We start from the raw sequence: 288,358 nt of genomic DNA, 5'->3' as shown, positions 1-288,358 counted from the left end.
TGTGATCCCAATTTAATGATTACACATAAATTACATATACATTTTAAATTCTTTTTCTTACTAGTCCACACTAGCTCTCCTCATAAATAATGTATTATTAAGAAAGCTCTTCTAGTATAATCAGTTTGCACTTGGTTACAAATGCATAACAGATAACTAGGTTAAAGCTAGAGAATCATTGCTGGGATTTTTTTTTTTTTTTTTTTTTTTTTTTGCGGTACGCGGGCCTCTCACTGTTGTGGCCACTCCCATTGCGGAGCACAGGCTCCGGACGCACAGGCTCAGCGGCCATGGCTCATGGGTCCAGCCGCTCCGCGGCATGTGGGATCTTCCCGGACCGGGGCACGAACCCGTGTCCCCTGCATCGGCAGGTGGACTCTCAACCACTGCGCCACCAGGGAAGCCCCATTGTTGGGATTTTTAAACTCAACTGAAAATAGGAGAGAATATGTCCCTTCTTCCTTCCATTAGGACCAGTGCTAAACTACCTAGTAACTGACAAGTTTTATTTTAGTAACCCTTAGAGAAGATTCCATATAATCTCTTGGTGTAATCCATTTCAATATTGAATGATTTTCATTGATAAAGAAATCTCTCATGCAGCAATTTAAACCGTTTCTCCTTTTTTAAAGACAAGATATTGAATATAATTCCCTGTGCTAAACAGTAAATCCTTGTTGTTTACCTATTTTATGTATAGTAGTGTGTATCTGTTAATCCCGCAATCCTAATTTATCCACGCCCCCCCCCTTCCCCTCTGGTAACCATAAGTTTGTTTTCTATGTCTGTGAGTCTGTTTCTATTTTGTAAATAAGTCCATTTGTACTATTTTTTAAATTCCACATGTAAGTGATATCATATTCTATTTGTCTTTCTTTGTCTGACTTACTTCACTCAGTATGACAATCTCTAGGTCCATCCGTGTTGCTGCAAATGGCATTATTTCATTCTTTTATTATGGCTGAGTAATATTCCATTGTATATATATACCACATCTTCTTTATCTATTCACCTGTTGATGGACACTTATTTAGGTTGCTTCCATGACTTGGCTATAGTGCTATAGTGCTGCAATGAACACTGGGATGCATGTATCTTTTCAAATTAGAATTTTCGCCTTTTATAGGTACATCCCCAGGAGTGGGGTTGCTGGATCATACGGTAGCTCTCTAATTTTAGTTTTTTAAGGAACCTCCATACTGTTTTCCATAGTGGCTGCACCAATTTACATTCCCACCAACAGTGTAGGAGGGTTCCCTTTTCTCCATTCCTTCTCCAGCATTTATAATTTGAAGATTTTTTCATGATAGTCATTTTGACCAGTGTGAGGTGATACCTAACTGTAGTTTTGATTTCCATTTCTCTAATAATTAGCGATGTTGAGCATCTTTTCATGGGCCTGTTGGCCATCTGTATGTCTTCTTTGGAGAAATGTCTGTTTTGGTCTTCTGCCCATTTTTTGATTGGGTTGTATGGTTTTTTGATATTAAGTTGTATGAGCTGTTTATATATTTTAGAAAAAGAGCCCTTGTTGGTCACATCATTTGCAAATATTTTCTCCCAATTTCTAAGTTGTCTTTTCATTTTGTTTATGGTTTCCTTTGCTGTGCAAAAGCTTATAAATTTGCCTAGGTCCTATTTGTTTATTTTTGCTTTTATTTCTTTTGCCTTGGGAGACTGATCTAATAAAATATTGTTACAATTTATGTCAGAGAATGTTTGCCTATGTTCTCTCCTAGGAGTTTTATGGTGTCATGTCTTATATTAAAGTTTTTAAGCCATTTTGAAGCCATTTAAGCTTTTTTGTAAACTTAATAGTGACTTTCTTCAGGCTATTGTCCCTCAGACTTCACTTCTTTAGATTGAAGAATCCCAACCCCATATGCAGACCAAATCAAGATACTTTCTCTTATATTTATCTGATGTTCAAGAACATCTGAGGAAGTAGTGACACTAATTGAGACCCAGCACACACGCACACACACACACACACACAAGCATGTGCACATGCAACACTCTCATTTAAAAAATATTTAAGATTGACTCCAAATTTTCCATTTTAATTTTGGCAAAATGTCTTTTTTCTGTCTAACCAAAGACCAGCTGTAATACCCTGAATTGGCTTTTTTTTTTTTTACATCTTTATTGGAGTATACTTGCTTTACAATTGTGCGTTAGTTTCTGCTTTATAACAAAGTGAATCAGTTATACATATACATATGTTCCCATATCTCTTCCCTCTTGCGTCTCCGTCCCTCCTACCCTCCCTATCCCACCCCTCCAGGCAGTCACGGCTTTTCATCTTAGTGAAAAATCTGAGCAAAGCCCAAGAGGATCCCTTACTGTAGAGGAGGCCTGGGGTTGGCTGTGGGGAGGCAGAGGATTGCCAGGCCATGTTTGTGGTGAATATAAGCTCCTAGCACTTGCTCTCATTGTGCATGGAGCTCTGCTCTGAGGCCAAGCTTTCAGGAAGGCGTTTATCCTTTCCCGGGGGAAGAGAGCAAACAAATGACACATCCATGTTAGCAGAGAGGATGGATACATAAATAAAGAGTTACAGCTGTAGAGCTAGGTGCTTGGGCATTAGGAGTGGCAAATGACATGGGGCAGAATTCATGAATTCCAGCTTGAATTTGTTGTAAAGACAGATTCAGTAGGTTTAGAGGCTTTATTGTAGGTCAAGGGACCTCAAGCAAATAACTGGGCACAAGGGAGGTTGGTCACATTTAGGCTGTCAACAGAGTGCCTTATCCAGGGCCCAGATGCCTCGCCAGCCTCGTTGAGAAAGGATTTCATTCCCTAGGCTAATTTTCCTTCACCTCAGCTCTTCCTCCATAGCTGTCTGCCTTCTTAATTTCTACGAGGGTGTGGGGGAGCTTTAAGTTTGGGGCCCAGAGACTCTCTATGTGGAGCCAACTCATCTCAGGTGGGTCTTGGCTGAAATGGGACGATGCCTGGGGTAAGAGAACTGGGGAGTTTAGTAACTTTACCCTCATTGCCCAGTGAAAATTGGCTGAGCGACTGCACAGGTGTCCTGCTTCCTACTTTATCCCTAAAGTACAGACTTTCCTTGAGAGCTCCCCACTTACACCCACTTCCCGAGAGGTCAGTCTGGAATGAGGACACACTTGAATCACCTATAGTTTAAAAAGTGTCCAGAGGAACAGTGCCGTCTCCACGGTCGGAGCTCCAAGATGGCAGGCTCCTCAGGACCAGGGTCTTAGCCAAACGTGTGGGTCTCTTGACAGGCTAACATTTTGGCACTCCTTCAACTAATATTTAAAAAATAGACTGTTCACTTCACTGGTTGCGGGAGATGCCAAAAGCTCTGGCAGAGAAGGAGGACACGGGTGGCAGGACTCAGCATCTCCTCTGTTGACCCAGCAAATCTGCCCCAGCTGCACCTCACTAAGGAAAACAAAAGCTTAGTAGTAATTAATGGCCCTTGTCTTCCTTAGAAGGTGGGTTTTTTTGCCAACTCTTTTTATCCTATTTATAAAGATGCCTCATAGAGGTTCTAATTCCCAGCGTGGGTGGCTATACAAGAACTTTATGCCTTTGAACCATATACAGCACTTTTTTCTCTGAGAGGAGTTTGGTGAGTACAATTTTCACCGTCTCATTATATTTCCAGTTTTTTTTTTCTTCTTCTTTAAACACACACATTGGGTCTCTTGGAAATTACCCTACTGGCCCATGTCTTGGTGTAATCTACATGGGTAGAGCTTCACATGGGTCACCTATCACTCTATTACTTTTTGAGATAGCTCAGTGCAAACAGAAAAGAATACTAGAACAATTTACTTCCTAACCAATTCAAAGCGATTTACAGAACGCTCAATTCCAGGTTTTGTTCTCAGATTACATCAGACAGGCAGGAAGTGTTTTTTAGCAGGTGGCTTAGACTGTGAGGGATTGTTTTCTTTTAGGAAGCAATCTCTTATCATCAATAAGCTCGAGGCCCCAGAAAAGGTCTTTGTTACTTTAACTTGGGCACGTGGTGTTTGTCCAGCTGCTCTGACCTTTCATGGTGTGAGGAAGGCAGTGGGGAAAGGGAAAGGCAGCAGCCATTGAAGGCAGGCCTAGGGAGCCCTCTGGAGGGGGAAGCAGCCTCAGGACAGAACCAAAAACGGCAAAGCGTGTCTGTGTTTTCCCATCCCTAACTGATGAAGCCACTTCACGGTAGTGACAGCAAAAGAACCACCCAGTAGGAAGTCTGTTGCATGGTCTTCAGGGAAGTAAGGAGATTGTATAGGCCCCATTTCATCAAGAGAAGGACTCAGTACTTAACTTGGCCAGATCTCCAAGTTTACCTGAAGGACAGACGCCCCCAGGATGTCGTGGATGTCCAAGCCCTTATCCTGGGGGCTGTGTGGATGGATTTCTGGGCTTTAGGGTTCAGGCCTTTTCAAAAGCATTGTAAATAAACCAACACTGCAAGAGAAGTTCAAAATTATTTCAATAGAGTCAAGAATTCCTAGTTCAGGCAAGTCAGTTAGGGGTCCTAAATTGGTGATCAGCGGGTTGAATTCAGTCTGTGATTGGCTTGGTTTGCAGGGTGCTTAAAAAACAAAAAATTGCAAGCCCTGCACAAAGACAGAATAACAGTCTTGCTGAAGTTCAGGATTTCGATGGAGACCCACAAGGGGTTCCTTGAGGAAACACATGCTGGGGCAGGCTTTCTGCTAGAACCGTTGTTCAACACGCTCCTGAGCCCTGTGGCCTTAAAATCAGTCGCAGACCTAAATAGCAGTGGGCTCCACCTCCTGAGTATTTGAGCCTCTCCCCTCCTGAGCGTGGCTCAGAGCAAGATTAAGAGCATCTCGTGTTGGCAGCAGATAAAGGGATCAGTGGAGGCGGGACCAGCTGAGGCCTCGTGGAAATTTACAAAAGCCTGTGAGAAGTGGAGCCTCCGGAAGGGACAGGAGGGAACAGGACCAAAAGAAAACATCTGTAATGAGCTGTGAGGGCAAAGGAGCTGCAGAGGTTGGAGCAGGCGCCTCCCCACTTACAGAACAAGCAAGCAGCTGCCAAAGCAAACCTTTCTCCACTTGGGATTTCTTTTATTGTCGTGCTTCCCTTTCCAGGGCTGCCAGCCTTTGAAGTAATACTCAGGGTTAAACGTTAGGGGGATGCGCGTGTGAGACGGCCTTTGAAAAAGCCTTGGGGTAGTAGCTAAGCTCGGCAGGGAGCATTGCAAGGTGAGTAGGACAAGGAAGCCGGGAAGGCTTGTAGGGAGACCGTATTAGGTTGGAAGAGAGAACAGGTGGCTGAAACCTTAGCCACGTCGGGGCTTCTTAAAGCACCAAGTCCTACAGCCCGGCCCAGGCGTCCTACTTCAGTGTGGCCCTCGGGACCTCATTCCTGTGCCTGCCAGGGTGGAAGAATAGTTAAAATGACCTCAGTGACTGTACCCCAAACTACTAAGGATCCTTTAGAAAAAAGATCCTTTGTTGATCTATGTTCGTGAATAAAAAGTAATTATTTGAACATTTAACACTAGCAAAATCTAGTGAGTGAGGTATAGGTGGCAGAATAATAATAAGGAATTCAATCTTAGTTCCTGCACTGCTCTCCCATCGGACTCAGAAACACGGAACTTGTACTTGCTCCACTGGGGACTTGCAAGAAGCATAGCAGTGAGGCAAAGAGAAAAGCAACTTTGCTTTTTAGGGCAAACCCTGGGCTCTGATGGAATGCTAGAGAGGTTTACAAAGGGGATATGAATAGACAAAGCAGGTACCTCATCGGCCCTGCCACTAACCCCGATATAGAGCCTAAAAGAGGGAGAAAAGTTTGCAGGTGAGGAAAACTAAAATGTAGCATGAAGTCCTTGTACTGTGCCCCTATATGCTGAAATAAACCCTGTGCAAAGGGTGACATGACCAAATGTTTCCTGATGCTTGGGGGATCCAAAAGTAGAGACAACTCATGCCCTGTTTTGAGGTCTGTATGGGGAAGGCCAGCAGGACGACAGCATGGAAGAGCAGGAGAAGGCTATAGACTGGCCCCATCTGAAGTGGGGCTGGAAGGGGCTCAAGAAGATTTTGAGTGTAAGGAAGTTAACTCAGAAAGAAAGAGAGGGAGCAGGTCTGCAACAGTCCAAGTGAAGGACCAAGCAGCAGAAGCGGGTGGGAGGGCGCTGCCAGGGAAGGGAGAAGGTCACTGCTGCAATCTTGGAGGAAACACCAGCCCAAGGTGCTGAGTGGCAGCAGATGAACTTTCCCCATTTCCAGGAGCGAGACCCATGGGTGGTATGCCAAGAACTAGACTGACTCAGGTGCCCTGGGGTGGGTGTTGGGACTGCTATAGAAGGAGCCCAGAGTGGACCCACTTTCCTCCCCTAAGGATCCCATTCAGTATTTTGTATAAGCCCCCCGGGAGTTTAGGATAGCCATCAGAAAGAGGAAGGGGGAGTTCCCGAATAGAAGGAGATTCCAAGTTAGAAAATACTGCAAAGTAACTGGCCAGGCCTGAGAAGGCCCAGAAAGTAGCCCTCGGGATGTGGCAAAGAGAGTTGGCTCAGCTCTAGGAACCAACACTCTTCAGGGCCCCAGGGCAAGTGGAGGAAGTACTTCAGTAAGAGAAAAGACAAATGAACTTGTTAACCTTCCTATTAGATAGCTCTAATGCAAGAAATCCTTGCATAATGAAGAATCATTTAGTAGTATTGGCAAGTGCCCATTTTCTTGCTTCTCTTCAGATTCCAATTCATGGATGTAAAGGTATTCACGGAGTATTTGCAACAGTGGCCCTGGAGGAGCAAGGATCATGTTGCAGTATTAGACGATTCACATTACTTTTAAATTTATAATACGTTGTTATAGGTCAGTGGTTCTGGGGAACCCTGAAGTCCCAGAGACCCTTTCAGGGTCTACAGGTCAAGCTGTTTTTTTCTTAATACTACCAAGACTTTGTTTGCCTTTTTCATTCTCATGCTTTCTCAAGCATACAGTGGAGTTTTCTAGAGATTGCAAGACAATGTAATGTCATCATTGCTCTGGGAGCTAATGGAATGTGTGCTTACATATTCTGTGTTTTAAAAACTTCCCAGTATTAATTCTAACATGTAAATATTGATAACCCACATTAACAAAGGCTTTTTGGAATCCTCAACAACTTTTAGTAGTTTAAAGGAGCCTTGAGACCAAAAAATTTAAGAGCCTGTGGTCTAGGTATCACATGAATGAAAGTAAGATACTAATTCTTACATTGGCAACTTGATGGACATTTAGTACTAGAACTGCAAATGGTTTTATTTTTATAAAAGTATTTAACATAATTGAATTAAATTTACAAAATATTTTCAAAATTCAGCTATATTTAAATAATTTTAAAAATTATTAGTTGTTATAATTTGTATTTCCCTTTCAATTTAATATCTGCTTTAAATATCTTAGAAGAAAAATAAATTTTTAAAAATATAAATAAAAGTACCTAACACATTTTTTGTATTTCCACTAATATACTTTTAAAATGAAAATATATGCAAATTGTGCACGCTTTGAATAAAATTACATTTTAATTTTAATCCGTCAGTTATTTGCTGTCAATAGAACAGAAGTTTAGTAAGAATCTTCTTCATAACAACAGATGAGGTGGTCACCATTGTAGAAATAAGCATGAAATAAAGGCAAGAAAATACATTTTATGGAATAATGTAAAATTAATTAATTATTAATGACATGTATTTTAAATTTATTAGTCATATAAACATGGCCAACTCATCATCAGAACACCTGTACGTATGCAATAATAACTAAATTCAGTAGTTGTTGATATTTTAGCAACTTTCAGATACTTATAAGACATAACTTTATTCCCAAATTTTGGTTTTGTCATTATGAAGGTACACTTGCTACATGAATGTATACCTGTGAAGAGCAGTAGCATATTCTGTTTAACACATGAGATGAGGACTCTTCCCTCGGCCTCACGGAATTTAGGGCAGCCTACGTATTTTCAGCACCTCACTGATTCCTCTAATAACCCTCTAACATAGATTTCCTCTCCCTCCACTACAGATAAGCCAACTGAACATTAGAGAGATTAAGACTCAACCAAAGACATCCATCTCATCAGTGTTGGGGCTTGAATTCTATCACGGGTCTGTCTGAATAAGAACCTATAATGTTTAACAGTTAGACATTTGTGTGGCAAACAGGAGTAGAATCTGGGACACCCCAGAGGGTAAGATGTACATCACAGGTGGTGGGGTTTTTGTTTTGTTTGGTTTGTTTGTTTAAGAATTACTTTTTTCTGAGTGTAATGTATAGCTCACTGAAAAAATAAAAAAATCAAATTAAGGAAATTATAGAAAGAAAACCTGCAAAACCACCTGTAATTCCACCCTCTAAACAGAAGCACTTTAAAAATTATGGGGTGGTGGGCATTTCTTCCAGAGGTTTTTTCCTCTGCTTTTGTACACACACACACACACACACACACACACACAGACTTTTTAAAATGTGATTGTGTTGTAAATTCTGTTTTATAACCCAACCTCTTCTACTATTTTGACCATCTTTTCATTTGAATAATTATAGATTTACATAACTATTTAAGGATTGAACAGTATTCCACTTTTGTAGATTTGCCAACATTTACTTAACCTCTCCCCTATTGATGGATATTTAAACAGTTTCCAATTTTCACTATTACAAACAATACTTTGAGTCTTTGTGCACTTGTTTAATTCTTTTCTTTGGAAAAACTTCTGAAGACAGAAATTGTGTAGCACATTTAAGACTTTTGATATATTTGCCAAATTGCCCTTTGAAACCCTTGTACAAATTCGTGTTCTCAACAGCACTGCTTCCGAGCATGTTTCCGCAAACCCTTACCAGCTCTGAGCATTCATTTTCTCTTTATTCTTTGCCAATTTCACAGACCACTGTGAGATCTCAGGATTATTTTAATTTCTATTTCTTTGATTACTAGTGAAATTAAACATAGTTTATGATGCTTATGGGCCATTTTTACTTCCTTTATGAACTATTTTTTTATACTCCTGTCCTTTGCCTATTTTTCAGTTGGGATAACTGGCTTTTTTAAAAATTTAATTTTATTTATTTTTTTATACAGCAGGTTCTTATTAGTTATCCATTTTATATATATTAGTGTATACATGTCAACTCCAATTCCCAATTCATACCACCACCCCTTGCTGACTTCCCCCCTTGGTGTCCATACGTTTGTTCTCTACATCTGTGTCTCTATTTCTGCCCTGCAAACCGGTTCATCTGTACCATTTTTCTAGGTTCACATAAATGCATTAATATATGATATTTGTTTTTCTCTTTCTGACTTACTTCACTCTGCATGACAGTCTCTAGATCCACCCACGTCTCTACAAATGACCCAATTTTGTTGCATTTCATGGCTGAGTTATATTTCATAGTATATATGTACCACATCTTCTTTATCCATTTGTCTGTCAGTGGGCATTTAGGTTGCTTCCATGACCTGACTATTGTAAATAGTGCTGCAATGAACATTGGGGTGCATGTGTCTTTTTGAATTATGGTTTTTCACAGGGTATATGCCCAGTAGTGGGATTGCTGGGTCATATGGTAATTCTATTTTTAGTTTTTTAAGGAACCTCCATACTGTTCTCCATAGTGGCTGTATCAATTTACATTCCCACCAACAGTGCAAGAGGGTTCCCTTTTCTCCACACCCTCTCCAGCATTTGTTGTTTGTAGATTTTCTGATGATGCCCATTCTAACTGGTGTTAGGTGATACCTCATTGTAGTTTGGATTTGCATTTCTCTAATAATTAGTGATGTTGAGCAGCTTTTCATCTGCTTCTTGGCCATCTGTATGTCTTCTTTGGAGAAATGTCTATTTAGGTCTTCTGCCCATTTTTTGATTGGGTTGTTTCTTTTTTTAATATTGAGCTGCATGAGCTGTTTATTTATTTTAGAGATGAATCCTTTGTCCGTTGATTCATTTACAAATATTTCTTCCCATTCTGAGGGTTGTCTTTTCATCTTCTTTGTAGTTTCCTTTGTTGTGCAAAAGCTTTGAAGTTTCATTAGGTCCCATTTTTTTATTTTTGTTTTTATTTCCATTCCTCTAGGAGGTGCGTCAAAAAAGATCTTGCTGTGATTTATATCAAAGAGTGTTCTTCCTATGTTTTCCTCTAAGAGTTTTATAGTGTCCGGTCTTACATTTAGGTCTTGAATCCATTTTGAGTTTATTTTTGCGTATGGTGTTAGGGAGTGTTCTAATTTCATTCTTTTACATGTAGCTGTCCAGTTTTCCCAGCACCACTTATTAAAGAGACTGTCTTTTCTCCATTGTATATCCTTGCCTCCTTTGTCATAGATTAATTGACCATAGGTGCCTGGGTTTACCTCTGGGCTTTCTATCCTGTGCCATTGACCTATATTTCTGTTGTTGTGCCAGTACCATACTGTCTTGATTACTGTAGCTTTGTAGTATAGTCTGAAGTCAGGGAGTCTGATTTCTCCAGCTCTGTTTATTTCCCTCAAGACTGCTTTGGTTATTCAGGGTCTTTTGTGTCTCCGTAGAAATTTTAAGATTTTTTTCTTCTAGTTCTATAAAAAATGCCATTGGTAATTTGATATGGATTGCATTGAATCTGTAGATTGCTTTGGGCAGTATAGTCATTTTCACAATGTTGATTCTTCCAATCCAAGAACATGGCATATCTCTCCATCTGTTGGCATCATGTTCAATTATTTTCATCAGTGTCTTATAGTTTTCTGCATACAGGTCTTTTGTCTCTCTAGGTAGGTTTATTCCTAGGTATTTTATTCTTCTTGTTGCAGTGGTAAATGGGAATGTTTCCTTAATTTCTCTTTCAAATTTTTCATCATTAGTGTATAGGAATGCAAGAGATTTCTGTGCATTCATTTTGTATCCTGCAACTTTACCAAATTCATGGATTAGCTCTAGTACTTTTCTGGTGGCATCTTTAGGATTCTCTATGTATAGTAATATGTCATCTGCAAACAGTGACAGTTTTACTTCTTCTTTTCCAATTTTTATTCCTTTTATTTCTTTTTCTTCTCTCATTGCCATGGTTAGGACTTCCAAAAGCGTTTTGAATAATAGTGGTGAGAGTGGGCATCCTTGTCTTGTTCCTGATCTTAGAGGAAATGCTTTCAGTTTTTCACCATTGAGAAGGATGTTTGCTGTGGGTTTGTTGTATATGGCCTTTATTAGGTTGAGGTAGTTTCCCTCTATGCCCACTTTCTGGAGAGTTTTTAATCATAAATGGGTGTTGAATTTTATCAAAAGCTTTATCTGCATCTATTGAGATGATCATATGGTTCTTCTTCTTCAATTTGTTAATATGGTGTATCACATTGATTGATTTGCATATATTGAAGAATCCTTGCATCCCTGGCATAAGTCCCACTTGATCATGGTGCATGATCCTTTAAATGTGGTGTTGGATTCTGTTTGCTAGTATTTTGTTGAGGATTTTTGCATCTATATTCATCAGTGATATTGGTCTCTAATTTTCTTTTTTTTGTAGTATCTTTGTCTGGTTTTGGTATCAGAGTGATAGTGGCCTCATAAAATGAGTTTAGGAGTGTTCCTTCCTCTGCAGTTTTTTGGAAGAATTTGAGTAGGATAGGTGTTAGCTTTTCTCTAAATGTTTGATAGAATTCAACTGTGAAGACATCTGGTGCTGGATTTTTGTTTGTTGGAAGATTTTTAATCAGTTTCAATTTCATTCCTTGTGATTGGTCTGTTCATATTTTCTGCTTCTTCCTGGTTCAGTCTTGGAAGGTTATAGGTTTCTAAGAATTTGTCCATTTCTTCCAGGTTGTCCATTTTATTGGCATAGAGTTGCTTGTAGTAGTCTCTTAGCATGCTTTTTACTTCTGTGGTGTCTGTTGTAACTTCTCCTTTTTCATTTCTAATTTTATTGATTTGAGTCCTCTCCCTCTTTTTCTTGATGAGTCTGGCTAATGGTTCATCAATTTTGTTTATCTTCTCAAAGAACCAGCTTTTAGTTTTATTGATGTTTGCTATTGTTTTCTTTGTTTCTATTTCATTTATTTCTGCTCTGATATTTATGATTTCTTTCCTTCTGCTGACTTTGGGTTTTGATTGTTCTTCTTTCTCTAGTTCCTTTAGAAGTAATGTTAGATTGTTTATTTGAGATTTTTCTTCTTTCTTGAGGTAGGATTGTATTGCTATAAACTTCCCTCTTAGAACTGCTTTTGCAGCATCCCATAGGTTTTGGATCATCGTGTTTTCATTGTCATTTGTCTCTAGGTATTTTTTGATTTCTCTTTGATTTCTTCAGTGATATCTTGGAATTTAGTAATGTATTGTTTAGCCTCCATGTGTTTGTGTTTTTTACGTTTTTTTCCCTGTAATTGATTTCTAGTCTCATAGCATTGTGGTCAGAAAAGATGCTTGATATGATTTCAATTTTGTTAAATTTACTGAGGCTTGATTTATGACCCAAGATGTGATCTATCCGGGAGAATGTTCCATGCGTACTTGAGAAGAAAGTGTAATCTGCTGTTTTGGGATGGAATGTCTTATAAATATCAACTAAATCTATCTGGTCTATTGTGTCATTTAAAGCTTGTCCTTCCTTATTCATTATCTGTTTGGATGACCTGTCCATTGATGTAAGTGAGGTGTTAAAGTCCCCCACTATTATTGTGTTACTGTTGATTTCCTCTTTTATAGCTGTTAGCAGTTGCCTTATGTATCAAGGTGCTCCTATGTTGGGTGCGTATATATTTATAATTGTTATATCTTGTTCTTGGATTGATCCCTGGATCATTATGTGTTTCCTTCCTTGTCTCTTGTAACATTCTTTATTTTTAACTCTATTTTACCGATATGAGTATTGTTACTCTAGCTTTCTTTTGATTTCCATTTGCATGGAATATCTTTTACCATCCCCTCACTTTTAGTCTGTATGTGTCTCTAGATCTGAAGTGGGTCTCTTGTAAACAGCATATATATGGGTCTTGTTTTTGTATCCATTCAGCAAGCCTGTGTCATTTGGTTGGAGCATTTAATCCATTCATGTTTAAGGTAATTATCGATATGTATGTTCCTATTACCATTTTCTTAATTGTTTTGGGTTTGTTTTTGTAGGTCCTTTTCTTCTCTTGTGTTTTCCATTTAGGGAACTTCCCTTAGCATTTGTTGTAGAGCTGGTTTGGTGGTGCTGAATCCTCTTAGCTTTTGCTTGTCTGTAGAGCTTTTGATTTCTCCATCAAATCTGAATGAGATTCTTGCCGCATAGAGTAATCTTGGTTGTAGGTTCTTCCCTTTCATTACTTTAAATATGTCATGCCACTCCCTTCTGGCTTGTAGAGTTTCTGCAGAGAAATCAGCTGTTAACCTTATGGGAGTTCACTTGTATGTTTGTTATTTGTTGTTTTTCCCTTGCTGCTTTCAATAATTTTTCTTTGTCTTTAATTTTTGCCAATTTGATTACTATGTGTCTCGGTGTGTTTCTCCTTGGGTTTATCCTGTATGGGACTCTCTGCTTTCTGGACTTGGGTGGCTATTTCCTTCCCATGTTAGGGAAGTTTTTGACTATAATCTCTTCAAATATTTTTTGGGGTCCTTTCTCTCTCTCTTCTCCTTCTGAGACCCCTTTAATGCAAATGTTGTTGTTTTTAATATTGTCCCAGAGGTTTCTTAGGCTGTCTTCATTTCTTCTCATTCTTTTTTCTTTATTCTGTTCTGCAGCAGTGAATTCCACCCTTCTGTCTTCTAGGTCACTTATCTGTTCTTGTGCCTCAGTTATTCTGTTATTGATTCCTTCTAGTATAGTTTCATTTCAGTTATTGTATTGTTCATCTCTGTTTGTTCTTTAATTCTTCTAGGTCTTTGTTAAACATTTCTTGCATCTTCTCGATCTTTGCCTCCATTCTTTTTTGTGTGTGTGTGTGTGTGTGTGTGTGTGGTACATGGGCCTCTCACTGTTGTGGCCTCTCCTGTTGCGGAGCCCAGGCTATGGACGTGCAGGCTCAGCAGCCATGGCTCATGGTCCTAGCTGCTCTGTGGCATGTGGGATCTTCCCAGACTGGGGCACGAACCCGTGTCCCCTGCATCGGCAGGCAGACTCTCAACCACTGCACCACCAGGGAAGCCCTTTGCCTCCATTCTTTTTCTGAGGTCCTGGATCATCTTCACTATCATTATTCTGAATTGTTTTTCTGGAAGGTTGCCTATCTCCACTTCATATAGTTGTTTTTCTGGTGTTTTATCTTTTTCCTTCATCTGGAACATAACCCTTTGCCTTTTCATCTTGTCTATCTTTCTGTGAATGTGGTGTTTGTTCCACAGGCTGCAGAATTGTAATTCTTCTTGCTTCTGCTCTGGATTTTTAAAATTTATTTTTAAGAGTGTTTCTTTTTAATTTTATGTATTTATGTATTTATTATTTATTTTTTTTGCGGTATGCGGGCCTCTCACTGTTGTGGCCTCTCCCGTTGTGGAGCACAGGCTCCAGGCGCGCAGGCTCAGTGGCCATGGCTCACGGGCCCAGCCGCTCCGCAGCATGTAGGATCCTCCCGGACCGGGGCACAAACTCGTGTCCCCTGCATTGGCAGGCGGACTCTCAACCACTGTGCCACCAGGGAAGCCCTATTTATTTTTTAATAAATTTATTTATTTCATATATTTATTTTCGGCTGCATTGGGTCTTCGTTGCTCTGTGTGGGCTTTCTGTAATTGCGGCAAGTGGGGGATACTCTTCGTTGTGGTATGTGAGCTTCTCATTGTGGTGGCTTCTCTTATTGCAGAGCACGGGCTCTAGCCACATGAGCTTCAGTAGTTGTGGCATGTGGGCTCAGTAGTTGTGGCTCGTGGGCTCTAGAGCACAGGCTCAGTTGTTGTGGCGCATGGGTTTAGTTGCTCCACAGAATGTGGGATCTTCCCGGACCAGTGCTCAAACTTGTGTCCCTTGCATTAGCAGGCAGATTCCTAACCACCACGCCACCGGGGAAGTCCAAGAGTGTTCCTTTTTTAGAGTTACTTTAGCCTTTAACCTGCTTTAAAGCTTTAGAGTTACTTTAAAAAGATAGGGTTTTTTTCTTTTGATAAACAGATTAGTAGTGTGTGTTTATTATAGAAAAATTAAAACCTGGAAAATACAGAGAAAGTAAAGTAAAAATGGCCCATTGTCCCACCACATTTTCTTCTTTTTTAATATGTACAAATTAAAAAGTGAATGTTCTCCCTTTCCTCTCCTTACAACTCTGTCAACCTTCAGAATGCATCCTTTAGACAGAAAACTTATTTGTATTTTAAAGATAAAGATAAGCTTATAATTTTTCTTTCAACTTTATCATTGTCATCATGATTATGAACATGAAGAAACTTTGGAATCATTTCTATGGAGGTTTTCTATTATAATCACTGGCTTTTCTCAGAAAGGCCACTTATACTCCCAAGGATATATAAATAACGAACTCTGTATTCTTTAGAAAATGGCTTCGTTTAAAAAAAAAATTAACCCTTGAATTCTTCTGGAATTTATTCTGGCATATGGTGTGATGTAGTCATCTAACTTTATGTTGGTTAAATGGTTATTCACATCATATATTGAATTGTCAGTTCCTTCTGAACTGATTTCAAAAGTCACATTCATCATTTAATTTTTTTTTTACATGCTTTTGGACTTTGTGTTTTGGCACCAGTTTTGCAATTTAAAGATCTGGCAAGGCAGTTATAATTTATTACTCTTGTTTTTGGAAGTATTATGGCTATTCTTACTAGTTCATTTTTCAGATGAATTTTTATTGATAATTATGTTAAGCATACATATATTAATCTGGGGATAATTGATGTCTTTTCACTAATGACTGTCCCCATTCAGGAACACAGCATTTCTCTCTAGTAAATAAAATCTTGTACGTTCCTCAGTAAAGTGCATCAGCATGTTTTTTGCTAAATCTATCCCTGGGAATTTTGTAATTTTTATTATTTAGGTCTTTTTTTTCCTACCAAGATATCTAACTGATAATTGTTGGAAAGAAATGGAAAGTATTTTAGAAGTGTGAATTTGGGGATATTAGTCAAAGGAAGTGAAACAGAGCCAGGGCACTGTCACAAGTGAATGTAAACATACCTTGCCATATGGCACATCCTGTTATTGAGGAAAGGTAAGTGCAAGCTTACTGGAAACTGAAATTTATGCCCTTCTAATCTGAGCCGTCAGCTTCTGAAAAACAACTTTTTTCAGTGTTCTCTAGAGCATAGTATAATTTGAAAAAAGTTTCAGGTCTTCTTTGATGCCTGAGGGTGTGTTTTGCAGCAATTTCTTTTCAGGCTTATGAGAAGGAACTTTAGATCCCCAGGTGCTGTAGCCCACTAGGCCCCTACCCCCAGGCTGCTCTGTGTAGATAGTCCTGAAGGCAGGTTTATTTCCTTTGCACCATCTAATGTCTCATCCCAAACTTTACTCTCTCAAGAGTAATGAAATTAGCAAAAGGAGGATTGTGTTTATCTAACAAAAAGTAGGAAATGTGTATCAGTTGGGTGAGTTTTGTCTTATTTTAGATTTCAGGGTTGTGTCATTTGAAACTTCTGTAGACCAAAGAAACCACCAGTATTTTTGAAAACAAGTCACAGACAAGAGAACATATTTTAAATTTATGTAATCCAAATATAGATTATAATAAGACCACAAAATAGTACTCATGCAAATCAGTAGTGAAAAAAAATTACCAGTTATGAAAATGGGTGAAGGATTCGTTAAGGCAGTTCACAGAGGAGCATACCTGAATGGCCAAGAAGCATTTGAAAAGATAAAATTCTTTACTAATAATCCTGGAAATCAGAACAGTGAGCTATGGGACTTCGTTGGTGGCACAGTGGTTAAGAATCCACCTGCCAATGCAGTGGACATGGGTTCGATCCTTGGTCCGGGAAGATCCCACATGCCGCAGAGCAACTAAGCCTGAGTGCCACAACTACTGAACCTGTGCTGTAGAGCCCACGAGCCACAACTACTGAGCCCGCGTGCCACAACTGCTGAAGCCCGTGCACCTAGAGCCTGTGCTCCACAACAAGAGAAGCCACCACAGTGAGAAGCCTGGGCACCTCAACAAAGAGTAGCCCCCGCTCACAGCAACTAGAGAAAGCCCGTATGCAGCAACGAAGACCCAATGCAGCCAAAAATAAATAAATAAACAAATTTTTTAAAAAAGAAAAGAAATGACTATGTGAAGTTTGATATTTCATTGTCTAAAAACTGGACTTCACTAAAAATATATGCTAATTTTCTATTAGACTCCAGGAAGACAAAGCATGTCTTACCTAAAAAACTAATAAAATTTCTTTCATTAGGCATTAAGAACTACACTATTCAGATTCCCTTTATGCCTGGGCTTTTAGGAAGCTAGAACTAATGTAATGTTTGAACTTACCATCTTATTCTAGATCCTGATCCTAGATAATTGCCTTTCCATTTCCCCATGTGGTTTTTGATTTTCATTTCTGATTTATTTGCTGCTGTATTTGCAGTAAATAAATGTACATGTTTTGTACATGTTTATAAATGTTCTTAGATCCATCTAGAAGGAAATGCATTTTAAGGTAATAAGCAAGTCGATTGAGGAATACATGAATGGACTGATTTATAAACCATAGATTATATTAATTTACCCTGAGAAATATGGCTGCCAAATAGGCATATTTTGTCAGCTGATCAGTGTACTTGCTTGCCAGTATGAGAATCTACTTAAGAAAAAAATTTCCAGCAAGAAGATTTCTCAGTGAGTGCAAAGTCAGTCTTTCCCAGGATAAGTTATACTATGTGACTGCCAGATGACTTTTCCCAAAATACAACCCCAGTTTTATTATATACCTGCTCAAAAACCTTCAATTAAGTAGACATTCCTCAGCTTGGCATCTTACATGATAGTCACCAAATATTCTAGCTTCTGTGTCTTATGTTCCTAACATGTACCCTCTGCCTCAGCCAAACTGGAAAACCTGTAGTTTTCTGAGCACCATCCACTTTCCCATATCCACCCTTTTTGAATACTGCTTCCACCGCTTTCATACCTCCCCTACCATAGAATCTTACTCATATGTAAATATCTATCTCAAAAGTTGTCTTTTGAGATGACTTTTTATGTTATAAAATAAAATAACATTTCATTTTTTAATAAATTATTTCCATCTGCCTCTGTTCTTTTCTTGAACAAATAGCTCACCCTTACTTCTAAAGTCTAGTTTCTTTTCCCCCTTAATTATATTTGGCATCACAACAGCTCAGGAACCCAGCTGACAGAGAAAGAATATTTCTTGGAGTGGGGCAAGGCAGGGAGTGAGACGGGAGAAGCTTAGAAGGCAAAAGCAGAATTCTCTTTGATTGTTGAAAGAGTGAAGGAAATGGCTATATTGCAATTAACAACTTTTTTTCCTTTTCCATTCATCACACTTTTATGATTATTTGATTATTGCATAGCATGCCCCACTGGGCTAAGCTCTCGGAAAACAGAATCTGTGCTCATTCCCTGGAACACAGCAGCCACTCAGAAGTCTGATGCATGAGTAAATGAGGGAGGTCATGAGGATTCAAAGAAATCATGCTGATTGAGCACTTGATACGGTGCCTGGCACGTAGCACCGAGCACAGACTCACTTTGGGTATTATATCCTTCCTTTAATCCACCTTCTTCTCTAGAAGAAATCCTTCCTGTGCCAATTTTACATCTATTTCCAAAGCCCATCCTCAGGGCCGCTTCTCAGGAAACCTTCCCAGAATATCCCTTCTGGACTAGGAGTTTTACTCAGGTGCCTCCACAGCTGGCTGCCCGTCTCACTATCATAGGACTAGCCAGTAACATCTCTCTCTCCTCACCAGATTGTAACCCCTCCGGGGGTCAGTGACCAAGTCAGATTTGACTTGGAATCTCCAGCGCCTGGCACACTGCTTGAAACATAGCAGGTGTTCAATAGATGTGTAATGAATATGATTAAATCACATTTCTCTTAGATATGTTTCAACATGGTTTCCATTCATTTCTTTATGAAATTTGGGAAATACTATGTTTATTAGTAATATTTGCCAACCAACTCAGAGTTGCATTACTTCAGCATATGGCTAATATCATTCATTTTATGTGAAATCTTTCTAGCTTCAGAATGAAAGATGATATATTCTGGTGACCTTGTTCCCAGGTGAGGGAAATCTGGTCTCCCCTCTGCACTGGGTAAATCTTTTAACCTGGCTTTTGAGAATTCAACTACATGGAAGCAGAGGGTTGAAAGGGATTTCCTTCTCCAGTGAGTTGCCTAAACTACCCATAGCTAATGGTTGTTGAACATATTTTCAAAGCTTTCCAGTGCTGGTAATGACAGAGTTTAATCACCTTTGCAGCTGAGTTCTGCCTTAGGTCAAAGAGGACTCTCTTGTTGCATTCTAATCCAATTTTGTCTGGTTTTCATCTCTGTAGAGATGGAGAAAAGCCAGCTAGCATCCTCTTCCAAATAAACCATCCTGTCCTCGAAGAAAGTTATTAAATCAGTCCTTGGCCTGCAATTTTCAAGGTGAAGCCAGTTCAGTGTCTTTAACATTTCCTCAGAGGTCTTCTCCTCCATCATTTTAATGGTTTTTGTTGTTTCTCTTTGGACCTTTTCCAAGTCCTCTGCAGCTCTCTAGAAATTCAGAAACCAGAACTTGACTCAACATTAATAGGGGCCTGACCAATATTAAATATAGGAAAAAATGATAGGTTCTCAGACCTTGTGTGTCATACTCTGTCAGTACGTGTCAGGGCAAGAGACATTCATTAATCCAGACATCACTAAAACATCATTTGAGATATTTTAAAACAGGGTTGAACAAGGATTTACCACTTTAAAAATATCTTTTTCTTCACAGAAAATGTAAAGAGATGCACAGAAAGATATTTAAAATGCTTACCACAAAATACTATTTTAAACATTCATTAACTGAAAAATAACCGCTATCACACAGCTTATATTAAAAACCGATATAAGCTGTTTTTAACTTTTTACTAGACCAAGTTGTCTAAGGAACTCTTCTAAGCATTGGTTTAGTAAACTAGATTATATTTCTGTGAGTATTTGAAGGTGATATTGTATTTTGACACTCAAATATATATATTTGTACCTTAGGGCTTTTTTTTTCTTTCTTCGGTACACAGGCTTCCCACCGTTGCGGCCTCTCCCGCTGCGGAGCACAGGCTCCAGACACGCAGGCCCAGTGGCCATGGCTCACGGGCCCAGCCGCTCCCCGGCATGTGGGATCCCCCTGGACCGGGGCACGAACCCGTGTCCCCTGCATCGGCAGGCGGACTCCCAACCACTGCGCCACCAGGGAAGCCCCTGTACCTTAGAGCTTTTACTGATTAAAATTGCCTTCCAAATTTCTTAAAATTAGTGATTTTTCTGAATCAAAAATATTTATAATGTCATATTTATAAAAATTTTAAAATCACTTATTTTTCCCTCTTTTCTTATTTTGAATCTTTATTTGTGGAAGATTGCTCCTCAGAATAGATTTTCACATTCCAGTTCCCTGGTTTTACCTGGAGATATGATCTAGTGTGAAAAGTAACTAGTCTTTGTTGGCATCTCTCTGAAGAGATGAGATGAAGAGAGATGAAGAGAACCGCACCAACGAGTGGTTGGGTTTTAAGAGTATCCCTGGTGTAACTTTGCACTGTTCTCCAGTGCTGCCCACTTTTTGACTTTTTCAGCTCCCAGGTGGATAAGAAATGGATTCAGAGACAACTAACCTCTTTTCTATAAGATTTCTAAATTTTGCTACTGATTTCTAAATTTCCACATCAATTTCTTTTGTTCTTCTGAGGATGACTCCCCCAAGTATTTCTGTTACCAGCTCCCTTCCTATTCTTTTAAAGTCATTGTATATATATATATCATGTTATGAAGGCTTTGTTTGGGTTCATGAAATAATTTCTTTAGATGTGTTTTTCCTTAATTCAATTAGATTCTGCTTAGTTTAGATTCTCTTTTAGTTCCCCTAAAATCAGAGTCCCACCCAAGGACTTGGGTGCAGGTATTTTGTTTGGGAGGTTATCCCAAGGAGCAGAAGGGAGGGAAAAGGGAGAGTGGAACAAGGAAGAAGGGAAAGTCAACGTAAGGTTGTATTATCAAGGTCCAGCTGCAGGCAATGGAGATTCAGTTTCTGAGATTCAAGGGCCTATGAGGAGCATATGAAGTTCCTCCTGGGATTGTCCCTTGAAGGACAGGAGGCTGGAGTATATGTCCATCAGCATCCATCCCTTCTTCTTTGAGGATTGCTCCCAGGAGTGTTAAGTGCACAGGCAGGTGTTCTGGACTGACAGATGCACAGGCAGGTGTTCTTTGGCAGATATTGGGCCCTGAGGGTACCACAGGTGGGTACCTGAGGAGGTCCAAGCCTGCATGGAACTGTCCATCGGCCTTGCACTGAAATTAGAGGTGGGATGAGGACATGCAACCCAAAGCCCAGGCCCCTTACCTTAACAAGTCTTCCATATCATGAATAGGTATGATTTATAAGAGCCCTCAGAACAAGTGGGGCCACTTGATGGGAGCATGTGCTCATGATGGGCTGCTTAATGAACAACTAATTGCACTGGGAGTTGAAATATGGGGAGTGGCTTCTAATCTCTTTGGAATTAAAAATAATCAGCTTTAATATGAATCTACACCAATACGAGGGCACTTTCACCAACAATGCGATGAAAATAAACCTCTTTTGCCTCCTCCCCTCATGTCAGCGTAAGAAGCAAGAATCACATAGAAACCAAAGATGTTCAGAGAGAGACTCCTGGGAGAGAACGCAAGAGCGAGCTCCATGGAGCAACTCAGCCTGACACCCAAGGGCCTTGCACGGGCTCACCTATAGTCCTGGTCCCCTGTTGTTCCATGCATCTGGAGCACCATTTTTATCTGAGAAGGAAGATTTTATTACAGTCACATGAATAGAATATTTTTTCATTAGAAAAGATGTTACATTTATTTGTATAATTAAAGCAAATCAACCAGTCAGTGCTGGTGGTTTAGAGAGCTGTGTGTAAAGAGAGATGGTCAGCGTCTCTCTGTATTCTTGGATAGTATTTCTCAAACCTTTTTGGCCATGACCCACAACAAGGCACACGTTTTACATGGTGACTCAGCAGACACATACATAAGTATAAAATGGAAACAAAAGGTCCACAAGGTAATAATCCTTACTATGTGCTCTGGTAATTTCTATTCTATTCTTTATTATTCTGTCCTATTCTATTTGTTCTATTTCATTTTTTAAATGCTAGTCTAGACTCAGTAAATTGTTCATATGACCTATAACGAGCAGGTCACATACTGCTGTTGGAAAAACACTGCTGTAGGGCACTGTAGCTTTGCACTCACAATTCCTCAACTGATTTGTTTCCTTTCATGTCATAAATCAATGTATGTGTAATTTGTTGCCTGCTGTAACTGTGGAATTGGTTTCCTATCCAGCCTTTTCCCTCCTATCAAATCTTTTTCCTCCAGCCAAGAGTGTAATAATGTAGGATATATTGTTTTGGACACACTGGAAACATTTCTACATCCTTTGGTACTTCATTCTAAAAAGAAACCTGTAAAACCATAAGACTTACAAATGAGGGTCCTGGATCAGGATGCTTTAAGTTGTAAGTAACAGAAATGCTGCCTTAAACTGTCTTAAATAATATACAAATATAGCATCTCATAATGAGGAAGTTCAGAGCTAGGCTTGGTTGACTCAGGGGCCTGCTGATGTCACCCAGGATGCTGGCTCTTTCCACCTCTCAGCTCTGCCAGTCTCCAGGTTGGTTTCATTCTCAGGCTGGTATCAAGTTGCTACAGATGTTCCAGGTAGTGCATCTAGACACAACTCATCCAGAGGAAAAAGAAGGTGACTCTCTTCCTGTGGTTCATTTATGGAGATGCTCCCAACAGATGTCCTGCCATACCCCATTGGCTATCATGAAGGTCACATGTCTTTTCCTAAATTAATAACAGTCAAGGAGGATGTGATGACCCTTAAACAAATCATTTTATGGAGGCGAAAGAGACACCTGCACAATTAAGTCAAAATCCCTGAAGTTATCTTCAGTTTCTCCCTTTTTCTCATCTCTGTATCTAATTTGATACCAAATCCAGGTGATTCTTCTTCTAAATATGTCCAGTATCAGAACATTTCCCACAGTCTCATTTGCTTTCACCCTGATCCAAGTCACTATCATCTCCTGCCTGGATATTGCCATAGCCTCCAAATTGGTTTCCTTTCTTCCTCTCTCCACCCCTTTGGTCTCTTCTCAACACAGAGTAACCTTCTTGAAACAGTAAGTCAGGTCATGTCACTCCTCTCCTTAGAGCTCTCATTGCTCCCCAGCTCACTAAGCATGGCCTTGAGGCTTTGTACCAAGAGCTGGACACGGAGGAGTGAATGAAACAGACCTGGGACTTACCTTCTTTCGAGGGGTAGCGATGCACACAAGCCAATTAAATAAGTAATATATGGGGCTTCCCTGGTGGCACACTGGTTGAGAGACTGCCTGCCGATGCAGGGAACACGGGTTCGTGCCCCGGTCCGGGAAGATCCCACATGCCGTGGAGCGGCTGGGCCTGTGAGCCATGGCCGCTGAGCCTGCGTGTCCGGAGCCTGTGCTCCACAACGGGAGAGGTCACAACAGTGAGAGGCCCGCGTACTGCAAAAAAATCTATCTATCTATCTATCTATCTATCCATATATGTAGTGGAGTAGATGGTGATAAGTGTTATGGATAAAAATAGGTGCCTCACGTCACACGGTTTATATTCTAATATACTTGAAGGACCTGGTACAGAGTAGGTTTCTGATATGTGAGAGCTCCATTAGTTACCTTTTCATTTAAAAGTGACAGGAACCTAATTCATACCTAATTAAGCAAATCAGGAGAAACATAAAAGCAGGTCCAGCTCCAGGCTCAGCAGGATTTACAGGTTCAAATATCTCCAGGAGCCAGTTTCTCTCCACCTTTCCCTCATGCTTTTCCCCACATTGGCTTCATTCTCAGATACACTCTTACCAGACAGGGGCAATGATGGACACCATGGCTCCAACTAACACTTACTGTCCTAGCAACCTGGTAGGAAGAGAGCCTACCACAAATTTCTAGCCACACTCAAGCCAAATTTTAAAAACACAGCCCCAAATAAATTATTAACCTGAATGTCAGTTTCCTTTTCTGTAGATTGAGGGCATTAATAATAATACCTATTTCACAGATCACTGTAAGGAAAGTTTGCTTACTGTATTTAAAGGCCACTTGCATAGGCTTTGGCCAAAAGAGCACAAAATAAATATTGACTCATTGTTAATTTGTTTTCAGGTGTGGGTATATTGATCATAGTTTCTGCTTCAGAGAGCTGTCGGAAATCAACAAATTTTATAAATGCTTAAAATTAGTACTTTGTTATGCATTATCCTGCCCTGTGGCTGTTTTATGAGAACATTTCTTCGGTTGTATTGCATAGTCTTCGTTATGAAGTAAGGTAGATAAAAAATGAATTTGTTACCTCAAAAATCTGGGTTCAAATCCCGCTCTGCCACTTAAACTTGTGGGATCTTGTGCAGCTGATTACCTTCCATGAGACTCACTTTACTTATTTGTAAAATAGGGATAGTGATACCTACTTCACTGGGTTGCTGGAAGGATGAAATGAGATGATATTTATTATTTCCCTAGCACCGTGGCAGGTTCAATATACAGTAGCTTGAAGCTATGAGCCTAGGATGGTGTCCTCCCCACAGTGACTATTCAGTAAATCCATACGTGGAATTAGACACACATTCTAGACCCTCAGGTTTGGTGACCCACACCTGAACTCATGGGGCAGCTCCGCTTCAACAGATGTTTTTGAAAACTCATTCTTAAGAATTTCCTTGGACATGAGTTCTGAACAGTCAAGGTTTCAAGCCACTTCTTTGGTTTAATAACTATCAAAAAGATGTTATTTCACTCTAGTTTTTCTTAAACTAAATTCTATCCCATGTCAATAATTATCCTTCCCTGTCATTTCTCTCATACACTGTACTCCATTTTCATCAAATTAAGCTAAGAGGCTGTTTCTAAAGGGCCCCAGGGTGAGGGGTAAGTGCACTCATGCTCTGACTTATGAAATCATGAAAGGGTGGCTTTGAAAGGGGGCAAAGTGATAAGATGGCATTTAAGGACAACATGTAACTTGTGTGTGGACCGTGTGTGGAAGGGGCTCGTGTCACCAGGGAGAAAATCAGCACTGACATTTTGGCACCAACTGGTGATATTGTCATCTTCTCCATTCACTAGGTTTCTCTTTTTATCTATTTTGTCTTATTCAAAAAAGTATTTGTCCAGCCCGTATTATATACCAGGCTGTGTGCTAGATGTGGGGCAACGCAGAAGCACAAGGCACAGCCTCTGCCCTGAAGAAACGTGGAGTTCTCAGAGGGAGAGTTGACAGGCGGGTGTAGACAGAAGGGGATCCTCACGCGAGAAAGACCTGGAGTGAGAATGCTGGGCACGCATCGGGGTCAGCGAACATGGCTCTGTTTCAGCTGGAGTCCACAGACTGCAGGAAGGGGAGTATAAGGGAACAGGGCAGACAGTAGGGTGGGACCATGTCACGTGTCAGGAGTTGGGACTTTCATAGCGAGGATACTGCTCCAGGGGTATCAGAAAACACCTATTGCCCGCTGCACCACCCTGGTCATTGCCATGATGAAGCTGAGCAGAGGACAAGCCAAAGCTGTGGCAGCTCTTCAAGGGCAGTCAGTTTGCCATGTGCTGGGGCTTTATTGCTCTTGGGATTTGCTTGGGATTTAAGAGGCATGCAGATCCTGCGATGTCTAAACCAACCATTTTGAGCCTGCTTTGGTGATAAAGGACAATTTGGTCATCTGGATGTGGAAGCAGTCAATAAATAGGAACAACATGGAAGGTGTGTGCTCTGATTAGGATAAGAAATGGCACATTGTTCAGATGTTCACCAGTTGGATGGCACAGGGATCTTACTTCACAGATACATCTGTGGCAGAGTGGAACTCCACTGACTTCTTTATGATGGATTGTATCAAAACATATATTTTTGACAATGAAAAACCAAACAAAAAACCCATCTACCCAGCCTCCCTGTCTTTAGGCTAATAAGGAATTGTCTCCATTTGACTAACAAAGGCAATGAGGGTCAGAGATGTTAAGTGACTTTGCCAAGGTCACACAGCTTCCATGGGCCTTCTTTGGGAGCATGAAGCAGCTCCCAAAGCCATATCTTTTTTTTATTTATTAAAAAAATATATTTATTTATTTATTCGGCTGCTCTGGGTCTCAGTTGTAGCATGCGGGATCTTTAGTTGTGGCATGTGGGCTCTTAGTTGCAGCATGCAGGATCTAGTTCTCTGACCAGGGATCGAACATGGGTCCCCTGCATTGGGAGTGCAGAATCTTAACCACTGGACCACCAGGGAAGTCCCCCAAAGCCACATCTTTGATTCGGCTTTGTTCTAAAAGAAAGGGTAGATATGAGTTACAGTGGGATTTTTATAACCGAATTGACCAATAAATTTCATAGCTAATGATGACTACAAATATTTCTGTATTTCTTTAATATATTTGCACTCAGCTCAAGGGATAAAAATCTCAACAGAGACACTGTTTAGATTTCATTCATTCATAAACACCCATTACATAGAAAGCACAGGGCCGGGATTCTTCAGTGAAGCATAAACAGTACATGCTTTCTCTTCTACTTGTATGCATACTAATGCAATCCTAAACTGAGTTCTGTATTCCATCAAGGTAATAAAACCTATCCATTTTGACATTGAGCTGCCCATTATCCAATACAAAGCAATTTCTTTTTTAAGACAATTTTTAAAAAGTGGTTTTAGGTTCACAGCAAAATTCAGAGTAATGCACGTGAAACAGGAGGAAAGGGGGCAGGACACAACCTTTAGAAGAATAACACAGCCCAAGGACATGACATAAACTGATTAGAACCGAATAGGTCCAAGATGGTCAACGAGTTGACTTCCACTAGACCTTGAGCCTCAGTATACCCTCATTGTAACATATCAGCAAGCTAAATGACACATCCACAGGTGCCATGACAGTTCCAAGGCTGACCATAAAGGTCAGAAAGTGGGCGGTGGCCCAATTTCTGGAAATCCCCACCCCTTCCCCAAAATAGCTGAAATATTCCTCCCTCTCATTAGCCTATGAAATTACCCACACCTATAAAAACTGACAACCACATACCCTGGTGCGGCTCTCACCTTCTGAGATGGCCCATACTCCCTGTGGAGTGTGTTTCTCTCTAAATAAATCCACTTTTTATTTATCACTTTGTCTCTCACTGAATTCTTTCTGCGATGAGACGTCAAGAACCTGAGCTTCATTAAGTCTGAAGACCAGGTGTGTGATCTCAATGAAAAGACCGTGGGTTCAAGTCCTAATCGGAGTTACACGGTTTCATACGGAGATTATACCCTGCCCCTACATACACATAGTTTCTTTGGTTATAAACTTCCCCCACCAGAATGGTACATTTGTTATAATTGATGAGCCTACATTGACACATCATTCTTACCTGAAAAATGGGTTCACCTCTTGGTGCTTGTCGAGCCAAAAGACACAACCAAGCCAAAGATCAGGAGAAGGAGGATTTATTACTTGCAGCCAGTAAGGAGAACACTGGGGATCTTTCCCACAGCAGTGTCTCCTGAACAGCAAGATCGGGGAAGTTTTAAGCTAGGGGTACATGCATATTCATGAGGGGGCTTGGTTGGTCCACAGAGTCCAAGGTTTAGTTGATTGAAGTCAACTGAAGGATCAGAGAAGGCCAATATCATTATCCCTTAGGTTCTGTTGCTCTGGTGGTTGAGCACTTAAGGCTAATCTTTAACATTGAAATAGAACTGGGAGTCTTTACAACTGATATATTATCTTTGCTATTGTTACTTCTCTTGCCTGATTGCATTCTTTTGTTCCCTAAGATCATTAATTACTGAGATTTGTTCAAAGACAAGCATTGAGGCCAGATTTAGCTCACAAAATGGCTTAGACCAAAAATGGCTTCTCTTATGTCAAGCCATAAGAGAAGTGGTTCTCTTTCTCTGGGACCCCCTCCCTTATCTGCTTACATTATCACTCAAAGTCCATGGTTTACATTAGGGTTCACTCTTGGTGTTGTGCATTCTACGGGTTTGGACAAATGCATAATGACGTATCTATCAATATGATATCATATAGAGTATTTTCACTGCCCTAAAAATCCTTTGTGCTTCGCCTCTTCATCTCTCCCCATTCCCAACTCTTGGCAATCAAAAGTCTTGTTACTGTTTTGATAGTTTTGCCTTTTCCAGAATGTCATATGGTTGAAATGATATAGTATGTAGCTGTGATATTGCGATTTATAATAAGAAATATATGTTTGGTTTTCATCCAGTTTCTGTCACAGGGCTCCTAAAACCCTTGGAATTTGCTAAGTGATAAGAGCAACAAATTGATCTTTTGTTATGTTAATGAGATGACCCTCAGACTGCACCTAAGGCTGATTGCCAGGAGAACCAGCCATGGGATTAGAGGGTTGGAGCTTTGAGTGCCACCCCTGACCTCCAGGGAGGGGAGAGGGGCTGGAGATTGAGTTCAGTCACCAATGGGTTAATCAGTGGTTCCATGGTCAATGATTTAATCATTCATGCCTAAATAGTGACGCCTCCATAAAAAGTCTCTAAAGTACTGAGAGCTTCTGGGGTGGTGATTATGTGGAGGTGCTGGGAAGGCGGCTGGAGAGGGAATAGAAGCTCCTCACCTCTTCCTCCATTGCTTGCCCTATGCATCACTTCCATCTGGCTGTTCCCGAGTCACATCCTTTCATAATAAACCAGTAGTCTAGTAAGGAAACTGCTCCTCTGAGTTCTGTGAGCCAGCCACTCTAGCAAATTGATGGAGCCCAAGGAGGGGTGGCTGGAAGCTTCAATCTCTAGCTGGTTGGTCAGAAGCACAGGTGACAACCTGGACTTGCAACAGGTGTCTGAAACAGTGTAGGGGATGGTCTTGTAGGACTGAGTCCTTAAGCTGTGGGATCTGATGCTCTCTCTGGGTAGATAGTGTCAGAACTGTGTTGAATTGTAAGACATCCAGCTGGTGTCTGGAGAATTGCTTGTTGGTGTGGGGAACATCCCCCTGCCCACTTTCAAACCGGTACCAGAACCTGGAGTAGTCTTTTCAGATTGGCTTCTTTCACTTAGCAATATGCAGTTAAGATTCTTCCATGTCTTTTCATGGCTTGATAGTTCATTTCTTATTAGCTTTGAGTAATATTCCATTGTCTGGATGTACCACAGTGTATTTATCCATTCACCTACTGAAGGACATCTTGGTTGCTTCCAAGTTTTGGCAACTATGAATCAAGTTGCTATAAACATCTGTGTGCAGGTTTCTGTGTGGATATAAGTTTTCAACTCCTTTGGGTAAATGCTAAGGAGCACAACTGCTATATCAGGTGGTAAAAGTATGTTTAGTTTTGTAAGAAACCAGCAAACTTTCTTCCAAAGTGACTGCACCATTTTACATTCCCATCAGAAATGAATGAGAGTTCCTGTTGCTCCACAGTCACCAGCATTTGTTGTTGTCAGGGTTTGATCATTCTAAAAGGTGTACAAAGAAAGTTTTAATGTAAGGAAAACAAAATTTTTTCTTATATCTATCTCCATCTATCTATATATCTCCAAAGATTTAGTGGCAAAAAGATAAACTTAGGAATCTGACTGCTAAGGATTCCTGCTCCATCACTTCCTAGCTATATGGCCTTGGGCAAATTATTTAACTTCTCCATTTCCTCTTTTATAAACAGGCCATGGTAATGGAAGTCTCATAGCATTTTGAGAGTATTGTATAAAACAACATCTGTAAAGCACTCAGCAGTGTCCAGTCACACAGCAAGCACTTAATGAGTGCACGGCCTTGTCTCCTCCCCTTGTAAAACACGTGGTTCTGGTTATCTCTCTGTATTATGATAGCACTTCTCTAGTATCTCACCATTGCTGCCAATTACTAACATGACTAGACTCGACTTTTTGATTTTTCAGGATATTTTTAAACTTATTTTACAGAATAATGGTGAACTTAATCAAAGCTATTGCCTTTTATTTTACTAGTGGCTACACAGACCATAGAATATAACAAAGCAGTAAAGAATCTAATACTAGATGCTCATTTCATGTAGTATTCTTTTAAATGAATTAATGAACAAATTCTCCAATTTGAAGAAACTTCTAGATTATTAAAAACCCATCAAGTAATAACATATTGTCCTGACAGTTTACAGATTCCTGCTTAGATCACCTATCCTGAAACATGTTAGAACTCATATTTTTAAGTGTCCGTTTCTAAATGTGATATCCTTTGAAGACAGATTATTAAGTGGCTTCACATTAGGAACATAGTACGTAAATGTTATGCCCACATGCAGAATGTTTTCCATACAAGAACTGCAAGATACCTACCAGAAACGAGCGCAAAACCTCCATAATTATAACAAACCATTGGAACATTGGAGCAATGTTGGTGGCATAGGAAGAGGAGCAAAGAAGGAAACAGAACTTAGAGAATTGGTTCAAACCTCAGGCAAAGGAATTAGGAAACTGGAAACTTGATGGTCCAAGCAAGATTTGCCTTTGTTTCCTTCTCAAATAAAAGTAAAGGAAATCATGAACAGTGGGAAAATTCCTTCCACCTCCCCAAAGGGAGATAGAAGGGGCCTAGGAAGGCTGTCATCTGGATTCATAAATAAGAAACTGCAACACAGCCAGTTTTACTGCCATCAAAATGTGAGCGCTTTCCAAATGTAGCTAATGATGGGTACATTGAGCTGAGACAACTTAATTCTAATTCCAGAACAGACCCATCAAATGCTTAGTTTTCTTTATCCTGCCTTTCTGTTGCTGCCACAAATGATGTACATAGTACATTCTCTTCTTTGGGAAGAATAACAGTGACGGTGGGTTGTTTTTCAACTTTCTGTTTGTGTTGATACCCTTGACCAGGGAGAAATCTGCCAAACATGTAATGTGTAAGGAATTCAACATGCAGCTTGAGGCTGCAAGTTCCTTGAGGATAAGGACCGATCTGGCTCTCTTCTCACATCCTTCAGTCTCTAGCTTGTGGATGTGGGAGAAGAGTCCATAGAACCTGGCATTCAAAAGAGAATTAGGGAGGGGTTCCTAGAGGCCTGGGACCAGCCTCACCCCAAGGATCACAGAGAGTTGTTTCTACCAAACGAAGGAGGCAAATTAAGATGTGGAGTCAGAGGAAGGCCCTTCCCTCACCTGTGCACTTCACAAGCAAATTGCAGAGAGAAGGTGGTAATTAACCCTTCAAGGAAATCCTTTTCCGAATGTTGGCATCCTAGGTATAATATCCTATATGCATTAAACATTTAGACTGATTTCCGTTGACTTTTCAGCCTTGGTCCAACATGTAGCTAGCTGTGGATCCTGGGACCACCATGGTGGCAGACTGACCTCCTCTCTTCTTCATCCTTCGAAAGATCCATCTTTTGGGCTCTTTCTTCTCCTTCCACCCCTACTCTTCTTTTTCTTCCTCCTTTCCCTCCTCTTCTTGCACACTCATCAAATTCAGCGTTACCATTCACTGTTTTTCACTTAAGATGCATCTTCATAATTGTAGACTGTCATAATTCAATTGGACTTTAGGGTGGTCTTAACAGATCAACAGATCAATGGTAGTCAAAGCAACTGTGAGAAATCAGTCATTAAATAAGGTTGTATAGACACCTCTGGTGGCAAAAAGAATAAATTGTGGCATAATACTACTAGTTAGGATGTTTTGAGACCCTAGTAGGTGCCAGAGAGGCAATGTGCTAAGTATCTATATTTATTGGTTTTATCCAGGCCTCACATCACCTGATCAATTAGCTACAATTATTCCTATGTCACAAATGGGAGAACTATGGCTTAGAAAGAAATGCAAGGTCAGTTGCCCAAGGTTGTGCAGCTAGTAAGTGATGGAGCAGGTTTGAACCCAAGAATTTTGATTCTGCAACTTAGACTCTTAATTACTATGCTATGCTGCATTACTTCCTTGAGGGGAAATTAGGGGCACCATTCTTGTCTTATTCCCTTGAAGTTTCAGTTTTTTGTGTTCAAAGGTCTTGTCACATCAATTATTTTTTTAAGTAATGTGAACTTCGAGGAGTCTGAAAAGTTGTCTCAAAGTTCTTTAATTATGAAAAAAATCCTTGTTTGAGGATGCACTTCTGTGAATCTTTTCAACCATTTTTTTTGCCTTAGCGATCTTACTTTATTCAACTCAAAATGTATAATTTAATACTCTGCTTCAGCTTCTTCTAAACGTTCCATAAACTGTGATGATTGTTAGGACAGAAACAGGAAGAAAACTCAGGATTTTAAAATTGTTTTCTTTGTAACATGTGATGAATCAGACTTGCAAAGTCCACAGCACAAAAGCTCCTGATAATGCTAATTCTGTGGAAGGGGTGCATACCACCCCCTTTTTGAAAACAAAACTTCCTCTACATGTTTGTTCTATTTGTGGCAGATTTTCCAAATTTAGACTAATGTTCTCATTCCTTACTGATTGTGGGTAGAAGCTTTCTTAAGTCATACAAACCATGACAGTCCCATATCTATCACTGGGAGACCTTAAGTAAGTCATTTAATTCTTTGAGTCTGAGTGCTTTTACTTTTAGAATGAAGTGTGGTATAATGAAGGCACCTCTAGATCCATTCTCTGCCTTTCCCCCTCTACTCTGTGTCCTGGGGTCTTTATGGACCACATCAGTGGTTCTCTTGCCTGCTGACTTCCTGTTGGGTTCAACCACCGGGAGGTACCAGCAGAAGATCAGAGGAGAGAGGAAGGCATATTTATTTGACCAGCTCCCTTCTTGTGCACAGTGCATGGCAACAGCCACATTCCTCTCCCAAAGGTCATCGCCTCCCCTACAGCTTCAGCTCTTAAGTTCCAGGAACCTCTCCCTCCCTTCACCCTTCCTCAGCCAGGTCAACAATGGCTTCCTGCCTATGTTAACCCTATCCTCACCCGGCACTCTGATACAGAAGGTAAGGGTTTAGGTAAATTCTAATGTTTCTTCTACTCCTAAACTAAGTAGAATCTCTTTTTGATATGTCCTAGAAAGATCTTTTCTTTTGAGAAAGGAGATGGTTTTCATGCCTAGTTGATAGAATGTATTCTGATAGGAGCCAGCATATGTAAATGAGAGGATATTAGACTGTGAGTCAGGAGATGAGCAGTGCTACTAAATAGGATACAACTTTCTTTTTCTTTGTGAAAAATTGTAGTAAAATACACATAACAAAAATTACCATCTTAACTTTTTTTTTTTGCTGTACTTGGGCCTCTCACTGTTGTGGCCTCTCCCGCTGCGGAGCACGGGTTCCGGACGCACAGGCTCAGCGGCCATGGCTCACGGACCCAGCTGCTCTGCAGCATGTGGGATCCTCCCGGACCGGGGCATGACCCTCGTCCCCTGCATCGGCAGGCGGACTCTCAACCACTGCGCCACCAGGGAAGCCCCATCTTTTTTTTTTTTTTTTTTCTTTTTCCCCTTGCGGTACGCGGGCCTCTCACTGTTGTGGCCTCTCCCGTTGCGGAGCACAGGCTCCGGATGCGCAGGCCCAGAGGCCATGGCTCACGGGCCCAGCCGCTCCGCGGCATATGGGATCCTCCCAGACCGGGGCACGAACCCTCATCCCCTGCATCGGCAGGCGGACTCTCAACCACTTGCGCCACCAGGGAGGCCCGGAAGCCCTATCTTAACTACTTTTAAGTGAACAGTTCAGTGGCATTAAGTACATTGCTGTGCTACCATCACTACCATCTGTCCACAGAACTCTTTTCATGTTGCAAAACAGAAACTCTGTGGCCAGTAAACAATCACTATTTCCCCTCCCCTGAGCTCCTGGGAACAACCGTTCTACTTTTTGTCTCTTTGAATTTTTTGACTCTAGGTACCTCATATGAGTGGAATCATACATATTTGTCTTTTTGTGACTGATTTATTTCACTTAGCATAATGTCCTCAGAGTTCATCCATGTTGAGCATGTTTCAGAATTTCTTTCCTTTTAAAGGCTGAATAATATTCCATTTTTTGTATACACCACATTTTTTTGGTATCCATTCATCTGTCTATGCACACTTGGATTACTTCCACTTTTTGGTTACCTCAAATAATAATGCTATGACCATAGGTATCCAAATATCATATTCAAGTCCCCGCTTCCAATACTTTTGGATATATAATCAGAAGTGCAATTGCTGGATCATATGGTAATTCTACTTTTAATTTTTTAAGGAACCACCATCCTGTTTTCCATAGTGGCTTCACCTATCTGCAATATACAAGGGTTCTGATGTCTCCACATCCTCACAAATGCTTGTGATTTTCTATTTCTTGTTTTTGTTTTTTAAATAGTAACCATCCTACAGGTATACAGCTTTGAATCAATATTTATTTAGCACCTGTTCATCCATTCACTGTGTTAGGTACTGGAAATACGACAAACAGACTCTGCTCTAATGGAGTTTATAATTCTAGAGGGAAGAACAGACAAAAACAAACAAATGAAATAAAATAATTGCAAATCTTGAGAAATGCTATGAAGGAAACACAGGGATGAGGCAGATAATGATGGAGACCTACTTGTGGGGGAAAAAACCTTTTATGAAGAAGTGACATTTAAATAGAGATATGAAAGAGCTGGCTAAGAGGAAAGAAAGATTATAGAAAAGAGCAAGCCAGGCAGGGGTGACAAAAGTGCAAAGGGCTGGAGTCTGGAAAGAGCTTGGGGTGTTCAAGTTGTGGAGGGAACAGCAGTGTGACTGGATGGTGGAGCAGGAAGGCACAGACACGGAGAGGACAAGGTTGGCACCTTGTTGTTCAGGTCCTTATAAAGCCACTTTTCAGATCTGGGATTTTATTCAGTGTTCAGTAGGAGGCCATTGGAGTTTTCCATGGGAGAATTGCATGCTCTGAGCTTTGGACTAAATACTGACCTAGGCCTCCGCTCACTAGGTGTCTTCCCAGGAGCCCTTGCAGCTTCGGGGCTGTGGGTCACTGGCTCCTGGAAGCCGCACTGTGCAGGGTTAAGGACTCATGCTCTGGGGTCAGGTATACTTGGATTCAACTCCCCCTTCTACCACCTACTTGCAGTGTGACTTTAAACAGGTTACTTAAGCTAGCAGCCCCCAACCTTTCTGGCACCAGGGACTGGTTTCCTGGAAGACACTTTATCCACGGATGGGGCGGGGGCAGGGGTGGTGGCGGTTCAGGCGGTAATGGGATTGCTGGGGAGCGGCAGGTGAAGCTTCGCTCATTTGCCCACCGCTCACCTCCTGCTGTGCAGCCTGCTTCCTAGGGGAACCAGGGGGTTGGGGACCCCTGATTTAAGCCCTCAGAGCCTCAGTTTCTTCATCAGGAAAATGGGAAAAAATGGTACTTTCTTCATAAAATTGTTTAAGGATAAGATGAAAAAATATATGTGAATCCCTTAACACAGTGCCTGGCACACATTAAACTCTAATAAACATTAGCTATTATGATTATTATAATCTTTCATTCAGTCATTCAACAAGCTTTTATTGAGAGCATATTGTGTCCCTGGCTCTGAGCTATGTGAGAGGGTTAAAAAGATGAGACCATCGTCCTGGTTTTCAAGAAGCAGCAACACATCTAATTATAACACAGGATGCTGAGTGCAATGGGAGACGTATGGATGGGACATTATAAATGCACAGAGAAAGTGCATTCAACCTAGACTGGGGATGGGGACGTAGAAGAATCCCCCTAGCGCAAGTGATAACTGAGCCATGTCTTAGAGGATGAGTTGAGGGGGGGGTGAAGGGAATCTAGGCAGAGAGGACCACATGAGTGAAAGGAGGGAGACAAGAAGCAGCATAGCGTGCAAGAGGGGAACATGCTGCAGTTCAGGGGCTGCCAGGATATTAAGTATTGGGATAGGTGGCCCAGGAGAGCCAGACAGGGGTGAGATCATAGAGATCCCTGTATAATAGGCTGAGGAACTTGGAGTTTACCCTGTAGGCAATGGTGAACTATTGGAGGATTTCTAGCCCTGTACAGATTTGAGTTTTAGATAGTTCATTCTTGGCATGTGCAGAAAACAGGTGTAATTGGGAAAAGAACGAAAGAAAGGAGAACAAGTAGGAGGCAATTGCAGTAAACCAGGCAAGAAAGAGACAGTGTGAGGCGGAGTAAGGTCATGGGACATAAGGATGGAGAAGATGAGGCAGATGTTAAAAGTTTATCTAAAAGACTAAATTGGCGGGATGTGACGAGTTACCAGATGTGGAAGTGGTGCGGGGTATAGAGGAGTCCAGAACAACTAGAAGCTATAAACTGGGGTGTCTGAGTGGATGGCAGACACAGAGAGCAGGGGGAGAGCTTTCAGTGGATACTGCAAGATGGTGCACCGTGTTCAAGAGGGAGGCCATCACTTCCTCAGCCTTCAGGAATAATGGCTGCTGATGGCTCATGGAGTCCCCTCTGGCCTAAGGGAGCTCCTTTGCTCAAGGGTATGCCCCGTTGCCAGGTGAAGCCCATATTCAATGACTGGTTGATGTAGGGACACAGAGACTGGGTCTCCTTTTCTCAGTTCAGGAAAACTCTGAAGGGCCATTCCAGCCCCAGAGCTCCCTTGAAGATCAGCTGAGGCTCATGTTGTGTCTGCAGCACACGTCAGCTTCTCCCTGTGCCTAATCCTGCTTCCCTCACTGGCCTCCAGGTGCTACACCCTAAAGCACTCCTCAGTAAATCTGCTCACAGATGCCTGTCTCAGATTCTGTTTCTCAGGGGACTGGACCTGAGACAGAGGGGATGATACTCAGTTTTGAATGAGTTGAGCTTGATTATGTCTATAAGACATCCAGGTAGAGATATCTAACAGGTTTCAGACAGCTAAGCCTAAACCTCCATATAATGCTGCAGCCTGTTGCGGAGCACAGGCTCCAGACGTGCAGGCTCAGCGGCCATGGCTCACGGACCCAGCCGCTCCGCGGCATGTGGGATCTTCCTGGACCAGGGCACGAACCCGTGTCCCCTGCATCGGCAGGCGGACCCTCAACCACTGCGCCACCAGGGAAGATTTGAAATAAAGATTTGAGAGTTATATCAGCACACTGGTGGTGCTGGTCTGCAATCCCTTACTTGCAATTTCCAAATCCAAAAAAACAAGTCTAAAAACCAAAAGTCTTTTAAAAAAATTCATTTGCTGGCACTTTTGACACTAAAACATAACCTAAATGTACATGAAAACTATTTCTAGCCCTGGGAGTTCTCTGGTGGTCCAGCAGTTAAGACTCCACGCTCCCAATGCAGGGGGCCTGGATTTGATCCCTGGTCAGGGAACTAGATCCCGCATGCTGCCACTAAAAGATCCTGCATGTGGCAACAAAGATCCTGTGTGCCACAGCTAAGACCCAGCGCAGCCAAATAAATAAATACTTTTTTAAAAATCAAAAACTATTTCTAGCCCCTTTAAAAAACCTACTTAGTGTGACGATTTCTGTGTTTTGCTACAGAAATATTCTTGTGTTTGATTTTAGAAGGTGCTATCCCAGGCTCTACTGGGCCCAGTATATAATTTTCAGTATATGTTCCTTATAACCTTTCCAAAACCTGAACAATTCTGGATTCTTTTTTTTTTTTAATTTTTTTTTTATTTTACAAATTTAATCAGTTATACATATACATATGTTCCCATATCCCCTCCCTTTTGCGTCTCCCTCCCACCCTCCCTATCCCACCCCTCCAGGCAGTCACAAAGAACCGAGCTGATCTCCCTGTGCTATGCGGCTGCTTCCCACTAGCTATCTACCTTACGTTTGGTAGTGTATATATGTCCATACCGCTCTTTCACTTTGTCACAGCTTACCCTTCCCCCTCCCCATATCCTCAAGTCCATTCTCTAGTAGATCTGTGTCTTTATTCCTGTCTTACTCCTAGGTTCTTGATGACATTTTTTTTCTTAAATTCCATATATATGTGTCAGCATACAGTATTTGTCTTTCTCTTTCTGACTTACTTCACTCTGTATGACAGACTCTAGGTCCATCCACCTCATTACAAATAGCTCAATTTCATTTCTTTTTATGGCTGAGTAATATTCCATTGTATATATGTGCCACATCTTCTTTACCCATTCATCCGATGATGGACACTTAGGTTGTTTCCATCTCCGGGCTATTGTAAATAGGGCTGCTATGAACATTTTGGTACATGTCTCTTTTTGAATTATGGTTTTCTCAGGGTATATGCCCAGTAGTGGGATTGCTGGGTCATATGGTAGTTCTATTTGTAGTTTTTTAAGGAACCTCCATACCGTTCTCCATAGTGGCTGTACCAATTCACATTCCCACCAGCAGTGCAAGAGTGTTCCCTTTTCTCCACACCCTCTCCAGCATTTATTGTTTCTAGATTTTTTGATGATGGCCATTCTGACTGGTGTGAGATGATATCTCATTGTAGTTTTGATTTGCATTTCTCTAATGAGTAAAGATGTTGAGCATCCTTTCATGTGTTTGTTGGCTGTCTGTATATCTTCTGTGGAGAAATGTCTATTTAGGTCTTCTGCCCATTTTTGGATTGGGTTGTTTGTTTTTTTGCTATTGAGCTGCATGAGCTGCTTATAAATTTTGGAGATTAATCCTTTGTCAGTTGCTTCATTTGCAAATATTTTCTCCCATTCTGAGGGTTGTCTTTTGGTCTTGTTTATGGTTTCCTTTGCTGTGCAAAAGCTTTGAAGTTTCATTAGGTCCCATGTGTTTATTTTTGTCTTTATTTCCATTTCTCTAGGAGGTGGGTCAAAAAGGATCTTGCTGTGATTTATGTCATAGAGTGTTCTGCCTATGTTTTCCTCTAGGAGTTTGATAGTGTCTGGCCTTACATTTAGGTCTTTAATCCATTTTGAGCTAATTTTTGTGTATGGTGTTAGGGAGTGATCTAATCTCATACTTTTACATGTCCCTGTCCAGTTTTCCCAGCACCACTTATTGAAGAGACTGTCCTTTCTCCACTGTACATTCCTGCCTCCTTTATCAAAGATAAGGTGACCATATGTCCGTGGGTTTATCTCTGGGCTTTCTATCCTGTTCCATTGATCTATCTTTCTGTTTTTGTGCCAGTACCATACTGTCTTGATTACTGTAGCTTTGTAGTATAGTCTGAAGTCAGGGAGCCTGATTCCTCCAGCTCCATTTTTCGTTCTCAAGATTGCTTTGGCTATTCGGGGTCTTTTGTGTTTCCATACAAATTGTGAAATTTTTTGTTCTAGTTCTGTGAAAAATGCCATTGGTAGTTTGATAGGTATTGCATTGAATCTGTAGATTGCTTTGGGTAGTAGAGTCATTTTCACAATGTTGATTCTTCCAATCCAAGAACATGGTACATCTCTCCATCTATTTGTATCATCTTTAATTTCTTTCATCAGTGTCTTATAATTTTCTGCATACAGGTCTTTGGTCTCCTTAGGTAGGTTTATTCCTAGATATTTTTTTTTTTTTTTTTTTTTTTTTTTTTGCGGTATGCGGGCCTCTCACTGTTGTGGCCTCCCCCGTTGCGGAGCACAGGCTCCGGACGCGCAGGCTCCGGACGCGCAGGCTCAGCGGCCATGGCTCACGGGCCCAGCCGCTCCGCGGCATATGGGATCCTCCCAGACCGGGGCACGAACCCGTATCCCCTGCATCGGCAGGCGGACTCTCAACCACTTGCGCCACCAGGGAGGCCCTATTCCTAGATATTTTATTCTTTTTGTTGCAATGGTAAATGGGAGTGTTTCCTTGATTTCACTTTCAGATTTTTCATCATTAGTATATAGGAATGCCAGAGATTTCTGTGCATTAATTTTGTATCCTGCAACTTTACCAAATTCATTGATTAGCTCTAGTAGTTTTCTGGTAGCATCTTTAGGATTCTCTATGTATAGTATCATGTCATCTGCAAACAGTGACAGCTTTACTTCTTCTTTTCCCATTTGGATTCCTTTTATTTCCTTTTCTTCTCTGATTGCTGTGGCTAAAACTTCCAAAACTATGTTGAATAAGAGTGGTGAGAGTGGGCAACCTTGTCTTGTTCCTGATCTTAGTGGAAATGGTTTCAGTTTTTCACCATTGAGGACGATGCTGGCTGTGGGTTTGTCATATATGGCCTTTATTATGTTGAGGAAAGTTCCCTCTATGCCTACTTTCTGCAGGGTTTTTATCATAAATGGGTATTGAATTTTGTCGAAAGCTTTCTCTGCATCTATTGAGATGATCATATGGTTTTTCTCCTTCAACTTGTTAATATGGTGTATCACATTGATTGATTTGCGTATATTGAAGAATCCTTGCATTCCTGGAATAAACCCCACTTGATCATGGTGTATGATCCTTTTAATGTGCTGTTGGATTCTGTTTGCTAGTATTTTGTTGAGGATTTTTGCATCTATGTTCATCAGTGATATTGGCCTGTAGTTTTCTTTCTTTGTGACATCCTTGTCTGGTTTTGGTATCAAGGTGATGGTGGCCTCGTAGAATGAGTTTGGGAGTGTTCCTCCCTCTGCTATATTTTGGAAGAGTTTGAGAAGGATAGGTGTTAGCTCTTCTCTAAATGCTTGATAGAATTCGCCTGTGAAGCCATCTGGTCCTGGGCTTTTGTTTGTTGGAAGATTTTTAATCACAGTTTCAATTTCAGTGCTTGTGATTGGTCTGTTCATATTTTCTATTTCTTCCTGATTCAGTCTTGGCAGGTTGTGCATTTCTAAGAATTTGTCCATTTCTTCCAGGTTGTCCATTTTATTGGCATAGAGTTGCTTATAGTAATCTCTCATGATCTTTTGTATTTCTCCAGTGTCAGTTGTTACTTCTCCTTTTTCATTTCTAATTCTATTGATTTGAGTCTTCTCCCTTTTTTTCTTGATGAGTCTGGCTAATGGTTTATCAATTTTGTTTATCTTCTCAAAGAACCAGCTTTTAGTTTTATTGATCTTTGCTATCGTTTCCTTCATTTCTTTTTCATTTATTTCTGATCTGATTTTTATGATTTCTTTCCTTCTGCTAACTTTGGGATGTTTTTGTTCTTCTTTCTCTAATTGCTTTAGGTGCAAGGTTAGGTTGTTTATTCGAGATATTTCCTGTTTCTTAAGGTGGGATTGTATTGCCATAAACTTCCCTCTTAGAACTGCTTTTGCTGCATCCCATAGGTTTTGGGTCGTCGTGTCTCCATTGTCATTTGTTTCTAGGTATTTTTAAATTTCCTCTTTGATTTCTTCAGTGATCACTTCATTATTAAGTAGTGTATTGTTTAGCCTCCATGTGTTTGTATGTTTTACAGCTCTTTTCCTGTAATTGATATCTAGTCTCATAGCATTGTGGTCGGAAAAGATACTTGATACAATTTCAATTTTCTTAAATTTACCAAGGCTTGATTTGTGACCCAAGATATGATCTATCCTGGAGAATGTTCCATGAGCACTTGAGAAAAATGTGTATTCTGTTGTTTTTGGATGGAATGTCCTATAAATATCAATTAAGTCCATCTTGTTGAATGTATCATTTAAAGCTTGTGTTTCCTTATTTATTTTCATTTTGGATGACCTGTCCATTGGTGAAAGTGGGGTGTTAAAGTCCCCTACTATGATTGTGTTACTGTCGATTTCTCCTTTTATGGCTGTTAATATTTCCCTTATGTATTGAGGTGCTCCTATGTTGGGTGCATAAATATTTACAATTGTTATATCTTCTTCTTGGATTGATCCCTTGATCATTATGTAGTGTCCTTCTTTGTCTCTTCTAGTAGTCTTTATTTTAAAGTCTATTTTGTCTGATATGAGAATTGCTACTCCAGCTTTCTTTTGGTTTCCATTTGCATGGAATATCTTTTTCCATCCCCTTACTTTCAGTCTGTATGTGTCTCTAGGTCTGAAGTGGGTCTCTTGTAGACAGCATATATATGGGTCTTGTTTTTGTATCCATTCAGCCAGTCTGTGTCTTTTGGTGGGAGCATTTAGTCCATTTACATTTAAGGTAATTATTGATATGTATGTTCCTATTCCCATTTTCTTAATTGTTTTGGGTTCGTTATTGTAGTTCTTTTCCTTCTGTTGTGTTTCTTGCCTAGAGAAGTTCCTTTAGCATTTGTTGTAAAGCTGGTTTGGTGGTGCTGAACTCTCTCAGCTTTTGCTTGTCTGTAAAGGTTTTAATTTCTCCATCAAATCTGAATGAGATCCTTGCTGGGTAGAGTAATCTTGGTTGCAGGTTTTTCTCCTTCATCACTTTAAGTATGTCCTGCCACTCCCTTCTGGCTTGTAGAGTTTCTGCTGAGAGATCAGCTGTTATCCTGATGGGGATTCCCTTGTGTGTTATTTGTTGTTTTTGCCTTGCTGCTTTTAATATGATTTCTTTGTGTTTAATTTTTGACAGTTTGATTAATATGTGTCTTGGTGTATTTCTCCTTGGATTTATTCTGTATGGGACTCTCTGTGCCTCCTGGACTTGATTAACTATTTCCTTTCCCATATTAGGGAAGTTTTCAACTATAATCTCTTCAAATATTTTCTCAGTCCCTTTCTTTTTCTCTTCTTCTTCTGGAACCCCTATAATTCGAATGTTGGTGCGTTTAATGTTGTCCCAGAAGTCTCTGAGACTGTCCTCTGTTCTTTTCATTCTTTTTTCTTTATTTTGCTCTGCAGCAGTTATTTCCACTATTTTATCTTCCACCTCACTTATCCGTTCTTCTGCCTCAGTTATTCTGCTATTGATCCCATCTAGAGTATTTTTTATTTCATTTATTGTGTTTTTAATCAATGCTTGATTCATCTTTAGTTCTTCTAGGTCCTTGTTAACTGTTTCTTGCATTTTGTCTATTCTATTTCCAAGATTTTGGATCATCTTTACCATCATTATTCTGAATTCTTTTTCAGGTAGACTGCCTATTACCTCTTCATTTGTTAGGTCTGGTGGGTTTTTATCTTGCTCCTTCTCCTGCTGTGTGTTTTTCTGTCTTCTCATTTTGCTTATGTTACTGTGTTTGGGGTCTCCTTTTTGCAGGCTGCAGGTTCGTAGTTCCCGTTGTTTTTGGTGTCTGTCCCCAGTGGCTAAGGTTGGTTTAGTGGGTTGTGTAGGCTTCTTGGTGGAGGGGACTACTGCCTGTGTTCTGGTGGATGAGGCTGGATCTTGTCTTTCTGGTGGGCAGGTCCACGTCTGGTGGTGTGTTTTGGGGTGTCTGCAGACTTTTTATGATTTTAGGCCACCTCTCTGCTAATGGGTGGCGTTGTGTTCCTGTCTTGCTAGTTGTTTGGCATAGGGTGTCCAGCACTGTAGCTTGCTGGTCGTTGAGTGAAGCTGGGTGCTGGTGTTGACATGGAGATCTCTGGAAGATTTTCGCCGTTTGATATTGTGTGGAGCTGGGAGGTCTCTTGTGGACCAGTGTCCTGAAGTTGGCTCTCCCACCTCAGAGGCACAGCACTGACTCCTGGCTCCTCAATTTGGGATGATTTGTTGTCTATTCATGTATTCCACAGATGCAGGGTACATCAAGTTGATTGTGGAGCTTTAATCCGCTGCTTCTGAGGCTGCTGGGAGAGGCTTCCCTTTCTCTTCTTTGTTCTCACAGCTCCTGTGTCTCAGCTTTGGATTTGGCCCCGCCTCTGCGTGTAGGTCGCCGGAGGGCGTCTGTTCTTCGCTCAGACAGGACAGGGTTAAAGGAGCAGCCTCTTCGGGGACTCTGGCTCACTCAGGCCGGGTGGGAGGGAGGGGGACGGAGTGCGGGGCGAGCCTGCAGCGGCAGAGGTCGGCGTGACGTTGCACCAGCCCGAGGCGTGCCGTGCGTTCTCCCAGGGAAGCCGCCCCTGGATCCCGGGACCCCGGCAGTGGCAGGCTGCACAGGCTCCCGGAAGGGCGGTGTGGACAGTGACCTGCACTCGCACACAGGCTTCTTGGCGGCGGCAGCAGCAGCCCCAGCATCCCACGCCCGTCTCTGGGCTCCGCGCTTTCAGCCGCGACTCGCGCCCGTCTGTGGAGCTCCTTTAAGCAGCGCTCTTAATCCCTTCTCCTCGCGCACCAGGAAACCAAGAGGGAAGAAAAAGTCTCCTGCCTCTTCGGCATCTCCAGAGTTTTCCCGGATTCCCTCCCGGCTAGCTGTGGCACATTAGCCCCCTTCAGGCTGAGTTCTTGCCGCCAGCCCCAGTCCTCTCCCTGCGCTCTGACTGAAGCCCGAGCCTCAGCTCCAGCGCCGCCCGCCCCGGCGGGGGAGCAGACAATGCTTTCGGGCTGGTGAGTGCCGCTCGGCACTGCTCCTCTGTGCGGGAATCTCTCCGCTTTGCCCTACCCAGGTATGTGGGGAGTTTCTTGCCTTTTGGGAGGTCTGGGGTCTTCTGCCAGCGTTCAGTAGGTGTTCTGTAGGAGTTGTTCCACGTGTAGCTGTATTTCTGGTGTATCCGTGGGGAGGAAGGTGATCTCCGCGTCTTACTCTTCCGCCATCTTACCCGGAAGTCAAAATTCTGGATTCTTAAGCCACTTGGTCCTGAGAGTTTCAGATGAAGCACTGCAGACTTATAATTGGGAACATGAAAGAGGATAAGATCACCTAGGGGGAAAGTATAAATAAAAAAGCAAGCACTAGACAGGAAACAGCAGCATTTTGGAAGCCAAAGGAAGCGTGGCCAACAAAAGAGAGCGAGAAGAAATGTTCCTAAGGTATGATTAGTCAGGAGAGTGAGGAGTCCCGGAGGCCAAGAGAACAGAGAGCTTTAAGAAAGAGGAGAGCTGTCTAAGAGCCAGGAAGTTAAGACTTATCCTCCAGAGCTGGCAACTGGTGGTTGATTGATAGTGAGTGCAGCTTCAGAAGAATGGTGCAGGCAGGGGCTCAAATGCAGTAGATTGTGGAATGAATGGAAAGTGAGGAGAGAGAGCATACAATTGCTAGATGGCTAAGGGCATGTTATTTTAGCCTGAAGAAAACCTTGGGCATATTTATAGGGAGGTGGAGAGGAGCAAAGAGTGAGTGAGAGGTGGAAGGTAAAGGAGGGAGAGGAGAACCAAAGGGACAAGATGTAAGAGGAGGCAGGGAGAACTCAGGTGGGGTTGGGGCCAGGATTCATGTGGAGGAAGGGAGTGTGAGGGTTGGTCTAGAACTGAAGGAGGGACCACTCACATTCTGAAATGGGAAGATAAAGAATGAGAAAGGGATTAGATAAAGAAAAATGGGTATGTAGAAAGGGATAACATGGTTGGTCATCTCTGATGACTTCCATTTCTCATTGAAACAGATTGAACCATCTACTGAAAGTAAAGGGGATACAAGCTGAAAACAGATCTTGGGGAGAGGTGATAGTTTGGTGTAAAGAGAGGGAGTAACCAAGGAGAATCAGAAAGATGAGTAATTGGTGGTGTTAAAAAACCGAAAATTCAACTGAGTGAATTTGAAGATCTAATTGGCTTTATTAAACAATTCATGTATCCATCTAGCAAATGGAGATACTCCAAGGAGTTATACAAAATGGAAGGCTTTTATAGAAAGAAGGGTGGGACAAGGAAGTCATTAGCAGAAGAAAAATGAAAGTTCATTGGAGGAAACTAAGAGTTCAGGGTGATGATGGCTTCTTATTGGCTGAGCTGTGGTGTTTTCCATTGGCTGGGCTTGTTGCTGGGCAAGAAGAAAATCTTCCTTCCTCCTAAGGTGGTAAAGTAGAGACATATTCCTGTTGGAGACGCAAGGTACTTCTTTCCCGTCTGGGGGAATTGATGACAAGTGGTAGGGCATGAGATCTCCTCTACAGTCCTTCCCAACTCCAATTTTAGTTGTGGTTTCCTCTATTAATTTTCACAGTTGTCTAAAGTAAGAGAACATGGGCAGGCATTAATGGATACAGTGGTGTGTGGTGTGATTTTTTCCCTTCAGCCCTCAGCTTTATGCACAGAGGTGTTACTTAAACAACAAGATATCTACATAACCATTAAAAGTCATCACAAAGAATATTTAATGGCAAGGAAAAATGCTTAAGATACACTGTAGGGGATAGTGTTGGTAGCTTCCTGAGAACCCCCTGGCATTCATCTCTGTTCAGACCTCTGCTCCTGAAAGGCTGCTTGCTGTGATCACATGAAGCTCTCTGCCTGAAGCTTTCCTCTGGCCAAGGAGCATGCTTAGAAGTCAATACTAGGGGAATGCCCATCGATTCCTAGGGGAATTATTGTTCCCTCCCCAAACTTCCCAGCCCTAAAAAATTACTAATAGGAAGTTGGAGGTTAAATACTTTAGCTTCCTCTGCCTTCCTTGGGGACAATTTTGAGATGTTTTGTACTCTGTTTCTAAGTGTCCTCCAGAAGAACTCAACTCCAGTTGCAACACAGTGACAACTGGATTAATTACACACAACTTATTGGCTTCCCTCCTGTGGTGATTATTTTTAAAGTTCCCAACTTCTTCGGCATTACTCCCATTAAGTGGTAGAGTCTATGTCCCCTTCCCCTGTGGGCTTGTGACAGCTTTGACTAAAAGAGTATGGCAGAATTGATGCTATATCATTTCTAAGGCTAGACCATAAAAGGCCATCAGGTTCTCTTGGGCACTCACTCTTGGGAAACCAGTCACCAGGTAAGAAGTCTGACTCCATTGAGGCTGCTCTGCTGGAGAGCCCACATGCAGATACTCTGGTCGACAACCCTAACTGAGCTTGAGGTCAACCATCAGGCTCAGGCTATGTGAGTAGACCATCTGGACCACCCAGCCCAGCAGAGCCTTCAGATGCCTGCAGCCCCAGTGGATATCTCTCCACTGAACCCTTCCTAAATTCCTGATGCACAAAGTTGAATGCAAAATAAAATGGTTCAGGGCCTCCCTGGTGGCGCAAGTGGTTGAGAGTCCGCCTGCCGATGCAGGGGATACGGGTTCGTGCCCCGGTCTGGGAGGATCCCATATGCCGCGGAGCGGCTGGGCCCGTGAGCCATGGCCGCTGAGCCTGCGCGTCCGGAGCCTGTGCTCCGCAACGGGGGAGGCCACAACAGTGAGAGGCCCGCATACCGAAAAAAAAATAAAAAAAATAAAAAAAATAAAATGGTTCCGTTGTTTTATACCATTAAGGAATAACTTATTACATAGCAGTAGTGACTGGACATTCCCCTTCCCTGTATCTCTTCCCCATTTTCCTTCTGGTGTTTCCTGGGGTTGCCTTCAAAATAAAGTATATGCTCTTTTTATCTTTTCTTTTTATAAAATTTATTTATTTACTTGTTTCTTTGTTTATTTTTGGCTGCATTGGGTCTTCGTTGCTGTACGCTGGCTTTCTCTAGTTGTGGTGAGCGGGGGGCTACTCTTCATTGTGGTGCACAGGCTTCTTATTGTGGTGGCTTCTCTTGTTGTGGAACATGGGCTCTAAGCACGCAGGCTTCAGTAGTTGTGGCGAGCGGGCTTAGTTGTTCTGCGGCATGTGGGATCTTCCCAGACCAGGGATCAAACCCATATCCCCTGCATTGGCAGGCGAATTCTTAACCACTGTGCCACCAGGGAAGTCCCCTGTATGTGCTCTTGAATCTTTATTTCAGAATTTGTTTCTGGGGAACTCAAACCAAAACCAAAGCCAAAACCAAAACCAAAACCAACAAATGAACCAAAAAAACCCCAAAATAAACAGTGTTACAAAATAATAATATATCATAACTGTGAAAAACAAAATAACAAGGGAAAAGAAGAAGAAATATATAAACATGTTAAGCAGATTAATTTCTAAATAGGAAGATTGAAGTTGATATTTATCTTTAATATTCTTTTTGTATATTCTCTAAGAGTTATAAGAGTTTCTAAGAGTCATATATCAATTTTAAACAAAAAAAACCTGTTTTATAAACATGGGAACATGAGTAATGTATTATGAAAACATTTTTCTACAAAAATTAAAATTGGGGCTTCCCTGGTGGCGCAGTGGTTGAGAGTCCACCTGCCGATGCAGGGAACATGGGTTCGTGCCCCGGTCCAGGAATATCCCACATGCCGCAGAGCGGCTGGGCCCGTGAGCCATGGCCGCTGAGCCTGTGCGTCTGGAGCCTGTGGTCCGCAGTGGGAGAGGCCACAACAGTGAGAGGCCCTTGTATCACACACAAAAAAATTGGACAGTTTTCATGGTTAAAGTAAAATTTGTGTTCTGAAATTTTTACTTATGGTAGAACTCCTCCTTCTGGCTTAATGAGCCCTACCTACATCCCTTGAACAGAGTGATTCTTGTATTATGTGACCAACATTTGCCAATCACAGCCGATTAAACCAGGGGTTACCATATCTGACCCTCAAAGAACCAATCCATAATCTAGTCAAAATCCAGTCATCTTCTCTCTAGAATTTGACTGGGAAATACAGTGCCATGTATACAGTGACAGGGCCATGGAAATTAGACATTTGAGGCCCAGTGGTGTCAGGATGGGAGTTGGCCTATGGTGAACTAATGCCACATACAAGTTGAAGTTGTGTGGAGGGCAGAAACCATGAGAAAGAGGGGATGCTGAGCTGCCACGTGGTGAAGGGCAAGTGCAAAGAGAGAAACAATGATGAAAAGCTCTCTTTCTATGTATGTGTGTGTATGTGTAGGGAGAGAGATAGAAAGACAGATGGGTTTCCAGTTCCCATGAGGTTTGGCTACACTTCCTGCATTACATCTCCCTGAGATTCTATCATATCTCTTCATGATCCTTTTTACTTGCCTTTGTTTAAGGAGCTTCTGTTCTTCGTAACCAGTGGAACTAAACAAGTTCATTTCCCAAGACCAAAAAGCTAAAATAACACCAATGCTGATATTAATATTGTCTTAGTCTCTTAGGGCTGCTGTAACAAAAATACCATAGACTGGGTGACTTAAACAACAAACATATGTTTCTTACAGTTCTGGAGGCTGGGAAGTCCAAGACTAGGGCGCTAGCAAATTTGGTGTCTGGTGAGGACCTGTTTCCTGGTTCATAGACAGCTGTCTTCTCGCTGTGTCCTCACATGGTGGAAGGGGTGAGAGAGCTCTCTGGAGTCTCTTTTATTAGGGCACTAATCACATTCCTGAGGGTTGCACCCCCATGACCTAATCGCTTCTCAAATGCTCCACCTCCTAACACCATCACATTCAGGGTTAGGATTTCAGCATTTGAATTTGGGGGGAACACAAACATCTAGTCCATAACAAATATTAACGTGAATAACTTAACAAGGAAGTATTAGTCATATTCCTGTCTCAGACATGAGATAGCTGAGACATAAGGACGTTTGGCAAGGCCAGTGGTCTGCTGGCTGACAAGTGTAGGGCAGGATTCGCGAGTGGGCAGTCTGGCTCCAGAGCACTTAACCTCTATGCCATTCCATCTCATGCTCCTGTGATTCCACACACTCTAGCTTGGGGGGCTGAGGCCATGGCTCTTTGTTGAGAGCTCATTACAGGGTGCCGAGGAGGTAAAGATTCAAGGTTCCCAAAACCGCACAGCAGGCTGGAGGTTGCCTTAAGATACCAACATGTGTATAGTGTGAGGATTGGCAAAAACCTTATGAATGGTATTTTGCTTTCTGTCCCCACGCTTCCACCTTTCAGTAGTGTTTATTCATTTTCTACCCATCCTCTGACCTGCAAACACATGATCACTCAAGAATATTGAGAATGAGAGGAAACTACAAACCACAAGAGGCCCTAGGCTGAGAGAAAGGCAAGGAAAGCTAACTAAGCATGGGACAGAACTGTTGTGGGCACTATGTCATCATCAGTTAAGCCTCAGGAGGGCTAAGCTAAGCTTGCAGCCCCAGTTTAAGGGAGTAGGTGGGAGGCCCCAGGGCTTTCACGAATATTCTCTCATTTCACCCTTGTTACAACCCTGTGAAGTAAATATCATTAAACTTATTTTAGAGGTGGGGCAAATGAGATTCCGAGAGGGTGAGTGATTTGGCAAAGGACACACAGTGAGTAGTGGCAGAGCTGAGATTCTAAATCCTATGCGGCTTCCATTTCAGGATACTGTATCTTCAGTCTAGTCTGCTCACGTTTGACTATACGCTACCTCTTAACTCCCAGATTAATAGCACGGGAGCCAGGGTAGCGAATCTGACCCTAACAGTATTAAAACTCAGGTACTTGGTTTTCAGGATGAACCTCAAACTGTGCCATATAGTAAACAACTGCTTCATCCACCAGCATACAAGGCCAGCATGATCAGTTTCTTACAGAGGCACATGTTTTCTGAACTTAGTGACAGTTTTTGAATTTGTAAATTGAGAGCTGTGGTCAACCAGCTCAGATGTTTGCAGGGCTTTTCTTGTTTTTTTTTTTTTTTTTTTTTTTGTGATACGCCGGCCTCTCACTGTTGTGGCCTCTCCTGTTGCGGAGCACAGGCTCCGGACGTGCAGGCCCAGCGGCCATGGCTCACGGGCCCAGCCGCTCCGTGGCATGTGGGATCTTCCCGGACTGGGGCATGAACCCGTGTCCCCTGCATCGGCAGGTGGACTCTCAACCACTGCACCACCAGGGAAGCCCTGCAGGGCTTTTCTACCCATTCCTAGCCTCACAGATAGACACACGCATACACACACACACCAAACAGGAAAGGGCATAGTAGGCGAGGAAGATGATCAATTCCTATCTGATAGCACCGGTTCCATAGCTAGTTAGAATAGCTCACCTTTTTCCAAGGTATCCATAACACTTTCTCCTGTTGTTAATTTTTTTTGAAAGTAACAGAAATAAAATCTCAAAAATATGTAACATTAAAGGGTGAAGACGGAAATTTATTTCCAATATTTATAGTGAGGAGATAGGTTCTCTGCATAAATAACGAGCCCAGCATTTTTATGGAGTGAAATGAGGTCAGTCGTTTTTAAAAGGTATGTCATTTCATACTTCAGCAGCTCCTGGGCCATTAAAAATGCAGCGCACGACCATGAGTTAACGCTTGTACAGGACTGCCTATCTTTTAATCCAGCCTGAAAGTCAGCCCTGAAAGCAATGCATTTAACAGGGGACATCAGTGACTCACGAACGTTCAGGAAAAGGAGAAACCTGCTGACCTGAATGATTAGGAAAAAGAGAATGCAAAAAGAGGCTTTCTGACTCTTTTTTTTTTTTTTTTTTTGTGAACAGTGACAGCAAAGGGAAAAGACAGGCCTGAGGGATAATGAGGGATGGGAGTGTGGTTTCCACACTTCTATGGCCCCAGTCGGCTTTAAGACAGAACTTCTGAGGTGCTGTGACATCCACAGCCAGGCTAAGCCACATAAGTATAACTTTTAAGGGGACTTCCCTGGCAGTCCAGTGGTTAGGACTCCGCACTTCCACTGCAGGGGGCATGGGTTGTGTCCCTGGTCCGGGAACCAAGATCCTGCATACTGTGTGGCACGACCAAAAAAACAAAAAAAAAACCCTAAATAAATAAGTACAACTTTTAAGAGCCATATTCTGGTCCCTGGGTGTCATGGCCCTCACCTCTCAACCATCAAGACCCTAACAGTACTGAGAAGTTTCTTGGGAATGGGAAATGACTGGGGATGGGAAATTCAGTGTGAAATAGTGGGAAAAGCATGATTTAGCTTCAGAGAGACTTACTTTGAAATCCTGACGGTACAACTTGCCAGCTATATATTGCGATGGGTTTGTCACTGGAACTTGCTGAGCCTCATCTATAAAGTTCACCAGACAGTATTTATCTGGCACCCACTCTGGGCCACTCTGGGTTGTTCTAGGTACTGGGGATGAAGCACTGCCATCAGAAAGTGTGTCCTTGTGATCTCAGGCTCTGACAGGATAGTTTCCTTGAAGCGCTGTGAGGGTTTGAGGTCAGAGCGGGGAGTTTCTGGAACGCTGTAGATGGGCTTACTAGACATCAGCTCTTTCATTGTGAGGAGTTGATACAAGGGTCGTTCCTGGATCTCGCTCAGTGGCCAGTAGCAGAGCAGGCCTCAGGCGTTCATGCCCAGATATGGAGCTTGGATGTCTCCTGCTTTCTGAGAAGGTTGCAACCTGCTGCAAATCTCTGCTTATCAAGCTTTAGAAACCTGGCCTTGTCATGAAACGTGGCAAACTCCTGTTGGCTCTGAGGTGGGCCACTCAGAGGTGCGTCCCTTGACCCAGGGGATCAGGTACAAATTACTGGGTTCCAAAAGTTCCTTTGTCCATCTGTTCTCAGGAGCCCAGGGTTGGGGTTGGGGAAGCACTAACAAGGTAGGCATGACCATGTCCTCCTACTATCTAATGGTTTGCTTCTGTGAGTGGTGGGGGAAGGGAGGTGCTGATAAACAGGCATTAACGAAGCTGTTAGGTACACGGACCCCAAGTCAGACTGCTTGGGTTGAAATGCCTCCATTTCAATCAGGGTGACCCAGATTGATTGTTGTGAGGATTCAACGAACTAATATATATACAAATCACTTAGAACGGTGTCTGGAATGCACAAATGCTGCGTAAGTGATTACATCGGTGTTGAGTCTTACTGAGAGGGATGTCAGTGTGGTCTAAGGGTTAGGGAGTGCCATTCAAGCTGCGACCTGAAGGACGAGTACAAGAGGGAAAGTTGGGTGACTTCTCTTCTAGAGAGCAAGACTGTCAAAGGGGTGACATTAAGGGGACGCAATAGAATCATTTTGGTTGTTGCTGTTTTTGTAGAAACAATGTTGTGAATTGAGTACCTCCCTTGTGCCGGTCACTGTGTTGGAAACGCAGGATGGCTATCCCAGCATCCCCTCCTCAAGGAGCTAACTCACCAGGAAGAGAAGAATGAGAGGTCAGGAGGCAGGTGCATGAACTGAAGGCTGTCGGGACAACAAGGAAGAAGCAGTTAATCACTTGGGGTATGATTTAATAATGGCTTCACAGAGGAGGTGATGGCGATGGAGGAGGTGTGGTCACCAAGTAGGGAGGAGATGTTTCCTTGCGAGCCAAGGGATCAGTGTGGGCAAAGGGACGTTTGCTTACTGTGGCACATTTAAGGATTAGCAAGGAGTTTCAGGTGACTGGAGGGAGGAGGGGAGTGGGAGGGGTGCAGCTGGAGTGTGGGGCAGGCTTGGTTAGAGAGGGCCTTGGAAGCCAAGCCCAGATGCTTGGATTTTATCCTGGAGAGAGTTTAGAAAGAGCACTCTGTCAGCAGTGTGGCGAGATGAGTTGATGGTGGGGGGACAGGGAGCAGAGAGGAGGATTAGGAGACTGTTGCCATAGCCCAGGCAGGACATTGTGAGGGGCTGAAGCCTGGGAAGAGAGGGAGAGTGAAGAAAGGGGAGTGAAAACCAGGGGTCAATCCTAGAGGGTTTGGCGACTGGGTGACTGAGCGGTGACTCTAGGTCCTGATGGGGTGACTCAGTGAATGGTGGCCTACTGCACAGTGCGGGGCTGGGTCTCAGTCACCCTGGGGAGGGCTGGACAGGCACAAACCAGAGAGAATGTATGCCTTCCAAAGGGCATAGCTGTGTGTTCACTGAATTAGTTACCTATTATTTCTATGTAACAAATTACCCCAAAACTTACTCTCTTAAAACAAATATATATTTTCTTGATTTATACACGGATATTGTGGGCCAGGAATCCAAACATCATTTAGCTGGGTCCGCTGGTCCAGGTTCACTCATCAGACAATAATTAACGTGTCAGCTGTGTCCGTGATTTCATCTTAAAGCTCAGCTGGGAGAGGACACACATCCAAACTGATGGCCTGGCTGTTGGCAGGTCTCGGGTCCTTGTTGGCTGTTGGCTGGAGGCATCAGTTCCTTGTCACGAGGGTCTCTCCTTAGGGTAGCTCCCAACATGCCAGCGAGCTTCCCTCCAGGGCAAGCAAAGAAGAAAGAGAGAAAACAAGATGGAAATTAGTCTTTTGTCACTTAACCTCAGGAGAGACAAAAACCAGGTTCAGCCCACACTCAAGGGGAAGAGATTTCACAGGGGCATGCATACCAGGAAGTGGGATCATAGGGGACCATCTTAGAGGCTACATTATTTGCCTTGTGGGAACATCACCCAGTATTGCTAGTGCTTGATTTTTCAAGAAAAGTTGAAAAGTCAAAATTTTATGTGACATCTTCCCAATTTTAAATACTGGCCTTTAATCCAAAAAGAAAAATTTTTAATGCTATTGGTTAAATAAAACAGATCTCTCAAGCAAGACCCATGAGACAACCCACCATTTAGAGACCACAACAGAAGGAGCAGGACTGGAAGGGAGGGAGCAGAGGTTTCCCTTGTCCTTTTATTTCAAAAACCAAGTCATTGTTAAAATGATTGGAGCCTGAGAAGTACATATGTCAATCATTTGATCCAGATAGCTGTATTCATATAAATTCTACAGTCATCTTGGTAAAAAATGACTTGTTTTCATTAAAAACAAGGCTTTGATCCCTGATCTGACAGCTGCACATCTATAGAAAATGAGACACTTTGACACGCCCAGCTCTGATCTCAATTGGACACGTGGTTTCCTGCACACTGATGGAACAGAAAGACAACTGAGCATTATTAGATAGGAGAGAATGTTCTCACACACAGGAAAACAGCTTTTTCCTTTGGAAAAAAAAAACAAACAAACACAATAAAGAACAGAAAATGACTGACAGAATCAGAGCTTCCCAAATGTCAGAAGAGCTGTTTCAGCTTTACTCTGGCCTCTGTTAGGGAAGATTAGGATAGTTTTTAGACAAGTATTGAACATACCTTAGCATTAGCTGACTCAGGGAGTAATTTGCTGGTAAAATAAGCCTGCTCTTGGAGCATGTCAAAAAGCTAAGATGCAGCTTGGGCTTTTTGTATTTAAACAAAGCAAACACCTTGGTAAAGCTTAATTTGTACACACTTGCTGAAAATTTTCATTAAGCAGGAAAACTTTAGTGTAAAACCCTTCTCCTTCATTCAACAAATACCTACAGAGCGCACACAAGTGCTGGACGCTGGGGGTGTCGGGAAAGATAGCCAAGGTCACTTTGCCCCAATGCTCTACAAACTAGAGGAAAGAACGGACACTAATCTAATAATGAAGATATTATACAATTAGAAATATTTTAATGTGTATACTCTGTTGCATGTTGCATCGGAAGAAGTAGAGGCCCAATGGGAGCTTCGCCCCAGGTGACCTAATTAATTCAAGCCAGTGACTTGGGGAAGGCACCCACAGGACCAAAAAGAAGTAACAGGTCACCATTTCAAGGTGGTGGGGTGGGAGCAGACTTTGGGCTGTTTATTATGTAAGTGATAATATAGGAATTAATTTTTACATAGTTCCAATCCAGCTTTGGGTTTTTCTTTCGCTATCCAAATTATTATAGCACATGCTGAAAAACAGCTCACAGCCGTAAAGTAGAAAATCAAACAAGATCCTACTGTATAGCACAGGGAACTATATTCAATATCCTGTGATAAACCCTAATGGAAAAGAATATGAAAAAGAAGTATATATATGTGTAACTGAATCACTTTGCTGTACAGTAGAAATTAACACGTTGTAAATCAACTATACTTCAATAAAATAAATTTTTTTAAAAAGTAGAACATCAGCATTTCTTTGAACACTAATAATACTGGGCTCTTTTGCCCAAAAGCAAATCCTGTGTTTTCATCTCACTTATTTTATCACATAGAAGAAGCTATCTATTTTTAAAAAATTTATTTTTTATTGGAGTGTAGTTGATGAACAATGTGTTAATTTCAGGTGTACAGCAAAGTGATTTAGTTATACATATACATGAATCTATTCTTTTTCAAGTTCTTTTCCCATTTAGGTTATTACAGAGTATTGAGCAGAGTTCCCTGTGCTATACAGTAGGTCCTTGTTGGTTATTTATTTTAAATATAGTTGTATGTACATATCAATCCCAAACTCCCAATCTATCCCTCCCTCCCACCCTTCCCCCCAGTAATCATAAGCTTGTCCTCTAAGTCTGTGAGTCTGTATCTGTGTTGTAAATAAATTCATTTGTATCATTTTTTTTTAGATTCTGCATATAATAACAATATCGTATGATATTTGTCTTTCTCTATCTGACTTACTAGAAGAGGCTATTTAAAGCCAAACGATGAGAGTAAATGGCAGGTGAGGCTGTGGAGCAATATCCTATGACTGCTGGTAAATTTGTAAATGGTGTAGCCACTTTGGAAAACAACCTGACCATTCCTCAAATGGCTACACATCGAGTTAACATATGACCCAGCAATTCCACTCCTAGGTGTATAACCAGAAAAATGAAAACGTAAGTCCACACAAAAACTTATGTATGAATGTTTATTCATAATAATCATAATAGCCAAAAGGTAGAAACAACCAAAATGTCCATCAATTGACAAATGGATTAACTCATGTGGTATATCCTTACAGTGGAATATTACTTGGCCATAAAAAAGAATGAAGTCCGGATACATGCTACAGCATGGATGAACCTTGAAAACACTACGCTAAGTGAAATAAGCCAGACACAAAACAACATATTATATAATTCTATTTATATGAAATGTCTAGAACAGGCAAATCTATAGAGATGGAAAATAGATTAGTGGTTGCTTAGGGTTAGGGAAGGGAGGATGGGCGGTCATAGCTAAAGGGCACAAAGTTTCTTTTTGGAGTGATGAAAATATTCTAAAATTGACTGTGGTGATGGTTGCACATATCTGTGAATATACTAAAAAACCTTTGAATTGTATAGTTTAGGTGGGTGGCTTTTATGGTATGTGAACTTTATCTCAATAAAGCTGTTGAAAAAGAAACAAAAAGCAGAGCACATGACAGGCACCCCATTCTTCCTCGCCTGGTGTTGGAGTCAGCCAACCCCAGCCCTGCTCTTCCCTGTGAAGGTCCTTGGCCTTTGCCTTCTTTTCCTTCTGTTCATTTTTTTTCTTCTTCATCCATAAACACCAGAAATAACACTTGTGTCATTTTTTCCCTTATTTTGAAATCTTTATCCATGTATTTGAAGTGTGGTATCTTTAATTTGGTTTGGAATTGTGATGCCTTCCCTTCTGGACTATAACCTAAGACCCTCAATTTCAACTTTCACTGCTTTTATTAACCATCCCCACGTATTTATATTTCAGCCTTTTCCCAGTGGCTTGAACCTTGCTCCTTCTCTATTTATCTATGCGATTCAGCTCCATGGAATGGCTGGTAACTCATCAGCCAGCCACAATGATTAGTCCTCTTCTCTGGGGGCCCAGAGAGGGGACTGAGGTCAGATGTGACTGATCTGATGATCTCAATGGAGCCAGTGACAGCAAACATTTTAGATGTCACAAAAGATATTTGCTGAAAATTAATGTTGGTGTTTATACAATAGACATGATCTAAGAGTGTTAAGTAAAAAAAAAAAAAACTAAGAATTTACAAAACCACACAATTATTTGGCCATCCTATCCCCCCATTTAATACAATGAAATTCAAAATTTTACATCTGGCTTGTTCAGCAATCTTGGCAAGTAATTGCAAGCTAGAGAATCCAAATGTCACAAATGTTTGGTTTTATAATATATCCCATTTGTGGCCACAGATTTACCTTTCTACTCATGTATATGTATCTTATTCTTAAATTGAGTTCATTTTATAAACACACGAGATTGATGGTGGGAAGTCAGCCAAGAGTAAATGAGGAGTTCATGGGAAAATCTACTTACTTTCAAAATTTTGCTGGAGCTAATTTGCAAAGAGAATAACCCACATGTAGATTATTGAGTGTTAGCTGTGTAATCCCCAAAGAGCAAAACACTGGGTAATGATTCCTATTGAGAGAGATTTTCTGCCAGTTTCTGTATTTCAGGGATTTTACATATATTATCTCAAATTCTTACAGTAAACATACAAGGTGGGTATGATTACACACATTTTCTAGATGGAGAAACTGGGGCCCACAGAAGCTAACCTGCCCAAGGCCATAGAGATGTTATCAATGGAGCCAAGACTTGATAGACCTGGGTTTATCTACAGCACAACATCGTCTCCTTTGTCCATTCATTCATCTGTTCAGTCCTGATTGTAGTGTACAAAGAACTGCCTTGATTGTGGGCTAGTATCTGTGGGTAACAATTAACAAAACAATTCAAAGGAAGAACAAGTAAAAGGTTAGCATCTTGATTGTAAACAGTTCAAACGGCAAGGCCTAAAAGGAAAGGATTACTTAGCAGAGGCCAACGTCTCTATAAGAAGCAATCATTTTCTAAAATCAAAGATTTCTAGTCAATAGGTGACAGCCTGCTAGAACATCCCATTTGGGTCCCTGAGTCGCAGCTGTGACATCTCTCTCTCCATGTGTGCTGAGCTGCTTTAGATGTTAGTCTAAAAAAAGTGATTTTTCTTTGATATGTAAAGTTCAAAGGAACTTTGTTAGACTAGAGTGTACTTACAAGTTAAATAATAGCATACAGGTGAAAAGAACTCTGGGTTGACTGGTAAGCTGTGGCTCCACCCAAACTGCAAATATTTGGGTAAAATCAGGAAAGTACAAAATGACTGAAGTAGCAGTGAAGGGAAATGGACCGCCCAGCAGTCTGGGTATGGACTTTGATGCCCTTTGGTTTTATTGTATAATCAGCCAAGACAAATAATAACCAAAGTAGTATTATTTTATCTCTCAGTCTCATGTGCAAGCTAGATAGCCACTCAACTCATACAAAGTACAGCTCTCAGAGTTCTTCTTAAGAGGACAGATCTCACCAATGAACTTTTTATTATCGTTATTATTATCACGACAGGCATACTTTGTTGTATTGCAATTCACTTTATTGTGCCTCACAGTTATTGTGTTTTTTACGGACTGAAGGTTTGTGGTAACCCTGTGTCAAAAAAGACTATTGGCACCTTTTTTCCAACAGCATTTGCTCACTTCGTGACTCTGTCACATTTTGGTAATTCTTACATTTCAAACTTTATTATTATTGTTAATATCATTATTATTATTATTTGTTATGATGATCTGTGACCAATGATCTTTGATGTTACTACTATGATTCACTGAAGGCTCAGCTGATGCCATTTTTAGCAACAAAGTATTTTTTTTGAATGTTATTTTATTTTTTATACAGCAGGTTCTTACTAGTCATCCATTTTATGCACATCAGTGTATACATGTCAATCCCAATCGCCCAATTCATCACACCACCACCCCACCCCACCCTGCTGCTTTCCCCCCTTGGTGTCCATACATTTGTTCTCTACATCTGTGTCTCTATTTCTGCCCTGCAAACCGGTTAATCTGTACCATTTTTCTAGGTTCCACATAAATGCGTTAATATACGATGTTTGTTCTTCTCTTTTTGACTTACTTCACTCTGTATGACAGTCTCTATTTCAGCCATGTCTCTACAAATGACCCAATTTCATTCCTTTTTATGGCTGAGTAATATTCCACTGTATATATGTACCACATCTTCTTTATCCATTCATCTGTCGATGGGCATTTAGGTTGCTTCCATGACCTGGCTATTGTAAATAGCACAGCAATGAACATTGGGGTGCATGTGTCTTTTTGAATTATGGTTTTCTCTGGGTATATGCCCAGTAGTGGGATTGCTGGATCATATGGTAATTCTATTTTTAGTTTTATAAGGAACCTCCATACTGTTCTCCATAGTGGCTGTATCAATTTACATTCCCACCAACAGTGCAAGAGGGTTCCTTTTCTCCACACCGTCTCCAGCATTTGTTGTTTGTAGATTTTCTGATGATGCCCCTTCTAACTGGTATGAGGTGATACCTCATTGTAGTTTTGATTTGCATTTCTCTAATAATTAGTGATGTTGAGCAGCTTTTCGTCTGCTTCTTGGCCATCTGTATGTCTTCTTTGGAGAAATGTCTATTTAGTTCTTCTGCCCATTTTTGCATTGGGTTGTTTGTTTATTTAATATTGAGCTGCATGAGCTGTTTATATAGTTTGGAGATTAATCCTTTGTCCGTTGATTCATTTGAAAAAAATTTTTCCAATTCTGAGGGTTGTCTTTTCATCTTGTTTGTAGTTTCCTTTGCTTTGCAAAAGCTTTTAAGTTTCATTAGGTCCCATTTTTTTATTTTTGTTTTTATTTCCATTACTCTAGGAGGTCGGTCAAAAAGATCTTGCTGTGATTTATGTCAAAGAGTGTTCTTCCTCTGTTTTCCTCTAAGAGTTTTATAGTGTCCAGTCTTCCATTTAGGTCTCTAATCCATTTTGTGTTTACTTTTGTGTATGGTGTTAGGGAGTGTTCTAATTTCATTCTTTTAAATGTAGCTGTCCAGTTTCCCAGCATCAATTATTGAAGAGACTGTCTTTTCTCCATTGTATATCCTTGCCTCCTTTGTCATAGATTAGTTGACCATAGATGCTTGGCTTTATCTCTGGTCTATCTATCCTGTTCCATTGATCTATATTTCTGTTTTTGTGCCAGTACCAGATTGTCTTGATTACAGTAACTTTGTAGTATAGTCTGAAGTCAGGGAGTCTGATTCCTCCAGTTCCGTTTTTTTCCCACAAGACTGTTTTGGCTATTCGGGGTCTTTTCTGTCTTCATACAAATTTTAAGATTTTTTGCTCTAGTTCTTTAAAAAATCCCATTGGTAATTTGATAGGGATTGCACTGAATCTGTAGATTGCTTTGGGCAGTATAGCCATTTTCACAATATTGATTCTTCCAATCCAAGAACATGGTATATCTCTCCATCTGTTGGTATCATCTTTAATTTCTTTCATCAGTGTCTTATAGTTATCTGCATACAGGTCTTTTGTCTCCCTAGGTAGGTTTATTCCTAGGTATTTTATTCTTTTTGTTGCAATGGTAAATGGGAGTGTTTCCTTAATTTCTCTTTCAAATTTTTCATCATTAGTGTATAGGAATGCAAGAGATTTCTGTGCATTCATTTTGTATCCTGCAACTTTACCAAATTCATGGATTAGCTCTAGTACTTTTCTGGTGGCATCTTTAGGATTCTCTATGTATAGTAATATGTCATCTGCAAACAGTGACAGTTTTACTTCTTCTTTTCCAATTTTTATTCCTTTTATTTCTTTTTCTTCTCTGATTGCCATGGCTAGTACTTTCAAAATTTTTTTGAATAATAGTGGCGAAAGTGGACCTCCTTGTCTTATTCCTCATCTTAGAGGAAATGCTTTCAGTTTTTCACCATTGAGAAGGATGTTTGCTGTGGGTTTGTTGTATATGGCCTTTATTATGTTGAGGTAGGTTCCCTCTATGCCCACTTTCTGGCGAGATTTTATCATAAATGGATGTTGAATTTTGTCAAAAGATTTTTCTGCATCTATTGAGATGATCATATGGTTCTTCTTCAATTTGTTAATATGGTGTATCACATTGATTACTTTGCATATATTGAAGAATCCTTGCATCCCTGGGATGAATCCCACTTGATCATGGTGTATCATCCTTTTAATGTGGTGTTGGATTCTGTTTGGTAGTATTTTGTTGAGGATTTTTGCATCTCTATTTATCAGTGATATTGGCCTGTAATTTTCTTTTTTCTTTGTCTTTCTTTTTTCTTTTTATCTTTGTCTGGTTTTGATATCAGGGCGATGGTGACCTCATAGAATGAGTTTGCGAGTGTTCCTTCCTCTGCAATTTTTTGGAAGAGTTTGAGAAGGATGGGTGTTAGCTCTTCTCTAAATGTTTGATAGAATTCACCTGTGAAGCCATCTGGTCCTTGACTTTTGCTGGTTGGAAGATTTTTAATCACAGTTTCAATTTCATTACTTGTGATTGGTCTGTTCATATTTTCTGTTTCTTCCTGGTTCAGACTTGGAAGGTTATACGTTTCTAAGAATTTGTCCATTTCTTCCAGGTTGTCCACTTTATTGGCATAAAGTTGCTTGTAGTAGTCTCTTAGCATGCTTTGTATTTCTGCGGTGTCTGTTATAACTTCTCCTTTTTCATTTTTAATTTTATTGATTTCAGTCCTCTCCCTCTTTTTCTTGATGAGTCTGGCTAATGGTTCATCAATTTTGTTTATCTTCTCAAAGAACCAGCTGTTCATTTTATTGATCTTTGCTATTGTTTTCTCTATTTCTATTTCTCTTATTTCTGCTCTGATCTTTATGCTTTCTTTCCTTCTGCTAACTTTGGGTTTTGTTTGTTTTTCTTTCTCTAGTTCCTCTAGGTGTAAGGTTAGATTGTTTATTTGAGATGTTTCTTGTTTCTTAAGGTAGGCTTGTATAGCTATAAACTTCCCTCTTAGAACTGCTTTAGCTGCATCCCATAGGTTTTGGATTGTCGTGTTTTCAATGTCATTTGTCTCTAGGTATTTTTTTATTTCCTCTTTGATTTCTTCAGTGATCTTTTGGTTATTTAGTAGCGTATTGTTTAGCCTCCATGTGTTTGTGGTTTTTACATTTTTTTCCCCTGTAATTTCTAATCTCATAACATTGTGGTCAGAAAAGATGCTTGATATGATTTCAGTTTTCTTAAATTTACTGAGGTTTGATTTGTGATGCAAGATGTGATGTATCCTGGAGAATATTCCATGCACACTTGAGAAGAAACTGTAATCTGCTGTTTTTGGCTGGAATGTCCTATAAGTATCAACTAAATCTATCTGGTCTATTGTGTCATTTAAAGCTTGTGTTTCTTTGTTAACTTTCTGTTTGGATGATCTGTCCATTGGTGTAAGTGAGGTGTTAATGTCCCCCCGCTATTATTGTGTTACTGTCGATTTCTTCTTTTATAGCTGTTAGCTGTTGCCTTATGTATTGAGGTGCTCCTATGTTGGGTGCATATAGATTTATAATTGTAATATCTTCTTCTTGGATTGATCCCTTGATCATTATGTGATGTCCTTCCTTGTCTCTTGTAACATTCTTTATTTTAAAGTCTATTTTATCTGATATGAGTATTGCTACTCCAGCTTTGTTTTGATTTACATTTGCATATAATATCTTTTTCTATCCCCTCACTTTCAGTCTGAATGTGTCCCTAGGTCTGAAGTGGATCTCTTGTAGACAGCATTTATATGGGTCTTGTTTTTGTATCCATTCAGGAAGCCTTTGTCTTTTGGTTGGAGCATTTAATCCATTCACATTTAAGGTAATTATCGATATGTATGTTCCTATCATCATTTTCGTAATTGTTTTGGGTTTGTTTTTGTAGGTCCTTTTCTTCTCTTATGTTTCCCACTTAGAGAAGTTCCTTTAGCATTTGTTGTAGAGCTGGTTTGGTGGTGCTCAATTCTTTTAGCTTTTGATTGTCTGTAAAGCTTTTGATTTTCTGTGGAATCTGAGTGAGATCCTTGCCAGGTAGTGTAATCTTGGTTGTAGGTTCTTCCCTTTCATCACTTTAAGTATATCATGCCACTCCCTTCTGGCTTGTAGAGTTTCTGCTGAGAAATCAGCTATTAACTTTATGGGAGTTCCCTTATATGCTATTTGTCATTTTTCCCTTGTTTCTTTCAGTAGTTTTTTTTGTCTTTAATTTTTGCCAATTTGATTATTATGTGTCTCGGCATGTTTCTCCTTTGGTTTATCCAGTATGGGACTCTCTGCACTTCCTGGACTTGGGTGGCTGTTTCCTTTCCCATGTTAGTTAGTTCCCATATAGTTTTCGACTATAATCTCTTCACATATTTTCTCTGGTCCTTTCTCTCTCTCTTCTCCTTGTGGGACACCTATAATGTGAATGTTGTTGTGTTTAATGTTGTCCCAGAGGTCTGTTAGGCTGTCTTCATTTCTTTTCCTTCTTTTTTGTTTATTCTGTTCCACAGCAGTGAATTCCACCATTCTGTCTTCCAGGTCACTTATCCGTTCTTCTGCCTCAGTTATTCTTCTATTTATTCCTTCTAGTGTAGTTTTCATTTCAGTTATTGTGTTGCTCATCTCTGTTTGTTTGTTCTTTAATTCTTCTAGGTCTTTGTTAAAGATTTCTTGCATCTTCTCGATCTTTGCCTCCATTATTTTTCCAAGGTTCTGGATCATCTTCACTATCATTTTTCTGAATTCTTTTTCTGGAAGGTTGCCTATCTCCACTTCATTTAGTTGTTTTTCTGGGGTTTATCTTGTTCCTTCATCTGGTACATAGCCCTCTGCCTTTTCATCTTGTCTATCTTTCTGTGAATGTGGTTTTTGTTCCATAGGCTGCAGGATTGTAGTTCTTCTTGCTTTTGCTGTCTGCCCTCTTGTGGATGAAGCTATCTAAGAGGCTTGTGTAAGTTTCCTGATGGGAGGGACTGGTGGTGGCTAGAGCCGGCTGTTGCTTTGGTGGGCAGAGCTCAGTAAAACTTTAATCTGCTTGTCTGCTGATGGGTGGGGTTGGGTTCCCTCCCTGTTGGTTGTTTGGCCTGAGGCGACCTAATACTGGAGCCTACCTGGGCTCTTTGGTGGGGGTAGTGGCAGACTCTGGGTGGGCTCATGCCAAGGAGTACTTCCTAGGACTTCTGCTGCCAGTGTCCTTGTCCTCACCCCCCGCCTCTGCAGGAGACCCTCGAACACTAGCAGGTGGGTGTGGTTCGGTCTCCTATGGGGTCACTGCTCCTTCCCCTGGGTCCCATTGAGCACAGTACTTTGTGTGTGCTCTCCACGAGTGGAGTCTCTGTTTCCCCCAGTCCTCTCGAAGTCCTGCAATCAAATCCCGCTAGCCTTCAAAGTCTGATTCTCTAGGAATTCCTCCTCCCATTGCCAGACCCCCCAGACTGGGAAGTCTGTCATGGGGCTCAGAACCTTCACTCCAGTGGGTGGACTTCTGTGGTATAAGTGTTCTCCAGTTTGTAAGTCACCCAACCAGCAGTTATGGGATTTGATTTTATGGTGATCGCGCCCCTCCTACCGTCTCATTGTGGGTTCTCCTTTGTCTTTGGATGTGGGGTATCTTTTTTGGTGAGTTCCAGTGTCTTCCTGTCAATGATTGTTCAACAGTTAGTTGTGACTCTGTTGTTCTTGCAAGATGGAATGAGAGCATGTCCTTCTACTCTGCCATCTTGAACCAATCTTGCAACAAAGTATTTTTAAATTAAGGTATGTACATTTTTTAGCCATAATGCTGTTGCATACTTAATAAACTACAGTATGGCATAAACATAATTTTATGCGCATTGGGAAACCAAAAAGCTTGTGTGATTTGCTTTATTAGTATTTGGTTTATTGTGGTGGTCTGCAACTGAACCCTCAGTATTTCTGAGGTATTCCTGTATTATTATTATTATTAATTTTAAAAGAGAAAAGCCATACCTATCTATCTCAGTCTTGCACTGCCACTTTGGAAAACCTTTCCCTTTGACGGATTAACAATGGAGATATTCCATGAAATATTCCTTGCAGAAAAGTGGGAAGGCTGCTGACCTCTCACCCCACTCCACGTTCTAGGCTAGGGAACAGTGGTAGACAGAATAAAGACTCCCTCGTAAAGACATCCCGATTTTAATCCCCAGAACTTGTGAATAGGTTACCTTATGTGGCATAAGGGACTTTGCAGATGTGACTAATTTAAGGACCTCAAAATTGGAGATTATCCTGGGTTATTCAGGTGGGCCAGACTTAATCACATAAGCCCTGAAAAGTGAAGAAACTTTCCCATCTGTGGTCAGAAAGAGATGTGCTGATGGAAGAAATGCTACATTGCTGACCTTGAAGATAGAGAAAAGTGGCCACAAACCAAGGAGTATGAGCAGCCCCTAGAATCTGGAAAAACCAAGAAAATGAATTATTTCCTAGAGCCTCCTGAAAGGAACATAGGTCTGCTGACACCTTGATTTTAACTCATGAGCCCATGTTGGACTTCTAATCTGCAGAACTGTAAGATAGTACAGAGGTAATTTGTTCCAAAAGCATGTGAAAATAAATACAGGAGAGAACAAATCAAGGCAGTTAGAGAATTGGACCCCTTTATCAGCATATTCCTCAGCCTTACAGCTCCATCAGCGGGATACTTCTTGGTGGGGAAGAACACCCCATAATCTCTAGCTGCTTAGACCAAAGTCAAAAACTATTAAAGTCGTGGTTACTTTTATTGATCTACTAGAGTCTTTGTTTTTATACTCACTAAAAACAGATTACATGTTAATGCCTTTGAAATTTATTTATTTGCCTTCCCTCTATCTGAAGATTTAATAGTGTAATTTAATTATTAACCAGAAGAGTACTCTGTTATTATAAAGAAATCTACCCAATAGCTAAGGTCTCTTCTTACCTTAATGCCGATGCCTTCAGTTGAACCAAAGAATACAAAACCAAACAGAATTTAGTGGGCCTACAAACATTATCGTTATTGTCACTGTGACAAATACAAACTTAGACCTTTTCCAATTTATTATCACCAATGCTAAAAACAAACCTTGTGTACTTTCCATTTATAAACATGTTAGGAAAATCATTTGGTCTGAAGCCCACATGAAAATAAGATACAAAGTAATAACTCATATTAATTTCAGTGGATAGGTTCTTATATCACAGACCTTTCTAGATTGAACAAAACGAAGTTCTCTGACTCCCTTGGTTAAAAAAATCAGGTAGACATCTCGTCTTTGAGGATCATCTTCTAGCCTTTATGTTAGACGTAAAGGACAGGGAAAATGCTGATATTTTGGACTCGTAGCTTATTATTTCCATCCACACTACTGAAACTGCACTCCCCGGATGGGACTCGCACCCAGCCACACCTCAGATTGGGACTTGAAGCCGTGATCCCTAATTTAGGAGGGGACTCAGACCCACTGTCCTTTTTTTTTTTAATTATTTTTTTATTTTTGGCTGTGTTGGGTCTTCGTTGTTGCGCACGGGCTTTCTTTAGTTGCGGCTAGCAGGGACTACTCTTCGCTGCGGTGCACAGGCTTCTCATTGTAGTGGCTTCTCTTGCTGTGGAGCACGGGCTCTAGGCGCACGGGCTTCAGTAATTGTGGCTTGCGGGCTCCAGAGCACAGGCTCAGTAGCTGTGGCGCACGGGCCCAGTTGCTCTTGGAATCCTCCTGGACCAGGGCTCAAACCCGAGTACCCTGCATTGGCAGGTGGATTCTCAACCACTGCACCACCAAGGAAGCCCCAACCCACTGTCTTTTAATTGAAACTGCTCACCTGGTGTCAGGATTTGCTGAAGCTCAGCTTCTTTTGTCTCCGCAGAGAAAGAATTCAACGTGAGGCAAAGTGATAGGCAAAGAGTGAGTTTATTAGCATAGGATGCTTGTGAGAGACACAAGTGGGCAGACAAGGGAGCACAGCCCCAAGAACAAAGGGGGCTACGTTTTTATAATCAAAGAAAAAGTGGGAAGGGGAGAAGACCATCTTCCTCATTTTGGGTAGATGTCAAGGCTTAGATCATTAGTTTCTCCTTTGCCCCTATATGGTCTAACTGGACTGTCATGGCATTATTTAAATCATATGTATATTAGCAGAAGGGTGGTAACATACTAAAATGTGGTCATTCATCTCAGGTTTAGGTATAATGTCCCCTTTCACCTAGTTTCTTTCCCCTTTCACCTATATTTCTGTCTTGGCTACATGCAGAAATGCTATTCTTCAAGGACCATTAACTCCCTGACTTCATGTAACAAGACATAGACCCTATATGTACTGTCTTGTGTTTTAACTATCAGGATTTGTGGCTTGAGTGTGTGCCTGGTACTTGAATGTGCCTGGTCTTCATTCAAGGTAGAGTAGTTTATTGCTAGGTTACTAGATCTTTTCTGGATTGGTCATTAGCTTACAACAGTCTCCCAAACTCTGTTAAAATTCCCTTTCTGTCTTTAATCCCCTAGTGGGGTTTCTAAGCTATTTAATTCTCCTATTCTATCACTACCAGTACCATTTTCCAATTCTTCTAAGGATTCCTCTCTCATTTACCCACTCTCCTTCTACTGCATCACAGCCAACTATTGCCCCTGAGGGGTGGTCTAAACTTTATTCCCTGCTGCCAAAGGACAAATGATCAAAAATTAACTATGTAAAAAACATACCTGTGATGAAGCTTTTGATCATTCATTTTAGCATCGTGAAAGGTAGGTTTACCAGGAAGCAAATGAAATTTAAGCTTCCCGGCCCCTCTCATGAAGGGGTCCTTTCATGTATGGGCTCCTTCTAAGGTCCTGGGAAAGATCCTAACACATTCACACAGTTATAGATTTTTGTGAACTTTGTAAAAAAAGTAAAATATTTTTATGTATCACACTGCAGTCAAGTCAAGGACACAAGCATTTTGGGGATCTGGTTACGGGGCAAGTTGAGTTGGGAGCACAGTAAGTTCTGGCTCAGTGGGATATATTTATGAGGTCCCAGTCACTCCTTTATATAGTTAAGCTGTTCTTGGGTGACCTGGTATAGAAATGGCTTCTGGATACTCTTCATGCCCTTGAGCCAACTTACCAGGCATTGTGACTTGAAGCACCAGGGTCAGAAGTCATGTCAGGATAAGGATGTGTCCTGCAGCACCTAAAACTGGAAGTATGTGGGGAATAGAGAGAGCAAGGCTTGCAATGATCAGAGCCAGAAGCAATTCTGTGGAAAATTCCTCCAAGCATCAGATGTGTAAAATTACAAGCGGAGGATTCAGTTATCATCAATGCCTCATCAAGGCAGAAATTCTCTCCTGTCAGGAATATATATACTTGACAATACATTATATATAAACTCCAAATACATTTTTTCTGGAAATAATCTAAAATAGATTTATTAGAATTCCTGTCTTTCTGGCTCAAAATCCTGTAGCAGTGAGTACATCTGTGTGTGAAGTTGCATGTTTTATGCATCGCATTGTCAATAATGAAACACAAATGCTAAAGGAAGAGAATTTTCTTTTCTCTCTATTGAAAATCATGTAACAAACTTGGTGCCATATGAAGAGGTGATCAAAAAACATGCAGTCAAAATATGTAGGAAAAAAGCATTGTGAAAGGGTGTGAGATAATTAAGAAACAAGAATGTTATATATTTCAAGATTTAGGGGTATTTGTAGTGTTTATCATCTTTCTAACATTTGTAATTTGTTTTAATTCCCTTTTATTCTAAATAAATATTGACTTTTGTACCTAATTCTTAGTTTATCATTTGATGCCTTTGGAGAAGATTAACTTCAATCCCCACAAAACCTAGATCCACTCCTGCATCCCATTCTAATCACTGAGTACCCAAATTTGGCAGTCTGTGGTGGAGACCTTTATTGTTCATTGAAGACCTTTGGTTTGCTTGGTTATCCTTTAGGTCTAAACCCCCTGGGAAAATAAGAGAAAACAAACTAACAAAACATTGCAGTACTTCTGAGAGCAAGGTTTATATCCTGTGCACAGTTGTCAAACAACATTGATACACCCAAGTCCTTTTCTCAATCTTTGCTTTTAGGGGAGCCCAAAGTAAGAAATATGCCTGTATCTGTTTGCTAGGGCTGCCATAACAAAGTACCACAGACTGGGTGGCTTAAACAACAGAAAGGTATTGTCTGGAGGCTAGAAGTCTAAGATTGATGGGTTGGCAGAGCTGATTTCTTCTGAGTGTTGTGAGGGAAAATCTGCTCTACACACCTCTCCTATCTTCTGGTGGTTTGCTGTGGTCATTGTCATCCCCTGGCTTGTAGTTGCATAGCCCCGATCTCTATCTTCATCTTCCCATGGCATTCTCCCTGTGTATAGGTCTCTGTGTCCAAATTTCCCCTTTTCATAAGGACACCAGTCATACTGGATAAGGGCCCACCCTGATGACTTCATGGTAACTAATTACATCTACAAAAACCCTACTTCCAAGTAAGGTCACATTCTGAGGTAATGGGGGTTAGGACTTTGACATATCTTTTTGCAGGGACAAAGTTCAACCTGTAACAATGACCTAATTTTTTTTTGTACTTTTCTTCATTATAAAAGCAAGAACAATAATGCCCAATGCAATACAATGAAGTGGTCATCCCTATGTATTGCTATTGGGAATGTTAATTAGAAGATTAGAAGCATAGAATTTAAGTTCATACTAGAATGTGAACTCCATAAAGTCAGAGGCCTTTTCTGTCTTCTTTTCCACTGTAACTTCAGCTGCAAAAATAGAGCTTAGCACACAACAGGTGTTCAACACATATTTGTTTTAAATGAAAGTATGATCTTAATAAGCCTATACTAAATGGTTAAGGTTTGGTAATGGTTAGAAACCCAGAAAGAAGTGTTGCTAAATACCAGAATCTTGACTAAATAGATGGAAATGGTCACACAGCCTAAAAATCTATCCAGATGAATAATTTAGGTCTTTATAAAAATAATAGAATTTGTTGAATATGATGGAATTCATACAATGGAACAAAAGCTATAATTACACTTAATTTCACTGTATAGAAAACATATGTGCACCATATATTCAGTAAACCACAAATAAGATTTCCAATTCCTTCCCCACTAAGGAATTGGTAAAAATCCTTACCCTAGCTAAATCTTTTTCACTTTTCAAACTTTACTTAAAATTTCAAATCTCATAGAAACCCAAAGAAGGAGTCTCTGATCTTCTGAGTCAGATTAGCTTTGCAACTATTATGTGTCCTATGAAAGATCTTTGTCTTTTTCACTAAGGTAACCTCCAATACTTGCTTAGTGCCTGGCATATATTTGCTGCTCAATAAATAGTTGATGAATCAACTAATAAATTAATGAAAGAGTGAATGAGTGAATAAAGGAATATGCATGGAAGTGTGACTAAGTAAGCAGTCTCCAGTCTGGTCCAGATTCCTGTACTTTGAACTGCACCTGAGTTCTGCTACTGATCTTCACCTTCTTTCCTGTGCTAGTTTTGCAAGAATGTCATTTTATTTTACTGTAGCCCTTATTTCTCTGCAGAAAGTCTGTCTTTGCTTTGAGTTTGCTCATAATAATAGTCTTTATCAATTTTATCACAAAGGAAACTTTGTTTTCCCTCAATAAACTTTGCAAAATGTCTCCTGCTACTTATTTGTTATCAGAGGAGCCTCCCTTTCAACTGTAAGACCCTGGAGCTTTCTAGTCCTTTAATCTGGGTTCTCTGTGTTCCCTGGTCCGCCCACATTGTGTGGATGGAAGTTAGAGTCTTCTTTTGGTGGACTGACTTACTGATTAGGGTCAGAGCTACAAAGAGATCCCCACTGGGCAGAAATATGCACACAGTGAAACTTCCTTTGTAGCATTAAGAATTACTTCTGGCTGTAACAGGGAAAGCTGTTTTTCTAATTTAACCATTTCATGTCCACTGTATCTGCAAAACTTTTCTATTTCCATTTTGAAGCTATTATAAATAATCCTACTTATTTTTTATTTTTATTTTTTGGTAAAATGCTTTCTCCATATAAGAATTATTTCTTTAAGATAGTCTACAAGTAGAAATGCTGGGCCATCCATTGAGTATGCACCTTTTTTAAGGATCTTGATACAAATTCAAGTTGCTTGTCTAAGTGTATACCATCGGAACAAAAGAGAGCTCTCTTAAAGACATATTGTATGATATCACTTATATGTGGAATCTAAAAAATAAAACAAACTAGTAAATATACAAAAAAGAAACAGGCACAGATAATAGAGAACAAACTAGTGGTTACCAGTTGGGGGGGGAGGGGCAAAGCAGAGGTATTGGAGTAGAGTTGATTTACAATGTTGTGTTAGTTTCAGGTGTACAGCAAAGTGATTCAGTTACACATACACATATATCCACTCTTTTTTCGATTCTTTTCCCATACAGGTCATTGCAGAGTACTGAGTAGAGTTCCCTGTGCTATACAGTAGGTCCCTATTACTTATCTATTTTTATATCCTATTGCTTTTCTTATCAGTTTGCATAAACTCTTTATGTAGAAAATATATCAACTTTGACATTGTATTGAAAATATTTTCCCATTTTAACATTTACTGTATGGTTTTTCGTGCATAGCATTTTTTATTTTTATATATTCAAATCTGTTGGTCTTTTGCTTTATAATGTCTTCTGTTATTTCCAAGCTTAGGAAATCTTCCCCCTTGTCGAAGTTTTATAAATAGATGTTGTATTTTCTTTTTAAAAATTTTCTCTCTCTCTTTTTTTTTTTTTTACTTATTTTTAAATTGCAGTATAGTTGATTTACAGTATCATGTTAGTTTCCGGTGTACAGCACAGTGATTCATTTATATGTATTGAACCTGGGCCATGGCAGTGAAAAACTCAGAATCCTAACCACTAGGCCACCAGGCAACTCCCTAAAGATTTAACTTTTAATCAATCTAGAATTTACTTTGGTGTGTAGAATGAAGTGAGAAAACAATTTAGTTTTCATATTTCTCAACACTTGTCCCAACACTATTTATTGAATAATTTATGCCTGCCCAATGGTTTAATATGCTTTCTAATGGCATAATAGTTTCTTATATAAATAGGATCAATTTCCAAGTATCAAAAGCAAAATTTTTTAGACAACTTTTTCTCAAACTCCTGCTACATTTTATTAACTTGCGGCAAGGACACCAGCAAGGTGACTGAAACAAGTGTCCCTGTATAAAATGGAGGGGTTGTATAGTGGAAGACAGAGTGCTTACATAGGCAAATAGATTATTTTTAAGTAAGAAAGATTTCCTTTTCATTTTACAAGGTCATAAAAACATCATGTCCATATCAGTTGTTAAAAAAGAAATATGTGGCAGGATGGTCCGTTATCCCAGGTGTGCATTAAGCTTTGCTGGTATGTTTTAGAATGATGCTGTCAGTTAATAAAAATAAATCATTGATTTTTTTTTTTTTTTTTTGTGGTATGCGGGCCTCTCAGGGTTGTGGCCTCTCCCGTTGTGGAGCACAGGCTCCGGACGCGCAGGCTCAGAGGCCATGGCTCACGGGCCTAGCTGCTCCGTGGCATGTGGGATCTTCCCGGACCGGGGCACGAACCCGTGTCCCCTGCATCAGAAGGCGGACTCTCAACCACTGCGCCACCAGGGAAGCCCCATTGATATTTTTGATGGGAATTATATTAAACTACTTATTTGGCTTCTGAGACTCCAAACTCTCCCAGGTTCTGTCCTATTTTATTAGCTGCTTCCTTTCAGTCTTCTCTAAAGGATCTTCTTCCTTGTCTCAAACTCTGAACACTGGTGGGCCCTGGATCTCTCTGTGCATTCTCTCCATAGATGACCTCATCCAGTCTTCTGCCTTTACATTCCAGCTACATGCTGATGGCCTGAGAAGTTCCCCTGAGTTTCAGATTCATGGAAACTGCCTGCTCAACATCTCCATTTGGAGTCTGATAGAAGTTTCAAATTTGACATCTTCAAAACACAGCTCTTGGGCTTCCCTGGTGGCGCAGTGGTTGAGAGTCCGCCTGCCGATGCAGGGGATACAGGTTCGTGCCCCGGTCCGGGAAGATCCCACATGCCGCGGAGCGGCTGGGCCCGTGAGCCACGGCCGCTGAGCCTGCGCGTCCGGAGTCTGTGCTCCGCAACGGGAGAGGCCATGACAGTGAGAGGCTCGCGTACCGCAAAAAAACAAAAAACACAGCTCTTGATTTCAGTCCCCCAACTCCTGCTCCTTTTCCAGTCTTCACCTCACCTCATTAAGTAACACTATGATCCAGCCAGTTGCTTCAAGACAAAAACCTAGTGGCCAACCTTGATTCTTCTCTTTCTCTTACCCCTCTTACTCAACCCATCAGCAAATCTTTTATGTCTACCTCCAACCTATATCTGGGTTCCACTTTGGATTACCCTACCCCACTACCCAATGCAGGCCTATTGTTTCCAGCCTGAATCATTGAAATACCCTCCTCATTGATCTCACTATTCCCCCCTCACCTCCACCTTAACTCTTCTCAGCACTGAGGACAGACAAATCTTTTTAAAAAATGTAATTAGATCACATTCTCACCTGATCAAAATCTACCAACGCCTACCATCAGACTTAGGACAAAACCCAAAGTCCCTATGTGGTCTACAAGGCCCACATATGATCTGCCCCTCATTACCTCTGTCCTCATCCCCTACCAATGACCACCTCACTTGCTCTGCTTCAGCAACCCTGGATTACTTTTTATTCCTGGAAGACGTCAAACATGGTTCCATGTCTGGGTCTTTGCATTTGCTGTTCCCTCTGCAAGAAACACTATTCCTCTGGACAGCCACATGGCTCTCCACTGCACTGTATTCAAATATCTGTTTAAATGTGACTTCTTCAGAGGCTTTTCATGACCCCTCTATTCTAAACAGCATCCCTGTCCTTCATTCTCACTTGACTCTGTTTTATTTTTATTCAATGCATGTATCATTTCCTAACGTTGTATAAGAGTAAGACTTTATATGTTTGGTGTGTCAACTCCATAAATATCTAAACACCGTGTGGGCAGAGTCTTTGTGTTACTTACTGCTTGCATGGTTATCCTCAGTACGTAGAAGTTTGTTAGGCATATAGTAGGTGGACTGATTACACTTGTGATTAAACCTATATTATTTTGAAAATATGTAAATATTTGTAACAATGTCCTCCTGCTCAGAAACACAGCATATTTTTCCATTTTCTCAAGCTTCACTAAATATATCTCAATAAGAATTTGCTCTGTTCTTTGCATAGATGAAAGAAATTATGCATTAAGTCTATTTGTAAGATGTTTTATATTTTTGTTGTTACTGTGCATGGGCTCTCTGTATTCATTTTTTCTCACAACCATTTCAAATCTGTTTTAGAATTACATATAAATATATATTTTTAAAGTTTCTAGCTTATAATTTCAACTGTATGGAATGCTTTTGATTTCTGCGTGTTTATCTTACATTCATCCCCTTGTGTTTAATCAATTTTTAAATTATTTCTTTGGACCTATATAATGACTTCATCCCCAAATAAATGTCTTTTTATCTCTTCGTTATTAATAATATACTTTTAATTTTGTATTATGTCATATTGTATTGGCTATAACTTTCAGAACAATATTAAGTAATATTCCTTCTTTTGTACATATTTTTTAAAATTAATTAATTAATTTGTTTGTTTGTTTTTGGCTGCGTTGGGTCCTCGTTGCTGCACGTGGGCTTTCTTTTAGTTGTGGTGAGCGGGGGCTACTCTTGGTTGCAGTGCGCAGGCTTCTCATGCAGTGGCTTCTCTTGCTGCGGAGTACGGACTCTAGGCGCATGGGCTCAGTAGTTGTGGCGCATGGGCTTAGTTGCTCTGCACCATGTGGGATCTTCCCAGACCGGGACTCGAACCTGTGTCCCCTGCATTGGCAGGCAGTTTCTTAACCACTGCACCACCAGGAAGCCCCTTTTGTACATATTTTTAATGGTGATATCACTAATGTTTTACTATTACATATAATGCTAGCTGTTAGTCTTAATCTTATACTTTTTCTTTCTTTTTTTTTAGAACACTATCCATCAATAGAATTTACTAGTCATAGTTAGACACAAAACATGAAAAAATGTCAAAAACATAATGTTGAACAAAGTAATTCAGATAACATGATTACATCTGTATACCTCAAAAAGAGGTACATTTATTTAATGTTAACAGAAGTCACTTCTTTGCACAGATGCAGCTAGAGAATGGAATGGAAACGTGAGAGCAGCACCTTAAGTATAGAGCATTATTTGTCTTTTATTCTGCATTCACATTTAATTTTTGAAAAATTTATTGAGCTATACATTTATCATTTGTACACATTTCTGTTTTAATGGAGTTTTTCTACAAAAAGCTGAACATTAATAGTCAGATTTTCTACTATTACATGTGTTAGAGGAATATCAGACTTCTTTTTTATTTTTTTGAATTTTTTATTTTTATTTTATTTATTTTCTTATACAGAAGGTTCTTATTAGTTATCCATTTTATACAAATTAGTGTATATATGTCAATCCCAATCTCCCAATTCATCCCACCACCACACCCCCTGCCCACCACTTTCCCCCCTTGGTGTCCATAAGTTGGTTCTCTACATCTGTGTCTCAATTTCTGCCCTGCAAACCAGTTTATCTCTATCATTTTTCTAGGTTCAACATATATACATTAATATACGATCTTTGTTTTTCTCTTTCTGACTTACTTCACTCTGTATGACAGTCTCTAGATCCATCCATGTCTCTACAAATGACATAGTTTTGTTCCCTTTTAAGGCTGAGTAATATTCCATTGTATATATGTACCACATCTTCTTTATCCATTCGTCTGTCGGTGGGCATTTAGTTTGCTTCCATGTCCTGGCTATTGTAAATAGTGCTGCAATGAACATTGGGGGGCATATGTGTTTGTGAGTTATGGTTTTCTCTGGGTATATCCCCAGTAGTGGGATTGCTGGGTCATATGGTAATTCTATTTGTAGTTTTTCAAGGAACCTCCATACTGTTTTCCATAATGGCTGTATCAATTTACATTCCCACCAACAGTGCAAGAGGGTTCCCTTTTCTTCACACCATCTCCAGCATATGTTGTTTGTAGATTTTCTGATGATGTCCATTCTAACTGGTGTGAGGTGATACCTCATTGTAGTTTTGATTTGCATTTCTCTAATAATTAGTGATGTTGAGCAGCTTTTCATCTGCCTCTTGGCCATCTGTATGTCTTCTTTGGAGAATTGTCTACTTAGGTCTTCTGCCCATTTTTGCATTGGGTTGTTTGGTTTTTTAATATAGAGCTGCAAGAGCTGTTTATATATTTTGGAGATTAATCCTTTGTCCATTGATTCATTTGCAAATATTTTCTCCCATTCTGAGGGTTGTCTTTTCGTCTTGTTTGTAGTTTCCTTTGCTGTTCAAAAGCTTTGAAGTTTCATTAGGTCCCATTTGTTTACTTTTGTTTTTATTTCCATTACTCTAGGAGGTGGGTCAAAAAAGATCTTGCTGTGATTTATATCAAAGAGTGTTCTTCCTATGTTTTCCTCTAAGAGTTTTATAGTGTCCAGTCTTCCACTTAGGTCTCGAATCCATTTTCAGTTTGTTTTTGTGTATGGTGTTAGGGAGTGTTTTTAATTTCATTCTTTTACATGTAGCTGTGCAGTTTTCCCAGCATCACTTATTAAAGAGACTGTCTTCTCTGCATTGTATATCCTTGCCTCCCTTGTCATAGATTAGTTGATCATAGATGTTTGGCATTATCTCTGGTCTATCTATCCTGTTCCATTGATCTATATTTCTCTTTTTGTTCCGGTACCATATTGTCTTGATTACTGTAGCTTTGTAGTATAGTCTGAAGTCAGAGAGTCTGATTCCTCCAGCTCCGTTTTTTTTCCTACAAGACTGCTTTGGCTATTCGGGGTCTTTTCTGTCTCCATACAAATTTTAAGTTTTTTTGTTCTAGTTCCGTAAAAATGCCATTGGTAATTTGATAGGGATTGTATTGAATCTGTAGATTACTTTGGGTAGTATAGTCATTTTCACAATATTGATTCTTCCAATCCAGGAACATGGTATATCTCTCCATCTGTTGGTATCATCTTTAATTTCTCTCATCAGTGTCTTATAGTTTTCTGCATACAGGTCTTTTGTCTCCCTAGGTAGGTTTATTCCTAGGTATTTTATTCTTTTTGTTGCATTGGTAAATGGGAGTGTCTCCTTAATTTCTCTTTCAGATTTTTCATCATTAGTGTATAGGATTGCAAGAGATTTCTGTGCATTCATTTTGTATCCTGCAACTTTACCAAATTCATTGATTAGCTCTAGTAGTTTTCTGGTGGCATCCTCAGGATTCTCTATGTATAGAGAATACATATAGAGTTTTAGCTCTTCTCTAAATGTTTGATAGAATTCACCTGTGAAGGTATCTGGTCCTGGACTTTTGTTTGTTGGAAGATTTTTTTTTTTTCTTTTTTTTTTTGCGGTATGCGGGCCTCTCACTGTTGTGGCCTCTCCCGTTGCGGAGCACAGGCTCCGGATGCGCAGGCCCAGCGGCCATGGCTCACGGGCCCAGCCGCTCCGCGGCATATGGGATCCTCCCAGACTGGGGCACGAACCCATATCCCCTGCATCGGCAGGCGGACTCTTAACCACTGCGCCACCAGGGAGGCCCTTGTTGGAAGATTTTTAATCACAGTTTCAATTTCATTACTTGTGATTGGTCTGTTCATATTTTCTGTTTCTTCCTGGTTCAGTGTTGGAAGGTTATACCTTTCTAAGAATTTGTCCATTTCTTCCAGGTTGTCCATTTTATTGGCATAGAGTTGCTTGTAGCAGTTTCTTAGGATGCTTTGTATTTCTGTGGTGTTGTTGTAACTTCTCCTTTTTCATTTCTAATTTTTTTGGTTTGAGTCCTCTCCCTCTTTTTCTTGATGAGTCTGGCTAATGGTTTATCAATTTTGTTTACCTTCTCAAAGAACCAGCTTTTAGTTTTATTGATCTTTGTTATTGTTTTCTATTTCATTTATTTCTGCTCTATTCTTTATGATTTCCTTCCGTCTACTAACTTTGGGTTTTGTTTGTTCTTCTTTCTCTAATTCCTTTAAGTGTAAGGTTAGATTGTTTATTTGAGGTGTTTGTTGTTTCTTGAGGTAGGATTGTATTGCTATAAACTTCCCTCTTAGAACTGCTTTTGCTGCATCCAATAGGCTTTGGATCATCGTGTTTTCATTGTCATTTGTCTCTAGGTATTTTTTAATTTCCTCTTTGATTTCTTCAGTGATCTCTTGGTTATTTAGTAACATAGTGTTTAGCCTCCATGTGTTTGTGTTTTTTATGTTCTTTTCCCTGTCATTCATTTCTAATCTCATAGCGCTGTGGTCAGAAAAGATGCTTGATATGATTTCAATTTTCTTAAATTTACTGAGGCTTCATGTGTGACCCGAGATGTGAGCTATCTTGGAGAATGTTCCATGTGCACTTGAGAAGAAAGTGTAATCTGCTGTTTTGGATGGAATGTCCTATAAATATCGATTAAATCTATCTGGTTTATTGTGTCATTTAAAGCTTGTCCTTCCTTATTCATTTTCTGTCTGGATGATCTGCCCATTGGTGTAAGTGAGGTGTTAAAATCCCCCACTATTATTGTGTTACTGTCGATTTCCTCTTTTATAGCTGTTAGCAGTTGCCTTATGTATTGAGGTGCTCCTATGTTGGGGGCATAAATATTTACAATTGTTATATCTTCTTCTTGGATTGATCTCTTGATCATTATGTAGTGTCCTTCCTTGTCTCTTGTAACATTCTTTATTTTAAAGTCTATTTTATCTGATATGAGTATTGCTACTCCAACTTTCTTTTGATTCCCATTTGCATGGAATATCTTTTTCCATCCCCTCACTTTCAGTCTGTAAGTGTCCCTAGATCTGAAGTGGGTCTCTCGTAGACAAGATATATATGGGTCTTGTTTTTATATCCATTCAGCAAGCCTGTGTCTTTTGGTTGGAGCATTTAATCCATTCACGTTTAAGGTAATTATCGATATGTGTGTCCCTGTTACCATTTTCTTAATTGTTTTGGGTTTGTTTTTGTAGGTCCTTTTCTTCTCTTGTGTTTCCCACTTAGAGAAGTTCCTTTAGCATTTGTTGTAGAGCTGGTTTGGTGGTGCTGAATTCTTTTAGCTTTTGCTTGTCTGTAAAGCTTTTGATTTCTCCATCGAATCTGAATGAGATCCTTCTGGGTAGAGTAATCTTGGCTATAGGTTCTTCTCTTTCATCAGTTTAAATATGTCATGCCACTCCCTTCTGGCTTGTAGAGTTTCTGCTGAGAAATCACCTGTTAACCTTATGGGAGTTCCCTTGTATGCTATTTGTTGATTTTCCCTTGCTGCTTTCAATAATTTTTCTTTGTCTTTAATTTTTGCCAGTTTGATTACTATGTGTCTCGGCATGTTTCTTCTTGGGTTTATCTGGTATGGGACTCACTGCACTTCCTGGACTTGGGTGGCTATTTCCTTTCCCATGTTAGGGAATTGTTTGACTATAATCTCTTCAAATATTTTCTCGGGTCCTTTCTCTCTCTCTCCTCCTTCTGGGACCCCTATAATGCGAATGTTGTTGTGTTTAATGTTGTCCCAGAGGTGTCTTAGGCTGTCTTCATTTCTTTTCATTCTTTTTTCTTTATTCTGTTCTGCAGCAGTGAATTCCACCATTCTGTTTTCCAGGTCACTTATCCGTTCTTCTGCCTCAGTTATTCTGTTATTGATTCCTTCTAGTGTGGTTTTCATTTCAGTTATTGTATTGTTCATCTGTTTGTTTGTTCTGTAATTCTTCTAGGTGTTTGTTAAACATTTCTTGCATCTTCTCTATCTTTGTCTCCATTCTTTTTCTGCGGTCCTGGATCATCTTCACTATCACTATTCTAAATTCTTTTTCTGGGTGGTTGCCTATCTCCACTTCATTTAGTTGTTTTTCTGGGATTTTATCTTGTTCCTTCATGTGGTACATAGCCCTCTGGCTTTTCATCTTGTCTATCTTTCTGTGAATGTAGTTTTTGTTCCACAGGCTTCAGGATTGTAGTTCTTCTTGCTTCTACTGTCTGCCCTTACTTTTTCTTATATTAAAGACATATTTTTCCTATTTCTACTCTTAAAATAATGTTACTAGGGATTGGTGTTGAACCTTATCAAATACACTTTAAGCATCTATAGAAGTAATTTTTTTTTGTATTTGATGTAATGATTTGATGTATTATGTTAATAACTGTCCTTTTATTTAATGACTTCTACCCCCCTGACTACAGTGGCTTATTCCTTTACATACTGCATAATGTAAGTTGATAGTATTTGCTTGGCAAAATTGTGGCCATTTTATGTGTCTCAGTATGTATTGCTGGATATCTTAATCCAGTGTTTTCTTGCTGCTCTTTCTTCCCTTTCCTGTCTACCAACCATTTCACTATTTCTACCAACCCTTATTATTATTGGCCAATAGATAAAAGGGAAGAAACCAACATTTTGCATCAGAATCTTGTCTCAAAATTTTAAATAGCCTTTATGATCTTAATGAGTAAAAAGTACCAGGTGGTGAATATCTATAGAGGAAGATTCCCATAAAGCTGGGTTAGCAGGACATCACCTTCCATTATAGATGAAGGCCTGTCCAGCCTCCATTTGACATTTGCTAATGGGAACCACAATTTTTTGAGGGTCTTTCTTGTATCAGGCACTTACATGTACCATATTATTAAAACTTCACACTAATCCTAGGAACTGCATATTAATATTCCCATTTTACAGATGGGGAAACTAAAGCAGGGAAGGGGTAAATAATATGAACCAGTTCAAACAGCTGTTGGGTGGCAGAGCTGGAATTGCAACACAGGGCTGTCTGGCTCCAAAGTCCACTCTCTTTCTATATAGCTACAAGGCTCACAGGACGTTCTCTGAAGAAGCAATGGCTCAGTAAAGGGGATAAGATATGGCCATAGATAACTACACTACAAGACAGGATATAATGACTGCCATGGAAGAGGGCCAAGCACAATGTTTTCCATTGTGCTTCAGATTCTTCAGAGAGAGCCATGCTGTTTGGTTGGTGTATTGTGTTCATGCTGCTATGTAATTGAAGATGAGGCTGGAAACTTAGATTGGGTTCCTACTGTGGAACCTAGAAGATGAAGGGGTTTATTTTTTTAAGGGTAGGCCATAGGGAACCATTGTAATTAGTTAAACAAGGGGCTAACAAAATCAGATTAATATGGATCAAAGAGGGTAAAGATGGGAAAATGAGAGTTCTGTAAGTGGCTAAAACAATATAGACAAGACATAAAGGGAACGTGGTTGAAGAGTGGCAGTAGGAATAGGAGGCTGGGATCTGACTTAGGGTCAGATACAGGGTAGGTTTGTGAAGTTTGTGCAGATAGCAGGCTGGGAGCACAGGCGTGGCGGAATCAAAGATGCCTTCAGGTCACTGGAACATTAGACACTGGAAGAAGGGCTGGGCCACTAGCAGAATGATAGATATTGGAGACAAGGCTGGTTGGTGGGTGAAGAGCTTCTGAAACACCGAGATGGAAGATGGATGTCTCTTTCGAGTTCAATTTGGGGTCATCTGCCTAAAAATGATAACTGACATTGTGGGAGGTCATTAATGTCTTTTAAGGGAATGGTCTTAGTGATGGTTGGAGAGCTGAAGCCAAGCAGAGATTCTCAGTCCTAGTTGCACACCAGAGTGACCTATGGATCTTAAAACAAAAGCAAACTAAAATGAAGTAGCTGAAAAAACTCTGTCTCTACGTCTGTTGACTCAGAATCTCAGGAGCCCAGATCCCTGAATAATTTAATAGGTTAATCTGTTAGACAGTCAGAATTGAGAATCACTGAGTAAGGGGTAGATATTGGCTGTAAGTAGGGAAGGAAGAAAGAGTGATACAGTTCTCCTTCCTAACCTGGAAATGAGATGCGCCATCTGGGTTTCTCTAAATTTCCTCTTTCACATCCTTCAAGCATCTCTTCAATTTGCAGATTCGATCAATATCTAGGTAATACTCTAACTGAGAACCTTCTGGTTGCTTTAGCAGGCATGCATCCCTCTTATCATTGAATGTTAAAGAATCAGAGGGTGTGAGAGCTGGAAGGAAGCATTTGTTTTAATCCAGGGGTTTGCAAACTTTCTTTAGCATGGGATACCTTTCAGAAATCTTATATGAAACACCAACTTGGAAACAGAGAAAAGTAGAAGTGTTCTGAGAGAACCACAGCCTAGAACCCACTTACTTTTCCCACTCGCCCCAAGCAGGGACTTTAGAGAATTCTTCCAGATCAAGATCTTTATGCCACCGGTTTGATCTAACCTCCCCCGTTTCAGGTAAGGAGACAGGTTTTTGAGTAGTGATGTAACTGATCTCACGTGGCAAATGAGTTAGGGTAGATTTCCTAAGTCCTTATACAGTTTTCCTTCCTTCACAGGGTCTCCCCCTCTAACATCACCCTAAAAATCCATGTTCCATTTCAACAGAGAAAGGTGTGCAGGGAATCAAATTACCCACAGCAGCTTTGGTACAAGGTTAAGTGAGGGAAGAGGCCGCAGCTCCTGACTGCCCTGAATGATGTGCTTTATCTGCGAGGATCTCATCTGTCTGTACTGCTCCAGTTTCTGCTCTCTCTGGTGATTCTGAGTGGCCTGTAAACTCGGTATCTGGCCAACTCAGGGAGATAAAAAGCCTTGTTAGTTTTAAAGGGAAAGTTTCAGAGGTTGAAATTTTGTCAGCAGGGTGGGCATGAAAAACCTTTTTTTATACATATCTGAGGAAAAAAGTGATGAGACCTAAGGAAGTAAAATTGAAGATGAGAATGGTTAAGTGTCTCTTGCATATTTTATGTGACTCTCAAAAGAGGCTGCTCTGAGGCGTATTGGTCATTTAATATACTTTTGGCATCTAACGTATTTCCTAATTATCCCAAAGCCATCTCCTGGCTGCAACTCGACTCCTTGGGAATGTTTGTCACAACAGGAGGAACCAAAAAGTCTAAAGAGGCTGAGGTACCTTTCTGGTTTTGAGGAGCGTTAACTGTGAAGTCCTGTATCTTCTAAAATTTATTCAGAGACTTGAAGGATTCTTCCCAAACAGTTGCATTGAGGAGATGTAACTGTCATGTTATTTATTTGTACTATGTGCCTTTGTTGAGTTGAGTTGCTAATATTTAGTCGTATAATCATGGCCTTAGATGAGATCATGAAAAGCTAGTCCATTTCTCTGTTACTATGCAGGAACATATTCAATCACTGAAGACTGCATTCATCTTTTTTTTTTTTTTTTTGCGGTACGTGGGGCCCTCACTGTTGTGGCCTCTCCCGTCGTGGAGCACAGGCTCCGGACGCGCAGGCACAGCGGCCGTGGCTCACGGGCCCAGCTGCTCCGCGGCACGCGGGATCCCCCCGGACTGGGGCACGAACCCGCGCCCCCTGCATCGGCAGGCGGACTCTCAACCACTGCGCCACCAGGGAAGCCCTGCATTCATCTTTTTAAGGAGACTTGGAGCATGATGTTCCTTTTCTTAGTGCCAGGTGATTCTATAGGCTGCTATTTAATTCACAACTTCTTGTTCAAGTCTCAGAAAAGAGTGGTTGTTATTTCTAAATTATCTCCCAGCATCCTGTAAGAATATGCACTTCTTTCATTGCTGGCATCATTGCAAATTTTCTTCACCAATATTGTAAGGAAGGCCCTGGTCTTTGTGTCCATGGGGGAGGCAGTGCTCTAACTACAGATCCATCTTTAATTTATGGTAAGTCAGCAGCAAAACTGCCAGCCTAGAGGCTTTTCCCCAGCTGTGGCAACCTCATGTAGATGACTAAACCTCACAGGCTACTTTGCGTGGTGACCCATCATGCAGGTGCTTATCTTAGTATTGAGTTGTGTCTCTGAGTCCAACTCACATTTATTCATGTAGTAGTACTAAAAAATAAAATTAAAAGTTTAATAAATGAATAATTCAGCTAACACATCCAGTCCTTAATATCTGGAAAATTCATGCTGTTAACATTTTCTCCCTGACTCTCCCTCCTTCTTCCTTTAATTTATATCAGCAGCCAGAGCAGCTGTGGATTGAAATACATATGTATTAATTTCCACATTCCAGCTTTTGCTTCTCCTCCTCCCTTTCTCCTCTGCTTTTGGCCACTCCTTATCCGCGGAGACTGGGGCTGGTGCTTTAGCCCTGCACACTGACGAGACGTGTACCCCAGCTATCCATGTTGTCTGGGGGCTGTGGCTAGAGGTATATAATTATGATAATGATAGCACAGCTTGGATTTACAGAGAATTCCCAGTATACAAAGTACACTCACCTTCATTATCCCCAGAGATGACAAGGCTTGAATCCACACAGGGCAACTCCCTCCTACCAGGAGACTCAAGGAACACTTTGAAGAATGTGCTGAACTTAGTATTTCCCCAAATTCCCTGGTGAAGAGCATTACCTGAGCCCTTGTTAAATAATCAGATTCCTGGACCCCGTATAGACCTACTAAAAATGCACATCTAGGGAAAGGGCCTGGGAATCTGTGTTTATGACAATAGCCCTAGATGATCCTCATCACCAGGCAAGGCTAGAAAACACTGCTCTGGAAAGATTTCCATTGTCCTCCATGGCTCAGTGCCGGCAGTCCTGGGAGGACCCAATGACCAAAGTGCTGGGCATTTATATGTTGCCAGAGGTATGTCAATAGCCATACCTGTTGTGCAAAGAGAGGCCGGGTGCCAGAGATTCTACCCAGGCTACATCCTTGGTCCTAGAGCAGTACTCCAGATGATGGCAAATCCTGAGGGACTGAGGAATAAAGAGGAAGGGGCAGGGTGTCTCTCAGTAACAATGATTGACCCCCGTTTTTTTTTGGCTGTGCCAGGTGGCTTGCAGGATCTTAGTTCCCTGACCAGCTAATCGAACGCGGCCCCTGGCAGTGGAAGCCCAGAGTCCCAACCACTGGAGCGCTAGGGAATTCCCTTGACCCCCTCTTAATTGTCTTGGGCCCAACCTAGGTTTGTCGTTTGGAGGTGTTCTTCCTCCCAGGAGGGTTGACAGGTCCATTAGTATAACAGTATACGGAGCTATTCTTCTGCTTCCCAGAGAATCTTCCCTGCTCCAGGGAAGAAATGGACTAGCTTTTCATGATCTCATCTAAAGCCATGATTATACGACTAAATATTAGCAACTCAACTCAACAAAAGCACATAGTACAAATAAATAGCATGACAGTTAAATCTCCTTGATGCAATTGTTTGGGAAGAATCCTTCAAGCTTCTGAATTAATTTTAGTCTTGGAGAGAATGTGGTGGTGACGGACCCGCAGGAGCAGAGGGGCAGGTAGAAGCTGAAGTTCTAGAAGCTGCAACTTGAGACCTTTCACATTTCTGGGGTTATATAAGGCAGCACGGTGCTAGGGTTCAACATGCTGTACTTTGGTTGATCCTCATTCATCGTATCGAAGGAGGATGGTTCCTGTTCTATACCTCAAATTTTAGCTTCCCATGGTGACCTTAGGTATTTATAGAGCAAATTTGAGCATAAAATTTTAGATTCCCAATGATCTTATGCCTTTTTCATTTTTAGAGGATAAATGACCATTGAATTGAAATAAAACAAAAGTTAGCTTTTAGTTATAAACCATTACTGTGTATTTTATTTCTAATAGCAATCATGTCACTCTGGGATTGATGAATCTGAAGAAACACGGAAATTTATTGGCTGTGGCTGTGAATCTCGTGATGTGGAGGTGCTGGATTTATGTATGTTAATTTGATTCATATGCAAGTCAAAACATGCATATTTTTAATCAGCGGATGGTTTAATATGCTTTCCACACTTGTAAAAAATGAAAAGTACTGCAAGCTATTTTTTGCCTTGTCACTCATTCTGTTGACAGTATTTATGGTGAACCCAGTGAATGGGGTGCATTTGGGTATAAGACAGAGTTACAAACACAGTAGAAAATAGGTCCCTTTTGCAGAAGAAGATAGGATAAGCGTGGACAGAGATTTTGCTCACTTTATGCTTTGAGGAGTGTTTCTCTAAGATTGTATGTGTCGTTTGAACTTTTATGACTCAAGTGCATTTCTTGTATATTAGAATTTCAGAGCTGCTTTATAACTATTTTTGTTTGACCTTCCTTTGCCATTTTGAACTAAAGTTATTCATTCATTCACTCATTTATTCAGTAAATAATATTATACACCCAGTACGTGTGGCATACTGGCAAGGCAACACACTACAAAGAAATTTGATCCCTGCCCTCAAGGAGTTTGTGGTCTAATAGAAAATGTTGCTGAGCGATTGATATAAAACCTCAGATCATCAGCTTAGAAGGTAGCTAATCCTCTCACCACTGTATCCCCAACTCACAGCAGCTATGTTGGATTCTCCTAGAAGGCTTGAGAGGGCCCAGAGCTCCTCTGGGAAGAGAGAAACACAGGTGGCTGGTCTCCTGTGTGAGACTGTGCACTAGAGAGCGGCCCCAGCTTCCTGATACCTCTTTCCAGAGAATGTTCTGCTCTCAGCAGCCTTTGCTGTGTTGCTCCTGATCAATTAGCAAACAATTAAGTTTACAGGGGAAGCTCCTTGTTTAAAAGAATGCTTGGATAAATCCCTCTGTAAAACAGATCCTTTTATATGCAATCATCTCTGCGTTTATTTTCACACTTCTATTAGATTTCCTAAAGTGAGGACACACACAACTCATAGCCTTAGAATGCATATATTGGACATTTAATTTTGATCATATTTAGACTTGAGTAACGTATTTCTATATTTTGAACTATTCTTCAGTTTGTTATTTGTTATAAGTGTAGACTTTTTTTATTGTGCTAAAATATATAGAACATAAAATTTACCATTTTAACCATTTCTGAGCATATAGTTCAGTGGCATTAAGTATTCAGTGTTCTGCAACCATCACCACTATTCATTTCCAGAATTTTTCATCATCTCAAACAGAAATTCTGTATCTATTAAATAATAACTCTTCATTCTCTTTCCCCTCAATCCCTAGTAATCTCTATTCTACTTTGTGTCTCTATGAATTTGCCTTTTTTAGGTACTTCTTATAAGTAGAATCATACAATATGTGTCCATCTTATTTCACTTAGCATGTTTTCAAGATTCAGCCATGCTGTAGCATGTATCAAAATGTCCTTCCTTTTTAAGGCTGAGTAATATTCCATTGTATATATACTGTATTTTGTTTATCCATTCATCTATTGAGGGACACTGGGCTGTTTCCACATTTTGGCTCTCCTGCTTCTATGAGCATTGGTAAACAAGTATCTCTTTGGTTCCCTGCTTTCATTTCTTTTGGGTATATGTCTGGGAATGGAATTGCTGAATTATATGTTAATTCTGTTTAACTCTTTGAGGAACTGCCAAACTGTTTTTCACAATGGTTATACCGTTGTGGTTAATTATAAATTTTAAAACTTATTCTTTCAGAGTCCTGAACTCATTCAAATAAATGATTCAGATATAAAACATTCAGTCTTCATAAATGGAACTAGTTTTTGTCCCTAGTAGTTGCACCTTAATGCTACTACTACAGAAAAGAAAAAAAAAAAAGCAAAGGAAAGATAGAACTGGAAGAAGTTTTTGCGGTACGCGGGCCTCTCACTGTTGTGGCCTCTCCCGTTGCGGAGCACAGGCTCCGGACGCTCAGGCTCAGTGGCCATGACTCAAGGGCCCAGCCGCTCCGCAGCATGTGGGATCTTCCTGGACCGGGGCACAAACCCGTGTCCCCTGCATCGGCAGGCGGACTCTCAACCACTGCGCCACCTGGGAAGCCCTGGAAGAAGTTTTTTTATGACTCTGTATCACACTCTACTTCGTTGGAATTGTAGCACTTAGTCCATTCTGACCTGTATCCTTACCTCTGTCTATTTCTTCCAGTTCACTCTTAGGGCAGAAATTATGACTACAGGTGCCTTAATGGGAGATGTGCTCAGTAAATATTTGTTGTTGAATCGATTGATTCTGCCTAATAAAACCTAAATGGATATCTGATGAATCTGCTAATATCTGTTCCCTGCTTCTGGACATTAAGTTCAATGTTCCACCAATTATAGTTCCATTGGAAAGAGATATATCACAGAAGCAAAGTTTTTGTTTGTTTGTTTGTTTTTATAGATTTTCCAGCAGGGAATTTTTTTTTTTTAGATGTTGGGGGTAGGAGTTTATTAATTAATTAATTAATTTTTGCTGTGTTGGGTCTTCGTTTCTGTGCGAGGGCTTTCTCTAGCTGTGGCAAGCAGGGGCCTCTCTTCATCGCGGTGCGCGGGCCTCTCACTATTGCGGCCTCTCTTGTTGCGGAGCACAGGCTCCAGACGCGCAGGCTCAGTAGTTGTGGCTCACGGGCCTAGTTGCTCTGCAGCATGTGGGATCTTCCCAGACCAGGGCTCGAACCCGTGTCCCCTGCATCAGCAGGCAGACTCTCAACCACTGCGCCACCAGGGAAGCCCCAGAAGCAAAGTTTTTATATGGTGAAAGAAACCAAATGGTGAAAGAGGAAATTACTAGATATGATTAGCATGCCTAGTGTTAAATGGGGGCAGATTTTTATAAGGAGTTGAAGTGTTTAACTGCAATATAATTTGATTTGGTGATGGATGAAAAGAAGGGTGGAGTTCGTGGGGTGGGAATGGAATTTTGAGACTGTTTGGAGGTACGAGTGAGTTAGGAATGTAAGGGAGCATGCAAGACTGTTTGCTTAGGAGAAAGGAAACAAAGACCGATATGTGGTGGAAAAGGAAAACACTCAAGGGTTAGAGATACAGGGCAACAAGGTTAGAATCTTGACTGATAACCACAGCCTGGAAAATGAGATGGACTTGCTTCTATTCTGATGGGGGATTTCTCCGCACTCTTTGGGGGCACTGGCAAATGGAAAATGCAGTAGGTTTAAATTTTTTTCTCTACAGAATGAGATCAATCATACACAAATATTTGTTCATGAAGAAAATATATCAAAATATTGACAGTAGTTTTCTTTGGAAATGTCATGTGGGAGTCTTTAAAATTTTTTTCTGAATTTTCTAAATATTGTATAATAAGGCTATCCTACTTTGGAAATCAGAGAAAAAGTTAACATTTTTCTCTGAAAGTGCAGTTTCAGAAGTTCACCTAGGACTTCCCTTGTGGCGCAGTGGTTGAGAATCCTCCTGCCAATGCAGGGGACACGGGTTCGAGACCTGGTCTGGGAAGATCCCACATGCCACGGAGCAACTAAGCCTGAGTGCCACAACTACTGAGCCCACGTGTCACAACTACTGAAGCCCATGTGCCTAGAGCCCGTGCTCTGCAACAGGAGAAGCCACTGCAATGAGAAGCCCGTGCACCACAACAAAGACTAGCCCCCGCTCGCCGCAACTAGAGAAAGCCCACACACAGCAACGAAGACCCAACGCAGCCAAAAATAAAATGAATAAAATAAATAAGTTATTTAAAAAAAAAGTTCACCAAGTGTTGATTAGGAATTTTTTGGTCTAAGCCATTGAAGCAGGCTGATTTAATCAGAAGGGAAATTTACTCGAGGAAATAAGCTAATTTACGGAGCTAGAGGGAGGGCAGAAGAACCAGGAGGACCCCCAGGGTCCCAAGGGCAGCCTCAGACTTGTCCAGGGGTTGCAGCGAATGAACTCCAGGTAGTTTTTGGTCTTTTCCTCCCTCTGTGTAGTAGCATGAAGGGAGCTTCTGACTGGCCAAATGTGTGTCACGCATCTGCCCCTGGTAAGGTGAGGGTAGGGCCTGGCACCTTGATTCAGAGGGAGGCCTCGCTGACTATTTCCAAAGCAGTAGGAAATTGAGGTGGTATTTCCAAAAGAAGGTGGAACAGCAACGTCAACAAAATCAACGCCTGTGCTGTCATGTTTTGTAAAAGATAGAATTCATTTTGTTACACAAGCAATTATAATTGATTTTTAAAAGTGAAACAACCGTGTTCTGCATATGCTTGTTTAATCATATTTATGAGACAGATATGCTTTCTTTTTATGTTCTTCCCGGGGCCCTGAAAACTAGACTTCTTTAATGGGTATGTGTGGGCGTGGGGTGAGAGGGGCACGGGGTGATACTGATTCTGGGGGATCCTTTGTTTTTTAGAGAAATATAATATTTTAATTTACTCACTTTTTGATGCAAGAACAGTAGGCACAATATTTGATTCATTAACTACAACAAATATTTATATTATGGCCAATTAAAAATGTTTTCAGTTGCCCTCATTAGATAATGGATTTGAGGTGGGATGACTTGTTTTAATCAAGGTTCTTTGATTTGCAGATATGAGATGCCCACTCCAAAGTAGCTAAAGCCAAAATGGGGTGCAATGGAAGAATTCTATCTGAAAACTTCTTAAACCTCAAGGATAGGGTCCTCTTGTAGAAATCCAGAAATAGAAAGCCTTTAGCAGGGCCGGAAGCTTTTCAGAGCACAAAATGTACAACGCTTTGCGTGGCCCACGTTGCCAGAGACTCTGCCCCTGTTTCTCTTGGTGTTTGTGCTTCCTTCCTCTTTCTGCAGAGAGAGTGTGAGAGTCTTCCTCCTGGAAACACAGGCCCCTCAGCTCTCCTAAAAAAACATCACCTCCATTTCAGCCACATGCAGGGATTCCTTTGTTTAAGGAACGCCAACATGGAGAGAGACAGACTCTGGGGCTGGCCTGGCGTGAATCCACCCAGGCCTGTCAGCTGTGAAGTATGAGTGTGGTCGGAGGTGGGGAAGCATTTTGTGGTTGAGAAAGTGAGAGAAAGGGGTGGGTGTAAGCTGGTCAGACTGTGCTAAACGTTCCCCCTGTATTGTTGAAGACAGACAGGAACAGTTGGGGAAGAGAGGAGAGGGGAGGGAAAAGGAGAAAAAGGGTGGTACTGAGAGAAACATGGAAACACTGGTGGTGATTCAAGAAGAGAAAATCAAAGGGTCAGGAGAGAACGCCAGAAGGAGAGTGTTTAAAACAGAATACTTTGAGCTGCATGAAACTGAAAACCTCTCTCACAGTGCCTTAACGAACAAGTTCTCTCCTGTGACAGGAAGTCCTGAACAGGCTGAAGTCAGCCAGGCAGTGATGGCATGAAGCCTAGGCTCTTTGCACTTTCTCACTGCCATGCTTGGTATGGTCTTTCTTATTGTCAGGCTGTAGAGGACTCAGGTGTCACATCCAAACACAATTACACCCAAGGCCAAAAGGAAAACATCTCTTAGATGTGAGGAAGCTCCCAGAAGATTCTCCTCATTGGTCAGACTTGTGTCTCATGCCCATTTCTGAACTGAACACTGGCAAGAGCCAGGTTCGGCTCACCCATTGGAGCTGACCTTCCCAGGCCTATGGCTGTGAAGAGAGGGGGGACATTGGAACATTAGGTGGGTAGACAACCACCCGTGCTGGCCACAGAGAAGGAAAAGAAAAATACAGGACTGGAGGAGCAGAGAGACAGACAGTGAAAGAGAGAGAGGAGGGAGGCAGAAAGTCGGTGGGGAGAGTGAAATACAGAGTCAAGCTCACTAAATTTGGTGTCTTAGGTTAAAACCCTCTTGTCATATCCTGCTTTTTAGGCAACTGTTAGGAGAACGTGCTTTACTTGTTCTTACTGCCATTTGAAAGGCTGATTAACTTTTCAGTAATTAAACTTATTAACCATTTTTTCAACGTCAGAATTATAAAGGAGATGGCTGTAGCTGTCTCCAGGGAGAAAAGTACTCTCCTTTTTTTTCCTGCTTAAAATAGGCCAGAATTTATTGAGTCATGAAAGGTGGTGCCGAAAGAAATATAATGATTACTTAGTTATTTGTTTATGTCTTTATTTATAATTTTATCTTTGTCATTGTAAAAGCAGTATAACCACATTAAATAAAAAAGAAACCAGAAACGTGAAAACAGAATCACCCACAATCCCACAGTTGAACAACCATTATTTGTCAAGAATTCACGCCTAACTTTTTTCATAGAATTGCATACAATTTTGTAGATTGATTTGTTTTTCAAAACAGGTATATCATATACATGGTACAAATTTTGAAAACAAACAAAAAATATATATATTTTTTATATATTGAAAAATAAAGCAGGCCTCCCTCCCATCATATCTTTAGGCCTCTAGTCTGCCCCCTGCCCCTCAAACCACTACTACAAGTTTATTTTCTTCTATACATAGCCTACCCATTAACAAGGAAATATGTGCATATATAAATTTTCCACTCTCCTTTGCCAACCTGCTTTATTATATTTTTTTTTTACAAAATGGTAGCCTACTCTGTATACTATTCTGCACCTTGCTTTTTTCATCTAACTTTATATTACTTGGAGATATTTCCACAAAATTAAAATTGAACATTATAATGTATTCACACATGGCCACATACTCTTTATAATCATCCTTTTTTAAAATTAATTTTTATTGGCATATAGTTGCTTTACGATGTGTTAGTTTCTACTGTACAGCAAAGTGAATCAGTTATATGTATACATATATCCCCTCTTTTTTTGGATTTCCTTCTGATTTAGGTCACCACAGAGCACTGAGTAGAGTTTCCTGTGCTATACAGTAGTTCTCATTAGTTATCTATTTTATACATAGTATCAATAGTGTATGTATGTCAATCCCAATCTCCCAATTCATCCCACTCCCCCTTCCCCCCTTGGTATCCTTAAGTTTGGTCTCTACATCTGTGTCTCTGTTTCTGCTTTGCAAATAAGTTCATCTGTACCATTTTTCTATATTCCACATATAAGCAATTAGAATCAACATCCTTAATGTCTGTAAAAGTTTTTTCATTTTTTTTTTTTTTTTTTTTTTTTTTTTTTTTTGCGGTATGCGGGCCTCTCACTGTTGTGGCCTCTCCCGTTGCGGAGCACAGGCTCCGGACGCGCAGGCCCAGCGGCCATGGCTCACGGGCCCAGCCGCTCCACGGCATATGGGATCCTCCCAGACCGGGGCACGAACCCGTATCCCCTGCATCGGCAGGCGGACTCCCAACCACTGCGCCACCAGGGAGGCCCTGTAAAAGTTTTGAGTAAATGATTTATCCTTTTTTTTTTTTTTTGGCTGTGCCATGCAGCATGCTGGATCCTAGTTCCCCGACCGGGGCTCGAACCCATGCCTCCTGCATTGGGAGCCCACAGTCTTAACCACTGGGCCACCAGGGAAGTCCCTGATTCATCCATTTTTAAATAAATATTTATCAAGCACCTGAAACATTAGCAGGATGCTAGTAATTCTAAGATTAAAAGGAAATGGTGCACACCCTTGAAGGAGACGTAGCAGAGTGGAAGAGACAGGGAGGGAAATGAGTAATTATAGGTAGTCTCCAAGGGCCAAAAGGGAAGAGTGTAGGAGGCCTTGTGGGGATGAAAGAGGGAGCCTGGAAAATGCTGATCAAAAGTGTTGAGGATAAGTGAGAGAAGAAAGCTCAGCTCACAGACACACGGCAAGGAGTGTCCTTGAGGTAGAGACCAGGAATATGTGCAAAGCAGAGAAACATGAAGTAGCATCGTGGTCCAGGTGGCTACAGGGAGTTGGGTATAGTCCCTACCTCTAGCATCTTTAAGTTGTGGCCTAGTCTTCAATATAAATAATGCTGTGATATACAACTTGCAGCATATAACTTTCCCCACATTTTGGAGTATGTCTCTGGCTAGATTCCCAGAAGTGGGACCTCTGAATCAAAATGTAGGAGCACCCTGACCTATGACATATAGTCAAAATGCTTTCCAAATGGACAGTATCATTTTATAATGACACCCGCAATGTATGAGCAAACCATTGCTTATTATCTCTATATCTTTATCACTGGTTTGTTTTAACATCTATTTCTTTAATTACTATAAGGTTAATTTTCACCATATATTTATTACTATTTGATGTCTTTGTATGTGATTTGTTTGTTTTCTGTTTATACTCAATAACTGAGATTCTATATTTTACTTTAGCTGTATGAGCCCTACTTATAGATATTCATACTTTTTTTTTATATTTGCTGCCACTTTTTTTCTTTTTTTTGGTTTAGGTTTCTGTCTAAGATAATGTTTGACACATAGAAGTTTTAGGTATTACCCAGTCATATCCATTGATCCTTTCCTTCTGTTGCTTCTAAGTTGAGGAATACTTCTAGCCAGAGGTTTAACAAATAGTATTTTCTGGTTTGCTTTAAAAAATACATTTAACTCATAAATCCGCCTTGAACTTGCTTTTGACATATGAAATGAGAATTCAACTAGCCCCCCTGCCCCAAATTACCAGTGAGTTATCTGAACTTCCCCTTCTCTGTTGAGTTTTATTTCAAAGGTAAATTCTGCTTAGGGGTCAACTCAGTCATCAACTGGATCTAATTTCTAGTCCTTTTCTGAGTTGTGTCATATCAGCTTAAGATAGACCTTTCCTTTGATTTATCCAGGAATCTGCAGGAACTGTTTTATTTATGTACAGAAAGAATTACAATATAGCACCAGTAGGTTTAGGTAAAGCTTGTCAGTGCCTTCCTGTCAATAGGGAATCTGCTGCTAAGAGCAGACTTTACCTTTGAAGCCCACCAGATTGGTGATAGTGCTATGCTGTGCGTTTTGGGTGGGTGGAGGACACTTTGGAGGTAAAGAGGGTTATTTCATCCAAACGGCTCAAGTCACTGTTAACCAGTGTCATAATTCTAGAATCTCCTGGTTCTTCCACCTTTATGGGGACCCTGGCTCCTACCTGTGGCCTCAATATAGCCCCAATCCCTCTCAAGGCCAAGTCTACTTAAGTGCGATTTTTATTGCAAGAAAAAGTAACTTCTTGCTCTTCCACGTAACAGGTTGTCAACTAGCTAGCTCGTTTTTAAGAAAAGTGAGAAGTAGTTAACCAGGGAAGCCCTACGACAAAGGTTCTCAAGCATACTTAAGTATCACGTGAGAGCTTAGGAAACATGCAGATTTCTGTGCCCAGTACCAGGTTACACGGGGGTGGTACTGGAAAAACTTCCTGATCTCATCTCTTTGTTTCTGAAGCTTTGTTTCTGAAGCTTTCTGAAGCCTTAAAAAAATTCCCACAGATGTTTACACACAGTTCTGAGCGGTTCTTCATTCTATTTCTATGAAATACTGGTACCCGCTTGTCAGCACCTATGAAAGTGCTCCAGGCGGGAGGTAGATACTCAGCTAACGGGCACACCTTCTCAGGTAGGGCTCCAATATAATTTCCAGGCACGTTCCATCCTTCCTCAGAGGTCAAAAGCGTAACCGTTCATGATCTATAAACTCAATGCGGATTCCCCGGAAGACCGTCCTGGAACGCCTTGCTGGATTCCTTCTTAGAGTTAAGACCAGTCAAGTTCCTTCGGCACTATTCCGTCTCGTGGGAGCACTTGCAATCCTGGTTTCTGTTGTTGGCAACTGGCCCTAGGGCAAGGATTGTAGCCCGGGTCAGGATTCCTTTGGGCCATCTCTCCTTCCTCGTCCCCATTTCTAGGATAAGCCTATTTCTCCCGCAGGTGGGGAGGTTGGGTTGGAGCCGCACTGGGATTCGGGGGCCTTTCCTATGCAACCCCCCCGATTCGCTCCCCCCATTTCCCATCTCTCTTTTCTCCCCCTTCCCTAACACCTTATCCTTCCCCTTTGCTCCCAGCAAAGTCTACGGCCCCTTTCCTCTCCGGCTCAGTGGCCCGGCGTCTTCTCTTGCCACAAAACCGGGTGGTGGAGCAGGGGGCGTGAGTGTGGCTACACCCAGAACGGAGGCTCGTCCGGGGGTCGCGGGGAGGATTCTCACTCAGGATCCCTACTGTCGCCCCAAAGCGACTCTTTCCCCCGCGTCCCTCCAGAAGCTGCCTGCTGCTGCCGGTGGCAGAGGGGGACCCGCTGCTCCTCAACCCCCGTCACTCCTCCAGGCTGCCCCCAATGGGCATGCTCCCCGGGCACCCATACTTCTCCCTCCGCCCGGCCATCCTCCCCACCTACCCCGCTGCAGTGCTCGCGGGTCGGCGGCGCTCCGGGCTGGCCTGAGGAGGGGCGAGGATGGAGGGAGCAGCAGGAAAGGAGAGCGCTGGAAGGAGGGGGCGGCGCGCGTACTTCGTCCCACCGCCATCCGGGAGAGCCCGAGCCCGTGCGCGCGCGCACCTCACGGAGGCTCAGGCGGCGGGAGGCGGGCGGAGCTGCGGGCGGCGCGGGCGGAGCGATCGGCGGGCGGAGCGAGGGGTGGGAGGGAGCTCGCGAGCCGGCAGGCGGGCGAGGAGCGTCTCCTCCAGCATCTGCCGCGGCCGCGTTTGCCCGGAGACTAACCGACGGACGGATCGTCTGGCGGACGGGCTTGGGAGCTCGCCTTGTGCTCGGGGCCAGCTCCAGCGAAGCTCGGGGCTTGCAGCACGCGCTTCCCCGCCCGCTCGCGGCCACCCCGGCTCCGGCGACCTCGGCGCGCGAGGGGCTGGACGTGCGGGAGCCGCTCTCCGCAGGTCGGTCCTTGCGCTGTTCAGCCCCGACCGCTGCGCTGCGGCCCCCGAGCGGCGTCCCTGAGCCCCAGCACCCCGCCGTGCTGCTCCGAGCAACGGTGCTCAGGGGCTCCAAACTCGGGCTGCCGGGGCAAGTGTCTTCATGAACCCAGAGGATGTCCGGGAAGCATTACAAGGGTCCTGAAGTCAGTTGTTGCATCAAATATTTCATATTTGGCTTCAATGTCATATTTTGGGTAAGTTGGAGCGCTTCTGGGATTTCGACTACCGTGGCCGATCGATTCGCGACAATTTCCCCCACGTTGCTCTCTGCGTTTACTTTCCGCAGCCCCTCGGGCGCTTGCGGTAGCACGGAGAGGCATTTGCCTTCCGCCTTTTCAGCCTGCGCGTTGGAGAGATAAACATTTAATCCTTTCTAGGAACGCGAAGAGGTAAAAAGGAAAACCGAGCCGGAAAGGGGGCACCCAGGCCTTGGGGTGGCTTTTTAAGGGAGGAATAGCGTGGATGCAGATGAAAGAAAGGGCTCGGCAGTTTGAGAGATGAGCAACCACTCGAATGAGATTTACTCCGGGTGGGATATGGATGTTGGGCTGAGCGTGGTGTCATAATAGGGAAGCCTAATCCGGCAGACCCGACCCTGAGGTCCACCTTCTAACAAGGATCTGATTGGACGAGGGCTTGGCTCCGTGTTGCCGCGGCTGGTCTGTGCCATGTTCAGCGTGTATCTTCTTGCACCATCTCGGGCTTTGTGTAGGATGCAGATGCGATGGTATACGGTTCTGTAATGTGCACGTAAATAACGCTTCCTGCGCGCTCTCCCCCTTCATCTGGAAAGCGCTCCTTTTGCGTAATGGACTGACCAGTGGGCGAGTGGGGTGGAGGGATTTATTTCTCTCTCTGTATTATTCTCAGGATAATAAGAAGTCACCATCAACATATGTTTCAGTGTGTTCGTGCCTCACGTCTTCCTTTTTGAGGAGTGACATAGAGCGGGCCGTTTTGGGGAAACCTTGGAGAAATGCAGAGGACAAGGTGTACGAGGCATGTTTTATGGGGCTACCGGGAGAGCAAATGCTTGAAGGAAAGATTCAGACCATGCTCTGCTGGCACTACAATGTGCTGGGCACCCATTGTAATTAGGCTGGGATGCCTACTCTTTTGTTTTGTTTGAATGCTTTTCCTTGATCTCACAAACATGTTCAGCAACCAGACAAAGAGTTCACTAGGACAAGAGGAAAACGTTCGTTCAAAGACCGTGTTATTTTTCCTTTCCATCCCATCCCATCCCATCCTCTTCCTTACTGGGCACTCCTCCTGCCCCCCACTCTTCCCCCCGTGGAAAGTAAAGATGGTGGCTGTCTCGGGGTGGGGGGGCGGTTCTCCAAGTTGCTGTTCAGTGTAGGTTCAGTGTGAGATAAACAATAATCCAGTGGTGAGATGAATAATAAGACTGTTAACACAGGGTGTATTTATTTTGATTCTCCTTTAATTTTGGCCATACGCTGTAAACATATACATCGATGAGAATAGTTGTCAATACAGCTCTTTATATTCTTTTTTTCTGCCACACATTTACTAGGCTACTTTATTTTTATTTTCTGTTTTCTATAGGAGTACCTTGCACTGCTCATGAATGTTTTGCAAAAGGAAATGGAAGGGATTGGAGATCACTTTCTGTGTCAGCATGTCATCTGACCTCAGGACTGATGATGGAGGGGGACACATGAATAAATATCAGATCTAGTCTTTCACAGGCCATTTTTGCCAGGGATTGGACATGATTCCTGTTAGCAGTCACCCCCCTCCCTGCAGTCAAACACTACTACAAATACAGGAAGAAGAAATTATTTTCTTTCCTTGCTTCCTTTTTTCAACCCTGTTGGAAATGTTTAAAAGTCACATTTCTGGGTGAGGCATTTTGATTTTATCTGAACTTGAAACTTTCATAACTTTGAGAGTCAAGGACTACCGAATTGGGACTGGATCTTGTTGGCGTAGTGAGTCCAAGCCTCTTGACTCTACTTGAACACTTCCAAAAGTTGCACATTTCAGCTACTAGGCAACAAAAAGTACCCAGGGGCTTTCTCTGCAGTTTCGTAGCAGGAGGTGGAAAAGAAATAAAGGGATTTGGGCCTGTTTCCCTGACAGTTTGGTGTAATTATGTAGTGTACAGAGACACACTGAGTATTTTCTGTGGATTAGGTTGTAGCAAAACCTCTGGAACTGTGGAGAGCTTCAAAGAATTGCAGAGTGCTTGCATAGAGAGTTGCAGAAGAGAGTCGCGTCTTGTCTCATTTTGAAGGTCTTCATCTCTTGGGGGAAGTTTTATGGGAAGCCTGAAAAGAGATGTAGGCTGTGGAACTAAACCAGCTACCCCAGGCAGAATTGTTATGTAGATGCCTTTGTTACAAGGGCCCTTCTCTTACTCTGCTTTCTACACACCTTGTCCCTCCTTTCTGTGCCTAAAGCCTTCCACTCATATATGCCCTCATAGCTTTCCTATCCTGCTGTCTGCTTCAAAATTACCCCATATTGGAATCTCTGAGTTTTTAGTACCCTGGTCTCTAGAGTGATGATCAGCAGGAAGGTAGTCATGATACTTGATCACAGTAACTCAGACTAAGATGTTATTGGCTGAAGAACTGGGGTCAGGAATGGGCAGCCTGCTTCTGTAAATTTGTTATTGCTATTACAAATTCTGTAAATTTGTTTTTGCTACGTAACAAACAACCCCAAAGCTTAGTGGTTTAAAATAAAACTTTATTATATCTGACAGTTCTGTGATTTGACCAGGCTCATGTGGGTGATTTGCACTTGGAACGGCCCATGCAGTTGCAGTGAGATGTGGCTGGGCTGGAGTTAACTGAAGGCTCACTGGAGTGGGATACCCAAGGTGGTACCCTCACGTGACTGGCAGTTGATGCTTGCTGAGAGTTCAGCCAGATTTGTTGGCTAGAGCACCTAAACGTGGCTTTTTCCTGTCTGAGACTGCCAGAAGAAACTTCCAGCCAGTGAAGTCTACTCCCGGAACTGGCCCAGTGTCAGTTTCATCTATTCCACTGGTTTAAGCACGAGTGGAGCCTGCTCAACTTCAAAGTGCTGAAGAAGGAAATTCCCTCTTTTGTCAGACAAGTGTCAGGGTCATGTGGGTTGTGGCCATCTTTGGAAAATACAGTCTTCTGCACTGAGCCTTAATTTCATTTATAAAGGAAAGATAACATTATCCAATAGAGTTGTAGATTCAAGGATGCAATCAGATAAGATATTAGCCAGCACAGTGTCTCAGTATTTAACAAATGGTGAATATGGTCTGTGTCATTGTCTCCAGATTTTTACTAGTTCCATCCTGGCTATAAAACTTCTAGAATACCTTAGCCTGGTACTTTGGCATCACTACTACCAGGTAATGATGCTTCTCTTAATATCTGCCAAGGAGATGAGGCGAATGGATTCCATACATTGGATCATCACGTATTTGAAAAAAGCACTATGGATCAGTGGACGCCTTGAATGACTTGGGAGAACCAAGTCATTTTTCGCTTCTCTTTGCTGTACAAAGATTAGAAAGCCTTGGATCCTTGAGGCCAAATTTCTCTTTGATGTGCTTGCAAATATTACATGGTATCTTTAAGTGGAGGTTTATCCAAGTTTGATGGCAGAATGTTACATCTCATTTGTTTCCACAGGGCTTAAATTCAGAGAGGAGAGAGATTTAGGGAACCTTGCCGGGGGCATAAGTATGAAGTCTTATCTTATGCTTCACTATAAATTGTAAGATGTTCTGGAATGCTGATACATCAGCAGTTTATAAGTCATAATTTTTGTTTTAATTTGCTAGACATCTGTTAGCTTCGATGGCAACCATATGGGAGTCTCAACTGCCTTTTGAATCACAAGGAGATGGTATGAAGAAAGCTAAATATGGTTATGAAAGTGTCAAATGGGAAAAGTGTAAGAAGGGTGTATAGACCTAAGTGGGGAAAGTAATTGAATACTGACTTGCTTGCTCTGGCCTCTCACTCCTGGGTCAGTGAGAAAGCACTGAAGCATTCTCACTTGATGATATGCCTGGAAGATTGAAATAAAGCCAAGGGGAAAAGTTGGAAAACCAAATAGTGTTTCACCCACCATAAAACTGCCCAGGTGAGCTCATTTAGATGGATCCCTCTGTCTTACTTAATATGTCCACAGTAATCGTTAGTCCCTGGCAAAAGGTGAAAGTAACCTGTATCTTAACAGAGCTTTATAATTGCGACGTCTTTCTTCTAAGCATCTCAAAGCATCTTCCAAGCATATTATGACATCTTTGTGACAGATGTAGAAATTGGAGAACAGAGATGTGGAGTGACTTTTGAAGAACATATCAGGGTTCACTTTTGGAGTGTTAAGTCTCTTTCAATAACTATAGCCCTAGCTTCTCATTTGAATCTTATTTTAGAAGGTGCTTGTTATTCTAACATAAAACATCAAGTAAGTCATTTACATCTGTTCATGATTGAAAAGTGATAAAGTTTTTGCATATGTCTCAACACCACCCGCAAGCACACAAAAGTTAGGATGAAAATGTTAAAGAGTATGATAGAATAATAAACCATTGTGTAGTTTCATATTCATAAATATGAAACATTTAAATATTCATAAATTTAAATATTCATAAATTCATATTCATAAATGAAAAATGGAGTATTAAAGACTGTTATTAAAGTGTTATTAAAGTATTAAAGTGTTCTTGAGTCACAGGCTTCTTTCTATATGTAACACTGATGCCTGTCTTAAAATTCTAACTGAAGGCTTCTGAATCACCATCCTTCACTAGAATATAAGGTCTCCAACTGCAGGGATTGTCTCTCAGTTATTTTCATAAGCTCAGTGTCTAGCATATTGTCTGAAACAGTAGGTGTTTAATAAATGTTTGTTGAATGAATGAATGATGAAATCATTGGAGAGTACATAGGCATCATCTCCTCTACCTTACTATTCAGTGAGGCATTTTCTCTCTTACATCCTGCCAACCCTCCTTAGGATGGATCTGTTTGGGGACCACTTTAATCATTTGAGAGTTTCATCTTTCCTGCAGACTAGGTGTAGTTTTCCCTTGGAACTTCCATCTTCCTAATATACTGTTGTTGATTTTTAATTTTATTTTGAAACTGTCTCATACCTGCAGAGAAATTTCAAGTAGTACAATTGGTTTTTATCCTGAATCGTCTGAGAAAAAGTTGCCAGCATGATGGCTATAACACCAGTACTTCAGTGTACATGTTCTAGGATGTTCTCCTAGATAACCACAGTATAGCCATCAAAGCCAGGAAATTACCACTGATACCTTACCACCATCTAAATCTTAGATCTCATTCAAGTTTCCTGGTTGTTCCAATCATGTCTTCTAAAGCAAAGAAATTCAGTTCAGAGGACACATTGTATTTAGTTGGATCTTTTTAGTCTCTTTCAGTCTTTCACTGTCAGGTTCTTGACGCTTTTGAAGATTTAACACTAGTTATTTTGTAGAATGTCCCTCAATTTGGGTTGGTCTGCCATTTTTTCATTCTTAGATTCAGGCTGTGCATCTTTGGCAGGAGAATTACAGAAATGGTGCTGCGTTCCTCTCATGGCATCCATTAAGTGGCACTGATTTCTGTTTGTGTTTGTTCCATTACTGATAATGGTCACTTGATTAAAGTGTTGTCTGCCAAATTTCTCCACCATAAAGTGACTCTTTTCCCTTTTGTAATTTATACATATTTTGTGGCAAGTTATTGTGAAATTATGTATTAAAAAGCCCATTCCTCATCAGAATTTTTATTGATTAATTAATTAATATCGGTAAGAACTTTTGATCTCTTTTGTTCCAGTGTGTTTTAATGAAGCGGTTACTCATTACTTACTTTAATGTTCCCATTAGTTCCAGGTTTGGCAGTCTTTTCATGCCCTTTAACTCCCATCACTCTTTGAGCCCTTCTGTGCTTTCTGGCAGAACAACATGTTCCAAGCTCATCTTTTGTATCAGCCCTTTCTCCAAGGAGCCCTGGTTCCTTTGCATAGAGAATGATATTTAGAAGCCAAGATCTGGTTGCTAAGTGTGCTCATTGCTTTGAGGCTATCAGCACCCCTGGGGCCTCTCAGTGGACAGGACTATGGAATATGTGTATGTATATACACATAGGTACACACACACACGTTTACATCTGCATTTCTATACCCAGCTATATATTTTGAAAACCACGAGTTCACACTGGTATCTCAAATCCCTATGTGACACGACAGGGTTTATTTTAGGTTTTTCCTTTTCCATATGTATAACTACCTTCTTTGACAGTGAGAATCCTAGCTCCCATTGTTCTTAACGATTGACTTATTTGATTAAATCTCCCCTTATGTAGGCAGTCTTCCACTGCTGCCCCTGCCCTGCACATGGTTGCCCTCCTTAACTGCTTTTGCTCCAGCATGCCGTGCCACAACCTACTTCCCACCGTGAACACCTTTCTCTGATACCCTGCTCTGGGCTTCCACATCCCTCCCCATGCCTGTTCCTGGACAAAGGCTTACCTTCCCTTGTCCCCACTTTAGGACTGAATTTTTCAGGAAAGAGGAGGGGAAGGACCTAGGTTACTCTTATGCGATACAACATAAGACTTATCTCCCTGTGCATAGACCTTTGTTATTTAAAAACAGCCATGATGTCATTCCTAAACCCTCTGCTTTCCATCTTTAAAGGCTCTTGGTTTTTCCATGTCTTCTTCATACACTATTTCCAGATTGTTCTTTGCCCTGATTAAGGTACTCTGCCTATGGTCCCATTTGGACACACCTCCATTAATGTAGCGACCAGAATGAAACACGTTTTTCACACACCATTCCTACCATCCAGAGAGCGGTGGGTTGTTATTCTCAAACTCCCCCTTAAGTCTGTAGCCCAGGAGGCAGAAGCCTGGATTCATCTTTGAGTAAGTTACTCTCACACATTATTTTCTCAGTTGCTCATCTAAAATATGGCGAAAATAATTCCAATAGCTTGCAGAGTTATCCAGTATTAAATGAGATCATGCATATGAAGGTGCTTTCTACAAGGTATATCTCTCAGTACAAATAGTAGTTATTAACCCAGGCTAAACTGCACATGCTTTTCCTGGTAGCCAGAGAACATAGTTGGCTCAAGTTGTGTTTCTAGTGAAATGAAACCTTAATCTCTTTTTCAAGTGAACTTCTGTTAAACCCATCTCCCTAGACTAAGTGCTAATCAGAAGCCCTAACCCTCCAGTTAATTATTTGAATTTAGATTTAGTACTACTTATTTATTCCATCTAAATGTCTTATTCTGACCCGGTAGTTTTCAAACCATGCTACCAGCAGCACTAGGCTTCCTTGAGGTGTACCGGGGCCTGAGTGGGTTTCTGCCCTCTCTTTCCCCTGGTGAAGCTCAGCCAGTAGGTTTGATATTTTGAGATATTGTGAAGGGTTTTGCTCGCAAAAAGGGGTGTACTGCTTAAACAAACAATTGAAAACCACCATTCTAGCCTTCAGATAATTTTAAATCTTGAAGGTCAAGGCATGTTTAGAAAAAATTATTCCTCATATGGGTTTTTCTCCTATGGGTTTTTCTTCATGTATAGGACGTTCCTCTCCCTGATCAGGGGTGACTTCTGTAGGATTAGTTGATATTTCAGGTGCCTTTATAGACACAGCAGCATAATCAGTGAATTGTTAGGAAATTTCAGGCTGATTCTGATTCTGTAGGTCCGGGATGCGGCCCTGGACTGATTCTGTAGGTCCACCAGGGAATCTGATTCTGTAGGTACAGGGAATCTTGATTCTGTAGGTCCGGGATGGGGCCTTGGACTTAGTGGGGATTTTTTTGTTTTTAATCCCTGCAGGTGATTTTTGCCTTTTGGGAGGTCTGAGGTCTTCTGCCAGCGTTCAGTGGGTGTTCTGTAGGAGTTGTTCCCCGTGTAGATGTATTTCTGATGTATCTGTGGGGAGGAAGGTGAGCTCCACGTCTTACTCTTCCGCCACCTTCCCCCTCTCCCCCCTGCAGGTGATTTTGATGCCCAGTGGAGGTGGAGAAGCTCTAGCTTGTTTTTCTTGGCAAGATGTGGCATCTCTTGCCATTACTCTCTGGAGGGGGAGCTGGGCGTGGGTGGTATAGGGCTATGACCAAATGGTGACTGATTTCACCAGCACATGCAGCTAGTGTTCTTTGCTTATGAGAAAAAAATAATGTGGCCTATTTTATCCCTCATGGAATTGTTTTTATTAATCCAAAAATGCCAGTTTATTTTTAAACCCGAAAGCCCTACAAACAAAATGAGAAAATCTCTGCTAAAGAGAACCTTTTGTGCTGCAATTAGTAGGCTAAAAATTATCATCATATTGGGATAGGAGCTAGTTATTTATTCGACAGGAACATTGAGGAAATAGACATTTGTTCCTTTGCCCTTGCTGTCCTGCACACTTCAGCACAGTGGACTGGGTCTAACCACAGATGCAAGACAGCGAACGGTCCTCCCCTCCACAAACCAGCCTCCCTGTCCAAGGTGCCCTTCCTTTCAGGCTGTTTCCAGAGGCTTCCTTCCATGCCCCCAGCCCTGAGTATCTTGATCTGGGGGTGGAGTTGCTTTCTGCACCTCTGTGGCAGTTCCGTTGACTTCCCTCTGCTGTCATGCCAAGCAGGGACATTTCTTCTTTCGTATCCAAGTTTGCAGCACTCTCACGGAGAGCCGACAGTGAAGCAAACACAGGAGACCCAAACCTGATATTTGTCAGTTTTCCTTACAAAGAAAAGTTTCAATGTAGAACATTCAGAGTGTGCACAGTGAAGTCTTTCATTTTTTCCCCCGATGTCTTCCTTTTCATCTACCCCCTTTTAGAAACAAAAAAATTAGGTATTCAATTATGGCTAGGCACCTAAAGTGGAAATCTTTCGAAAGAAATAAAATTTTGAATAAAAATCTAAATGATTTCTCTGAGGTGTTTTACTGGGGCATACTTATCAGCACTCCTAAACAAACATACCCAGAATGGCGTACACACCCTGTGTTTAGGGCTATGGTATTATCTCTCTGTACATAAAGGATTGTTAATTATGAAATGTAAGGTATAATTTTTAAGTAATGTAATCACCAACCTCAATAACAAAATATCAATAGCATTTGGAAGTGTTTGGCCAAACATTTTGGCTCTTCTCATTGAAAAGGCATAGTGATGTTCTATACCTCTTCCAGCTACTATTTACTATTTGGATAAGTATTGCAAGACATAGGGCTCTTTTTACTTGTTGAAAAATTTCTTTCTAAATTATAGTTGGCGCTTAGTCCTGAATTTCTAAAAATCTGGAGGGAACAGCTGTTGCTCTAATAAATATTCAGGCCAGCTATTTTAATGCTTTGTACTTAAGTCATCCTAATAAAAGAGGAATACTTGACTTGAGCATTTCTCAAAGTATAATGTTTTGCTTCCAACAAAAATTTCCCCCAACTGTTAATATTTCCCCCAAAGCAGCCTTAAAACTTAATTCTGCCAAGTGAGTAGTTCTAATCACTCCTGAAGCATTTAATGCCCAAACTCAGTTTTCCTGTTTTAAGGTACAGTTCTATCAATATAGCTCAGTCCCTTAACTTGTGAAGATTCCACAGTCACTGACCTTTAAGGAAAATTCTTTATAGGGTCTAGTATTAGAGAGTGATAGTTTTATGCTGAGTTGGGCATTCTGGTGCTCTGGGGGTAGGCAGGCAGAAGTCTGGTGTTAAGAAGTTTGGATTTTGAGGATGTCTGGATTTTTACGCAGTTCCATTCGCAGGCTTGTGATCTTAGACAGGCTACTTACTCACCTTAAGGTTATGTCTCCCGATCTGCAAAATGGCTTTCTTAGCAGTAGTATTAATGTTGTTATGAGTAATATTAAGACCCAACATCTACCTCAGAGTCATGAGGATGAGAGGAATTGATATGTATAAACTGCTTGGAATAATCCATAGGTATTAGCAATTATTACTCTATTCTCCTCAACACCCATGATTTCATTTGGTGGTTTTTTTCTTGACTTCTTTCAGAACCATTACAGTAATCTTACATTGTAACATGTATTTTTTGTTCTCTGTAATGTTCTGCCTACATAAGTACATTCCCAAAATAACTAAAGGAAAAAAAAAGATCTAACAAATGTTCACAATGTTCTTTTCATTGTAATGAATAGCATGTAATTCTTATCATGGATACCAGACCATGAATTCATGTCTATTGTTTGTTGTTAATTTTCCCATTTTTCTTTACCCGTTATCTTCACTCTTCTTCATTTTCTTTGCAAAATGAAACTGTCTCATATTGGTGTTTTGTACTGGGAAGTTGAGTTTCTGATGTTGGACTCTGGTGTTAGGCCTAACACCTGGGAGAAATAGAAACATTTTTATTAAAATCTGTTAAATCTGGATATCTTGGAAATACCTAGATGGCTATAAGTATATATATTTAGCTTTTATGGTGTCGTAAGTCCTGTATATTTTGGTCATTGTTTTCCTCTGTATTTCCGACACATTCTTTAGGCTGTGAAGGTGAACGCTGAGTCAGCAACACAGGTAATTCAGGCTTTCCCCTTGGATGTCTCTCCAGCTGATGGAGGAGTAGGATTTTGGCCTGAACTACCTGGATCATTGGCTAATTGGGCCACCCATCTTGGGAATGAGTGACTGCCTGGCTTCTCCTTTGAAGCGTTACTGGGATGTCCTGAGAGCTGTGCTCCTTTGCTTCCAGTCCTGTCACCTGACGCAGAAGACCTGGGCTGCCCTATTTACAAAGCATAATTCTCTAATGGGGCTCAACTCTGGGAGAAAAGGCCAGGACTTGCTGATTCAGTAGGTCCAAGGAGCCTTGGCACTCATTCCCATGCTGAAGATGTGCAGAAAGCCCCAGCCCTTGAGGGGGGAGAGGAGGGCTGAAGGGGAGGGTTAGGTAGAATTTTTACTGTAGTATTCATTAGTAACAAAGATGATTTATGTGGCATGATAGGACATTATAGGAGCGTATTTAAAGTCATTTTAGCTTCCTGTAGCATCCCCAACGCTGCCACTTTAGACCCACTCACTGACCTCACAGTCCACGGATGGTTTGTGACTCCCTGTGGGGAAAGCACTGAGTTTCCTCCTGGTCCGCAGCCCTCCGCTAGTTGGTTTCGCTGAGTGTCTGAAGGATGGCTACCTGATTAGCCAAAGCAGCGAATCTCAAAGCTCAGTCATTGGCAAACTGCCTGCATGGTTTTGGACAAACTTTTGGGCCACCCCAGAGTTTTGTAAAATTTAAGTCACGTGGGGATCTCGTTTAAAATGCAGATTCTGATTCAGTAGGTGTGAGAGGGGCCGAAGATCCAGTACCTTAACACGCTCCCAGGTGAGGCTGGTGCTTCTGGCCCACTGATCTCATTTTCAGTTTCAAGGATCTAGACCATTTCAAACGTATTCTTTCCCTTTAAATCGACTCCGTGTTTAAACCTTAAATACAGTTATTTAAAAAGGAAACTTGAAAAATATCACTATTCAAATACATACAATGACAGTAATATGGCTTGTTAACTTCTAGGTAGGTCTTGGTGCCTGCTGGCAGGCCTGACTCGAAGGCTTATTTTCCTTTGTTACAGTGGAAGTTAACAGGTGTAAAAGTATTCAGCATCCTGGGATCAAATGGAGACTTTCTCCTTGACTAGACCAGAGGATTAAAAGAGAGTTGAAAAGGAAATGACTTTCTTATTTAAGGTTATTTAATGCTGTATTCTAAAATTGTCTCCTCTGGCACCCCAGGTCACCAGGGAATCTCACTTTGGGGAACACTGTTTTTAAGTAATTTGCAGGAAGACATGCATTTATAAGCTGAAACCTATTAGCAAGATGGGTGACTCTCTAGAGGTAAAATGATTGGGGGGATGTGTTCAACTTCCTGCCTACTCCAGGTTCTGTTTCCTGTTGGGAGAAAAAGAGGGGTACCCCCAATTTCTGAAAAATTGCTACCCCCAGGCCCAGTGAGTAACTACATCTTAGGTATAAAAGGGAAAATGCTTTGGAAAATTGGATTTCAGGCGAACAGAAAGTCAACCTGAAATACTTAGGAAATCTGTCTCAGTGGGTTTCTTTACTCCTCCGTCTCCTCTTCCTTCAAGTTACTATTGATTATGTTCAATTTGGAATGAATCCATTTATTTGATGCATTTTTTAGAATAGGGTACTTTCTTTATACTTTTTTTATTGTAAAAACAATACAGCAACAGTAATATACCTTTTTTTTAAGGAAAAGAAATTCACCACATTCCAATAACTTTCAGTTCGGTTATATTAAAAGTAGAGACTCAGTCAAGTGCTCTGAGAGCAGTGAACAAACAAACAAACAAACAGCCCATTTTAGAGTTTCAGTGGTAGTCACTTACAAGGATTCAAATTTAGCAAACCGCAGTTACTTAACTTTGTAAAGGAAAAATGTGCTTTTCCATCACTAGCTTTTAAGCATTTCTTCTGACTTTACCAGTATTTCCCCCCTCAGGACAACATTTAGAATAAGTGTTTCAACATACAGAACAAATACCTTGTGAATAAACATCAATTTCACACAACGAAAAAGAAAATCAATAAATTTGCTTTAGGCATTTGAAAAACCCTGTACTTTTAAAGGAAGGAGTTATAGTGTTAAGTAACTGAAAAACAAAACCCCCCAAAACCCAGGCTCTTAGCTTTAAATGTTTTTCAACATGACCTTTACTTAGAAAAATGTAGTTCAAACTTTCTGAACACCTGCCTGCTTATTCAAGGATGGACAGCAACTGCCCACATGGCAACTCATGTGAGAAATTCTACTCAGTATTTTTTTTCTAATCTCATAACTGGAATCCTATGGAAAGTAGTGTTTTTTTTTGGTACCAGTTCTTTTTAGCTTTGTCTGTTGGGGTTTTTGAAAGAATAAATTGAATGAAGAGGTGGCTAGATAATATGTGGCATTTAAGGTTTTTGCAAGTCTGCAAAGATTTAATAATCCCTAATATTCTCACTGTATGCTTTGAGAGTTTCAAAGTTGCTCTCCAGTGGGGGTCTGAAACAATTGCATAAAAGTTTGAAAATAATGTTTTACTCATTCATCTTTTTTTTAAGATATAGAGTCAATATTTTAGAAATAAAAGGATTGGTTTCACTAAAAAGAGGACTGAAATATCTTTTATATTTTGTGAAATACATACATTCCATTTAAAATTGACATATATCCTTGGATATTTAAAATATATATTATCAGGGTATATCCTTCATGCATATCAAATATTGATTTATATCCTTGGATTTTTTTTTTATGAGTAGACATATGCTTTCTTTGGATAAAGAAAGAAAAACTACCTAAATGACCATATGACCTCCAAACAATTTTATTCGTGATAAAAGATTAAAATTTCCTTATTACAGTATCCTATAAATATGCAAACTAAATGAAACTTTTTGTAAGTTAAAAATAAAAACCAGAGATCAGTCTTAGTACCTAAGACATAAGCAGGAAAAAACACTATTCTTGCTTTTTTGGTTCTTAGATGAAGACTAGAAAATAAACTCTTTTGAATTATGAAATTACTACAGCCTAGCTGGAGGCACCAACAGATCATTAATTATTGCTAAGAACCTTCAGAATGCAGTTTTTTAATTTCAAATATCCTTGCCGTTGAATCCCATCCTTCCCCCCGCCCCCCATTTTCTGGGAATTTAATTCCAGAACGGAGAAGATAGGGCTTTTTGCTTTGGGGGTAACTAAATCTCTTTCTTACTCTTTGAAAACGTTAACCTGCTGATGAAAGCACAGAAGGTTGGAATTATTTTGAACAGGAATGGCTTTGCAAATATTTAACTGAGTGTTCTTTGGCAAGTCTTTTCGTGAAGTATTGGAACTATCCTTTAATTGGTCTTTTGCATTCTTGATTATATAATCTCAAAACATATGTTGAAACGGACCTCAAAAATCAGTTAGGCTTCTAGTTTTTACCCCCTTTCCTCACCTGTTTTCCATCCAAACTTTTCCTCAAAACACCCAATTTATAAAGCAGCCACAGCTGGTGCTCTGGGCGCAGAGCGTCTCTTTGGGCTCCGCGCGTCTCCGTGGGCTCCGCGCGTCTCCGTGGGCTCCGCGCGTCTCCGTGGGCTCCGCGGTTCCCAGCCTCGCTGCGTGGGAAGAGCGTGCAGAGGGGACGGCGGCGGGTGTCCTGGAGGACTTGATGTCGTACTGAGGACGGCGGAGGAGGTTTCTGTGTACCATTTACGCGTTGAACGAGGATGAAGTCGGCATTTGGCCTAGTAGGCTGTGTGCTGGCTGAATTGCCCAAGTTTCCAAGTCCCAGTGCTTTGACCGCATTTGGTTCTACTAAACAGCTTTGGCGCAGTCATTTTGATTAACATCAACTTGCTTATGTTAAGTAAGTATTCAGGTTATTTATTATGCATTACTCTTGCCTTTGGAATGAGCAGACTCGAAAACTCCTGCTTCATATGGATTCCATATGTGGCTTTTAAGTCAGCAGAGACGCAAAGGCTTCCAATTATATTGCACGTGAAGTTGCATATTGAATAGATTAATCTTGATGGCATAGGTATATCTGAAATTCTTTGTCATTTCTAATATTGTTCATATTTCATTTAAACAAACTATTAGGTGTTGGAAGATTCTGTGGTGATGAACTTAACTTACGAATTCATGTGTCCTATTTGGGTTTTTTATTACTGAAAGCAGATACCCATGGTATTTGTTACTTGGTTTGCACTGATGTACTCCAGATAGTATGAGGTGACATTTAAAAAGAAAAAAAATCTGGTACATTTGCTCTTTATCCCCACACCTCCACCCCAGCCAAGCTGGGTAGAGAATATTGCAGTGTTTAAGACAGTGGTTAAGAGTGAGACTACTTGGGTTCAAATATTGGCCTTGGCACTTCTAAGCTGTGTGACCATGGACAGTTATGTCATCATTCTGGACTGTTTCTTTTGGGCAAAGAGTGGGTAACAGTAACCCTACCTCTGGGATAACTGTAAAGATGCAATGCGATGATGCATGTGCCAAGCCTGAGCGGGGTGAGCGCTCCGTGACTGCTGACCTTGGAATCAGGTGTGGAATAGGTGACTACTTGGGACAGGTGTAGGCTTTTGATTCAGTATCAGCCAGGAAAGGTGTTGTCGGAGTCCAGGAACCTCAACTTTCCTTATTAGGGAAGCGCTGTCTGTATAATAGCACTTTTCTCTCACGTCAAACTTTGTTTCCTTTGGTGCTTCACCTACTGGAGGAGACTGCGTCTCCACACTTTCCTTCGGCAACTAGATCTATCTGAGAGTTTAGTTTTCTAGCTGGGGCAGCTGCTCCATTCCCCTGCCTCCTGGGCCCTGATTTCTTCTCACGTTTAGCTGCAGCTGTTCACCATGTCCATTGCTGGCATGACCTGATCAGCCCTCTGTTTCTTTATCACAAATGCCAGCATTTCTCGTGTCTTGCCTAGAGGGTCATTTTGAGGCCACGAACCTACCTGTTTTTTTTTTTAATGGTAGTATATGCAGAATATTACAGTTCCAATAAAATAATAATTCTAATAATAGAAATATGCCTGGAAAAATACCTAAAATATAGCAGGTACCCAGTAATTATTAATTGAAATAAGTTAGTTGAATCTAAAGTAATTTTTTAATAACCATTTTTTAATTGAAGTATAATTAATTTACAGTGTTAGTTTCAGGTGTACAACAAAGTGATTCAGTTATACATATCTTGATATATATCTATCCTTTTTCAGATTTTTTTCCATTATAGGTTATGACAAGATATTGAATATAATTCCCTGTGCTGTACAGTAGGTCCTTGTTATCTGTTTTATATATAGTAGTCAGTATCTGTTAATCCCAGAATCCTAATTTATCCTCCCCCCTCCCCCCTCCCCCCCATTCCCTTTGGTAACCATGAGTTTGTTTTCTATGTCTGTGAGTCTATTTCTGTTTTGTAAATAAGTTCATTTACATCATTTTTTTAGATTCCACATATAAGTGTTAGCATATGATATTTATCTTTGACTCACTTCACTTAGTGTGATAATCTCTAGGTCCATCCATGTTGCTGCAATGGCATTCTCTTTTGTTGCTAAGTAATATTCCATTGTGTATAACTACCACGTTTTCTTTATCCATTCATCTGTTGATGGACACTTAGTTTTCTTCCAAGTGTTGGCTATTGTAAATGATGCTGCTATGAACATTGGCGTGCATGTATCTTTCTGAATTAAGAGTTTTCTCTGGATATATGCCCAGGAGTAGGATTGCAGGATCATATGGTAATTCTATTTTTAGTTTTCTAAGGAACCTCCGTACTATTCTCCATAGTAGCTGTACCAATTTACATTCCCACCAACAGTATAGGAGGGTTCCCTTTTCTCCACACCCTCTCCAGCATTTATTATTTGCAGACTTTTTGATGATGGCCATTCTGACTGGTGTGAGGTGATACCTCATTGTAGTTTTCATTTGCATTTCTCTAATTAGCGATATCGAACATATTTTCATGTGCCTCTTGGCCATCTATATTAATTTTCTCCATTTAGGAACAAGATTAGCATTCATCTGGGCCCCTCTGCAAAAATTGTTATACACAAGTAGGTATGCTTATAAAGTTTAATTTATTAGTATATAAGTTATTCTGATTATAATTACAAATTTTCTAACTGAATTTATATTTAGATGCTTACAGGTTTTTGTTACAAATGGTGTTTTATTGGCTGCTGAACTTTAAGGAATCTGGCATTTTAAATTGCTTTTCACTGTTTGGGAAATTAAAAAATGTAAGTCTGAAAAATCATTGACATTATAGTAAAAGAAAGCAGCTTCCCTCCCCGAAGTCAGTTCTTTTCAGAGTGTATTTGTCAAGTGGATTTTTGTCTCGTTTTTCATTTTCTGAACTATTGTAAGTGGTTTCTCTTCCTTCAGCTATATAGATGAAGATTTCTGGAACTAAAGTTTTGCCCAGATTGAGACTAGCTTCTATCTTGTACACTATATATATGTGAGCGTGTGTGTGTGTATATATATATATATGTATATATATGTAAATGTATGTATATTTATGTATATGTATATATATAGCTTATTTTTTGATTTCTTGTGCATTTCTAAATATAGAAATGTTTCAAAAAGTGGGGGAGGTGAAACAGAAAGGGAGAGGAGAAGCAGAGGTGGTATTGGGCCACTGTATTGAGGGAAGGATATGCCTTGGGGTATCCCAGACTGTGCTGTTGAACAGTTAAACTCTGGAGTGTTTCAAAGTACCTTTCCAATGAGGGGCATAATGTTGCTGCTTTTGTAACCCATGACATGAAGAGTGTAGCGGGGCTCATGTGGAGGAGTTTTTGGGACCCGGAACCCCATAAGGACAGTCGTGTAAATTGAGGAATGTACACAGGTTGCTCAGAGACACTCCTCAGTGGGTCTCTTGTGCTTCGTTCACCATGTCTTGCTGGGTGGGTGGAAAATGCTCTTCACTTGGGCCATTTCTTAGGGCTGCGTTTGTGGTGAGCCTTGAAGGATGAGGTGATGTCTCTTGCTGGGCAAAGAGCAACCTCACCCACACTTGTTATGAAGCAGCAGGTCCCCAGAGCATAGGTTCCACAGCTGTGCCGCAAACATAAAGCAGCACATGCAGCTTCCATCTGGGCCCCTCAGTGCTACGGCCGTTGGACTTGGGGGTGAGGAGAACTGATACACATGGCGCCCATGCTGCCTGCTGCGCTGCTGATAAGACGGTCCTTTGTCTCTGACCCAGGAGTCCTGTGTCTTCTGCCAGCTTCCATGAAACAGTACTGAGGCTAAGGTATTACCCTGGAAGTAGGGTAAAAGCAAATCAAGACCAGACACAGGTGTACTGTATATAAGTTGAATACATAGCCTGTTAAAGGTGTTCAGATGTGTCCTGTTTAGAGCATAATCACCTGGGCCTCACCTACAAAGAATGTGTTTAGGAAGGCGACAGTGGGTGGCTCCTCAGAGCTTCCTTCTCAGATTTCTAAGACCCGATGAGGGCTTCTCAGGCACTTCACAGCTGCGCCACTGATCGGTGCAACTCCAGGGAACCAAGGAGACCAACACATGGTCACCGAGAATATTGGTGCATCCTGATTGAGGTAAGCCGCAGAGCTGACACGTGCGTGGCTGATTTTGAGAGTGTCGAGCAACAGGATCCAGAAGTCTTGGTGGCAGTGGAGGGGAGCACAGAATACTGGGAGCCTGGGCAGCCCCAGAGGGCACAGGCAGGGCAAGATGCAGAGATTTTCAGAAGTCTGGCCCTGAAAGGAGAGAGATGGGAAAGTCCAGGCCAAGGCAGTGGGCTGCAGCTGAGGAGGAGGGGGAACAGCTCATCTCAGAAGCAGCCTGGCTCTGTTGAATAGGGCTGGGGAGGAGACGTTCTGTGTGCTTTTTTTTTTTTTTTTGCGGTACGCGGGCCTCTCACTGTTGTGGCCTCTCCCGTTGCGGAGCACAGCCTCCGGACGCGCAGGCTCAGCGGCCATGGCTCACGGGCCCAGCCGCTCCGCGGCACGTGGGATCCTCCCGGACCGGGGCACGAACCCGTGTTCCCCTCACCGGCAGGCAGACCCTCAACCACTGCGCCACCAGGGAAGCCCTCTGTGTGCTTTTTGATACTTGTGGAATGAATTGTTTTCAAGCAGTCAGTTAACCAGCCTCTTGGAGAATGACACTGAGATCACCTCCAAGCTGGTATAGGCAATTTAGAGAAGGGTTTGTAATGAACGGTCGTGCAGCTGACGAGAGCCAAGTAAGGACATTTGTTCAGAGCAATAATTTTTGTGTGTATGTGTTTTTTAAAATGTATCTGTAAAAGTGTATTTACCGGTTGTCTGCAGTAGGTGTTTAGTTCTTCCCCCATCAAAAGACTAATATGTCTGTCTGGTAATTAGGCCTGACATTAAGATTCTTGATGGAGAGAGGGCTCTCAGGGCTCAAATACATGAGATGTTGAAGCCCCACGCCTGGTGTTTCCAGTGTGAATCTTACTGGCAGTTAGACCCAAATTCTAGATAATATTTTTCATTCACTTAATGATATGTGAAAATGATTAACTTCCTGCAGCCATCAATTGAGATCCATGATGACTGCTAAAATCTGGGGATTCACGGATTAGGTAAAAAAATTCATGGGTCAGGAAGTGGATTTTGAGGGGGAATATCGGTCGCTGCCACACATAGCTACACAGGTTGTGAACTGTATAACTCCCCAGGACGTGCATACGGCTTGCTCCCTGGATTGTGTGGTGTGGCAGCTTGTGTGCATTGGGCAGCCATCCAAAGGTTTAAACAAGTGGCCTACAGGATAGAAAGCCCAGAGATAAACCCACGCACATATGGTCACCTTATTTTTGATAAAGGAGGCAAGAATACACAATGGAGAAAAGACAGCCTCTTCAATAAGTGGTGCTGGGAAAACTGGACAGCTGCATGTAAAAGGAGGAAATTAGAACACTCCCTAACACCATACACAAAAATAAACTCAAAATGGATTAAAGACCTAAATGTAAGGCCAGACACTATACAACTCTTAGAGGAAAACATAGGAAGAACACTCTTTGATATAAATCACAGCAAGATCCTTTTTGACCCACCTCCTAGAGAAATGGAAATAAAAACAAAAATAAACAAATGGGATCTAATGAAACTTAAAAGCTTTTGCACAGCAAAGGAAACCATAAACAAGACCAAAAGACAACCCTCAGAATGGGAGAAAATATTTGCAAACAAAGCAAGTGACAAAGGATTAATCTCCAAAATATATAAGCAGCTCATGCAGCTCAATATCAAAAAACCAAACAACCCAATCCAAAAATGGGCAGAAGACCTAAATAGACATTTCTCCAAAGAAGATATACAGATTGCCAACAAACACATGAAAGGATGCTCAACATCACTAATCATTAGAGAAATGAAAATCAAAACTACGCTGGTGGCGCAGTGGTTGAGAGTCCGCCTGCTGATGCAGGGGACACGGGTTCATGCCCTGGTCTGGGAAGATCCCACGTGCCGCGGAGTGGCTGGGCCCGTGAGCCATGGCTGCTGAGCCTGCGCGTCCGGAGCCTGTGCTCCGCAACGGGAGAGGCCACAACGGTGAGAGGCCCACGTACTGCAAAAAACAAACAAACAAAAAACGACAATGAGGTATCACCTCACACCAGTCAGAATGGCCATCATCAAAAAATCTACAAACAGTAAATGCTGGAGAGGGTGTGGAGAAAAGGGAACCCTCTTGCACTGTTGGTGGGAATGTAAATTGATACAACCACTATGGAGAACAGTATGGAGGTTCCTTAAAAAACTACAAATAGAACTATCATATGACCCAGCAATCCCACTACTGGGCATATACCCTGAGAAAGCCATCATTCAGAAAGAGTCATGTACCACAATTTTCATTGCAGCTCTGTTTACAATAGCCAGGACATGGAAGCAACCTAAGTGTCCATCAACAGATGAATGGACAAAGAAGATATGGCACATATATACAATGGAATATTACTCAGCCATAAAAAGAAATGGAATTGAGTTATTTGTAGTGAGGTGCATGGACCTAGAGTCTGTCATACAGAGTGAAGTAAGTCAGAAAGAGAAAAACAAATACCATATGCTAACACATATATATGGAATCTAAAAAAAAAATAATGGTTCTGATGAACCTAGGGGCAGGACAGGAATAAAGATGCAGACGTAGAAAATAGAGTTGAGGACATGGGGAGGGGGAAGGGTAAGCTGGGATGAAGTGAGAGAGTGGCATGGACTTATATACACTACCAAATGTAAAACAGATAGCTAGTGGGAAGCAGCCGCATAGCACAGGGAGATCAGCTTGATGCTTTATGACCACCTAGAGGGGTGGGAGGGTGGGAGGGAGACGCAAGAGGGAGGAGATATGGGGATACATGTATACGTATAGCTGATTCACTTTGTTATACAGCAGAAACTAACACACCATTGTAAAGCAATTATACTCCAATAAAGATGTTAAAAAAAAATAAGTGGCCTATAAAGTGGGTGATCCTTAAGCTGAGTGGATTCAGACATTTCTGTTAGTGTGATAAGTATCACCTGTGCCTTTCACTCCTGGTGGAGGAACCTGGTGGTGATGGTGGTGAGGGTGGAGGCTTCTCATGTGGAGCTGGGAGCTCCCTGCCAAGCAAGAGGGTCCCCCCCGGCTGGCAAGGACTGCTCAGAGACCTTGGGACCTTGCAGACTGCGTTAAGAAACCTCAGACTAGCGTCCGCAGTCCAGCTGGTCCCCACTGAGCCCAGGGAGACCAAAAGACTTGCAGGTGCTGAACCTCTGTTACTGTCCCCTTGAAGCCAAGCAAGTCATTTGTTCACTTTTATGTTAATAAATGAACTCTGTCACTCATGTTCAAAATAATGGACCCCATTTAAAAAGTAATTGCCTGCAGTTAACGTTTGATTCTTTTTTTAAAACGTTTATTTATTTTTGGCTGCGTTGGGTCTTCGTTGCTGCGCACGGGCTTCTTTAGTTGTGGTGCGTGGGCTTCTTATTGCGGTGGTTTCTCTTGTTGCGGAGTGCGGGCTCTAGGCATGCGGGCTTCAGTAGTTGTGTCTCGTGGGCTCTAGGGTGCAGGCTCAGTAGTTGTGGCGCACGGGTTTAGTTGCTCCGTGGCATGTGGGATCTTCCGGGACCAGGGCTCGAACCCATGTCTACTGAATTGGCAGGCCGATTCTTTTTTTTTTTTTTGCGGTACGCGGGCCTCTCACCGCCGTGGCCTCTTCTGTTGCAGAGCACAGGCTCCGGACGCGTGGGCCCAGCAGCCATGGCCCACGGGCCCAGCTGCTCCGCCGCACGTGGATCCTCCCGGACTGGGGCACGAACCCGCGCCCCCTGCATCGGTAGGCAGACTCTCAACCACTGCACCACCAGGGAAGCCCCAGGCGGATTCTTAACCACTGCACCGCCAGGGAAGCCCCTACCTTTGATTCTTGAATCTGGTATGTTATCAAAATGAAAAGGCTGCCAACCAAATTCTTTTCAGTTTCTTATACAGTTACTTTACTTTCTTTTAATTATGTATGTGAAGTGTTAGCTAGTTTAAATGCACAGATGAAGAGAGATCATTTTTATATGGAATGTTATTTTACTGCATACCTCTGTAAGTCGTTTTAGGAAATAAAGGCCAAGTATTCACATATAAACGTTTCTTCACCATTCTGAATGCATTCTCACCTAAAATTTAAAATTTTGCCGGGTGGATTTAGGAAGGGGCTAACGAAACACTTGGGAGTAGAACTTTACCACCGCATAGAGATGCATCACTGCTGTCTTCTATAGCAGCCTAGCTCTGTTGTGTCATTCGAGTTTTGAGCCCTATGACCCAGGGAGAACCTATATCCTTATGGCTAGGCAGAATTACCAGCCCCTAGTATGTCCCCTTTCCCTTCCCATGTGAGCTGACAACCTCCAGGAAAACCTGGAGGACCTATTTATCACCCCCATACCCGCTTCCCCTAGCAGAAACCTGTATGTTTTCCGTAATAGGATTTTGAATAATGAAGGGTAGTGGGACTTGGCATCATGAGGTCTGGGTTTGAATCTCACTTCTGTTACCTTCTAGCTATGTTACCCTGACTCCTCTTAAGCTTTTTGAGTCTCAGTTAATCCTCACAGGCAAAGTGAGTATGTCGGCAAACAGTTCTCCATACATTTCTCATGTTTCTGTATATCTTGCAAGCAGAGGTACTGACTGCCTTTGTTCTGGACCACCTTTTCAAGGATATTTGTAGAGTGAAAAGCCTTGGAAGGTAGACACACGTGCAAAAAAATATTTGGGCTCCCTAAGTTCAAGGGTCCTCTCTTGCCGTGCAGTTCACGGTGTGACCCCTCTGCATGGTTCTGTGGGAATTGTTGCTTGGGGAACTGGTGCAGATGCTGATACTATGGCTACTGTATTGCTGTGAGTAATAAACCAGTCTTTGCCTTTGACCCAGGAGTTGCACGAGTCCTGCCAGCGTCTGTGAAATGGTGGTAGGCTGACTTGTTAGCTTACTAGCAGGTTGAAATCTCGGACCCTGGACAGTACTGTCAGCAGTAACAGCTGCGCAGTCTGAACTCAGTGTGTTCTCTCCTCCTCCTGTCCACCACCTTTCCCTGCCTTGGTTGAGGCCATCAGCATTTTTCACTTGCGGGATTGTAGCACTCCCTTCCTTCCCCAGCGCTCCATTCTCCTGCAGGGAGAGTTCTCCAGTGGTAAATCTGATTGTGTCCCATTGCCTACTTTAAATTCTTAAATGGCTCTTAATTTGGACAGGATTAAAGCTAAACTCCATTATAGGAGTCTATTTCTCACCTCTCATCCACAGTCTGTTCCCCGGCCATACTTGTATGGAGCAAAGGGATAGGCATATATGATGTCCGTTATAAAAGTCGGGTTCCCTAAGTTCAGGGGTCCTGTGCTGTGAGGCAGTCTGTGGTGTATGCAGGTGTCACTGGGTTCTCTCCCCGTCACCCTGTGGGAATAGGGGCTTGGGAACTGGCCCCAGATTGTGAGCTTATTTATGTTTTCTGACTGTGACTTTGCACTCACCTCTGCTTTCAATGATATGTCCACCATTTCTGTCTACCTTCTAACGAAGGTGTGGTATCTACCATTAAAAGTTGTAAAAAGCAAAGAGGCCATGAGTGCGAAGCACTTATCTCGGGACCTGGGTAGCTGCTGCTAGTGCTGCTGTAATTGTTCTTACAAGAGCTGGTTCTAGAATTACAACCTTCGAGAACTCTTTGCTAAACTTCCTCTACCCCCACCCCACTCCATCGTTTAGCTATATTCCATTTAGCTGTTTTGTCTTCAGCATAAATTCCTTATAGGTCTTTTTCAGAAACATTTTCAAAACCATTAAACATATACCAAAATCTACTATAATAGTGAAAAGAAGGAGCTTATATATCTTGCTTCTGGCCAGTTGGATGGCATATATAGAGCAGGGCTGTGGGATGCTCTTAGCTACAGAGTTCCAGCCTGGCACTCTGCCTTTCTCAGTTTGAGTGGTTCTGGGCAATCTGTTTTGTTTTGTAGTCTCTTTTTTTTTTTCCCTTTCAACACGCTGTTTTTTACCTCATTGTCTTTGATTCACAGCAAATTGTTTGTTTTTAAAAGGATACATCAAAGGTGGGTTTAAATGGTTAAAATCCAAGCTGGCTATTGTGAGTTTTACAAGCTATCAAATCATATGGATTGTGTTCTGTCTAGCTAGGTCCACCCTTGGAACCATTTTAAACAATGGTGAAAAGATGAAGACATCTGGCAGTAAATGCCTCCCTTGTGTAGGGATTAGGCTGGAGGAATTGCACCTCCATGGGGTGCTTGCCACAGTGGTTGTCTTTGGTGCCAATTTGGTTAGGGGGCCCGTTTCCACTGGTCTTTGAGGTCCTTGTGGGGCAGCACCTGAATGGGGTTTCGTTCCAGGTCTTGGCAGGGCCTGGCTCTTAGAAGGCATTCCAGAAATTGTTTTGAATGCATGAATGACTAAATAAGAAAATGTGAGAGTGCTTAGCTAGCTGTAAACCATTAGCCCAACGCGAACTAATTTGTTCCCACTTCCCTGATGTGGAAAGATGTGCTGGTTCTGGAGTGGGGCCTGACAGCGGGGATTGGGTGTGATGGGAAATGCCTGATTTTACTTGGCTTTCTCTCTGCTGTGCTCCCGTCCTCCTCTTACCCCTCTCCCTGAAAGCTCAGCAAGCCTGGCTGTGGAGGAAGGCCTCAGTGCTGTCGTCCTGACTTCTGTGATCCGTTCTAGCTCAGACCTGCAGGACTTTCCAGAGACTGGGCATCTTTTGTCTCTTCTCCCACTCCTCGCAGTTGGGTTTATAACCCCTTTAGTCCCTTACTTCTCTCCACCTCTGTTCTGACCTCCACCTGCAGAGGCTCTGATGCCGTTTTGCGTGTCCCTTCCAGAACCACAGAGCCCTCCTTTGTGTTCTAGGGCCTTTCTGTTTCGCAGTGAGTTAGGGTATGTCTAGTAAGGTAAGAGAGTGGTGACTATATATATATATATATATATATATATTTTTTTTTTTTTTTTTTTTTTTTTTTTGCGGTATGCGGGCCTCTCACTGTTGTGGCCTCCCCCGTTGCGGAGCACAGGCTCCGGACGCGCAGGCTCCGGACGCGCAGGCTCAGCGGCCATGGCTCACAGGCCCAGCCGCTCCGCGGCATATGGGATCCTCCCAGACCGGGGCACGAACCCGTATCCCCTGCATCGGCAGGCGGACTCTCAACCACTTGCGCCACCAGGGAGGCCCTGTATTTTTAAAAATTCAAATTGGGACAAAGCATCCACACAGATTTTTTCCCCACCTGTTTGTGGACTGCTTTTATAACAAACACGTTATAATCACAAACAGATTAAACCTCATTTAATGAATTGGTATTATTGCAAAGAATACAGTTACTCAAAAAAGGAAAAAAAAAAGTGCTCATATGTATGTGTCAGTTGACAGTATTTGACTATTTGAAATCTGGGTCACAGCACTCTCAGATAGGGAAACTTTATGTACTGTAATCCAGACTTTGGTCCCAGACAGTTTTCCTTTGTTGGCTCATGTAGGGCCCTTGTGAAAAATCTTGATAGTCAAGTGCATATTTGCCTGCTTGTGCTTTCAAGGTAACTGAAAAAAGTTAGAGCTTTGCAAACTGGAGGGTATGACATGAATGTAAGTTGTAAGTAATTTTTACTGTGATCATTTTTAGTTATGTGCATGGGAATTCTTGACATACAGGAGAGGCTAGGCACTGTTCTATTTTCTATTTGTGATATATTTTATGAAAAGCTAATCTTTAGGGGTAGTGGTACAGGGTGGTATAACCACTGTAACCAAAATGATTCCTTTCCATTTATTTATCATATCCTCTCAAAGGGTGACTACCAGTCATTTTTAATTCTGTTCATCGAAGTGATGAACATCGAAATAAATGGGGACCAGATGTGATTTTTACAGATTTTCAATCCTAGAAAGGATCTGCAATTTGAACACCATCTCTCAAGATGAAAGGCAAACTTCCCGTGTCACTCAGAACTCTTAATAACTTCATTTTCAATTGTATTATTGGGTGACATAACTGAAGAGGTCACGACAAACTGAGAATATTGAGTTGTTGAGATTTGTCTTGTTTAGATTTGTTGAAAGATTCATTGATTTGTGGGAGAGAGAAAGCTGCGGTAGGGTAGCTTTAGCATTTGCATTTCATTTTAACATTATGTTGCTCAGGGTTTTTGAGGCTGTGTGAACAAGGTTACAAGGCAAGCCTAGGCAATTTAGGGTTGTGTAAGGAACTGGCTTTGCTGTCTTACGTTCAGACACATTTTTTTCTGGCTGAGCCAGAATCTTGGCAACCTTCTCCCCTATCACCAGCATCGTTGGACGTTACATCTCAATTTTTTTCACATCTGCCCTCATTAATCCATCTGTATAACCATTGTCCTGGTCTGAGCTTTCATCCTCCCGACTGCCCTGGCCTCCTGCGGTCTCTTACCTGCCTGTGGTCCACTTTGCCCTGAGCCAGAGTGGTCCAGTCCCAGGTCTGATCATGACACTCCAGACTGAAGTGATCTCCCCGGCTTCCCACTGCTCTTGGTCTCACCTAAAATCCTCCCTGTCATCTTTTCCTTCTCCAGTGCCCACCTTGCGGCCTTATCCCCTCCTTCCTCCTCTCCCACTCCAGCCCTCTGGCCTTTCTTTTCTCCCTGGTATTCCTTCCTACTTCAGAGCCTTTGCATATGCTCTTCCCAGAGCACGTGGGATTCTGCCCCGCCCCCCCCAAATCGGGTTAAGCCTTGAAATATTCTGTCATAACACCCAGGACTTTTCCTTCCCAGCACCCATCATAATTAGGTTAGATCACCATTACTTATTTGGGTGATTATTTGTTTGTATACTGCACTGGTCAGTCAGCTTTAAGAGGGTGAGGGCTACCCACTTAATGCGACTTTGATGGTAACCTCAGCACCCAGGGTTGCATCTTTAAAGTGCTTACTGGGTCTTGGTTTTCTGCAACAGTTTTGGTTTATACCTGTAGTCCCCATGTAGCGATTAATAGTGTCCCCTTTGACTTGGAAAATTATTCATTTTGGATGACAGCATACATAGTGATCCTACTGGAAGCTCAAGGGTGTTAAGTCACTCCAGTAAAGGGTTCCACTGTCAGGCTCCTTGAGCAGGAGACCCTCGCGCAGGGTGTGGGCAGGAGGGAGCTGTTGCTGAGTTCTGATTCTGGCTGAAGATAATTTATGTTTTTGAAACCCAGGCAGCATATACAGATATGCACGTTTGTTGTGTGTGTGTGTGTGTGTGTTTTTTAACATTTTTAAGAAGTGAGAACATTCCCTGTGCACCTGGGATTTTAGAATATGATAGCAGAGGCATCAAGGCTGTTAAAGAAATGGAAAATAAACACAGGGTAGTGACAGGTCGGTGCTTCCTCCATCAGAGGCTGACAAACTTTTGATCGGAAGGGCTTGAGGATGCTTTTACCTTTTGTTTGGCCAGCAAGCGAAGTCCCTGCTGCCCTCAGGTTAGCGTGAGCTGGTCTTACTGGGTAGTGTGTCTGGGGGGACCTGGTGGGAAGCACAGAGATCGTCTGTGCTCCAATTTCCCTCCCCATCTGTAGACTCAGAAGGTGACGCCGACAGTGCCAAGCGAGCTTGTTGAATTAAAAAAACAAAAACCTAAAAGGCAGCATGAGGGAGGCCCTCGTTTGTTGTACGGTCTGTTATGGGCCAGGCCCCCGGAGACTCAGTATCCTTCTGTCTGACTTGGAGCTGCCACGTGCCTGCCTCAGGGAAGGCTCTGAAGACCAGAGCAAGAACATGCTTTGCAAGACACTTTCAGATTGCTGGGTCCCTTTAGGGGAAAAGGGATTTTTGTGACACTAGACTGAAGACAATTTTTATCAGATTCCATAGCCTGAGGTCTCAAAACAAAACAGCCAGGGGCCCCTCTCAGGCCTGGCTTCTGCACAGTAGCCAGGCTGAACCTTGAAGCGGTGGCTTCCTTCATGCTGGCCCCGCAGGGCTGGGCAGCCCCTGAAGACCCTCAGAGGCCCAGGCAGGCAGAGGTGCCAGAGTACAAGACAGACAACGGAACCACAGATGAGAGCGCAGGTGGGGTCATTAAGGGATGTAGGCACAGCCAGCCAGAGCCAGGGGTGGGAAATGCGCGTTAGGGTCCCAGGCTTCTGGGGTGTTCACGTGGACCTAACCAGAGTCCGCCATGGGCTCTGTGAAATTGAACACAGCCTGCCTTGCTTTTCTGCTGTCTTTCAGTTGGAAGGTTGTGTGCAAGGGGTCTGTCTTTGCTTGCCCAGTCAGCTTAGGCCTGACCATCAGAATGTGGGAGATGTGAGGCCTTGTGGAGATTTTGCCAGTTGAATGATTCGGCAAAGCACTTGCAAGGTTTCCCTAATAGTTACCTATCTACAAACCTGTCTACAACAGGCGGAATTTGGATTGGCTGGAAAGAAAGGTGAAATAAGGTAATCGGAATTATAGGATTTATTTTTCTTTTTTTAAAGTTCTGGCATCTTGTGTTCTCTGCCTACCAGAAATATTCCAGCAGAACCGTGATAATGCCTCTCATGTGCTAAGCCTTCCAGATGGCAGCTGCTCAACCAGTAAGCAAGAGGGGGAGTGGAGCATTGGAGATTTGTGAGTAAGTTGATTCCCTTTCTCGGTGTGACCCGGTGAACTCTCACTCGCTCTCTGTATGGTGTCCTGAAGTCCTCAGCCCTGCAGCGTCTTGGAAGACCACTACCCCTCATTTTAAGGGGAGGGGTCACGTTCTTCACGTTACTGGTAATGAATGGCTGTCTCGAGAGCGCGCTTACGGTGCTTTCTCAGACAGCTTTTTGGAGGCTGAGTGGCCTCTAAGATCCTTGAGGATAGAGGCTCTCCCTTCTGCTGTGCAGCGCCAACGTGCAGGGGAGCTTGGCGCTGGAACCTGTGGGTTCTACCTCAGTGCCTCCCCGTGTGTGTAGGACCCTTCCCCGGCTGAGGCGTCCTCCCCGTCACTCTCTCACTCCAGGGATGTTCACTGAGCCTGCAGACCTGGGGCTGCCGTACCAGGTGGTTTCACGTCACTCTTGGAGCTCTCGGTCCAGTGGAGGAAAGACGTGTAAATAAATACACATCCAGGGAAGCGGCGTGTAAGCCCCAGGAAGGAGTGGTCAGGGAGTGCTCGGAGGAGGTGGTGTTGCTGTGTGTTTTGAGAAGGGTTAGGGAATTGCTGAGCAGAACAACGCTTGCTGTGTTTGTTTCCAAAAATAGCAAACACCACCCCCCTCAGACCCCCACTGAGCCGCCCCAGCTTGCTAGGAGGCAGCATGAGTTACGCGTGTTACGCTTTGCTGTGTGTAGCCTGGTGGACGGGGACGGCTGCAGTGCTGTTGCTCTGGGAGCCTCCTCCTCTGTGTGGATCCTGTTCCCATTCACTTTGAGGACACTTGCAGCATCCGCGGGGTGCAGCTCTCTGAGAACTCTTACAGCGGATACTCAGAGGTTACAACTTGGTCTCTGTTAGTCTTGTTCCCCAACTAGATTTTAGATTCAGAGCGGGGACCACGCCATCAACCTTAAGCACAAATGCATCAGTGCATACGGGAAGCATTGAGGGAATGCTAGTTGAGTATTTTTCATACATCATTATTACCTGGCTCTGTAAGTATGACGGAACAGTTCGGCATTGACTCTTAAGTATAAGCGGTATTTTTTCGTTGTTGTTGTTGTTGTTGTTGTTTTTAAGGATAGCACAAGTTTGTGATCAGCAGCGTGTCACCAGTTTGATGTTTATTCATGGTCATTTATTTATTTATTTATTTATTTTTTGCGGTACGCGGGCCTCTCACTGTTGTGGCCTCTCCCGTTGCGGAGCACAGGCTCCGGACGCGCAGGCTCAGCGGCCATGGCTCACGGGCCCAGCCGCTCCGCGGCATGTGGGATCTTCCCGGACCGGGGCACGAACCCGTGTCCCCTGCATTGGCAGGCGGACTCTCAACCACTGTGCCACCAGGGAAGCCCCATTCATTTATTTTTTAATTCATTCATTCACTTACAGGCTCTACCTTCGAATAATACTTGTCTTTTCCTGCATTGAGGCTTTTTTTTTTTTTTTGAATGCTACGTTTTTACTGCATTGGGGATTTTATTCTTCAAACTTGATAATTGTTTCAATAAATCTCTATCTCTTGGCTACTGGCTTAGACCTAATTCTTTTCTATTAAGTACTTTTGAGAATGGTTTACCATAAACCATTTGAGATATCAGTGCTTTTATTAATGACTTTTGAGATTTGGCAGCAACTTAAATTGATAAAAATGGAATGTGCTTTGGGTAGAAAACTGTTATCAGACAGACAGTGTTTCACTCTGCAAACCAGGGCAGAGATGAGGATGCTTCCGACAAGAGAACATAACTTTATCAGTAATTTAGGTCATTGTGTCAAGTAATACAAGGCTGGGCAATAGTGATTGTTTCTTTTTAATTCTTACATGGCGCTTATGACGTGGTAGGCACTGTTCTGAAGTGCTGCTTGTGTATTAACTCATTTAATCTTCCCAGTGACCCCATGAGGTGTCTGTGCCGTTCTTCACATTGTACTGATGAGGGCACTGGGGCACAGAAAGTGTGTGACTTGTCCGTGGGCATGGTTGTGTGCCCACAGACAATCCCTCTGGGACTAAAGATGTTCTGATTTTATATAGTCTGCAACTGGAAAGTTGGGAAATATTCAGAAAGAAATTAATATAGTCATTCTTAGGATGTCCTTGGTGGCGCAGTGGTTAAGAATCCTCCTGCCAATGCTAGGGACATGGGTTCAAGCCCTGGTCCGGGAAGATCCCTCATGCCATGGAGCAACTAAGCCCATGCACCACAACTACTGAAGCTCGAGTGCCTAGAGCCTGTGCTCTGCAACAAGAGAAGCCACCCTAGTGAGAAGCCCATGCACTGCAATGAAGAGTAGCCCCCGCTCACTGCAACTAGAGAAAAGCCCACGCGCAGCAACAAAGACCCAACGCAGCCAAAAATAAATAAATAAATAAATAAATTTATAGTAAATAAATCGTCATTCTTTTGACAGTTTAGGACAATTATGTTTGTTCAGTTGTTTCCATTATAGTATGTATGTGTTTGTGATGGTTATCATTTTTTCTTTTCTAAATTGTGGTAAGATATGCATAACTATGATGGTTAGTTTTGAACTCATGTAGAGGGCTTCTAAAACAAACAACTTCACGTTTTGATAAGCTAAGAGACTTTCAAAACATTCCTGCTTCCACAGCAAAGTGGTTTCAAATGATAAACTTTGCCTCTGCCAGTGATGCTTGTGAGAATGACTTTGGAAGAATGTGAGTGTAATTTATTATACATAATGTTATTAATGTATGCTTTCTCTCTGAAGTCTTATTAGAGCAGAATGTGTAAGATACAGTTCGGTTTTGGTATCCTCTGAAGTTGGGTGTTTTGTCATCACTGTTGTTGTTCTGGAGTTTTTCAAAGCTGGGGTTGCAGATTCCTCTGCTTTGAGGGACCAGGCAAAAGGCAAGCCATTGAGGGTCAGAGGTGGGAGTGTGATAAAGGGTCAACCATGCTTCTGCCCAGTGTGGGTGGAGCTGCTTTCCTCCAGCTGTTGGTTGACTAGAGAATATGAGCTGATGTTGCCAGATCTCACCATTTCCCAGGACCAGTTGAAACTTCATGTTTTTTAAATAAGCAATTTCTCAACGTTACTGCTTTGGAAGAAAATTTAAATCAAAACCAACCAATCCCAGAGAGCATGGTGGATTCCACATACAGAGGAGAGTAGGGAACTTGGAAGGGGCTCTGCATGTCTCCACAGACCCTTGCTGTGGCACTGAACTTCTGCTTTCACTTGCCTGTTGGTGTTTTGGTTGTACAGTGCATAGCGGCATCCCTGAGAAATCGTATGTAAACTAATTTCATTTCTTTGCTGTATTTTAAAATAGACTTATACCTTATTATGGAAGATCAGGGAACTTCTGGTGAGTCCTTTGTATAGTCAGTGTATTTCTTTTGTATGTTTGTACTAATGTGTTTAAAATGGGGAACGCTGTTAGCTATCATACACTGCTTGAGTTAAGGAAGTCATTAGTTAGGTATGCTTTGGGTTACTCAGAAATTCTTGTGGCTGTGGTGTTTGCTGTAATGATATTTGACCTGTCACGGGAGCTGTAGCCGCTTGGAAGAGCATTCGGTCCTTAATACTGGTGTCTAAATTCTAGGCATGTTGCCTGTAACTTCCAGTTTCAAAAAAAAAAAAATCTATGTCAATCTGTTTCTTTATATCCCAGTGCTATTCCCGATCCCCCCCCGCCCCGTTTTATATTTAATCATTCTCTTTGGCTCACAGCAGCAATCCAGTCCAAAGATTTACTTTTTCTATTTCCAACCCCATCATTACTTTTATGTAAAAAGTATGTTTTGAGTTACAGCAATTCATGGGGATCAAGCCTCTGCTCTGTAGGGAGAAGAGAGATGTCATTTACTACAGAGTTTATACAGACAGATGTCCTGCTGCATGCTGTGTTTCCACTGTAATCCAGGAGGTTTATCTGTGTTACACTTAAAGAAAAATGACCATATTTGGCCTGACTCTAAGCCAAGATGATATAGGCCCAAAGTTTTTCTTGGAGGAATGGGGGAGCAAGGGGAATAGAAACATTTGGAAGAAGTAGTCCTTTTTCCTTGTATTGTATTCTTTGGGCATTTAATTCACAGATTATTTAATGCATTACACTTACTCATATAATTCTGGTTCCTTTTGTGTTTTCCTAGCCTCCCCCTCCCACCATTTTTCTTCTTTTGAAACAATTTCAAACTTATAGGAAAGTTGCAAGAATACTAAAAAAAGAACTGCTATGTATACCTTTAATGATGGACTCCAGGTTTCTCTGGTTTTCCTAATAATGTCCTTAGAGCGAAAGGATCCAGTTCAGAATCGAGCACCACACCCAGCTGTCACGTCTTTCTAGTCTCCCTCAGTCTCGAAGAGTTCCTTGTTCTTTCCTTGTCTTTCATGACATTGACGTTTTTTTCTTTTTAAATTTTTAATTTACTTATTGTATTTATTTTTGGATGCGTTGGGTCTTCGTTGCTGTGCACGGACTTTGCTCTAGTTACAGTGAGCTGGGGCTGTTCTTCGTTGTGGTGTGTGGGCTTCTTACTGTGGTGACTTCTCTTGTTGCGGAGCATGGGCTCTAGGCACGTGGGCTTCAGTAGTTGTGGCACGCGGGCTCAGTAGTTGTGGCCCACGGGCTTAGTTGCTCCATGGCATGTGGGGTCTTCCCGGACCAGGGCTCGAACCCATGTCCCCTGAATTGGCAGGTGGATTCTTAACCACTGCGCCAGTAGGGAAGCCCGACATGGACGTTTTTGAAGATTGCAGGCCAGTTGCCATGTAGGATATCCTTCCTTTCCTTAGAGCGTGTTCTCCGTTCTTCCTTCAAAACCCAGCTTGTGTTACCTTCTGTGAGAGGAGGTGGGCTGTTGCCATGAGGAACTGGTTGTCTCTCCTCTAGATTCTTACAACACTCCAGTGATACCTTTATTTGAGCATTTATGATATTCATTCATTCTTTCAGTGAGTACTTTTTGACTTCTGCCAAATGGGTTACATTTAAGAACAAAAGAGATTGAAAAAAAATCCCTGCTTCTTTTGAAGCTTACATTTTAGTGAGGGTAACAGACAACTAATAAAGATACAGAAGTATTGTAAATTGCTAAGTATTTCAGCTACTGGTAAGTGCTAAAGAGGATGCAATCAGAAAAGGGTACGTGTGGGCCTGGGGGGAGCGGTCCTTGATAGGGTGGCCAGGTGATGCTGGAGCAAGACTCCCCAGGAAGTGAGGTGATAGGCCGTGCAGGTACCTGCAGGAGAGCAGTCTGGGCAGAGGGAACCTGCAGGGCACAAAGGCTCCGCCTCAGGTGGCCAGGTGTGAGAGGAAGCAGGTCGGTGACTGGCCGAGGGGAGGGGAGCGTGGTAGGAAAGGGGTCAGAAAGACAAAGCGGGAGGTCATTCAGAGCTGTGGCCGTGAAGGGGATGAGAAACACTTGGGGAGTTTTGAGCAGAGAAGCGACATGACCTGACCTTTAAAAGGAGCCCTCGGGCTTCCCTGGTGGCGCAGTGGTTGAGAGTCCGTCCGCCTGCCGATGCAGGGGACACGGGTTCGTGCCCCAGTCCGGGAGGATCCCACATGCCGCGGAGCGGCTGGGCCCGTGAGCCATGGCCGCTGAGCCTGCGCGTCCGGAGCCTGTGCTCCGCAACGGGAGAGGCCACAACAGTGAGAGGCCCGCGTACCGCAAAAAAACTAAACTAAACTAAACTAAAAGGAGCCCTCTGTTTATAGAGAATAGCAGGTGTGTGGGGATAGGGAGAAAGGTAGAACCAGGGAGAGCAATTAAGGGGCTGAGATAAGCTCTGTGCATAGTTGTTTGAATCTTGTCCATGTGCCATAGAGGGCCTTGGTTCTCAAACTTTAGGGTACCTAAGACTTGTGTGCTCTGTTTGTGGGTGGCACAGAGTTCTTCACTGGGAATAGAACTCATTAGGCCTCACCTGTGTTAACAGCAGCCTCCAGGTGATTGTCATGTGGATGCTCCTTGAACCACAGGCTGATAAACAGAGTAACAAGTGATTTTGGATTGAGTGAATAATTGGCTTATGAATATCCTTTAGAGACACTTAGATATGAAGTGTTTCCACTCTTATTGATTTATTTCTTATAAACATATTACTCCAAAAAATTATATGTGGTAGTATAAGTCTCCTCTTATGACTTATCTGGTATGTAAAGATCTAACTAGGCAAGGCTATTTTTTTCTTTTAAGAGAAGATGTGTATTGTAGGAAATAAACATAATATTCCAACAAGCTATTTTTCTGCCTCCAAACACAGGGTTTCAGAAGGAATGAATAAATTGTGCTAATAGGATTCATTCACAAAGAAGCTATTAAATGTATTCAAGAGGAGATTGCATTCAGGGAGTAGTAGGTTGGATGAAGCCATTAAAGTGTGAATGAGTATTTTTGATACAAATGAGTATTTTAGAGCTGGAGTGGACCAGATCTGGCTTGGCATTTTATCGTACCAGAGATCCACGGGACGTGTGTCAGAAGGAGCCCTGGAAACAGGGTTGAGTGCAAAGCATTAAGGGATTTTTGTTTCCTCTCCTTGGTGAAATAAGTTCAATCTTGTGTGGTTAATCCCAGGTTGAACGTGAAAACAAGTTGTGCCTTGTTTAACTGTAGCATGTCGTGGTCAAGAGCATGGACTTTGGAGCCGGACTAGCTCTGAATCCTGCTCTGAACTCTCAGTGTGACTCTGGGCAGCTGCCAGATCCAGGAGGGAAGTAATAGTACCTGCCTCACAAGCTCATAATGGACATTAACTGTTAGTCCTCACAAGGTACGTAGAGTGAAACGGTGTCAGGCAGATTGTACACATTCAACAATTATTAACATTTTTCCTCCACCCTCTACTATTATTATTATATTTCAGTGCTTTCAAATCATATGTTGCCTTCTGGAATACCACAGATTTTCAATCACTGTTGTTTGGGGATGAGTGTAGTTATTGTGTCTGAAAAGATGCTCATCCATGCCTCTGTATATATGAAGAATTTAAAGTCTTCAGTGTGGTGTTTGTCCTTTGTATTTGGGATGACACTTTTCTGGATGTAGGTTGCTGTCGTTTTTGTAATGTTGTTTTTTCCCCTCTCTGAAAGAGGGATGCTCATACTTGCTTCAGGGACATGTGGTGAGAATTAATGAATGAGTTAATATTTGTGGCTCTACCCCATTAAGTACTAATTAGCATTAGTTACTGCTCTTTTATAGTCTAAGTACCAACATCAAACCGATTCTCTGAACTAGGGGCATCGAGAGGCCTTTTCCTTATGTACTGTGGGACATGGTGTTTTATAACACGTTGGCTGTTTCATTACTTCCCACATCTAAAACAACATGAAAATTACTCCGCATATCTAAAATGTTTATACCTCCCAACAGCAACAACAAAACTTAAACCATGTAACAACTTCTTGTAGAACTCTTAGTAATAAAATAAAATAATAAAATAAAACTCTTAGTAATAAAATAAATAAAATTATAAAAATAATTACTTCATTAAATAAGTATTAAGTCATTATTTTTTCCTCTGGAAGATCACCATCTTTCATTTTTGACTTTATTTTCTCATTGTCATGCAGCAGTTCTATTTGTACTTAGCAATAACATTCTGAAAATTCCCACAACAGGTCTTTGAAGGCCTAGTGTGGTAGGGACAGTTGTATTCGGGTTTAAAAAAAAAAAAAAAAAGTTTGTATTTCAATTCTGTGTTACCAGAGGCCAGATTTGGAGTTTCTGCACTTCCGGACCTTTGTCTGTAAAACAGGGATAATGATACCTTTGGAATAACACATGTCAAGTACCAGGCTCTAATACCAGCGTACGTGGCTGACTGTGGCTAATACTTGTAGTGATTTTATTACTTTTTCCAATGTGATTCATTTTTCTAATGTAACTGGAACCAATTTCATAGTTTTCATATAAAGCAAAAGAAGATATCTTCTAGGTCCTAATGTCAGTTGGATTTCTGCCTGACATGGACTTATCTTAAAATAGCTAGTTTCCAAACTTACCTGGGAGGACACCTCTTCTATCAATAGATAACATTAAATCTTTCAAAGGATGTGACTATAGAGTGATCATGGGAATTGTGTGTTTTATTCAAGTAAAGTAATTCAGTGTAATGCAATTTTACATTCCCCAATTTTGTATTAATGTTGCAGGTCACCAAAAGGTGTAGCTAACCTAGGGCACAGGCCTGTATTCACATGTATCCAAAGAGGGCCATGGACTCAGCAGAGACTCATTCCTTTGCTCCTCTAAAGGCAATGTTTATTTAACCCCAAAAGTCCTTTGTTCACCTAGTTACAAAGTTAAAATTCAATTCCTTGCAGTGTAGGCCTGAAAGGATTAGCTGCAAGGGAGCTTTATAATCTCTGGATATGGCTTTTGAGGAACAAGATAATCTAAACTATAATTTTGAAATGGGACAGAAGATGTTATTATAGGTTTATTCTTAGGATTCTCATCTTTTGATTTGCCTCTGTCATTAAATACGTACTTGTCGGCAGGGAGAGTGTGTAGGGGAATGATTTTTCTCCCACTTTAATAACCTCTGTGGATTTCTTACTTTGAAGTGGTGTGTGACTGTCTTCCCTGGCTTGCAGATGCTTTGATGAAATAGGAACTTGTTAAGTATGTAACCAGATTCTTTCCACGCAGCTCCCTTACAGGAGGCCTATTTTAAATTAGGTTTGATGTCCAGACTGAAAAGCATTTATTCACCAGTTCTGATAAAAGGGCAAATAGTTTAACCTCTCACAACATTAAGACTGAGGGAACTAAACTGCTTCCTCTCCACCACGCTCCCCTTTCCAAAAAAGAGGGAAAAAAAAAGGAAAAATGTAGGAAGAAGTAAAATGTAAAATGGTATTTATCTGATTCTTAAAGTATCAGGATTTAGTCTCTTCAGATCTTCTGTTTCTTATTACAATTTTGTCTCTTTTTTTGCTTTCTTTTCTTTTTTGTGTGTGTGGTTTGTTTGTTTTGTCTCCTTCCTCTTTCTTAATCTACCAGTTTTACAGTTTTGTTCCATCGGATTTATCATGCTCCTTTTTCAGACTCAATTTTCCTCTCTCCCACCATTCATTTGGAGATCCTCAAAGATCAGACCAAGCTTCTCTTTTTCTACGTTCTGTATTTTCTCTTGAGGAATCTTGTCCATGCTCTAGGCTGCTGAGTCTCGAATTTTAACTCAGAGCTGACTGACCTCTTGTCTAAGCCTCTCCTACCTGACGTTTCCACTTGAATGTTTTAAAAGGCATGTCAGACCCAGCAGTACCAAATCAACTCACATTCTTTCAGAAAAGCTGATTCCTATTTTTTCAAAGCACAGTTCTGATGTTTACCCCTTTTGCTTAAAACTTTCCAGGGAACCCTAAGACATTGCTGGTGGCAATGAAAATGGTGTAGCCACTGTGGAGGACACTTTAGTGGTTCCTCAAAAAGTTAAACATAGAGTTGCCATATGACTCAGCAATTCCACTCCTAGGTATATGCCCCAGAGAACTGAAAACTGATCTTCGTATAAAATGTGTCTAGGAATGTTCAATAGCACTGTTATACATAATAGCCAAAAATGGAAACAATTCAAATGTCCATCAACTAATGAATGGATAAAATACACACAATGGAATATTAATCTGCTATATAGAGAAATGAAGTACTGATGCATGCTACAACATGGATGAACCTTGAAAACATGTTTCTTGTGAAAGAAGCAAGACACAAAAGACCACATGTTGTATGATGCCATTTTTTTTTTTTTAAAGAAGATGTTGGGGGTAGGAGTTTATTAATTAATTTATTTATTTTTGCTGTGTTGGGTCTTCGTTTCTGTGCGAGGGCTTTCTCTAGTTGTGGTAAGCGGGGGCCACTCTTCATCGCGGTGCGTGGGCCTTTCACTATCGCAGCATCTCTTGTTGTGGAGCACAGGCTCCAGACGCGCAGGCTCAGTTGTTGTGGCTCACGGGCCTAGTTGCTCCGCGGCATGTGGGATCCTCCCAGACCACGGCTCGAACCCGTGTCCCCTGCATTGGCAGGCAGATTCTCAACCACTGTGCCACCAGGGAAGCCCCTGTTTGATGCCATTTATATGAAATGTCCAGAAGAGGCAAATCCACAGCGACAGAAAGGAGATTAATGGTTGCCATGGCAGGGGAGAGAAGGGAACAGGATTTCCTTTTCCAATATGAAAATGTTCTGGAATTGGATAGCAGTAGTTGTTGCACTATATTTTGAAGATGCTAAAAATCACTGAATCACACACTTTAAAGTGGTTTAAAATGGTGATTATATTAGTTCCCCAGGGCTGCTGTAACAAAGTACCACAACCTGGGTGATGTAAAAAGCAGGCATCTATTGTCTCATAGTTCTGGAGGCCACACGTCTGAGATCCAGGTTGGCAGTTTCCTCTGAGGGCTGTGAGGGTTAATCTGTCCCATGCCTCTCCCCTGTCTTCTGGTGTTTGCTGGCAGTCCTTTGGCATTCCTTGGCTCGTAGACCCATCACGCCGATCTCTGCCTTCATCTTCACGTGACATTCTCCATGTGTGCTTGGCTGGGTCCAAATGTTCCCTTTTTATAAGGACACAGTCCTATTGGATTAGGACTTACCTTAAGTACCTCATCTTAACTACTTATGTCTACTGTGACCCTATTTCCAAATAAGGTCACATTTTGAAGTACTGGTTTTGACTTCATATGCATTTTGGGGAGACATAATTCAACCATAAAAGTGACTTTTATGTTATGTGAATTTTGCCTCAATTGTAAAAAACCAAAAACCAACCCTTCAGGAACTTGCAACTGCTGACGAGTAAGAGACCAGAGCCCTGAACACCGTCTGGCCCCTGCCTAGCTCGCTAGCCTTTTGCTCTCTTCTCCCTCTGTGCTCTGGCCAGCTGGCTTTTTTCCTGTGCCAGCCATGTTTCCTCTGACTGCAGGGCCTGTGCTACAACCTACTTTTATTCCTTTTGGACCATCCCCTCCCCTTCTGTTTGTTGGAAGCCTTTTCACCCTTCAGCTCTCAGCTCCAGTGTTACTTTCATCCAGAGTGCTTGTATGACTTGCCAGGATAAGGCAGGCTCTTTTATTATAGACACTACCTTTGATTGGGTTGTCTACCACTGGGTAGCAAAGCACTCCAAAACTTCCTGGTGTTAAACAACCATTCTCTTATGCTCTTGGATTCTGTGGTCCAGGAACTCGGACACACTGAAGAGGGCTTGTTTCTCCTCTGGGAAGACATGCCTCAGCTGGGAAGATTTGAACAGCTGGGGGCTGCAATAAGCTGGGCGTATCTCCACTCGTGTGTCTGGGGCCTGGACTGGGGCGACTCAAAGACCAGGCTCGGCTGGGACTGTTAACCAGAGCTCCTACCCAGGGTTCCTTCATGTGGCTTAGACCTCCTCACGTCAGGGTGTCCTCAGGATAGTCAGACTGCTTACAGGGCAGTTCAGGGCTCCAAGACTGAGCATTAAATAAAAAGGAGCAAGAAGCAACATGACTTTTGTGACCTTGCTTTGGAAGTTACCTAGCATCGTTTCCACCCTACTCTAATGATTGAAGCTGTCAGAGCCTACCCAGATTCACGAGGAGGGGACACAGACCTCCCCTCTCGGTGGGAGGAGTATCAGAATCTGCAGCCGTGTGTAAAGGCTGCCACGGTACTCACCCTTTGCAGTGCTCCTTTGTAAATCACTCACTCCTTTGTGTTCTTATTTGGTTAATTTCTGTCTTTCCAACTAGGCAATAAACTCATTTCACTCACCATAATATTCCCAGCCTCTAACACTGCAGACAGCACAGAATAGGTGCTTGGTAAGACTCTATGAAATGAAAGTCAACTGTGAAGAATTAGAAAAGGTAGAGAGCAAGGAAAGACATTGGCTTAGATAGTAAACATCACAAGCACGTGAGGCTGATGTGAGCAAGATCACCAGTAAGTGTGCCCAATGGCCTGTAGCTTTATTGTTCCATCCTTCTGATCTGAGTTGTTCAGCAGTAAATCTGTGGCTGCCTTGTGACCATCGATATTGTCTTGAGAGCTGCTACCCAGGAGAAAGTCATATTGATGCCTGCAGTAAAACATAGCAACAGAAGTATAAGTGAAGCCAAATGTTTGTCGAATGAATCCCCCCAAAGAGAATAAACAGAATTAAAAATGTAAGGTTTAAATAGGCTAATATTAATAGGGTTTGTGTGTGTGTGTTCATGGATTTCTGTGCTCCTTAGGGGAAGAAGGGAAGGTTAGTAAGGGACACTGTTTCTGATTTTTTATTTTTAACTGACTGCCTATCAGAGCCGTATGGGACCGATCATGTTTATTTAACATTCTCTGCAGAATTTAGATTGAGAATCTCCCTCCCATCTCCTTGGCTTCTCATTTCTTTTAAAAATTTCAAGCCTGAGACAAATGCCCATATAACTTTGCCAGGCACACAGTTCACTCGTCCCTCCATCTCCTGCACAGCTGCTTGGCGTCTGTGCTACAGACTTGGTAGAAGAGTGCCAATTTCTCTTCCTTGCCTATAAAAATTTTCAGGGCAGTCATTTACACAGAACCTCTTAAAATGAGGGATGTGGTTCAATAAATTAAGATGCAGTTTTAGTTTTTGCTCCTGCACACCAAAGACCCCAAGCCAGAGTGGAGTAAAGTTAAGAAGACCAGCTTTGGAGTCACAGGGACCTAGGTTTGAACCTTGACCCTGCTGCTTTTTATTGCTGTGACCTTTGGCAAGTTAGTTACCCTCCATATGCCTCCTTCACTTAAGAAAATGGGGGAGATGATAATAGAGCTGTTAGAAAAATTCAGTGAGATCATACATAAAAAGATCCTAGTGCAGTCTGGCACGTAGTGAATGCTCAATGTTAGTTATTATGACTATTATTATACAAATGCAACTGCTTGGGATTTACTTGGAATTTAAATGTAATACGATTGGAGTGGCTTTCAAAGAATGCTCAATCTCATTCTGGTTTTGCTCTTCATTGGAAAGTTAAGTTTTTGCTGTTTTAGGTCTGGGATATTAGTGTATTATTAGTGTGATCCTTCCTACCTTGTCTTTAATACTTGTGACTTTTGCTTTGAAAAGTGACTATTAAAGAAAAATAAATGTAAATTGAAATGGAGACATGTTTCAAATTCTAGGACTTAGCAAATTGAATGTGTTTTTCTCCCATCTACTGTGGTTAATACCGCCAGACAGAGTACATGAAGGTGTTTGTTTCAGGATGTCTGATGTAAAACTGGTGGCTCCCTTGTTTCTGGACGAGGTCAGCGTGGGTGGTGTCCTCTCCAAGGTCGCCCGTGAGAGCTCCACATCCTCGGTTCAAAAGGCTCTCGCTAATTCCCACTTGCGTAACCAGGGATGGTGGGAGATGCTGTGGTATGTTTTGAAGTGAAGTTGGAGGAGGGAGGGTTTTGTAACAGATGGTTTCTTGGATATCTGGGGCCTATCCAGCTCTAAGCTTTGAAAACGATGGGCTAGACCCCGAACAAGCACAGATACAGTCCCGATTGCCAGAACAACAAGTGAGGGCCTAGGGTGATGTCTTCGGGCAGCTGCTGCCGCTAAGCTGGTGGGCTGGCACAGCAGCACTGGCTTCCTGAGGTTTGGTGAGGTCATTGTATGTGGTGTGATAACAGAGATGAGGTGGGAAACACAGCCTGGAACCTGAGAAGGTCATAACCACTTGGGAGCTGTTGGCCTGTTTTGGAAGGAGTGTCAGCTACTGGGCCTTAGGGGACTTGGGCCGCCTTTGGCACAGATGGAAATGTGTGAATGTGGGAGCCAAAGATATATGTGTCCTGCACCAATCAGCCCAGTGTTCTGGCTTTTGCGGAACAGTAAGCGGTGCTTTGTGGGAGGGCTTGGCTGTCCTCTTTGACATTAGCCTCCAGAGACTAGGAGCTTATCCCAGACTCTGCTAGCATCCTCTGATACCTTTCTGGAATGATTAGATCATTCTTGGCTGGGTTCTAGTATTTGGCCTGCCTTTCACTGGCTGGGTGGCCTTGGGAAAATTACTTAATCTTTCTGTGCTTAACTTTTATCTGTAAAATGAAGAGGCCAGACTAGATGAAGTCACAGGTATGAGATGACCTTTAATGCCCAACTCTGATTAAATCATTTTATGTATCTACTCATATATTTTGGAATTTGCTTCTTTGAATAGTGGGCTCCACAAATTTAGTTTGGTACAAAGTGAAACATACACCTTTTCTTTTGCTCTTTAATTCTTCCTTAAAGATTCAGGTGGTTCTTCCCCATATCTAGTATTCAGGAGTTTGGAAATTAGAGTCTGTATCATTATCTCGTGGAAAGAGGGACCCAGATTTTCTCTCTTTCTGCAGCCTGGAAATGATCTCTTCCCATTTGTTGTTGGGACAATACTGATCAAAATTGCCATTGAGGAGGTAAAGTATAGAAAGCATGGTATAGAATTATAGAGGTGTCTTACGGCAGTGGCAGTAGAGGCCATCTGATCAACCCTATCATGCTGAGAGAGGACTGAGGCCCTGAAAGGTTTCACCACCCGTCTGAGACTGTGCATCTGGACCCCATGAGGACCGAGGCTGTACTTGGTTCATCTTGACATCCCCAGTGTCTCTTGGGCATCCCACCCAGCTAATTTCTTTATCAGTGCTTGTCAGAGTGACCTTAGGTAAAGATGCTTCACAATAAATTCTTCCCTGACCCATTAGGTTCTGAAATGTCAAATCACCCATGTTTCAAAGAATTATCTCAAGGTAGAGCCAATTCCAGGAGCCTTGGGTTTCCTCTTCCGTATGGTCTATGTAAACATGGGCTGCTTCTCAGGAGCTGGGCTCAGGCCCTGGAAGTGCTGTTCATGAGAGGTCACTTCTTACCTCTTCCTCCTCCACAATTCCTTTTTTTCTCTGGGGTTTTAATTTGTAAGAGGAAAGCAGAGGTACAGTTCTGAGGAGTGATGCAGATTCTATGGAATGCAGGAGAAGCAAGAGCTAAGTGGGTTGGGTTAGTATGGAACTAAGAAACCATTGTGAGGGAAAAGTGCAACCAGAAAGGCCTTGCAAATCTACCGAGTGTTTGGATCAGGTTCTTGTGCAGGGCTCTGGGAAATTGGAAACATTCTCTAGAGATTGCATGCGCGTTGTCTAGAGTTCCAAGGTCTTTGTCTCGCTTCCTTTTGATTCTCATTGTTTTACTTCTTACCTTGCTGCAGCCGTCAAATGCCCCGCGTGACATTTCCTAGGACTCTGCTGCCAGCCAGATTTGGTCATTCCTGCTTTAATTTAATTTAATCCCCTTCTCCCTAACTGAAATAGACACACTTACCTTATTTTCTTCATTCTAAGACATTAACTGTAAAAAAAAAAAAAGCCTGAAATTCTGGTGAGTCTAAGAATCAATGTGTATATATATATATATATTTTTTTTTTTTTTGCGGTATGTGGGCCTCTCACTGTTGTGGCCTCTCCCATTGCGGAGCTCAGGCTCCGGACGCGCAGGCTCAGCAGCCATGGCTCACGGGCCTAGTTGCTCCGCGGCATGTGGGATCTTCCCGGACCGGGGCACGAACCCGTGTCCCCTGCATCGGCAGGCGGACTCTCAACCACTGCGCCACCAGGGAAGCCCAATGTGTATATTTAACGTAGTGTTTTTCTTTTCCCTAGAAACACTGTTAGGAAATCTCTGCATCTGAGCATCCAGAAATAGCAAGAGTTACACACTGGACTTTCTTAGTGAAGAGAGAAGCTGGGGGATTGAGAGCAAAATGATTAGAAAGAAAGGGCAAGGAAACCATGAAGGTGGGGATGATGTGCTAAGTGAGATGGACAAGCACCGTGTTCGGTTTGCCCCCTGAGGTTTTCCGGCTTGTGTAAATTTTGCAAAGGGGCAGCCTCTCAAGGGTTTTCAGAAAAGCTGTGGCATTAGGCTCTCTTGGTCCCAAGGCACTTGGGTTATCATACAGGTTACATGTGGCAAGGGAGGTGGGACTCCCAGGACTGTCTAAGGGTATAAACGGTGTTACAGTACTGGGCTGACAGGTTGTTTTAGACCCAAGGCAGCATTGGGGGTGTCATCAGCAGGGGTTTGTGACGAACGTTTCCTCCTTGAAACCTGCTGGGATGACTTAGGGTGCGTCTCGCTCATTACCAGCCTCTCCGTGTAAGGAGAACTTTGACTTAAATGCGTTGTCCTCCGCTGCTGGCCATGGGGGCCTCAGCGTGTGTGTGTGTGTGTGTGTGTGTGTGTGTGTGTGTGTGTGTATGTGGTCAGGGTGGGTGGTGGTGGTGGTTGGCTGCAAGACCATTCAGCTGGGGCTTCACATTCGTGAAGGGCCTCAAATTCATCCCTTTAGTGTTACCTCCGCAGGAACTTACACATTCAGTCACAGAGACAAACCGGCAAGATGGAAAGAAGATGGCATTCATCATCCACATTTAAATTTGTTTCTCATTCATAGTCATTTTGCCTGTAGTGCCCTATGAATTAATGTGTTTTATAAATCCCCTAACTGTCTTATGAAGAGCATAATTAGTCAGAAGTGTTTGGGTGTTAGAAATGTTAATTTATTCAATGTAGCCATTAAAATGTCTTGTCATCTCTTTATTTTTAAAGTAACTGGGAGCGTCAACAGTGGAGCCTCGCTCCATCCTCTTGACTCCGCAAGGCCCTGCTGAACTGTCTTCACATTGGCTGTCCTGGGTCACACGCTCACTTCTGGTCCAATCAGCTGGGAGCAGGGCCTTCACCTGATACAGAAAACTTTGCCTCCTGGGTACATGGACCAGCCTGGCACCTTTTGCCTCAGAAAGTGCTATGGGTATGGCAGGCTCATGGCTGAACTAAAGCTGAGGAACCTGGGGGTCTGACTGATAAGACTGAAGAGGAAGGCCCTCAGCAGAACTCTGGTTGAGGCAGGAGATTCCTAAAGTTTTAGGCAGTTCAGCTCATTTCTCTGCATCTCCTCTTGTAAACTACAGATGAATGACACCAAATGACTTCTGGAAACTGAACACTGTAAAACTCATTTGTGCTTTGAGATATCAAGCCACTGCTAAAATACTGTCTTAAAAATGGAGTAATTGTTCAGGCAGTTGGCAGTTGTTTTGGTAAAGTTTCAGAGTGAAAGGCTCTATGAGAAAAACAGTTCCAGAAATAAAAAGGGGATAAAGAGATGCAAGGGGCCATTTAGTCAGCTAGATGAAGGCTGGAAGTGATAATTTGTTGTGCTCAGGGAGGGATAAAATTGGAAAGCAGGGACTTCCCTGGTGGCGCAGGGGTTAAGAATCTGCCTGCCAATGAAGGGGACACCAGTTCGATCCCTGGTCTGGGAAGATCCCACATGCTGCGAAGCAACTAAGCCCATGTGCCACAACCACTGAGCCTGTGCTCTAGAGCCCTCAAGCCACAACTAGTGAGCCCGTGAGCCACAACTGCTGAGGCCCGTGCACCTAGAGCCCATGCTCTGCGACGAAGAGAGACCTGCGCACTGCAGCAAATAGCCCCCGCTCAACGCAACTAGAGAAAGCCCGCACGCAGCAACAAAGACCCAGCACAGCCAAAAATAAATAAATAAATTTATATTAAAAAAAATTGGAAAGCAGTGTAAAAATGCAGCTTGAGTCATTGTTGGAGGGAACTCTGAAATGACAACCTGGTATTTAGTAGTAATAGTGACCGTGCATTTTAAATTCCTAAGTCTGCCTCCCCACCCCCATTTCTCTTTATCAACCTGTAATGATTTATGTCATAACGATCACCACGAGATACCGTGGGCAGGGCTGGATTGCATCAGTCACCATTTTTGTTGTTGTTACACCAAAGCTTTGATGTCTGTAGTAGGGACTAGAACTAGAAAATTTTATGGGGAAAAATTGGCATGTTAACAGACGTTGAGGTAAGCAGTCTGGGACCTTGCTGCATTACGAAGGAAGGGATTTTGGACCTCGGTGTTTTACAGAGATCCATTTGCATGATTAGGGAGCGCAGGATGATTTATGGGCAAAATGGTTGTAAGAACTAAATTAGCCAGTAGATGTGGATCCTTGTTCATTCACAAAATAGGTTTTTGGTGTGCTTGTGGAAACTATAATATCCTGGGTAGGTTTTATTACAGTCATTTGTGGTGTAGTCAACATGTCTGGAAATAGTATAAGAGGGTAGAGCATAGGCACCGCTTGTGTAAGCCTGCTGCTTTCTGGACACATTGTGCTGATCAGAAATTGTTGCATTACCGTAAATTTCTCTTCAGACTTCTTTCAAATAGAGCAATTGACTTGGCATTTCAGGATACTATTTTGCCAGGAAAATGCCATGTTAGTACTCCTCTCGGTAGGGCATTGTGCATCTCAGTCACCTGTGGAGCTTAAAAAGGGGCTCAGCCCCGAGCTGTTTGACTTAAATCTCTAGGGCTGGGCCCATCCCTGTCCTTTCCATTCTCAGGTCTCTTGCAGCCGCCGTTCCTTCAGTGAATACATACTTGGTGACTGTCACTGAGCTGGGTATAAAACGATAAACAAAACCAAAAGGATTCTTGGCTTATTGTGTTTACGTCTCTAAGGGAGCAGGGAATAAATACATAAATACTGCAGGAAACACATGTATACATTGCAGTGGAGAGAGAAACAAAGCACGGGGGCCATGAAAGAGAAGGACAGGAAGAGCAGTTTAGGCGGCAGGGAAGGCCTCTCTGAGGAAGTGATACTGGCAGCTGATCCGGGGATCCAGAGGATTAGCCCTTTGAGGGGAGGGGCACCGTGCTGGAAGGCCCTGAAGTGGGAGGAGGCTCAGGGAGTTAGGAGGGCTGAGATGGGGGCCTTGTGGAGGGAGAGGGGGCAGTGAGAGAGGACTGTGTTTCTGGGAGAGATGGCCGCGCTGTGCCTATTCTACATTCACCGTTTAGGTCCGTTAAGCAAAATTCTAGGTGTCTCTTGGCTTTGTTTTGGGAGTTGTAAATGGATTTCACTTGAGAACATTACAAGAACTGAAAGCTTAGTTTAAGCAAAAGAATTTAATTGAAGGACGCATCATTGTTCTTGCAAAGACTTTGATGCTTGGCCATTGTCTTCTAGCCTTTTCATTCAGTGTTCACTCTGCTGGAGTACTGGACGGTAAGCCTTCACCTCCAGCCTGTCTTTCTGTAATGCTTGCAGCTTTCCTTCCTTTCCCCCTAGCACACGGAAGGGAGATGGGGAAAAGCGTTCACTTTATTCCATTTCAAAGAAGCTATTCTTCTTTGAAATGGAGTATACCTCAGTTTCCAATGAAGGAATTCTGGCAGATTTAGTGACAGGTAGTGGATTCCCTCCAGAATGGGGATCCCCAGGAAACATTAGGTACAACTACCTTTATTAATAACGATGCCATATGCACTTTAAATTTGCGACAGGGCCCTGTGTACAGTTGTAGGGTGTTTCTTGGCAAAAGGGCCCCATGGCTGAACCCACTGAAACGTAGCCCACTCTCCAACCCAAGGCCGTGGAGATGGGTCAGCCTGGAGGAAGGGGTTGCCTTTTTCTCTTTGTCATGAAAGCAACCGAGCAAGCCAAGCCTATTTCTAAAATGCCCCAGAGGGGCCATAAGGGCTGGCAGTGGCCCTGACTGGGAGAAACCTCAGGACCCTGCCTTCCTTCCCAGGAATGCCCTGCCCTGCCCTGGTGGGAGGGGCCTAGAACCATGTTTAGTCCTCGTTACACTACACAGGGCCACCTCACTTTTCTCTCCTGGTGTGTCACTAGTTTTAATGGACATAATTGTGCAGTCAGTGCATACAAATCGTATCTGTAAGTATCCAGTATATTTTAAAATATTTTCATCACTATGCTGAACTCCCATTTTAGCTGGTCCAAAATTGTACTAGTGTGGTATGACTCAAATCTAATTTCCTTTGGGGCAGTACTTTCCCCAAGTGTGTCGTGCCTGGATTACAGTTATATCATCTTCGTTCAGAGGCCACCTCATATAACTTTCCAAAGCATTTATACTTTAGTATTGCATTTGATTCTTCTTATTAGTAAGATTGAGCAGGTAGTTTTGTCCCCTTCTTTTTTTTTTCTTTTTTTTTTTGGTACGCGGGCCTCTCACTGTTGTGGCCTCTCCCGTTGTGGAGCACAGGCTCTGGACGTGCAGGCTCCGGACGCGCAGGCTCAGCGGCCATGGCTCACGGGCCCAGCCGCTCCGCGGCATGTGGGAGCTTCCCGGACCGGGGCACGAACCCGTGTCCCCTGCATTGGCAGGTGGACTCTCAACCACTGCGCCACCAGGGAAGCCCTGTCCCCTTCTTTATAAAGGAGGAAACTGTGGAAGGGGGGAGGTTTAAGAGGCTTGCCCCAAACAAATTAAAGGTTGGAGTTAGGGCTAGAAGATGGGTTCTCTGCTTTCTTCTGGAATTAGTCATGATGTGGTTTAATATCTTTTCGTGACAAGGGTACCTCCAAGTCCAGTGGTCCTCAGATCGTAGTCCAGAGGTGAGTAGTAAGGGCTGGAGGGCTGGCTCTGCCTTCTTCCACTCCTGGCACAGATAGCTCCACTTGCTACCATGTCTCAGCCAGTGGTGCAAGTGGCTGTGTCTTTAAGAAAGTTACCCCGAAGATGACATATCACTTTAAATCATATCATATCACTTAGTCATAGGAGCTACCCAGCTTCAAGGGAGCCAGGGAAATGTAGTCTTTACCAGGGGGGCCACGAGCCTGGTTAACAGTAGGGGGGCTTATTACCAAAAGGAGCAAGAGGGGGATGCTGGGAGACCGTCTCCCACATTAGCCCTCTTCCCCCCCCTTTTTTTTGTGGTACGCAGGCCTCTCACCATTGTGGCCTGTCCCATTGCGGAGCACCATGGCCATGGCTCATGGGCCCAGCCGCTCCACAGCATGCGGGATCCTCCCGGACCAGGGCACAAACCCGTGTCCCCTGCATTGGCAGGCGGACTGTCAACCACTGTGCCACCAGGGAAGCCCCCTCATCCCCTTTTTTTATTCTTATTTTTTAAAATTAATTTTTATTGGAGTACAGTTGATTTACAATGTTGTGTTAGTTTCTGTACAGCAAAGTGAATTGGTTATACACATACATAAATCCACTCTTTCTTAGATTCTATTCCCAAATAGGTCATTACAGAATACTGGTAGAGTTCCCTGTGCTATACAGTAGGTTCTTATTAGTTATCTATTTTACATATAGTAGTGTGTATATGTCATTCCCTCACCCCTTTTTTTAAATTGAAGTATAGTTGATTTATAATACTGGATTAGTTTCAGGTGTACAGCATAGTGATTCACTACTTTTGTAGATTATATTCCATTAGAAGTTATTACAAGATAATGGGTATAGTTCCCTGTGCTATACAGTGTATCCTTGTTACTTATCTATTTTATATACAGTAGTTTGTATCTGTTAATCCCATGCCTCTAGTTTGTCCCTCCCCCTTCCCCTCTCCTCTTTGGTAACCACAAGTTTGTTTTCTGTGTCTGTGAGCCTGTTTCTCTTTTGCATATACATTCATTTGTATTATTTTCTGGATTCCACATATGATATATAGTATTTGTCTCTGTCTGACTTATTTCACTAAGCATAATATTCTCTCTGGGTCCATCCACATTGCTGCAAATGGCATTATTTCAATTGTTCTTATGGCTGAGTAATATTCCATTGTGTGCATATGTGTATGTATATATGTATGTACGTATATGGATACACACACACACAGACACACACACATATATGTATGTACGTGTTTTCTTTTTTTTCTGGATATATGCCCAGGAGTAGAATTGCTAGGTCATATGGTAGCTCTATTTTTAGTTTTTTAGGGAACCCCTCCATACTGTTCTCATAGTGGCTGTATCAATTTACATTCCCACCAACAGTGTAGGAGGGTTCCTTTTTCTCCACACCCTCTCCAGCATTTGTTACTTGTAGTCTTTTTCTTTTTTTCAAAGCTTTTTTTGAATGTGGACCATTTTTAAAGTCCTATTGAATTTGTTACAATATTGCTTCTGTTTTTTTATGTTTTGATTTATTGGCCGCGAGGCATATGGATTTTAGCTTCCCGAGCAGGGATCAAACCCACACCCCCTGCATTGGAAGATGAAGTTTTAACCACTGGACCACCAGGGAAGTCCCCCACTTGTAAACTTATGGATGATGGCCATTCTGACAGGTGTGAGGTGATACCTGATTGTGGTTCTGATTTGCATTTCTCTAATAATTAGCGATGTTGAGCATCTTTTTTTTTTAACATCTTTATTGGAGTATAATTGCTTTACAATGGTGTGTTAGTTTCTGCAGTATAACAAAGTGAATCAGCTATACATATACATATATCCCCATATCCCCTCCCTCTTGCGTCTCCCTCCCTCCCACACTCCCTATCCCACTGCTCTAGGTGGTCACAAAGCACCGAACTGATCTCCCTGTGCGATGCAGCTGCTTCCCACTAGCTATCTACCTTACGTTTGGTAGTGTATATATGTCAGTGCTACTCGCTCACTTTGTCCCAGGTTACCCTTCCCCCTTCCTGTGTCCTCAAGTCCATTCTCTAGTAGGTCTGCGTCTTTATTCCCATCCTGCCCCTAGGTTCTTCATGACCTTTTTTTTTTTTTTTTAGATTCTGTATATTTGTGTTAGCATACAGTATTTGTTTTTCTCTTTCTGACTTACTTCACTGTATGACAGACTCTAGGTCCATCCACCTCACTACAGATAACTCAATTTCGTTTCTTTTTATGGCTGAGTAATATTCCATTGTATATATGTGCCACATCTTCTTTATGCATTCATCTGTTGATGGACACTTAGGTTGCTTCCATATCCTGGCTATTGTAAATAGTGCTGCAGTGAACATTTTGGTACATGACTCTTTTTGAATTATGGTTTTCTCAGGGTATATGCCCAGTAGTGGGATTGCTGGGTCATATGGTAGTTCTATTTGTAGTGTTTGAAGGAACCTCCATACTGTTCTCCATAGTGGCTGTATCAATTTACATTCCCACCAACAGTGCAAGAGGGTTCCCTTTTCTCCACACCCTCTGCAGCATTTATTGTTGGTAGATTTTTTGATGATGGCCATTCTGGCTGCTGTGAGATGATATCTCATTGTAGTTTTGATTTGCATTTCTCTAATGATTAATGATAATGCGCATTCTTTTGTGTTTGTTGGCAATCTGTATATCTTCTTTGGAGAAATGTCTATTTAGGTCTTCTGCCCATTTTTGGATTGGGTTGTTTGTGTTTTTGATAATGAGCTGCATGAGCTGCTTGTAACTTTTGGAGAGTAATCCTTTGTCAGTTGCTTCACTTGCAAATATTTTCTCCCATTCTGAGGGTTGTCTTTTGGTCTTGGTTATGGTTTCCTTTGCTGTGCAAAAGCTTTGAAGTTTCACTAGGCTCCATTTGTTTGTTTTTATTTCCATTTCTTTAGGAGGTGGGTCAAAAAGGATCTTGCTGTGATTTATGTCATAGAGTGTTCTGCCTATGTTTTCCTCTAAGAGTTTTATAGTGTCTGGCCTTACATTTAGGTCTTTAATCCATTTTGAGTCTATTTTTGTGTATGGTGTTAGGGAGTGTTCTAATTTCATTCTTTTACATGTAGCCGTTCAGTTTCGCCAGCACCACTTATTGAAGAGGCTGTCTTTTCTCCATTGTATATTCTTGCCTCCTTTATCAAAAATAAGGTGACCATATGTGCATGGGTTTATCTCTGGGCTTTCTATCCTGTTCCATTGATCTGTATTTCTGTTTCTGTGCCAGTACCATACTGTCTTGATTACTGTAGCTTTGTCGTATAGTCTGAAGTCAGGGAGCCTGATTCCTCCAGCTCCGTTTTTCTTTCTCAAGATTGCTTTGGTTATTCGGGGTCTTTTGTGTTTCATACAAATTGTGAAATTTTTTGTTCTAGTTCTGTAAAAAACGCCAGTGGTGGTTTGATAGGGATTGCATTGAATCTGTAGATTGCTTTGGGTAGTAGAGTCATTTTCACAATATTGATTCTGCCAATCCAGGAACATGGTATATCTCTCCATCTATTTGTATCATCTTTAATTTCTTTCATCAGTTTCTTATAGTTTTGAGCATCTTTTCATGTGCACGTTAGTCATCTGTATGTCTTCTTTGGAAAAATTTCTATTCGAGTCCTCATCCCTTCTTGATGTAATGTGAGGGTGAGTGACAGACACTAGGTGAGTGGTTCGCTAATAAAGATATGTAATGAAAGGCTTCAACAGAACATTTTATGATGGTTGTACTGTAGCTGAAAATTTAGCAGACTGCTTTTTATACATATAGTTGAATATGTTTCTTGGGGTCAAGTTCATTCACTCAACAAGTACATGTTGAGTATTGACTCTTCCTGAAAGGTCCAGTGATTGATGGTACCTGTAAGATAGCCTGAAACAGCCCTGCTCACAACTCACGACAAAGGTCCTGCTTTGGCAGCTAATTTTGAACCTTAGACAGGAAAGAAGGAGGTTGGCTTACCTGTCATCAAGTTTTAAACGAAAGATTTTTGCTACTGATAGCAACTGAGTGGAGCTTGCGAAGGAGGGAGGGCTGTGTGGGCCTGGGGCGTTTCCTGTACCACAGCTGGGCTAATGACTGCAAATTCTTTTAGCTTGTTTGTGTTGAATGAGGGGCCCTCCTGCTTGTTCCATGAGGGCAGGGTGCTCACAGAGCCACAGAGATCAGATCGTTAGCCTCTGACTTACTGCATGCTCTTTTTCTGCTCAGAACCCGTGAGCTGGAGCTGGCTGTCATGCTCACTTTCCCTCGGTCTTGGCTCTGTCTCCCCTGCTCTGTCCCAGGCCTGTGTTTTGGGGGGCAGGGGGGCTTCCTGCCTCGTTAAGGTAGGGGACAAATTCCACCTTGACCTTCAGGGAGAGGGAGTTTGGGGCATCAGGAATGCTCTGAACTGAGAGGTGGTAGTGATGGTGAGCAGCTGCTGGAAGTGTTGTCCTTTAACACACCCATGAGTGAAAGGGACATATGCACCCAGAACCCCAGAGGGTGAAGACTAGGTTGGGGGCCATGTTCTTGTCCTCTGTGCTACATGGGCTGCTGTCTGTCCCCACGATTGCTCAGAGAACAGATGCCCTGCAAACACCTGGCGTTGTGTCAAGTTGGTGATTGTTACTGGGAGGACCAGCAAAAAGGGACACACAGGGACAGTCTGATTTTTCCCTCTAGCCTTCCAGGCACCACTTCTGCTTTTGCCCTGACGCTCTTTCCTGCCCTCCACTTTCCTTAGCAAAAGGGCTGGGTTGGGTGTTTTTCTACTCTGGCCTCCACAGTGGAGTAACATAGGAGCTTAAAAATATCCAATGTCCAGCTCCCACCTCTGGCAATTCTGAGTAAATTAGTTACAGATGAGGCTTGGGAAACAGTATTTCTTTAAAAAAAAAAAAAAAGTTCTTTTTAGTTGGATTTAATATTATGGTTGGGATTGAAAATTCTGGTCTAGGTGGACTGTTTAGTGTTGGTGTTTTTTTTCCTTTCTTTGTCTCCCTCCCTCCCTCCCTCCCTCCCTTTCTTTTTGCATCCATTTGTTTTACTACCCTCAAGACCATTGTGATTTACTAGTCTACCGTAACATGCTATATAAAACCCTCTAAATTTAAGTCTTACACAAGGGAGTGATGTAAGCTTTGATTTACGGTAAGAGATACTTGCTCAATAAAAAGAAATAAGTACCATTTATTGATAACTGCAGTTGTATCTGAGGGAACAACAGGAAAGATTTTAAGGCAGTGATGGGGGAAAGAAGAAACAAACAGCTGTCTTTGAGGGCAAGTACTAAGGTTTTGGACGTAGTGGAAAAAGTCCTCAAAAAATTCAAATCATGGGTGACTTTTATCAAACATTTAAAGAAGAATTAACCCCAGTCCTTCTTAAGCTCTTCCAAAAAATTCTAAACTCATTTTATGAGGCCACTGTTATCCTGATACCAACACCACAAAAGGACACTACCAGAAAGGAAAACTATAGGCCAATATATTTTTATGAATATACAGTGGAATATTATTCAGCTATAAAAAATGAGGAAACCCTTCCTTTTGCAACAACATGGATGGACCTTGAAGGTATTAAACAAAGTGAAATAAATCATACAGAGAAAGACAAATACTATGTGATCTCATTATATGTGGAATCTTAAAAAAAACAAACAAACCCAGACTTAGAGAAAAAGGATCAGACTTGTGGTTACCAGTGGCTGGGAGGGAAACTGGAGGAGGGTGGTCAAAAGGCACAAATTTCCAGGTATAAGACAGTTAGGTACTAGGGATGTAACGTACAACATGATGACCAGAGCTAACACTGCTGTATATATATAGGAAAGTTGTTGAGAGTGTAAATGCTATGAGTTCTCATCACAAGGAGAAATTTTTTTCCTTTTTTTTTTCTTTTTATTGTTTCTATGTATGAGAAGTTGGATGTTAGTTGAACCTATTGTGGTAATCATTGACATATGTAAATCAAACCATCATACTGTAAGTCTTAAACCTATACAGTGATGTAGGTCCATTATTTCTCAAAACTGGAAAATAAATGATTCAAATCAGGGAGAAATACTCAGGGGAGAGACTGAGGGAAGCACTGTTTGAATTTTTTTGTGGTTAAAAATAAGACGCTGCATATATCTAATCTGTTTCTTCCACAGCAGCGGTAAAGTGTTAGAATGCGTCTCTTCAGGAAAAGAACATCTATATCACTTAATGGTAAAGATGGTGAAAATCATTAGAGCTCCTGGTGGGGTCAGGAGACCAGGGCTTCATTCTGCCACTGTCACCCACCAGTGTTGGGACTCTGGTCTCTCACAGAAGACTGGTCCTCTTGGTGGGGATTCACTGGGACAGGGACAGGGGGTTAGCTCCATGTGGAGCTGCACTGCTGGGCATGGTGGGTACAGGAACGACTCCATGTGGCTTCCTGCAGTAGAAACCGACCATCTTCCCTGTCATTTCTCTGGCAAGAAGGAACCCAGATGGGGTGAGGGGTCTGTGAACACCTTAAATTATGTGTTAAACGTTGTGTGTGTGGATTCGAGGGCTCATGTTTTTCTGGGGAAGAAGTCCCATGGCTTTTAAAAATCGGAATCCTAAAGGGGTTCAACTGACTTTTAAGAGAAGGATTCCTATCATAGGTGTGTTTGTCTGTGTGGGGAGAAGGGGATGTCTGTATAATGTAGTAGAGAATCCCGTGAATTCAAACAGGGTTTTTTTTTTTCCCTCAGTCACACACTGGCAGCTTATGTCTAGCATGTTACTCTATAATGGATAAGGTTCCAAAGTTAAACTCTTTCTGACACTTTCTCAGAAGATACAATGCCATTTTATTAATAGTTACAGTGTATATAAATTTTATTTCAGACGTTACAAAAGTTTTTCAAACTGTACTCTAATTGTAGGCAAAAAATATTTAAGGAAGATTATAACAATGTAACCGTAGACAAAAGGACTGATAAAATACAAATAAATGATAAAAACCACATAGAGGAAGGGGGAAATAATTGTACCAAATAACTTAGGCTAGTGAAGTTACTGCAAATGAGCATTACATTTAAATCTGAGCTTCCTGGAAACCAAGGTAAAAAGAGAAACATGGTGGGTAGAAGAATTTTCTAAAATATTTAAAGAAAGCAAATTATTTCAGTAGGTGAGATACTGTCTGTGGTTAATGTCTAAGATTTTATAGCATGTTTCCATGTATGTGTCATCCTCTGCACTTTTACCAAACATATGGAAATGCTTCTCTTTCCACTTCAACAAATGTTTTATAGGGAAAGTCTTTGTGTGGGATACCTAGCTAATGGGATCCCAGCACGTGACTCTCTGAGTTTTCTCTCTCATCTTCCTGAGGACTTAGTTGTCTTAGCTGCCAGCGATTGTAATAGCTGACAATGCAAGATTATACTCTGGAACTGCCCAGGGCGTGATAGTGTGCTTTGCTTCAGGACCTACCAGCATCAGTGATGATTTTCTGCTATGGGAATTCAGGATCTTGACCAGAATATCAGGGACCTGAGCTGCGGGAAGGCCTTTGGTTATGGCCAGTCTGCCCCTTGCCCCTTACGAAGAACTGTTTCTCTCACCTTCTTGCAAAGGACATTCACTTCATGACTGTTCATAAACGCCTCATGAAGGTGAAAATATATTTTAAAATTTGGAAAGTGAATCACAATAAAGCCTCTTTAAAATCGAATTACCGAACTTCAAGGCTTTCTTTCTCTGCTGCTTTTCCTCCTTACAAAAGTCATAAAAATTCAGGAATACAAAAGATGTTTTATTCAGTTCCTCATTTCCTTCCGTATGTGTTGAATAGTTGGATAAACTTTGGCACTTAAGCCATTACTAATAATAGCTTTTATGTTTTTTTGGAAAACAACAAAAAAATTTCCTAATACATAAATACTTCAAAATGTATTTCCTTGATAATAGTGTTTGATCTGGGGTGAGGGGTAGAGAATGAGGTAGGGAGTGGAAAATATTTAAATACTTACATAGTTTTTAAGAATTATCTGCCTCCATTATGATTTTATCCAGAAATAGTATGTGGTGCAGACAGATGTTTCCTTATCTTCCTGGAGTAGCTCATGAGGAGAACCTAATATTGCATTGGAAGGTTTTGTTGTGTGAGTATTTTGTGTTTGTCCTGTTTGTTTGTTTTGCCACCCCACGCAGCATGTGGGATCTTAGTGCCCCAACCAGGGATGGAACCCACGCCCCCTGCATTGGAAGCGCGGCGTCTTAACTACTGGACTGCCAGGGAAGTCCCCAGACAGGAGGCATTTTAAATTAGTTCATTTATAAATGAAGTGCGGTGTCCTGTAGAATACTTTGCTTAAAAATTGTTTGCTTGGGTTTCCCTGGTGGTGCAGTGTTTGAGAGTCCGTCTGCCGATGCAGGGGACACGGGTTCGTGCCCCAGTCCGGGAAGATCCCACATGTCGCGGAGCGGCTGGGCCCATGAGCCATGGCTGCTGAGCCTGCGCGACCGGAGCCTGTGCTCCGCAACGGGAGAGGCCACAGCAGTGAGAGGCCCGAGTACAACAACAACAACAACAACAAAAAATTGTATGCTTGTTGTCTTCTGGGTGTTCTTTGTGTGAAAGGCTCCAAGTGTCCTACAGGAGAGCAGGTGAGAGCAGCTGCCATGGGAAAAGGTAAGAGGACAAAGGGGACTTTGCTTTTCTCAGCTGCTGTAGCTGTATGTCAGGGGCACTGTCCACAGGTCGGTCCTGGTACCAGCTTTGGAAGGGTGATGCAACTTTTTTGGGGTGAATTAATTAGTGTTCCCACAGTTCAACTTTAGCCAAGTCATTGCTTGATAATTGGCATATTTTTTTCCCTGACATGCTGATAATCCAGTTATTGCTTCGAGGTTCTGTTAAAATGTCTTTTTGGCTCTTTCAAGCCTTAGGGTTTATGATGATGTCAGTAGATCACTAGACTTTGTGAAATAGTTCTTTTTTAAACCACCCCCCCCAAAAAACATCACCAAAAAAATTTTTTTAAAACCCAGATGTGAAGACACATTAAGCAGTAACCTACTGTTATTGATTGTTAAACCATCGTGAGCTGGCTTCTTTCATGGAAATATTTATTTAAAATATTTAGTGTACATCCTAATTAAAATGTGGAGCAAATGGGATGTGAATTCCGTTTTGGACCTGCTGAATTTGCACTGCCTGAGAGCAGCTGGATGTTGTAGGAGTGAGTCTGAGTGGGAGAGAGGGATGAGGGGTCCTAGTTGGGTGTCTCTGAGCAAGCTGCTTCGTATCTTTGAGCCCTGGTTTCCACAGTTTGTACAAAAAGCATGAAGACTGCTTTTTAGGATTGTGTTAGAGATTAAACAGAGTCATGTAAAGAGTACTAAGCACATAGTGTGTGCTCAAGAAACATGCTCTTTCCATTTCCCTTCTTTTTGGGTTTTGAGGATCGTTGTAAACTTTTTTTTTTTTTTTTGCGGTACGCCGGCCTCTCACTGTTGTGGCCTCTCCCGTTGCGGAGCACAGGCTCCGGACGCGCAGGCTCAGCGGCCATGGCTCACGGGCCCAGCCGCTCCGCGGTATGTGGGATCTTCCCGGACCGGGGCACGAACCCGTGTCCCCTGCCTCGGCAGGCGGACTCTCAACCACTGCGCCACCAGGGAAGCCCCGTTGTAAACTTTTTTACACATTTGGGAACACATCTTTCTCTAAATGCAATAAGCCTCCTGGGCTTGTCCCAGTATCTTGAAAGTTGGAACCTCAGACGGCATGTGGTATGGTAGGGCGATTGCTTCCTAGTCCTTACATGCCTTCTTCCTACTAATATGTCTGATGTCATGTTAGCTGTTTTATAAGTTGATTCATTGCTGATTCATCTCATCTCTTCAGTTCCAGGACGGCATAGTGTCAAGGATGCAGTGACTCTGTCATTTTGATGAGGAGATGTTAGAATGATTTTCCAGTGTGAGAATCTGCTTAGTATTACAAAACACTCATTTTTGTGGAAAGGAATCTTCACAAAGCCCAGGAATTGACTAAAATAACTGTTTTGGTTTAGATTTAAGAAGAGAACCTATTTGAAGTTCTGGCGGTTGGTGATAGGGAGAGTGATTATGTGAACTGTTTTGGCCTCGTTTCCTGGAGCGATGGTAACGAGTTGACCTGGTGCTGCAGCACCCCCGAAATCACAGAGCACCCAGAGCTCGCGCGATGCTGGATGATTGAGGGTGCTAATATCCCCTCTCTTTTCATCCTGGCTCACGCTATTTTCGTACAGCTCCAAAGGCTAAGTAAGCGTCAGACAGGGAAGAGGAAATAGCAGGCGAGCTGAGTGGTAGTTGAAAACGGCCAAATAATTCCCCAAATTCAAGAAAGTAATTGTTTCTCAAGTGCCTATAAGGATTGGGCTGCCTTAGAGTCTGCACAACTTGGAAGTGGTTGGAGGGGTTTTGTGGCTTTTCTGTTCTCTGCTGGCTGGAGCTGGCTTCAGACTCCAGAGTAAGTAGTAGGGGAGGGAGATAAGAAATGCTGAGGAGCCAGTGCGGCACCGATTCTCTTTGCCATCGTGAAGGAGAGCTGTGTCTGGAACCTGCCACAGAATCAGCCTGCCACCTTAAACTGGACTCTTGCGTGGTACATTCACTTTACGCTATTTTATTGAAAGAGTTCTCATCCACTTGAAAGTGTTTGCTCCACTCGGACTCTAAGACGGTTGCGTAAGCCAGAAGTGGTTTATCCATTTCCTGGCTGTCCATCTGAGCTCTGTGGGTAACTTTATTCATGGGAGTTGAGATAGGAGAAGGCAAAAAATCCACAGTGGCTTGGGTGTATCAAAGGCACTGGGTTTTTCTTCCGTGCCCTAGTGCCGCACTGGCTACCTAAGAATGGTTTCAGGCTTGCCCTCTATTGATAACAGACTTGTTTTGATAGTAAAATTGCTTTCAGGCTTGAGTTTCTGAAATCTGATCCTTTACAATAGGCCCATGGCAAGTGCCCTTTCAGAACGTCATGAAAACACGTGATGTTAATGATGTGGCTGGGGGATTCTTCAACAAGGTATGTGTGTATTTGTTGCAAGAATGCCATATAGCAAAGTACCTGGTAGGATGAAGGCTAAAGGAACTAGTAGGTAAAATGATTGTTCAAGATCTTATTCTAGTCTAGATGGCAGTATCCAGCTTACAAGTGACATCCCCTTGCCACCATCATGCTTGCTGTTACTACGGGTTTAGCGTAAAAAGAATCTGAGACTTTTTGAGAATTTGTGAATTCAGAGGTACAGGGGAAGGAAAGAAATGGTGAAAACCAGAAATAATTTTGGGGGACAGAATATCACTAGGCAGGTCTAGTTTATAAAGACAGTGAACTTTCTATCCTAAAATGATAAAATATATCTTCTCCTGCCTTAACTTGTACACCCACCTTTCATTATTTCACTCTACTTTATTGCACTGCTGTTAGGGACTCATTCGGAATAAGAGCAATATTGTAGAATTATAGACAGCCATCTCTAATCTTTTTTTGAACATCTTCATTTAACCAGTCCTTCATGCAAAGGTCCGCTTAATGAGATTGCCTTCCTAATTCCTAAACGCGAGCAGTTAAACAGAGGAACAGAAGTTTTGATTTGTAATGGGAGAGGAAGGCAAGGGGAGGAATGTAGCTTTGGAAAATGGAACACTTTGGAAGTGAGCTGGGCCAGTTCTGTAGCTTCATCAGGGGTTTAGAGTAAGGTTAGTATAAGGGCTGTGAGCACTAAGGCATCTATGGGGAAGGAGGAGTGAGGGAGAAGTGCTTAAATGGCACTTTGTCAAAAAAAAATTTTTTTTGAAATGGGCAAAATGCTTCTACTTTTGCCAATAGAAAAATAAGAAGGAACTTCTTCTCAACAACTCTCTTATACTGCAGGCCTTTTTTTTTTTTTTTTTTAACTAGGATAGTATCAGGCACAGAGCAGATTGAAAAGACATTTGTGGGTCAGCTTTTAAACTTTACCATTAATTGCAATGTAAAATGGTACAGTCATGTTGGAAAACTATTTAGAGTTTCCAAAGTAATTAAAACATGTGTCCACAAAAAGACTTGTGTGTGAATATTCACAGCAGCATTATTCATAATAGCTCAAAACTGGAAACAACCCAAGTGTCATCACCCAGTGAAACAAATCGTGGTATATCCGTACAACAGAATCCTGCTCAGCAAAAAAAAAGAAAAAAAAAAAAAAAGGACTGAACTATGGGTATAGACAGTGACATGCCTGAGTCTCAGAAATGTTGTGTGCCTAGTCAAAGCAGTGAGGCACAAAGGAATACATACTACATGAATCCGTTTATATGAAGTTCTGGAAGAGGCAAAAGCAGTCTGTATTTATAGAAAGCAGATCAATTGTTGCCTGGGGCTTGGCATGGCAGAATTAACAAAGGAATTTTTTTGGGTGGTAGAAATGTTCTATATCTTGATGTGGAATGACTACATGGTGTATATAATTGTCAAAACACCCTTTACTGTGCATCCTGAATGAGTGTATTCTAAATAAATATACCTCAGAGTTGCTTTTTTAAAAGTTTCTGTTAAAAAGTGAAGACATTTGTGGGGTTTTTTTTGGTAAATATTACTACTCCTTATTACCTTGCTCTATAGACATATTACTTTCCAAGTCAAAAAGTCAATTTAAAAATGACTTTTTAGATTATAATCTGTATGAAATTGGGGATTATCTGCACTTTATATTGTTGGTCCATTTTGATTCTTTCTAAATAGCCTTCTGGGTTATGTGCTATTTTCAGAAAGCTTTTGGAGACTTTTTAAAGTGTATGTTTTAACAGGATTTTCCTGTAGGTCTTTGGCAAATTTTACACTTCTATTGTTTAAGGAGTATAAATAACAACAGGACAGAATCATTTGCTGGCACATCTTCCTCTTGTCCTGATTCTTTTATGTTAAGTAACTCTTCAGTTCCTGTTGCTCCTGCCTTTGAACTCAGAAAAACAGACCATCTCTCATACACCTGAAATTAAGAGAAAACACAAAGTACAGGAGAAGCTTGGCAGGGCAGAGATACTGGTTTCTAATGAGCTATCACTGACGGCAAAAAACAAGGGAAGTTGATTTCCTACCTGATCCGCACACAGATATTTGAGGTTTTTACTGAATTTCCCAAAATGTGTGTTCCTTCTTGCCTTCTCCGTTTCCTGCACTGATGGCTGGTTATTTGGAGAGTCAGTTATTTTAAGACCTCAACATTTCCTAGCTGTTATCTTGTCAAGGTAAACCTAAATTTGAGAACCCCAAATTAAAGGCAAATGTTGGAAGAAGTCAGTATCTTGTATGTTTGGCGTGGAAAACATGAGTTGAGGTGGTTAGGACAGGTTGTTGAATTTTCAAGGGGATGAGGTCTGTTCATTTAGATAATACTTTGGCCTCCAAGACCAAGTCCAACTGTATTGCCAGACTGTTTATGGCCCAGAGTTATCCTACCCTCATAGAAGCAGATTGGATCACAGGCAGTTCTCAGCTTCTTCAAGATCAACTGCAGTCTTTCTTCATGCTGGTTGCTAGGTTAAACCACTTCACCCTGGTTTAGGAAGTGAGTAGAAACTGCACTAGACCTGGAGTTTGACCCATGTTCAAATCATGACACTGGCCAGCACTGTAACTTTGGACAAATTAGTTCATCTTTTGAGCCTCAGTGTCCTCATCTGTAAAACGGGGATATCAACTTCACAGAGTTTTCTGGAAAATGAGATGCAAGAAGAGACAGTGCTTGGTGTTGTGCCTGGCACACAGTAGGCAGTTTGTAAACCTGAGTCTGTTTCCTTTCTTTGTTGAGTAGCTCTTTCTGACTCTGGTCCCTGTTACATACATACAACTATATGTCCAGTAGCACCATATTCATTTTATAAAATGCTTGAATGATGAGAATGAAGTGAGAAGAGTTTTAGACCACGTGCTAAATGTTTGTTAATACGTAGTACCTTTGGAAATGGAGGTGGTACACCTTCATTTCCTGGCCTGTGTTGTGTACTTTGCCTTCACGATATGCAGCGATGTGACTGGAATTGCGGACAGCAGGCTGGGATGCGGAGAATAAATCTGATCATCGGAGGCTCGTTACTTATGACTTCAGTGCGGGAGAGAGGAGGTGCGACTGTGTAAATGGAGCTTGATGTGCTAATGAAATAACTCAGATTCTTAAAAGAAAAAGAGGGAGGAAAACCTCGCCTTCCATGGCAACATTTTCTTGATATGCTTCTACTGACACTGCAATGCCAGATAGAGATTCAGTGTATTTTGCTCCAACATTTTACAGTTTGGTCAGAGAAGACACACTTAACACAAGGTAATGAATATTTTTGTGCCAGGGCAAAGTATTTGTAAAAAACTTAATTATTAAATCCATCATGGGTGTTTCCATTCTGAGTCTAATTCTGGTAGTCTGCATGTGGATGGTGTGCCAGTCCCTAGTTGTGGGTCTAGGCAATTGGAGAATGGAAGCGATTATCCAGCTAATATAAAGAAATCCTGCTACGGAGTTTCGAAAGAAAGGCGCCCCTCACCCTCTCATCAATTACTCAAAATTCGTGTTTCTAGAGAATTAAATTCTTTGATAATCGCCTGCTCTCTTCCTTTGTCTGTTAGCGCCATCATCAGAGGCCTCAAGCGAAAGCCCTGGGAGTATTTCCGGCCTTTTCTCTAAGTCGGGCCAGCGATCAGGCTGTGAAACACGCACTTGGATGGGGATGGGGCCCGAGGGCTTCTGTGGTGCTTCCAGGCCAGGATTGGTTTTAGTTCTAGGGGATTAGTTGACCCTTAAGAAATATTATAATGCAAATATATGCCCACCCTAATTTTCCGATCAGTGTGCAGGAATTCACAATGTGGTGGCCTGCAACTGGCCGGTGTTAAAGGTAAGGTGCGTCTTGTTTCCAGAATGGACCAGTCCAGGGTGATTTCTCTCCACCTAGAGAGCATTGCTGGTGGTGGTGGAGGAGTTGTTGCAGAACGAGCTCTGGATTAGGGGTCAAGGGTGTGAAGTTGAGTCACCTCCTAGCTGTGTATCATTTTCTAGGCCTCTTACCTGTTCTGGGGCTTACTTTTCTCATCTGTAGAAGGTGATAGTAGTAGCTTACTTTCCTGCCAACCTCCTAGGGTTTTTATCAAAAAATAAATCTGACATTTATAATGATACATGATAAATGAAGACACCTTAAAAATCAAAGCACTCTACAAATGTAAGATGTTATTAACTGTAAATTCAATGATATCATTTCAATGCTCACGTTGGAGAAACAATAGTTGTAGACTTCTGAGAGCGCACAAATAATTGTGAAGCTTGAATTTCCCCTTGGTGAGGCTCATTTAGGACAGATCGATATGCTGTAGGGCAAACTCATCTCTATGGACATCATAACTGAATTTTGTTTGGCTTTCTTTTTCTGTTGTTTAATCCTATTATCTCTGCCCTTTATTTCCAAGCATTGGGAATAATGGGAAAACTGGAAGATTTTTACACATAGTGAAGAATAAGTTGAAAGACCTCTGGGAAGAGAAAAGAGATTTTTTAAAAATGGGCAATGGTAATTTAAAAGTTTATTTTTTCAGAAGTGACAGACTCAGGAACAGAGTTGATTAAAAATAAAAATTTTTTTTAAGTCAACACCCAGCACTGCCCTTTCTTTACTTAGTGAAACATATGGTAGAAACAAATTTTGTGATCCTCTGCGGGCTCCATTACCGGTCACCGCATTCATGTGACTCCTGGCACAGTTGGCTCGTTTAAAAGACTCAGTGATGTCTTGGAAGCCTAATGACTCTCTATTTTGTGTTTTCGTCCTGCAGGATGTGGTGAAGCTAATTCCTTTTCAACTTTCGACCACTTTTTTACAAAACAGGAAAATGAAAGGACTTTCAAAAGTGAGACACCGAATATCCAGTTTGCAGAATAGACAGTACAGGGCTGCGCTCGGCTGGAGGCCGGCCATGGGTTTCACTTAAGAACTCCAAGTAAAAGGACAGGGTGGAAAGTGTAGGGAATGCCTGCAGGGAAATGCCAACGGGACTGATTATTATTAGAAAAGTTGGAAATGGCTGGGCCTCGGGGACCAGTGTCCAGGCGCCCTGGTCTCTCGGGAGGTGGCGTGAGCGCCTTGCTTCACTGAGGTCTGGACGGAAAGCGTTCCTCTTCCTGGCTTGACCGTGTCTCCCCGACCCCTGCCCACCACCTTTAGAGTAGTGAAATATGCTTACTCTTCACGAAGCTGAGAAAAAGGCAGACAGCCGAGGAAGAGACTAATAATTAGGCCTCTTTGGAAGGTGTGAGACAAATTGGCAGCATGGCTGCCCGGGAAAACACAATGGGTCTTTGTTTTCAACTAAGAACACTAGAAATCATGGTGTCCCAGTGCTTCAGGGTCCTGTCGCTGTGGGGAGCCCGGCCCTGCCCGTGCGAAGCAGGGCCCTCTAATTGGTACACACACATGTTTCTTCATCATCTCTGGCCCCGTCTCTCCAGAGCATCTATTTGTTTTTGTTACTGCAGGATTGTGAATTGACCCATCGCGCCCAATCCCCCCCTTCTGTGGCTTCTTTCGTTCTTCTTGAAGGAGGGCTGGGAAGCAGCCGTTGGCGTGTGTGGTGGCAGCGCTGCAGGCTGGCCATCGGAGGGTATCCATCAAAGGAAAAGCTGCTCCCCCTCGGCCCCTCACCCTTGGCTTTGGGCCCCCCCTCTGCCTCCCAACTGCCAGCGCATTCAGCTCCCTGCCTTTGTCCAGGCGCAGGACACAGCGCCACCTCCTTGGCTTCCCTTTCCCATTTGGAAGCCAAAGTCACTGCTCCAGCTCGGGAGCTGTGAGTCTCTTGTGAATGCCACTGGCTTGGTGGGAAGATCAGGATTCTGGCTGCCGGTTGTGTGGCCAGATGCAGTCGGCGAGGATGCATGTGCTGTGCCGTTGTTTGTTATCTGTAAGCAAACTGCAGAAACAAGTGTCTAGAATTAGATGCATTGCTCCGGGACCCCCTTTCCTTTTTCCATTTAGACTTTCTCAACAGAAGCTCCTTTTCACTTGATTAACTATAACAAACTCTCTTTGGAGTTCTGTGTTTTGGAAACAACGTTGCCAGAGAAAGAATCACTGTGTCTGTGGTAAATGCCTCAAATAAATTCTTCCTCCTATAAATGGAGAAGACAGAATAGAAGGCTTTAATCTGTCGTCTTGCCTCTTAGTGAAATACTACTGAGGGACCTAGTTCATCTGCATGTTAAATGTGCTAGACCTGTCTCTGTTTTTTTCCCCTTACTTGTTACCTTGGAGATAATGCCCTGGCTCAGGAATTGCGCGAGGCATGCATGCTGCAGACCTTCCGTATGGCTTCTGCGCTCTGAGAAGGCAGTTAATGGGGAAAGGTTGGATTTTTCCAGAGTGTCTTCAGTGGTTAATAGAGAAGGGAGAGGAAGGAGAAAAAATGAGAGAGGTTTATTCTTCTGGTAATATTTCCAGACTACTTTTAAATTAATTGCAGGCAGTCTACCTAGATTTCAAAAGAAAGTCAGACTGTGGCCTCTGATCACGTGAGCCTGCTTTTAAGAAGAACCTTCCAGTGCCTTTGGCAGCACTGGCGTAGGAAGATCAGCTACCAATTGACACTGCATTCCAAACCTACCATTAGGGAGTCTCGCCTCTCACTGCTTTGTTTAATAGCACTGTTCTTCCATATTGTCTCATGGCATCTTATTTTCTCAGGCCAACTTTTTCAGGAGACTGAGAAGCAAGATTTAAAAATAGGATTCAGTCAGCAGCCAGAGAGCAAAATTGGCCCATATTCCCAGCTGAATATGTAGGCTGCATGTCATGGTGCAGCAGGGAGCCTTCACAATCTTCTGCGGTCTCAGCACCCAGGTGAGGAGATCACCCATGGCACGCCTCTGGTTGGGGCAGAGTCTGGGTTATACGTCAGACTTCCTGACTCCACGTGGTGGCCTCTTTCAACGTCAGTCCTGACCTATTAAATCACTTGCTCTGAGTTCTGTCCCAGGTGAAGGAAGTGTGAGAAGAATGCTCTTGTCTTGAACGAAGCCAGCCACCAGTCAACTTGGGAAACTTGGGAAGGAGGAGGGACTGTGTCCTCAAATTTTAAATCTCTTCCTGTTGGTATTTGTTGTTAATAGACGGAATTAGATCGAGTCTGGAACCACGGGTGCTCTGAGGATGAATTGTCAAAAGTGTGCCTTGCCATTCAAGGCACATTTGGTTCTCTTGGTAACTCTGTCTTCCCTGAAGTCCCGTTGACCACCCTTTGCCATGGCCGTAGTTTGAGGAGACAAGATGTCCCTTAGGCTTTTTCTCTTGAAAACTTGAATATGGACAAGTTAGCCCGAGGCAATCACAGAATCTTTAAAAAGAAACTTTTAGCTAGGGAATGTTTTTTTTCGGTAGGACACAGGATTCTGGTCTTTGTGAACTGACAAGTCTGCAGGTAAGAGTAGGAGCCGTGTATAATATCTTTCGTATATTCGTTCCTCATTTATAAATGTTTTCTTACCTGCTGGTAATTTATTCATTCAACAGGTATTCAGCTTGTATTGATGTGAAGTGCTACGTACCATGAAGGTGCTTGGGAAGCAGAGTTGAGTATTATACATAGTCTCTGGCTTCAGTAATACGGAGGCATATGCTTTTTCAGTAACTGGACAATTTTAAAAAGAGATGAGCGTTTTGTTTTGACTGCTCACATTTAATGTGAAGGACTGAGTAACTTTTTAAAAGATGGCAGTGGTTCAGGCATCTTTATGATACTGAGAATTATTCAGAGGTCTTTCTTTGTAGGGTGTCACCACTCATTTTCCTCAAAACCAGATCTGGGTGCCACAGGGTATATGGGGTCCCATGGCCTCTGGCTGAGGGGGTTATTTGAGATTGGAAGGTAGGGGCAGGAGGAACCAGGGCCAAGTATGGCAGAGTTCCCGAGGACGTATGGGTGTAAATACCACGGAGATGGGAACAGGGACGGGGAAGCAATGAACAGAGGCAACGTTCAGTGCCGTTTACTCTGACACCTGCCATGATCCAGGCTCCGTACTAGGCACTTTATATATATATTCTCCCACTTATTTCTCTTAACAACCCTGTGAGGGTGAACTGGTCGCATATTCCTGTATTGCTGGGGAGGACCCTGATGCTGTGAGCATCAGCAACATGGACAGGGTCCTGTGGCTACGTGGTGGAGCAGGTGTTTAATCCGGGGCTCTCTGCTGTCCGAGCCCGCCAGCTCTGGCCTTCGTACAACAAACACTCCCAACTCTCTTAATAAGTTGGAAGTTGGTCAGGACCATGGGGCTAACTTTTTCCCTCCTTTTAATCATTAAAATGGGATCTCTGTGGACCCTAAAGGGGAAACAGACTGAAGGAAAATGACACTGCAGTGTCAAGAATAGAAGCGAAAATCTAAGACCCAACTGGTAAAATGAAATAGGCATGAAAGGAATCCCATCCATAGCTTTGACTCCCCATCCACTTTGCCTGAAGTTATTTCAGTCAACAGGGAGCTGGTGAGTTCTGGATAAATACAACTTTCTGTGTTCTAGATGGAAGTAGGTCCGCCCCCTCTTTGCGTATGGTCCCAAGGAGTGTGTTTTGCTTTCTTCTCACGTAGAGAGTTCATAATTAATGGTGGTTATTTTTACCTCTTCAGTGGGTACCATGCTACCACGCACACTTTTCTTCATTCTAGGGACTCATGCTTTGATGCAATAAAGCCAACATAATCCCTGTCTTTAGAGAGTTTGTAGGGGATGTGTGATTACAATGTAGTGGGATTAGTGCTGGGGAGGCACCAATAAACATAGTGTGAATTCATATTTAAACTTAAGTGAAGTGGAAAACAAGCTAGTGGAAAGGTATTTTGGACTTTATTTTACAGGGAGCTTGAGGAACTCCTAAAAAATTGTTCTGCAGAATCGTTTGCCCTAAGACTTGTGATTTTCAGTTGTGATTTAGTGTTGATCATGGTGAGATTTCTTTGTCAGTGAGGCTTCTCTTCAGATCTGTGTGGTGGATGCCTTCCTGCACTTACTATCAGAACTGCAAACCAGTCTCTTGCGCACCCTTTTCCATCTCATTTCCTTTGTTAGTGCATGTGTAGTGTGCATTTATTTTCCTTGCTGGTTTGCCTGAATTTGGTCCTAGACAGCATCACAGTTTGAACCAGATTTTAGTGGTAATCATTCAAGGCATCTGAATCATCCTGGTCAGCATTTGAGTTTTTCCCTCCTGGGCCCCTAAGTGACCTCAACTGGTAACCAGTCTTGTGAAAAATAGTATAATTTGGTTTCACACAGCAGGTCTCTTAGGCAAAAATCACATTTATAGGCAAATTTACTGGCTGTGCAGGTTACTTTGAAATATTTTTAGTGCTTTAAAAAAAATCAGAAAGCCAGTGGAGCTGAAGGCAAAGGGAAAGAATTATATTTTTCTTTTCAATGTCCAACAAAATATGCACTAATGATACAATTACAGTGTATTAAGTTAATACAATAAATACAAAGTTAATCCATTTTGGACTTTCTTGTGTTGTCCTTGTTTGTGGAGTAATGTAATTGTGACAGAGTAATTAATACCCTACGGGGGATTAGCGGTAAAGATTGAGATAAAAGAACAAGGAGAAAAGAAGGACTGAGCTGTCTAGAAGACAGGGGAGTTTAGAAAGTGCTGAGACATGGAATTTCCTGAGGGTGATTTTAGGCTTTCCTGACTCTAATTACTGTATACATTTTTCTGTCTGCTAGTGATAATCAGCTGGGTTAGACAGGTAAAACGTATTGGAAATGATGGAGTCCTGGGATGGATCAGCAAGAATGATCCAGCCAGGCCACCGGCCCTCAACTGGGCCTTTGCTATTTTCTCAGAGGTTTTCTCATCTCTGTAATTTACATGTTTTTGTTATTAAAATATCTTTTGGGTCATTATCTCATCTACACAAATCTTAGAAAATCAGGAGGAGTTCCCCTAAACGAGTTCTTGGTTCCTCGGTTTTCTATCAGAGCATGGTGGGCCTCTCAGGGCCAGCAAACTGTTCCAGTTAATTTTTCTTGCCCCTTTTATTGGCTCTGGAGTTTCTTGTGCTCAGCCTGTGCTTCACATTGAGATCATTAACTTGGACCCAAACGAAAGGTATTTGAGAAGAAGAAGCAGCAGTAGAGAGGAGAAAGTGGAGATCTAGCTGGAATTTCTAGTTTTCCACAGAAATAAGTGCAGTTGGAACCAGATTAGGTGAGCCTTGCCCTTCCGTCACAGCCCCTGTGCAGGCAGCAGCAGTTCTTTCTATACCTGTCTCCACCTGGCTGACATGGTAAATATTTTTTTAAAATATTTTTTAAAATTGAAGTCTAGTTGATTTACAATGTTGTGTTAGTTTCAGGTGTACAGCAGAGTTATTCAGTTATACACACATAGATGTATGTGTGTGTATATATATGTGTGTATATTCTTTTTCCTTATAGATTATTACAAAATATTGAGTATAGTTCCCTGTGTTATACAGTAGGTCCTTGTTGGTTATCTGTTTTATATGGGAGTGTGTATATGTTAATCCCAAACTCCTAATCTATCCCTCCCTGCCCCCTCCTTTCCCCTTTGGTAACTGTAAGTTTGTTTTCTGTGTCTGTGGGTCTGTTTCTGTTCTGTACATAAGTTCATTTGTATCATTTTTTTTTAGATTCCGCAGATAAGCAATATCATAGATCTGTCTTTGTCTGACTTACTTCACTTAGTATAATAATCTCTAGGTCCAGCCATGTTGCTGAAAAATGGCATTATTTCACTTTTTATGGCTGAGTAATATTCCATTGTATGTGTATGTATATATGTATGTGTGTATCTATATATTTCTTTATATATCTCATGTCTTCTTTATCCATTCATCTGTCCGTGGACACTTGGGTTGCTTCCATGTCTTGGCTATTGTAAATAGTGCTGCAATGTACATTGAGGTGCATGTATTTTTTCAAATTATAGTTTTCTCCAGATCTATGCCCAGGAGTGGGATTGCAGGATCATGTGGTAACTCTGTTTTTAGTTTTCTAAGGAACCTTCATACTGTTCTCTGTGATGGCTGTACCAGTTTGCATTCCCACCAACAGTGTAGGAGAGTTTCTTTTTCTCCGCACCCTCTCCCGAATTTATTATTTGTGGACTTTTTTTTTTTTTTTTGGCCACGCTGCACGGCATGAGGGATCTTAGTTCCCCAACCAGGGATCGAACCCATGTCCCCTACAGTGGAAGCTTGGAGTCTTAGCCACTGGACCGCCAGGGAGGTCCCATATTATTTGTAGACTTTTTGAAGATGGCTATTCTGATTCATGTGACGTGATACTGCATTGTAGTTTTGATTTACATTTCTCTAATAATTAGCAATGTTGAGTAAAAGAGTGGGTTTTTTAAAATAGATTATTATTTTTTTAATTGAAGTATAATTGATTTACCATGTTGCGTTAGTTTCAGGTATACAGCAAAGCATGGTAAATATTCTTTAGTGGCAGGATTCTCATTTTTGAATTGAAAACTAGGCTTTCATATTCAATTATTAAAAATTCTGTGGTTTGGCTTTAAAATCAAATAACTTGTTCACAGATGAATTAGACATTAGTTTTAGCTTTCTTTTAATTTTTTACCCTTCCTCCCCACCGTGTTGTTCATCTCGGCCTTTTTGGCTATCGTCTTGATGTTCAGGTGTCTGCACTCCTCCTCTCCTTGGCACTGCTGCAAGCAGCCTTCTCCCAGTTGGCTGTTGCGCTGTCCCCCACTGGTCCGTGCAGGAAGGTTGGAGCAGGTACAGGTGGGGCTTCCCATCTACCCTGGAAGTCTGAGCCCAGAGTAATTTTACCCTCAAAAATCTTTCCACAGTTGGCATCAGAGTCAAGGAGGTCAGCTGGACAGCTCAACCTCACTGGACCCAAGCAGCTCAGCCAGGTGATGCTTCCATGGACTGTTTTGTTGGGTCAGATGGGCTTGTCTGTCTGGTCAGCCTCCTCAGCCCCCATCTGCACTAGCCTGGTCACAGTGGGCGGTCACTACCTATAATATTTCTCAGAGACTTCTGCATGTAAAACCTACATCTAGACATGTATGTTTACAATTGTGATGGGCAAGAGCTTATTTTTCTTAAAAAGGATAATGAAAATTTGTTTCCAGTTTTTTTTCCAGTTGTTTCCTATTTTCCTCTGGGAAAATACGTGTGATTTCTTTTTTTCCTAGACAAAAACCTGGAGGGAATCACTAATGGAAAAAAAATGCTGTTGTGTACTGTTAAAATGTCACAAAGCAGATATCCTAGCTAGTTATCATATATACATATAAATTCTTTTAAAGGATGATTTAATCATCCCTTTGGATTTATGGTGTTTTAAAAAATAACTTTACCTGGCACCTAAATACAAGTGTATTAACAATTTTACATAAATTCTCACATAAAATTTCACATAATAATTGCAACTGAATTATTTGCTTTTTTTTTTTTAAACATCTTGCCTTTCACATTGTTTATGCAGATCTGACTTGAATAAACACAACCTTGGGAGCTTTTGCTTTTTATAGATAAGCCGAAATGCTATCCTGATGCTGCATAAAATAGCTAGGATTAGAAGAACTCTTGAAAAGCAAGATTGGTAATGGGGAGCGATAGCTGTGTGTGAAAGCCTTAATGTTGAAGTATGTTCCTGTAATGCATTTTTCTCGTTCTCCTTGTTATCTTACAATTTTAGTGGGAAAACTAACAATAATGTTATTTCAAAGATGTGGTTAAAAAATAATCAAATTGGGGCTTCCCTGGTGGCGCAGTGGTTGAGAGTCCGCCTGCCGAGGCAGGGGATACGGGTTTGTGCCCTGGTCTGGGAAGATCCTACATGCCGCGGAGCAGCTGGGCCCGTGAGCCATGGCCGCTGAGCCTGCGTGTCCGGAGCCTGTGCTCCGCAATGGGAGAGGCTGCAGCAGTGAGAGGCCCACGTACTGCAAAAACAAACAAACAAACAAAAAACATCAAATTTAACAGAAAATGGAGCTCTAGCTTTTGGTTAAACATTCATTTACTTCTCTCTCTCTCCCCCTCTCTTTAAAAAACAGAACCATGGATCCTTTTTGTGCACAGTTGCATAGATTGGTGTTAACTCTTTCTCAGGTTGCTCTTTGGTTTGGGACTCCAGAGATTTAACTGGCTCCTGGTTCATGTGTGAAATGCTGCACTTGGTATAGTTTTGTCGGGTTGAGAATTTATTTTCTTCCTCCAATTGTTTTTTTTTTTAATTTTTATTGGAGTATAGTTGATTTAAAATGTTGAGTTAGTTTCTGCTGTACAGCAAAGTGAATCAGTTATACATATATCCACTCTTTTTTAGATTCTTTTCCCATATAGGTCATTACAGAGTATTGAGAAGAGTCCCCTGGGCTATACAGTAGGTCCTTATTAGTTATCTAGTTTATATATAGTAGTGTGTATATGTCAATCCCAATCTCCCAGTTTATCCCTCCCCCTACCCACCTTCCAGTTGGGTTTATGGCGGTTCTGACATGGAAAGAGGATGCTGGAGAATGTCAAGATGAAGCCAGGAGCATGGAGGCACCAGAGCCAGCTTCGGCTCCCTGGGAGAGCAGTACCATTGTAGATGTCCTGTGGCAGTTGATGGTGCCCTTTCTGGGGACCTGGGGAGGCAGCTGTTCTGCTTCAGCCACTTTATGAGAAGGAAAGCTGCCCCCCACCTCAGCACATCCCCTCATTGTCTTGACATTCATACCATATCGGGGATATATATTTATGTATGAAAGAACACAGGACAATGTGGTCTGTGTTATGGGGCATACAGCAGTGAAAAAATAGACATCCTTACCCTTTGGAGGCTTTCAGCTGGTGTGTGTCGGGGGAGGTGTGCCTTAAGGAAGTGCTATATTTGGATGAGAGGAAAGGATTCCTGAGGCGGACTGGGGGAGGAGGTGAGAGCTTGCAACAGATCTGGAAGGAAAGAGGTGGCACTGTCCACCTGAGAAAATGGTAGAAACAAATATCTTCCACGGTCGGGTGGGTCCCTAACAAAGGGAACATTCCCTTCCTCAAAGGGAAGATGGGGAACGAATGTTCAGGTATGTGTGGACGTATAGTTTGGGATGTATAGTTTTGTATGCCATGAGGACCCTTTCGTCAATGCTTGTTTCACCCAGTAGCCCAGCAGTCCTATCTATTCCACATAACTTCACATTACTCTGAAGTGAATTTTTAAAAACTTAAATCTAGTGGGTATGGATTTTCTAAAGGGGAAAATGCTTCTCAGATTTCAAAAAAGGGAAGGGACTGTGGCTGTTTTGTTTGCATCCTATCCCCAAAGCCCAGCACAGGGTTTGACGTATAATGAGTGCTAATAAATACTGGTGCAAAGAAGGAAAAAAGTCTAGGGGTTATAATTTGGGAAAGAGCTAAGAGAGGAATTCAGTTTTGAGTAGATAAACTGAATATAATTTCAGGATTATTTTCTCTTTAAGCGTTTGGGGGGACTGTGATGAACTTCCTTTGCAGGTGGGTTGGCTCCGCAGGGATAAAGGGGGTGGGGTTTTCAGCTCACGTTCCAAGTTCATGTCTCAGGGGGAGGTTCGGTGAGACTTAGGGCTGCCTCCGCTGACCACACAGCTTTGCATAATTGATTAACACTGCAGAGCTGTTTGCATTTCTTTCCTAGAATAAATTTCATTTTCTAATGGACTATCTGGAGTTAATAAGTGCCGAAAACCAGGATGTGTGTTGAATCTTGTGATCTGATGTGATACACCCAGCTCCTCGAAAAGGTGTAATTAATGGGGCTTCCCTGGTGGCGCAGTGGTTGAGAGTCCGCCAGCTGATGCAGGGGACACGGGTTCGTGCCCAGGTCCGGGAGGATCCCACATGCCGTGGAGCGGCTGGGCCCGTGAGCCATGGCCGCTGAGCCTGCGTGTCCGGAGCCTGTGCTCCGTAACGGGAGAGGCCACAGCAGTGAGAGGCCCGCGTGCCGCGGAAGAGAAAAAAAAAAAGTGTAATTAATGATCTTGAATCTCGGGGCATTCTTAGTTCCTGAGTTGGTAAACAGGTCTCTGAAAAAGCTAGTATTTATTGTTTACCATGGGCCAGGCATTGTTCTGAGGGCTTCACCTAATTACCTCCTTTGATTATCTTTTTTAAAAATCATCTCAGACACTCTAAGAATTAGCACCATGAGTATCTCCATTTCCAGCTGTGAGAACAGACTCTCAAAATGACGAAGTCACTCCAAGTTGACACAGCCAGTAAATAGTAGAACTGGATTTGAGTTGAAACCGTCGGGCTCCTAAAGGCCAGGCGACATAGCTTCTTTCTCCTGGGCATTTCTGTTTTCCTTAGAGCTTCCTCATAGCTTCTGTCTGTCATTCTGATACTCTTGTCAGATGTGATAAATAGCATTTAAGTGGGTATGGCACAGGTCCTAAATTAACAGACCCCCGAGGCCATAACACAGTTTAAGAAAGATTTTGGCAGATCACATCACTTGTATAAAGGTAGGTCATGATCACGTAGTGCGCTGGAGGCCAGTTTTGGAGCAATACTATGAGGAAAAGGTGTGTGATTCACACCTGCAGAGACCTTTGGGCTGAGAGAAGCCACATGATGAGGGGACTTAGGGTTTCAAGGGGGAAAAGATTAAGGATTCTGGTTGGCAAGTCTCTTGGAAAATTTAAGAGTAGTAAACATTTTACATTCAGTACATCAGTAACTTTTGAATGAGGTGTTCCAGGTACTTCACAACACTTAAGTTTAATGTGTGAGCATTGTGGTTGGTAAGTGGGGATGACACCAATTCTCTCTTCTGTGTTAACAGAAATATGAAAATGACAGAAGATGAATTTTTTTAAAATTGAGTTTTAGATTTTGGTAAATCAGAATATAAAACAATTGAATACCAGGATAAAAGACTTAATAAAAAGCAATAGCTAAGTTTATGCTAGAAAAAAAATCATTAGTCATGACATTTTTTGGATCAAAGTGTCTAGATAATCAAAGATAATCAATATATTCAGATAATCTAATTTGATGTACAACTTATTTTCCTTTTTTTATAAAAGGCAAATTTTGTGCATGTTATAGACTTGGTAGTACAACTTTATTTTATTATTTTATTATTTTTTTTAAAATTTTTGTCTGCATTGGGTCTTTGTTGCTGCATGCGAGCTTTCTCTAGTTGTGGTGAGCGGGGGCTACTTTTTGTTGCCGTGCGCAGGCTTCTCCTTGCGGTGGCTTCTCTTGTTGCGGAGCACGGGCTCTAGGCACTCGGGCTTCAGTAGTTGTTGCTCGGGGCCTCTAGAGCTCAGGCTCAGTAGTTGTGGCTCACAGGCTTAGTTGCTCTGGGGCGTGTGGGATCTTCCGGGACTAGGGCTCGAACCCGTGTCCCCTACATTGGCAGGTGGATTCTTAACCACTGTTCCACCAGGGAAGTCCCGGCAATACAACTTTAAATAGCTTTTCTAGCATTACAGGTTGATTTTGAGTTAATTGAACAGTTTGAAGTTTTAATAACATTGGGAAAGTGGATATGTGCACATAAATTTAGGGGAAAAGAAAAAAATAATACTGTTTGGTTTTGAAAACAATCCTCTTGTAAATAATGTGAATATCCAGAAGGTGAGAAGATCACCTTCTGATCACCTTCAGAAACAAAGTGACATTTTTTTTTCTTTCAAGGGGATGGCATTGGATACAATATTCAGGATATTGTAGCTTTGAATGAAAGAGAAGTTCCCAGAATATTGTGTAAATATTGTTTTAAGTGCTGATTATTTCGGAAAAAATTTAAATTCTAAGGAGATTTTTTTTTCCATTAGTTAAGTTATGTAAAAGAGTTTAGATATTATTCCTGACCCTCCTTTGCAATCTGAAGAAACCCAGGGATAAACCCCAATGGCTCTGACTGGCCAAATCACTCAGTAAGTAATCACAGACAGCTTTGTAAGTAGGAAGAGAAGAAATAAGTAGAAGGAGCTAGGGAACAACATGCTCTGAGGGCTCGCAGACTCTCAGGTCATACGTGTATTGAAGAGTTTAGATCTCAAAGATTAGCATTTCTCTTGTCTCATTGGGAAGGGGAATGACAGCGTGGGCTCTTTCTTCTTTCAAAACAAACTCACCCCCCACCCCCATTATAGATAATACTCTGTGTTCACATCATTCCGGAAAACTTCGAACTTGTATATAAATAGAGAGAGAGAGAGACGGAGAGAGGGAGAGAGAGGGTGTGTGTGTGTGTGTGTGTGTGTGTGTGTGTGTGTGTGTATGTGTCTGTCTGTGTGTGTGTTCGCAGTGGTTATCCCTGCTGATCTATATTTTTAAGCACTTTTCCATATTTTTTGTTTTTCAAATATTTGTATACATATATCCACACCTTTTTATATTTATATAAAATTATATTTATTTTAAATATAAAATTATATATTTTATATATATTTATATATAAAATATATATTATATTTTATTATATATAATAAATATATTATATTATATATAAATATATAATTATAATTATATATAATTATAATATATTATAATTATATATAATATATATAATATATTTTATATATTTTAAATATAAAATTATATTTTTTAATAAATTTATAAAATATAAAATTATATTTATTTTTATATTTAGTTTGTGCTTTGTTTTTTTCACTGTACCAGTATGTAGTGAGCTTTTCCCCTGTGTCACTAGATATTCTTTGAAGAAGCGATTTGTAAGCTTTGCAGTTGTGTGAGTTTGGTGAGCCCTGATTTGTCCATCAGCAGTCGGCACTCAGTGCTCCAGCATCTACTCTGCTCTCAGCTCCTGCATTTTCTGCTTTTTTTTAAAATGTCTGAAACATTTATATTAACATATTTCCATACAAATAACCCAAAGAAAGTTTAGTATCGGTTGTTTTTTTGTTTGTTTTTTTATACAGCAGGTTCTTATTAGTCATCAGTTTTATACACATCAGTGTATACATGTCAATCCCAATCACCCAGTTCATCACACCACCATCCCCACCTCACCGCGGTTTTCCCCCTTGGTGTCCATACATTTCTTCTCTACATCTGTGTCTTAACTTCTGCCCTGCAAACCAGTTCATCTGTACCATTTTTCTAGGTTCCACATACATGCGTTAATATACAATATTTGTTTTTCTCTTTCTGACTTACTTCACTCTGTATGACAGTCTCTGGATCCATCCACATCTCAACAAATGACCCAATTTCGTTCCTTTTTATGGCTAATATTCCATTGTATATATGTACCACAACTTCTTCATCCATTTGTCTGTCAGTGGGCATTTAGGTTGCTTCCATGACCTGGCTATTGTAAATAGTGTTGCAGTGAACATTGGGGTGCATGTGTCTTTATGCATTATGGTTTTCTCTGGGTATGTGCCCAGTAGTGGGATTGCTGGGTCATATGGTAATTCTCTTTTTAGTTTTTTAAGGAACCTCCATACTGTTCTCCATAGTGGCTGTATCAATTTACGTTCCCACCAACAGTGAAAGAGGGTTCCCTTTTCTCCACAGCCTCTCCAGCATTTGTTGTTTGTAGATTTTCTGATGATGTCCATTGTAACTGGTGTGAGGTGATACCTCATTGTAGTTTTGATTTGCATTTCTCTAATAATTAGTGATGTTGAGCAGTTTTTCATGTGCTTCTTGGCCATCTATATGTCTTCTTTGGAGAAATGTCTACTTAAGTCTTCTGCCCATTTTTTGATTGGGTTGTTTGTTTCTTTAATATTGAGCTGCATGAGCTGTTTATATATTTTGGAGATTAATCCTTTGTCCGTTGATTCGTTTGCGAATAGTTTTTCTCACTCTGCGGGTTGTCTTTTTGTCTTGTTTATGGTTTCCTTTGCTGTGCAAAAGCTTTGAAGAGTCATTAGGTCCCATTTGTTTATTTTTGTTTTTATTTCCATTACTCTAGGAGGTGGATCAAAGAAGATCTTGCTGTGATTTATGTCAAAGAGTGTTCTTCCTACGTTTTACTCTAATAGTTTTATAGTGTCCGGTCTTACATTTAGGTCTCGAATGCATTTTGAGTTTATTTTTGAGTATGGTGTAAGGGAGTGCTCTAATTTAATTCCTTTACATGTAGCTTTCCAGTTTTCCCAGCACCACTTATTGAAGGGACTGTCCTTTCTCCATTGTATATCTTTGCCTCCTTTGTCATAGATTAGTTGACCATAGGTGCGTGGGTATATCTCTGGGCTTTCTATGTTGTTCCATGGATCTATGTTTCTGTTTTTGTGCCAGTACCATATTGTCTTGATTACTGTAGCTTTGTAGTATAGTCTGAAGTCAGGGAGTCTGATTCCTCCAGCTCCGTTTTTTTTTCCCTCAAGACTGCTTTGGCTATTTGGGGTCTTTTGTGTCTCCATACAAATTTTAAGGTGATTTGTTCTAGTTCCATAAAAGATGCCATTGGTAATTTGATAAGGATTGCATTGAATCTTTAGATTGCTTTGGGTAGTACAGTCATTTTCACAATATTGATTCTTCCATTCCAAGAACATAGTATATCTCTCCATCTGTTGGTATCACCTTTAATTTCTTTCATCAGTGTCTTATAGTTTTCTGCATACAGGTCTTTTGTTTCCCTAGGTAGGTTTATTCCTAGGTATTTTATTCTTTGTGTTGCAATGGTAAATGGGAGTGTTTCTTAATTTCCCTTTCCGATTTTTCATCATTAGTGTATAGGAATGTAAGAGATTTCTGTGTATTAATTTTGTGTCCTGCAGCTTTACCAAATTCATTGATTAGCTCTAGCAGTTTTCTGGTGGCACTTTTAGGATTCTCTATGTATAGTATCATGTCATCTACAAACAGTGACAGTTTTACTTGTTTTCCAATTCGTATTCCTTTTATTTCTTTTTCTTCTCTGATTGCCATTACTAGGATTTCCAAAACTATGTTGAATAATAGTGGTGAGAGTGGACATACTTGTCTTGTTACTGATCTTAGAGGAAATGCTTTCAGTTTTTCACCATTGAGAATGATGTTTGCTGTGGGTTTGTCCTATATGGCCTGTATTATGTTGTGGTAGTTTCCCTCTATGCCCACTTTCTGGAGAGTTTTTATCATAAATGGGTGTTGAATTTTGTCAAAAGCTTTTTCTGCATCTATTGAGATGATCATATGGTTTTTATTCTTCAATTTGTTAATATGGTGTACCATATTGATTCATTTGCGTATATTGAAGAATCCTTGCATCCCTGGGATAAATGCCACTTGATCATGGTGTATGATCCTTTTAAAGTCTTGTTGGATTCTGTTTGCTAGTATTTTGTTGAGGATTTTTGCATCTATATTCATCAGTGATATTGGTCTGTAATTTTCTTTTTTCTTTTTATCTTTTTCTGGTTTTGGTATCAGGGTGATGGTGGCCTCATAGAATGAGTTTGGGAGTGTTCCTCCCTCTGCAATATTTTGGAAGAGTTTGAGAAGGATCAGTGTTAGCTCTTCTCTAAATGTTTGATAGAATTCACCTGTGAAGCCATCTGGTCCTGGACTTTTGTTTGTTGGAAGATTTTTAATCACAGTTTCAATTTCATTCCTTGTGATTGGCCTGTTCATATTTTCTATTTCTTCGTGGTTCAGTCTTGGAAGGTTATACCTTTCTAAGAATTTGTGCATTTCTTCCAGGTTGTCCATTTTGTTGGCATAGAGTTGCTTGTAGTAGTCCCTCAGCATGCTTTGTATTTCTGCGGTGTCTCTTGTAACTTCTCCTTTTTCATTTCTAATTTTATTGATTTGAGTCCTCTCCCTCTTTTTCTTGATGAGTCTGGCTAATGGTTTATCAATTTTGTTTATCCTCTCAAAGAACCAGCTTTTAGTTTTATTGATCTTTGCTATTGTTTTCTTTGTTTCTATTTCATTTATTTCTGCTCTGATCTTTATGATTTCTTTCCTTCTGCTAACTTTGGGTTTTGTTTGTTCTTCTTTCTCTAGTTCCTTTAGGTGTAAGGTTAGATTGTTTACTTGAGATTTTTCTTGGTTCTTGAGGTAGACTTGTATAGCTATAAACTTCCCTCTTAGAGCTGCTTTTGCTGCATCCCATAGGTTTTGGATCCTCGTGTTTTCATTGTCATTTGTCTCTAGGTATTTTTTGATCTCCCCTTTGATTTCTGCAGTGATCTCTTGGTTATTTAGTAGTGTATTGTTTAGCCTCCATGTGTTTGTTTTTTATGGTTTTTTTCCCTGTAATTGATTTCTAATCTCATAGCATTTTGGTCAGAAAAGATGCTTGATATGATTTCAATTTTCTTAAATTTACTGAGGCTTGATTTGTGACCCAAGATGTGATCTATCCCGGAGAATGTTCCATGTGCAGTTGAGAAGACAGTGTAATCTTTTGTTTTTGGATGGAATTTCCTATAAATATCAGTTAAATCTGCCTGGTTTATTGTGTCATTTAAAGCTTCTATTTCCTTATTTATTTTCATTTTGGATGATCTGTCCATTGGTGTAAGTGAGGTGTTAATGTCCCCCAGTATTATTGTGTTACTGTCATTTTCCTCTTTTATAGCTGTTAGCAGTTGCCTTATGTATTGAGGTGCTCCTTTGTTGGGTGCATATATATTTATAATTGTTATATCTTCTTCTTGGATTGATCCCTTCATCATTATGTAGTGTCCTTCCTTGTCTCTTGAAACATTCTTTATTTTTTTTTAATTTTTTTTGCCACACACGGGCTTCTCACTGTTGTGGCCTCTCCCGTTGTGGAGCACAGGCTCTGGACACGCAGGCTCACCGGCCATGGCTCATGGGCCCAGCCACTCAGCAGCATGTGGGATCTTCCCGGACCAGGGCACGAACCCACGTCCCCTGCATCGGCAGGCAGACTCTCAACCTCTGCACCACCAGGGAAGCCCAAAACATTCTTTATTTTAAAGTCTATTTTATCTGATATGAGTATTGCTACTCCAGCTTTCTTTTGATTTACATTTGCATGGAATATCTTTTTCCATCCCCTCACTTTCAGTCTGAATGTTTCCCTAGGTCTGAAGTGGGTCTCTTGTAGACAGCATATATATGGGTCTTGTTTTTGTATCCATTCAGCAAGCCTGTGTCTTTTGGTTGGAGTATTTAATCCATTCACTTTAAGGTAATTATTGATATGTATGTTCCTATGACCATTTTCTTAATTGTTTTGGGTTTGTTCTTGTAGGTCCTTTTCTTCTCTTGTGTATCCCACTTAGAGAAGTTCCTTTAGCATTTGTTTTAGAGCTGGTTTGATGGTGCTGAATTCTCTTAGCTTTTGCTTTTCTGTAAAGGTTTTGCTTTCTCCATCGAATCTGAATGAAATCCTTGCTGGGTAGAGTAATCTTGGTTGTAAGTTCTTCCCTTTCATCATTTTAAGTATATCATGCCACTCCCTTCTGGCTTGTAGAGTTTCTGCTGAGAAATTAGCTGTTAACCTTATGGGAGTTCCCTTGTATGTTATTTTTCCTTTTTCTCTTGCTGCTTTCAGTAATTTTTCTTTGTCTTTAATTTTTGACAGTTTGATTACTATGTGTCTTGGCATGTTTCTCCTTGGGTTTATCCTGTATGGGACTCACTGCGCTTACTGGACTTGGGTGGGTATTTCCTTTCCCATGTTAGGGAAGTTTTTGACTATAGTGTCTTCAAATATTTTCTCAGGTCCTTTCTCTCTCTCTTCTCCTTCTGGGACCCCTGTAATGTGAATGTTGTTGTGTTTAGTGTTGTCCCAGAGGTCTCTTAGGCTGTTTCATTTCTTTTCATTCTTTTTTCTTTAGTCTGTTCTGCAGCAGTGAATTCCACCATTCTGTCTTCCAGGTCACTTATCCATTCTTCTGCCTCAGTTATTCTGCTATTGATTCCTTCTAGTGTAGTTTTCATTTCAGTTTTTGTATTGTTCATCTCTGTTTCTTTGTTCTGTAATTCTTCTAGGTGTTTGTTAAACATTTCTTGCATCTTCTCGATCTTTGCCTCCATTGTTTTTCCGAGATCCTGTATCATCTTCACTATCATTTTTCTGAATTCTTTTTCTGTATGGTTGCCTATCTCCACTTCATTTAGTTGTTTTTCTGGGGTTTTATGTTGTTCCTCCATCTGGTACATAGCCCTCTGCCTTTTCATTTTGTCTATCTTTCTGTGAATGTGGTTTTTGTTCCACAGGCTGCAGGATTGTAGTTCTTCTTGCTTCTGCTGTCTGACCTCTGGTGGATGAGGCTACCTAAGAGGCTTGATGGGAGGTACTGGTGGTGGGTAGAGCTGACTGTTTCTTTGGTGGGCAGAGCTCAGAAAAACTTTAATCCACTTGACTTTTGATGGGTGGGGCTGGGTTCTCTCCCTGTTGGTTGTTTGGCCTGAGGCAACCCAACACTGGAGCCTACCAGGGCTCTTTGGTGGGGCTAATGACAGACTCTGGGAGGGCTCACACCAAGGAGTATTTCCCAGAACTTCTGCTGCCAGTGTCCTTGTCCCCACAGTGAGCCACAACCACCCCCTCTCTCTGCAGGAGACTCTCCAATTCTAGCAGGTAGGTCTGGTTCAGTCTCCCCTTGGGTCACTGGTCCTTCCCCTGGGTCCCGATGCACATTATTTTGTGTGTGCCCTCCAAGAGTGGAGTTTCTGTTTCCCCCAGTCCTGTTGAAGTCCTGCAATCAATTCCCAGTAGGTTTCAAAATCTGATTCTCTAGGAATTCCTCCTCCCGGTTCCGGACCCCCAGGTTGGGAAGCCTGGCGTGGGGCTCAGAACCTTCACTCCAGTGGGTGGACTTCTGTGGTATAAGTGTTCTCCAGTTTGTGAGTCACCCACTCAGCAGTTATGGGATTTGATTTTACTGTGATTGGGCCCTTCCTACCGTCTCATTATGGCTTCTCCTTTGTCTTTGGATGTGGGGTCTTTTTTGGTGAGTTCCAGTGTCTTCCTGTCAGTGATTGTCCAGCAGCTAGTTTTGCTTCTGGTGTTCTCGCAAGAGGGAATGAGAGCACATCCTTCTACTCTGCCATCTTGGTTCCTTGCATTGTCTGCTTTTAATCTTCATGTTGTTGTTTGTTTTTTTTTTAATTTAGATGGATATTAATGCATTGGGAAAGTGGGCAAAGCCCATTTTCACTGGATGACATAAAGTAGGCTTCTTTGGTTTGGACAATCTCTAACCTCTTCAATAATGTTATCATGTATTGTGTGTCCCTTTGCGGGGTGGTCAGCCCCCTTGTTAAGCACCCTTCATGCTTTCACATTATGTTCATAGTTACCCTGGCTGGGAGGTGGCCTTCTCATTTTAGAAAAGATGAAACCAAGGCTGAAAGTAAGGTATGAGGCCGAGCCAGGACTGGAAGCCACCTCTGTCTCTTTGTTGTTTGATCCTATTTCCTTTAATTGTGACTCACTGGGACATGGCCCTCAGCAGAGTGGGAGAAGTCTTTTTTTTTTTTTTTCTTCTTTTTTTGCGGTATGCGGGCCTCTCACTGTTGTGGCCCCTCCCGTTGCGGAGCACAGGCTCCGGATGCGCGGGCCCAGCGGCCATGGCTCACGGGCCCAGCCGCTCCGCGGCATATGGGATCCTCCCAGACCGGGGCACGAACCCGTGTCCCCTGCATCGGCAGGCGGACTCTCAACCACTGCGCCACCAGGGAGGCCCGAGTGGGAGAAATCTTGATAGGGCACTTGATGAACCACCACAGCTGTGCTAACCATTAACAGGGCTCTGTTGGAGTGGAAATGGTGTTTGTTAAAAGATCTAGTCCTGAAATACCTTAAGTTAAGGAGGTCTCTGGGGGAATGTTGAAGATCTCTGAGGGATAACTGTTAAAAATCTAAGAATTAGTCTTATGCTTCTTGTGTGTAAGGTAAATGATCTTGGCGCAGTAGGGAAAATAGCCTTTAACCAAATCTCTGCTCTCTGAGGAGAAACCCTACCCGTCGTTAGCAGTTGGTACATTTAAAAAAAATAACGGGGCCTCCCTGGTGGCGCAGTGGTTGAGAGTCCGCCTGCCGATGCAGGGGATACGGGTTCGTGCCCCGGTCCGGGAGGATCCCATATGCCGTGGAGCGGCTGGGCCCGTGGGCCATGGCCGCTGAGCCTGCGCGTCCGGAGCCTGTGCTCCACAACGGGAGAGGCCACAACAGTGAGAGGCCCGCATACCGCAAAAAAATAAATAAATAAAAAATAACGAAATGCACCTTCAGTTCAGTAAGTCCATGAAATGTGATGTACTAACCTTAAAAGGTTGAATAGGTTGATTGCTTTGGTGACAAGGGTTAACTTAAGGATTAATGAGTCAAGAGAGCTACAAAGTGAAAATATCTTTGCACCATTCAGTTCAGTTCAACAAATACTTTCCTAGGCCAAATGGAATCATTAGCCTGGTAGGAAGGTCTTGCCCTTTTTTTAAATGATGAAATTGTGGCCAGTTTTGTAAATATAATTTATGCTTGGCTCTGTAGACCATGGATCAGGTGAATTTTGTGATGCCCTAGTGGAAGCTGGTTGATGGAGAACTGGTTTCTCTGCATCTTACCCGCAGTGTTAATGAACCGTTTCTACCATGAGATTCTTATGTTCTTCAGTTATCAAAATGCTTTAGTGTTCCCTGCCATATGATTTTAAATCATAGGCACATTTTGGGGATAAATCTTATTCATATTTTGCTTAAAAAATAAACTAAACCAAACTAAAATCCAGAACATTTTGTACGGCTGCTTCTTATTAAGATTGTTTAGTCACTGGTGGGGGATATGAAGAGAACAGTATTCAACAGTTTGAGAATTCTCTCATAATCAAGACTATTGGATGACAGATTTTGTACTGCTTCAGATGATGATTTAAAATCATTTATAGTCGCTACCTACTTTAGAGTGGAGTTACTCTGATGGAAAAGTTGATATTTGGTGACTTGGAGTTCTACCATGCAGCAGACAATAGATATGAAGGATTGTTTGTAAGATGCATCTGCCTGTGTGTGTTTCTCTTCACATGACCAGGTCAAACCACAGAAGAGAACCAAAATTCTGGGGCTCTAAGCCTGTTCACCCCGTGTCTCCTGGAAGAGCCTTTACAGAAATTCCTAGAAATCATTGGGGTTGTTTGGGTTGGTAGCCATGGACGAAACATAAACAGAACAAAATAACCATTTTTTAAATTAAAAAAACGTGGTAAAGGTGGAGTAAGTGTCCCCGCAAAACCCCCTGCACCAGAGGAAAAATGAGTCTGTAGCATTTTTCTTGGGGAGGGGTGTATGTTGCCTTGGTTCAGCCGTTGATGAAAACAACATATGGTTAGTTTTATGAGGACTTAGAGACAGATGGTGACCTATGGGCTAATTATGCAGTGGGCAAGATTCTTTAAACAAATCACCGTGATTGTGACATGGCTCTTAGGAGTTAGACAATCTGGACTGTTTATTGTCACACTAGGTAAACATGTTCCAGGTGAATGGGGAAAAGGTGCTACAAGAGGGGAGTATATCTGCAACTTCTTTTCATCTTCATATTCATTTTAGTGGCTAAAGGGAAAAAAGAAGAGGTTAAGAGAAGCAGTTAAAACAAAACCTCAGTTCATGCTACTATTGCACTGTTTTGGACAGCTGCCTCTGGAGAGCTGAGGGCTTTCCTTGTTAAACATCAATATTAATCCCTTTGAATGGAGCCCTTTTTGAAGGCTTTGTTGAGCTCTGAAAACATACCATTGGGAGCAGAAGTAAGTTCTGAGATGAGCACCCCGCCCCCTGGAGTGAGTGCTGTTCCCGAGGCTCACGGTTCCCTGGGGCCCATCCCCGCTCTAAGATTGCACCCACTTCCAGGCTCTCCCTCTCCCTGACTTCAGTTTCCTTCACCACACTTTTCAGTCATCTGACAGATTTTATATATATATATATATTTTTTTACTTAAACATGTGTGAATTTTACAGCTCTTTCCCCAAATGTAAGCTTCATGAGGACAGGGGTCTTGGACTGCTCTCTGCTGTGACCTCGAGCCCTGGAACGGTGCTGGCACATAGCAGCTTTTACATCTTTGCTGAAAAAATTAATCGATTGATTACAATTCTGTTAATCTTACCACGGTGCCGCACAGTAGGCCTTGTTCTCTCTGGTCTGTGCGCTGGTCAGATGACCCTCTCATTCAGTGCTTCTCTGCTTATGGTTCTCGTGTTTGGCTCACTATATTGTTAATGCCTTTTCTGGTCTGTCTCCCTCATTGGACTTGACAGTGGAAATTGTAGAGGTTCACCATTGTGTTCACAATGCCCAGTGGTACTGGTACTTGTTTATTGACTGTATGAATAAACTTATTCACCAAGGGAAATAGTCACTACCCTGGGCTCTTTCCTTCACAAAACCCTATGCGGTAGGTGGTTTCATGCCCATTTCACAGATGCTCAACTGAGAGAAGCAGCCATGATTTGAATCCAGATTTGTCTGACTTCAAGGCCCATCTTTGAATATGTTGGTAATTCCCAGCCTTTTCAAGCACAAGGACTCTCTTTTCATTGTCAAATTTCAGAAACCTCATACATGATGGCAGATGTGCTCTGTTTTTATTTTTATTTATTTATTATTATTTTTAAATACTTTTATTCTCTTAGGGCAGTTTTAGATTTATAATACAATTGAGAGGATGAGACAGAGATTCCCCATATACCTCCTGTTCCCCAGCATGCCTTTTGATAACCTCCGCTATTATCAGCATCACTCACCAGAGTGGTACATTTGTGTGTGTGTGTGTGTGTGTGTGTGTTAAATCTCTTCATTATGGGTCTTTTTTTTCTTTTTCTTTTTTTTTCTTTTTCAGAGTGGTACATTTTTAACCAAGGATGAACTTACGCTACCATAGCACCCAAAGTCCGTGGTTTACCTTCAGGTTCACTCTTGGTGTTGCACATTCTGTGGGTTTGAACAAAAATATAATGACATGTATCCATCATTATAGTAGATACAGTTTTTTGATCAGATAAGTAAAAAATATAGCAATGCTATGAGATCAGTAGTGCTTTCACTTAATAGTTTTATTAGTTATACTAACATAAACTTGGAAAGCAGACAGCCTACTCTGTGGGAAGCCTTCTCATATGTGACGATGCTTGGTGCTCCCTGGAGTCTGCCAGCTTCTTGCAGTAACTCTGTGTCTGCCTGGCAGCCCTGGGCCCACCTCTCAGCCACCTCTGCACCCCCTGTGCGACCTCCCCGCCATGAGCGGCCACAGACTTCTGGGCCAGCTTAGTCTGTGCACCGCCTTTCAGGATGTGGTGTCTCCCTGACTGTCGGGCTTCCTTTTGTCAGTATAGCTCGGGACCAGCCCCTTTTCTCCTAATTTGCTGCTCTGTCATCAGCCTCTGGTTTGAAAGGCAGGTAATCAAGCCTGCTGGAACTTGTAAGAATGAGGAAAACAGACAGGTGGGCTCTGAGGGAGCTGCAGGGACCCGTGCGACATGGGATTTGTTATGTCGAGTCTAGCCTCAGCCCTGAGAGGCCCGGATCTTGCACCCTTTCAGGGTCCCTGCTGCCAGGGGTCGCCCGGGCACTCACTGCACACCAGCCAGTTCTGCTCGGTTCTGTGGGAAGTGGGCTCTGCACCTAAAGGAGATGGGTAGAAAGAGTAGAGAGGGAGAAAGGAGTGGTGAGATGACAGAGCCCGGCCCCGGGCAAGTCGCCTTCAATGAGTCAGTGCCTCCTCAAACCCCTCTCCCTCTGCCTGAGCTACCCTGGCTCTGAGCAGTGCAGCTGCTGTCTTGTGGCTTTTCAGATACACGCTTTTTTCCTCTCACCTTGCAGAGGGCTGAAATTTGCAGTCAGGATTTATATATGCCCCATAAACAAGGCAAATTAGGGGGACAAATAAGATGCTGCCGTGGACTGTAGCCTTTCTACTACAGGGGAGTGGTGGGTTTTGTTTTGCTTTGTTCTTCCTCACAGACCAAAGCTAAAACTGCCATTAATGTGCGAGTCTCCGCTCTGCAGCCCAGGATGTACCAAGTCCTGCCTGGTGTATCGAGCCATTTGCCTTCGTTAGTGCCCTTTCTCCATGATTTGGTTGAAAAGCCACCACAGATGTGAAATACTGATCTATTTCTCCACCTTGCAGTTCATTCATCCATCTGCCGTCTCTTCGTACCTTGACTTTTCCAGAAACAAAACTTAATATATTTAAATATATGAAACTTAATATCTATTAAAAATACTTACATGGTTTAAGGTGTCATAACATAAGGGATGTATGGATATTAGAATGTCTAATAATAAGCACTCCATAAATATTTGCTATTGACTCTTACACTTTTTTTGCTTTTGTTTATTGTTTTTAATTAGAATACGTGTGAAGGGAAAATCAGGGATAAAAGTAAAACTTTTACACTGGCAGGTGGTTGAACTTGCTGCAAGTGTGCTGCAAATGTTTTCTGAGCTTCCTATTAGCCAGTGCAAAAAGGGAAACATGTCAGCCTCTTGTTACAAAATATGTGATACTGCTTAGAGAAGTCACAGGGCCTGGTAGAATGGATACTTTGTGATAAAGTGGAAAACAGCTTTAGCAAAATCCCTGCAGTACACACAATAAGGAATTTTTAGAGCGGCCTCCTATAATATCCCTCAGTGTTGGCCACTGGGACAACCAAAAATATGCATCTCAATAAGAGCAGTCCACCAGGGACAAAGTAGTTTGGAAGGTGTATTCTATAGAATGTGTAATGGAAATGTTTGTTCCCAGATCTTCCAGTTTCATCCTTCTGCAAACAGTACATTATACACAGTAATTAGTACTTTACACTAATATAAGTATATATTTATACTTTATACTAAGACTGGTGGAGTGTGGGGATAGGGGAGAAAATGTAGGCAGGAGATATGAGCTCTAACCAAGACTGTCGTTATTTCTGCTTTTTGACATCTGTCTCCGCATTTTTTTATGTCTGTCATTCAGTGCTCTTAGCTATGTATTTTCCTATGTACCTCTGTCAACTCTGTCATGGTGATTGAGGAAGATCCTATGTCTTTCCAAAATTTCCGGTTTTTGGTGACCCTGGAATATTTTCTTTGGTTTATACACTGGACATCGTTACTTTTTTGGAAAAGTCCATTGGGTTGCAAGATAATAATATCCTGGAAAATTAAATTGTTAATATGAATTGCATTTGGGAATTTTGTACCAGATGATGAAACTGGATGGGTGTGTGGTCTTTACGTAGGCAGTGTCTTACAGGTTTGGTTTTTGGCCTGAATGTTGGATGTTTGCCTTTTCATGGGCTGTCATAGATCTGGCATCTACCTTTATTTTATCATTGGGAGTTTTCTACATATGTTGCTGCAGTCTCTCAGCTAAGGTCATATTTTCCAATCCCCTTACTATTTCTTTTTCACCACTTATAAGATGAAAGGAAGTAAAATTAGATGTAATTTGATGTCTGATTTAAAATTCAACATTTTAGGGGATTCAAAAATACAAGAAGGTGGAAAAACAACATTGATTCTTTTCTTTGAAAAATGATTTATCTCTTTTGGCTGAAAAAGTTTGGTGTTCCTCCCCCATGGTGTTCATTATTTTAGACGTTCCCATCATAATCTGTGTGTACCCCCATCATAGCACTTATATTTACTAAAATAGTAAATTAACCTGTCAACACCACTAGACTGTAAGCTCCTTGAAGGCAGGAATCCCTGGTGACTGATGAAGTAATACCTGGCTGGCATATTGTAGACAGTCAGTAAACCTCTGTGGAATGAAGAGTGACCAACAACATAATAAATACCTTTATGGTCCCAGCCAGTCATTGGATTGGACATAGCTACTATCGTGTCATCTCAAAGGAACATCTCAAGCCAAATCCAGTTCAGTAAACCTTCGCCCTGTGTTTTAGAAGCGGGGGACCTACTCTGAGTTCCTCTGAGTTGAAAATCTTAGAGTCATCTTCGCATTTCTTCCGTCCCCTTAATTTTCTCTTGTATTTTCCTTCCCCGCCCCCCATCCCATTCCTATTGCCTCTACTCTAGTTTACACTTTTGGTCACCTAACTTCTGTGGCTTGCAGGCTAGCTTTGCTGACAGAAGTCTCCCTTGCTCACCCCACCACAGGCAGACTGGCTGCCTCTGATATCCCTCTCTGAGGTCACCCCTGGAGATGGTCAAAGTGGGTTTTCCCAGGAAGTTGTGCAAAGCAGCCTCTTCCAATAGGCATCTTTGTTCCCTTGATGACCCTCAGCTCTGAAGGCTCAGAAACGGATTTGAGGAGCATAACAAGGGTTCATCTCTGCATCTTGTCAACCCGGTTCAGGAAGTGGATATATGAAACCAGGTTGCCAGCTGTACTGGCTTAAAATGAGAAGAGAACTGTTGCTATTTCCATTTCATGGCCTGGGATTCCAGTGTGGGAACAACTGGTACATATTCTCTTCCTGTGGCCAGGCCTGTGTGGGAAGCCAAATCATAATCAGATGCTTCGTTGGCCAGTATGGAATAAAAACAAAGAGAAGTTAAGTGTCAAATGGCATCAGGTTAAGTCCGAGGCGTCCATTTCACGGTCAGAAGCCTTGCCAGTGGGAATACCCAGAAGGAGCTGGCTTCAGCTGCCTGCGTCCTGCTCCGCAGTGAGGCTGACTTTGCCAGTAGGTCCTGAACCCTCCAAGGACTAAGGAGGTTGTCTGTGGCTCTCTCTGTCTATTGCTTGGAGTGGCAAGGCCATTGTGAGTCTCTTTAATAAAATCTCCCCTTTCAGGTCTGACCAGGCCCCATCTGACTGACCTTCTTGCCCCTGGATTTAATACTTTCAAGTTTGTTGGCTTTGGAGCTGTTTCTCTAGGATGTCTTTGTGGATCTTGACTTTCAAAGTTTAGTTCTGAGAGCAGCACTGTTTCCCTGATTTCAGAGCCTTACTTTTATCTAACCCCACCCCCCCCCACCCCATAGCTCTTTTCCTCAGAAACCTTGTAAGCTCCCTGCCTCTTGTTGGTGGAAGTCCGAATTTCTCTTTTTTAAATATATCTTTATTGGTGTATAGTTGCTTTACAATGTTGTGATTGTTTCTGCTGTACAGCAAAGTGAATCAGCTATATGCATACACACGTCCCCATATCGGCTCCCTCGTGAGCCTCCCTCTCTGAATTTCTGTGCTTCGCCTTCGAAGTCCTTCAGCCTCTGTTGCACCATTATCTGTTCTTCTCCCTGTTGAATAAGGGCCCAGAGCAGAAGCCCCAGTGCACACCCTTCTGTGTCTCTGCTGAAGTTTCTTGAACTCTAAAACTGTCTTGTCTGTTTCACAAAAGTGCTGTCATGGCCAAATAAAGTAACGTCTGACCACTGATTTATCGGTGCAGGATTCTGCATGGGTGAGGTGACTTCTTTTTTGTAAGCTATCATATGTTGAGCACAAGCACTTTATGTACATAGTTTCACTTAGTAGGTACTATTATAATCCCCATTTTACAGATGAGGAAGGTAAAGCTCAACGTCTCAGGACTGATGGGGCCGCCAGAATCTGTCCAACTCCTTTAATCCACTCTGAACTTCCCGTACTGTCTGCTGCATCAGGCCGGACTCTCCACTCACCCAGCCTACTTCTGCATCTCTGCCTTTCCATCCCAGCCAAGACCTAGTCACTTTTCCAAGTCTCTTTCAGGTTGTACCTCTCTCACTCCCTTCCTTTCCTCTCCAGCCCTCTTTGCTCACCATTACCCCTGAACTCCGGTGGTACTTGAGGATGTACTAGAGTCAGACCATCTGGGATTACATCTAGGCTCTGCTGTGCCGCTTTGAACAAGTTGGTTAACATCTCTGAGTCACTGGAAAAATGGGCAGTTTCCTTATGGTGTTTCTGGATGATTTCATAAGAGTAGGTGTGAGAGCTCTTTGTAAATGGCTAGCTGTTCCCGTCTTCCTCACTAGATCAGCTACTCTCAAACGTATTTTTATTTGACCTCCAGGAAGGAGTATATTTTAACACTAGGACTTGGTGGTGGTGAAAACACACATTTGAATCAAAAGTTCCACAAGAGTTTTCTCTTTTATTCTTGTGTGTCTGTGTGTGTGTGTGTGTGTGTGAAAAACAATGCTGATTTTGACCCATTTAACTGACTTTGACTACCCACTATGGAAGGCCACCCACAGTTTGGAAAAAAACAGCTGGCCCAGATGACAATAAGCCCTTTGAGGGCAGAGAGAGTATTTCATCAGTCTGTATTCTCACAGGCCTAACAGGTTATGAGAACCTCAGCCGGGTCTGATTGATGGGTTTTCATCTGAGGGGGAGGGAGGAGGAGACTTGAGCCAATCATACGATCATTTATTTTTTTTAATTTTTTAATTTTTTTGCGGTACGCGGGCCTCTCACTGTTGTGGCCTCTCCCGTTGCGGAGCACAGGCTCCGGACGCGCAGGCCCAGCGGCCCTGGCTCACGGGCCCAGCTGCTCCGCGGCACGTGGGATCTTCCCAGACCGGGACACGAACCCGTGTCCCCTGCATGGGCAGGTGGACTCTCAACCACTGCGCCACCAGGGAAGCCCACGATCATTTATTGAGTGCCCCTTTGCAAGACTCAGCCAACAAGATGCTGGGGGCAGCTTTGTTTCTGCTCCACTCAGGAGCCTGCACCCTCTTGAAAACATCATGCCGGCGTCCCCCCACTTGGCCGCGTAGGCCGCAGCACAGCTGTTTCTGCGACAACCGACTATAGTGTTTGATTCCTCCTATCCCGGCCCAGGCACGTTCGTTGGCCTGGAGGGATGTGCTGTGCTGGATTTCGGATCTCCTGCCCTGCAGGCTCGGCCTCTGCTCAGGGTCCCACACCCACCCATCTCCGAGGCTAGCATCTCTGTTTGCATCGTGTCTTCCCTGCTGTGCTGGCGGGGACAGCCTCCCTCAGCCTCAGAGAGGCTCAGCTGTCTGTGCCGCCTGCTGGTCTCCCCAGCATCCAGGCTTCCAGGGTGAAAGCCTCTCACAGCTTACATCCTCGGGCCGGAGAAAACAAGGCTGCTGCTTGTGGTGCCCCTGCACCAATCTGTCACCCACTTCACTCGGCGCTGGCCCCCGGCTTCTCCTCTGTATGGAATCTTTCTTTCCCATGGCTGCTCCAGCTGGGCTCTGGCCTGACATCGGAATCACATGTTCTGGCTCCAGCCGCTGGTATTGTTCTCAGAGTTGTCGGCATACATCCCTACAGCCATCTTTCTCTGATGCAAAGGTATTTTCATTGACGGACGCTTTTCCCTTCGAGACCTGTTGAGGCTGAGGTTCCCCCACCCCTGCCCTAGCCCCCCAAGGATTTTCCATGCCAAGTCAGAGACTGGTTTCCAGCCACCTTCAGAAAACCGCTTTGGCTTCCCTTTGGTTTTAGCACAACCAACATACGTAACTCTTGTTCTTCTTCAGTTCCATTAAATGGCACTTGCTTCTGACTCTAGAAAGAGTTTAGAATTACAGGCTTAGGGTCCGAAGCACTCAGAGTCTCAGGAGCCAGAGTGAGGAAAACTGTTTAGAGCCATTTGCCCCGAGCAGACCGAGCAGACAGCTGTTGCCCCCCGTCTCCTCTCATTTCCCATCCAAATGGATCCAAGATGCTCTCTGCCTCTTTCCTTCTCTTCTCACTAAAGCCAAGGAACTTTCCCCCGTGTTTCCTTTCGGCTTCTAAATTGCTCACTTAGCTTTGTATCCAAGCTTGTATTAAATTGCTTCGTGATTTCGTGCCCGGAGAGCCTTTGCTATAACCTGGCTCAGAGAAGTGTTGTTGTTTTTTTTTTTTTTTTGCTTTTGGACCACTTCACTGCAGAGGCATCTGCTTATGTCTGAGTCGGGCATGCAGGTGAGGTGTGTGTGCTCCGGGCGAGTGGAAAAGGAGAGAGCCCAGGCGTCCAAGCTGACTGTTGGCCGCTGTGACTAACTCAGCAGAGATGTTGCTTAGGTGACTTTCAAACAGCCCCTGGGGTCCTCAGCTGCTTGCGATAAGGGCTACAAAAAAGCAGGCAACTTCAATCCCTGTGGGAAGTACATAACTTTCCTACTTTAAAGCAGGCTGAATTTCATGCAGAGCAATGGAATTAGATGTATACGAATGATGTCACATCAACGATGGTATCTTTAATCGTTATTCTCAACAATTCTCTTTCAAGAGGATTAAGTGAATTTCGGAAATTCATATGGGGAAAAATTTCTCATCCAGTAAATGTGCGGTCTACTGTGTGTCTGTAGCCTCCTCAATCCTTAAAGACCCTCAACATGGGATGAAAAGTTGCTCAAAAGTTCTCACGCAAACTCACAAGAGCAGGAGATCTGATCCACATGGAGATATATTAGGAAATGATCAGATAAATATGTTTCTAAAATCCTATTAAAATGCTCAACAGTTATATGAACCATGCAAGTACTTAGATATTTTAAAATTTAATTGGCATGGGGGGATTAGATGTTCCTGTGATTTTAATTTAAAAAATTTCACTGCACAAGGGGAAAAAAAAAACTAAGTGTCAAAAGGAAGAAATGCCCTTTATCTACTCATGCAGACAGTTCCCTTGTTCCTAGCTGTCACAAAGGACATGATGAGCCATATTGTGCAGGGTCCAAGGTTCATGAGAAGCAAGTTTGTAAGTGGCAGGTAGTGGGAAAGTGATTTATGTTCCATGAAAATCCATTCAGCAGTTGTAACACGCTCAGGGCATCTGATGCTTAAGGGAGCCATTGTCTTGACATTGGAGGGACAAAAAGCCTTCAGTTACCAAAGGGTGCTGGTTTGGGGTAGTGATATCCTGTCTCCTTTTCCATAAGGGCAGGAGCATGATTGTCTAGGGTTTTTAAAAGAAAAAAGCTTTTGTTCGTTCTCATTTAGTTACAGTGGAAATTAAAATAGAACCTTAGAAATTAGGAACACAGTCAGTTTTAGTGTCAGGACCCAAGCAAATGGTGGAAGTTAAATCAGCTGCCTCATTACAAAATGTGTGAATGTTGTTTACTTTCATTTAAATTTTGGGAAAACAAATGAATGGCTATTGAGGTTAGGCGTGGGAAGCAGTAATTAGTAATGGGATAAAAGGACTCTGAATGGATTAACTTAGACCATCTATATTTAGCTTCCACTTTTATTTCACTCTTTGGGTTTTTTGTTTGTTTGTTTGTTTGTTTTGCGGTACGCAGGCCGCTCACTGTCGTGGCCTCTCCCGTTGCGGAGCACGGGCTCCGGACGCACAGGCTCAGCGGCCATGGCTCACGGGCCCAGCCGCTCCGTGGCATGTGGGATCTTCCCGGACGGGGGCACGAACCCATGTCCCCTGCATCGGCAGGCGGACTCTCAACCACTGCGCTACCAGGGAAGCCCTGGTTTTTTAATCAATCTAAATTAACTGCCAGAATTGCATTTCGCAATATGTAGAACAATGATGAAGAGGTGTTTGTTTGTATTTTATTATAGACCATTATTATTCTTATGTGACTCTTTGAAGAATAATAATGGAATTTTACAGAGGAAGATTTATTTACTCTTTTTTTTATAAATTTATTTATTTATTTATGGGTGTTTTGGGTCTTCGTTGCTGCACGCGAGCTTTCTCTAGTTGTGACGAGCAGGGGCTGCTCTTCGTTGCGGTGCACGGGCTTCTCATTGTGGTGGCTTCTTTTGTTGCGGAGCACAGGCTCTAGGCGTGTGGGCTTCAGTACTTGTGGCACACGGGCTCAGTAGTTGTGGCTGGCAGGCTCTAGAGCTCAGGCTCAGTAGTTGTGGCACACGGGCTTAGTTGCTCCGCGGCATGTGGGATCTTCCCGGACCAGGGCTCGAACCCGTGTCCCCTGCATTGGCAGGTGGATTCTATTTACTCTTAATGATTTTATTTGGGGCAGAAATTTAATATATTCTATAAGAATTTGACAGAAATTATAGACTTTGCTTTATCAGAAATCACTTAAACTGTGTATATCATTTAGCTTTCTAACACTTCTTATTGGCTTTTTCTATAATCTGAATTGGGAGCCTAAACAGAAGACAGTAATAGCAGGAGAGAAAAATAAATGAATTTGTTGCCCCTTTCTGCAATATAGTGTAATAACTGTCTTCCATTTAATTTTGTCTTATCAAACACTTTTGGGCATCAGAAGTACTTATTGGTCCTAGGCCTCAAGAAGCTTATAGTTTAACAGAATTTTTCTCATCCTTGACATCACTGACTTCTTGGGTCAGCTAATTCTTTGTGGTGGGAGCTGAGCTGTGCATCGTAGGATGTTTAGCAGCATCCCTGGCCTCTACCCACCAGGGGCCAGTAGAACTCCCCCCACGCCGTTTCCCTGTTGTGACAACCAAAAATGTCTCAATATGGTTCAATGTCCCTTGGGGGAGAAGCAAAATCACCCGCACTGCAGAACCACTGGTTTGACTCGGTGCATCTTGCTGTAGAAACTCAGCAGCATTCCATGCCATTAGAAGTTTTCAGTTACTTACGTTTTTTTCTAATTTTGGAAAAGCCATTTGGAAATACCCTGAAGTGATTTTTTATTCTAGGCCAGAGAAGAATTGTTAATCGTGTGTAGGCGACTGTATATGTCTAGGGGTGTTTTCTTTATCATCATCATCATTTTACAAAGAAAATGCAGCCCCTGGAACCCGTGAGCTGAAGGAAGACCCAAATGAAATCTCATGAGCAAGCAGGGCCATGATTGTTTTTAGTAAACTCCTGGTATTCCCTATAGTAACAGAACCCAGTGAGACCATGAAAGTTTAGAGGTTAATAAAATTAACCTCTACAATCTTCCATGTAGAGGATATAGGAGATTTTTAGAGATCTGTTTTGAAATGGAACCAAAACAAAATGGATTTGCTTTATCCCTTTTCTCACCCCACCTGCCTTCCTTTTTGTTCTCTTTCCTTCCTCCCCCCTCCGCTTGTTCAGGAGAAGCTCTGTTTTGGCAAACCTTTTGCTCATCCACGCAATAACTCTGATGAATTAGAGAACAATGCCCTTTTCTCGAGATAACGTATGACACTTATCTACCAGAAAAGTGCCATGATAAGGGTACAAAACTGCAGTGACCCAGGGTAACTGGCACCTCAGGAGTTGGGCAGTGTGCAACTTGAGCAGCAGTACATGCTGGCCACGTTTGGGCAGTTTCTTTCCTTCCCATGACATTAGCTGTCCCCTGGATGCTGTTCTTCCATTTCTGAGCCCAGACCAGACCTCTTCCTGGAGCATCACAGCTGCATGCCCAGCTGCCTTTTGGACATTTCCTCTCGGAAGACCCTCAAGCATCCCAAATGTAATATATGCAAAATTGGATGACTGTTTTTTTCTCCCAGCTCGCTTTTCCTTAAATATAAGAGTCACCTTAGACTCCCCTTCTTCCTTTATATATAAAACCATCACAAGCCCTCTGAGTCCCTCTCCCTCCATGTATTGGGTTGGCCAAAAAGTTCGCTCGGGTGTTTCCCATAACATCTTATGGTCACACCCGAACGAACTTTTGGGCCAACCCAAATAGTTCCTGAATCCTGTGATTTTCATTCTACAACCCCCCCCACCACCACCAGCCCCCTTATTTCAGTTTTTATCTCCTCTCGCCTGGGGCCCAGGCCACTGCAGTCATCTCCTGAGGACGTCCTCTGGTGTCACACCCCTTCACCCACCTTTGCAACCAGAGTGTTTTTGTAAAATGCAAATCTGATCTTGTCCCCATCGGGGCTCTCTGATTCCTTCTTTTATCCAGTCCCCACCTCCTCTCCAGCCTTGTTTCTAAACTTACCCTCTTTCCCCAAATCTTACGGCATTCCCCATCTGCTAAGTGCAGGCCCCGTTCTAGGCACTGGGGATTCAGCAGTGAAGAAAACCAAAGTCCTTGCCCGCCTGGAGCTTACTTTCTCGGGGGCTGGGCTGTTTGCAGTTCCAAGAACTCTCTCTGGCTGCATAAACCTCTGCTCCTCTGCTGGAGTGCCTCCCACAACTAATCTGCCCAGAGACTATCCGCTGCAATTTCAGGATCAACTACGGTATCACAGTCCTCACTACAGCGTCCCACTCCTTTTTATGTCTTCTTTGCACCCCATACTGCAAGATTCCCCTCGAGCAGGGCCTAGCCTTACCAGGCTTTGTGCCTCTAGTGTCTTCTATAGTGCCTGGTGCGTAGTAGTTGCTTAAAAATTGTTTACTGAGAGGTACACAACTGTGGACACCTTTGGGGGTCATGTTCCTCAAATGTTTCCTGTATTTTCTTCCTCTCTTTGCTCATGCTCTTTTCTCTGCTAGGAATATCTACTCCTGTACCCCACCCGTCCCTTATAAAGCCACTCACTCTGTCCTTTAAAATGTCCTTATTGTGACCCCTTGCCAATTTCTTCCCTCAGTTACCTTCCCACAGAACTAATTGCTTTCTTTCACTCTTTGCGTAGCTTTTATTCCATGAGTGCTGGGAACCTGCCATTCACTAGGAGTTGTACAGGGTTTTAGGGCTATGAGGATGAAAAAGACCTGATCCCGGTCCTCAGGGAACTCATGGTGTAATAGGAGACAGCATTGTGTTCATACCTTGCTGCAGGCTTGGTTAGTGGATGCAGTGATGCAGGAGTCCCGGCCCTTCCATGTGGCTCTGCTGACCTCACCATGCTGTACTTCATGGAATGGAAAAGCGAGCACGGAGTAGACATGCCTGCCTCTGAAAGCCTTGCCTCGAAGTGACACACACCGCTTCTCTCACGTTCCGTTGGCAAAGACAAGTCACAGGGTTGCCCCAAACGGCAAGGGCAGCTGAGACCTGTGGTCTCACTGGGTGCCTTGGAAGAAGAGATGGGGTTTTGGTAGACAAGTAGCAAACCCAGTCACACCCCTCATGATGCTGGTTGCAAATTGTGTTATCATGAGTTGCCTGCATATGAGTTAGTTCTCTCTGTCTAGAACACTTTAACCCCCAAATTTGCAAGACTTGCTCCCTCACTTCATTTAAATCTCAATCTCATCTGAAAGATCTTCCAAGGATAAGGCCACCAGTCTAGAAAAGCTCCCCAGCCTCTTACACTGATTTTTTTTTCCTCATTAGAGCCTCTGTCACTCACACTAGATTATATATATTATGTATATTTTTATTATATATAATCTATTATAATTTTTAGTTTACATTTCTATATAATTTATTATTATTATATATAGTTTTAATATCTCACCTTTCACCCCACCCCTCACTAAAATATAAGGGCTTTGAGGACACAGGGTTTCTTTGGCTCCCTGCTGTATCTGCGGAGCCTAGAAGAGTGCCTGGCACTTCAGGGATTATGAACTCCTTGAAGACATTTACATTTCAGCAAATATTTGGTGATACTGCCTTGTTCTGGGCAGATCTTGGAGACACATGCCGAACAAGGTATTTAAGCCCCTGTCCTCCTAGAGCGTATAGTTTATTCCATATCTTTTTCACCTTTCTCTTTCTCTCTGAGCATTTAGAAGTGTTTAAATATGTTTGTGGAGTGAAAAAACTCATTAACAGCATACTTAGAAAAAAAATCTCCCTGTAGTAAATACCTTATTTAGTTTTAGGAAATCATGATAATCTAAGTGAACTACTGTGCAGGTCACGAGAATAAAACTTGGGTGAAAATCTACTGTGCTGTGCTCTAGCCTTTGAAAAAATCTGCCTCTAGGTCACTCTCTTCATTGCTAATAATACCACCAGTGGGGGGACACTTGAATAAAGAGGCATTTGTCACCAAGTGGTAAGTTAGCAGCATGTCTTGTTATCTGGGTGGAACACGTAGTCATTAAGTGGCATTTGGACTGAATCTGATTAGAATTTAGAATCTACCTGGGGACAAACAGAAATATGCTTCTGCTTAGAAAAATTGCTTTTTTCCACCTCAAAATGTTTTGGATTAGAAAAAGATTAAAATTAATTTTTAAGGGAATGCCTGTCTTTGAAAGGATGGTTGTATGTTGATGGAAATTCTTCAGGGAAGTGACATCTCAGGAGGGGGAGGCACAGAAACAGCTCAATACAGTCAGTCAGTTCATTTTACTTTGAAGAAAAATTAACTGAAAGTGCTTGTTGGTTTTCTGTAAGCTGTAACGGTTGGTCGACTCAAATTTTTACTTCCTACCAATTGTGAAAATTCAGCCTTAATTTGAAGAGTGCCTGAATGTTCAGGTTCTGTACGAAGATACAGGGGCTAAGGGATATAGCTATGGCTTGTGTGTGGTTAGATTTCAGCAAATGTAGAAAAGCTTTTGGAGCCTACTTATCATGTTTTGAAGTATTTCCAACTAGTCGTTATGAAAGTAATTCAAGCAAAATCAGTATCTAATGATAGTAAAAAGCTGCTTTAAAAGTGTTCAAGAAAATAGTGTGTGTATAACTTAGCATATATGAAGCCTTAAAGTCTCTTGTGAACTCCTAATCATCAATTTCTATGTTATCCTATTTTAATTCATATTTATAAATTCTCCTTCCTTTCTGGATAAGGACAGGCATAAGTAAGGATAGATATAAATTCCACCCCCCCTTTCATTGTAGCATCACATTAGACTGTTAATGCCAGCAACACATTTTAATATCCGGTCATGTTTAGCCATTTGTATTATATTTAAAATTATTCTTGATGATTCCCAAATTTGAGAGACTTGGAAGGGAGGCTGTTAGACATTTTACCAAACAGTGATGCCCTTTTGCTATAGAGAGCGTAGGAGACACACTGTCTTCCTGTCTTTACTGATGCTGTTCCAGTTCTTGAAGGGCTGTTTCCATCTGTGTGCTGCTGCATTATATTCAAAGAAGGGAACATGTGAGCCAGCAAGAATATGGGTTTGGGGCAAAGAAGCATGGGTTAGAATTCTGCTCTGCCATTCCTAGAGGGAGTTTCTTTTCACTGCTGATTCTGTGTCATTGTCACTAAGGTGGGGATATTTACAGGACATACTCCATAGGGTCCTGGGAGATTGAACAAGAAAACATACCGAGGCCCAGCACAGGGTAGGCAGGAACTCTTGTCCCTGCTTATGTCCTGCTGCTAAAGAAACGGAATGAAACTTTTTTCAATTTGTTGTCTAAATGACGGTCTGACAAATCTTGCGGTCTCTCAGTTAGACTTTGGCCCATTCCAGTCAGATCAGCTTGCCCACATGGCTGAGCGCCTGTGGACCGGTGATCATAAACATGGAAGGCGAAGGCTAAGGTAGAAGCTAGAAAAAGCTGAAACTAAATTGCAGAATTCAAGCACTGCCTTCTGGAATGTTCAGATGATGGCAGGGTTGTTGCAGGGGCTTGAAAGGCACTTTGAAATACTCTACATATGCTAATCAGGAGCCTCAAAGCTGATCTGGCAGAGATCTCTCAAGTCGACCCCCATTAAAATCCCCCATGGGGACTGTGCATGTTAGCTGCCAGCACCGCACAAGCCCTTTCTCTGCAACTTTTAAAACTTTCTGCTTAATAATCTCAGTTCTGCATTGTCTGGACTGACTTTGTCAGCTAGGAGATTGAGGTCCCAGGGCAGTGCAAAACATAGAGTTTAATTGTTAGTTTTATTAAAAATGACTTTTTCAAGCCTTTTTTTTTTTTTTTTTTGAGCTTTTTAGTTTTCTAGTCTGACACTCCAGGAAAATTTGAAATGCTTTTAATGTTGAAAGGACTTTTAAAATATTGTAGTATTCTAGTATCTGAAATTTCCGAGAAAACTATTTTTCCTTTTAAGTTTATTGTTCTCAGCTCTCTGAGAAAAACATACCTTTTATTTTTGTTAGTCTTTCTGTTTTCAAATGGCTATGTTTTAAAACTGGTATTCGAGTGATCAGTAAAATAGCTCAACCCCAAAGAGGATTCTAAGGCAGGTTCCTGTGTCCTACTCAGGGTCTTAGCCAGCTGAAAAGTTTGGGCAAATAAAACCCTTCATCAGCCACGTTTGATGACAGACATATTACAGTTTAACTATGTAAGTTATGTTATAACTACGGCTAGACCTGCTAGGAAGGGAGATGATTCCTTTCAACATTCATTAAATTAAATCTAGTTAATATTTTGGAGTGCCATGCAAACCTTCTATCTATAAACTTACTTGATTTTTTAAAAAATAAAATCATTCTGTCTAGTGAAGAAATTAAGTAAAGAAGAATGAATAGATTTGAGTAGAAAAATGTTAGTTTTTCACCATGAAGAGGTCACACCTCTTCAGCTGTTCTTAAGTCCTTAGAACATCAGCTTAGAAGGGAACTGCAGGCCCTGATTCCGGGCTGAGAAAGTTTCTGTTCTTATCTGCAGCGACTGATCCACAATTTATGAAGAAATTTTCCCAGAGTACTATAGCTCTTCTTTCCAAAATAAAGTCAGTAATCATATCTGTGGGGTGCACAGCAGTGAGAAAATACACTTGTAAGCTTCTCTTTCTCCAGATGAAAGCACATGTTATACCCTGCCACCCCCAACTTTTAAATTGTAAGCTTAGATAGAAAGGTGGAAAAATAAGATAGAAATCCATCTGCTTCAATAACTAAAAATAACACCTAGTGGTGAACGCTGTGGGGTGGGTAGATTCACAGTGTCAGGAAGCTAAGGCCCCTTCGAGTCCTGGGTGCCGTGGGGCAGGGCGGCTTGCCAGGCTGTTACAGGAGCTGTGGTAACACTGCATTAAGAATTATGTTTTCCAAAATCGTACCATGACACCTAGTCTCTGGGGATGCCCCCCCGCCTCAGTCCGTAAAAGTTTTCTGGTTGAAGAAGTTTGGAAAATGATGCGAAGTATCACCTTTTTCACTCTGCACGTTGGAATTAGAAACCCTAAGATGTTCACCCACAAAGGAACTTATTTTACCTTGACGTTACTAAGCTTGCCAAGAGATCGTGGTGAGAACTTGTGCAACACACACCCACATTTGACTCTTCTCCATAATGGCTCTGTGGACCTGGCAGTCCACTTTGCGTCTACTTTGGACAGGAACTAGGGAGATGCCTGTCAAATTTAATAGTGTAAAAGACACCACTGCTCCCTGAGAGGGGAGTAGTAAGAACGAGCTCATCTTAGTCTTCCTTTTTTGGATGATTTTATTAGAACCTCTTTTGTTCTCATTCACTAGAACAACCACCTTCTGAATAACCATAGAAACATTTTAAAGGTTTAAAGAACTTTCATCATCATACTTCTATCTTGTCTGTGGGTATAAGGAAACTGAAACATCAAACTCATAGTTTTTAAAACTTAATTTTTTGGAAGAGTTTTAGATTTATAAAAAGAGTTACAGAGATAGTACAGAGTTCCCTTTTACCCCACACCCAGTTTCCCATTATTAACATTTTGTGTGCAAATATGGTATATTGGTTACAATTCATGAACCAATACTGATACATTATCATTAACTAAAGTCCACACTTTATTCAGATTTCCTTAGTTTTTACCTAATGTCCTTTGCTATGCCAGGATCTCATCAAGGAAACCACATGACATGTAATCGTCATGATTTCTTCAGCTCCTCTTGTCTGTGACAGTTTCTTAGACTTTGTTTTTGATGACCTTGACAGTCTTGAGGAAAGTCTCAAAACTGTTCAGGTGTTTTGTAGAATTTGGCTGATGTTTTTCTCACGAGTTGACTGGAGTCACGGTTTTGGGAGGAGACTACAGCGGTAAAGTGCTGTTGTTGTATCACGGGTACCTACTAGCGTCAGCGTGACTTATCCCTGTTCACGTTGTCCTCGGGACCTCGCTGATGGAGGGTCTGCCGTGTGTCTCCACTGTAAAGTTACTTCTCACCCCCAGCATCCCCACTCTTCTCACTGGAAGTCACTATACAAAACCCCTACTTAAGGAATAGGGAGTTATGGCTCCCCTCCCACTGGGGAGAGAGTATCTGCATATATTACTTGGAATTGTTAATTCTATTTCTAAGTGTGTGACTTTAAAAACTACTTGGATGGTAGAACAGTTACTGTTGAATTCATTATAGTTACCTACAAACTTGTTCTGATAAACACTTTATTCTAACTAAGAGAGAAAAATAGCCTTCCCAAATTGAAGCCCCCCAGCCTTGATCAGAGAGTGCAGAATTTGTGTCCCTGCCAGTGTTTGTTCTTAGTAGCATGCCAGAAGTTCCAGATGCTGCCCTCTCTATTTTTCTGTGTCAAGACTTAATCCTGTTTGTGCATTTTCTTCTGCTTCAGTTGTGTTGGTGTCATTTTTGGAGCCCACAGACCTGTTTGTGCTGTATGTTACTGTACAGTGTGGACCTTGTTTAGAAAAGAGCTATTAGGACAAGACTTACTATTTTAACATCTTTATATATTTTAAGGGCATTCCCATCAAAGATATTTTTTCATGTCTATTAATTGCTTTGGCTTTAGTCACCCCTAGTAAGAGTATATAATTAGAGTTTTTATGTGTAATCAACTTTCAAATTACTTCATATTTAATATTTGTGCACATTTTAATACAATGTAGTTGTAGGGATCATTTTGCTTCTTGGTTCTTTCAAAATATTGGTATCATTTTTTAAAAATTTTATCAAACATTTTAATTTTTATTTATTTATTTATTTATTTATTAGTTTCTGCTTTATAACAAAGTGAATCAGTTATACATATACATCTGTTCCCATATCCCTTCCCTCTTGCGTCTCCCTCCCTCCCACCCTCCCTATCCCACCCCTCCAGGCGGTCACAAAGCACCAAGCTGATCTCCCTGTGCTATGCGGCTGCTTCCCACTAGCTATCTACCTTACGTTTGGTAGTGTATATATGTCCATGCCTCTCTCTCGCTATGTCAAAGCTTACCCTTCCCCCTTCCTGTGTCCTCAAGTCCATTCTCTAGTAGGTCTGCGTCTTTATTCCCATCCTGCCCCTAGGTTCTTCATGACCTTTTTTTTTTTAGATTCTATATATATGTGTTAGCATACAGTATTTGTTTTTCTCTTTCTGACTTCACTGTATGACAGACTCTAGGTCCATCTGCCTCACTACAGATAACTCAATTTCGTTTCTTTTTATGGCTGAGTAATATTCCATTGTATATACGTGCCACATCTTCTTTATCCATTCATCTGTCGATGGACACTTAGGTTGCTTCCATATCCTGGCTATTGTAAATAGTGCTGCAGTGAACATTGTGGTACATGACTCTTTTTGGATTATGGTTTTCTCAGGGTATATGCCCAGTAGTGAGATTTCTGAGTCATATGGTAGTTCTGTTTTTAGTTTTTGAAGGAACCTCCATACTGTTCTCCACAGTGGCTGTATCAATTTACATTCCCACCAACAGTGCACGAGGGTTCCCTTTTCTCCACACCCTCTGCAGCATTTATTGTTGGTAGATTTCTTGATGATGGCCATTCTGACTGCTGTGAGATGATATCTCATTGTAGTTTTGATTTGCACTTCTCTAATGATTAATGATGTTGAGCATTGTTTCATGTGTTTGTTGGCAGTCTGTATATCTTCTTTGGAGAAATGTCTATCAAAATATTGGTATCATTTTTAACAAATTTATTTTAGAATAGCCATTTCACTTTTTGATAAGTATAAACTTGGTGAGAATTGGAAATTTCTTCCCAACATAGAAGTGTATATAGGGACTTCCCTGGTGATCCAGTGTTTAAGACTCTGCACTTCCACTGCAGGGGGCGTGGGTTTGATTCCTGGTCGGGAAACTAAGATCCTGCATGCCGCGTGGTGTGGCCCCCCAAAAAAGTGGATATGTATTTTTTCTTCTATGTATATTTATTCTCTTTATGTAGATATTAAAGATTAAAAAGATAAGATTTTAAAATATTAATATGAATATACATGTATTATGTATAAAGATGAATATATATATTTTCTTTAGCAAAAAATGATGATAATTGGACTTTAAGAGAAGCTGTCTCTTAAGGCAGTGATTCATGGATATTCCTCCAACCCAGCAATTTTATTGCTAAAAATGACTAATGACATATCCCTATCCACAGAAGAAAAAAAGTGGGTTAATAAAAATAATTTTTTCAGTTTCAAGTTTTTCTCTTGTCAGCTTAAGCCTTTGGTATCAGCTACCACATACCTATTGAATATTAGTGGACATGAATAAATAAGCTGCGAAAGAATACTAACAGAAAAACTCAGACAGCCAATGAGTTCAATAAATCTATTAATTTTGTTGAGAACCCATGGGTTTAGGCTGTGGTTTGGTTTTTTGTTGTTGTTGTTGTTTTTTGCCGTACGCAGGGCTCTCACTGTTGTGGCCTCTCCCGTTGCGGAGCACACAGGCTCCGGACGTGCAGGCTCAGCGGCCAGGCTCACGGGCCCAGCCGCTCCGCGGCATGTGGGATCTTCCCAGACCGGGGCACGAACCTGCGTTCTCTGCATCGGCAGGCGGACTCTCAACCACTGCGCCGCCAGGGAAGCCCTAGACTGTGGTTACATGGCATTCATATGCTGCCTCTTCTGCCAGAAAAATTGTTCCTTGTTCATAAGAAGGAACAAAGTATTTCAGTATTGCATGCTTTTCCTCAATGGGCAGCATTCCTGCCAGGTGCTCCATCATCTGAGAAGTTCGAGACCCACTGCACTGATGAATAAGAGGTAATTAGGGAGCCTCTGGGAGCTTCCTGAGACAGGAAGGCACGAGTCATCCCAAAGTTGTGTAATAATTGCCTGTATATCCTTCTGCAGGAAGGAGAGAATTGGCTTTCCCACCCACAGATTTGGCATAAAATTTCTGTATCTCAGGCCAAGGCCGTGTGTAAGGATTACGAAGTCTCCAGTGGATAGGGTTGTAGGTGGAGATAGCAGTCCAGTGCTGGGGAGCCATTCCTGACAGAGGTGTGTGTGTGTGCGTGTGCACGCGTGTGTGTGCGTGTGCATGCGTGTGTGTGCGCGCACAAATGCCTGAAGTGTTTTTCCAGTCTTTTTATAGGAAGGAAAATAATGAATTTATAGGATTGCTTTTTTTTGCCCCCCCCTAATAACATCCTAACAGTGTGGTAGGTCTTTTTAATTTAAAAGGCTAGGTTAAACTACTGAGAAGCTGTTAGCTTATTGTTTTGTCATTAGCATTATGATGATGCTGACGGTGGTGGTGAGTAAAGCAAGGTACGTGGAAGCAGCCTTTACATAGTTTTTATTCTATCTCATTTCAAACTAATTCTTAATTTTTAATTATTTATTTTTTAAATCTACCTTTTAGCATAATAACTGGAAAATTTTTGATGTGAGGTACCATTTATTCATTCAGCCAACTCGATTTTGAATACCTATGTGCAGGGCACTGTGTGGGGAAACACAAGTGGAAATGATATGTATGGTCTCCATCCTCATGAAGCATACATTCTAGTAGGGGAAGCAGCTGAAAAACAGCTACAAAAACAATTAAAAGAGATAATTTCAGGGTGTGGTAAGGGAGGTGAAGGGGGCAATAAACAGGTGATGTAGTCAAGACTAGCAAGGGTGGGCAAAAAAAGACTTCTCTGAGGAGGTGTCATCCGAAATGAGCCTCTGGGGGATGGAATAACACATCTTTATAAAACGAGAAGGAAGAGATTTATTTAGCACTAGGGGTGAGATGGGAAATTTTGTGGTGTGTGGTCAAGGAGTTGAAAGTAGACCTGTATTACTGGATTGAATGGCGAGAAGTGAAGTTGGAGAGGTAGTAGGAAGTAGGACATGGAGACCTTCGTGGGTCATGAAGTATGATGTGCCGTCAGAAAAGTGCTCACGGTGATGGGTTTTCACAAATTGAACATAACTGTGTAACCAGCACTCAGATGGAAAAACTAACCATTGGGAAGCATTGTTTGCGGTTAGAGCTCACCCCCTGTTGTTACTTGTGTGTGTGATCCAATCAGGTGTCAGGTGCTTGGTTTGAGGAAACTTGTAGTTTTCTCAGGCTGTTTCTTTTATAACTACCCAATGCCTAAGTGCTTCTAGCAGCACACAGGGTATTTTTTTATGGGATTTCATCATAATGCCACATCTTCCCCCCAGCCTTCACCATGAACATGGACATGGAATTATTTGGTAACTAGGATACACATATGTTTTCCCAAAGTCTTTTCTTTAGAAAAGCAAGAATTGTTCTTTCAGAGGATTCGTTCTCAAAGTATTTGTGGATTTGTCCTTTAGGTCCAAGCCAAAACTTTTCATTTGGAATTTATGTATATGTTAACAGAGTTTATATTTTCTGTGGTAATGGAATATTTTAGGGTTTATTGCCTCATCATATTTATAATTTTATATAAAAAGCCCACAGGGGCATCAGACCAAATTTAAGCTAGAAGTAAATTAAGGATAATATAGTAATTTCAAATAGTTTTATGTTCAAGATGAAGATTTTAAAGTGGTGATTCCAATGTGAATTTTAATGATTATTGTATACAATGGCAGTTATGGATATTCAGTCACCAAATGAATATAATTAGTGTGTTAGATTATGGATTTGTAAAATGGAATGAGAACTCTTAATAAGCTTTCTCTGTAATGGTTCATGCTGTGAACACACAAAGTATGAGACACTGGGTTTTTGGAATCAGTAGGCTCATGTTTCAAATCGAGATGAGTTTCAAATTTTTAAAAACACAGCTAGAAAGTTAAAAGGCAGTTACATAACCAGATATTTTATATCCTTTTGGGGATTTGGGACAAGATGTTTCTTTTTATATTGCAAAGAAGATTTTACTTTTGAAGGGATCAAGCATAAAATGGAATTGAAGTTATTACACTTTGAGAAAAACTTGTTGATTGCAAGACCCTGTTATTTAACACATCACTGAAAATACTTTTGGCATTTTCTTTGGGAGACTTTTGGAGAAGAACCAACTGAAGTCTGAAATTTGGTTTGGTGTGGTCTTGTCCAAACTGGTGGTTAGTCATTTTGACCCCCTGATCTGGTGATCCTGGGAAGCTTTCTGGAGACATACTTGAAAATGCGCAAATGCCTATTTCACCATTTAAAGGTTCTTTCAGTAAAAGCATATGAATAATATTTTTATGAAGTGAATCCATTCTTATGACATTTTGAAGAAGAAGCATATTATTATTTTCACTATGTATCATTATCTTGTCTTTTATTTTTAAAAGCTCAATTTTTTACCCCTTATCAAGACAATATGATTTGGATGGACAATTTGGGAGAGACACAAGATTCTTTTTGTTCTACTTTTCTGTAATACCACCACCTAGGAATAACAGTTTTCAAACTGCCTAGTACTTAGTGTATTGTTTTCACTTCCTTTAAGATGCATTTTAACCTTTTAACCTTGGACTTTAATTTTTTTTTCCTCTTGGAGATTTTGGTTGGTCCTGAAATACTATCATACTGTTTCAGCTTTTATTTAATTCACTCTATTACTTTTGGACAACAAATCAGATAATTTTATACTAATAGTGTTATCTAGCAATGTATTTTGCTTACTGTTACATTTTAAGACGTTAGCTCACAAAAAAGTTTTAAATATAAATACATATTAAATAAAATGTTGAAAATACATGCCTGTAATTAAAGACCATTGTGTTGTTGACTAGCCTAGTAGTGGCATCAAGTAAAGTAACAATAAACGGGCCATTCATTATTTTAAATCTTTCATGTTACATGACAAACAGTAAATTCCAGGTAGTCCTTGAGAGGTGAACTAATTATAGGGAAAGGATGGAGAAGTACAGAACCTGAACTTACTTCGGAGATCAATGCACTCCATGAGGTTGGAGTTTATTAGCTTATACACTTGAAAAGAGCTTCAGCCACAGCTGTATCCAATAGTCAAAGCATGTCATAAGGGATCCATCCATTTCTTGGCTCTCCTTTCTCCTGGGTTGACTTCATTCTCGGTCAGGGTACCCCCATATGGTTTCAAGATGGCTACCAGCAGCTCCTGGCATCTTTCCTGCCAGTTAAAAAACCCTAGCAAATGAGAGTTTCTCTTGCCAAATACTTAAGTAGAAGTCCCAATACTGAGTCTCATTAAACTAGCTTTGATCACTTGCTATTTTTAAAGCAATCATTGTGGTAAGGTAGGTGGAATGCTATGATTAGCAGTGTTGGGTCACATACCTCCCATCTCACCCTAGGGCACCAGGGTGTTGCCCCAACAAAGATCAGGATGATATAACTAGAAGAGAAGAAAGAGACTCTAAGCAGGCAGAAAAGCCCCTGGCTGTCTGCTATAATGATCAATAGTGAAGTCTAATTCCCATTAAACCTTTCGCTAGTGCCATATGATTTAGCATATAACTGTGTGGGGACTTCTTTTTCCACCATTGCTTCATTCATCTCATTGGTTTTGTTAAGATGAAGGACGGAAACTTCTACTGTTTTACCCTTTCAGCACTAAGAATGGTCCTGAATAACTGACCCTAACTACTTAACTGATTATCAGTTTCTGAAGTATAATAGAGTTAAGTAGGAAATGTTGAGATCATTGTTTAGTTTGTCTTGTTTCTCGGTATGTGTTTGAGAGACATCGCTTAACTCCACAAGCGGGCAAGTTTTTTTTTGCTACAAGGCTGTGGGAAGATTTTTTGCTACCAATATATTTAATACTGTAAAGGTGACAGATGAGGACTGCGAATATTAACCTGGGGTTCATATGCTTTCTGAGAGACGGTGGAGAGCTTTCTGGGTGTCGGTGAACCCCCTAAAATCCTAGCAAATTTGTACGTGTGTGCACATCTCTACACCCGTGTGCAGTTTTCTTGATGAGGGTCCATAGCTTTCATTAGCTCCTCAAAGGGGGACCCCTAACCCATAAAAGGTTCAGAGCCACGGACTGAAACTATTTTACACTGACCAATAGTTCCTGACTTTATGAGGTTAAACAATTTAGTGTGAGTTGCGGGGAGTAGTTAAAGGAGTAAAGCAACTTCGGGGAGACACAAGGGAGTTGAGGCTTCAGGATGCACTGTTAACGTATGTTAACAAATTCAGTCTGTACAGGGTTCAAACGAAATCTATTGTGGGAGAGCCTGTAATAAAACGGGCTTCCTCAGCGCTGCCAGTTCGATGGTTAATGATTGTAGCTGTGCTGCCAGCTGATTTTGGCTCAGGCTCTGACGCAGGCACAGGTCCACCTCTCGCCGTTTGGCAGTAAAGGGAAAGTGATAAAACACATTACTGTGCTCTCATAAGCAATTTATGACAACCATTTAATAAAAGTGTAAGAAGTATCCTTTCCCGGAGTGAGGAGGGGCGCTGGGAAGCCTGGCTGGGAGTCTAGTGTCAGATGTGAACTTCCCCCGCCCTTGCCCCCCATCCCCTGCATCTCTTTGTGGGAAAGAGGGAGGGGGAGTGAGCCTGATGTTGCTTTTCACCCAGTCGGGGCTGCTGGTATGCTTGTCCGTTTGGATTTTCACCGCCCCCCCGCAAACTCAAGTTGGCCCAGTGAGTCTAAGCTTCCGCCTCAACGCCTGCAGGGCTGCCCGGAGCGGGGCCGCATCACTGCCCGCGGTGTGAGTCTCCCTGGTTTATGCACAGGGCATTCTGTGTTAATATCACTGGCATCCGTCTTTTCAGTTTTGAATTACTACATAAACGTCAGATACTGAGGGTTCTGTGAAAGGATTCATGTAGTCTCTCATATTTAGTGAAGGAAAAACAGTTCTTCCAGGGAGTCCAATGGATTCGTGGGTTTCCCCGTGAAGATGTAGTGCCGTGTTAGTCAGCTTAAACTTTCCTCAACTCTTGAGGCCATTTGATTTTAATGTCTCCCTCTCTCCCCACCCCGACCCTGTGGGTCCTGGTGTAGGTTATTTCACACCCAGCCTGCACAGAGCCGTTTGCTTACTAATGGCTTCAAACTCTTTTGACAATGAACTGTAGTATCATAAGATATATTTTACATCATGACTCAGTATATACCTGTATAAATGTATATGTAGATATAACTAAAAACAATATTTACTCTTATACACTGTGTTCTGATGCTATATTTTCTATTCCATGGGGGAAATACTGCTGGTCTCTACTCATTAAATCAGTTTCATGACCCGCTAATGGTTTGCTACCTGTAGTTGGAAAGCCACTTCTCCCAGGGAGTTGCTATGGGATACTGACTTTTGTATCACCTGGTGAAGGGGGCTCAGGTCACACAGAGCGGCTGAGTCTCTTTATGTGGCAGAACCGAGTTGTGTGTTGTCAGTAGCACTTGTGATCATCTGGAGGCTGTACCACATAGTGGTTAAGCGTAAATGTTCTAGTCAGCGTGCTGGCTTTGTGACATCACCCTTTGTCTCTGGTGCTGGGCAAGTTTCTTAACCTGAGTTAGTTTCTGCATATTTAAAATAGAGATGATAAGAATACTTCCTTTAAAACATTGTAGGAGTTGAGTTATAGAAAGCATTTAGCATAAGCACATAGTAACGTTTAGCAAATGTTTGCTATGAATGTTGTCAGTATAGCTTAATATTTACATGGGTCCCCAACTGGATTACATTTTCCTTCTGCCCTTTGGAATAATTTATATTGAGCCCATTTAGAGTAGGTGGCTTAAGTGTAGCGCTAAACCCTATGTTCCAAAGCGTAGATTGTAAGCAGTGTGGTCAAATGGAAACAATATATTGAAGCCATTTACACCTTGAATTAGTCAGGGCTGATTTCAATTACAAGTAACAGAAACCCCAATCAAACTGGCTTAAGTGAGAACAGGAAATTATCGATTCACATAACGGAAAATCTAGGGGTATTGCTCTCGGCATTGGCCATATCCAGCTGCTCTGACAATGTCAGAAATGTCTTTCTCTTCCTTTCTTGCTCTGCCTTTCCCTGTTGGCTTCATTTTCAGGCAAGCTTGCCCCAAGCAGTGGCAGAAACAGCCACCAGCTGCTCTAGTTTTATATCCCACTAGCGGAAAGAGAGAGCCTCTTTTTTTAGTGGTTTCAATTTAGTGCTACATCTGATGGGCATTAACTCCGATGGACTCAGGTCACCCCTCCTGACCTCTGCCACCTCAGTCACTGAGTCAAGGGGACCAGTGGTACCTACCCTGGGCCCTATACCTGCCTGCCCCACTCAAACCACACAGAAATAACAGGGCAGGGCTGCTGCATGGGGAAATCACAACAGGTGTCCACACTGTGCCTCCACCATTCCTTCTTGGAATGTAGGACTTTCTGCATAAGGTACTGTCTTTGAATAATCCAACTGAGGGTAGTGTTACCACTTAGGTACTTCTCATTCCAAACTACATTTCATTTCCACTCGTATAGTACAGCCGTGCTGGAAGATGTGCCATCGCTTCTTTTCTGATCACTGCTTTAAAAAAAAAAAAAAAAAGTTCTTTTCCAGCCACCCCATCTTTTTGTTATCATTTCCCCCTGTCTTGTTTTATGCCTCCCTCTCTAATCTGCTTTCCCAAGCTTTTAGCACTTGTTACTGTCCTTATAAACAACCAAATACAGAAATGTAACACCTCACTTCCTCAGTGGTCACTCCCTTTCATTTTGTGGTCTGGCCGGTCTGAGGGTCAGACTGTGTTTGCAGCACCCTTTTCATCCGTTGGCTGTGAATGAGGATCACCTGTTTGCCAGAATCTGTGAGGCTGGGTCTCTGAGTGGTTGGACAGCCCCTGACTCTCCCTGTGCCTGCATGCACAACACAACACACACACACACACACACACACACACACACACTCATTCATGCACACAGGCACAGATGGGGCCAGAGACATTGGGCACTGTGGTTTCAGTGGGGACGCCAGATGGTGAATTGTGTCTGCTAGGTTGTTTAACAGAACTGTGCCTCTGGGGCCAGCAAAGTTGAGGACACACCCCCAGAGCCTTTCATCTGCTGTGAGCAAGATATGTTTAACCCACTAATGAAATTAGAAATAAGATAAGCACTCCTTTATTTTTTATTGTGTTAAAATACACATAAAATTTACCATCTTAACTGTTTAAGTGCACAGTTCGGTGGTATTGAATACATTTACGTTGTTGTGGAGCCATCACCACTATCCATTCCCTTCATGCTTTGCATCTTGTAAAACTGAAGCTATGTGCCTGTTAAACAGTAACTTTCCATTCTCCCCTTTCTCCAGCCCCTGGGAACCACCATTGTACTTTGTGTCTTGATCATTTTGACTTTTCTAAGTACCTCATGTAAGTGGAATCATGCAGTATTTGTCTTTTTTGACTGGCTTGCTTCAGTTAGTCTAATGTCCATCCATGTCACAGCATATTACAGAGTTTCCTTCCTTTTTCAGGCTGCATAGTGCTCATTGTATGCATATACTAACTTTTTGCTTATCCATTCATCCACTGATGGACACTTGGGTTGTTTCTGTGTTTTAGCTGTTGTGAATAATGTTGCAATGATTATGACTGTACAAATATCTCTTCAATATTTCAGTCCTTTGGGGTATATATCCGGAAATGGAATTGCTGGGTCATATGGTAATTCTATGTTTAATTTTTTGAGGAACCTCCATCCTGTTTTCTTCAGCAGCTGTACCATTTTGCATTCCTACCAACTACGCAAAAGGGTTCCAATTTCTCCACATCCTTGTCAACACCTGCTGTTTTCTGGTTTTTGGATGGTAGCCACCCCATTGGGTGTGAGGTGATACCTCATTGTAGTTTTGATTTACATTTCCCTAATGATTAGTGATGTTGAGCATCTTTCCATGTGCTTATTGGCCATCTGTACCTCTTCTTTGGAGAAATGTGTATTCAAGTCCTTTTGCAATTATTTGCACTCCTTTATTTTTAAAGCCCAATATTGTGCTGTAATACTTTATGACTGTGTAGAATAGATACCAAATGTTGTGGAGTCCACATATACACAAAGATACGAATTCAATTATTCCCAAAGTATTACTTTGGGGGCAAAATTAGGACATTCCCCAAAGACGTTTAAAAACTCTTTTTAAAGTCACAAAGTTTTTATGTGTAAATTTATACGTGTGTGTGTGCATATTAAATACCAGGCAAGAAACATGTGATTTGCATATGTTATCTACTGGGAGCTTTGTAACTCCAAGAACATCCACTTGTGTGAAAACACATTCACACACAGAGTTGCAGCCCCGTTGTCAAACTCAGTAGGACTGGTCACTGGTTAAGCTGGAGAGTCCATTAAAATGATGAGGACACATGAAAATTGACACATACTTTAAACATTTTATTTTAAATGAAAACATAATTTCTAAGCCGCATGTTGATGAGCATTTTGATTTTTCCCAGCTAGTAGTGTACACATGGAGACCCTGATATTTTTTTCCTGCTAGTAGTCTGTCACTTGCTGTAAAATTTGGAGTACCAGAAACGTTCTGATGTCGGCCCAAAGCCTTTTCCTTGAGGAAGGCTCCTCTGACTGCAGTGTCTCTCTTATATAAACTCAGCCATAATCTATCGCCTACAACTTCCATTTATATTCCTTTAAGGCAGACCTAGAATCTAGCAATCCTTGCAAAGTTCATCTACATTCAGGATCCTTCCAGACTTTTTCCAGGCTTTTAGAGCTGTCTCTCGCACACCTAATTCACCAGCAGACTTTTTCATGATTTGCCTTCACTGGGCCATTACAAGGTATTTAACTCAGTTTTTAGAGAAATGACTCCTTTCTGACATTCATAGTTAATTGCTTTTATTTACATGGTGCTTGGAGAGTATAAATGCAAAGCAAATACAATTGGGACAGAAAGGAAACCCAGCCCACCTGGCACGAACACGCAGCTCTATTGGTGGGAGGAAATGCGAGCAAATGTGTTGGCGCTTTGACCACTGGTGACGGACACTCGTAGGCGACTGACTGGGAGTCACTGTGTGTTCTAAGCTCGTAGCATAGGTTGACTCATTTAATCTTCCCCGTACCCCCATCGGATAAGGCACTGTTATTTCTTTTTCCCAGATGAGGAGAATGATGCCCGGGGAGGTTGAGAGATTTGCCTAAGAGTAGCCTGCTAGCTGTCAGCGTTCACCCTGCCTTAGTCATTCTGTCTTGCAAAGGGAATGAGAGCATTTTACATGCAGGTAAATTAAGGTCAGGGAGAGCAAGTGAGAGCGAAACTGTGTAGAGATACTTATCCCTTAAACAAAACCCCCCTTCATAGCACAGAAAGCCTTCTGAAACATTCTCTATAGTGAATTAGAATCTAGGCTTTTAGAGGTAGAAATGACCTACATAATCACCTATCCTATCTCCCACATATCCTGACAGGATAACCAAGGCCCAAAGGGGCGAAATGATTTGCTTTACAGGGACCCAACTAGTTAGGGGCAGGTTCTCCGTGAGACTAAGCTTCCTGGCTTAATCCACATTTTCTTCCAGGAGAAAGGGATGCGTGCCTTCCTGAGAGAAGCATTCAGGAAATGTGTCAGAGTCTGCCAAGAGAGAAGGAAGGTTGGTAGACATGAACACCTTAGTGTTCATCGAATCCACATCTGTCTATCTCAAGCCAGTGTAAAGCTTGTACCAGAGATTCTTAGGGCTGGACAGGGTCTAGTGATGTGGTTTTATCTGTCCTGTCTAGAAAAGGAAGGAATGAGCCCGGCTGAGCCCCTCCAAGGCAGACGATGCTCTCACTGCTTTGGAGGTGAGGAAGCTGAGACTCAGAGAGGTGACGTGATTATCCAGAATCACACAGCCAGGAGGAAATGGAAGCTGGATGTGAATCTCCTCTTGCTGAAGCCGAGGCCCATGGTCTTTGTGCTGCCTCGGGATGCCACCCACGGGGCAGGGCAATTGTTCACCTGGTACGGTTGTGTGACAACAGGTTTTCTTGGCAAGAAGTTCTTCCAAAAGCTAATCCTAAATATCTCTTTAATTTAAATCTGTATCCTTCTGCAGCCCTCAGTCAGCAATGAAAGCAATTGGTCATAGTCTTTTGGGTAATAATCTTTATATATACATATATTTTAATTGGGATATAATTGACAAATAACAATTGTATACACTTAAGGTGTACAATGTGATGATTCAATATCTGCATACATTGTGAAAGGTTGTTTTTTGTTTTTATTTTTGTTTTTTAAAGAAGATGTTGGGGGTAGGAGTTTATTAATTAATTTATTTATTTTTGGCTGTGTTGGGTCTTCGTTTCTGTGCGAGGGCTTTCTCTAGTTGTGGCAAGTGGGGGCCACTCTTCATCACCGTGCGCGGGCCTCTCACTATCGCGGCCTCGCGGCCTCTCTTGTTGCGGAGCACAGGCTCCAGACGCTCAGGCTCAGTAGTTGTGGCTCACGGGCCTAGTTGCTCCGCAGCATGTGGGATCTTCCCAGACCAGGGCTCGAACCCGTGTCCCCTGCATCGGCAGGCAGATTCTCAACCACTGTGCCACCAGGGAAGCCCTGAAAGGTTGTTTTTAAGGCTTTTTTTTTCTGTTATTGAACTTTTAAAAATTGAAATATAATTGACTTTCAACACTTAGTTCCTGGTGCACATCATAGTGATTCGTATTTCTGTACGTTACAAAATGATCACCACCATAAGTCGAGTTATCATCTGTCACCGTACAAAGTTATTACAATATTGCTGACTTATTCCCCCTGCTGTACATTTCATCCCGTGACTCATTTATTTGTAACTGGAAGTTCGTACCTCTTAATCTCCCTCACCTATTTCACTCATCCCCCACCCCCTTCCCTCTGGCAGCCACCTGTTTTTTCTCTGTATGTATGACTCTGTTTCTGTTTTATTATGTTTGTTCGTTTGTTTTGTGTTTAGATTCCACATATAAGTGAAATCATATGGTATTTGTCTTTCTGCTTGACTTATTTCACTTAGCGTAATACCCTTGAGGTCCATCAATGTTGTCACAAATGGCAAGATTTCCTTCTTTATTATGGCTGAGTAATAATACATTATATATGTATATACCACATATTCTTTAACTACATCTATTGATGGGCACTTAGGTTGCTTCCATATCTTGGCTGTTGAAAATAATGCTTCAGTGAACATAGGAGTGCATATATCTTTTTGAATAAGTGTTTTTGTTCAGAAAAATACCCAAAAGTGGAATTGCTGGATCATATGGTAGTTCCATTTTTAGTTTTTTGAGGAACCTCCATACTGTTCTCCACAGTGACTGCACCAACGTACATTCCCACCAACAGCGCATGAGGGTTCCCTTTTCTCCACACCCTTGTCAATACTTGTTATTTGTTGTCTTTTTTTTTTTTTTATTGCAGTATGCGGGCCTCTCACTGTTGTGGCCTCTCCCATTGCGGAGCACAGGCTCTGGACGCGCAGGCTCAGCGGCCATGGCTCACGGGCCTAGTCGCTCCGCAGCATGTGGGATCTTCCCGGACCGGGGCACGAACCTGTGTCCCCTGCATTGGCAGGCGGACTCTCAACCACTGCGCCACCAGGGAAGTCCCTTGTTGTCTTTTTGATAGTAGCCATTCTGATGGGTGTGAGGTGATGTCTCATTATAGTTTTGATGACATTTTGTGAATGAAATTGTATCTTGGATATTTTTGAGCCTACTTGAGGGGGGAAAAGAAGACCGATTAGGGGTGTTTGGGTACTAGTAGAATCTTAAGGTTGAAGGAATCTCTTTCACATCACCATTACCCATGCTCACATCTGCTGTTTGCGTCTCCATCAAGCCTGTGCTGGGTGGTTTTCAGCCCAGTAATTGAGAGACATAAGACAGAGGGACCTCACCACCTTAGACAGCCAATTCCATCTTTGGCCAGGAAGTCACACTCACATATAGTCTTTTACAGGATGAAGCTTTTTAAAACATTGCTTTAGATTTCTCTTATGTTTACAAAAGTAGTTCATGTTTAGCATGGAAACTTGGATAACTGAAGAAAGCTCAAGGAAGAATATGAAAACCTATGCGTATTAGTTATCTATTGCTGTATAACAAATTACCCCAAAGCTTAGCAGCTTAAAGCGACAAACTATTATTATTTCATATGATTTGAGAGTCAGGAATCTGGAAGTGGCTTAGCTTGCTTAGTGGCTTAGTTCTCTCATGGAGCTGCCGTCTAGCTGTGAGCTGAGGCTACAGAAATCTAGACGTTTCACTGGGGCTGGCGGGTCTGCTTTCAGACCCAGTCACGTGTGTGCTGGCAGGAGGCTTCTTTTCTTGCCATACTGGCCTCTCCATAGGGCTGCTCACGGTATAGTTTCTCTCCACACCATGTGGATCTGAGAGAGAGTCAATTTGCATTAGAGAGTGACCAAGATAGAAGCCAGAATCTTTTCTAAGCTCATCTTAGAAATGACATTCCATCACTTCTGTTGAATTCTGTTGGTCACATAACCAACCCAGGTATAACATTGTCAGAGGGACTACCCAAGGCTGTGAATACCAGGAAGTGGAGATCATTGGAGGCCATCGTGAGGCTGCCTACCACTGTTTGTCAATTAAAATTTTGTTAGAATAAACTACATACGTTTTTTTGTGTGTGTGTGTGGTACGCGGGCCTCTCACTATTGTGGCCTCTCCCGTTGCGGAGCACAGGCTCCAGACGCGCAGGCTCAGCGGCCGTGGCTCACGGGCCCAGCCGCTCCACGGCATGTGGGATCTTCCCAGACCCAGACACAAACCCGTGTCCCCTGCATTGGCAGGCGGACTCTCAACCACTGCGCCACCAGGGAAGCCCTAACTTACATAAGTTTTTACTCACTGTTTTTATTCCCCCAAGAGTATTACAAAATACAAAAGATCATCAGGAAAAAAAAATCTGAAGAGAACACAATGTTGAGGGATGAATGCACCAATAAACTGTTTATTGCTCTCCCATCCTGGAGACACTTGCTGATTTTATTCCAAGTGGGCCATATTGAGATGTGTGTGTGGTTTGGGGTGGAGGGGAGTAATGGAAGTAGCGTGAATGGAAGGGTCTGGGTGTGCCGTGATCCTGAGGTCGTTTGTGTTTTGGGGAACCAGAGGTCCTCCTGCCTCTGGGATGGGATAAGGAATGTAGGATTCTGTCCAGGCTGAAACATGGAGAGGCTCTTGGCTCCTGGACCCCTTCACTCTGCTGTTTTGGATGCAGTCTAAGAAGCAGAGGTTTGTAAGAAATATTCCAATTTTTACAAATAATTATTTGAAAAAAAGGTGTAAGTACTTAAATCATAAATGTATATAGATGGTGACTTAAAAGTGTTTTGTGGCGGAAAGAATTTTGTTTATGCAAAAACAGTATACCAAGATCTAATAGGAAATCATAACATCTGGATAAACAATAATGTTCTATAATCCCTTCCCCCAACTATTAAGTCATACAGATAATATAGGAAACGCATGGGTACACAGTAGGTAATGCACACTTATAGATATGTGACATTTTAAAAGCACACATGCAGAGCTTTTAAAAAAAATGGCAATACCTGTATAGTATTTTGGTGACTAATGGTAATGCAGAAGCAAACGCTAATATCAAGTAAACTTGAATGAATTCTTTTATAGTCAGAGGAAATTTATCAGCAAAAATTGGCACAAAACAAACAACACAATGGAATAAATTTGAATAAATGCCTGCATAGGCAGTCACAGGACATGTTGATAAATATTCCAACATAAACTGATACAAGGTATAACAAAATATTAATTTTGAAGGAATCCCTATGTCATGCTTTCAACAGAAGCTAACATTTCACGGAATGGTAGTGTGTGCATACAAAGCAACAGAGAGGAAACTGAATCTGTTTTCCCAGGGTGGCTTAAGTCTAGGGTTTGTGACTGTGTGTCTGCTGCTTTGAGCTGCAGTTTGCAATCATCATAGCACTGTGGATCCTAGATGTCGGGGGCGGGGGAAGCCTCCATGGCCCCCGCTCCGCCCATCTGGGGACCCTCTGGCAGACAGGGAACGAACACAGCAAATTGGTGTGGCCTCCCTGCCCAGCCTCCCTCAGCCAGAGGCAACCCATGGGTTTCTCCATCCCAGGCCAGACCTATTGGCGGCCCCAAGTGGGTAGCGGGCAGGACAGCCACAAGGTAGCTACTCCTGCTCTTTGGCTGGACCCTGAGAGAGGTGAGGTGCTCAGGGTCGTCATTTTGAATATGGAGCAACTTCCTAACCAGCAGTTGGCTCTGAAGCCCTTTACACGTCCTCTGTTTCAGGCCTTGAGCTCTGTGGCCTTGGAACAGTCTGTGTCCTATGTTGGATCCAGATGTGGTCCCCCTGTGAGAGTGTGAGGAACCCGAGCCTTCACGTGAATGGGTTTCCCCCTGTTACTGCTCATACTTTAGAAAATTCTCTGGCAGGCATCAAGCTGAGCCCCTTACAGGTGGCTATGCAGTTCCCTTTGTCCTGCAGTCAGCCGGAATCGAGCCAACCCAGCCCAGGACACAGGAGAAGGTAAACCCTGACACCTCTCCGTGGGGAGCAGTGCTGCACATAAAAGTGCCACCAAGGGCTTCCCTGGTGGCGCAGTGGTTGAGAGTCCGCCTGCCGATGCAGAGGACACAGGTTCGTGCTCCGATCCGGGAAGATCCCACATGCCGCGGAGCAACTAGGCCCGTGAGCCATGGCCGCTGAGCCTGCGCGTCCGGAGCCTGTGCTCCGCAACGGGAGAGGCCACAACAGTGAGAGGCCCGCGTACCGCAAAAAAAAAAAAAAAAAAAAAAAAAAGTGCCACCGAGAAAACGGAGCAAAGCCCGGTGACTGGATGCAGAGGGATGTGTCTGCGGATGGAAGCCACAGCTGGGCTTGTCGCATGTGGAGTCCTCACCACCTCCTGGCAGGGAGAGGCAGCATTGGAGACCTGAACGTTGGCTCGTTGATTAGCGTGCTGGGAGGGGGATGAGGGCTTTGTGGGGAGCACAGGGTTTGGCAGCAGAAAGGTCTAAAATCAATTACGTAACCTCCTTTACACCTTAGCTTCCTCATCTGTAAAATGGGGCACCTGCCCAATGGGGTCGTGGTGAGGATTGAATTAGATAATGTATTTAAAGGCTCTAGGATCGTTTCTGGTACATAGTAAGGGTTTAATAATCCTAGTTTAAAAAAAAAAAAAGCTGTGTAATTCTGTGTCAATCTAATAACCTCTCTAGTTTACTGTAAATGGAAAGACTAGACTCTTTGTTGGGTCTAAATAGCTCTTCCTCAGCTTAGCTCCCGTTTCTTTCTCCCCAGTTCCAGCCGCCACCGAATCGCCTTGCTTGGAGCGGTAGCAGGAACTTGGGTGGAGAGGAACATGCAGCTGGGAAAGTGGAAATGGCTGGGAGTTTAGGGGGCTCTGCCCTCAAGCTGCTTCCTAGAGCTGTCTTGCTTCTGAGCCTGTCTCCTCATTTGTGTGAGGTGGGGGTGGGGGGGAATAGCATTGTCTACTTGGTGGGGAGATGAGAATTCTTACTATACAGAAGGCACCTGTAGTTCCTGGCATTTCCTGGCACACACTGATGACCAGTGCGAGGTAGCTGTTATCACCGTGTCTCAGTCAAGGGGCCTTTCATCCCTGGGCATCTCGGGCCATTTCACAGGGTGTGCTCGTGAGCCCTGTCTGCCTCGGGACTTTCCTCTGCCCTGGCCCCAGTGTCCTCATCAGCCTCTGGCAGGACACATCCGTCATGTCTGCCTAAAGAGTGAGGAGATGTCTGGGTGAAGCAGGGCAGAGTGGGCCATGCCTGAGGCTCACGGGAGTCTTCAGCAGTCCTTTTCCTGTCAGGCAATACATGCAAGAGATGATGCCACGTGGAGCAACTCACGGTGGTCTAGCTTTCTGACCAAAGCTGAGGTTTGTGCTTCCAGGGCATTGTGGATCTCTTTACTTGAACATTCTCAGACTCTTCATCTTTTTTTTTGTTTTGGTTTGGTCGCGCCGTGTGGCTTGAGGGATCTTAGATCCCCATCCAGGGATCGAACCTGGACCCTTGGCATTGAAAGTGCGGAGTCCTAACCACTGGACCGCCAGGGAATTCCCTCAAACTCTTCATCTTTAATTGCACTTCTTCTTAGGGTCACACTCATTTTTGGTCTCAGAGCCAAAAGGTTCAGAATTATCACAGATCTGTGCTCTTCTGACAAAACAATGTCTCTTGACCAACCAAATAGGGCAGGCAGTTTACAGGTGAAGCTGGTTGCAGAAGTCCCAGGTTCTTCTCCAGCTGTAACATAGAGGGGGTTCAGGTTCTGGCGTCAGATGCCTCGCTGCCTGCTGTAGTCCACGTCACTTATATCTTCTACCCTTGCAGAGTGAAGGTGGTAATGGCGTTCACCTCAGAAGGTTGTTGCAAAACATCAGTAAGATAATACAGATAAAGTGCTTATCCGTACCAGGTTCATTTCAAGGACTCAAATAAACGTTAGCTCTTGATTTTATTTATAATGGGCATATCATTTTTAAACCTGTTGCCTGCATCTGACAGTTTTTTATTCTTTAGAAGTAATGATTTTCGAGTCCTGAATTAGACCCTAGCAGTTTGCAGGAAAAGTCTCTGATCTTTGAGGGCATCTGTCTTGGTTGAATGCAGAACAACCAGATGGAGATATCTAGTGGGCAGATAAAGATATTAGCATCTTCTGGATCATGTGCTCAACCACATTATAAGATAATGCTTGGATGTAAGGGCCGGCCTCTGTGTGTGTGTTCTCAGTGTGTGGATGTGGACCAGGTGGCAATTGCAGTGGTCAAGAAGCATTTGTGGTTTAGAGCTTGGGGTCTGGAGTAAGCCTTCCTGGTTTTACATCCTGGCTTCCCCACTGTCAATCTGACCATGGGGACCATGGGTGAGTCACTGAATTCAACTGTTTCCTCATCTGTTAAATGTGGATAAAGTGCATTTTCCCCTAGGGTAAGTGCAAAGACTGAATAAGATCAATGAGAAGCAGTTTGCACTAAGGTGATACTGAACTGGGGGCAGTCAGACCATACTCCTATTCCCTGCAGGAGAATGGGCAGGACCAGCCCTCGTATGTGCACCTTGCACTGTAGTTCATTGGTAGCGTCGCTGGTAGATACTCAATGAAAAAAAAATCTGTTTCTCACTTTAGCAGTGAATGGATTAGATATCCGTTTCATGCATGATCTCACTTATACGTGGAATCTGAAAAAGTCAAACTTGAAAGCAGAGAGTAGAATGGTGGTCGGCAGGGGCTAAGGGAGTGGAGGAAATGGGATGTTGGTAAAGGGTACAACGTTTCAGTTATGCAGGATGAATAAGTCCTGGAGATCTAATGTACAGTAATGTGATTGTAGTTAATGATACTCTACAGTATGGATGAAATTTGCTAAAAGAGTAGATCTTAAGTATTCTCAACACACACACACAAAGGTAACCCTTTGAAGCAATGGCTGTGTTAATGAGCTTGATTGCAGTAATTGTTTCACAGTGTATATCAAAACATCACATTGGGGACTTCCCTGGTGGCACAGTGGTTAAGAATCCGCCTGCCAGTGCAGGGGACACGGGTTCAAGCCCTGGTCCAGGAAGATCCCACATGCCATGGGGCAACTAAGCCCGTGTGCCACAACTACTGAGCCTGCGCTCTAGAGCCCGAGAGCTACAACTGTGGAGGCTGTGTGCCACAACTACGGAAGCCCGCATGCCTAGAGCCCATGCTCCGTAACAAGAGAAGCCACCGCAATGAGAAGCCCGCGCACCGCAACGAAGAGCAGCCCCTGCTCACTGCAACTAGAGAAAGCCCGCGTGCAGCAACAAAGACCCAACGCAGCCAAAACTAAATAAATAAATAAATAAAATAATTTAAAAAAAACATCACGTTGACAAGTAAAAATTCTATTTAAAGTGTACAGTTATACCTCAGTAAAGCTGGAAAAATGCAAACTTCAATAATGCTGCAGTGCTACCTCTGAAGTGAATAAGAGAGCTTTGCAGAGTTTTCATGACTCCTCATTATAATAATTGGCTGACTTTGGGTTAAGTATGAGGTCTGATCATCCCAATCTGGCCTCTAGGTTTTTTGCTGTTTTATTCAACATACTTTCATAAACAAGTGTTCTCTAGGTAAACATCTGTGAAAGTCAAAATACCAAAACAGATGAAAGCTAGAACCAGGCTGGATGCTACGTCAGTGTTTTAGTGGCAGCAAAAAAACATCATCTGTTACATTTAATTATTGTGTCTAGTTTGAGTTCTGTTGGTTTGGTAGTGTTTGGAGTTGATTTCTAAATTTACTGGGGATTTTATACCAGTTTTCTGTTTCTGCACATTTAAGGAATTTTTTTTTTTTTTTTTTTTTTTTTTTTTTTTTTTTTTTGCGGTACGCGGGCCTCTCACTGTTGTGGCCTCTCCCGTTGCGGAGCACAGGCTCCGGACGTGCAGGTTCAGCGGCCATGGCTCAAGGGCCCAGCCGCTCCGCAGCATGTGGGATCTTCCTGAACTGGGGCACGAACCCGTGTCCCCTGCATCGGCAGGCGGACTCTCAACCACTGCGCCACCAGGGAAGCCCCGGCTTACTTTTTTTATGTCAGCGTTTCGGCTTTCGGCAGACTTCTGCATTTGCACCTATTTTCGTATTTTCTACAAAGAGCTTTTCAAGTGATAACAGTCATTAACTTCATTGCTACAGAATGAAATAAAAGGGATACTAATGTAGCTATTGAGAAATACGAACCTTCACTCAAATCTTTTCAGGGTCATTAAGAAAGCACAGTTTTAACTGTTGATTTTGGTTTGATTTTTTTTTTTTTCGCCCCTAGGATTTGGAGTGTATTTAAATTGATCTTAAATTCTGAAGCTAAATGATCAAAAGAAACCCCTTTAATAATACAGTTGTCTAAAATCTATTCAGTTTAGCTGTTGGAGGGTGCAAGATTAACATGCCTAAAGCCTAGCTCTGATCATTTCATAATTTTGTTTTGTTTCTTTTTAAACATTATGAGCTTTGAAGTCAAAAGACCTGGCTTCATTTTATGGGCTGGTTATATAATCTCTCTGATTCTCACTTTCTTTCTCTAAAATGGAGATAATAATACCTACTTCAAAGGACGGTTATGGCAATTAAGTGAGATCGTGTGTGTGAGATATTAAGCACAGTGTAGGTGTCAATAAAACTTAAAAGTAAAAAAGGTGGAAAGCTAAAAACCTATAAGGACTTCTCTGTCTTTACAATATAAAATCCAGATTCTTTGATGCCACATTCTAGACCCCTGCATAGTCTGGCCTACAGTGACCTCATAGCCAAGTTGTTGTTTTCCAGCCAGATGGACAACTTTCACTCTTCATTTTCCAGAAAACTTTCAAACTTTTTGACCAAGACCCTCAATAAGAAACACATTTTACACATGCAACAAAAGTTTCACGAAGCAGTACCTCTCACCTTGCCACATGAAATACATTCTGTTCTACATAGAAAATGCTGGTCTGACCATTAAACTGATAGCAGGTTTTCAAACTTGCTGGTTGAAAACCCACTGATCTGGAAGACTCTTCATCTCCATTTCTTGAAATTCGCACCCTCCCTTGAGACCCATGCCCCCATCATGAAATCTTCCCTCATCTTGGCAGCTGGTGGCCTTCTCTGAACTTACCATTTTTTCTCAATCTCATTTTTGGAATTCGCTGCAAGTTGGCTTTTATGTTAATTGTTGACTTATACCATCTCTGTGACTAGATGGCAGGTGCGGTCAGGGCTTGGTCCCTGTGGTCATTTATCAACCTGTGCGTGTAGCAGGAGTCCTGCCCATTGCTCTGAGGTCCAGACTCCGAGGTGTTTGTTAAATTGCATGGTGTCTTGACTGCTTCGCTGCCTTTGTGCTGACATTTGAAAGCCATAAAATCAGGTTTGCATGTGGACTCTTGGGGACAGCAGCTTCTCGCCGTGACTACTGCCTAGATCAGAGGTCTTCATCTGTCGGGCTGCGTTGGCTTCCTGTGTATCTGGAAAAGAATGCTATGGGTTGGCATTGGGGTTCCAGCTTCTAAATGGAGATTCTCAATTTCCGGTTTTCTGACATGACTTTGCTAGACCTGAGGCTCCTTTCAGCTCCAGCAGTGTGTGAGCAAAGATCAGTAACAGCCTCCTCTCTGATTAAGCACAGCCTGGTATTTTTAAACCTCAGGCCTTTGCAGCATGGAACAGATAATGATTTTAGCCTATGAGACTCGCATTTTGTAACATAAGACGTTTTTAGATATGTTTCCATGTGTGGATATACTGTTCTCTCGATCCTATATGTGAGGGTATTTATACACAGTATTAATGATGTAGAGTCTTTCATCTACAATGAAAAAATATTATATAAACCAGAATAGAATATCTATATCTTAACTCCGTACACTTACCTCATGTTGGGAGCCCAGTATTGAGATCCTGACTAAGGATGAGATTTAGGGGAGGGCAGGACCCATTTTATGTTTACTCAAATTATCTACCCAAAGGTCAACCTCATTTAAAGGCACTGATTTAATTTAGGAAAGTTATTTTTCTCTTTTAAATCTAATTTAAGAAGCTTGACTGAAATAGTAATAGATAGCAGAGAACTGCCTGTGCAGCAGTGTAAACCAGCAGATCTGGACATAGTGACATCTCTCCACAGTGACCTACAGGGACAAAATACATAGCAGAAATATCTAGGGAATTGTGGATTAAAAACAATGAAGCAAACAAAAAGATAAACAACCCACTGATAACTGCATAATAATATCTAGTAGAAGTTACTGATGCACAGTTTTTATAATGACTTTCTTTTTTAAGAGGCTGATGGATCCTTAGGTTTTTATAGTAAATCTCTTCATCCATAGGCACATTTTTCTCTTTTGAGCATCACGCACTTGTAGGGACTTATGAAGTGAATTTAGTTAAATTTGGCACTCAGAGAATTTGCACCCAAGCTTCCTTATTTTGATTCTTCCCGATCCCGTCTGCCATTTACCAGAGTTAAAATGTGTGTCAAAGGAAGCGAGATTTGTCTTAAAAGAGATTTGGAGAAAATCTTCCTTCAATATTTAAACTGCTTGACAAAGTCACGTTCACACGGAAGTCAGTATGGAGATGAGGAAGTTAAAATCAGGTGGCTTAGTTTTCATTACTGGCTGAAACCCATCGATAGGATTGCCATGGAGCACTAATTAATTACCCAGGGTCTCATTCACTAATCACATTGCATGAAACTTCCCTCCTGGCTGAGACTCAAGGGCAAACCATAGGCATCCAGCCAGCTGGTTTTTCATAGGCATTATGCTACCTCTATAAATTAATGTGAACCTAATATATACGGTCAGCAGTTTACTTTCCCTTGGCGACCCTCTCTGGTTAAACAGCTTTAAATGAAATCTTATATTGAGAGTGAAAAGTTTCTTGCAAAGGGCGGGGGGGGAAGGAAGATTTAAAATCCTCTTCGTAATCTTTTTTCCCACGGTGTATACTATTTTGGCTCCAGTAAAAAATCTAACGCACAGATGACATGATGATTGCCTTTTGTTGTCTGAAAAGTGGGCCTATATAATGCTTAAGGAAGAGACTTTTTCCACGATATTTTTTAACTGCAATAATAATCTGTTCATTAAAGGCATGCTGTACACCAACACATGTCTTAACTCGTATATTCTCACATCAGTCCTATGAGGATGCTATTACGGCCACCATTTATGGGTGAGAAAATTGTGAGCCTGTCAACTTGTCCAGGGTCACATCTAGTAAATGCTGGGGCCCAGATTCGAACCATGTTATGTCACCAAAGACCATGCTCGTTTGATTGTGTTACTATTCATGACTCATCTGGTCCCTTTGTATCATTCCTTTTAATTTCAGGAAAATATGAATGGTCTTAGTCTTTAAAAATATTCCTGTTTCCATATTCATTTTTTACATTCATCTGGATTAGTAAATCATTTTAGAAGCATGTTGATCTCTAGCACATTGTTTTATGTCTTCAAATCCCTTTAATGTCATGCAGCTTTTGTTCAGAGAGCAAAAAGTGGTGGGCATCTTTAAACCAGAGGAAACAGGTACAGCTTATTCACACGTCACTCACGCTGCTGTCCATCTTGAGACGCTTCCAAACAATTCCAATAGAAAAGGGAAATTCCAGAGTGCACGTACACGGACGGTTTCCAAGGCAGTGCCTATTGAGAATGCAGCCTTCCATCCTGAAGCTGTGAATGGTTTGGCTACAGCTTGTCCTATATGTAAATTAATTTCCAAGAGCGTGTGTAATAAACGCTTCTATGAAAGGACATACAAAAGAGTGTTTTGTCACAACCCAGTTCCCCTGTTAAAAATACCTCACTAGAGACAACAGGTTGATATTCATTGGTTTATGTGGGTCCTGTCTTAAGCCAACACTTTCCTCCTTAGTATGCAGTGCTGATGTTCTTGATTGAAAAGAGTCCATTCCATTTCTTTTCATAGGGTCATGAAAAGTTAGAAAAAGGAAAAACTGAGCTGAACGTACAGAATAAATAACTAAATGGTGCCGGCAGTCGGCCCTTTTGTTTTCAGACGTTCTCTCTCCCCATCCTTTGTGAGTCACTGAGCCAGTAAGACCTATCAGAGACGCCTCAGTGTATAGAACATTTTATGTGGAGCTTTAGTTGTCATCCACAGCAAAGGGCCAGTTGCCTCTAGGCCTCCTTTCAGGTGATAACCGATGGATTTGGACCTCCTGGGTGTGCTCCATGTATCCTGCATTCATCTCTCAAGATGTTTTAGGTTGTGATTGAATATAAAGCATCAGAAAGGTGATGTCAGTCCAGTAAAAACATTAAGGGGATTTTAAACATGAGTGTGGAAATGTAGAAAATGAGCTTGAAATGAAGGTACCTACTACTAGTCTTTTTGTGCATGGTTAATTGGATTAGAATTACAATGTCTGTGATAGCTATTAAGAAGGCTATATGGCATTACTAGGGTGTAGCATGTTTCTTTTAGAACTTAGCATTTCAAAAGGCCCACTGGGAGAAAATTCAGTTCCTGTTTTAATATGAACTTGTGGTTCTCAAAGATGATTTCTTGGATGCCTTTGTTACTAATGTTATCAATAAGATTTCGTTTTACACATTCTGAATTCTAACAAGAAGTCAGTGTACTCTGAATGTAGTTTCCTGTAGTGGTTTTGCCTAAGTGGGGTGGGAGGAGGGTATGCAGGTGGGTGATGAGTGGGCGATGCGGGTGGAGAGGGTAGGCACCACCATTCCACTCACTCTATATAATGCCTGAAAAATTGGAGTTACGTCCCCCTGGCATTCTTTAACAATTACTTCTAAGTAAGGCACGTGATTACTAAAATTCACCTGAAACATGCAGTTATTTCTTAGAAGAATTTTTAATATTTACAGTTAAATGAGAACATTTTTAAATGAAAACATTATACATTGACTATAGCAAAGACATTTGTTTAGTAAGAGAGTCACCTTTTCCCCCAGAAAATGTGTAAATGTCACTATATTTCTTAGAAAAGAAAGGATATATATATATATATATATATATTTGGATAAAGAAACAAATTTTTTTTAAAGGCATAACAAGGGCTTCCCTGGTGGCGCAGTGGTGGAGAGTCCGCCTGCCGATGCAGGGGATGTGGGTTCGTGCCCCGGTCCGGGAAGATCCCACATGCTGCGGAGCGGCTGGGCCCGTGAGCCATGGCCGCTGAGCCTGCGCGTCCGGAGCCTGTGCTCCGCAACGGGAGAGGCCACATCAGTGAGAGACCTGCGTAGTGAAAGAAAGGAAGGAAGGAAGGAAGGAAGGAAGGAAGGAAGGAAGGAAGAAATGGCATAACAAAATTTTAAAACACACAGATACATGGGCACAGAGGGTATTTGCATTAGGTTAAAAAAAAAAGAGAGAACTAGAACTAGCTGTGACTTAACAGCTCCTCCGCCCCCTCGGCTCTGACTGAGCTGACTTCCAACAGGGCAGACTAGGGCAAGCTGTGGGTGCCAGAGAACAATCTGTTGGGTGAGCGGGAAACACCCACCCTTCTTCTGTAAAACAATAACACTAAATGTCAAGAGCTGTGAGGGATCTGAGATTTTGCCCTACCTGCCAGCTAACAAGTTACCCTACCACAGTGTTGTGGATGCTGGCAGAGATGCCAGACTCCTGGGTCAGAGATACAGGACTTTATTAGTCACAGCAATACTAGTAGCCAGTGTATCAATATTTTTCACTCTTTTCCTGAGCCCCAATTTCCGGAGGGTGATGCAGAGAGGGCCAGTCAACACCTGTATATGTAGTGAGTTGTGTTAGAGGAGGGGAACCCTGCGTTTAGGGAACCCAAACTTTTATAATGGGCAGCAAGGCTGCTGGATCCTTTGTAGGATCTCTGCAAACACTCTCTCTGTCTTCCAAGGCTGTCTGCTATACACATCTCCCTGAAAAGATAGTCTGTCACAAACGACTCATTTGTAATTCCAAGCGATTCATAGGAAGTGCAGAAACTCGAGAAAATTATCTTCTAACGTAAAATACTCTGGAAACAGACCCAAATAAGCACAGATTCCATGAACAGCTACTGTGCACTGAGTTTTAGGGCTGCATATGTTCCGATGATATAGCCAGTAGCGACAGCATGTATCTCACTGTTATTTTATCAGTTAGATAAAATGTGATACTTTAATTACATTCAGTATCTGTATCACACATCCTTTTCAAAATGTCTTCCCTTCCCTTGTGTTGGTCACCACGGTCCTGCGTAGCTGGGGTTGTTATTCTCCGTTTACACTTGAGGAGACTGTTGTCCAGAGTGACTTGACCAAATTCACACACTAGTTAATGTCCTGGTTGGCACTAAACCTGGGATTTCCTGATACCCAGTCTGTTAGTCTTTGAAACATGTTGCCTAACTCTGTTCCCTGTTTGTCTCTTACACAAGGCAAAGGACATTACCAGCCATTATAGAGGTGACCCAAGGCCAGTCCCAGGTTCCTTCTTGGTAGTTGCCATCCCTCTCCATTAACCTTGGGTGTTGCCCAGACATCCTGGGGGGACTGTCTGGTGGTGGTGCCAGTGGTGTCTGGGGTCAGGAAGGAGTTTGAAATCAGGGGAGCGATTGTGTTGAATGTTTCCTCATGGCTCTACACTGTATTTTCAGTTTAATTGAACACAAGCAGTCTCCACTGTTTCAGCCCCTTTGCTTAGTAGAGCAGCCCCTGGCTCTCCTGGACTTAATGTATAATTACAGGTGTCAGACTCTCCATCTGTGCTTCTGGGGGCACCTGTCTGTCTTGGTTTCCTGCTGCCCGTGTCTGCTTCTTTGCAGCCTCCCCTCAAGTCCCCTCTGTGCACTTCACCATGAATCTTACTGTCCTCTGGGATGATGGCTTGGTCTTGTTCTCTACAAACTCTTTATGTGGCCTTAACGATAACCACAGGAACAGTTATTCATTGAGCGTATCCTGTGTGCCAGGCCCTTTGCAAAGCACATTATATGCATCATCTCATTCAGTCTACCCCAGTGACCCTACGAGATGGATACTGCTATCTCCACGTTTTATAGAGGGAGAAATAGAGAACTGAGAGAGTAAACTGTTCGTCTGAGGTCACACAGTCAATAAGGGATGGAGCTGGATTTCTAACCCCGAGTCTGCTGTCTGGCCTCCTGGCCCTCATACAATTGTGCCAGGACACTTTTACGTGCATGTCTGACATTCATCTGAGTTTGTAATGTGTCTAAAACTGAATTCGAAAACTGATCTTTCTCCTAAAATCTTCTCACCGACCCGTATCCCTAACTTTGAAAAGGACACCGTAGCCTATCAAGTTAAAATCCTGGGAATTTTCTTAGATTCTTCTCTCTTCCTCATCTCCCACAACGAATTCACTAATTTATTCAACAGAAATTTATTTAAGACCCGTGAAGCACACATTGTTCTAAGTTTGGTGGGTACAGAATGAACTGAACAGACAAGAATCTCTGCTCCCATGGAGCTTGTTTTCATGGAAATTAATATCCCCATTTTATGGATTTGGAAACTGAGGCATAGGGAGATGAAGTGACTTGCCTAAGGTCACATATTTAGGATTCAAACCCAGGCATTGTGGTTTAGAAAACCATGGTTTTGACCTTATACCCTGTGCTTCCTGTCACCAAGTCCTGTAGAGTCTCCTCCTCAATCTTCTTGTCTGTCTTCATCCTACTGCCAGTGCCTCTGCCTCTGCCTCTCTGGGCTGGTGTCATTGTCACCAGGATGACTGCAGGAGTCTCCCAACCTGTCTCAAGGCCTGCAGTCTCACGTATTCTCTGTGCTGTACTGGAATGATTTTTCTAAAATGCAGTCTGATCCTGTCACTGTTTTGCTAAAAATCCTTGGTTGGCTTCAAGTAACTTGGTGGTACCTTGGTCCCCAGGACACAGACAGCCTGCCGTGATAAGGTCCCCGCTTAGCAACCTCTAGCCCAATGGTTCTCAGCCTTCACTGTGTATCACAGTCAGCTGGAGGGCTTCCTAAGACGGGGCTTGCTGGGCCCCATCCCCAGAGTTGCTGAGGAGGGAGATCTGGGGCCGCCTGAGAATTTGCATTTCTAACAAGTCCCTGGAGCAGGACCCACGCTGTGAGAAGCACTGCTTGGCAGGGGCCTGGCCTGATGTCTCTGCTCTAGCCCTGGGAGCATTTACGGATTCCTGAGGGACATGCTGTTGCAGCCTTTGATCCTTTTGCACAAGCTGCTTCCTCTGCAGGAGATGGTCTTCCTCTCTCCTTCCCTTTAAATCTCAGTTCAAGTGTCGCTTCCTAGGAAGCTTCCTCTGACTCCGCACAGCGACCCCAGAGCCTCGCCTCTGTGTTTCTATGGCACCGTGTCTCTGGGAAGGCGTCATTCCATCCCCTGTGCTTGAGCCTTGGTTTTACTTATCTGTTCCCACTCACTGACCCTCGACAGTTAGCTCCTTAAGAAAAGAGATCATCTGTTATGTTTTTCACCTTTCTGTCCCTGGCACCTAGCATAGTGCCCAGTATATACTGAAGGTATGTACTTACTAAATGAGTTGAAATGTATAATCCTACTTGTGCTTTAAAAAAGAGTAATCCTGGGGCTTCCCTGGTGGCGCAGTGGTTGAGAGTCCGCCTGCCGATGCCGGGGACGCGGGTTTGTGCCCCGGTCTGGGAAGATCCCACGTGCCACGGAGCGGCTGGGCCCGTGAGCCATGGCCGCTGAGCCTAACCGTCCGGAGCCTGTGCTCCGCAACGGGAGAGGCCACAACGGTGAGAGGCCCACGTACCTCAAAAAAAAAAAAAAAAAAAAAGTAATCCTATTTTAAGTTTTCTTTGTATTAACCTTTAAGTCTTGCCTAAGATGTTTCTTTAAAACTTTAAGGTGTTTCAACACAAAAGCAGTATACATCTGAAGGTCTTAAACTTTCAAAGCTGCTGCACTGCTTGGTTGTTTCATGCAAACAGCAGGAGCTTATTCCCACAAAGGCTGATGTTTGTCTACAGACAACTTACTTGTCGTCCCTGTGGTTTGAAATACTTGAGTTATCCCTCAGTCCCCCTCAGCCTTCAGAGCCTCTCTCTGGTCTCTTCTTAGCCTTGGTTTAATCGAATCAGAGAATTACAGATGCAATAGCGCAGGTGGTGTAAGCCTGGCTTTTACTGAGACAAAGATCAGTGGGCTGTAAACGTGCAGCCTCCATGTTTCCATCCCAAATTACATAATCCCCCATGTTCCTTTCTGTGTGCCTGCGTTGCCTGAGTAATTCCCAAGAGGAATATAGGTTTTATTGCCTGTATAGCCCTCCCCCTTTCTTTTCCCTCCCATCTCAGATGACTAGTTCTTGCCAAAATGTTAAGCTCCAAATTCTAACACAGGAATTTCTGAACAAGATTGTCCCTGGATTGTAGACATTTCTTCAAGAGGTGCTCTGACCTGCTGGTGCAGAGAAAGCTCAAAGGCAGAGAGAGCCTTTCCATCCTCTCTGGGAAAACAGGAAGAGGAAACACGGGTCCATGACGCTTGGGAACCACTGCCCTGCTTTGGGAACCATTTCCTGGGTTCTGGCTGCTTCCAAAATTCAACAAGCAAGCAGAGGGCAGCCCTTTCTGTCAGGTAGAGTGTGGCTGAATCATGTGTCGCTTCTCACACCAAGTCACAACAGCTAACCCGGTAGTTCAGAACCACTGGAGTCTCGACTCAGCTGTTTGGAAAGGGACAGCACTTTCCACCAGATCATTAGTCTCTCGAGCCCCATCACGCTCATGCCTGTTCCACACATTTAATTGTTTACAGTGAGCTTGTCACAGGACTAAATAGGAGGGAACTTAATCCGGTTTCTTATTTGCGTCTTAGGACCCCGTTGGTTGGAAGAAACAGGAAGCCCCCAAAGTAGCTTGAGCCAAGATGGGAGGGGGAGACGTACAACGGGGACCCAGGGGCATTACGTGGACCCCAGGATCAGGAAGTGCGGCCAGGGGTCCTGGGGATAAGGGGCAGAGGGCAGACAGGAACAGTCTCTTGGTCTCTTTTCTGCTTCTACGTGTGCTGCTCTATCCACAGCACCCCAGTCTGTTCTAGCATAAGGGAGACTGAAGCCGACAGAAATCACTGTGTCCGACACCCGATTTCTGGGGAAGAGAGACTCTGGCTCAGCTTCATATTTAATAAATGACTTTTCCTGAGACACAGCCCACCCTAGTCTGCTCCTCAGTCTAGAGAGAGGGTTGGGAGGGAATGGGCCCTCCTTGGCAGACGTGGCTGCAGGGTCTCACCCTTAAGGGTAGGAGACAGTTTTCAGAAAAAGGGGCGTGTAGATGGAGAAGTGGTCCCCATCAATATTGCTGATAATTTCTATCCCACATTCTTCCAAAAAGATTCTGTTTTAAAAAATGGATATAATGGAACCAAAACACATCACAGAGGATATAAAATAAAAACGAGGAGTGATAAGATTAGGGAGAGGGACGATGCATCAAGAAGCTCTGATTGGGGCTTCCCTGGTGGCGCAGTGGTTGAGAGTCCTCCTGCCGATGCAGGGGACACGGGTTCGTGCCCCGGTCCGGGAAGATCCCATATGTCGCGGAGCGGCTGGGCCCGTGAGCCGTGGCCGCTGAGCCTGCGCGTTCGGAGCCTGTGCTCCGCAGCGGGAGAGGCCACAGCAGTGAGAGGCCCGCGTACTGCAAAAAAAAAAAAAAAAAAAAGAAGCCCTGACGGGGAGAAACTTATTGTAATGTGGGATTTCAGAATTAGTAGGTTTTCAAGTTCTGGGGCCAATTACACCCAGAATTCATGAACCAGATTGCTAGGATAAGAAAGAGAAAAGATTTGCGGTTAAACCTGATCTTGGTATTCTGGCTAGAGTCTGTTTCTTCTAAATGCACAGGGATATCGTATCCACTGTTCCTGGAAGGAGCCTCCAGCCTGCGTCAGGGGAAGATGATGAATTGGAGGGCAGGTGTTAAACAGGCACATGTTCTCTGGTTAACACAGCCCCCAGCACTCCTGGAGTCTGACCTCAGGCCACATCACTCCTATCCGATCCCGTGTGTGTAAATGTCAAATTAAGGGTACATGCAGCGAGAGGTGCGCAAGTTGAGAAGAGAGGGCCCTTCTCTTCTGGTCACCATTCTCTGGTCACCGTGAATGAGGATGCTTTCTCATCCTCGGGGTGGGCAGGACTGGAAGCAGGGTGCCACACTGACCCGTGGTAGGTCCAGGGAGAGGGGAGGAGGAGGCTGAGAAAGGCCTGAGGACGGGGAGGGAACTAAGACGTAGGAAGTACCAGCTATTCTGGGCATGTGATTCGATTTTTGAATCTCACCCAGTCGCTCGTTGTCACATTGACCCCTGTAGCTGTTTTGTAGCATTTCCGCAGGTGCCCTTAGTATCTCCATTTGACAGATGAGGACCAGGGGGCTCTAGGAAGTCAGGAAACCCTCCAGTGGTTCCTTCTCTCTCTGGGAGAAATCACAGTCACCACCCACCATAGCCTTCAAAGCCCAACCAGCGTGGTTCCTGTTACTCTCTGTCCTTTGCATCGGCCCTTGGGTGTCTGTTCCTCCAATGAGCCTGTACACCTCAGCCGCAGCACCTTAGCCAGGCTGCTGTTTTGCCTGGAACACAGTCCCGACATCCACCAGTCGACTCCTTCATGTCCGTCATGTGTTTGCTTCTGTAGCTTTCTTAGTGGAGCCTCGCTCTGTACTCTGTGTTTCAGTGTCACCCGTCCCTCCACCCTGGACCATAGTTCATTCCCCTTATGCCGTTCTCTTTTCCTGCAGTGCTGCTAAAATTGTATGTTATCTAACTCATGTATGTTTCTCTTTATTGACTTTCCCTCCCCCCTTGCCCCAACTAGAATGTCAGCCCCAAGAGGAGGCCCATTTGTCTCTTTTGCTTCCCAATTTATCCAGGGCCCCTAGAGGGCTGCCTGGCTCACGGTAGACGCTCAATAAATATGTGTTGAATGAATGAAGAACCTTTCCTGAGATTACAGAACCACAGAGTTCCAGAGCTGGGCTTCTGCAAGCTGTGTGTGTTCAGGCTGCTTGGAGGAGGCCGCGCGGGTTACGTGAAGTGAGAGGTTGACCCTGGCTCAGATGGGGAATGTCCTGTTTACAAGTTTGAACTTTGTCTGCCACGCCATCTTATCATGAGGATTCCAGACAGTTTGAATGTACAAACTGGGATGCGGGGACCCAGTGGCAAAATTGGGATTGCCTTTCTGTGCATTGAATTTTCCACCAGCCCATATTTACTCCTCAGACATGGCAAGAATTATGCCAGAGACATTTTGTTCCTGCAGTCGGCCCCTGCTTGGTAGAGAGAACATGGATTTTGTAAACAGAGGCATTTAGCACACTTGTGTGGACTGCTCCACCCCACCTACCCCTCGAGACCTGGAGTGTTGCTCATACTCAAGTGTCAGAAAAACATCTTAATGAAACGTACATGTGTTGCAGGCTCAGGAAAATACATCTTTCCTAATGGCATTCTTTCTCTTTCCTCTCTTCTGGGTCAAATGTTTTAAATGCATCTCTCCTGTTTATTCAGGCAGAGCTTAAAAATTTTTAAAACAATGTCATCAGGATGATTAAAGAATAACAGTTCTTTCCATTGTTATTTAGGATAATATTTTCGAGATTCCAGTTAGGTGAGAAGATTGACCTGATTTTTATTTTCCTCTATTGTGTTTACCTTGCTGCATTGTTATTTTGAGTCTGTTCACAGGGTGCTGGGCGGATGCCATTGACGTAATTATTTTTAAGCAAAAAGGATTGAAAATGTCTGTTTAAGAATTGCCTGTGAACTTTAACATACATCTACACGTAACTGCTTCCTTTTATGAATAAAAGTAGTAGGAGGTCGTAGACATGTATATGGATTTTAAATAATTTATTTTTAAAAAGTATACAAGCTGAAACTTGTTTCCAAGAGAATTCACATAGCAGCCGAAATACCCATGAAAGAAAACTGTCCTTCAGAAATGCTGCTAGATCTCAAGCTAGTTATGACATTGGCACCCGAGAGTTATTTCTGTCAGAGGACATAAGATGGATTTAGAAGAGCCAGAGTCTCCATGTAGAAGATGCCAAAAACACAGGCATTATCCTTATACCTCCCTCTCCTTCACCCGTACCCCCACCCCTTCGCCATATCCAGGCATCACTGAAAACGTCAGTTTTACTTTTAAATACTCTCAATTCCATGTGCTTCTCCAGCATATTTCAGTCCAGGACACAATCAGGTCTTGTCTGCATGACCAAAGTGCCCTCCTGCTAGCTGCTGTGCGTCTACTCTGAACTCTCTTCCAATCTTTTCTGCAACTCAGATCATTTTTCCAAAGCTCAAATCTGATAAAGACCTGCCTTCTCACCCCACCTCAGCCGACTACATACGTATGGCCCTGAATGCCTTCCTGTCACTCTTAGGGTCATGACTGAGTTCCTTAGTGTGGCTCAAGAGGCCCTGCATGGGCTGGTCCTGCTTGCATCTCTCATTGCAAACCTGCCAGACCTTCCCCGCTTCCCCCATTCTCTGTGCACCAGCCATACCGGTCACCTTTTAGACCCCCTTTACTTGCTGTGCTTCTCCCACCACAGGGCCTTTGTACATTCTCTTCTCTCTGCCTGAAACTTTCTTCCTTCCTTTCTTTGCCAGTTAATATCATCTCATCTTGCAGACCCCAGTTCCTACATCCTTTACTTAGGGAAGCCTTCCTGGACCTCTCTCTAGGTCAAATCTCCCTCTTATCGTTTGTATTGGCCTTATTTTTTTCTCCTTTAGAGCACCATCAAGGGTGGTTTCGCCTTTTACACTTTATTTGATAAAAATCTATCTTTTTTTTGGTAAACATTCAAGTATTGTATTTTGAATAGGTGATACATTAAAATGGTTCAAAATTCAGAAGACCCAAAAGGGTTCTTAGGAGGAGCCTTCCTCTTCTCCCATCCCCGCCCCCTGCCCCAGTTCTCTTTGCTGGAGGCAACTAGTAACACCCCGCCTTGCTTCCCCCCAGAAATCTGTTTTCTTACCTCCATTTATCCCAAGACAAAAGCAGTGCCTAGCACAAAGTAGGAACTCGAGAATACTTGTTGAAGGTTGTAGATAGATGGATAAATGGCTTCTTGAAGTACCCATTTTTGTACCAGTTAGAATGGAGCACTGGTCCATTTCTAATAAGTTGGAGGCTCAGCAAAGGTGAAAACAACAGATTGAGGAAGAGATTTTCCGTTTGTAGGCCTCAGAGAAAAGGGAGCAGATGTGACCCTCCTGGCAGAGAAGCCCCGGCACCCTAGTCACATCCTAGGGCCATTTTCCTCTCCAGCTTTTCCTAAGGATCAGCTCTGCTGGCTCTTGTCCTGCCAAGCCTGGCAGGCTTCCATCAGCATGTCACTCTCTGTTTCTACCCAGTGCCGTCCTTGCTCCCAGTCAGGAAAACATACCTTTGCCTTGAACACCTAGAAATTAAAGAAGCGATTTGAGTCTTAGGACATGAGTTTCAGTATAATTCTCCATCCCTTATTTGGCTGGACAAAGATTTTATGCACATTAGCAAAGGACTATAATGGTTTTGAGTTTGGACTGAGAAGTCACGTTTCCTGAGCAACCCAGCTCAGGTGGCTGTGTAATCTTGGGAGACTTACTCAATGTTTCTAAGTCTGACTTTTCTTTTCTATAGAATGGGGATAATACTGCTACTACTGCATGGGGTTATTGTGGGACACTTTAGAACAGTGTTTTCCAATAATAATATAGTGCAGGCCACATATATAATTTAAATGTTCCAGTGGCTGTAGTTTAAAAATTATGTATAAAATAAATATGCTTCAGGGGTATATTACACAGCACAGGGAAATATGGCCATTATTTTGTAACTTTAAATGGACTATAATCTATAAAAATATTGAACCACTATGTTGTACACCTGAAACTAATATGATATTTTAAGTCAACTATACTTCAATTAAAAAAGTAAAATGAAATAAGTGAAATTAATTTGAATATATTTACTAACCCAGTATATCCAAAGTATTATCATTTCGACTTGTAATCAAAAATAAAACAACTGTAATATTACTCAGCCATAAAAAAAGAATGAAATAATGTCATTTGCAGCAACATGGATGGACCTAGAGATTTTCATCCTAAGTGAAATAAGTCAGAGAAAGACAAATATCATATGATATCACTCATATACTTTATATGTGGAATCTAAACAAGTGATACAAATGAACTTATTTGCAAAACAGAGATAGACTCACAGAAGTAGAAAACAAACTTATAGTTACCAAAAAGGAAAGGGTGGGGAGGATAAATTAGGAGTTTGGGATTAACAGATGTACACCACTGTATATAAAATAAACAACAAGGACCTACTGTATAGCTCAGGGGATTCTACTCAGTACTCTGTAATGACCTATATGGGAAAAGAATCTGAAAAAGAGTGGATATATGCATATGTATAACTGCTTCACTTCGCTGTCCACTTGAAACTAACACAAGATTATAAATCAACTACACTTCAATTAAAAATAAACAATTGTTAATGAGATCTTTTACATTCTTTTCATTCATATTTAGTGTTTTAAATCCAGTGTATATTTTACACCTACTAGCGCATCTCGGTTTGAGCTGACCACCTTTCAGATGCCCAGTCGCTGGGGCCTACTGTATTAGGCAGTGCTCTTTTAGCTCATTCTTATAAAACACAATACTTAGCACGATGTTTAGTTCATACTTAGCATTCGACAAATGTTAGCAAAATTAATATTCATTTAAAATCATCCAAAATTGGATAGACTAACATTTGACTGTGTGTTTGCATATATTCCCACATGGGAAGATGCCTCACATCTGGTTATTTCTGTTTCAAAGGAGTAAAGAGCTGACTTTAATGTTCTTGGTTGTTCCCTGTAAGGTGGCCTCTAGGTTTCAGAATGAGGTCAGTTTGGGGGTTTATGGTTGCCTTTTCTTTGGGAGGTGGGAAAGGGGAAACTCAGTGTGCTTCAAGTGCTGCGTGCCTGTCTCTGTTTTTTTGGCTCTTCTCTGTTTAATTATTTGGAGCTGGAACAACTTGATTTTAAAGCAAAACATATGGGCCGAGAGTAATTGGGAGGACGTTTACTGGTGATGGAGCAGCAAAGGTATGTACGGGTTTAGGCCCTGGCCCTGCGGCACTCACTTAGCTATTGACGGCTTTCCTGGGCTTCAGATTCAGTGTTCTTTCTTCAAGTTCTCAAACCTTGTTTGGAAAGTCACAATTAAGGCAGGAAATATTGGAGCAAGATTGTAAAGGAAATTGTGAGTCTTCTTTAGGTCCTGATTCTTTTTTCTCTTCTTTGATGAAAACTTGGTTTCCAATCTGTTTATATATGATTTGGGAAAGAAAAAGGTTTTCCAAAGTGCCAGGAAGAGAGAGGAGAACTCCACACAAAGAGGAGGAAATTGACCCACCACTGAAGTTTTCTGTTTTCCGCTTTACTCCATTGATGATACCAGCACGGGGAACGTCTGTTCTCCAACCAGTTCTTAATGTGAAGGCAAGGTTTTCATCTCTTTTTACCTCCTCAACTTCCCTTTGCTTCCTGGGGAGGGAATAGATGATGCCCATGTCACATCCCATATAATTCGAACCTGAATGCCTCCACTTTCTGTCCCATAGGGGAAAAGGGGGATGTGTCAAAACTGGTAAGAACACGTACGTTGATGTTTAGACTCATCTTGGTTCAAATCTCTGCTTTTCCACTCGGAAGCTGTGTGCCTTTGAGCGGATTAAACTCTCTCAGCCTCATGTTTCTCATTCTTAAAATGGGGTTCATAATAGTGCCTATTTCAGAACAAAATTATTGTGACGCTTAAGAGAGACACAGCGTACAAAGCACTAAGCAGAGTGCCTGGAAAGTAATAAAGAGAAGCTTAATGTTAGCCATGAGGCAGGGGCCTTCAGCAATGATACGTCCACCCTCTTCGACAGCAAGAGGGACAGGGGACCACTGTGTCCTCTGCCACAGCGTCTCACCCATTGCTTGAGGTGACACTGTGATTAAATACTGCATCAGGGAAGCGACCGAACCTTTGTCCACAAAGAGCTTTAGCATCAGAAAGTCTTGCGTTTCACCGGCCTGAGTTTTGATGTCAATGTGGATGAAGTCAAGCGCTCCGTGTCTTCTAAGGTCGAAGGGCTCCTGTGTATGCACTTGTCCCTTATTACCCTACTGTGCCTAGGACCTATGAATATGAGAGTGACGTGCTGAATTGCTTTATTTGTGTACTGCAGAGTCCCCAAAACCTTTTGAGTCATTTGGAGGACTGGTGCATTTGTGGCTTCAGATCAGAACTGTAAAGCAAAATAGCATTCTGGCCTGGGCAGTAGAGGGGCTGAGCGTAGTGGGGTTTTTTTGCTGGGATGTTGAAGATAAATTTTTCTGAACACTTTTCAAACCTCTATGAGCAAGGGTAGGAAAAAAGGGGTCCTTGGTTTTTGCTAAATCAAGGACACATGGCTGAGCTTTTCTGTGTAGGGACTCAGAAGGCATTGAATGCTATCTCACTACAGTGTCAGATAATTGTCCGGGGATTTGGAAAGTTCTGCTTTTAAAAACACCACCACCTTTTCAGAGCAGTCATTCCTTGGTGTTTTTTGCAGTCCCCTCTTTTCCCTCTGCTCCTGCTGTTTTCCCAGCCCTTTCGGATTTATTAGCCGTTGCCTACAAAGTGTCAGTAACTTCCCCGCTGCGAATGGCTAAGGCCTCGCCAGGTGGACCCTTCTCAGATTTCCCTGAAACTGGAGAGAGTAACCGCCCTCGCTCTTGTTTTCTCCACGCCCCCCTCTCAGTGGACAGCTTCCCTGACATTTAACTTGATCAAGATGTTAGTAAAATAAACAGCTGCTGTGAGACTGAAACTGCTTGTCAACCTGCCCACCCTCTTTTCACTTCACTGTTTGGAGAGGAAACTCAGAGCTGCTGTTGATAATAAAGATGAGGACTAAGATGTGTCTTTTTCTTCGTGGCCAGTTACACCAAGTCCTGATCACTGAGCTCTTAGTGGGTGGACAACCCTGTGCCATGTGTCACCAAACCTGTGAAACTCTGATTATAAGACACACCATTATTTTAAGTACAGTCAAGGGAAAAAAAAGCAAACTATGAGACATCATCGATTTTAAGACACATCCCAATTTCAGAGATATTAAAATGTGGTGGGAAAATGTGTATCTTAAAGGAGGTGGGATACAGTGAGAACTAATTAAAATGGACCGTCCCCCTGGTTTCTGACTGCTCCGCTCCCCAGCCCCATACTCAGTGCAGCTGATGGAAGGCTGAGGGAGTCTGTGTGTTTTTCAACTCAATCTCAGGTGTTATTTGCGTACTCTGTGTTATGCATGAAGTTATAGCACTGAGTTGAGACCAGGCCGAGTCATGGAAGCCCTCTCAACTGCAATATAAGTATTTTAAGTTTCCGACAAGCAGAAGAATCCAGGTGTTTTCTTTGGGTCACCCTGGACTTGATAAGGTTCACGTTCCCTTTTATGCATTTAGTTATTTAGTTGCACCGGGTCTTAGTTGTGGCAGGTGGGCTCTTTAGTTGTGGCATGCGTGTGGGATCTAGTTCCCTGACCAGGGGTCGAACCCGGGCCCCCCAGCGTCGGGAGCGCAGAGTCTTATCCACTGCGCCACCAGAGAGGTCCCTCACGTTCCCTTTTGAAGGAGTGATAAAGAGCTTGCTGAGGGACACTGGGGGCTTCGGCGTGCCCTCCCTGGCCCCGCCCATTCATGGTGGCATGATGGCGAGGAATCTCCAGCCCTTCTAAATTCATGGCCCTACTTATCCATTTTCTAGTGAACATCGTGCTCAGCTTTACTCACTGTTTCCTCTCCTATCCAAAAGGCAGCGTTAAACATTATTGATGACTTTAATTTTACTCAAGATTCTACCTAATTATTATTCTTCATGATCTGTTAAGCCTTAAGCTGAACATTGACAGTAAGCAGGTGCCCTTCCTCATACTGTAGTAACTTTAATCAAGGTGGAATCATGGTATTTCTTTTCCTGTTAAAGACTGTTAGTCAGGTTTTAGAGAAAACTATTTCTCAGCAGGTAAAGTAACCAAAAAATTGATTGAAAACTTTGTACTAGTAAAAACATGGCGTTTACCTTCATACTTACACCACTTTCTCCCTTTCTTTCAGTTTTTGGGAATAGCATTTCTTGGAATTGGACTGTGGGCGTGGAATGAAAAAGTAAGTTAAACATCATTAAAATGCACACATTTTGGTTGTAAGAAGCTGCACGTTATATGCTATCTCTTTTTCCTCTTTGACAACTGCCAAGTGTATGGAAACATGGCTCTTTAATGAAAAAGTACTCTTGGAAGATAACGTCACAGTTCAAAGACCCTTTAAGAATGGAGCCTAAATTGGTCACTCTACAAGAATTTCAGTAATGCTCATAAATAATCCTAAAGCACCTGTAGCCTTTTTTCTCTTTTACTTTTTAAAAAACCCTTTGGAAGATTATTCAATCCATAAAAATGGTATTTTAGCATGATAAAAATGGTATATTTTAGCATGATAAAAATGGTATATTTAGCGTTTATTACGTGCTGAGCTGTTAGCATGCGGTATGTATGAAGGAAGCTAGATATAATTCATGTTTGAACATCAGATAAACTTATCCCTGTTGCTAAAGAATGTGAACACTTGTCTGCTGATTGAAAGTGTTAAGGAATATTCAAACTTTGTAATCAAATACAGCACAGAAAGGGATAAATCTGGCAGGAGAAGGCTGCATGAAGATACGATGTTCTGGGTGGTTTATTCTGTAAACAACACACTCACGACACCACTGCCCTGTGTCCGTTCCTCCACTTCACTTCCCATCCATACCTTTCGATTTTTTTCTCTGCAACTTCTACTGAAGCCAAGCAGTGGAATTCAAATATAAACACAAACTCCTTTTTGCTTCCTTCTTTGGATGTGAGATCACTGGCAGCATTTTATCTGTTCTGGTATTTGGCTACACAGTAAAGCTTTGTTATCTCCCACCTGTGAGAGCGAGTGAGTGGATGGATTGGTTAAAAGTTGTAAACTAAGACATTGGCTGAAATTTCCCCAGAAGACCATTCTCTTATCACTTTGGTATTTCACCCTCTGAGCTTGACCAAGGCCCAAAGTCAGGAGTTCCTCTGAAGTATTACATGTACTAAGAAAGAAGAGAAAAACTACGAAAGTGCAGCAAACAAAAGCCCTTCAGACGTAGGAAGGGATTTCCACAAGTAAAGCAATGTTTACATGGACTGCATCCAATAAATTCAAAATAAATCCAGAGTTTTGAAATTGAACCACCCTCTGTTTATTTACGTAATACTTCTACAGAGTGTGAAATGTTTTCTGGAAAGTGAACCACCTTCCAGCCACTTTATGAGGAAGGGCGGGGATTATACATCAAGGGAGACAAATTACTCTCCCAAAACAGAGGTAATTTTATCTCTAGAAACTGCTCTGTTGAATACTGGCCTTCTTCTGGGTTATGATCAGCTTCTGCCTCGATCCCCTTGTAAGCTTGGAGATTTGTATTGGTGGAATCTCAGAAATTCCACTTTTAGAAGCCCTCTGTTTGGTTCAGTGACAGATCATATAGCTCTTTATAACTCAATCCATTTCTATCAGCTTTGAGACGATGCTGGAAGGCATTATATGAACTCATTGTGTATTCTAGCAATACATAGAAAATGCATTGTTTTGAAGGTTTGTTTTTTCTCTTTGTGAAATATAATTATCCTTTTGTCTCATCAGTTGCCCCAGATGTCTCTTCTCTGATAAAGTCACAAAATTCTAAAACTGGCAGAGTGTCATACAAATATCAGAGCGAGGGAGTGATGCGGTCTCTAGGGAGGGATGAAACAGCAGTTCCCTCTTTTGTCAGGGCCAGTGATGTCGGCAAATGGAAGGTTCCTCTGGAGAGCTGAGGTTACTTGGCCAAGGTTACCCAGCTACTGTGTAGCAGGGCTCTGTGAGCTGGGACCAAGCGGAGGTAGCAGAGGGTAAAAGATGCGCAACAGCCCAATTTGGTGTGCGCTGGCTACGCGTCTGGGCCCTGAGCCTGGGGGTGAGGATGCCGCAGTGAAGGATGCAGAGTCCCTGCCCCGTGGGGCTTGCGTTCTAGTGGGGGCCTCGGCAGTAAGCGGTCAACTTGCCAGGAATACGCGCGCAGGTATGGTGAGCGCTGCTGAGAAACACCAGGTGTAGCGCCAGGGTTAGTTAGAGAGAGTGGTGGGGAAAGGGGTCTCTTTTAGGTAGAGTAGTTGGGAACAGCCTCCCTGAGGAGGGGGCACTGGAGCAGAGACCCGGATGAAGTAAGAGGGATCTGCATAGCACTAGGGGAACAGCATTCCAGGCAGAGGGAATAGCAAATATGGTGGCCCTGAGTCTCAGGGACTCAGCGATTCCAAGGAACAGGGAGAAGGCCGGTAGGACTGGAAGGGAGAGAGCCAGAGCAAGAAGAAGCAGAGGATGTGGAAAGAGAGGCAGGCAGAGCCCGGAGCAGGCAGCGTCCTGCAGAAGTTGGATGAGAGGCAGTCACCGGGGCATTTTGGTAAGGGAGTGTCCTAATCTGGCTTTTGTTTTAAGAGCGCTCTGGTTGCCGTGAGGAAAAAAGAAGCACAGCTCTAGGCTGAACAGACCAGAGTTCAGATACCGACCCTGCCATTTCCGTCGGTGTGACTTTGGGCGACTGCACTGACTTCTCTGAGACACCCTTGCCCTGTTTACGCGAGGGCCACTAACCACCACATAGGGTTGCTGTGAGGATGAAATGGGGTGGCTCCCAGCACAGTGCCCGGTATGAGGTAAATGCTCTCTGGAGACACGGTTCCCTCCCCTGGATGCATTACTGCGGTATGTTCACTCCTACGTGGGGAAAAGAGCAGAACGGTGGCTTTGAAAGCGGCCGCAAATTTTAGGAGCGTTCCGGGCTCTGGTCCGTGGACCCAAGAATTGGCTTTGTTTTGGGGTCTCTTAAGGGGGATGTGATGTGCATTGATTGACTTGGTAACTGCAGAGGCTACTCTATTGAAGCCCTTTGGGTTAACTTCTAAGCTAGTCCAGGCCTCTGATGGGATGACGTTCTGAGGTGAACCACAACCAGCCAAGGGTGGCGGCCGCATGCACCTGCAGGGCGGATCACATCAGCCCATGAATCCGTAAATCCGCCCAGTGGAGATGTGGTGACATTTACTTGAAAAGAGGCCTAGAGGGTAAATCCCCAAACTGGGTCACAGCTGGAAGGATCAGATTTCCTTAACAGATGGGGTTTTGCCCTTTTTTTTTTTTTTTTTTTTTTTTTTTTTGCGGTACGCGGGCCTCTCACTGCTGTGGCCTCTCCCGTTGCGGAGCACAGGCTCCGGACGCGCAGGCTCAGCAGCCATGGCTCACGGGCCCAGCCGCTCCGCGGCACGTGGGATCTTCCCGGACCGGGGCGTGAACCCGTGTCCCCTGCGTCGGCAGGTGGACTCTCAACCACTGCGCCACCAGGGAAGCCCGGGTTTTGCACTTTTTTGGGTGGAGTACAGAAACCTTGGAGGCAAAAGTTATTACCCCTCCTACTCACTTAATACCAGGCTGAGCTTTAAACCTAGGACTAATATTACAGTTGAATATTAGACATAATAATTGAATAATTTATATGATCTAAATTCCAAATAGACTGTCAAGATGCAAAGAATGAGTGTGTCTCCAGAGGGAACTGGTTTGTGTGCAGTTTTTCAGAAATCATAGGATCTGCTGTTTTAGAAGGAACATTAACAATCACGTAGCATGAATCACCTCTACAACAGGCTTGGCGACATCCAGCCACAATCAACTCATTCATTCAAAGAACATTTGCCGAGCACATGGCATGGGACAGGGCTTGCGCTGAACTCTGGGCAAGTAATTCCTCAGGGAATTTATGGTCTAGGAAAGGCATGCATATATACATAAAACATACGTGTAGAAATAAAACAATACATTGCAATAATGCTAATTTGGAGTGTATAGAAGTTTAACAATTCCTTTGGCAAAGTGCTCAGAACTTCTCTCTCTCTGGGTTTCTCTCACTGTTAGAAAGACCTTCCTCTCACCCCATTAGAATCATGTCCTACTAGCCTACTGGTTTTCCTTCATTGAATGTGGGTCTACCCTGTTGGGTCCCATAGTAAGACCGTCTCCATATTAGTCCTTGGTTCCTTCTGAGTTTCCAGGCTGAACATTTGCTTCTCTCTGGGTGGAGCCCTTTCATGATCTTAGTCTTGCTCCTCTGACCTCCCTCTGGGGCGTCCTCTGCACCAGGGAGAGGGTGCTTTAGGGGCCAAAGAGGGTATGGCTGGATCATGTCCCTTCTCTCCTGTCTGCTGTCAGTGCAGCTTGAGATCACACAGTTAATCACCGAGAGTCCCAAATTGGTCTCAGATCCAGCTAGGTTTCCTCCATCCATCCCACATCTGGCTGATTTTCAGAGGCAAATGCAAGATGCCAAATTGACCCAGTTATATTCTACCTGTGTGTCTACCTGCTAAGATTGCTTTGGAGCCCAAAGCTGTCATCCAGCACATTCCGCATTCCATTTAGCTTGGTTTTAGCTGTACTTTTAATCAGCCTCCTCCCTCAATTCCTTCTTTTAACTCAGGCCTTCCTTTAGCTCTTTGTCCCAGTGCCACCTGGCAAATTCAAATTCAGTAGGTCTGGGGTAGACACTGGGAGGCTCTATTTTAGCAAGCCTCTTATATTGTTCTGATTGCAGTCGAGTGTAGTTGTCACTGATAGAAGCCACTGATATGTTGAGCAGGCCAAGGGCAGAACCCAATGACATGTCACTAGAACTTTCCTTTGGGGTTGACACTCATTCACTGATGTGTGCCCTTGGGTGTCATTAGTCAAGGAATTTCTAATCCATCTACTTGTCATTACATCAGACCGTCCTTCTGCATTTGTCTTTTTCTCTGAATAACCAGCCTGGGACTTATTTGAACCTGGCACTTTCTTATTGAAACCATATGGGCCCTGAAGCACATCATTTTCTCACCCACGTACCCTGAAACTCTTAGCAGCAAAGCAAGGACTAAGGCATGTTTTATCATTCCTTCCTTCTAGGAACACTTTCCTCACTTGGCTTCCAAGAGATCACACACTTCTGGGTCTCCTACCTCGTAAGCACTGCCGTCTCACACTCCTTTGCAAGGTCCAGCTCGCCTCTCGGACCTCTGAATTTTGGAGAAACCCCTCTCTCTCTCTTCACTCATGCTCTGGGAGCTCTCATCCAGGCTTGGAGCACTAGGTACCATCTGTCCCTGATGACTTGCAAATTTAGATATTTGGTCCTGGCCTCATCTGAATCCCAGACTCGTCATATCCGCAAGCCTACCCAGCATCTCTGCTTAAATGCCCACCGGGCTTCTGAAGCGTAATAATCCAAAGCAATGCTCCTGATTTCTCCCCCCAAACCTGCTCTTCCCAATTGTAGGAAATGGCAGCTTTGTCCTTTCACCCCCTTGGGTGTTCGTGACACCCTTTTATCATTTCTTCTCATACTGTGTTCAGTCTATCAGCAAACACCATCCACTCTACCTTGAAACTACATTGAGAATCTGATGTCTTTGCACCACCTGCACTGCTCTACCTTGGTCTAAGCTGCCACTTTTTGCCTGTGTTACTGCAGAAGCCTCTGTTGTTTCCCTGCCTCTGCCCTTGTGCCCCTACTCCCACCCCAGGCCGGAGTGATTCTTTTAAATATAAGACAGATGCTGTCATTTCTCTACTCCAAACCCTCCAATGCACTTACTGTCTCCCTCAAAGCTATGTGTGGTGCCCCCTTACTTCTGAGACCTTATTTCCCACACTGTGCCCTCCCCTGATGCACTCTAGCCCCCATTCATCATCTTGCTGTTCCCCTGACATCTCAAATGGACCCACCACCCCAGGGCCTTTGCACTGCTCTTCCCCTACCTGGTGTGCTGTCCCCCAGACGTCCACATGGTTGTTTTCCTTTACTTCCTGGTCTCTGCTCAAATGTCACCTTTGTCTGTAGGCCTCCCTGGCCTGTTTGAAGCAGCCATTCTCACCCCAATCCCAGCCCTTTTCCCCTCTTCCCTGTGTTTTTCCCCCCTCTGTGTTTTCATAGGACTTATCACTTCTGTGCTAACAAGGATTTTTTTCCCCCCTAAAGAGGGACTTTTGTTTACTGCTACAGTCTAGTACTTAGAACATTAACTGGCACATAATAGACCTTACGTGAATGAATGAGCAAAAAGGGAAGATGAAAGCATTCTTTTAAACCCTGGCTCTATCACGCAGTATAGAAGTCAGTAGTCACCTCAGATCTCTAGTAAGCATATTATCAGTTCTTACAACCTAAAAGGAAGTAAAATTACATGTGGTTTCTGATGTCTGATATGATAGGGGTTCAGTGGTAGAAATAGCAAATTTCTTACATTCATTAATTCTGGATATCAGGGGAAATTTTTATTTATTTCTGGCATAAAGTGGGACTCTATATATGATTATCTTGATGCGTGGAAAAATTAGGGGTACCTTTCCTCTTCCGTTTTGCCCAATGTTTATGCCTTCCCCCACCCACCTTCGCGTGGCCCGTGGGATCTTAGTTCCCTGACCAGAGATGGAACCCGGACCCTTGGCAGGGAGAGCTTGGAGCCCTAACCACCGGACCACCAGGGAATTCCCGTGTTTACGCTTTTTACTTAATTCTTAGGTCGGGGCCAGAGGCCGAGTGACAGATCACTGACAGTCGCCAGTGAGGCTGCTGCCAGCAGAGCTGTTGAGGGCTAGGGGGAGACTCGGCTTTTCCGAGTGGGAAGAGCACGCTTCCCTGGTCCTCAGTGTGAGCTCCTGGTTCCCGTTGGGCGTCCTGCCGCCGATTCCACAGCACCAGGCCCCTGGGCAGAGGGGGTGCCCGGCCTGGCTTGTCTGACCTGAAGACTCCTTGAGGGCAGGAGCCCGTCTCCTTCTCTGCTTTATGCTCGGGTCTAGCACCGTGCCTCCTGTACTGCGGATGCCCTGATGCTTGTGACTAAGTGAGTGAGAATATGCCGGAGCGCTGTGTACATGTGGACGCCCCCCACGGGCTCTCCCTGTCTGTCCCTCCATCGTCCTCGCCTGGCCGGGCTCTGTCGGCAGCGGCTGGAAGGAGAGGGTTGGTGCGCAGTCCTGCCCCAGCAGGCAGCATGGCAGTGAGAAGAGCTCTAGCTTCTATCGCTTTTTTCTCCCTGGCTGTCCTGGGGACGAGGATGAGGCTTCTTCCCGGAGGCTTTTCGCCCTGACCACTGCCTGTAATTGTCAGTCTCACTTCAGAGCCCTCCAGTTGCTTGCTGTCACGATCGTACAGTAGACTTGCCTTGGAAATACTTTCCCTGTTTTCCCAGGAAGGAGAAGTTAGACAAGGAGATGCCGTGATTCAGGCAGTTCTTAGCAGTAGTGGTCAAGGTAGCCAGAGGGAAGGTGGTAGGTAGAAGTGGCTACCAGGGCCTCGCCTGAGATACTACTTCCAGGAGACATTTCTGAGATGCTAAATATACTTTTGAAGATTTCAGTTTATTACCTGAAATGTAGGAAGTTTGCATCTCTTTCTCAATTGTCCATGTAATCCCCTCAAGTTCTCTGTTGCAGCTAAAAATCGGAAAACCAGGGGCTTCCCTGATGGTGCAGTGGTTGAGAGTCCACCTGCCGATGCAGGGGACACGGGTTCGTGCCCCGGTCCGGGAGGATCCCACATGCCGCGGAGCGGCTGGGCCCGTGAGCCATGGCCGTTGAGCCTGCAGGTCCGGAGCCTGTGCTCCGCAACGGGAGAGGCCACAACAGTGAGGGGCCTGCATACCGCAAAAAAAAAAAAAAAATCTGAAAACCACAGCTATCGTTCAGTACCTGGAAAGTCAGCCTATGATCTGAGGTGCTGTAACCAGTATGGTCAGCAGACACATGAAATATGTTGGAAAAAAACTTAATTTTTCACTTTTCATATGTCCCGGTAAGCTTTGCAGAGGGATTTCTCAGGAATGAAAATTCAGGTGGGTCAAAAATTGAGTGTCTTTGTTGTTTACCCTCAGATACCAGAGTCCTGCGCTCATTTTAGGCCCAAGTCCAGGCCCAGTTATTAGACAGGGCTGGATAATAAATCGAAACCCCAAACCTAACATTGCATTAAAATGTCCTCCCTTGCCTGGCACCGTTAGCCTCGCGCCCCTGAAGAGGGGAGGGGCTGAGGCCTTCACCCGCCCCCTGCTTCCTCCTGTCACCCCCGGGCCCCCTGAGGCTCCTCTACCCACTTCCTGTCAGGGCACAAGTAGGGATGGGACTTTACCCTCCGGGCCTGACAGCTGGTAAAGGGGATGCTGCCTTGGTCTTTTGGAAGCTTCCCCGCGAGTCCCTCTGCCTGGCGGTTCCCTTCAGCTTGGTGGACATCCTGTTGCCCGTGGCCGCCTTGCACCCCTGCCCAGACGTGCCGTCCACCTGCTCCTCTCAAATCTGCCTTCTCAGGTCTCTTCTCACCCCAAGCTGCCTGTCCTGTGCTGCCCTCATCTCTTCTCCTGGGCACACTCGTCCGGGGGTGAGGCCAGTCCCCCCCGGGACAGCCCTTGTCTGCCCTGGAGCCCTCGTCACCCCCAGATTTCCGGGGCAGGGGTCAGACCTCAAGCCACAGCCTCCTTCCTGGGCAGACTCAGGCCCTCATCGTGGTGTCTCAGAGCTTCCTCAGGGGTCCCCTTGAAACTTCCTTACTAGGTTTTGGATCAAAAGAAACCTGCTCCCCTACCCAGGAAGGAGGGTCACACAGCACAGCACCTGCTTTCTCCGGAGAAATCTCAATTCCCTCACCCACTTTTTATCCACTTGGTTTCACTGAGATGTGCAAGAGAAGGAAGTCTGTGTGTGTGTGTGTGTGTGTGTGTGTGTGTGTGTGTGTGTGTGTGTGTGTGTGTAGGGGGAGGTCGTTTCCTACTCCCTTTGGTTTTCAGATTGTTATCAGTAAAGTCTGAGGTTTGACTATCATTCTAACACCACGTTTCATATTTTTCTTAACATTTTAGAAACAAGTATATGATGTTACATTGGAAACAAGAACCGGCTTGCCCGCTGCTCTCTCTCTTCAGACAGTAGAGCATCGTGGTTAAAACACTGCTCTGGGGTCGGGTGGCGGGGCTCAAAGCCCCTGATCTGCCACTTTCTCACCTGGGTCACCTGGCAAGTTACTCCGTCTCTGGGTCTGTGTCCTGCCGTGGATAGTAGCCGTACCTGGAAGGTTTACTGTGAGGGGGAAATAATCCGGGTAGCCCTGTGCCTGGCAGCGTCCGTGCTCAGTAGGGGAGCTCTTACGTGACTTTTGTCCCAGCGTTCAGCATCTCTCGCCTGCATCACCATGGAACCTAGCGGCTCCTTAGCCGCTAGCAGCTGTGGCAGGTGTAAGTTTCCTCAGCACCTACCTGCTGCCCAAGGAGTAAGCTTTCTAAATGCACAAATGACCCTCCTCTGCTCAGAAGGCCTTCAGATTCAAACCCTGCCCCGCTCACCAACCTCTGTCTCCTCTCACCACTTGTCATGCTCACAGGTAGACCTCTCGGCGGGCCCAGTCCTGCCACTGTCTCTGTACTTGCTGACATGACCTCCTGTCTACACCCCCATAACGCACACTGCTAATACCTCTGCCCAGCGCGCTCCTGCTAACTTGTCTTCCCTCTAGACTAACTCCTGACAGTGTCACCCTACGTTTACTCTGAATACGCATGACTAGCACAGCACCCGGCACCTCTCAGCTGACTCCTGTTTGCTCAGGAACTGAATGAGTTGTGTATCTCTGAAGCACTAGAATACAGTGATCACCTGCCACTAGGCTAGACGTTGATTTTTTCTTTTTCGCTTTAGTTCCAGGGCCACCGTAATCGGAGCCTCTATTACATATTTCAGTTTAAACTTTTTACTCAGGAATATTCCTGGGTATGTCTCTCATCTTCTGAACGTGCACATGAAATATCTGGAGAGTGGCCGGGAACATGCTGGATTTCTGAAAAGCGACACTTTTGCAAGTGGCTGTTTCCTTGTTCGGAGAGGCAGCCGCTCCCACCAGGGTGGTGATGGTAGTTTCCCGGCCTGAGAGTGGTACCAGCAAGGGGACTTGTTGCAGCTGTCCTCCCCAGTGGCTGCTTGATTGCAGGAGTTTATGGAGCCCTGAGATATGACTACCCCTCCTTTTCTTTCTCACCACAAAAGCAGGTCGTGGCCGTTTTTTGTTTGTTTGTTTAATATTTCTAGGGTTATGGAAAGTAACTTTCCATATACGAGACTAATTTTTCCCCCTTTCTGTTTATGTCAGGGAATATTTTTTTGAAGGTGTTGGGGTAGGAGTTTTAGTAATTTATTTATTTATTTTGGCTGTGTTGGGTCTTCGTTTCTGTGTGAGGGCTTTCTCCAGTTGCAGGAAGCGGGGGCCACTCTTCATCGTGGTGCGCGGGCCTCTCACTATTGCGGCCTCTCTTGTTGCGGAGCACAGGCTCCAGACGCTCAGGCTCAGTTGTTGTGGCTCACGGGCCTAGTTGCTCCGCAGCATGTGGGATCTTCCCAGATCAGGGCTCGAACCTGTGTCCCCTGCATTAGTAGGCAGATTCTCAACCACTGCGCCACCAGGGAAGCCCCGTGGCCGTTTTTTATCTGCGAGAAGGGATTACTTGAATCTCACCGATGACCTTTTCTGACAAGAAAAAAAATGGAAAACCACACATCTTGAAAGTGTCGGGTCTTCCTTTAACCTTACATCTCTTCGCCAGGCCACGGGTTACGCTGCCCCTACGCCCCCACCTCTCCCTGACCTCAGGTCCCAGCAAGCTCCCGTTCCTCTGTGTCCTCTCTCTGGATCCTGCAGGAATTCCTTAGATACATGGGTGTTTTGGAGTTTGCAGTGTGGCTTTGCCCGGTAACATTCCTTGAGGATCTCCGATGAGTTGTTACGGGGCACGTTTCCCTGCGCCCCTGTGCCCCAGCTTGGACTCCTGTGGACGTTGTTTCAAAACCCATCGCCAGCTCTCCAGGGCCACCCTCTCTGAGTAGCTCATTTTCTTGAAAATGTCCTACCTTGTCATTCTTTCTCAGGTAGGGAAATGCTTCTCCCCCTCTTACTCTAGGAAAAGTGTTGCCAGTTTCACCCAGTAGTAGTTTAGGGCGGGTGGGTGAATCAGGGCTCAGGATCATAAATCTCCAAGGGGTCCATCTGGCCTGGCTTTGGGTGCACATTCCATTTGCCTGTCTCTCTGTTTCTCATCCAGCAGTTGGAAGGAATGCGCCTGTATATGCCAAAGCAGAAGAGTCCCAGACCTTAGGGGCTTATTAATGCTATTTTTGCATTTCTTTGCTGAGTTGAGAGAGAAGAGACTGAAGCTTGCCAGGTGGCACACAGAGGCTGCTCTGTGCTGGTGGGGAAAACCACAGACACTCCTGAGGTTTATTGGTTTGAAACCTTTCTGGAGTTTTGCTTGCGTTTTCATTTCTGCATGTGTGTTTAAACCTCTTCCAAGAAGAAATAGTGACACTCAGAATATAGTGCTTTATCGCCAAACCCTGGGGAGGGGCTGCTTAAATTCCAGAGATGGTTGAATGAACGAGGTGCTGGTGAGGAGATGGAGGGTGGAGTCATGTCCTCACTGAGACTTTCCATGTTCATCAGACCATTGAAGCACGAGATCTCGAAGGGAACGGGACATGGTTTAGTAACTGGAAAGTCGTTCAGGAGCCGTGAATCTTCAGCGACCGGCGTGCCCAGTCAGCTTCTTGGCAGCAGTGGTATCCCTGGCCTGGTTCAGTGTGCAGCATCCCGGCCACGTGGCTGCCGGCTGCTGGGCATGCTCTCCACTGCTGGCTGACTTCTCACTGCTCTTTTCTCCCCTGCCCCGCTTCTGTATCCTCTCAGCTTCCACCCCCTCATGGCCTCTGCCTACTGCTGGCTTTTGCTTACTCATGGCCTCTCCCGTCTGCCTTTATGCTGAATGCCTTTTAGGTGACTTCCAGTTTCTCAAGAAAGAAGATTGATTGGCACGTCGGTTCCTGCCACCTCCTTTAGACATGATCATCCAGTGTGGCCACGGAGGTTCTTAGAAGGGGGTCAGGCAGGGCAAGTGCCAAAGCAGAATAGATTCCTCTCCGAAGCCTTTGGGTTAGAAGCCCCTCCAGTGTGCTTTCTATAGCACCCGATGTCTTCCTCTTGGTCCAGTATAGTAGTGGTGATACTGACGATGCTGATAAACTTTGACTGAATTCTCGTTATGTGCCGAAGACTCAGCATAGTGTTTGGATTTAACTTAGATTATTTCCTACATCCTCAGGATAACCTTATGATGTAGGGTACCATTTCATAGATGTGGAAATTGAGGCTTAGGCAGGTTTGGTAGCTTAACCAAGATCACACAGGTAATAGGTAGTGGAACTGAGATTCAAGACAAGGTAGTCCGTATTGCAATGCCCCGTCTGTCTGTCTGCTCTACATCTAGCCCTTGTCCAGGCTGCCCTTTTCCTGGATTCCAGGGGAAATTGCAGGTGAGCCAGGTGGCTTGAGTACAGGATGGCTTGTGCCAGGATGAGGCTGACTCTGGACTGCTCTCTGCCACACCCTAGAGCAGACTTGTCTAAGTAGCTGGAATTTCAGAGTCCCCCTTGTATGGTGACAGATACACATCAGTACATTTTTTGTTTGTTGGCTTTCTAAACTTCTGTTATAATGGTATTGCCTCAGCCATGTTCCATTAACGTGTCTTATTTCTTCTTAGACACATCTTGGTCTCCTTGCTAAGTTCTGAGAGATACTGTCTAGTACCTAGGGGTTAATGGAAATCTCCTATTTTCCTTGGCAGTCATCTCTTAAAGGCTCCAGATTGATATGCCAAAAGCTAGTTGTCTAACAGCCAATTTGTGGAATGGCGAATTTGCTGAAAATATTTGTTTTAACTTTTTTAATTGACTGCTCTTCATTTTGTCTTTATAGCAGCACTTGGTTACAGTCAATTTGTTTTTGCCTCTGCTGCAGCAACAGCTGTAGACTTGGAGGAGATGAGTGAGGGTCACAAGAATATAGGTACAGGTGTATACAGTATGAATATGAAGAGCTCTTATGGATGTTCATTTATACTAGTTTTTCTTAATGTAATCTTTTCTTTCTTTTTTTTTTTTTTACTTTTATTTGCATTTATTTTTTTGCAGCATTTATTCCCGGGCCATAAGTTTTTGTTTCTTCAGTTTCTTCTGGGATATCTTTTTCTTCTGGGCAACCTCCTCTTCTGGTTTAGGAACAATCTGTTCTTTTTCAGTAAGGATCATCTCAATGTGGCGTGGAGAGCTCATGTATGGGTTGATCCGACCATGAGCTCTATAAGTCCTGCGCCGCATCTTGGGGGCTTTGTTCGCCTGGATATGCTCAATGACCAGAGAATCTACATCTAAGCCCTTTAAGTTCAGCATTACTCTCTGCATTTTTGAGCGTGTGCAGTAAAAATTCAGCACTCTTTTTGGGCCGCCGACCCTGCGTCCAGCCCCACTGTTTGGCCTGGGCACACCTACCAACTCCACCATTGTAACGACGGAATGGCACACACTGCTTCTTTAAAGGGACATCCTTCAGATACTTGGTGGCTTTTCGGATATGCATACCCTTAACGGCCTAGGCTGTTTCACGAGTGTTCTTTTTTTTTTTTTTCTTTTTGCGGTATGCGGGCCTCTCACTGTTGTGGCCTCTCCCGTTGCGGAGCACAGGCTCCGGACGCGCAGGCCCAGCGGCCATGGCTCACGGGCCCAGCCGCTCCGCGGCATATGGGATCCTCCCAGATCGGGGCACGAACCCGTGTCCCCTGCATCGGCAGGCGGACTCTCAACCACTGCGCCACCAGGGAGGCCCTCACGAGTGTTCTTAAAGTGAACACAAAGATTTGAACCTCTCGACTTGCATGATTTTGTGGGATTTTCTGGGTCAAGTGAACAGCGAACCATTTTTAGAGTCACCTCAGGCCGCTGACCGGAAAAGCTTAATGTAATCTTAATGTATTAACAAAGGATATGTGTATGAGAAATCCTCCTTTTATTCTTGACTCTATAGTATTCGAATATATTCTTCTTGTGACCTGCAGTCTTGGTCTCTGGCTCTCTCTCTTTTTCTGACTCATTCCTTTCCTGTCTTTGTTGCTCCTGTTCAGAATTCCACCTTCACGGCAACCATAACAAATGGCTAAAGGATTAAGTACACGTGGACAACTGTTCTGCTCCTCATCCATTTATCCTTATTCCGGTTAGATTCAGCTTCATAGGATGCTATTTTCTGACCTTACGCACAAGGCCAGTACCCTTGACGTCTTTAACTCTCAGGGCTTTGCTGCAGGATCCAGGGAGGAGGAGGAGGATTTATTCCTGGGGTGCAAATTCAGGCTCTGTGTGTGCTCTTCTCACGTCAGCAGCAGCTCTGTGTACAAAGGAGAGTAGCCAGATAACGTTTTGTATTGGTTTATTTTTTCAATAAGTTTGAGTTCTAAAAAGTTGTTATTTAAACCCAAGGACTGACCATTCAAGCCAACGTGGAGAACGGGAGCTGAAATCATGTACGTATTGTTGGTGACACAGGCAAAACCTAAAAGTTCCTTCCGGAACTGATTGTTTCATTAATGATGCTGAATTGATAGTGAGTCAACGTGAAGGAGATTATTTACACTGGCTCAGTTGCTGTGTTGACTGGAAATATCAGCCATCTGAGTAAAGGTATCATTAAATCCAACACTTCCCTCTATACTCCCCACCCCGCCCCGTCTGCTTCCCACCCCCGACCCAATACTATTTTCCAGTGTAGATTGTGAGCTTTAGTTTTGGTCGTGTGTGTGCTCGCACGCACATACATGCAACACTAAAGCACAGTTTATTCGAAGCTGTCGTGTTGTGTGGGACTCCTCAGGTGCAAATTCAGATCCAGATGCAACCACTCTATGTGATCAAGGGGTCTAAGGCTCCTGAGTGACTCACAGAACTCACGGTCAGGCCAGGGATTATAATACCGTCAGGATTTTCTTTCCCTACCCTTGCTCTTTGTTTTTCGCTACAGACTGACTTTCTCCACAAGGTGAAAAACACACTGCACGTGGCTCCAGAGTTGGGCCTTTTACAGCTTCAGCCACTAGAGACAGATGCCTATTCCAGATCCCGGTGTCGGAGGCAGGGGATTTCAGGCTCTCCGACTCCTCCCGGGGCGGTGGGGTCACGTGAGAACTGGCAGCTCTGAGGAGGTCGTGGAATGGGTTTGGGGAGGAGGAATCCTTACAAGAAGAGGGAGGCGCTGTTCCCTGAAGGAGAGGGTGGTGCCCACAGGTGCCCGGAAGACAAGGTGTCTGCTGCTGGTGTGCTTGCACATTCCTGAGGATTTACCACGAATCTCAATGTCTGTTTTAAATCACTTGGCAGACTTAACTGTAATCTTGGGTTTGTTTTTTTTTTTTTCTGCCGGCTTCTTGTCAACTACAAGCTTTAATTATAATCATTCTTCAGCTGGCGTGTCCTAGCGCTTCTTACTCAGCTGTCAAATTGAGCTTAACACAGTTAAAAAGTCCCGTGAAAGACCCCATCTTTGAGACAACAGAAGGCTGAACTGTCAACTGCCTGTCATTTTTGTAGCCCCCAGTCATTGTTGCCAGGATTATGTTCAGCTCCTCTTTGGTTTCTCCGTGTAGTTAGAAACAGTAAGACTGCTCTTCAGTGAGTATTTGGAGACGTTGCACAGGTGAAACAGTATGTCTTTTTTCCATCCCCATCCAGTTAGCCACCCTAATCCTCAGGAAAAGAAAACTGGGCCTTGACTGCCGTACTTTGTGTTTTAAGATTCGAGTTAGTTTCCGACTGATAACTACCTGGAATCCATTAAAAATAAAGTTTTTGGTTGTCTTTTCTGTCCTCTGCAGAATGTTATTTCCTACAACCTCTCCGTATCTGTCTCCAGCCCTGTCTTTTGCCAGAATGTGGGATTAAATGAGTAGAATCTTCAGCCCAGCTCAGCCCTCAAATGATTGTTGTTTCCATGGAAACAGTGGAAGGCCTCTCAATTAAAACTGCCCCTGCAGGCTGGGGAGGGTAAAAGTATGAAAATGAGTTTGAGAAGCCAAATTCTCACCCTCCAAATTAAACCCAGAGAGGACAGTGCTCCAGGAATCTACTGACAGTTGGGACCATACTTTTTTTTGCCTTTTGGGGAGGGAGGGTCTCGGTATTTCAGGTACAGGTGTGTGTTGGTTTGCTTGTTTTGCTAAATTCCTCAGATAACGTGTCCTGTTATCCATGGAGCTCTTTGTGTGCAGCCACGGATCATGGAAGAGTGTTTGGGAACAATCTGATTTTTGCCCAGACTTTGGTGTGAGTCACAAATAAAAAGCCCATTAAAGATGGATGAAATCATAGAATGGTCTTAAAACTGGAAGGAACCTAAAGGACAGTAAGTGCCAAGTTCCCCTCCTCTTTGAGAATCCCCCCTGGCGCGCTGCTGAGGGAGGCTCACAGCTTCGGCCCCCGCCCGGGGAAGCCCATGTTTCTCAGGCCGCGTTCGCTGCCCCTTTGCTGGAGACCCGCTGGTATTCGAAAGGCCTCTTTATCCCGGAACGGACGTCTCCTCCTGTGCCTTCCAGCTGTGCTGCTTCTGTTTGGTGCCAAGTAAACTGAATCTACTTCTTCTTCCATAATTATGTTGACTTTTTAAAGTGTAAGAATGTTATCACATACCCTCAAAGTCCTCTCTTCCCCTGGCTGAGCAGGTCCAAAACATTAAGACCTTAAATATTACCACCTATGCTTAAAGGCATTCTGAGGGGAGAAGTTGATTTCCTTCCAATTCTGGACCCTCACCACTGTCGCTTAGATTTTGTTTGACTTCTGGCAATTTTTTTTTTTTTTCTCAGCATCATTTGGGTAGGTGGAGAATTGGTTACAGTATTTCTGGGTTTTCCTATCCCCGCCCCCTGGAGTATTCATAGTTCAGAGCTTGGAAATCTAAGAAACACAAGGTTGGATCAAACCATTGATCTATGCAGTTTCACGAAGGGTGTGGTTGCCTCGTATGATGTCACCCCAGACATTAGTGAATACACCCTACATTCCTGAGTGTTTAATAATCTCTCAGCCCTTCATCTCTGACTTTATAACTCTGGCCTTTTTCATAAGGTTTAAGTTGTGCACTTTAGGAGTCCTTTGTGTCTCATACGTGTTCTATTATTAGTATCCTATTATTGTCCTTAAAGTGATTCCTGCCCACCTTGCGCCCGCCCCTGCAAGAAACAGAAACCTTATAAACAGAATTCTCTTGTTCAGTGTTCCTACAACCTTAAAATGGGTTAAAACATAGAAACCCTAAACTCAGGTGTTGATTACTGCTGACTGAAGAGTGCCGGGAAGCAAGTACATAGCTTCCACTTGGTAGAGAAAGATGATTGAGGCAGACGCTCTGTTCTGATTCTAAAAAATCAGTAGCGGTGTGACCTTCAGCAAATCACCAGACTTCTCTGGGCTCTATTTTCCTCGAGGATAAAATGAGATGAGTATTCCTGTTTTTCCAGGTTGTTGGGAATGCTTTGAAAACAAATTGTTTAATATTAAGGCTTTACAGCAAACTATACCGTGGTACTCTGGGGGTATTTTGAGAGCTCAAAACAAATTTAATGATAAGAAAATAAGATACTGATGATATCGGGTATTTAAGACTCACATGCCTCCACAGTTTCAAAATAGCAGTAGCTGGCCTCTGTAAGAATGAATAGTAAATATATACCTTCCATTGTAGAGGAAAAAAATCTCATAAAATTTCTAACTTAGGTTCTGGGTGGTATTTGATGTGGTATATCACACTTAAGGGAGAAAGAATTTCAGTAAAGAAGTGGCATTGTTTGTGGAGAAATGAAATTACTCTGGGTTCTTTTGGCAGGAGAACAAACGGGTTGCAAGCCGGGGAGTAACCTTTGATTTTTAAGTCATTTAAATGAGGGTAAGGAAATACCCTAATAACTCAATGTGGAAAAGCCATCAGCACAAACCACCCAGGTGGGCTTTGGGGATCTGAGCCTGATAGGGTCTCCCAGGGAGCTGAAGGGTGGACCTGAGGTGAGCTTTTCCCTGGAAAACTTTTAGGGGCTTGTGGCTGGGACTGGCTGCCCTATTAGCTTTAAGATTCCAGCTCTACCCTATTTCCTGAGAAGTGCCAGTGGTTTGAAGGTGGCCCTTGTCTGGCATCTGCATGCCCTGGGGATGTAAGGATGACACCTCTCGGGTGTTGAGAGGTGTCTTTCTTACACATCTGTTTTTCACTCAGACCACTTATATTTGGAGACATAGAAAGCAAAGTAACATCCACGTCTTCTCCATACAGGGTCTGGTGACGGTTTCTAGGGGTCATGTCTTTGCTTTATGTAGTTTTACAAAAAATATGAACCCATCTAGACCTTGGAAAGTAGTTTTTCTTTTCTTTTGTTTTATCTATCTATCTATCTACCTACCTATCTACCTATCTTCCTTCCTTCCTTCCTTCCTTCTTTCTTTCTTTCTTTCTTTCTTTCTTTCTTTCTTTCTTTCTTTCTTTCTTTCTTTTTCTTTCTTTCTTTCTTTCTTCTTTTCTTTTCTTTTCTTTCTTTCTTTCTTTTTCTTTCTTTCTTTTCTTTCTTTCTGTCTGTCTGTCTTGCGGTGTTTCTTGATGTGACGTGACAGTCAGATACCTCTCAAGTTTTTCTTGGGGTGGGGTGGGGTGGGGAAAGGCAGAGGCAGTCATCTTTTCATGATAGAAAACTGACCCCGCCTACTGGCACCCTGTTGTGTGTTCTTTTCCGCTTCCAGGGAGTTCTGTCCAACATCTCTTCCATCACCGATCTTGGCGGCTTTGACCCAGTTTGGCTCTTCCTCGTGGTAGGAGGAGTGATGTTCATTCTGGGATTTGCTGGGTGCATTGGAGCTCTACGGGAAAACACTTTCCTTCTCAAGTTTGTAAGTACCGCACTCCGCTGTCAGGTTGAGAGCCAAACTCTCATCTCACATCAAAAGGACACCCTGTCTGCCAGCAAGAGTGAGCCGTACCAAAGGCACTGGCAGGCATGTGGCCTGGGTAATGCTTCTCCTGTAGGAGGGCTCCCTAGATACCCACCCTCCACCCTCCTCTGCCCCTGGCTTCTTAATAATATCAGCACCAGCCCCTCCCCATGCCATCCATGGAGGTTTGGTACATGGATGTCGTGAGTTTGCATTCCAATCCCTAAAATTGCTTTAGGACTAAGGTAGGTCTATCTAGGTACCTAGTTTTCTTCTTTTGAATGATTTTTTGCCCCCTCTTTTAAGCACATAGTCAGTAGAAAGCTGTTTAGGTAGTTGGTTTAGAGAAACCAGACCTAAGCACAGTGTCTGTGACATGTCCAGATTAAATCTGTTAAGCAGTAGGTTCTGGTGAACAGAAACAGTAAATGCATACCTCCTGTGTTCTCTGCCAGCACAAAGGCCTCCTTTGTGTGACCAGCATAATTTTTAGATCCCTTGCGGGGTATTTGGTGTGATCATTGTTAGCCTGAATCTTTTTGGAGGAGGAGTTTAACCAGGGGGTAGATAAGTATTAAAAGTCGAGAATGAAAAGTAAAAGGCTTTTCCTTTGGAGATTCCTTCCTCAGGAGATCAAAATGGCATGTGTTAACTTGTGTGTGTTTGAAATCCGTTTGGTAGGTGTCGCCAGTGGTCAGCTTCAGCTAAGTGTGTCTGTCTGTCTCGAGCTTGGCATTCTGGTGAGCGTCTGTCTCACAGCCCAACGTACGACAGCATCCACTCCCCTCCCCAAGAACAGAAAAATGATTTTTCAGAACCCCACCATCCTGTGGTGAGGGAAGATGGTGGGACTTTGGAAGAACAGCCTTAGTGTTATATCCCCTGTTCCTAGGGTCATTCTCCACCTCGGCTGACACATCATCATCTAACGGCATTTTCATTTAAAACAAGAGCATTGCCCAGAACTAGCCCCAACGGCCTTGCCCTGTGTGATTCCCTTCCCCCACACTTCTGCCCCATCTCCTCTGGCATCTTTTCTTGAATTGCCCTAAGAAGAGCAGACTCGCTGTCCCCTCACTGTCCCCCTGGGCTAGCTCATTTTGCATTTGGGCGGCTCTGCTTCAGACAAGGTTCTGGAGGCTGTTCTGAAAGTTCATATGACTCATGCTAACAGGGAAAACCAAGGGATGCTTGGTCCTGTGTACAATGTGATGAGCAGTTGGTTCTCTGTTCTTTATACATAGGTCTGTGTTGGGAAGAGTTTTCCAAGACTCCCTTTGTCTTACACACACACACACACACACACACACTTACTTCATTCCTCACCGAGTCTTGACCTCTGGAGCCCTCAGGAGAGCTTTGTCCCTGATTGTGACCTACCAGCCTGCCCGTCTTCTTGGTGTGAGATACTTGTAAATGCTTGAGCTCACCTCACTCAGCTTTTCTGTAGCCTCACTGGGCCACAGATCATACTTACTACTGGCCACTATTTTATCAGCGTTAGTCTCCCCTTTACTGTGACTTCCTTGCATAGAGTTTAGTTTATAAGGGTACCCTGTTTAATATAGTTGATGATTTTTGTAGTTGAAGATACCAGAGCTAGCTGAACAGGCAGAAAGACATACATTTCTCTAGACTGGCATCTTAATTTATAAAGTCCCACATTGGAAATGAAGAGAACTGTGTTGTTTCTTGGCTTTTTTAAGTCTTGGAGAATAGTTTAAATGCCCTCTCTCTCCATTTAGTACAAACAATCAAAACGGGCCTAGAATATGCTTTGAGCAGGAGATATGAAGGAAGTAGGAAGTAATGTCAACATGGCTCCAAACAGCTTCAAACATCTGATGTCATAAAGCTAAGAGAACTGCTGGGGGGAAAAAATCCGGGAGCTGAGAAAATGGAGCTTCCTGACTGACTGAGGCCCCTGGATGAAGCCTGTGAGTCAGTCTCTGCACCTTCAGAAATGGGGGAAATTAGCTCATAGGACCCGAAGGATGCTGATTTCTGCCAAATATTTGATAAGAATTTAATTTGGACTCAATTTCTGATACATATATTATGTAACATTATGAAAAAACTTACCAGGGTGACTGGGCCTCACCTTGATAGAGGGGAGAACAAAAATCTAATGAAAACCTTTGCATGACCTCTGTTCTGCTCTTTTGCGTGCGTGCGCCTGTGAACTAGCTATGATTCTCTCATTTCTATAGTGTGATAACTGTCGTATTTACCTGTGTAGAGTAGTACCCGCTAAAGGAGGGAGTCATTTTATGTGGTGGGGTAGGCATTGTGTGAAAGTGATAGGATTTTTTTTCTTTCCTTTTTTCTAGATTGAGGAAAGCTCACTTTGAAATTAGGCGTACTACTGATGATGGTTAAGAACTGTTTAGATTCTATTTCTAAAGTGAATTCATCAAGGACAGATGACCAGGAGCTCTATGGAACCTGAGGGGCTGAGCTGGAGCGTCTAGCGTTGGGACCTAGACCTTGGGGTCCTAGACTTGGGCAGGCACTTCTTCCTTCCTTCCACCCCTCCCCTCATGCCCATCCTCCCAGAATGGCACTTGGCACCCTGGATAAACACTGCCAGATATGCTGACATCTAATGTGGGAAGACCTGACCCCACGGCCCTTTCCCACCCTCACATAAGACTGGGGGCTCTTTGGAGTCAGAGCTGTGGTCCTACTTATCCTCGCCTCTGCAAAGCCCACCTAGGCCCGAGCCTGATGTCTTGTGGGCCATTCAGTAGGTGTTTGCTGACTGAATAACCGTTTTTTGTCTTTTATTTTCGTAAGTAGCTGTAGCTTCCTTTGCAGCCGTCGCCAACATATTTTCCTCTTGGTCGGCTGCTTGCCGTCTGCTCGCTGAATGCAGGCACAGCAGACCGTAGCCTCTCTACCTCCCCAGCCTCTCCTGTGTGGCAGGAGCCCTCAGGAGCTCGGCTCAGCAGGTGGCCCCAGTGCCACCCTTTCTGCCCTTGTCCACAGAAGTTTGCCTGCCGTTTACCCTCTGGTCCTTCACGGCCTCATTTCTCGTAAATGGCTTGAGCAAAATAGCTTGAAAAGGGTGAGAACATGGGGGTGGGAGGAAGTGGAAGGAACCGTGGGCGTGAGCGGGACGTTGATGTGACTAAGATGAGACATTTCTGGGTCTTCTAGATGAAAGGGAAGTTTCTCCAGATTTATGGGCAATTACCTTGCAACCCATGGTCTCCAGCCTTCCTTTTAAATTCTCGCTGTCTGCGTCAACCGGAAGTCTTCCTCTGGCTGCGTGTTGATGCTCTTTAAAATATTCTGAGCCTGGTGCTTCACAAAGGAAAGCTGGCACAGCTTGCTGTCCCAAGAAAGCCCTCAACCCAGTGGTTTCATTTTGTTTTCATCATGGGAAGTTATTTTCATGTTACAGCTGCCCCCACCCAGTTCCTCTTTGACCTTTTCACCTAAAATGAACCCATCTGCTGTTTCACCCCGTGTAGCAGGTGCAAAGGGGAATTAACACAGTATCTGAATCTGGAAAAGGACTAGATTGCATACAGAATCAAGGCCACAGTAACAAATGACAGGCGATCTTAAAATACTGGGCTGATTTATCTTTCAGCGTTACAAAAGCTTACTAGAGGTAGGAGCAGGTTGTTGTTCAAGCGTCTGACGAATGCATTAATCAGGAGAAATTCATTAGGCCTTAGTGTGGGTCTAATGAGGAATTCCTGTTATCCACGTCTGCTTATGGGCTTTGTTGGTTAATTACCAAATGGAACACCAGAGCCCCTAAAATGTGATTCTGAAGTGATTTTTTAAAACCCTTTCTTGGAGTGTACTATTCTATTAATGAATCTTAAGAAACTGACATGGGTAACAACCCAATGGTATTATAAACCTTTTTAGAAGGAAACATTTGACTGTATAGGATCAAAATAGCCCTTATAACTGTTCTCTGTGTATGTGCCTTTTGTTTTAGTTTTCTGTATTCCTGGGAATTATTTTCTTCCTGGAGCTCACGGCCGGGGTTCTGGCATTTGTTTTCAAAGACTGGATCAAAGACCAGCTGTATTTCTTTATAAACAACAACATCAGAGCGTACAGGGATGACATTGATTTGCAAAACCTCATAGACTTCACCCAGGAATATGTAAGTTTAAATTTGGTATATTTTCAAGTTGAAAGCCTTCTCGGAAGGGTGACCCCAATGAAAACTCCTCCTGGCTTCTGCATCTGCCAGCTGGAACCTACCTCTGACTTTTCTGCATGGGTTTTTGTCTGTTTGCTTGTGTATTTATTATTTTCTGACCTGTTCTAGGGCATACACGATATGTACCCTAATGGGAAATGTCTTATTTTCACTTACCTCAATTTCTACTAAGAACAAGGAAGAAACCTCTTAGGCAAAAAGGTTAGAGTCAAAGGTGCCCATTCCTATCGACATTTGAAGACTATTGTTTTGCTGTAGGTTTAACCCTGTTCTTTGGTGTTAGATGTGGGTTCGTTCCTCTTCTTGGCCCCCTTTTGGATCATTCTCCACACTTCACAGCTCATAATAATATACTTAGTCAATAGAATGTTTATCCACAAAGTTCCTAGGATTGTGCCTATCCAAATATTATTATAGCACCTGCAGCTAAACTGAAAGTCAAGCCTCGGTGGCTTCTCACAAGTGAAGAGCCTGTGGAGTAGAACCATCCCACTCAGGTTTCTCAACGTTACGACGTGACAGCCTCTGCGATGCGAACGAAGTAGCGGATGCCCTGTTCCACTCACAACGCAGAATGGTATAAACAAGAGTTCGGAAGACACAGCTAGTGCCAGAATCTGATTAGCTAAGTGACCTTGGGCTAATAGGACCTTGAGCTATTTCCCCAAGAGTAAAATGGGAATAATAGTAGCAACTACTGAACTCATGGGGATAGCACGGCACTCTCATAAGACGTACGTGGTTTTATATGAGGCTTCAGGTGTTATTGTCCTACAAACTGACAGGCCTTTATTTGCATGCGCTGAGAAACTGGATAAAGTGAGCAGACCTGGAGAGCCGTGTCCGTGACATTCACGTATATGGCAGAACTGGAGGGCAGACAGAAACTCAGCGGACCAGTGGCTGGCTCTTGGTTGGACAGGTTTCCAGAGTGAGCTGGGGTCCCTTTGATAAAGGGAGGAGAGGGCTGCATCGGCGCTCGCCGTGAGGGAGGCCCCCTGCCCTCCTTAGGTGCTCGGAAGGGAGCTGAATTGTGTTGCCTTTGTTCGGTGACAGCAACGACTGTCCTGGAGCCTGCTGTCCCTCAGGTGTGAAATTAAGCCCTGTTTCATGTCCTCAGCAGGCTTCACTGTTTTGTTGGGTCATAATGGATGCAAGCTCACACCTTGCCAAGTATTATTGCTGACTAGTTTGCGTGACAAATCTGATGGAGCATTGTAGGCAAACTGGAGATGCACAGCCCAAACCCTCGGAAGACTCGATGAGTTGGAAGAACATGCGGATACACGTTGTCTTGAGATGCTGTCTGCTTTATATGGAGATTCTGTTATTTCATGTGATTTCACTTTTCTCTCATGGCCTTTAATACTTTGAAGTAGCTGTTGGTCTTGAAACCCTTAAAATGGTCAAGGCTTGATGTTTATTTAACTTGGAGAAGCAGGGCTAGTCCAGCATGGGGAGTGTCAAAGGGGCTTGTGATGGAAGCAGCCCTTGAATCAGGCCTCGTTTAAGACCCACTGAATTTAACAGCTTGTTTGATTATATTTTAATTAGATGATTGAATTTGTTTCAGGTTGAAAATGTAAATACATGCTCTTGTTTATCAAAATTCAGAGTAGAAACAGATAGAGAATGAAAAGTAAGCCTCTAAAACTTGGGGGACGGTAACGAGTACATTCACTATCTTGCTTGTGGTGATGGTTTTACGATGTATAAGTGCGTCAAAACTTATAAAATTGTATACTTTAAATATGTGCAGTTTATTGTATGTCAATTACACCTCAATCAAATGGATTTTTTAAAAAACCGTTCAGGTGTAGAGATGGAAATTTAAAAAAAAGTAAAGCCTCTAGATCTCCTACCCACAACTCCAGCTGCCTCCTTCAGACACTACCACTGTTTTCTGTCTTGCTTATCTCTAACTGGGCCCTGCTGTACAACTCCTGCTCTGCCCGTCTTCCACCTAACGCCACGGGTCTCATCAATTGTTTTCTAAGTCTCACGCCAACACATCCTTACAAACCTTCAGCCTTACCTTGGAAGCTTTTACAGGGGCCCTTTAGGTTCAGTTGGTTTAAAAATAAATTCTGAGATACAGAGAAGGTTAGAGCTGGCAGAGGCTGGGTGTGGGTCGTCCTGGCGGGTGCAAGTGTAGGCACCTGGTCGCCTCCAAGTCGAGATGTTCTAATTCTCTCCTGTTTGCTCTAGTGGCAGTGCTGTGGGGCTTTTGGAGCTGATGATTGGAACCTAAATATTTACTTCAATTGCACAGATTCCAATGCAAGTCGAGAGCGATGCGGCGTGCCCTTCTCCTGCTGTACTAAAGACCCCGCAGTAAGTGGCTGCCAGCAACCCGTTGGCCTGCTCCACGCATCACACCGAGAGCATGTGTGGGATGAGCAGAGTGGTTTTTTTCTGGAAACCTCTTCTTAGCCTCTCATTCCTAACTGTAGCTCCTGTAGGGGGGTTAGTGCTCAGATCTTCCCCGTAGGAGTAATCATCCCTGACATTAATTTAGCGGTACGTGCTGGTTCCTATTCTAAGCCTTTTTGTGTGTTGGCTTAAGTTTGGAACATCCCTACTGGCAGATACCACCATTATCTTCCCTTTTCAGGTGAAATCAAGGCCCGTGGAGTTTAAGTAACTTTCCCAAGCTCACACTGCTGGCAAGTGATGGAACTGAGCTTAGGCTCAGGCAGCTGCCTGTATTGCCTGTGATTCCTTCTTTGCAAGAAGGATGGGCTTGTGTGGAAGCTCTCTGCATTGCTTGGGGTTAGTAACCCTTTTCTTTTTTTTTTTTTTTTTTCGGTATGCGGGCCTCTCACTGTTGTGGCCTCCCCCGTTGCAGAGCACAGGCTCCGGGCGCGCAGGCTCCGGACGCGCAGGCTCAGCGGCCATGGCTCACGGGCCCAGCCGCTCCGCGGCATATGGGATCCTCCCAGACCGGGGCACGAACCCGTATCCCCTGCATCGGCAGGCAGACTCTCAACCACTTGCGCCACCAGGGAGGCCCCAGTAACCCTTTTCTTGCTGACTTAGCTCCGAAGGAATACTAGGAGTAGCAGAAGCGTTTGAGACAAGATAGGACGAGACCACTTGCAGGAAGACTGCAGCTGCCCAGACCCTGGGCCGGAATGACTACAGTCATTCTTTTTTTAAAAAAACAAAAACATAAAACCTGTTCACAAGCCACCCTCTTTACCACAGGTTTGATTGTATTTTGAGTCAAATCATGTGCCTGGTATATAGAACAGCTTAAACTGCAGCACCCCTGCTATAAGTTAAAAGGCAGAATTGAGGGTTAGAACAATACATGTGAGAGAGAAGGTGCCCCCGGCCCTTCTGTCCTCTTCAGCCTCTCTCTCTCCCCAGGTGTCCTCTCTCAGACCCGCCCTTCTCCACAAGGAACAGAGCAGAGTGGGGGCTGATGAGTTCATGGCCGATTTTCCCCTGCAAGGGAGGGGGGGTGCGGGGCTCTTTAAAAGGGGGCGTGGCTCGTCTGTAAGGATACTGAATCGTTATGCTGTACCCCTGAAGCTAATACAATATTGCAAATCTACTACACTTCGATTTTAAAAAAAATGAAAAAAAAAAAAGAGAGAGAAGAGGGGACAGTGGTTTGAGGTAGCAAAGCACAGCCTCTCGTCGGCTGCCCCCCAGAGGGGGTCTGAAGGAGACAGAGGCGGTGAGGACTGCGCTGCCCCGCTCCGAGCCCTCAGCGGCAACGCCAGCCTTTCCCACTAGCTCACTTCTCCTTTCCTCTGAGGAGGCTGGGAGGCAAGAGAGCGCCCAGCACAGAGCCCAGGGCGCCCACCCAGGCAGTAGATGCAAGCCCTGCCCTCTCCGTCTCCAGCCCCTGCCCTGAGTTACCGTTCCATCAGAAGAATTCTGAAGATTCTCAGGTGTTGTGCCCCCCTTTCAACGACAGATCCTCTGGGTAGAGATATCTCATTCCATAAATGCTGAGCTAATAAAATCCACCCCATACCCTCCAGAGGGGAAACATAAACAAACCTAAAGCAGCGGAACCCACGTTTCTGATCAGGCCTATAAGATTTCAGGGCATCTGTCCATGTGCTGTGTGGTCAGGGTATCATTTTTAATTACCAAAATAATTCATTCTCATTGAAAAATCATTTAAATCACATACAAGTATATAGATTCAAAAGTAGAATTCCCCCCAGAAGATCATAAGTGAAGATAGTCATTATGAAAGTAATTATAAGAAACCTTTTAACTGTGGTTTTTATGTCTCCAGTTTCCTAGACCCATAAGCTTCTTGAGATGATCAACTTTGAATCTAGAGCCTCCCACATAATGGAATTACTAGTCTTTCTGATATTTCCTGAGTCTCAGTTTTCCTCATTTGGAAAGGAAGGGATATTTAATACCTACTTCTGAGGATGGTTATAATAATTTCATGGAATTGTGTGTAAAGGTGTTTAACATGGTGCCTGGGACGTCTGTGTGCCCAAATAAACATTTTCTGACCAGCACTTAACAGGGGTCTTCTGCTGACCCCTAGGGGGGCTTCCTCTCTGACGACAGTGAATTTCACTCTTCTGTTTCTTTTCTCCACCAGGAAGATGTCATCAACACTCAGTGTGGCTATGATGCCAGGCAAAAACCAGTAAGTGGAAACTCATCTTGTCGCTTAGCACGAAGGGTGTTGGAGGAGCTTTTGAACTTGCTTAGTGACGCTGTGCTCTCCTCTTCCCTTCTGAAGGAAGTCGATCAGCAGATCGTAATCTACACGAAAGGCTGTGTGCCCCAGTTTGAGAAGTGGTTGCAGGACAACTTAACCATTGTGGCTGGTATTTTCATAGGCATTGCATTGCTACAGGTAAGATGGATGTCGCAGGGAAATGATGCCCTGGGAGAGCGCTCACCAGGACAGGAGCTTTGCTTATTCACCATCATTTCACAGCTTTTCAGACCCATTGGAGGGCTGGGGAACAGACCTCAACTGTATTTGGTGTGTATTTTATTAAAGCTCTGATTTTAGATGCTACTGTCCTGAAAGACTTTAGGAAACCTTTTTTTTTTTCCTTTTCAAGAAAGAGAAATTGACTGGGTCAGTATCTGCCCGCTGGCATTCCAACATTGCCATGGACTCAGTAATGCGGCATTGTGACAGCTGGTCAGACAGGAATGGTCAGATGTAGAGCCTTGCCCAGTGGCAAGGCTCAGGCTTTTTGGAGTTTCACAGATACACTCTGCTCCTTCCTCTCTCTGGGCCACCTTGGCAAAGTGCTAGTGAGGGAAGGGAGCACCTACTTTTCCTCCTGGGAAGTCCCAAGAGCTAGGCTTTGCATCATATGGTGATGTGATACCTTTAACTTAGAGGGTCACAAATGAGGCGCCATGGTTGAAAGAAATTAAAGAAGACCTGAATAAATGGAAAGCCATTCGCATTCACAGATTGGAAGACTTAATATTGTTAAGGTGACAGTACTCCTGAAATTGATCTACAGATTCAGTGCAACCCCTACCAAAATTACAACGGCCTTTTTTGCAGAAATGGACAAGCTGATCCTACAACTCATATGGAAATTCAAGGGACCCAGAATAGCAAAACAAACTTTAAAAAGCACAAAGTTGGAGACTCCACACTTCCCAATTCAAAACTTACTGCAAAGCTACCGTGATCAAGATAGAGTGTACTGGCATAAGGTTGGACCTACAGATTAGTGGAATGGAATTGAAAGTTCAAAAAAAGCCTTTATATCTATGGTCAGCTGATATTTTGACCAGGAAACCAAGACCATTCAATGGAGAAACAATAGTCTTTTCATCAAACGGTGCTGGACCAACTGGATATCTATAGGCAAAAGACCCCTAACTCACATCACATATAAAAATTAACTCAAAATTCCCTGGTGGTCCAGTGATTAGGACTCTGAGCTTCCACTGCAGGAGCCCTGGGTTCGATCCCTGGTTGGGGGGGTCGGGGGGGGGCGCGCTAAGATCCTGCTAGCCGCATGGTTTGGCCAAAAAATTAAAATTAAAATTAACTCAAAACAGATCAAAGACCTAAATGTAAAAGGTAAAGCTATAAAAGTTTTAAAAGAAAATATAGGTGTAAATCTTTGTGACCTTGAATTAGGCAGTGTTTACTTAGATATGATACCAAAAGCACAAGCAACCAAAGGAAGAGTGGATAAATTGGGCTTCTTCAAAATTAAAAACTTCTGTGCTGAAAATGATACTATCAAGAAAGTGAAAAGAGAACCCACAAAATGGGAGAAAATATTTGCACATCAGTACATCTGTTAAGGATCCTGTATATAGAACATATGAAGAACAACTCAACAATAAAAGAAGACAAACCCAATTTAAAGGTGGGCAAAGGATTTGAATAGACATTTCTCCAAAGGAAATACACATTAGCTGTTTGTAATGACATCGTTAATTGTGAGGAAAATTCAAATCAAAAGCACAATGACATACCACTTCAAACATATCAAGATGGCTATAATAAAAAAGACAAACCAATAACAAGAGCTGGTTAGGATGTGGAGAAATTGGAACCCTCATACATTGCTGAAGGGAATGGAAATGATGCAGTCTCTTTGGAAAACAATTTGTCAGTTCATGAGAAAATTAAACAGAGTTACCATATGACCCAGCAATTCTACTCCTAGGTATGTGCCCAAAAGTACTGAAAACATGTTCACCCAAGAAGTTGTACACAGATGTTCAGAGCAGCATTATTTGCAATAGCCAAAAAGTGAAAACCATCTAAATGTCCATCATCTGAGGAATGGATAAACAAAATGTGGTGTATCCATACAATGGAATATTATTCAGCCATCTAAAAGATTGAACTACTGTTGCAAAATGGACGAACCTTGAAAACATTTTGCTACATGAAAGCAGATCAACACAAAAGGCCATATATTATATGATTCTGTTTATATTAAATGTCCAGAATAGGCCAATCCATAGCGATAGAATGTGGCTTAGTGGTTGCCAGGCCTGTCGGGATGGGGGTGGGGTCTGGATGACTGCTCATGGGTACAGAGTTTCTTTTTGGGGTAACGAAAATGTTCTGGATTTAGATAGCGGTGATAGTTGCACATCCTCACGAATATACCGAAAATCACTATAAATTATACACTTTAAAAGGATGAATTTTGTGGGATGTGAATTCTATCTCAATTTTTAAAAATCAAAGATTTTTTAAAAATGGAATTCAGGGCTTCCCTGGTGGCGCAGTGGTTGAGTCTGCCTGCCGATGCAGGGGACACGGGTTCGTGCCCCAGTCCGGGAAGATCCCACGTGCCGCGGAGCGGCTGGGCCCGTGAGCCATGGCCCCTGAGCCTGTGCTCTGCAACGGGAGAGGCCACAACAGTGAGAGGCCTATGTACCGCAAAAAAAAAAAAAAAAAAAAAATGGAATTCAGTAGCCAAAGAAAAGCCTAATCTAAAGTTAGAAGTTCTACTGTTTGACTGTCTTTTCCTTCCTTGCTCAGATTTTTGGGATCTGCCTGGCCCAGAACCTGGTGAGTGATATTGAAGCTGTCAGGGCTAGCTGGTAGAGTACCTGCAACAGCTGCCTCCAGACACTGGACAGACCCCGCCTTCCTGACCCTCCAGTGCACCCAACTGATACCCATGCTGCACGGACCCTAATCACAGAGGCATCCTGCGATCCCACCTGATGGAGCTGCCATCAGAACTTAGTTTTTGGGGGGTAGAACTGGGAAATGCTGCTCACTGACAGAATTAAAAAAAAAAAAATTAACCAGTATGAAAGCCGTTGCGCCGTGAATCTCTATTGTAGCCATGAATTTCTGGGTGGTTGGATACTTACCAAATGAGAAAAAAAGGGAGGGTGGGGGACCCAGATGTACCGAATTTGTGGAAAAGGCTTGTTCTCTGCTTCGGTAGTTGGAGGGCTGCTTTCTGTGCCATGGCCTGAGGAAGTGCGCCTTTACTAAAACTCAACCCCTTACCTGGGAGGGCTGTGGTTTCTCGGCATCCCTTCACTGTACATTTCAAGGAACTGCTACAACCATGGTCCCAAGAAGAAAACAGCTTGCCTTTGGGTTCGGATTTTGTGACCACATTCAACAAGGAACTTGGGTGGGCACGTCTGGTCTCTCCTGAAGTTTCTCCTGATAAGAGAAGTTGTAGATTCCTTGTGTGCTGAGCAGGGGCTTTGGAACACTTCATGATGCTGAATTTTAGCAGGACAGATCTCTTTTCTAAGTAGGCCTGAGCTTGATTTATCCGTGAAATCCAAGGAGAAAATGAGGTTAATTAGGAGGTAGTAACTGCTGCAGCGAACCAAATTAGTCGCCGGATTCTTTGGAAACTCTGGAACACTATGGGTTTCGTTTCGTTGTGGGTGTTTTTTTGTTTTTGTTTTTTTCTTCTTCCAAAAGTGAAAGCTATGATACAGTTTCTTAAATTTTAAAGATTTTTTTTACTCAGCTCGAATATTAATTTTTTATATAATCTCCCTGCATGACCTGTGAATCAATCCACCAGCTCCTTTTCCTGCCATCTTTTCTACAAACCTTTAAAAACGTTATTCGGTCAGCATTTATTTCGTGGGTTCACAGCCTTAAGAGATGTGTCCTCCCTGCCTGCGAAGGGACCGTCTGGGCCATCGCAAATGCTTCTGTGGACTCAACACTCTCTGAACCGTGTCGGTTGATCATCGTGGCCTCTTCTGCAGCCTCCCCGTCTTTCTCTTTGAAGGGAATTAAACCCAATTCTGAAATGATGTGGACACAATCAAAGCTTCTGATGGTTTCTTTCTTCTGGTTTTAGTTCGTTTTTATTAAAAACAAAAACAAAAAACCCCCGAGTGCATGGCCAGAGCTCCTTCTTTTCTTAGTACAGACTCACCATCAGGATGGTAACAAAGCACAAACTCTTTGGAGGGGAGAGCGTTGATGGGGCGAGTGTTCTGTGACACAAGGTGGGAAACACTTCCAGATACTACCACCTGCCCCCATTCCAGGTGGGAGGGATGAGTTTTGCCCCCAGATTTTAATCTTCCAGGTCCACCAGGATGTCGCACCCCCTGGGGAGGAGATGTTAGTCTGTGGAACACTGGGAAAACCACAGGTGTATTTTACGGTGATGACACACTTAAGCAACACAGAACTGGGCAGCCAGCTAGCATAGTTGGTGGAAACTTAGCAAGGTTTTCCATTTCAGCCCCATGTTGCATCGCTGTGGCTGATGAATGTGTCCATCTGCTCAAAGGACAAAAATTCTTTGAAAATCTAGTCTCCAGAGTTAAGGTGTGTATGACTCTGCATGTGTGTGTTTCTGCGTCTCTGTGTAGTTAGAGATGTTCGTTCCATATTCTGGCTGTAAGATGATTTTGTTTCATCTCTGCCCCCACCACTGTTGTCCTTCCATATTGTCATTCCAACGTGGAGAAGACTTGAGCTCTCCAGTTGGCACTCTTGTCTTGTTTGTTACCTCATTCTCTAGTGAACTCCACCTGACCAGTTGATTCAGAATCAGGCGAGCTTCCCACCCTTTGGCACATCCAGTGAAAGGCCAAACAGCAAGTCCAAGTGAGTTCTAAATTTTAATTAATCACCCTTTATTTTTTACACTTGAGAGTGGTTGTAATAAAGGTTGTCATTAATAAACTTGGTTCTACCTTACGTGGAGTTATGTCTGTCTTCATTCTCTCTTGCAGTTGTGAAATTCTCCAGTCCAGTGGTGATCAAACTTAAGTGTGCATTGGAATCACCTGGAAAGCTTGTTAAAACACAGGTTACTGGGTTTGCCCATCCCCAGGATTTCTAATTTAGTAGGTCTTGGGTGGAGCTTGAGAATGTGCATTTCTGACACGTTTCCAGGTGATGCTGTTGCTCCTTGTCTGGGAAGGACACTTGGAAAGGCACCATTCTCATCAGGTTCTCTTAGAGGGGAAAAGGAGAGGGGACATTTTGTGGCTGGGGAGGGGAGGGTCCCTTTGTGCTGCTGGACACGGACTGATGAGAGACGGGCAGAGCTGGGGATGGAGGAAGATCTCTGTCTCTGAAATCATTGTTTGCTGGTCACAATCACCTGGGCACCACGTAGAATGCAGATCAGGCCCTGCCCCAAGCAATTCTGGAGTGGGAGAGCCAGATCCTGTATTTTTAAGAAGCTCCCATGAAAATTTAATGCACAGTGAGATTTAGGACCCATGGACTTAGGTAAATCTTAATGATATTCACAGGCCTTTTATGAGAAAATAATTTCTAGCAGTCTCAGAGCAGGAATCTTAAAAATCTAAGGTTTTTTTTGTTGTTGTTTTGTTTTGTTTTTATAAATTTCTTAAAAATCTAAGTTTTTAAGATTAAAATGCCAATGTAAATGTCCTTTCATTGTGAACTATCACTGCAGAAGGCTCTTTCAAACTATTAAAGTCTATTCTCAAAGATCAAAAGAAAACAAAATTTTATGGTTCACATAGTATTCTCAGACCCTGACACTATGTCTCAACACTTGTTTGAGAAACAATGTGCCTCACTTCCCTGGATATTTAAGACAAAAATTTTACTTTGACTATAAGGAAATTTATCAGGGGTAACTGGAGATAACTAATCCCTATTTCTTGAGTTTTCTTAGCTGTGCTATAGAGATTATCTGTGCACGTGAGGTAATTGGTCCTCCTTGTTCAGAGCAAACTCTGGGCCAACAAAGGAGAAATGTTACAGCTCAGAGGTAAAAAGGTGCTTTGTCTACAAAACTCAGAACTTACAGGAAGTTTCTTCCCTATTTAGAAGGTAGACTTTGGAGGATGATTATTAAATTTCTCTATCTCTGTTGTTTGACCAGCTCCCACAAACATCATTTGTTTCTGTGATTTAAAAATATCTGATAGTTTTTTTTTTTGAAATGAATGCAGGAATTCAAAAGCAGAATTTCGTGTCATGAAGCACTTGAAAAAGAAGTGCCTTTCCCTGTTGTTCCTCCTTTTTCTTCTCGCAAAGGATAAACCTCTACTTCTCTTGCAGCTTTCTTCCTGCCCCAGGTCCCAGTCATCCTGCTCTCAAGGGGATGCTGAAAAGTGTCTCTTGGCTTGTTCTTATCATGCAGACTGTTTCCTCCTCCGTGCCCCGTGTGTGTGTGTGTGTGTGTGTGTGTGTGTGTGTGTGTGTGTGTGTGTGTGTGTGTAGTGGGTGGGTGGATGCACTCATTCTGCAGTTTCCTGGTTCTGCGGGCTTGGACCAGAGCCCTGGGAAGCCGGTGGGCTGAACAATGAGAAGCCTGAGCCCAGCGACCTGGCAGGCCTTCCCCAGCTCTTTGTCATTTATTCCACGAAGCCCTCCTCCTCTAGGGAAATCCTGTTGAGACCTCCAAGGAAGAACTGGGAAGCTCTCCATAAACACTGGCCAATGAGGTTGGTGGCCAGCTCTCTCCAGGGAGGCCGGGGGGCTGTTTCTAAGTGATGCCCTTTCAGGAGTAGGAGGCCTAGTCTTTGAATGAGATGGAAAATGCACTGTTTGGGAAATACTTAAGTTTTGGCCTTATCATGGTGACACGATAAAGTCTATACATGACAATAGACAAGACAGATGTATCTAGGTGCGGGTAGGGGACAGAGAAGGGAAGCCAGATTCTGCACGGGACCAAAGCCATCTGTAGACCTGAGCGTTTCTTTTTTTGGAAGAGTTTGCGACAGAAGAGTTTATAAAATTATGGTTTTTAAGACTTATTTGAGGAATTAAATACAGTTTCCTTTGGGGGGTGTTCATGCTGAGTAGTACTCTTGTAAGCTTGGCACCAAGGGGAGGATGGGTGCCTGAGTGAGTTCATCCTGGTATCCTTTAACCTAAACCAAACTCCTCAGGACCTGCCCTGGCCAGTAATTCCTTCACTTCCAGGAACCCCCAACAGAAGGAAAGCTGAAGGAAGAGCAGGTTAGTTCCTGGGCTTTACACTGTAAATTTACTCTGAAAAGAAAATGGTAGCTTGCAAGCAAGGTAGCGCTTCGCATGCTGTTGGCCTTCATTGAATGTGTAGTTGCAGTACATGTAGGAGAGGGCCAGCTAGAAAGCCGCCTTTTAAACCTGGAGCTTGTCAGCTTGTATTAGCTTTTGCTTTTGCAGAACGACTGGTTTGAAAGGAACGTTTTAACAGCCTGCCCTCTAGTGGCGACCTTGTAGAACCACTCCTGACTTGAGTTGGAAGAGTCACTGCAGTCTATTCAGAGGCCCTTGCTCTTTGGAGAAACTTGAGGGTGTACAGCTGTATGTTGCTTGCTTAAGGTGGGTAGGTGTTTTATTCCTTTGACACTCCTGAAAAATGACAGAGTTTGTCTTGGAAAGTTAAGGAGCAGGTGTTAAGCTCCCTTCACCATCTAAGTCCCAATCTTATGGCTGGGACTTCCCAGGGCACTGTAGCAATGTGTACAGGTTGAAGCTGGGCCCTGCCCTCCTGCCTAGGCTCAGACAAAGTTTCTAGAAGGGGTGAAGACAGTCTGAAACTGTTGATCTGCCAGGCAAGAGGCACTGCCTCCGTCAAAATGCCCAACGAGGAGGGGAGGTGCACTGAGCTTTTACACTTTCCCTCCCGGCTCACCCCTACTCTCCACTGGCGCTCTGGAGGCTCCTGTGACCCAAGGCCCCAGTGTCCTGATCTGCATCTGTATTCCTCTTCAAGACGAGCAAGTCTCCTGAAACAAAGTTTAGACATTCCTTGTATTCCCTCTAAAAGCACCCCTGGGGAGTTTGCTTTGATCTGAGAATTTGCAACCTTGATTTTAAAGCCTGTGAAGACTGGTAGAGTGTTCTGACTGTAACTTGTGTTTTAGGAGTTTGTTATAGGTTGAACTGCCTCTTCCAAAAATTCATGTGAAGTCCTAACCTCCAGGACCTCAGAATGTGACCATATTTGGAAATAGCGTTGTTGCAGATGTAATTACTATGAGGTCATACTGAGTGGGTTCCTACTCCGGTAGATGATTGTCCTTATAAAAAGGGGAAACTTGGACACAGACATGCACACAGGGAGAAAGCCATGTGAACATGAAGGCAGAGATCAGGCGATGCATCTGTAAGACAAGGAATGCCAAAGACTGGGAACGAGTCACCAGAAGCCAGGAGAGAGGCGTGGAATCGACCCTCCCCCAGAGCCTCCAGAAGGAGCCAACCCTGCCAACAACTTGATTTTGGACTTTTAGCCTCCAGAATTATGAAAGAAATTTCTGTGCCTTAAGCCATCTACATTGTGGCATTTTGTTTTAATAGCACTAGGAACCTAATAGAGTTTGAGCACCTATTGCTGGCTTTCAGGCTGGAAATGGTAGGACCATGTGCTGCTTTTAGCTGGTAGAATGTGTATGTGGCTCTTATTATTTGAATGGATGCACCCGAACATGGCTAAGGACTTGCTCTCTGTATCTGCTTTCAGCTCTTTGAAAACAGCCTTGATACGTTTTGTGGGGCATTTAAAACAAGGGATGCTTTATTACATGATGATTAAAAATGGTCACATTGGGGTGGCGTCAAGACGGTGTACTAGGAGGATGCAGAATTCGCGTCTCCTCACAACGAGGGCACCTACCAGGCACCAGTGGGGGACCACGGATACCTAAGGGGACAGGAGGAACCCCCAGCTGCCGGGTAGGATGTGGGGCGTGGGGGGAGTGAAGGGGGAGAAGTGGAGGAGGGACGGGAGTGGCATCCCTGAGGGGTGGCTGGGGGAGGGGAGGAGTTCCTACACCCAGCGGGACCCACCCACGGTTAGGGGTCCAGTGGGGACAGGGGAGACCCTGTGGGAGACAGTGGGGGAGGGATGCGAAGGAACAGAAGGGAACGTGGCCAGCACTTTCCCTGTCCACTTAGGCATGGGGGAGCCTGTTTGGCTCCTGGGCCTAATCCTCTGCCCTTGGAGCGTCCCTCCTGCCACGCAGAGCCCAAGCTTCACCCCTACACCCCCACCCAGGGCCCCACCTCTACACTCGGAGACCCCCTTGGAGAACCCCTCCAAGGCACTGGGCCTAAACCCCACCCACACACCCTCACTCAGGGCCCTACCTCCAAAGTCTGGAACTCCACACTCCAGAGGCCCTCCTTTCCAGGTGCTGCCTCTCCCCTTCCGGAGGTCCTAAGCAGAGGCCCCGCCCCACCCCAAACCCTGCCCCTGCCTAAGTTCCACCCCCCGCCTAAACTTTGCCCCCATAGCCAAGGCTTTTTTTTTTTTTTTTTTCCTCTTTTAGATTAGGGTTCTGTTTTACCTTGTTGATTCACTGTTGTTGATTCTTTTAAAATTTTTATTTTTCCTAACAAATCTTTTATTTTTCTAATTTTATTTTATTCTTTATAATTTGTTATTGTTCTCTCCTTTTGGCTTGTCCCCCCACCCTTTTTTGTTTCTTTTCTCTGTTGTGGTTTTATTTTACCTTGTTGCAGTTGTTTCAATTATAGTTTTATTGTACCTAATATATTTAAAAATTTTCTACTTGTATTTTTTTATTCTTTGATATTGTACTGCTCCCTTTTCTCTTTCTTTCTTCCTTTTTTTTTTTTTTTGAAATTTACTGCACCACAAAGCTTGCGGGATCTTGGTTCCCAGGCCTGATGTCGGGCCCAAGCTCCTGTGGGGAGATGTCCAAGTCCAAACTGCTGGACTAACAGAGAACCTCAGACCCCAGGGAATATCAATTGAGTGAGGCCTCCCGGAGGTCCTCATCTCAGCACCAAGACCTGGCTCTATCCAACTGCCTGCAAACTCCAGTGCTGGATGTCTCAGGCCAAACAACCAGTAAGACAGGAATACAGCACCACTCATCAAAAAAAAAAAAAAAAAAAAAAGAAACAACAAAAAAATATGTTACAGATGAAGGAGCAAGGCAAAAACCTACAAGACCAAATAAATGAAGAGGAAATAGGCAACCTACCTGAAAAAGAATTCAGAGTAATGATAGTAAAGATCCAAAATCTCGGAAACAGAATGGAGAAAATACAAGAAACATTTAACAAAAAACTAGAAGAACAAAAGAGAAAACAGTGATGAACAACACAATTACTGAAAATAAAAATAGTCTAGAAGGAACCAATAACAATAACTGAGGCAAAAGACGGGTAAGTGAGCTGGAAGATAAAATGCTGGAAATAACTGAGAGGGAGCAGAATAAAGAAAAAAGAAGGAAAAGAATTGAGGACAGTCTCAGAGAACTCTGGCACAACATTAAACACACCAACATTCGAATTATAGGGGTCCCAGAAGAAGAAGAGAAAAGGGGACTGAGAAAATATTTGAAAAGATTATAGTCAAAAACTTCCCTAACATGGGAAAGGAAATAGTCAATCAAGTCCAGGAAGCACAGAGTGTCCCGTACAGGATAAACCCAAAGAGAAACATGCCAAGACACATATTAAACTATCAAAAATTAAATACAAAGAAAAAATATGAAAAGCAAGGGAAAAACAACAAATAACATACAAGGGAATCCCAATAAGGATAACAGCTGATTTTTCAGTAGAAACTCTGCAAGCCAGAAGGGAGTGGCAGGACATATTTAAAGTGATGAAAGGGAAAAAATCTACAACAAAGATTACTCTACCCAGCAAGGATCTCATTCAGATTTGATGGAGAAATTAAAACCTTTACAGATAAGCAAAAGCTAAGAGAATTCAGCACCACTCAACCAGCTTTACAAGAAATGCTAAAAGAACTTCTCTAGGTAGGAAACACAAGAAAAGGAAAAGACTTACAAAAACAAACCAAAAACAATTGAGAAAATGGTAATAGGAACATACCTATCGAAAATTACCTTAAATGTAAATGGATTAAATGCTCCAACCAAAAGGCATAGACTGGCTGAATGGATACAAAATCCAGACCCATATATATGCTGTCTACAAGAGACCCACTTCAGACCTAAGGACACACACAGACTGAAAGTGAGTGGATGGAAAAAGATATTCCATGAAAATGGAATTCAAAAGTAAGCTGGAGTAGCAATTCTCATATCAGACAAAATAGACTTTAAAGACCATTATAAGAGACAAAGAAGGACACTACATAATGATCAAGGGATTAATCCAAGAAGAAGATATAACAATTGTAAATATTTATGCCCCCGGGCCTCCCTGGTGGCGCAAGTGGTTGAGAGTCCGCCTGCCGATGCAGGGGATGCGGGTTCGTGCCCCGGTCTGGGAGGATCCCATGTGCCGTGGAGCGGCTGGGCGCGTGGGCCATGGCCGCTGGGCCTGCGCGTCCGGAGCCTGCGCGTCCGGAGCCTGTGCTCCGCAGCGGGGGAGGCCACAATAGTGAGAGGCCCGCATACCGCAAAAAAAAAAAAAAAAAAAAAAAAAAAATTTATGCCCCCAACATAGGAGCACCTCAATACATAAGGCATATACTAACAGCTGTAAAAGGGGAAATCGACAGTGACACAATCATAATAGGGGAATTTACACCCCACTTTCACCAATGGACAGATCATCCAAAATGAAAATAAATAAGGAAACAGAAGCTTTAAATGATACATTAAACAAGATAGACTTAATTGATATTTCTAGGACATTCCATCCAAAAACAACAGAATACACTTTCTTCTCAAGTGCTCATGGAACATTCTCCAGGATCATATTTGGGTCACAGATCAAGCCTTCATAGATTTAAGAAAATTGAAATTGTATCAAGTATCTGTTCTGACCACAATGCTATGAGACTAGATATCAATTACAGGAAAAAAATCTGTAAAAAATACAAACAGATGGAGGATAAACAGTATGGTTTTAAATAACCAAGAGATCACTGAAGAACTCAAAGAGGAAATCAAAAAATACCTAGAAACGAATGACAATGAAAACATGACGACCCACAACCTGTGGGATGCAGCAAAAGGAGTTCTAAGAGGGAAGTTTATAGCAATACAATCCTACCTCAAGAAACAAGAAACATCTCAAATAAGCAACCTAACCTTCCACCTAAAGCAACTAGAGAAACAAGAACAACAACAAAAATAAATAAAAACCCCAAAGTTAGCAGAAGGAAAGAAATCATAAAGATCAGATCAGAAATAAATGAAAAAGAAATGAGGGAAACAGTAGCAAAGATCAATAGTACTAAAAGCTGGTTCTTTGAGAAGATGAGCAATATTGATAAACCATTAGCCAGACTCATTAAGCAAAAAAAGAAGACTCAAATAAACAGAATTAGAAATGAAAAAGTAGAAGTAACAACTGACACTGCAGAAATACAAAGGACCATGAGAGAGTACAAGCAACTCTATGCCAATAAAATGGACAACCTGGAAGAAATGCACAAATTCTTAGAAATGCACAACCTTCCGAGACTGAACCAGGAAGAAATAGAAAATATGAACAGACCAATCACAAGCACTGAAATTGAAACTGTGATTAAAAATCCTCCAAAGAACAAAAGCCCAGGACCAGATGGCTTCACAGGTGAATTCTATCAAACATTTAGAGAAGAGCTAACACCCATACTTCTCAAACTCTTCCAAAATAGAGCAGAAGGAGGAACACTCCCAAACTCATGCTACGAGGCCACCATCACCCTGATACCAAAACCAGACAAAGATGTCACAAAAAAAGAAAACTACAGGCCAATATCACTGATGAACATAGATGCAAAATTCCTCAACAAAATACTAGCAAACAGAATCCAATAGCACATTAAAAGGATCATACACCATGATCAAGTGGGGTTATCCCAGGAATGCAAGCATTCTTCAATATACGGAAATCAATCAATGTGATACACCATGTTAACAAATTGAGGAATAAAAGCCGTATGATCATCTCAATAGATGCAGAAAAAGCTTTTGACAAAATTCAACACCAATTTAAGATAATAGGCATAGAGGGAACCTACCTCAACAAAATAAAGGCCATATATGACAAACCCACAGACAACATCATTCTCAATGTTGAAAAACTGAAAGCATTTCCTCTAAGATCAGGAACAAGAAAAGGTTGCCCACTCTTACCACTACTATTCAATATAGCTTTGGAACTTTTAGCCACGCCAATCAGAGAGGAAAAAGAAATAAAAGGAATCCAAATCAGAAAAGAAGAAGTAAAACTGTCGATGTTTGCAGATGACATGATACTATACAGAGAATCCTAAAGATACCACCAGAAAACTACTAGAGCTAATCAATGAATTTGGTAGAGTAGCAAGATACAAAATTAATGCACAGAAATCTCTTGCATTCCTATACACTAATGATGAAAAATCTGAAAGAGAAATTAAGGAAACATTCCCATTTACCATTGCAACAAAAAGAATAAAATATCTAGGAATAAACCTACCTAAGGAGACAAAAGACCTGTATGCAGAAAATTATAAGACACTGATGAAAGAAATTAAAGATGATACAAACAGATAGAGAGATATATTATGTTCTTGCATTGGAAGAATCAACATTGTGAAAATGACTGTATTATGCAAAGCAATCTACAGATTCAGTGCAAGCCCTATCAAACTACCAATGGCATTTTTCACAGGACTAGATCAAAAAATTTTACAATTTGTATGGAAACACAAAAGACCTCAAATAGCCAAAGCAATCTTGGGAAAGGAAAATGGAGATGGAGGAATCAGGCTCCTGGACTTCAGACTGTACGACAAAGCTACAGTAATCAAGACAGTATAGTACTGGCAGAAAAATAGAAATATAGATTAATGGAACAGGATAGAAAGCCCAGAGATAAACCCACACACATATGGTCACCTTATCTTTGATTAAGGAGGTAAGAGTGTACAACGGGGAAAAGACAGTCTCTTCAATAAGTGGTGCTGGGAAAACTGGACAGCTACACGTAAAAGAATGAAATTAGAACACTTCCAAATACCACACACAAAAACAAACTCAAAATGGATTAAAGACCTAAATGTAAGGCCAGACACTATAAAACTCTTAGAGGAAAACATAGGCAGAACACTCTGACATAAATCACAGCAAGATCCCTCCTCCTGGAGTAATGGAAATAAAAACAAAACTAAACAAATGGGACCTAATGAAACTTAAAAGCTTTTGTATAGCAAAGGAAACCATAAACAAGATGAAAAGACAACCCTCAGAATTGGAAAAAATATTTGCAAATGAAGCAACTGACAAAGGATTAATCTCCAAAATTTACAAGCAGCTCATGTAGCTCAATATCAAACAAACAACCCAATACAAAAATGGGCAGAAGACCTAAATAGACATTTCTCCAAAGGAGATATACAGATTGCCAACAAACACATGAAAAGATGCTCAACATCACTAATCATTAGAGAAATTCAAATGAAAACTACAATGACATACCAACTCACACCAGTCAGAATGGCCATCATCAAAAAATCTACCAACAATAAATGCTGGAGACGGTGTAGAGAAAAGGGAACCCTCTTGCACCGTCAGTGTGATTGTAAATTGATACACCCACTCTGGAGAACAGTGTGGAGTTTCCTTAGAAAACTAAAAATAGAACTATGATATGACCCACTACTGGGCATATACCCTGAGAAAACCATAATTCAAAGAGAGTCATGTACCACAGTGTTCATTGCAGCACTGTTTACACTAGCTAGGACATGGAAGCAACCTAAATGTCCATCAACAGATGAATGGATAAAGAAGATATGGCATGTATATACAGTGGAATATTACTCAGCAATAAAAAGAAACGGAACTGAGTTATTTGTAGTGAGGTGGATGGTGTAGTGAGGTGTCATACATAGTGAAGGAAGTCAGAAAGAAAAACAAATACCGTATGCTAACACATATACATGGAATCTAAAAAATAAAAGGTTGTGATGAACCTAGGGGCAGGACAGGAATAAAGACACAGACGTAGAGAATGGACTTGAGGACCCGGGGGTGGAAGGGTAAACTGAGATGAAGTGAGAGAGTAGCACTGACGTATATACACTACCAAATGTAAAATAGGTAGCTAGTGGGAAGCAGCCGCATAGCACAGGGAGATCAGCTCGGTGCTTTGTGACCACCTAGAGGGGTGGGATAGGGAGGGTGGGAGGGAGACACAAGAAGAAGGGGTTATGGGGATATATGTATGCATATAGCGGATTCACTTTGTTATACAGCAGAAACTAACACAACACTGTAAATCAATTATACTGCAATAAAAGTGTTTTAAAAAAACCACTTGGCACTGAACAAATAAAATATAAAAAACTTTTAAAAAATGGTCGCACTGCAGTATGTATTTCTTTGAAGTAAACCATCTTAAATGCAACTTGTGTGAGTGATTAAAGTCTTATAAATAAAACAGCTAATTTCCGTGACTCTGCTTTCTTTAGTCTTGTTACTTTGTGACCGAATCAGCCCACTACTTCACCAACCCCTGCTGCGAGCCAGCTACCATAGGTGAATGCATCATCCATCTCTTGAAATAACAGGTAACATTCACTGAAAGTTTACTGTGTTCCAGGCACTGTGCTATAAGCACTCTGCATACATTTTTGAGGAAATGTAAACTGCAGGAGAGAAAAAACCCACACTCGTGGAAACTATAAACTTTGCCAAGAGCATATGTCCTCCAAGGTGGTGCTGGCTGAGATGGGAAGATCATGGGTAATGGAAGAAGAGAGGCCTGACCTGGGCCCTCAGGGAGAGTGGAGGAAGACACTCCAGGGCAGGAATGAGTAGGTGAGTGCCACTGGGGAGATGGGGAGGCCCCAGAACTTCCACACTGCAGGAGTGTGGAGAAGTGCAGGTAAGCCATGAGAAGTTCACGTAGAGAGTGCTGGAGTTGTGGCCAGTTTCTGGCCCATGCCAAGCACTCAATAACTTGCTGAATGACGAGTTGAGATAATTGAGGTGACGGGTATGAATGAAGAGGTGACTTATGCAAAGTAGAATTTAGGGTAAAGCTGGTCAGTGTCTGCAGGTGCAAACCCCCTACCATCTGGGAATATTTAAAAAATCATTCCAAAAAGTCTGCCAGAATTGTCTATCAAAGCATTCTGTGGAAGGCAAAGTGCCAGTTGCAACACCCCAGGCCTTCTAAAGAAGTCACTGTAACTTTACAGGCCACAGGAAATGCCGTGTTTTATCCTTGTTCTGGAATCCACTTTTTTCCTCCATCCAGTTCCTGTGTGCCTCTGAAATTTCTATGATCTGGGGGCTGGCACGGAGCTCACCATATTGCAGCAGGGGACATTCCCCTGAAGCAGGTGGAGGTTGGAGGTGACCAGGTTCTTGCGTTTGACAGTGGTTCTCAGCTCTAGATGCCCATGAGCATCGCCCGGGAGCATTACACAAACAAACCACTGTGCAGCCCTTCCCCACCCCCCACCCCCTTTTAAAGCTTCCAGGTAATTCTAATGTGCCACCAGGGTTTCTCAAACTTCAATATACATATATCACCTGGGTCTTAATTCACCTGGGTCATATTTCACTTTAAATTTTCTGGGTCTGATTTAGCCAGTGTTAAGCGGAGCTAGAGAGTCTGAGGCTCCAGCAGGCTCCCAGGTGACACTGATGTCATCTGCAGAACACAGTTTGAGAGGCAAGGACAATCTACAAGTAGGCCTTATTTAGAACCGTGCAAAATTAATACCTTATTGACATTTCTGGGTGATATCTTTCCTAAAACTACTAAGCTGAAATTTTCAGGTCTGGGTAAGAAAATACAGGGTGATTATAAATAGGCAATGTGTATATGTTTGTTAAATACATTTTATTTTGATTACAAAAGAAAAATGTGCTTAATGCAGAAAACACAGGAAAACAGAAAAAGAAATAACATGTATTTTCACCATCTAGAGGCCTATGCTGGTATACGTCATCTAGAGGTATGTTAGTGTGTGTCTTTCCATTACTTTTTTGTTTGTTTTAAATTGTATAATACTGTTTATAATGTTATGTAGTCTGCTCTTTTTTGTTTTTCAAAACAGAACGTGTTCAATGTCAGTGAATATTCTACATAATAAAAATTTGTGGTCACATAGTATTCTATTGTATAGATCAGGGGTCCTCAAAATGTGGAAATGTGGACAAGGGAATTTTGGGGCTTCCCAAGACCCTCTCAGATAGTCCATAAGCTCAAAATTATTTCATAATGTTATATTATTTCCCTTTTTTGATACCATTCTTTCTGAGTGTACAGTGGTGTTTTTCAGAGACTACATGATCATGTGATATCATCACTCTGACAGCTAATGGAATGTGTATGTATTGAACATTTCTGTGTTTAAGTATTTCTCCCTTTTAATTTCTGATATAGGAAATACTCATACAAATAACCCACATACACAAAAGTTGTTTAGGGGCTTCAGTCATTGTTCAAAGGGTAAAGGGGTCCTGAGGCCTAAAAGTTTGGGAACTCCTGGTGTAGATAAACTATAATTTAATTAACCAACCCATCACTATTAGAAATTTAGACTCTTCCCCATTAAATAACTTTTTTTTGAATTTTGTTATTTTTTATACAGCAGGTTCTTATTAGTTATCTATTTTATAAATATTAGTGTATATATGTCAATCTCAATCTCCCAATTCATCCCACCACCAGCCACCCACCTGCTTTCCCCCCTTGGTGTCCATACGTTTGTTCTCTACATCTATGTCTCTATTTCTGCCTTGCAAACCAGTTCATTTGTACCATTTTTCTAGATTCCATATATATGCATTAATATACAATATCTGTTTTTCTCTTTCTGACTTATTTCACTCTGTATGACAGTCTCTAGGTCCATCCACGTCTCTATAAATGATCCAATTTTGTTCCTTTTTATAGCTGAGTAATATTCCATTGTATATATGTACCACATCTTCTTTATCCATTCGTCTGTTGATGGGCATTTAGGTTGCTTCGGTGACCTGGCTATTGTAAATAGTGCTGCAATGAACATTGGGGTGCATGTGTCCTTTTGAATTATGGTTTACTCTGGGTATATGCCCAGTAGTGGGATTGCTGGATCATATGGTAATTCTATTTTTAGTTTTTTAAGGAACCTCCATACTGTTCTCCATACTGGCTGTATCAATTTACATTCCCACCAACAGTGCAAGAGGGTTCCCTTTTTGCCACACCGTCTCCAGCATTTGTTGTTTGTAGATTTTCTGATGTTGCCCATTCTAACTGGTGTGAGGTGATACCTCATTGTAGTTTTGATTTGCATTTCTCTAATAATTAGTGATGTTGAGCAGCTTTCATCTGCTCCTTGGCCATCTGTATGTCTTCTTTGGAGAAATGTCTATTTAGGTCTTCTGCCCATTTTTGGACTGGGTTGTTTGTTTC

At 42.6% G+C, this 288,358-nt stretch overlaps 1 protein-coding gene and 1 pseudogene across 1 annotated transcript; one reads left to right on the top strand and one right to left on the bottom strand.

The window, feature by feature from the left end:
• Positions 1-96,592: 96,592 nt before the first annotated feature.
• On the top strand, positions 96,593-272,933 carry TSPAN5 (tetraspanin 5). Its single transcript, XM_060094910.1, has 8 exons — positions 96,593-96,844; positions 242,118-242,168; positions 260,787-260,933; positions 264,934-265,104; positions 267,373-267,498; positions 269,747-269,794; positions 269,891-270,007; positions 272,639-272,933. The coding sequence occupies exons 1-8, from the start codon at positions 96,764-96,766 to the stop codon at positions 272,702-272,704; spliced, it is 807 nt and encodes a 268-aa protein (XP_059950893.1). The 5' UTR covers positions 96,593-96,763; the 3' UTR covers positions 272,705-272,933.
• Positions 255,131-255,624, bottom strand: LOC132487150 (large ribosomal subunit protein uL22-like; annotated as a pseudogene).
• Positions 272,934-288,358: the final 15,425 nt, after the last annotated feature.

Source organism: Mesoplodon densirostris, chromosome 1, assembly GCF_025265405.1.
Source record: "Mesoplodon densirostris isolate mMesDen1 chromosome 1, mMesDen1 primary haplotype, whole genome shotgun sequence".
Lineage (NCBI taxonomy): Eukaryota > Metazoa > Chordata > Mammalia > Artiodactyla > Ziphiidae > Mesoplodon > Mesoplodon densirostris.
Note: the sequence above shows the minus strand (reverse complement) of the source record. Positions and strands in the feature narration are given on the sequence as shown.

Excerpts from the sequence above, each read along its gene's own strand:
- TSPAN5 (XM_060094910.1), top strand. The coding sequence starts at position 96,764 with ATGTCCGGGAAGCATTACAAGGGTCCTGAAGTCAGTTGTTGCATCAAA. Across the intron at positions 265,105-267,372 it reads TAGACTTCACCCAGGAATAT|TGGCAGTGCTGTGGGGCTTT; the intron begins GTAAGTTTAAAT and ends TGTTTGCTCTAG. Across the intron at positions 270,008-272,638 it reads TAGGCATTGCATTGCTACAG|ATTTTTGGGATCTGCCTGGC; the intron begins GTAAGATGGATG and ends TTCCTTGCTCAG.